The sequence below is a fragment of the Scylla paramamosain genome, chromosome 13 (genome assembly GCF_035594125.1).
Source record: "Scylla paramamosain isolate STU-SP2022 chromosome 13, ASM3559412v1, whole genome shotgun sequence".
Classification (NCBI taxonomy): domain Eukaryota; kingdom Metazoa; phylum Arthropoda; class Malacostraca; order Decapoda; family Portunidae; genus Scylla; species Scylla paramamosain.
In genome coordinates this window covers 13,142,850-13,431,207 of record NC_087163.1, presented here as the reverse complement: position 1 = coordinate 13,431,207, position 288,358 = coordinate 13,142,850, and the positions used below count along the sequence as shown (strand labels likewise).

General features: G+C 40.2%; 2 protein-coding genes and 3 long non-coding RNA genes across 17 annotated transcripts in view; 3 read left to right on the top strand and 2 right to left on the bottom strand.

Moving 5' to 3' along the window:
- LOC135106442 (probable chitinase 2) overlaps positions 1-6,565 on the top strand; it is a 33,016-nt gene extending 26,451 nt beyond the window's left edge. For both annotated transcript variants that reach the window (XM_064015451.1, XM_064015452.1), the window contains exons 6-9: positions 2,819-3,004; positions 3,300-3,523; positions 4,455-4,601; positions 5,494-6,565. In XM_064015451.1, coding sequence (XP_063871521.1) covers positions 2,819-3,004; positions 3,300-3,523; positions 4,455-4,601; positions 5,494-5,587 — 651 coding nt within the window. In that variant the 3' untranslated portion in view covers positions 5,588-6,565. The remainder of the gene's footprint in view (positions 1-2,818; positions 3,005-3,299; positions 3,524-4,454; positions 4,602-5,493) is intronic.
- Positions 6,566-33,485: 26,920 nt separating this feature from the next.
- Positions 33,486-39,881, bottom strand: LOC135106440 (uncharacterized). The gene is made up of 5 exons (XR_010271308.1): positions 39,794-39,881; positions 38,904-39,070; positions 36,182-36,339; positions 35,911-36,016; positions 33,486-34,423 (listed from the first exon to the last, which is right to left on the bottom strand). It is a non-coding gene; the product is annotated as an uncharacterized LOC135106440 (long non-coding RNA).
- A 31,720-nt stretch (positions 39,882-71,601) lies between these two features.
- On the bottom strand, positions 71,602-260,441 carry LOC135106437 (uncharacterized). Of its 11 annotated transcripts, none has more exons than XM_064015441.1 (8): positions 237,172-237,283; positions 236,322-237,048; positions 232,772-233,033; positions 226,996-227,115; positions 160,088-160,225; positions 108,559-108,764; positions 104,525-104,581; positions 71,602-71,885 (listed from the first exon to the last, which is right to left on the bottom strand). In XM_064015441.1, the coding sequence occupies exons 2-8, from the start codon at positions 236,499-236,501 to the stop codon at positions 71,763-71,765; spliced, it is 1,086 nt and encodes a 361-aa protein (XP_063871511.1). In that variant the 5' UTR covers positions 236,502-237,048; positions 237,172-237,283; the 3' UTR covers positions 71,602-71,762. The 11 variants fall into 11 exon arrangements, with proteins under 11 accessions (XP_063871511.1, XP_063871510.1, XP_063871512.1 ...); XM_064015440.1 differs by having other exon boundaries at positions 237,165-237,281; XM_064015442.1 differs by lacking the exon at positions 237,172-237,283 and adding an exon at positions 81,794-81,884 and having other exon boundaries at positions 236,322-236,641.
- Positions 237,397-248,527, top strand: LOC135106439 (uncharacterized). Of its 2 annotated transcripts, none has more exons than XR_010271307.1 (3): positions 237,397-237,793; positions 240,209-240,352; positions 246,699-248,527. It is a non-coding gene; the product is annotated as an uncharacterized LOC135106439 (long non-coding RNA). The 2 variants fall into 2 exon arrangements; XR_010271306.1 differs by having other exon boundaries at positions 237,436-237,793; positions 246,711-248,527.
- A 17,919-nt stretch (positions 260,442-278,360) lies between the features above and the next one.
- Positions 278,361-280,328, top strand: LOC135106436 (uncharacterized). Its single transcript, XR_010271304.1, has 2 exons — positions 278,361-279,775; positions 279,880-280,328. It is a non-coding gene; the product is annotated as an uncharacterized LOC135106436 (long non-coding RNA).
- The last annotated feature ends 8,030 nt before the right edge of the window (positions 280,329-288,358 follow it).

Genomic DNA, 288,358 nt, shown 5'->3' with positions numbered 1-288,358 from the left:
TGGGCACTGGCCAAGGGCAACAAAAAACTAATAAAAAAAAAAAGCCAACTGAGATGCCAGTCCCCAAATAGGGTTTGAAGCAGTAGTCAAAAATTGAAGGATAAGTATCTTGAAACCTCCCTCCTGAAGGAGTTCAAGTCATAGGAAGGTGGAAAAACAGAAGCAGGCAGGGAGTTCCAGAGTTTACCAGAGAAAGGGATGAATGACTAAGAATACTGCTTAACTCTTGCATTAGAAAGATGGACAGAATAGGGGTGAGAGAAAGAAGAAAGTCTTGTGCAGCAAGGCTGAGGGAGGAGAGGAGGCATACAGTTACCAAGATTAGAAGAGCAGTTAACATGAAAACAATGGTAGAAGATAGTAAGAGATGCAACATTGTGGCGATGAGAAAGAGGCTGAAGACAGTCAGTTAGAGGAGGGGAGTTGATGAGACGAAAAGCTTTTTGATTCCACCGTCTAAAAGATTGGTATGATTGGAACCTCCCCAGACATGTGAAGCATACATGGACAGATGAGGCCTTTACATGGACAGATGAGGCCCTTGTACAGAATTAGAAGCTAGGGGGTGAGAAGAACTGGTGGAGATGTCTCAGAATGCCTTACTTCATAGAAGTTGTTTTGGTTAGAGATGAGATGTAAAGTTTCCAGCTTAGATTATAAGAAAAGGACAGACTGAGAATGTTCAGTGTGGAAGAGGGAGACAGTTGAATGTCATTGAAGAAGAGGGGATAGTTGTCTGGAAGGTTGTGTTGAGTTCATAGATGGAGGAATTGAGTTTTTGAGACATTGAACAATACCAAGTTTGCTCTGCCCCAATCAGAAATTTTAGAGAGATCAGAATTCAGGCATTCTGTGGCTTTCCTGTGTGAACTGTATACTTCCTGAAGGGTTGGACATCTGTGAAAAGATGTGGAAAAATGCAGGGTGGTATCATCAGCGTAGGAGTGGATAGGACAAGAAGTTTGTTTTAGAAGATTATTGATGAATAATAGGAATAGAGTGGGTGACAGGACAGAAACCCTAAAGAACACCACTGTTAATATATTTAGAAGAGCAGTGACTGTCTACCATAGCAGCAATATAATGGTCAGAAAGGAAATTTGAGGTGAAGTTACAGAGAGAAGGATAGAAGCCATAGGAGAGTAGTTTGGAAATCGAAGCTTTATGCCAGACTCTATCAAAAGCTTTTGATATGTCTAAGGCAACAGCAAAGTTTCACCAACATCTCTAAAAGAGGGTGACCAAGACTCAGTAAGGAAAGCCAGATCACCAGTAGAGCGTCCTTGACGGAACCCATACTGGCGATCAGATAGAAGGTTGTGAAGTGATAGATGTTTAATAATCTTCCTGTTAAGGATAGATTAAAAAACTTTAGATAGGCAGGAAATTAAAGCAAAAGGACAGTAGTTTGAGTGATCAGAACGGTCACCCTTTTTAGGAACAGGCTGAATGTAGGCAAATTTCCAGCGAGAAGGAAAGGTAGATGTTGACAGATAGAGTTGAAAGAGTTTGACTAGGTAAAGTGCAAGCATGGAGGTGCAGTTTCGGAGAAAATAGGAGAGACCCCATCAGGTCCATAAGCCTTCCGAGGGTTTAGGTCAGCGAGGGCATGGAAAACATCATTGGGAAAAATTTTAATAGGTAGCATGAAGTACTCAGAGGGTGGAGGAGAGGGAAGAACAAGCCCTGAATCATCCAATGTAGAATTTTTTTGCAAAGGTTTGAGCTAATTGTTCAGCTTTACAGATAGATGTGATAGCAGTAGTGCCATCTGGTTGAAATAAAGGACGGAAAGAAGAAGCAAAGTTATTGGAGATGTTTTTGGCTGGATGCCAGAAGTCATAAGGGGAGTTAGATCTTGAAAGATTTTGACACCTTCTATTAGTGAAGGAGTTTTTAGCTAGTTAGAGAACAAACTTGGCATGGTTCTGGGCAGAAATATAAAGTGCATGGTGCTGGAAGGCCTAAGTACCTTTTGTGAGCCACTTTTCTGTCACATATAGCACAAAAAGGTTTAGATCAATAAAAAGAGTGAGGAGTGTACACCTCCATGCCAGACACTATAAACTCTGTTATGCACTCGGCACACAGAGATGAGTCTCTGTCACAGAAGCAGTAGTCATTCCAAGGAAAATCAACAAAATATCTCCTCAGGTCCCCCCAACTATCAGAGGCAAAATACTAGAGGCACCTCCGCTTAGGAGGATCCTAAAGAGGGAGTGGAGCGATAGGACAAGATACAGATATGAGATTGTGATCAGAGGAACCCAACCAATTGCTCTAGGTCGTGGAGGATAACAAAGTTGAAAGCTAATTCACCGGGATGGTCAGTGAAGGGAGAGGAGAGCCAAAGCTGGTGATGAACATTGAAGTCTCCAAGAATGGAGATCTCCACAAAAGGGAAGAGAGTCAAAATGTGCTCCACTCTGGAAGTTAAGTAGTCAAAGAATTTCTTATAGTCATAGGAATTAGGCGAGAGGTATACAGCACAGATAAATTTAGTTTGAGAGTGACTCTGTAGTCATAGCCAGATGGTGGAAAACTCAGAAGATTCAAGAGCATGGGCACGAGAGCAGTTTAAGTTATTGTTCACACAAACACACAACATCCAGTTTTGGATTGAAAATGAGGATAAAGTAGGAGGGAACAAAAAAGGGGCTACTGTCAGTTGCCTCAGACACCTGTGTTTCAGTAAGAAAAAGATTAGGTTTAGTAAAGGAGAGATGATGTTCTATAGATTGAAAATTAGACCTAAGACCACAAATGTTGCAGAAGTTATTTCCTCTGTTAATTCCTTTGTTAATTCAATTTGCAATAGGATGCCTCTGTTCAGCTGTACCTGGACTCTGGTGCTCCACCTCACAAGTTGGTGTTGGGGCTTGGTCTGTATGGTCGCACCTTCCTGCTCCGAGATGCATCCAACCCAGGAATCAATGCTCCATCTCATTCTACTGCCTTTGCTGGACCATACACAAGAGAAGATGGCTTCCTTGGTTACAATGAGGTGGAGGAACATGATTTTTGCACTTTTATATATTATTACTTGATGTTATATACCATAGCATATTAGCACACTTATTATCTAAGTCTAAATTCCAAAGCAAAAAAAACACTCAGATGTTTGGCATGCATTGCCATTGAGAAAATTACATAAATTAAATAATCTGCTTTCCTGTTGTATTAGATAACAGACAAACTGGGCAGATAAACTGTAATTCATGTACATTACAGTCTTAAAAACAACCTAAGATGTCTTTGTTTTGTTTTACTAATTTTATTTGTTTTCTCTTAAATAACAGATATGTGAAAAGCAAACCACTGAGGAAGGACTTTGGCAGATAGTATGGCAGAAAGCTCACCAAGTTCCTTACATGTTCAGAGACAACATGTGGGTCGGCTATGATGATGACGTCTCACTTAACCTGAAAGCAGCCTACGCCCAGAGGCTGGGTCTTGGTGGAGTCATGATTTGGTCTATTGACACAGATGACTTCACGGGTGCATGTTCTCAAAAAGGAATCAAGTAATGCATGATAAATTTTTCCTTAAAAGTAAAATTACAGTAATGTTGATTTCAATACATCTGTCTCTTTTCTCTCATGTAAAATTTCTTGTAAAAAGTTAAGGTTTGCACAGGATAAGCTGATCTAGAAGCCATATTCCTTAACTCTTTCCTCCCTTTGGTGGGGCAGCAATTTTTATTTGTAAGATATTTTCAGTAGCTTTATTAATGAGCTGATTTTTTTATAAATTTCAACTGGAAGATAATAATGATATAAAAGTATTAACCTTTCAGGGAAGAAAATTAGAAATAAATAAACATATATTATTTACCTAAACTCATCCATATGCTAGTTTCTTTATTAATGAGCTGATTTTTACAAATTTCAACTGGAAGACAATAATGATATAAAAGTATTAACCCTTCAGGAAAAAAAAATAATAATTAAACAAATATTATTTACCTAAACTCATCCATATGCCATGTCTCAAGCAGTACATGTTGACAGTTATATGGACGAGTTCATGTAAATAATGTACATTTTTCTCAAGGGTTAATACTGCAATATTATTATTGTTTTCCCATTGATATTTTTGGAAATCAGTATATAGCAAGGTTAATTGATAATATGATTGAAAATATTTGAATTATAAAATTTGTGTGAGTAGGAAGAACACTGCAAGTGCACAAATCAGCTATCTTGACAAAAGGCAGAGGAGATAGGAAGCATGACTTCTAGATCAGCTGTGGCTACCATAGTGCACAGAAAATGTCCCTAATTATTATCATTTGAAGACTTATTCTAAGTATAGGGTGGTTGCATCATATTTGTTCATTTAATATCATAATCATACATTTGGTTAATTTTCTTGTACATGCTTGTATTATTTACCCTAAATCAGGATGGATATTATCAACTCTAGTAAAGGTGAGAACACTTTTCTCTCAACAGGTTTCCAATGCTGCGTGCCATCAACCAAGCACTCAGTCAACATGCTGACACGAGGCCACCACCTCCCACTCCTGAACCCAAGCCAGATATTGACTTGGATGTGGATAATGATCTGGATGATAACCGCTATGATATAGATGACACAAGGTAGGTAACCTAGAGGATTTGTTAGTTGCCTTGAATTTTTTATAAAGTGTTGTCATTTTCATTGTACAGTAAAATCCCTCTCATCCGGCATTCGAGTATCCAGCAGCTTCAAGTATCCGGCACATTTTTCCCCGAGCCTTAAAATCAATAAAAAATTGATGTGTACTCATAAAATTGATTAAAATTCCCGTGCGAGGCATACTTTGTCCCCTCGCCACCAGAGCACACTGCTCCTCACTACCCGCGGCCCACTGCACTGTGTTTACTCAGTGACTCAGTCCCGCGTGTGCAGTTTATCGTCTGACACCTTCATCATGCCTAAAGTTGTAGAAAAGAGGAAGTGTGTTGTACTTACATTTAAGCAGCTGATCAGATCAGCTGCTGATTAAGATCAGCTGATCTTTGTTATGGTAAGATGCGTGAGTGTAGGGTGGTGATTGTGGACATAATTTCACTTCTATTCAAGTATCCGGCATGTCGGCGGTCCCGTTGATGCCGGATAAGAGGGATTTTACTGTACTGTACATTTTGTTGTGAAGTAATCTTATTAAATAGATAGATATAGTGTAACCACTAGATACTTGTGTATATAGTATATATAGTACTATATACCATATATAGTACTATATAGTATATATAGTAAGCATATACTTGTTCACATAGTATAATTATATTGTAGGAAATATTTTGGAGCTTGTAAGTCAGCTTTGCATTTGTAGCTGAACTCAGTGTCCCTCACCATTTTCCATGAATATTGTGTCCTTTCATCCCCTGCTCAGTACTGGTGAGTTTAAGAATTATTCAGTGAATCTTATCAGAAACCATCAACTAAGGTATTTATGGAAGCATTGTATATGTGACTCTAATTTTGCTTCTCCCCTTTCCTCTCCAGGACCTCTCCTGTGGACTCTGGTGTTGCCTCAGTCTCCTATCCAGTACTCAACATTGCTCTTGGATTAGCATTTGCAATTACTCTAGTTCACTAAATAGTTCTAAAAATCATGCATACATCTTCCTTATAATGAATGTTTACAAAAAAATATATAATGATATATTGTTACTTAGATTTGTGAATAATTTACATTAGTCAATATTTTTTTTCATTTACTTGCTATATTTGTATAATGATACAGTAATTTAATAACAAATATTTGAAAATAAATTCTCAAAATGCATTTAAATTATTAAAAAAAAAAAGAAACTCATTAGTTCCTGATCATTGAATATCTGAAGACGTGTGTACATAAAATATATGTATTTTTATGTTTAACACAGTCAGTTGTAGAGATTCTACTGAATGATGCTGGTGAAGCATTGTGGTTCACCTCTGGTATTCAGTGTTTAGCACCCCCTGTCTGTAGGATCTTTGTACAGTAATTGTATGTACACACACACACACACACACACACACACACACACACACACACACACACACACACACACACACACACACACACACACACAATATATATATATATATATATATATATATATATATATATATATATATATATATATATATATATATATATATATATATATATATATATATATATATATATATATATATATATATTTCCTTGATCATATATTTTTAGTAATACATTGCACAAAATAGTATTTTTTCTTCATTTATTAAGTTTGAGAGATCAATTGTTATTCATATATGGGGCATATGTGTGTGTGTGTGCATATACATATATACTGTGAATCCAAGGTTTGAATTTAATGTCATGATTATCTTTGCATATGTATATGCAGCCTCATTTTGTAAGGCCTGTACTTTACAAATATTTGAAATATGATGCAAAGGAAATTCCTCATATTTGGAAGAATGTGATTAAGCAGATACATTTCCAGGGTTTGCATAGTCATATTAAGGTAGGTACCAATTGTTAGTATTTTATCCAGTATACTACATAGTGCCTTCCCATGAAATTGAGAATAAAGTTACTGAGAAAATCCTAATGGTTTCTAAATCTGTGTAAGTTTGCCAGTATCTTAGCTATACAATATTTGAAGTAGTACTGTATGTTTATGACTGAATAGTGATTATATTAATGATGTTACTGTAGTGTCTGAGAGTATAAGTGGCTTTAAAATAATCTTAGACTTGGTGACTAGCATGATCCTATCATATAAGGTGCCATCCTTGTTACACTGTCTTTTTTTTTTTTTTTTTTTTAATAATGGTAAAGGTTCCCATAAGTAATATGCACACATGATGTAATGGTGTAAAGCAGTGGTCCCCAACCTGTAGCTTGCAGGCACCATGGCACCCTTGGGACTATATTATGGCACCTGCAAGGGTCAACCGAAAAATTGTGAAACATTCTTCATTTTAACATTTCTATATAGTTTTTATATTTATTTTTACTCAGACAATAACAATTAAGAAAATCCAGTAAAATTATTACTTATTATACACACGATTAGAGAGAGAGAGAGAGAGAGAGAGAGAGAGAGAGAGAGAGGGGGAATCTGTTGGAGGGGAGGAGGGAGTGAGGGTGTAGGACAGATGAGTACTACATATGATGTTTACTGGTATGTGTCATGTTCAAGTCCATTATTCAGTTCATTCACCAGCACAGTTGGTGTCTATCTTTTGCATAGTATGGACTACTGCAGTGTTGATAAACCACCACACATTCAGCATTTGTGTTATTCATGTTGTTTTCATTCATACTAATGGCTTCTAGTTCAAAGAAATGGTCACAAAGTTTCATAAAGAATGGGAAGAAACTTTTTTTTTGGGGGGGCAATATGAGAGAGGTGTGTGTGCTTAATTTGTCATTCTACTGTTGCAATATCCAAGAAAAGCAATGTAAAGAGGCATTTTGTTACAATTCATAAAAATTATTATACAAAGTATCCCTCTCACAGTGATGTAAGAAGGGAGAGAGTGAAGAAGCTCAAATCTGAATTGCAAGCCCAACAATACACCTGGAAACCACTTGCCAAAGCTAAAGCATCAATGATTACATCATTCAGTGTTTCTCATGTACTTACAAAAAAGAAAAAGCCATTTGAAGATGGTGAAACAGTGAAAGAATGTTGGCTTGAACCATCTAAGTTCTTGTTTGAAAATTTTAAGAATAAAGCTGAAATTGTAACTGCTATAAAATCCATGCCTTTATCAGGAAACACAGTCACTCGTAGGATAGAAATGATAGCGGAAAATGTGCTTGATCAAATAAAAGCTGATCTTGAGAAATGCACGTGGTTCAGCCTGCAGTTTGATGAATCAACAGATGTTATGGACACAGCCTAGTTAAGTGTTATTTGTGCTCGTTTTTTTTTCTGATGACAGCATGAAAGGAGATTTTTTAGTGCTTTTACCACTGAAGGAGAAAAGATGTGGTGCAGATGTTTATCAAGTTTTTAAGAGTTTTGTAGACAAGGTCAGTTTACCTCTTCAAAAGCTTGTGTCAGTAACAACGGATGGTGTCCCGTCTATAATTGGTAGCAATGTTGGATTTGTGGCACAGTGCAAAAATGATCCTGTATTCCTTCAGTTCATTAATTATCATTGTATCATACATCAACAAGTCCTCTGTTCAAAAGTTATTAACTATGAACATATAATGAAGGTGATTGTGAAAATCATTAATTCTATTCATGCTAGACCTCTTCAGCAGAGGTTGTTTAAAGCATTTCTGGATGAAGTGAATGCTCAGTATGGTGGCTTTCTCTTGTACACAGAAGTGCTTTGGCTAAGCAGGGGGAAAGTTCTCCAAAGATCTGAACAGCTAATTCCTGAAATCAAGAGTTTCTTTTTTGCAAGAAAGAGGGGACTCATGTGAAGTACTCAATGATCCACAACGGCTAGCTGAGCTAGCATTTTTAACTGACATCACATCTAAACTCAATGAGTTAAATCTAGAGTTGTAAGGACAAATGAAAACTCTGTCACAAATGATAAACTCGGTAAATGCCTTCATAAGTAACTTGAAGCTAGATCTAAGCAGATCTCTAAAGGGTTCTTACAATACTTCCATTCACTGCAAAAAAAACTGAACACAGAAAAATTGAAGTGCAGTGTTTATACATACACATATCAGCTCAACATAATTTTGGACGAGTTTAAGAAAAGATTTGCACACTTCAGTAATATTCTGCCAACAGCCACATTCATATCAAACTCATTTTGCAACAGTGATGTGAGCAACACTGCATCTCAACTTGGATTGCTTTTCAACCTGAACATCTGCAACATTGAAATTGAAATTACTACATTGCAAAGTGACTTAGAACTGAGAAGCAAAGCAAATCACCCAAAATTCTTGACATTAGTGGTGTTGGAGAAATCTCCACTTCTGAAGGAAGTTTATCAGAGACAATGTTCGTGCTTTGGGTCAACATACATGTGTGAATCATGATTTTCAACAATTAAAATTTTAAAATCCAAGTATAGGTCATGTCTAACTGACAGTTACCTAAGTGAATGCATGAGGATGGCAGTTACAAATTACATCCCTGAGATTTCCAAGTTAGCAGAAGGAATGCAGAGTCAGTCTTCTCACTAAGTTTTTGAAAGGTAAGAAAATCTCTCTCTCTCTCTCTCTCTCTCTCTCTCTCTCTCTCTCTCTCTCTCTCTCTCTCTCTCTCTCTCTCTCTCTCTCTCTCTCTCTCTCTCTCTCTCTCTCTATGTATGTATGTATGTATGTATTTGGGATGGTGCCCTCCACTGTGTTTACAAAGACAGATGTGGCCTATAGCCACAGGTTGGGGACCACTGGTATACAGGTATGATATACCTCCATATGTTTGAGATGTTCTTTCTAAAGAAGCTTAGCCTGAAAGAAAATTAAGTCTGTGTTGATGGTATGAGAAGAAACTGAAGCACTATAGATTTAACTAAAATGGAGGGACAAAGCCATGTAGTGAATGGAAATGCAAAAGACCCAAAATGATCTTGGGAACTGATTATGGTCCTGACATCTAAGACACCATCCATGTCATTTCCTTATCAGAGATTCAATCCCTGGGCCAACTAAAACCCACTCATGGCTAAATATTTATCTCACATTCAGATAAATTTCTCAGTGTCTATGAAATGCCCAAGGATACTATTCCATTACACACTGAATACTTCATTACTAATGTGAAAAGATGACTATAGAATGCATGATCATCAGGTCACCTTAAGTGACAGAAATTTGAGTTTTAATATCTTAATTCTTATTTTTTATTTAAGTTGTAGTGTATTGTTGGTGATTGGTGACCAAGAATCCAAAAATCTGATGGGGTGCTAACAGATAATAGTAAAGGGTTGGGATGGTAGGGAGTGCTAAACAGCTATATCTTTGTGCAGTATACTAACAAATGCAAACCATGTTTTTATTTCACATACAATTTTTGAGTTAGTACCTGCGTTATATGCTTTTTTATCTTCAATGGCAGACTTAAGAAAAAAGTGCATTCGTGTTAAGGTCTGCTTCAGATTTAGCAAAATAGCAACATAAATCCATGAGATATTAAAGCAGGCACTTGGGAATAGTGCAGTAAGCAAGATTTGCTTTCGAATGGTTCCTACATTTCAAATGCAAGCATATGTCAGTTGCAGATGCTGAATGTTCTGCTCATCCATTAACTAGCAGAATGGAAAACAACACTGAAGAAGTGCACTAGGCCATCAAGGTCAACTGGTGAGTAATTAATGGCCTGAGCCTATTGCTCAGGTCATGTCAACACACTTCCAGAGAAAGCAACATGAAGTTAATTGTTTACAGAGATCTCCAGGAATGTATCTAATGTGATCAAAAGCTTTCTTTACTGGTGGTGAAAGTTGAGTCTATGGCTATAACCCAGAAACAAAACAGCAGTCATTCCACTGGAAGAGTTGTTCATCCTGACAGAAGAAAGCAGTCCAGGTCAAGAATAATGTCAAGTGTCTGCTAATATGCTTCTGTGACATGGAGGGAATTATTCACTTGGAGTTCTTCCCTGCTAGTCAGACAGTGAACTAGCACTTTTGCACTGAGCTCCTCCTGTTGAGACTTCTAAGAAAAAAGAAAAAAAAAAACAGCAAAGAAAATAACCACAGCCCGTATTAACAAAAATTCTCAATGTTCATCTCAGCCTTCTGCTTAGACTTGTGCTTATCTCTTAAGCGGTCGTTGTGCTGAGACGAACCCTTATTTCCCAGTATAAAATGGTGAGAGAGCAAAACACTGAAAACAGTAAAATCTTATAATTCGGAATTTTGAGTAAATAGTGCAATCTTTTTTTTTTTTTTCGATTAAATAACAAAAATTATATTTTGTCATCAATTATGAGCACATAAATTTGTGTTTATTAATAAGCAATTTAGATCCTGGGCAAGGCACATGTATTTTATCTCAGTGTTTACAGCCTTGAGCCAGCATTGTCCCACCATTCCCACTCACCAGTGCCTCCTTTCCTGGCCAAAAAGGCCAATAGGGGAAACCCAGCTGGACTGATGGCAAGACTTTCCTATCTTCTCCAGTCAGTAAATGAGGAAAGATGTAACCTGAAAGGTTTTGCTCATTTAGCAGCACAAAAAAAAGCTGCATGGGGCTCTATTATTAAGTTAAATGAAACACTCCAACAACAGGACACACGAAGGTCTAAGGTCATCATTGCTGCAGAGCTGCATTTCTTATTGGCTAAATAACACTGTAATTATTACTTTAAATACTAGTGTCAGTGCATCACTTCTTCCTGTGGAACTCTCCAAGGCATCTCCCACCAAATATGTCACAAATAACACTTCTGTAGTTTTATTATATGTATGTCCAACAATTCAGAGTTACTCAGTTTATTGAGGACATCCTTACGTGGCTGATAATTTTCTTGAGGTGGTGGGTTCGGGCTCAACAGTCAACCATCTTTGGTTCACTTAGTCTTAGAGTAACACTTAAAGTTAAGCAGACTCTAGACTTGCCTTAAATTTAAGACCTAGACTAAGCACAACTTAGGAAGTTAAGCACAACTCCAAACTCCAAACATAAGAGTTGGGCCGAGTCAAATCTCTGTAGTTAAGAATCTTTGTTAATACGGTCCCAGGTAGGTGGTGAGCAAAGACTGGGACTGCATTAAAAAAGATTCTCAACTAGAGAAGTTTGACTCAGCCTAACTCTTATGCTTTGAGATGTGCTTAACTTCTTAAGTTGAGATGAGTCTAGGTCTTAAATTTAAGACGGGTCTGGATGTAGCTTAACTTTACAAGTTCCGCTAAGACTAAGGCGATTTCACAGTTGCTTGGTAACATTCCCAAGCAAGAGCCTTACCAAGCTGATAACAGGCATTACCAACACCTCGATCCAATTTCACAGTCGTTTTCATGGTTTCAGTGATCCCCAACCAAGTAAAGATCATAATAAAAAAGATAATGTTGATATGCCGGAGCTCCCCTATTAAACAAAATGAGTCAATTCATGATAAAAGAATTGACCACACCAGCACTAAAAGAAAGAGAGAAAGGCATGGAAGATTGAAATACATCACTGGTGTCTTCAACATGCCTTATCCATCTACTGCTAACATGGTTATATTTTGTGATTTAAATATTTCCCTTTGAATATCAGCTTAACATTCACCAAACTCTGCATATGCCAACCAGGCACAAAATGGATAATTTATTTCTCTCTTCCTCAATGAACATACATACAATGTTAGACAAATGTTTCAGGTTTTATGGAATAGCCCTAACCCACTAATTTTGAGACTGATTATTTATTTTTCAGCAAAAATATGCTTTTATTTTTTAATCATGATCTACCCATTGAAAGGATTAGCAATTAAAGCAATGAACTGAATTAGTTTAAACCTAGCCTATTGGAAGCAAACCTAGCCCTCTGATGGAAATAGTAATTTTATTCCAATATTATCTAATATTTTCCTCAGGTGGCAAATTCCATACACCCTATTGAGGGTGTATGGAATTTTTAACCAAGGAGGCATAGCAGATAAAATAAGGGTGACAGATAATAAAGTTTTCATCAGCTGGTGAAGTGAATTTACGCCGCAATCTAAATTCTTAAATTTCATCATATTACTATTATAGCCTACAAATTGTTGTTGTATTGTTAGATAACTTTAATATACAATTTAGGAAGCGATACAAGTACAAGAAGATAAGAATTTATGATATCTGCAAGAAATAAATGCATTGGTAAGGTCCATTGCCAAGATCCTAAGCCAGCATTACCAAAGGTTCCAATTTTTGCTAAGGATCAAAACAAACACCCCCCCCAAAAAAAATGTCTGTAAAATTGGATCTGTTTTTGGTGGTGGACATCACCACTCATTGGTAACGATCACAACAACAGGAAGTGACTGTGAAATAGGCCCTAAGTTAACCAAACAAAGATGGCTGACCATCAAGCCTGAGAACATAAGAACATAAGAAATAGGAAAGCTGCAAGAAGCCATCAGGCCTACACAAGGCAGTCCCTTTATGAAATATACCTACCTATTTCCACATATCATCTCCATCCATAAATCTGTCTAATCTTCTCTTAAAACTCTCTAATGACTCAGCACTAATAAGTTGATTACTGAGTCTGTTCCATTCATCTACCATTGTATTTGATACAATGCTCTTCATCCCCTGTATCCTTTTAATCATTCTCCTTTGTAATGATTCTAATAGACCTATATCCTTTTTGTAATATGGGGACCAGAACTTCACAGCATAGTCTAGATGAGGTATGACCAGCACCAAATATAACTTTAATATTACTTTGGGACTTATACTTTTAACACTCCTAAAAATGAATCCTAATACCCTATTTGTCCTATTTCTGGCTTCTATGCATTGCTTTCTTAGATGAAGTTTAGAGTTAACTATAACTACTATCTTTTTTGTACCCTGAACCTACCAGTGGTTCATTGTTTATTGTGTACCTACAGTGAGAGTTTCCTCTACCTACACTGAGTACTTTGCATTTGTTGATATTAAACTGCATCTGCCATCTGCCTGTCCATTCATTCATCCTATCCAAATCTGCCTGCTAGGCGATGGCATCCAATTCTGGCCTAATTAATCTGCCTATCTTAGTGTTATCCACAAACTTACTAACATCACTACTAATTCCATTATTCAAGTCAGTGATATATATATATTGAAAACAACAATGGCCCTAATATTGATCCCATTATTTACTTGACCCCACTTGGATTTCAAGCCATTTATTACAACTCTCTGTCGCCTGTCACTTAGCCACGACCTTATCCAGTCTAACACCTTCCCATCTATCCCGTGTACCTCTGATGGGGTACCTTGTCAAACACTTTACTAAAGTCCAGATATAACTATCACCATTATCAGCCACCTTGTAAACATTACTGTAAAAACTTAACAAGTTCATCAGGCAAGACTTCCCCTTCATGAAGCCATGCTGTGACCGATTTATCAAGTTATGTTTGTCTAAAGGCTCCCTAAAGTTCTTCAATATTATTTTACCTACAACAGAAGTTAAGCTGACAGGTCTATAATTAGACAATAAAGTTTTATTTCTTTTCTTAAAGATGGGTACTACATTCACCTGCCTCCACATTACCAGTGCTCAAGTGGTTTCCTAAAGACAAAAACTAATGGTTCACTAATAACCTCTTTGCATTCCTTAAGTACTCTGGGATATATTTCATCTGGTCCTGGTGTCTTAAACTTTTTTTAGCCGATCCTGTTCCACTATTTCCTTAGTTATGGTAATATCTGTCAGCTTCTCATTCTCTTCTGCTCTAAACATCTGCTCATTATTCAGCATTTCCTGCATGTTTTCCTGGGTGAAGACAATTAAAAAATACTCATTCAGATTTTAACTAATCTCCTCAGAACTAACCAGCTCCCCATCTGCTGCCTTTAATGGACCTATTGTTTCTCTGTTCTTCATCCTATATACCTGATAAAAATCCCTTGGGGTCTGTCTTCACCTGGCTGGCTACCTTTAATTCGTAATTGTTTTTAGCTTTCCTCATTAACTTCCTGACTGTTCTAATTTATTTTACTGATTTATTATATTAAAACCTCTTCTCCTGCCTTTAATCTCATATATATACTTCCATCTAGGGTCATTCTTCTGTGATCTTATTGTTCTATAAGGGATGTTTGCTAACTGCCCTGTATGTAATTTATCAACAAAATATTTATACAACTCATCTATATTTACTTCAATTAATCTTCTGATCTCAGCACCATCCATCTTCTCCACTCTATCTTCTACTGGCCTCAACCTCACCTCGCCTATCTCAGCATGACCTGACCCTCCAACATACTCACACATATCTCCCCCTTTCTCACTCCAACCCTTCTGGACACTTCTCCCCTCCTCTTCCCCTTCACCCTCACATCTCACCTCACCTCCCTCACCCTGCCTTCTCTTTCTCAACTCCATCCATGCCTCTCCTTACCTGCCCTTGTATTTTTTGCAAGTCAACTCCTTGAAGGTATCTTTTTAATCCCTCAAAATCTGCTCTCCTAAAGTCAGGTATTTTACTACAGTGTTTCTACTCCTGGAAGAACGTTTGGGCATTGGCCAAGTAGGAAAATTCCCCATGAGCTGCATTGCCCTGTCTCTACAGGACCACTTATCAGTTTAACACCTTGATGGAAAGGACAGGCAACCATCCTACCTCCTCCCTCCCCTCCTCCCCCCCACTCTCTCTCTCTCTCTCTCTCTCTCTCTCTCTCTCTCTCTCTCTCTCTCTCTCTCTCTCTCTCTCTCTCTCAGTACTGCATACTACTGTGTGAATAATTTTTCTATAATTTATTTGTTTATGGTCATTGTCACATAATCTCGATTTGGGGCAGAGCAGATTCATTGCACTGTTGTCTCACTCACATTAGAGCCTTTGTCCGTTCAAGCCATTGCTCTGGAGGATGCAATGATATGACCTTTACTGGCCTTCTTCTCTAAAAATACTTATCCTTGTTGTAAATAAGTTATTTCTCCCATATGTGAACACACGAGCACATGGGTGCTACTTCCATCCTGGGAATGTCCCTTGAGAGCCTGAACCACCCCTCTCTCTGACCTGAGTCACCTGACCCTACTGATAAGCACCACGGGTGCTTGACCTAAATGACAATGCTGCAAAGCTATATTGTCAAATGTGATATTTGTGTAAAATCCACACTATTTTATTATCTTATAACCCAAACTATTTGTACCACTGCATGGTTTGATGAACTAAATTATTCATACTTAATACCGAAATTTCAATAAGATATAAAAAGAACTGATATATTTAAGAAAAATTGTGTGATGTGGCAGAATAGCTAATGGATCTTGGCCCATGCTTAAATGTTCTTCTAAGAATAAAAAGAGTATAGTGTTTTTGCTTCTAAAAATTTCCTGCGTCTGGCCCCTCCTTGTCTCCTCCCACTACATCTACCTCCTCCTCCATCACTTCCTCCAGCACACTGGAGGGATTCCTCATCTCCACGTGGCGCACCTCCATGTAAGGCGCCTTGAGGACCTTCAACCTCTTGGCGCCCCTGCACACAACTGACCAATGCTTCTCCATTGCCTTATTAGGTAAAGTGACAGCAGGGCACGACCCCGCCTTCCCCTCAGGTGCTGAGGTCCTCTCACAGAACTCAGCCTGCAGGTCTGAGATCCTCTCACAAAACTCAACCTGCACCTCCGAGATCCTTCGATGGAACTCAGCCTTCACCTCCGAGACCTTCACAATGGAGGCCTCGAGAACAGAACTAACACAACCAGACGACTCGGCAACACAAGGCGGCATGTCTACACTAGCCAGCTATAGCGTCAGGTCACTGCTCACTAAACACATCGTGTTTGCTAGGAACTCTGACCTAAGACTGAGGACTCGGACCTGAGATTGAGCCCACCTCAAGAAATATTAGCCGTGTAAGAATGTCCTTGATGACTTGAGTGACTCTGAATTGTTGGACATATATAGACTAGATCTGTTGGGGTGTTATTTGTGACAGATTTGGTGGGAGATGCCTTGGAGAGCCCCACAGGAAGGAGTGATGCGCTGTCACTAATTGAAATAATAATTACGGTGTTATTTAGCCAATGGGGAATGCAGTTCTGCAGCATTTATAACCTTGGGTCTTTCTGTGTCCTGTTGTTGGCACACCTCATTTACCTTCATAGTAATAGAGCCCCATGCACTTTTTTTTTTTTTGTGGTTTCCTCATAAAACTGACTGAATGTAAAAAAAGAAAGTCTCGCAATCAGTCAAGCTGGGTCTGCTTTATTGGCCTTTTCGGCTTTAGAAGTAAAGAACTTTCCATAGTAAAGAACAATGGAAAGGAGGCACTGCTTGCATGAGAATCACGGGGCAACACAGGCTCAAAGACGTAAACACTGAAACAAAATACATTTCCAAGGAGGAGGCAGTAGACACCTGCCGAAACGATAATTACTCCCAGTGATGTCTAAAGCACTGTTCAGGGGGTGCTGTGAACTTATCATTAAACCCAGCTGTGACCTCACTGAACGTTTCCCTTTGTGTCTCACAACACAAGGGGGCAGTCACAGCCTGCCCTCTAGAGACAACTCTCTTCCTCCACACAAAACTACAAGCACCTAATAACACACACACCCTTCACTCAAAAATTTTTAAATCATGGTGACTCCTACACCAGCCTCGGAGTCCCCATCTGGGGAGGGGACCATAAATGTCCCCAGGTCGGATTGCCTTTCTGTCGACGACCCTAAGTGTCTTGACACCCCCTTCAATTTTTTCTTCATTAACTTCTGCAACATTTGCGGTCTAAGATCTAATTTTCAATCTGTAGAACACCACCTCTCCTCTTCTAAACCTCATCTTCTTTTCCTCACTGAAACTCAGGTGTCTGAGGCAACTGACAGAAGCCCCTTTTCTGTTCCCTCCTACTTTCTCTATCCTCATTTTCGATTCAAAGCTGGATGCTGCGTTTATGTGCGCAATGACTTAACCTGCTCTCGTGCCCACGCTCTTGAATCTTCCGAGTTTTCCACCATCTGGCTATGACTACAGAGTCATTCTCATACTAAATTTATCTGTGCTGTATACCTCTCTCCTAACTCCTCTGACTATAAGAAATTCTTTGACTACTTAACTTCCAAAGTGGAGCACATTCTGACCCTCTTCCCTTTTGCAGAGATCTCCATTCTTGGAGACTTCAATGTTCACCACCAGCTTTGGCTTTCCTCTCCCTTCACTGACCATCCTAGTGAACTAGCCTACAACTTTGCTATCCTCTATGACCTAGAGCAATTGGTGCAACACCCTACTCGCATTCCTGACCATCTTGGAGATACGCCCAACATTCTTGACCTTTTCCTGACCTCTAATCCTTCTGCTTATGCTGTCACCCTTTCTTCTCCATTGGGCTCCTCCGATCACAATCTCATATCTTTATCTTGTCCTATCACTCCAATCCCTCCTCAGGATCCCCCTAAGCGAAGGTGCCTCTGGCGTTTTGCCTCTGCTAGTTGGGGGGACCTGAGGAGGTATTTTGCTGATTTTCCTTGGAATGACTGCTGCTTCCGTGTCAGAGACCCGTCTTTGTGTGCTGAGCGCATAACAGAGGTGATAGTGTCTGGCATGGAGGCGTACATTCCTCACTCTTTTTCTCGTCCTAAACCTTCTAAACCTTGGTTTAACACAGCTTGTTCTCGTGCTATACATGATAGAGAGGTGGCCCACAAAAGGTACTTAAGCCTTCCATCACCAGAATCTCATGCACTTTATATTTCTGCCCGGAACCATGCCAAGTCTGTTTTCCAACTAGCCAAAAACTCCTTCATTAACAGAAAATGTCAAAACCTTTCAAGATCTAACTCCCCTCGTGATTTCTGGCATCTAGCCAAAAATATCTCCAGTAACTTTGCTTCTTCTTTTCCTCCTCTACTTCAACCAGATGGCACCACTGCTATCACATCTATTTATAAAGCTGAACTCTTTGCTCACACCTTTGCTAAAAACTCTACCTTGGACGATTCTGGGCTTGTTCCTCCCTCTCCTCCACCCTCTGACTACTTCATGCCACGTATTAAAATTCTTCGCAATTGCTGGCCTAAACCCTCGGAAGGCTTATGGACCTGATGGGGTCCCTCCTATTGTTCTCCGAAACTGTGCCTCCGTGCTTGCACCTTGCCTAGTCAAACTCTTTCAGCTCTGTCTGTCAACATCTACCTTTCCTTCTTGCTGGAAGTTTGCCTACATTCAACCTGTTCCTAAAAAGGGTGACCGCTCTAATCCCTCAAACTACCGTCCTATTGCTTTAATTTCATGCTTATCTAAAGTTTTTGAATCTATCTTCAGCAGGAAGATTCTTAAACATCTATCACTTCACAACCTTCTATCTGATCGCCAGTATGGGTTCCGTCAAGGCCGCTCTACTGGTTATCTTCTGGCTTTCCTTACTGAGTCTTGGTCATCCTCTTTTAGAGATTTTGGTGAAACTTTTGCTGTTGCCTTGGACATATCAAAAGCCTTTGATAGAGTCTGGCACAAAGCTTTGATTTCCAAACTACCCTCCTACGGTTTCTATCCTTCTCTCTGTAACTTCATCTCAAGTTTCCTTTCTGACCGTTCTATTGCTGCTGTGGTAGACGGTCACTGTTCTTCTCCTAAATCTATTAACAGTGGTTTTCCTCAGGGTTCTGTCCTGTCACCCTCTCTCTTCTTATTATTCATTAATGATCTTCTAAACCAAACTTCTTGTCCTATCCACTCCTACGCTGATGATACCACCCTGCACTTTTCCACGTCTTTTCATAGACGTCCAACCCTTCAGGAGGTAAACATATCACGCAGGGAAGCCACAGAACGCCTGACTTCTGATTTTTCTAAAATTTCTTATTGGGGCAGAGCAAACTTGGTATTGATCAATGCCTCAAAAACTCAATTCCTCCATCTATCAACTCGACACAACCTTCCAGACAACTATCCCCTCTTCTTCAATAACACTCAACTGTCCCCCTCTTCTACACTGAACATCCTCGGTCTGTCCTTTACTTATAATCTGAACTGGAAACTTCACATCTCATCTCTAGCTAAAACAGCTTCTATGAAGTTAGGTGTTCTGAGACGTCTCCATCAGTTTTTCTCACCCCCCCCAGCTGCTAACTCTGTACAAGAGCCTTATCCGTCCATGTATGGAGTATACTTCACATGTCTGGGGGGGTTCCACTCATACTGCTCTTCTAGACAGGGTGGAATCAAAAGCTTTTCGTCTCATCAACTCCTCTCCTCTAACTGACTGTCTTCAGCTTCTCTCTCACCGCCGCAGTGTTGCATATCTATCTGTCTTCTACCGCTATTTTCATGCCAACTGCTCTTCTGATCTTGCTAACTGCATGCCTCCCCTCCTTCCGCGGCCTCGCTGCACAAGACGTTCTTCTTTCTCTCACCCGTATTCTGTCCACCTCTCTAACGCAAGAGTTAACCAGTATTCTCAATCATTCATTCCTTTCTCTGGTAAACTCTGGAACTCCCTGCCTGCTTCTGTATTTCCACCTTCCTATGACTTGAATTCCTTCAAGAGGGAGGTTTCAAGACACTTATCCACCAATTTTTGACCACTGCTTTGACCCTTTTATGGGACTGGCATTTCAGTGGGCATTTTTTTTATTAGATTTTTGTTGCCCTTGGCCAGTATCCTTCCTACATAAAAAAAAAAAAAAACATGCGCCTTGCGCGGGATCTAATTTGTTTATTAATAAACACAAATTTATGCGCTCATATCCTTGCAAAATCGATGACAAATTATCTTTTCTTCTTAATTTCCCCCAAAAAAGTTTGCAGTATTAACTAGAAATGAAAAATAAAAGATTTTACTATTTTGCTCTTTCATCATTTCATACAGGGGCTTAAGAGTTAGGCTTGGCACAACTTTTTAAACACGCTTAGGAGATATGCACAAGTCTAAGCAGAAGGCTGAGATGAAGTCTGAGAATCTTTGTTGATACTACTGGCTTTTGCGCCGCCACCGTACCATGCCACACTGCTGTGTCTATCCAGTAGCTAATAGCCAAAAACAAGATACCAGTGGCTCATAACTCACCCTCCTCTTGAAGCTTCAACTGAAGTAGTAAACTGGAAATATGGAAGATACTTAACAACACATCCCAGAGAAAGTTAAGAGCAACAACTACCAAAAAAGATTTACTTGAAAGGAGGCAACTGTGATCAGAACATAAGATAATCCTAAATTTCTTTATTAAAACAGTCTGGGAACTTTTGGATTACACCTCATATAAGGTTCAATAAGTTCATGCAATAATTTAGAGAATTCACACTGCAGTTTTACTTTGTGAGGTATGGCATACCTATTAGCAGCTGAATCAAAACTTATGAAATTGTTATTTGAGATTCTCATGTTAATCATTTTACATAGAGATATTTTGAATAAGTGTATAGTCAACTGAAATTTAAGTAGTTTCTTTTCTGCTGTTCATCAAGTAAAGTCATCTCTAACCATGGTGAAGCTAAAAGATTAAAGGCTGGTAGTGTTATCATAAAGTACTGCTGCGTATTCCAAAGGGGGGCGGAGTAGAAGAACCGGCACCCTTCCCCTAGCCTCATGCTGGCTCCCGTCGTCGTGGTACCTTCTCCCCGGCCAACTGAGTCCTCCGCGGCCGGTCACAATATCGGGGGCAGTAGACCATAGTTCCCTCCATCCAGTGCGCCAATTGACTGCAAGGCGGTGGAGTCCCTCTGTACTCACTGTGCAGTCGTGGGCTGCTGTTCCCTTAGGCGATGCTCTAAGCTGGTAGACTGCGCGAACCAGAGCATGTAAGAGCTCTAGCAGAATAGGCTTCCTTAGACAAATAAGCTTTACCTTAACAAGTGAAGTTTCCTCAGTAATCCTCCCTGGTGGTTCATGTCACCCAACAACTCAAAGTGTTCTGAGCGGTATGTCCCTTAAGGCGCATTTTTATCGTCGAAGATCACTCTTGGCTTCGAAGCACAGTCTTGAGGCCGCTTCAGACTAATACGTTTTTTGCGTATTTCCCACCCGGTCTCCATTTCTATGATATCACAAACAGGCAGTGCTTAAGGAGCGGAGGAATTGGGATACGTACCTTTCTGTCTTCCGACCTTCGTTTGCAAAGGCTCTTGATAAAGTGAAACACAGGTTTTTAAGTGTGCTTTTACGATTCTAGTGACATATTAACAAAATTTCTGCATTCAAAAGGCACTAATTGAAGTGACGGGTTTTTAAATTTTTTTTTTTTTTTTTTTTTTTACGATTCTAGTGATTGAAAAAATTTTTGCATTCATAAGGTTCTAGTTGGTGACACTGGATTTTAAGGGTGTTTCTTCAATAATGTTGACAGATTATTAATATTTCTATACTCAAAAGCCTCTACATGAAGTGAAACGGGTTTTTAAGAATGTTTTTACGGATCTACTGACACATTAACAAGATTTCTACACTCAAAAGTCGATATATATGTGAGAATCCTTTTTCCCACTTACTATCCAATTCCTTCAGCATCTCTCCCTCTCCTCGTCTTCCCCCGAGCTTTCTTGATTATTATTGTTAGGAACCCACATATGTAGCAGCCCTGTAGGTGAGCACATGAGCATGCTGTGTGTATGGAGTAGCCTCGTATGAGTACTGTGCGAGAGAATGAGTCTCTTGGATAGTTGGATAGCTTTGATGCTGGCAGGATCTCTGATGTTCACATTTCCATTCTTAACTTGGAGTACAGTTATTACAATCTCTATTATTACAATTGTGTGCTTCATCCAAATTGCTACTGCACTGGAATACTCAATAAAAAAAAAAAAAAATTATGGACAACACCGCATCCACACACACACATCTCTTCCGAACACGCCTCACAGTCAGTGCGAGTGGCGGAGCCAGGCACCAGCTGAGCCCGGTTCACACATGAGCGGATTGGAGTGGCATCATCGGGTGCAGAATCCGCAAAAAAATAAATAAATAAATAAATACAAAAAATAACATACTAGTGTGAACCGGCCATTAGCCCTTTCTTGGTATCAACGACAAAAACAGAGTTGCTTGGAAAGAGCCAAAATGAGAATTTAAAATCACATATATATTTTCATAAAAGCTACAAAACGTAGAGCATTGGCAATATGTTCAATGTTAAAATATGAATTGGCTACGTGTAAAAGCTAACTGTAGCCGCACCGGCTGGGCATCAATTGGCTCTCAGGTGATCTGTTTTACTGATCACACCCATCATCATAGGGTCGAGGAAAGGCAGTTCTCCCTGACACGTTTATTGATGAGATAGGCATGACCGTAAGAACTGCGAACAAGTTCTCGGTCTCAATTTCTTACAAAATAACATTATACACTGATATTAAACACTTTCAACATATTACAATATTCATTAACAATACATGCAATCAACTTGGCACTATGACAATCAGTTTTTACTACAAAATTAAAGTATTTACCTCAGTCACCATCCTGCCCGTCTTTGTCTGAGCGCGACTTGGCCATGAGTGATGCCCGCAGGCGACCAGCGGGTTAACCCCACACTACCAACAAGTGAGCATCGGCTTCGGTGCTTAATATAGCATTGAATACTGATACTTACACATATTACAAGTTTTCAAGCAAATAGAAAACTATTGAACATTTCACTTATAAATGCCGAGGAATAATGACATGAGGTACTTACGCTTTACATACAGTAACATGGCTCCCCTAAATTGTGTAACAATTTACCTTAAATTAAGATTAGTATGTACCTTAAAACTAGGATTAGCACATAATATGTTTTGTTACACTGGCTCCTTGGCGGGGATGCTCCGGTCTATTATTATGCATTACCTTCTAACAGCAATACTAGACTATGTATTGGCCTCTCTATGATGGTCCTGTTTGCCTTTGTGTGTCTTCCCTGGTTGTCGAGATTACAGTCTGACACCAGGACCTTAACCTTTCTTACTAGGCCATCATGATCAGGAGATACTTTATCCATTTAGGTTTGACATAATCTGGCACCTCATTATCCCATTTAATTGCATTCTTACATAATTCTTGTAAAATTTGCTTTCCAGTCAGTATGAGAGATGACACTAGACCTAATGGATCATATATAGAGCTCACTGTTGACAGAATGCCTCTCCTGGTGAGTGGCTTGTCTTTCAGCTTTATCCTAAATTGAAATGTGTCGGATTCTATGCACCACTCAACTCCCAAAGTTCTTTCTATAGGCAGTGTGTCTTCATTCTTACTAAAATCCAAACTTTTAATTCCATCTGCTCTCTCATGAGGAGAAATTGCAGCTAATACATCTTTGTTGTTTGACAAGAACTTATGAAGGTTAAAACCTCCCTTGTAACATAATTCTTTGCTCTGCTGAATAAGAGTGACAGCTTCATCCATTGTAGCTACTGACTTCAAACCAGCATCAACATAAAAGTTGTTTCTTACAAGCTTGGCTGCATCATATCCACACCCGTAGTTATTTGCAACTTTCTTAAGTGCAAAGTTGGCTACACTTGGAGATGATGTAGCTCCAAACAGGTGAGCTGTCATCCTGTATTCAGCTATCTCATTATTAAGGTCACCATTTTCCCACCAAAGGAATCTTAACATGTCTCTGTGTTCTGGGTTGACCTTCACTTGATGGTGCATTACTTTTATATCACATACAAGTGCAATCCTTTCTTGCCTAAACCTACACAACACTCCAATAAGTTTGTTGGTAAGGTCTGGGCCTTGTAACAGGTGACTGTTTAATGACTGGTTCCTGTAGTTTGCACTACAGTCAAATACAACTCTCAACTTCTTTGGCTTTCTCGGATGATAGACTCCATGATGTGGAATGTACCAGACCTTATCATCATTCCTAACTAAATCCTTTGTCGGTACAACTTCTGCATAACCTTTTGTAATCATATCATCCATGAACACTTTGTAATCACCTTTGTGTTGATTATCCTTCTTAAGTTTACCTCTTAACTTCTTGAGTCTCTGCTCTGCTAATAGTTTGTTGTTTGGAAACTTGACGTTATCATCTTTAAGAGGAAGGGGCAACTCATAATGGCCATCCTTCAGCTGATGTACTCGTTCTTTCATCTTACTTATAAACCTTTTATCTTCATATGATAATGGAGTGTCAGCTGACTTTCTATCACTAAAGTCAAGTTCAAACATATCTCTCACTTGAGAAGGATTAATCATCTCTTTACAAACTTTCCTTCTTCTACAATCCTTTCCTTTGTGACCCATTTTTAGACACCCTGTACATAACCATTTTTCTTTAGCAAATTTGTACCTAGTATTACCATCAAGTTTGGAAAATTCCTTGCAATCATCTAAATCATGATCCTTTGTACAGTAGTGACAGAATCATCCTTTCCTTTCCAGGTCCTTGGGATACTGTTTGTTGGCTTGTACATTTACTTTACTTTGGAATGACCACATTGGTTTTTCTTCAATTGCTTTAGCCATGAAAGTACTACTCCCTCTATTCTTTGTCATGATGTTTGATTCCCTTGGTTTCCAATTGGTTGCCCTTGTTTGAGTTTTGATCCAATCATTTACTTCCCTACTTACTGAATTCCAGGAAACAAAGGGATTGCTTGCTCCTTTTGCTTCTTTCTGGACAAATTCACATAACATTTCAAAGGGTGGGTGGTGCTCTTCATCGCTACTAGGAGTGTTGTTAATACTGTTCGTATCAAGATATATCATTACTTGCTTTCTCCAGTCATGAACAATATGTTCAGGGAGTTTTGCTAGCACCTTTCTCTGCTTTCTAGGGTCATTCAGAAATGACAAATGAGAAGCGTGTTTCATTGCAGCCAAACAGCACTTCAAAAAATCTGAGAATGCTGTTAATGCAGGACCATTATGCGGAGAGATTGGTAGCCAATTCATTAACTTTTTTGTGTAAGCATCAGCTATGATGCTTGTGTTTCCAAATCTATCCCTAAGAATTTTCTTTGCTTGCACATAGTCAGCATCAGAGTTAAAGTGCATTAACATTTTAATGGCATCCTTTGCCTCACCAGTTGTATACCTGTCTAAGTAAGCAAGTCTCTCTCTACCAATAGAAGTTTTAGACTCTACATAAGTTTCAAAGTTTTTCAACCAACTTGGAAATTCCATGGGTTCTCCATCAAAAGTGTTAGGTTCTATTGGAGGGAGGCTCCACTTGGGATCAGGTATGTTGATTGCAAAGGTTCCCCCAGGATGGGAAAAGGATTGATGATTCTGTCTCACATTATTAGGCATGTTGACATTATGATTGTGTCTACGAGAGCTTGGTACAAGACTTTGAGCTGTAGGGTTGAGATTTATTGCCTGAGGTTTACTAAATATTTGTCCATCTACTTCATTTGTCATCAATTCATTATCTCTATTGCAAGAAGGTTCCTGTGGGTCATGGAATGTAACATATTTGTGAGGCATGGCATTGCCACTTTGTTGATTTGCAATTGCTTGTGCTTTCATTTCATTTTGTGACTCTATGTATTGTTGAAGATAACTTTGCTTCTCTACACTTTCATCATTGCCTGGAAGCATTTTTACTTCTTCTTCAACTAAGCTAAGAGCAATAAGTTCTGCACTAGCGGCTGCTAAATCTCTCTCTTTCTTTTTCTTTGCAAACATTGCCTGGTCTCTTGCTAACATAACTTCTGCCTCTGCTTTTGTCTTAGCTAACATAACTTCTGCCTCTGCTTTTGTCTTAGCTAACCTAACTTCTGCCTCTTCTAAATTATCATGATATTCCATTTCCTTTCTAAGTCTGGCTACCTTTGCTGCTGCTTCTTGCTTTCTTTGTGCTGATGAACGTGATGAAGTAGATGAGACTCTAGAATGTCTAGACCGTTTGTTAGAACAAATTGATCCTTTGTCATTCTTTAACTCTTTTCTTTTACATTCTGTACTTTTTAATATTTCATGGTGAACTCGTTGGTTGTGTTCCAGTTCTTCATTTAGCTCTGACTTTTCTGGCTCTAGTTCCACCAGTTTTGTGTATTCCACATAATATTGATGAAATTCCTCTATTACTTCACTTGACATGGGCTCTAATTCAAAAGGGGCTAATTACAATTTTTAGTCCTTTCTTAATTTTGCTGGTAACACTGCTCCATTTACGTTTACAGGACTCTGCTCTTCCCTTGGTTACACTGACTTGATATTCTCTTCCTTTGTCGGTCAGCACTCGCTCCATGACACTAACTTCTTCATTACAAGTTTGATCCTTGTCCACTTGCTCACCCTCACCTTCCCTAAGGCCATCTACGGCATTAATTTCCTCTGTATCAGACATATCTAACAACTTAATTGTGTTAATACTGAGACACTGAAAGAGCAATTAAAATTACCACTCTAATACTAGCTAATTGTGGGTAATTTTCACTTAGGCTACTCAATTCAGTGCACATACATACTATTATACTTTCTTGCCTGTGACCATGGGTTCTACAAAATGATGGTGAGGCACAGTGGGTAGAAGGGAGTGGTTGTCGTCAAGGGTAGAGCTGACCCCAGGGCCTCAGAGGTCAACCTATAGGCTTACGTCAGCGTCCCCTCGTCCTGTGACTCACTCTTGCTATGGTTTCACATGGAGCCAATTTCTTGCTCGTAGGTCGAGTTCTTACTGTAGCCGCACCGGCTGGGCATCAATTGGCTCTCAGGTGATCTGTTTTACTGATCACACCCATCATCATAGGGTCGAGGAAAGGCAGTTCTCCCTGACACATTTATTGATGAGGTAGGCATGACCGTAAGAACTGCGAACAAGTTCTCGGTCTCAATTTCTTACAAAATAACATTATACACTGATATTAAACACTTTCAACATATTACAATATTCATTAACAATACATGCAATCAACTTGGCACTATGACAATAAGTTTTTACTACAAAATTAAAGTATTTACCTCGGTCACCATCCTGCCCAACTTTGAGCGCGACTTGGCCATGAGTGATGCCCGCAGGCGACCAGCGGGTTAACCCCACACTACCAACAAGTGAGCATCGGCTTCGGTGCTTAATATAGCATTGAATACTGATACTTACACATATTACACGCTTTCATGCAAATTGAAAACTATTGAACATTTCACTTATAAATGCCGAGGAATAATGACAAGAGGTACATACGCTTTACATACAGTAACACTAACCGATAAACACCAAAAGTATTTCTTCACCGAAAATAGCAAAACCTGGCGGTAAACAAAGAAGTACCCATTAGGTGACTTCCCTCTCTTCACCTTGGCTATACATGTTAACCCCTCCTGGAACCCCCCTAAGGACAGTAATCTAACCTAACATTGGCTAACCTAACCTAACATTACATAACCTAATCTAACCAGGGAGACTTCACATACTTGGATCCCTTCTCCTCCACTTTATATTTACGTTTTAGTTTTATCTAAAGGTAGCTATATGCGAAAGAATGGAAGAGAATAGACCAGCAATAAGGTCGGGAAAAAAAATAGAAAATTACCAATTTTAGTTTTATCTAAAGGTATATGCGAAATAATGTAAGAGAATAGACCAGCAATAAGGCCGGGAAAGAACTAGAAAATTACCCAATTTCCATTTACCAAAGCTGTTAATAAATTCTTGGGCTTGCTGGTGGGTTTAGGTCAGATAGACTATATCATTATCATATCATTATACTACAAAAATTTGCAAAGGAAATATTTCATATTCATAACAAAATAAATTTTTAACTCCTTATCTGCACTGCTGTCTTAGCTTCCTATATTCTCTCATTTACCTTTTGCTAGACTACCTAAGGTTATGTCTCTCTTCTCAAGATCATATATTATCTATTTTCTTAAGAAAACTTTATTTTGCTTAAGAAATACTTCACATGTATAACATAATTCGTGTTTAACGCCTTATCTGCCCTTACCTTGCCATGAATTAACGTTATCTTTCTCTTCTTGACATCATAAATCATTATTTTTTTAAGAAACTATAAATTAGACTTATTTTCATCAATAACAGAAGTATTTACTCTTTGGGAGCCGCTATATTGGTTCTATTTATGCTTCAAGGTCGCCCGAAAACACCTCAGGAGCGTGTTACGGATTTGTCGAAGATAGGTCTTGGTTTCTACCCGGCGTCTTTGAAGCAAGACCGCCGATATCTTGAGGACATAAATTTTCACCCAAGGTCCATGTAGGCTGGTCAGGCAGCCGAGCGGGCCCAGCGCGGGGGAGCAAGGGTGATGACGTCATCCACGCCACACCTCCCCGCCACTCGCAGTACTGATTTAGCTTGACCACCCTTGGAGCCTGTTATCTCTTCCCCTCCCCCTTTTTTTTTTTTAACTGCATTACATATTATCTACATGCATTACTAATTAGATGAATAAATGGAATATTAAAGGGTCTACTGTAAGCACAAATATATTCATAATAATTATGGCAAACAGTAGTCATAATACAAAGAAAAATTAAGTTCACACCATTCATAATGTTAGCATAAATATTCAATATTTGTTATTGAATATAAACCACTTAATCATAACATTAAGCAGCATTGTTTTGTTATTTTAGATCTTTATTCTCATTTCCCAGCTGCTGAATTTTCTGAAGCAACAGTTCACTGACATTGCTGCCACTCACATAACTTGTGCCCTCTTCTTTTTCATATTGATCTCTTTCATTTATTACATTGGCAGGATCAGCCAACACATCTTGTAAGCTTGTTTTCCTACTATTTGTTGCCTTTGTAGATTTTTCAGTTGCGCTAGCTGGCAGTGCATCACTGTTGTTCCCTCTCCCGATTCTTGATTCATATTCAGCTTCAGACAATAAATATTTCATGCACAGTTCTTTTTCTGCCCTGCCAGACCTCTCACTGTATCTTCCCGTTACACTTTTACCTGCAATTCATAAAATTAACATCAGCTTAACCCTCCCCGTACCACTACTCCAATTTCAGCCCCAACTCGTTTTTTACTAATAAAAGCACGTTTTTCTGATAGAAATGCCATAGAAAAAAGTCTTAAAATCAAGGCAAATTTACATTGGCCTTGCTTAGATTCATTTCTACTATCAGAAAATTATACTTTCATCAGTGAAAACGAGTTGGGGCTGACTGAAGTAGGCTTATACCTAAATAACACTGGTAATGCTTTTGCTTCACAGGTAGGCTATATAGCACTATAAGCAGTACAGAAGCATGCAGTAATCATTTAGAAAATTCATCAATTTAACCTACCTTGAAGTAAATTAAGGGATGGACCTGCGGTATCTGTCAGTGGCCTGTAACTCTTGGGTGCTTCAGTGCCTACGAGACGATGCTTTAAATCATCCTTGTAGTCAAAACTTGTAAAATGCATGGAACATATCACTACATCGTCTACACTGAACACATCATCTTGGGAACAAGCTTGAATCCACTGCCGTCTGTGATTTTTTCCTTGGGAAACTTGAAATACTTAATGCTGTTTTTTCTTTTCGTGGTATTGCATCCAAACACTGAGCAATTGTTCGGCATGTTTAGTTGTTTACAGCACTGTGGAGAGTTTGATGAACACTCCAGCTAGCCCAGTGTCCACAAGCGATATGTAAACAACAGGAAACCTCAGGCGTCAGGCCAAAGTGCCCAAACGTCCCGCCAAAAGTCATCTGTCAGTGAGCACTGAGCTGCGGTGGCGCGGGAAGTGTGGCCTGGATGACGTCATCACCTTCCTCCCCTGCGCTGGGCCCGCTCGGCTGGCTGATCTGTCTAGATGGACCTTGGTTTCACCGAAGTTCGCGCTTCGAAGACAAACGCGATCTTGGACGACAAAAACAGATCTTTAGGGCCATCCCAGTCAGCAGAGAGGATAATAGAAACTAGCTTTTCCCAAGTTTATTTCTCCAAAGCTTTTACATTATATTTGCCGAGGTCAAACAGGGCATAAGCTAGCATGTTCTATGCAAATAAAACTGTATTTCAACACCTATACAACTAGTTACCCAGTGATATGAAAATACATATAACCCCAAAGTAAACAAGATAAAATAAAATAATGATATCAAGCCTGACCTCTAATCCTTCTGCTTATGCTGTCACCCTTTCTTCTCCGTTGGGCTCCTCCGATCACAATCTCATATCTTTATCTTGTCCTATCACTCCAATCCCTCCTCAGGATCCCCCTAAGCGAAGGTGACTCTGGCGTTTTGCCTCTGCTAGTTGGGGAGACCTGAGGAGGTATTTTGCTGATCTTCCTTGGAATGACTACTGCTTCCATGTCAGAGACCCGTCTTTGTGTGCTGAGCGCATAACAGAGGTGATAGTGTCTGGCATGGAGGCGTACATTCCTCACTCTTTTTCTCGTCCTAAACCTTCTAAACCTTGGTTTAACACAGCTTGTTCTCGTGCTATACATGATAGAGAGGTGGCCCACAAAAGGTACTTAAGCCTTCCATCACCAGAATCTCATGCACTTTATATTTCTGCCCGGAACCATGCCAAGTCTGTTCTCCAACTAGCCAAAAACTCCTTCATTAACAGAAAATGTCAAAACCTTTCAAGATCTAACTCCCCTCGTGATTTCTGGCATCTAGCCAAAAATATCTCCAATAACTTTGCTTCATCTTCTTTCCCTCCTCTTCTTCAACCAGATGGCACCACTGCTATCACATCTATTTCTAAAGCTGAACTCTTTGCTCAAACCTTTGCTAAAAACTCTACCTTGGACGATTCTGGGCGTGTTCCTCCCTCTCCTCCACCCTCTGACTACTTCATGCCACGTATTAAAATTCTTCGTAATGATGTTTTCCATGCCCTCGCTGGCCTAAACCCTCGGAAGGCTTATGGACCTGATGGGGTCCCTCCTATTGTTCTCCGAAACTGTGCCTCCGTGCTTGCACCTTGCCTAGTCAAATTCTTTCAGCTCTGTCTGTCAACATCTACCTTTCCTTCTTGCTGGAAGTTTGCCTACATTCAACCTGTTCCTAAAAAGGGTGACCGCTCTAATCCCTCAAACTACCGTCCTATTGCTTTAATTTCCTGCTTATCTAAAGTTTTTGAATCTATCCTCAACAGGAAGATTCTTAAACATCTATCACTTCACAACCTTCTATCTGATCGCCAGTGTGGGTTCCGTCAAGGCCGCTCTGCTGGTGATCTTCTGGCTTTCTTTACTGAGTCTTGTTCATCCTCTTTTAGAGACTTTGGTGAAACTTTTGCTGTTGCCTTGGACATATCAAAAGCCTTTGATAGAGTCTGGCACAAAGCTTTGATTTCCAAACTACCCTCCTACGGTTTCTATCCTTCTCTCTGTAACTTCATCTCAAGTTTCCTTTCTGACCGTTCTATTGCTGCTGTGGTAGACGGTCACTGTTCTTCTCCTAAATCTATTAACAGTGGTGTTCCTCAGGGTTCTGTCCTGTCACCCACTCTCTTCTTATTATTCATTAATGATCTTCTAAACCAAACTTCTTGTCCTATCCACTCCTATGCTGATGATACCACCCTGCACTTTTCCACGTCTTTTCATAGACGTCCAACCCTTCAGGAGGTAAACATATCACACAGGGAAGCCACAGAACGCTTGACTTCTGATCTTTCTAAAATTTCTGATTGGGGTAGAGCAAACTTGGTATTATTCAATGCCTCAAAATCTCAATTCCTCCATCTATCAACTCGACACAACCTTCCAGACAACTATCCCCTCTTCTTCAATGACACTCAACTGTCCCCCTCTTCTACACTGAACATCCTCGGTCTGTCCTTTACTTATAATCTGAACTGGAAACTTCACATCTCATCTCTAGCTAAAACAGCTTCTATGAAGTTAGGTGTTCTGAGACGTCTCCGCCAGTTTTTCTCACCCCCCCCAGCTGCTAACTCTGTACAAGGGCCTTATCCGTCCATGTATGGAGTATGCTTAACATGTCTGGGGGGGTTCCACTCATACTGCTCTTCTAGACAGGGTGTAATCAAAAGCTTTTCGTCTCATCAACTCCTCTCCTCTAACTGACTGTCTTCAGCCTCTCTCTCACCGCCGCAATGTTGCATATCTAGCTGTCTTCTACCGCTATTTTCATGCCAACTGCTCTTCTGATCTTGCTAACTGCATGCCTCCCCTCCTTCCGCGGCCTCGCTGCACAAGACTTTCTTCTTTCTCTCACCCCTATTCTGTCCACCTCTCTAACGCAAGAGTTAACCAGTATTCTCAATCATTCATCCCTTTCTCTGGTAAACTCTGGAACTCCCTGCCTGCTTCTGTATTTCCACCTTCCTATGACTTGAATTCCTTCAAGAGGGAGGTTTCAAGACACTTATCCACCAATTTTTTGACCACTGCTTTGACCCTTTTATGGGACTGGCATTTCAGTGGGCATTTTTTTTATTAGATTTTTGTTGCCCTTGGCCAGTATCCTTCCTACATAAAAAAAAAAAAAAAAAAAAAGAAAAATATACATGTTTCCTCTTTAAACCACATGCCTCCCCCCCCCACTCCTAAACTCCATCCTCTCACTTCTATGAACAGGCAACCCACATAGACACCCAGCGTAACAGTAATCTCAATGTGAGGGCATGCCCAACCTACTAATAACCATAAAGCGTATTATTACCACAGGAGAAACCTTTCTATCAAATGTATTTCATCATATTAATTTTCAAGTACCAGCGTTCTGGCCATGAAGGCCCCATCAATAACTAGCAAAATCTATATTGGCAAACAAACAAGGAGATTGTAAAAATTATATATATATATATATATATATATATATATATATATATATATATATATATATATATATATATATATATATATATATATATATATATATATATATATATATATCAACAAAACAATTTATCATGAATAATCATACATATCTTTATCAGGTAGATCAGAGATACTGTAGTACTGTAGTAGGTTACGAGAATGCAACACAATGATGCCACTGCTTACTTTAGCTTTGTGTGTTAGATGATGCTTTTGTCGCTTCCTTGAGGGAGTTAAAAGAAATGAACATCATAATATGTAGATCACATTTTATTAGATTTGTGTTTAATGAAGTATCTAAATTGCTTATGATGAAAACAGTAATATAGCAACTGTGTAGTACATTTACAAATGTGTACAATAATACAAGAAAAACAAATGAGTATTTACAATCACAAAGTATTTGCAACGATAATTGTGATGATTCGAGAAATATCTCCTGCACCAACATAAGCACAGGCACCTGTCTAAACCAGTCATGGTTCTATAAGGGCAGCTTAAAGACTGATGACGCTGTTTTGATCTGATTATTGGTAGTAATTCATCAAATATCTTGTAAAGGTGGAGTAAATAGGTCATGTATTTAAGTTCCAAGTAAAAAGTAAAACCAATATGTAACAAGAAGTGTCATTCCAAGAGTAAGAATCCTTACAGCTGATAGTATTAGTATCTACTTTGTGTCTAAGTAAAGGGTTGCTTCTTTGGACTAAGGTTTGATACATGGGAGAAGCTTGATGAAAAAGAGGTTGAATATATCACCTTAATTTTCAAGAAAGACTTTGGTATTTCCTCTGATCATTAGCACTACACTTTGCAATTCAGGAGAGACATGGGAAATATACAGTAGGCTACCTAAATCGTGAAGTTCAACAGTGGCAAGTCATGATATTGATAATGAGTAGTAATGGTCTGTGTGAAACAATTACTGAGTAGTATTCTAGTAATATGAAGCTGTGGATATCAAAGCATCAACTAGTGATGATATCCTCCCGCATATTTCACTCCTGCACGATGGCGAACACCCCATTTAAAGTTACCTTTGTAATCAGTCTTGGCAAAAGTATATACAGGCCCAACTACACCCTTTTTGTGGTGAACCTTGTGGCTGTGAGGAGGTACATAGCCTGAGTCCCTGCGGATACGTGCAGCAGGGGAAAATTCAGCTGGGGCAACTGGGACAGGTACAGGAACTGTGGATACATTGACATCAGAGATATATGATTCAAGGTTAGTGACATACCCAGCAGTATATAAGCCTGATAAGAAAAAAAAATCACATGGGTCAACACAGCAAATATTACCTACTTTCTAATAGATAGCGATTTCCTTCTAATAGTGTATTTACAGTAAAATCCCTCTCATCCGGCATTCGAGTATCCAGCAGCTTCAAGTATCCGGCACATTTTTCCCCGAGCCTTAAAATCAATAAAAAATCAATGTGTACTCATAAAATCGATTCAAATTCCCGCGCGAGGCATACTTTGTCCCCTCGCCACCAGAGCGCACTGCTTCGCGCCACCCGCGGCCCACTGCACTGTGTTTACTCAGTGACTCAGTCCCGCGTGTGCACTGTTTATCGCCTGACGCCTTCATCATGCCTAAAGTTGTAGAAAAGAGGAAGCGTGTTGTGCTTACACTTAAGCAGCTGATCAGATCAGCTGCTGATTAAGATCAGCTGATCTTTGTTATGGTAAGATGCGTAAGTGTAGGGTGGTGATTGGGGACATAATTTCACTTCTATTCAAGTATCCGGCAATATTCAAGTATCCGGCAAGTCGGTGGTCCCGTTGATGCCGGATAAGAGGGATTTTACTGTATATGCAATATGATCAGCTGAAATTCATCTATTAGAACAATAAGATGTTTTCTATAAAAGGAAATTATGACTTTGTAGCTTAAAAGACGATTTTCTTCTTAAATGTTACAATCTTAATCATAAATCTGTTCATAAAAGTAGATATAGACCGAAATACATGTTTGCAAGTAGGAAAAAGTATCTTTACCATTCCTTCAGATGAATTACTTCAGTTTTACATTAATAGTGTAAGATTGCCATTTACTGCATTTTTTCTTTTAACTAATTATGGCTTTATTTCAGAGGGCCTTTAAAACATTTAGAGAGAGAGAGAGAGAGAGAGAGAGAGAGAGAGAGAGAGAGAGAGAGAGAGAGAGAGAGAGAGAGAGAGAGAGAGAGAGAAGCAGATTGACTTTCCATATAGAAACCTTTCAGTGTTTATTGTTAAATAATATTAGTGCTCAATGTAACATTTATGAGGGATATATAATTCTCTCTCTCTCTCTCTCTCTCTCTCTCTCTCTCTCTCTCTGTGTGTGTGTGTGTGTGTGTGTGTGTGTGTGTGTGTGTGTGTGTGTGTGCGTGTGTATCTGCTCCGTGGATAAAAAAGTAATAAAAGATAATATATATATATATATATATATATATATATATATATATATATATATATATATATATATATATATATATATATATATATATATATATTTATTTATTTATTTATTTATTTATTCATTTTACTTTTTTTTTCCACGAAGCACACTTTGTCGAAATTAAAGGATACATTTAAATGACAAATTAATCCAATCATCATGGTTTGTTGAAAAGCATTAGACGAAAGGTCAGGAAAGACATCACTGAGCTGCATTTTTCCATACTTACAGCTGTAGTCGTTGAGAAAGTTGGCTCTATGGGCAACATACTGGCCCATGAGTTCCTCGCTGATGACACTTGTCACTACCGCTGCTATTACCGCCGCCATCAATACCTGGAAATACATGTTTGTTTGTTTTTTCTTCTTCTTCTTTTAACATGGTTTGTTGATCACATGTAGAAAAGAATTATTCCAGTGACCACTTGCTTATAGTAAGGTACAGTGGACTTTTCAGTAAATTGCAAGGAACGCTTAATAGATTTACTGGCAGATACCCACCATTCTGAGTGTCATGATGTCTGACTTCTGCTCGTCTCTTGGTGCGCTCTGAGGCTCTGGATGTTGTGATATAAGTCGAGGTGCGTTGTGTCTTATCTTCTTCAGTGGTTGGGCTACCAGATGTCGCCACGAGCCTGGTTTTACAGCGTGCGATGAATCTTCAGTGGAGGAAATCATAAGCTACACGTTACAAGTGGCGGTCTCAAGTAGTTTTAATTTTTGAAGGATGTGTAAGTTCATCGGGCATCATCTAAATTCGCCATACATTATAACGGAATCATAATCTGGACACTATCACTGCCCGTGGGAAAGTTTTCTCCTTTTCTTCTGCAGATGTTACAAGCCTGTCGCTTTCTCTACTACTCTCACTTACATCGTCACGGTCGACCACGAGAGTCTTGGGGGATCTCGTGGACAGAATAAATAATATTTATAGGGAATGTACATGAAAATGAAAGCCGTTTAATTTTTATCCTTAGTGAGTGAGATTTTACCCGGAAGAACTAGGGCACTCTCTCTCTCTCTCTCTCTCTCTCTCTCTCTCTCTCTCTCTCTCTCTCTCTCTCTCTCTCTCTCTCTCTCTCTCTCTCGTACGTCCACCTGTAAAGAAAGTCCGAAGTTTATTGCATTAATAAGAAAGTGAGATCTCCCCATTTTTTGATTTATAATAGTTATGTAACTCGAGAAGTAAATTATTTTTTTCAGGGAGCAGACTCAGCAAGTACGTAAAGTATATTCACCATCAATAGCGTCGGCACCAAATAATATTGTATCATCTCTTTGAATCAGACAATCAGTTAGTAACCCCAGATAATGTGAATCAGCTTATGTAAAGTCCAGTGTTTCCTCTTGCAAAGTAGCCCAGAAACTTTTGAAATACTATCGTGCACGATATCTCCCTATTATGAAAGTGACGACTCCCACGTCTCCGCATCAGGCTTCAACCATCAGCCGGTGGCCGCATCCCGCCTGGTGTGCGAGGCTGGCCGATACAGTAGCCAAAGGGTTTGACAAAGCTAGCTTTCTCTTCTTGATGACCAGCGAGTGCGGCTTCTCTCTCTCTCTCTCTCTCTCTCTCTCTCTCTCTCTCTCTCTCTCTCTATATATATATATATATATATATATATATATATATATATATATATATATATATATATATATATATATATATATATATATATATATATATATATATATATATATATATATATATATATATATATATATATATATATATATATATATATATATATATATATATATATATATATATAGAGAGAGAGAGAGAGAGAGAGAGAGAGAGAGAGAGAGAGAGAGAGAGAGAGAGAGAGAGAGAGAGAGAGAGAGTTAGCATGTATATACTATGTTTGAATGTATCTTGTTTAACAGAGGACCTAGGATCTTAAGGCTACATTCATTAAAGTTCTTGTGTGAATGTGAACACACGGCACCACAGTATGTGGTGAAAGCCAGCTTGAAGAACACACACACACACACACACACACACACACACACACACACACTTTTTTTTTTTTTTTCTTATTTTGTATAATTTAGTACTTTTGCACAATCACATTTTTCTGGGTCTGTATTCGATAATCACAGAAAAAAAGATACGCAAGGTATCGTAAAAGAGTAAGTGATGCACTGGATTTGGTATGAAAATGCTGTAGATGGTATGAAATGGGATTATAGGGTCAGAGGATGTGGAAGAAGCGCTGAAAAGGCTAAAAGAAGAAAAGGTAATCTGTGAGTGGGAAGAGTGGGGCAAAGAAAAGAGAAGATAGATACACAACAGTGCCCCAAGAAATATAAGAGAAAACGATGAGGAATCCACTCTCCCTCCATCTGTTTTCTAATCGCCCCGAAAGCCATCAGAGTTTTCTATCAACATTGTCATCGTTATCATTCTCTATTATTTATCACCACCATTGATGCAAATTGAGAAATATGTATGCAAGTAATAAATAAAATACTCCCCAGAAAAGAGCGTAGCATGCAATAGTGATACAAGTGACTAAGTTTAACCTAGGGAACGTGGTGACATAAGTGGACGGCATAGTGTGTGTATTCTTCCTTAGGATGATTAAGAGCCTACATATTAATCTTCACACTGACTCCTAAATCCTCTAATAGCTGGCCTAAGGATATTTTGATCACGTCCTTACATCGATGTTGGCCTAAATTCACATAGATACCTACACATTGATTATTATGTCATAATACCCCAGTCAGACTCCTACCCCATCCACCCTTTATGGCAAATCAGCTTTTTTTATTTACTTATGTATTTTTATTTATTTATTTATTTATTTATTTACTTATCTTATAATATTTTATTTTAATATTATTATTTTTTTGTAGATATCTGATCATTGCATTAGAAATCAACCTTAAACAAATCAAGGCAAATATAACAGCAGCAATATGTTCAAACTTGATATTTTTCCAAAATTATCATCGTCAGATTTTCGTAACATTATTGATTTTTTTTTTTTTTTTTACTTGGGGAAATTTGTCTACATGCCTGTGCATAAAGGAATTGAATGTTGTGTATCCATGGAAATTCATACTATGAAATTAAAGGTACTTTTTTTTTGTAATAACAGTAAATTACTATATCACTGCTAATTTCATAAGGTATTAATGGTGCATGCTAATTGGATTAAAAAAATCTATATTGAAGTTTTATCCTACAGCGCTCAGACTCAAATGTACATACCAGTATCTCCTGGAAAGACCAGCGTATGGTACAACACTGATCCGGGATTGGTGACCACATGAACTAGACTATGAAAGGAAAACAGAGGGCTCACAATCACCTCCACAGGGTCCTTCTGCCCTCCTGTGGTAAATTACACTACTGAGGTTGTCAGGCTGTTTCACATCCTAGAGGCAAGGGAACACCACAATGGTAAAGTCACTCCAACAGCTGGGAAAAATATGATATCTATTTTCTAGGAGGCACAGCTATAACAAGCGACAAACGCATGTAAGGATTATAATATTCTATGGAATACCACCCTCACAGACAACAAGACAAGACTTGTCTTGTTGTCTGTGAGGGTGGTATTCCATAGAATATTATAATCCTTACATGCCTTTGTCGCTTGTTATATGTTATATATATTATATGTTATATATGTCGCTTGTGGAATGTGAGTGAATACTTAGTATTCACTCACATTCCACAGAATATTATTTCCCTCAGTTGTGCAATATTATATTCAACTTCCCAGAAGACAGGTCCTTTACCCCACCCCCAACTCATAGGAACAACACAATCTGAGGAAGAAATATACTTTATAACACAATAGCGTGACAGTAATCCTGTGCCCAGAATCCATAAAAGAACACTGGAAACCAGTGACATTTAACATTACAATGAGATGATACAGATACTGAACAAGCAACCCACAGACAAAAGAGAGAGGGTCCACTGATCGCTCTCCAATGCCAAATACCTCACACAGTTGAGTAGATGTGGACTGGATATAAACTTATGAGGCATGACAATCACAGGCAGACTTTTAGAAGTACCTATTTCCCACCTATTATTTGCAAGGACTCACTGCTTCAACCAGACAAATAATACCATTTGAAACGAAATACCCTCTAAGCTTATATCACATGAATTCTTCAAGCCTTGCTCTGCCTCGAGATGCACATCTCCACCTCAAGTCAACTGGACAACGACTGAGTGGTGGGAATGTAGCTTGGGTCCACATCTCAGGCAGTAACTCATGCAGGGGGCAGGGAGGGGAAGGAACGGGAGTGCAACCCACTCCGCCTCGCCCATTCACACCACACTGCTAGCTGGCACAAATAGAGCGAATGTCTTTCAAAAATAATTATGATCAAACTACAATGGCTGGATGTATATTGATTATTCTATAAGCAAGAGGAACTCTTCAACTAAATAGTATGTAAGACTCAAAATGAAAAGATAACTGAAAATATGGAAAACAAAATGAGTTAGATGGATGATTGCATGTGGAGGGTTTTTACAGTAAACTCAAAGCGAGCAGCCAGGCAGTTATTGCGCATTTGGTGTCAACATCAATCGTCCCCACTAACCCCCTTCTCTCATTTTCTCTGCTCTACACCTTCTTTCTCGTTTCTTCTTACTTCCTCTCTTCACTACTTATGCCCCACAATATATATATATATATATATATATATATATATATATATATATATATATATATATATATATATATATATAGATAGATAGATAGATAGATAGATAGATATATATATATATATATATATATATATATATATATATATATATATATATATATATATATATATATATATATATATATATATATATATATATATATATATATATATATATATATATATATATATATATATATATATATATATATATATATATATATATATATATATATATATATATACATACATATATATATATATATATATATATATATATATATATATATATATATATATATATATATATATATATATATATATATATATATATATATATAGACATCTGAAGAAACGATAATTAATCCCAGTGAGGTCTAAAGCACTGTTCAGGGGCTGCTGTGAACTTATCATTAAACCCAGCTGTGACCTCACTGAACGTTTCCCTTTGTGTCTCACAACACAAGGGGGCAGTCACAGCCTGCTCTCTAAAGACAACTCTCTTCTTCCACACAAAACTACAAGCACCTAATAACACACACACCCTTCACTCAAAAATTTTAAAATCATCATGGCGACTCCTACACCAGCCTCGGAGTCCCCATCTGGGGAGGGGACCATAAATGTCCCCAGGTCGGACTGCCTTTCTGTCGACGACCCTAAGTGTCTTGACACCACTCTCGACTTTTTCTTCATTAACTTGTGCAACATTCGCGGTCTAAGATCTAATTTTCAATCTGTAGAACACCACCTCTCCTCTTCTAAACCTCATCTTCTTTTCCTCACTGAAGCTCAGGTGTCTGAGGCAACTGACAGAAGCCCCTTTTCTGTTCCCTCTTACTTTCTCTATCCTCATTTTCGATCCAAAGCTGGATGCTGCTTTTATGTGCGCAATGACTTAACCTGCTCTCGTGCCCACGCTCTTGAATCTTCCGAGTTTTCCACCATCTGGCTACGACTACAGAGTCACTCTCGTACTAAATTTATCTGTGCTGTATACCTCTCACCTAACTCCTCTGACTGTAAGAAATTCTTTGACTACTTAACTTCCAAAGTGGAGCACATTCTGACCCTCTTCCCTTTTGCAGAGATTTCCATTCTTGGAGACTTCAATGTTCACCACCAGCTTTGGCTTTCCTCTCCCTTCACTGACCATCCTGGTGAACTAGCCTACAACTTTGCTATCCTCCATGACCTAGAGCAATTGGTGCAACACCCTACTCGTATTCCTGACCGTCTTGGAGATACGCCCAACATTCTTGACCTTTTCCTGACCTCTAATCCTTCTGCTTATGCTGTCACCCTTTCTTCTCCGTTGGGCTCCTCCGATCACAATCTCATATCTTTATCTTGTCCCTATCACTCCAATCCCTCCTCAGGATCCCCCTAAGCGAAGGTGCCTCTGGCGTTTTGCCTCTGCTAGTTGGGGGGACCTAAGGAGGTATTTTGCTGATTTTCCTTGGAATGACTACTGCTTCCGTGTCAGAGACCCGTCTTTGTGTGCTGAGCGCATAACAGAGGTGATAGTGTCTGGCATGGAGGCATACATTCCTCACTCTTTTTCTCGTCCTAAACCTTCTAAACCTTGGTTTAACACAGCTTGTTCTCGTGCTATACATGATAGAGAGGTGGCCCACAAAAGGTACTTAAGCCTTCCATCACCAGAATCACTTTATATTTCTGCCTGGAACCATGCCAAGTCTGTTCTCCAACTAGCCAAAAACTCCTTCATTAACAGAAAATGTCAAAACCTTTCAAGATATAACTCCCCTCGTGATTTCTGGCATCTAGCCAAAAATATCTCCAATAACTTTACTTCTTCTTCTTTCCCTCCTCTATTTCAACCAGATGGCACCACTGCTATCACATTTATTTCTAAAGCTGAACTCTTTGCTCAAACCTTTGCTAAAAACTCTACCTTGGACGATTCTGGGCTTGTTCCTCCCTCTCCTCCACCCTCTGACTACTTCATGCCACGTATTAAAATTCTTCGCAATGATGTTTTCCATGACCTCGCTGGCCTAAACCCTCGGAAGGCTTATGGACGTGATGGGGTCCCTCCTATTGTTTTCCGAAACTGTGCCTCTGTGCTTGCACCTTGCCTAGTCAAACTCTTTCAGCTCTGTCTGTCAACATCTACCTTTCCTTCTTGCTGGAAGTTTGCCTACATTCAGCCTGTTCCTAAAAAGGGTGATCGTTCTAATCCCACAAACTACCGTCCTATTGCTTTAATTTCCTGCCATCTAAAGTTTTAGAATCTATCCTCAACAGGAAGATTCTTAAACATCTATCACTTCACAACCTTCTATCTGATCGCCAGTATGGGTTCTGTCAAGGCCGCTCTACTGATGATCTTCTGGCTTTCCTTACTGAGTCTTGGTCATCCTCTTTTAGAGGTTTTGGTGAAACTTTTGCTGTTGCCTTGGATATATCAAAAGCTTTTCATAGAGTTTGGCACAAAGCTTTAATTTCCAAACTACCCTCCTACGGTTTCTATCCTTCTCTCTGTAACTTTATCTCAAGTTTCCTTTCTGACCGTTCTATTGCTGCTGTGATAGACGGTCACTGTTCTTCTCCTAAATCTAATAACAGTGGTGTTCCTCAGGGTTCTGTCCTGTCACCCACTCTCTTCTTATTATTCATTAATGATCTTCTAAACCAAACTTCTTGTCCTATCCACTCCTACGCTGATGATACCACCCTGCACTTTTCCACGTCTTTTCATAGACGTCCAACCCTTCAGGAGGTAAACATATCACGCAGGGAAGCCACAGAACGCTTGACTTCTGATCTTTCTAAAATTTCTGATTGGGGCAGAGCAAACTTGGTATTGTTCAATGCCTCAAAAACTCAATTCCTCCATCTATCAACTTGACACAACCTTCCAGACAACTATCCCCTCTTCTTCAGTGATACTCAACTGTCCCCCTCTTCTACACTGAACATCCTCGGTCTGTCCTTTACTTATAATCTGAACTGGAAACTTCACATCTCATCTCTAGCTAAAACAGTTTCTCTGAAGTTAGGTGTTCTGAGACGTCTCCGCCAATTTTTCTCACCCCCCCCAGCTGCTAACTCTGTACAAGAGCCTTATCCGTCCGTGTATGGAGTATACTTCACATGTCTGGGGGGGTTCCACTCATACTGCTCTTCTAGACAGGGTGGAATCAAAAGCTTTTCGTCTCATCAACTCCTCTCCTCTAACTGACTGTCTTCAGCTTCTCTCTCACCGCCGCAATGTTGCATATCTAGCTGTCTTCTACCGCTATTTTCATGCTAACTGCTCTTCTGATCTTCCTAACTGCATGCCTCCCCTCCTTCCGCGGCCTCGCTGCACAAGACTTTCTTCTTTCTCTCACCCCTATTCTGTCCACCTCTCTAACGCAAGAGTTAACCAGTATTCTCAATCATTCATGCCTTTCTCTGGTAAACTCTGGAACTCCCTGTCTGCTTCTGTATTTCCACCTTCCAATGACTTGAATTCCTTCAAGAGGGAGGTTTCAAGACACTTATTCATCAATTTTTGACCATTGATTTGACCCTTTTATGGGACTGGCATTTCAGTGGGCATTTTTTTTATTAGATTTTTGTTGCCCTTGGCCAGTGTCCTTCCTACATAAAAAAAAAAAAATATATATATATATATATATATATATATATATATATATATATATATATATATATATATATATATATATATATATATATATATATATATATATATATATATATATATATATATATATATATATATATATATATATATATATATATTCAGCCCTGTTATCAGCCCTGTAAGGATGTTCTTGATGATCTGAGTGACTCTGTACTGTTGGACATACATAGAATAAACTACGGGAGTGTTATTTGTGACATATTTGGTAGGAGATGCCTTGGAGAACCTCACAGGAAGGAGTGATGCACTGACGCTTGCAATTAAAGTAATAATTACAGTGTTATTTACCCAGTGGAAAATACAACTCTGCAGCAATGATGATTTTGGACCTTCATGGGTCGTGTTGTTGTGTAGTGCTGGAAAAATAATTATGTATATTTCTATTTTTTTTTTAGGCTAAGGCCCATGTAATGTGCGGGGATGACCAGAGTCTCAGTACCATGTGACTAACTCCCCCCCTTCCCCTCCTCTCCTCAGTGTCCTTTTGTCCTTGCTTTTCCCCCCCCACCCCTCTCAGCGTCACTGTGTTGACCACTTCTATCATAAATTTACCCCGTGAATAAACGTAATTTCTCTTGCTTGGCCAGGTTATAGAGGCGAATTTTTCACCTAATCCCAGAGAATGGGGAGCCCTTAATACGATAAAATTAATTCTATAATGGTAAGGTCTTAAGCCAGCTCAAACAAATCCCAGATAATTACGCCGCGCCAATGAGGTTGACGAATCTAATAAGTCTTCTTTGCTTCGCCGTCCTCTTACCCCTGTTGCTACGCAAGCCAGGAAGAGATACCAGACTTTGACTAATTCCCCAATTGATTTCAAAAGTCCATTGAATTAAACTTCTTAAAGTAACAACTATAAAGTAAACAGTAACTTAATTATTCATATTTTTCATCCCTGAACTCACAACCTAGTCGCCCCCCCCACTAAAAACAAAATTATAACTCTTAATAAATTTCCCCATTGGAAACCCTTATCCTTAGTTTCCCGCCGATTTCCTCACAAGCAAAGCCAGACCCTCTCGGATTCTCCTCAGGTGAGCATGCAGTCTGATAATCTCCTCCTCCATTTCCTGTAATATTAAGTAAGTGTTTGTTTAACAATAATTTTACTAAAGCAGACCCTCTCGGATTCTCCTCAGACCCTCTCGAATTCTCCTCAGATATTCCTGTTGATAAACTATTTCTGAGTGGATAGATATTCGCATTTTTTTGTTTTTTTTTGTTGGTTTTCTCCACGGGACTAGTGAAACCACCTGGTTCGAGATCACCGTGTGAGACTGTCCTCAGGTCTATACATACTTTTTGGTTATATTTGTTACTTATTTATTTATTCTCTGGTTTCCCCCGCAATTCAGTAGTCGCGAAAATATCTCGATCGTAGTTTTTATGTAACTGAAGAGTACGCTACCTTTTATTTTGTATTTCTGAATTCCTTTCTTTTTATTATTATTATTTCGGATTATTCCATTATTTATTAAAAATCTATAAAAGTGTCAGTATTTGTATTTCTCTTAATCCATTGATAAGATTTAGTAATTATCGTCTGCCACAAGGGAATTTTTTTTTAACCGTGGGCACTAAAGTTGTAGTATTTCATATACCTTCTGAATCTACCGCTGAATGAGCAAAGCCCTTCAGGCTACATCTTTTCTCATATATAGACTGGACGAGTCAGGAAAGTCTCCCTATCAGTCCTGCTGGGTTTCCTGTATTGTTTATTTATTTATTTATTTATTTATTTTTTGGCCATCTCCGTACTAAAGGAAGAGGACAGGAAAGGAGGCGCTGCTGAGTGGGAGTGGTGGGACAACGCTGCCTCAAGGATGTAAACACTGAAACAAAATACACTTGCCTTGCGCGGGATCTAATTTGCTTATTAATAAGCACAAATTTATGTGCCCATATCTTTACAAAATCGATGATATTATATTTTTTTTTTTGTTATTTAATAAAAAAAATAAAAAGATTGCACAATTAATTCAAAATTGAGAAATAAAAGATTTTACTGTTTTGCTCTTTCACCATCTCGTATCAGCACAACTTTAAGACTACTTAAGAGATAAGCACAAGTCTAAGCAGAAGGTTGAGATGAACTCTGAAAATCTTTGTTGATATGGTCCCTGGGTATCCAGGGGCGCACTCACAAAGATTTCTTCCTCCATTGCCTTTTGGTTGCCTCATCCATCTTTTTTTTTTTTTTTTTTTTTTTGCAGGTGAGTTCTGCGTTTCATTAGCAGAGTCTGAGTATGGATGATCTGTAACATTAAGTCACACAGTAACATCAAATTCCACACGTTGTCATCTGTCAGTAACATACCACTGAAATCCATTGCATAGATATGGGGGGTGCTGCAGAATGTGACTCGCATTAGTACTCGCACAACTGGTGGCCGTCCCATCCCCCACGGTTGCCCAAGGGGGTATAATTGTAATGCTATCGTGATACCATCATGACAACGTCGTGACTTTGCTATGACTGACGTGACTCTGTCTTGCCCATCGTCACTTTGCCGTGACGGCAAAAATGACCGTTAAATAACGAAATTCCGCAAATCTTGAAATTGTCATAGCGCTGTCGTGATATTGTGACTGGTAGAAGCAAATATGCCACCACAGGACCTTTGTGCCACTGAGGTGACCATAAGAGATCAATTAGGATCGTCACCCTCCTGGCAAAGGCAGACGGATGACGATCCTAATTGATCTCTTATGGCCACCTCAATAGCAGAGGGATCCCGTGGCTGCACCTTTGTGTAGGGCGTGTGGAACGTGGAGCAGGCGACAGTGGAGCTGACGGGATGGCGAGACCGCGGCTCTGACGGTGACATTGACGGTGGCGGTGACGGAGGTCTTTGACGGTGGATGCACTGACATTTTACTGGGGAACGAGGGGGTGGGAATGGGGTTTGACGGGGCGGGGGTGGCGACGCTGACGGTAACGACGACGGGCGTAGGGGCGTGTGCTGGTGTGGGGACACACGCCCACACCCATGCTGCCCACATTCCATAGTGTGCCTTTCCCCTTGGGACCTGACGGCCCCGGCCAACCTCGCCCTTGTCCCCGACCTGACCCAGTCTCTGGCCGCCTCGCCCAGCACCATATGGGAGTGAGTTCAACTCTCACCCCTTTGTCTCCGCGGCGCTCTGGCCTGCTCCACGGCCGGGTGGGTTCCCAGGATCTCACCAGCCCTTTACCTGTTTGGCCACGTGACCTCCTTTCCTCTCACGAGTCCCAGCCTGACCTGAGCTGGTAGGCTCAGCAACCATCCCAGCATCATCAGTAGTCCTTCTCCACCTGGTCTCCGTGGCTGACATGCGACTCCTGGCAGCTTCATTATTATTATATTATTTCATTATTATTATATTATTATTATATTATTATTATTATATTATTTGTACAATATATTTTATTAATATATCTACTGCTACTTTTATAACGAGTTTATCTGCATCCTGGGCACCACCTCTACACAGTACTAGAAGTAGCAGAAATTATCTATTACCCGCAGCCTACATGTTTTAGTGTTTTGGTAGCTAAGAGGCTACCTACTATTCTGCTTCTCCATACAGGATGTTTTGCATGCATTTTAGCGTTCTGGTATCTAACACGCTCAAATCTTTCAAAAGACACGTTTCTGGTAATGTTGTTCCGTTTCCCATAATATTATAGTCTTCATGTTTTTGTTTTGTTTTTGTTTTAGTATTTAACAAGCTCAAAAACGCGCAAAGTACATGTTTGTGGAAATGTTGATCTCTTTCCTCATATAGAATGTTTTTGTATGCGTTTAAGTGTTTTGGTACCTAACACGCTCAAAAACACTCAACAGACATTTTTCTGGGAATGTTGATCTATTTCCCCATATAGGATATCTTACATGCGTTTTAGCATTTTTTACATAATACGCTCAAAATAGACTAAAAAGGCACGTTTTTTGGTATTGTTATGTTTCACCACATGGAGGTGCTTTGCATGCGTTTTAGTGTTTCGGTAGCTAAGAGGCTTAAACACGTTTTTTTTGGTATTGTTCCGTTTCCCCATATAGGGTGCTTTGCATAGGGTGTTTTCGTAGCTAACACGATCAAAACTTTTAAAAGACACGTTTCTGGCTGTGTTGTTCCTTTTCCCATTATAGGGTGTTTTCATGGTTTTTAGCGTTTTGGTATCTAACGCGCTCAAAACACTCAAAAGACACATTTCTGGGAATATTGATCTGTTTCCCCATAAAGGGTGCTTTACTTGCGTTTTGGTAACTAAGAGGCTGAAAAAAATACCCAAATACTCGTTTTTGGTATTGTTTTCCCATTATAGGGTGCAATGCATGCGTTTTGGGAGCAAAGAGGTTCAAAAACCCTCAAACACATGTTTTTTGGAATGATTTTCTGATTTCCCATATGGGGTACTTTACATTCACTTTACGTTTTTTTTTTCTTTTGTAGCTGAGAGGCTCAAAAACACCCAAAAAAACACGTTTTGGGAATGTTGTTCTGTTTCACCATATAGGATACTTTACATGCGTTTTAGTAACTAAGAGTTTAGTAACTAAGACTCCAACATACGTTTTTGGAATTTTTGTTCCCCCATTATAGGGTGCAGTGTATGAGTTTTGGTAATTAAGATTCAAAAACACTCTAAATACACTTTTTTTTTTATATTGTTCTACTTTCCCATTATAAAGTGTACTGCATGCGTATTAACGTTTTGATATCTAACAAGCTTAAAAACACTAAGAGACACGTTTTTGCGAATTTTTTTCTGTTTTACCATCTAGGATTTTTTTACATGTTTTTTTTTTTCTTACCTAATACGCTCAAAACACTCAAGGATCCTTCTGAGAATGTTATTCTGTTTCACCATAAAGGGTGCTTTACATGCATTTTGGTAACTAAGAGACTCAAAAACACTCAAACACACGTTTTGGGTATTGTTGTTTCACCATTTTAGTGTGCATTGCATGAGGGTAACACTCAGAGACACATTTAGGGAAATGTTCTTTTTTCCACATATACGGTAACGTTTTTGGTCTAGTTATGCTTCCCATATTGAGTGCTTCGCAGAGGTTTTTAGCGTTTTGGTTGATAACACGCACAAAAATACTCAACAGGTTTTTACCGTTTTGGTAGCTAACACACATACACACAAAAAAGATACTCAGTAAGTTTTTAGCGTTTTGGTATCAAACACATTTAAAAAAAAAAAAAAAACACGTTTCTGGTAATGTTGTTCCGTTTTCCTATGTAAAGTGTTTTCTTTGGCTTTAACGTTTTGATATTTAATACGCTCAAAACACACTCAAAAGGAATCTTTCTGACATTGTTATGTTTCACCATAAAGGGTGCTTTGCATGCGGTTTTTTTTTCAAATTTTTGTAACTATGTAAGAGGTTAAAAAACACTCAATCCCATGTTTTTAGTAAGGTTGTTTTCTTTCCCCATATAGGGTTGTTGTAACCCAAGAAACAAGAAGAAATGAAACACGTAAAAAGAAAAAAAAAAATTAAACAAGAATGAAGAAATGAAGAAGGAAATAAGAAGTAGAAAGAATAAATGAGTGAAGAAGATGATAAACACGAAAGCAGGTACAAAGAAGCTATCACCACCCTGCTAGATAAGAGACAAGACGTGACCACCGAGGAGAACAAGATGCAGTGAATCATCACAAGACTAACAGAGCCGGAGATTAGCACCAGATTACAAGGAGAGATACCCAGGTGGCTATCACTGAATTAGTATGCAAGGTAAGCAGAGGTCCAATCGCTGCCTCCTTGTTCCTGATAAGAAGATGGGATTGCCAAAGTTACTTGAGAATAAACCTTATTGAAAGTTAAGGGAAAATAAACTGTATGATCGAAGTATGGGAAGATAAATGTAGTTACTTGAAAGTGGACCTTATGGAAAGTATAGGAAAATGAACCGTATGATCAAAGTATGAGAAAATAAATAAAGTTACTCGAAAATTAATCTTATTGAAAGTTATAGGAAAATTAACTGTATGATCGAAGAACTGGAAAATAAATCTTATAGCAACGATAGTCTTCTTAGGGCAAAAGGTCGCTCTAACATCATGTGTATATTATGAGGTGTAGGAGGGAATAGACAGAAGCAGACAGAGAGACAAGCTAGAGTGCTAGACAGAGCTGTCAGACCAGAGAGGATCAAGATGGGCAAGCCGCCTGTCAGTAAGTAGAGCCAGACAGTTGTAATGCAGACAAGGTAAAATGTTGGTGTTATATATTGACAGAGAGGGATTGGGTAGGTGTAGGGTGTGTTTCTCATTGAATATTAGTAGCGAGGTTTGTATAGGATGTGATTTATCATTGAGTATTAAACATGAGAAATGATTTGAATCGAAGTGTAATGTGAAGTGTTCGAGATAGTGAATGGAATTTATTTGAAGAGAGATGAAACAATCTTCGTAGTTTTTCGTTATTGTTGGAAGTCGTATATGATCGTCTGAGTGTGAATATATGTAAATGATACAAATTAAGTAAAAAAATTTATAAAAACTTTAAGCGTTCCCTTGAATCCACAAACGCCAGTCTTATAGATTAGGAACGCAGCAAGATCGTGCACCGTAGAAACATAAGCTGTTTTACATGCGTTTTGGTAACTATGAAGGTCAAAAACACTCAGACACATTTTTTACATTATTCCGTTTTTCCATTATAAGGTGTACTGCATGCGCTTTTACGTTTTGATATGTAAGAAGCTAAAAACTCTCAAAAACACACGTTTTTGCGATTTTTTTTTTTTTTTCTGTTTCTACATATAGGGTGCCTTACATTAATTTTAGTGTTTTGATATCTAATACGCTCCAAAACACTTAAAAGACACATTTTTGGTATTCTTATGTTTCACCATATAGGGCGCTTTGCATGCGTTTTAAGAGTTTTAATAGATAAGAGGTTCAGAAACACTCAAACACACGTTTTGGGGAATGTTATTCTGTTTCCCATGTAGGGTGCTTTACATTAATTTTAATATATATATATATATATATATATATATATATATATATATATATATATATATATATATATATATATATATATATATATATATATATATATATATATATATATATATATATATATATATATATATATATATATATATATATATATATATATATATATATATATATATATATATATATATATATATATATATATATATATATATATATATATATATATATATTTATATTTTATTTTTTTCTAAAACGCTCAAAAACAATGAAAGACATATTTCTGAGAATGTTGATCTGTTTCCCCATATAGGGTGCTTAATATGCGTTTTGGTATCTAAGAGGCTGAAAACACTGAAACACATTTTTCGTATTGTTGTCGTAATATAGGGTGCAGTGTATTTTTCGTATTTTTCGTATTATAGGGTGCAGTGTATGCGTTTTACCATTTTGGCAGCTAATATATTTAAAAAAAACATTCAAACATACGTTGTGGGGAATGTTGGTCTGATTCCCTATATAGGGTGCTTTACATTCATCTTTGAGTTTTGGTATCTCATACGCTCCAAAACATTGAAAAGAAACATTTCTGGCAATGTTATGTTTCATCATAGAGGGTGCTTTGCTTGCATTTTTTAGTTTTGGTAATAAGACGCTCAAAAAACACTCAAAAGACAAGTTTTTGGGATATTTCTTTTTTTTGTGTGTATTTTGCCATATAGAGTGTTTTACATACGTTTTGTTAACTACACGTTTTGGGTTTTGTTGCTTCCCCATTATAGAATGCATTGCATGTGTTTTACGGCTTTTTGTAGCTAAGAGGTTCAAAAACACTCAGGAACACTTTTGGAGGAATGTTCTTTTTTCCACATATAGGGTGACGTATTTGATATTGTTCTGTGTTTTGATATCGAACACACTCAAAAATACTCAAAGAACACGTTTCTGGTAATGTTGCTCCGTTTCCCTGTATATTTTCATGAATTTAAGCATTTTGGTATCTAATACGCCCAAAAGTATTCAAAAGACACTCTTCTGGTATTGTTGTTTCACCATAAAGGGTGATTTGCATGCGTTTTTGAGTTTTGGTTACTAAGAGGTTCAAAAACAATTAGTCACGTTTTTGGTAAGGTTGTTCTGTTTATGCTTTACATAAGTTTTGGTAACTAAGAGATTAAAAAACACTTAAAGGACACTTATATATATATATATATATATATATATATATATATATATATATATATATATATATATATATATATATATATATATATTATATATATTCTCTTTCCTCATTATAAGGAGCATTACATATGTTTTAGTTTTATTTTATTTTATTATTATTGTTATTTTTATTTACTGACACCTGTTCATTTACGGTGTAAGAAAGAGGGAGGCACTGTCATAGAGATAGATGCTATTATTTGTGCATAGGGTAATCCATTCCATTCATTTCAAGCGTGTGGAATATGGCTTCCTGTCGCACTTTTGGCGATTACATAAAACTGTGTTGTAAGACTGATATAGGATTATTAGCTGACATATACCTTAAATATAGATCGTATCTTCAAGAGGACATGGACTTTGGGATCGGTATATGGACTGTCTTCCGTCACAGAATCAATAATGTTCTCGCGTACTCCCACTTTATTTTGAACGATATGATTTTGCTGTAGCGGATGCGATGAAACTCCGCAAATAACAATTCTGTTAAATACATGTTGATATTTCTCTTCACTTTTATTGCAAAGGTGTGTTTTGACAGAATTTGTATAACCTGCGATAATTATGCGAGCAGGATATCTGAAGAGATTCAACATCTCTTCGCTAAATGTCTTATCCATGTTAAGGTCGGAGGAGCGCTAAAACACAGTACGAGATGTTAATAGTTTTTATTGCAATATTCTTTCTTCTAATACTAACTTAACATTAGTTATTTTTTTTTTAGTACATGGACAGCACAAATGTTATTATCAACTTTACATTTGCTTTTTCTTTGCAGTACATGGGCAACAACACACAAATGTTGCAGCCGCAACATCAGGTCATAACTAGCCTAGCAACTGTGGCCTCTCCCCCTATCCCATAATTATGACCTAAATGTTATGAAAGCCTCTCTCGGTCACGCCTCAACCCACTCATTGATTCTTCATGCCCTTCTTCTTCCCCCCTTTTCCTCCTCCTCCTTACCTTCCTGTTCCTCCTCCTTACCTTCCTGTTGCTCCTCCTCATCCACCACCGTCGTTTCTTCTTCTTATCCTTCCACCTCCATATTTCCCTCCCTTACTGTTAGATCATTATTGGGGTGATAATACGCATCGACGTGAAAGCGCTTGTCGTCAAAATGAGACAACGCGTTTTCGCATGCGAGTGGTGCAAACTTGACCTTTCACGTTCCTGATATTATAGCAGACCACCTGCCTACATGCAACATTATTAAGCGCTTCCCCTATATTCGTGATGAATATATATATATATATATATATATATATATATATATATATATATATATATATATATATATATATATATATATATATATATATATATATATATATATATATATATATATATATATATATATATATATATATATATATATATATATATATATATATATATATATATGTATATATACATATATATATATATATATATATATATATATATATATATATATATATATATATATATATATATATATATATATATATATATATAATTTTATTTATTTATTTATTTTTTATTTTTTTTTCCTGATGGTTGGTTAGAATGCCTTTACTCCGAGATACTTGCCTGTTGTCTTCTATCAAGAATGAATACATCTTAGGTCTTAATAAGACCGCCTCCATGATGAGCGTGGCTCCGGTTTCGTATTTCAGCAAGCCTAGCTGTCCCTTCCTCTTTCCATTAAAACAAGGGTGATCTGAAGGAAAGTTACTGGTGTCGAGAAATTTCTCCATGGGCCCATATTTCAGTTCTTCATTTAAGCTTGTAAGTATCTCTTGACTGAAGATGAAGCTATAATAATAACAATAATGATAATAATAATAATAATAATAATAATAATAATAATAATAATAATAATAATAATAATGATAATAATAATAATAATAATAATAAACAGTTTATTTATATGGCAGTAGTTATACTGAAAATACACAGTGGGTTTGGGGGAGGCTTAACATTAAACTTATGCTTAATCTAGCGAGAAGAACTAACTGTTAATGGCTCGCACCATGGTGGGAATCGTGCTGAGGCGGTATCGGTCCGTGAGCGGCGCCTTTAGGGGCGTTATTAGGTTGTGGTGTCGAGTGGCACGGACCGGGCGAGGCGCTTCGGGCGGTAGTATGTGGCGGAGGCGTGGGTGGCGCAGCAGGCCCTTCCCAAACTTTTCCAGGGCTTCTCGATGTCTGACTGACAGCCTGGGCAGACTCAGGATGGTCAGGACGTCATCGTAATTCGTGTAGGCAGGGCCAAGGATGACCCTGCACGCCTTCTTCTGCACGCTCTCCAGCTGCTGCTGTTGAGTGTGGGTGAGAGAGGAGGACCACGCTGGTGAGGCATACATGAGTTTAGGGAGAATGAAGGTGAGGTACAACCCCCTCAACTCGTCTGCCGGCGTCCCCAGGGAACTGAGTCTGCGCTGCATTTACAGTCTGTAGGCAGCTGACCTGACTGTGTTGGAGACATGATGCTTCCAGGTCAGCTTGTCCTCCAGCGTGACACCGAGCAGCTTGGCAAACCGGACTACCTGGAGGGGATGGAAGCCCACCCCGAGAGCTGGGAAGGAGCCATTGCGCTGAGGAGGTATACACATGCATCACCACTGTCTTGCTGTGGCTGATGGTCATCCTGTTCTCCTCGGTCCACGCCTGTAGCTGCTCCAGAGTTGCTTGCAGTGGCGAGTAGTCTGGGTCCTTGTAAACTGGGACGCTGACGGTGCAATCGTCCACTATATCTTCCACTGTATCTTAGGATACTAATTTAACTCTCTCTCCATAATTAGCTTTGATGACGCGATACCAAAAGTCATACATGTATTTCTTAGCCACTTCCAAAATATGGAAGCCCAAATAATTTGGGTTCCTGATTCTAATGGTCTTCTTAATGTTGACACACATGACTTTGTCTTCGCCTAATTGGTGAGCCCTTTTAAATGTTGGATTTCTTACACACTTCAGGAAAGACCTTCCTATTGTCACTATTTTTTGTTGCAATCCATACTTCACTTCAGATAAAATGGATCTGCCATAAACTGTGTTTGACATCAGCTTATAGATGCGATTCTTGATCTCATGTCTTATGTCTCATTTTTACGCTGAGTAACGTTCTTTTCTATGAAAGGTTTCAGGTATGGAGCCTAGCTGAAGCTGTATATAGCGTGGACGCATTGTATTTCCAGTCCAAGTGAGACCAAATGTAGTATCAACTGCAAACAAATCAGATGATCTTTCAGCCCCTTATGACTGGCCACGAGTTTATGATTTTTTATCCCGGGTTTACGACCCTCGGCTTCTAACCGTCTTTTACTATACGGCGAGATGTCATTTTCTGTATGTGTGAGACATAGAGGGGACTCGGCCTGAGGGAAACCCATGACGAGACCCACGGATGAATAATTGATGAAAGTTATGCTCAAAAAGGTTCCCACCCCTCCGCATAGATAATAATGATAATAACATAATGACCCCCTGACGTCACCTGCCTCTTCCCTCTATTACCAATGAACAAGCGTCGGCAAAACATTCTATATGACGAAACAAAATAACATTTTCAAAAAAGGTGTCTTTTAAGTGTTTTTGAGCTCCTGAGCTACCAAAAGGCATGTAAAGCAGCTTGTAATGGGGAAACAGAACAATATCAAGAACATGTGTTTGAATATTTTGAGCGTGTTAGTTACCAAAACGCATGTAAAGCAATCTACACGGCGAAACAGAACAATATTCTCGAAAAGGTGCTTTTGAGTGTTTTTAAACCCTCTTAGTTACGAAAACGCATGAAAAGCATCCTACATGGGGAAACGCAACAACATTCCCCAAAACGTTTCTTTGAGTGTTTTTGAACCTCTTAGCTACCAAAACTCTAAAGCGCATGCAAAGCATCCTATATGGTGAAACAACAATACCAGAAACGTGTCTTTTGAGAGTTTTGAGCGTGTTAGTTACCAAAACGCTTGTAAAGCATCAAACAAAACAGAATAACATTCTCAAAAAAGTGTCTTTTACGTGTTTTTGAGCTCCTGCGGTACCAAAACGCATATAAAGCACCTTATAATGGGGAAACAGAACAACATCAATAACGTGTGTTTGAATATTTTGAGCGTGTTAGTTACCAAAACGCATGTAAAGCAATCTACACGGCGAAAGAGAACAATATTCCCGAAAAGATGCGCTTGAGTGTTTTTAAACCTCTTAGTTACGAAAACGCATGTAAAGCACTGTATGGGAAAACGGAACAACATTCCCCAAAACGTGTCTTTGAGTGCTTTTGAACCTCTTAGCTACCAAAACTCTAAAACGCATGCAAAACACTATATGATGAAACACGTCTTTCGAGAGTTTTTGAGCGTGTTACCAAAACGCATGTAAAGCACCCTCTATGGGAAACAGAACAATATAAAAAACGTACGCTTGAGTGTGTTTTGAGCCTCTTAGCTACCAAAACACTAAAACACATAGAAATCACCTCCATGTTGTGAAACATAACAATATCAGAAACGTGTCTTTTGAGCGTATTACGAGTAGATACCAAAACGCTAATACGCATGCAGTGCACCTTATAATGGGGAAGCAGAACAATAAAAAAAAAAAAAAAATAGACGTGTCTTTTGAGTGTTTATGCAGCTCTTAGTCACCAAAACGCATGTAAAACATCCTATATGGGAAAACAGAAGAGTACCAAAAACTTGTGTTTGAGTGTTTTCAGCCTCTTCAGCCTCTTAGCTATCATAACACTAAAAACTCATGTAAAGCAAATCACCCTATAGGAGAAAATATAACAATACCAGAAACATGTCTTTTGATTGTTTTTGAGCACAATAGTTAACAAAACGTTAAAATTAATGTAAAGCACCCTATATAGGGACCAACATTCTCCACAACGTACGTTTGAGTGTTTTTAAACTTAGCTACCAAAACAGTAAAGCACATGCAATGCACCCTATAATGGGGAAACAGAACAATATAAAAAACATGTATTTGAATGTTTTTGAGCGTCTTAGTTACCACAACGTATGTAAATCACCCTATACGTGGAAAAAAAGACCAATACCAAAAACGTGTGTTTGAGTGTTTTGGAGCCTCATAGTTACCAAAACGCATGTAAAGCACCATGTATGGGGAAACAGAACAACATTCCTCAAAACGTGTGCTTGAGTGTTTTGAACCTCTTAGCTATCAAAAATCTGAAACGCATGCAAAGTACCTTATTTGGTGAAACATAACAATACCAGAAACGTCTTTTAAGTGTTTTGGAATGTATTAGATACCAGAATGCTAGATTGAATGTAAGGCACCATATTGGGGGAAACAGAACAAAATTCGCAAAAACCTGTCTTTTTGTTTTTAGCTTATTAGGTATCAAAACGTTAAAACGCATGCAATGCACCTTATAACCGGGAAAGAGAACTATGTAAAAAACGTGTTCGGGTATTTTTTACTTTCATAGTCGCCAAAACACATGTAAAGCACCCTATATGGAAAAACAGAACAACCTTATCTAAAGCATGTGCTTTGAATCTCTTAAGTTACCAAAACTCAAAAACACATGCAAAGCACCCTATATGGTAAAACATAATGTTGTGCCCACCCCTCACTCCGGACGGGCGTGTTATCCACACGGGCACGGGCGGCGGGGACTCAAATAAGTCACACTCTGAACGCCGGGACAAGGCACACACTCACGAGGCAGGGGCACAAGGGAAAACACGGGCACTATTTCCTAGGTTTATTGACAAATCCTCCGCAAGTACACTGCTTTACAAGTTCACAGGGGCACCACAAGTCTCCCAGGGCACGACAGGCACTCAACAGGGCACTCAACAGGCAGGGAGGAGGAGGCACTAGACACCTACCGAAACGATAATTACTCCCAATGAGGTCTAAAGCACTGTTCAGGGGGTTCTGTGAACTTATCATTATCAATGCACCTTATAACCGGGAAAGAGAACTATGTAAAAAACGTGTTCTGGTATTTTTTACTTTCATAGTCGCCAAAACACATGTAAAGCACCCTATATGGAAAAACAGAACAACCTTATCTAAAGCATGTGCTTTGAATCTCTTAAGTTACCAAAACTCAAAAACACATGCAAAGCACCCTATGAACGTTTCCCTTTGTGTCTCACAACACAAGGGGGGCAGTCACGGCCTGCCCTCTAAAGACAACTCTCTTCCTCCACACAAAAGTACAAGCATCTAATAACACACACACCCTCCACTCAAAAATTTCAAAATCAGCCTCGGAGTCCCCATCTGGGGAGGGGACCATAAATGTCCCCAGGTCGGACTGCCTTTCTGTCGACGACCCTAATTGTCTTGACACCCCCCTCAACTTTTTCTTCATCAACTTCTGCAACATTCGCGGTCTAAGATCTAATTTTCAATCTGTAGAACACCACCTCTCGTCTTCTAAACCTCATCTTTTCCTCACTGAAACTCAGGTGTCTGAGGCAACTGACAGAAGCCCCTTTTCTGTTCCCTCTTACTTTCTTTATCCTCATTTTCGATCCAAAACTGGATGTTGCGTTTATGTGCGCAATGACTTAACCTGCTCTCGTGCCCACGCTCTTGAATCTTCCGAGTTTTCCACCATCTAGCTACGACTACCGAGTCACTCTCAAACTAAATTTATCTTTACTGTATACCTTTCACCTAACTCCTTTGACTATAAGAAATTCTTTGACTACTTAACTTCTAAAGTGGAGCACATTCTGACCCTCTTCCCTTTTGCAGAGATCTCCATTCTTGGAGACTTCAATGTTCACCACCAGCTCTGGCTTTCCTCTCCCTTCACTGACCATCCTCGTGAACTAGCCTTCAACTTTGCTATCCTCCATGACCTAGAGCAATTGGTGCAACACCCTATTCGTATTCCTGACCGTCTTGGAGATACGCCCAACATTCTTGACCTTTTCCTGACCTCTAATCCTTCTGCTTATGCTGTCACCCTTTCTTCTCCGTTGGTCTTCTCCGATCACAATCTCATATCTGTATCTTGTCCTATCGCTCCTCAGGATCCCTCTAAGCGAAGGTGCCTCTGGCGTTTTGCCTCTGTTAGTTGGCGGGACCTGAGGAGGTATTTGGCTGATTTTCCTTAGAATGACTACTGCTTCCGTGTCAGAGACCCATCTTTGTGTGTTGAGCGCATAACAGAGGTGATAGTATCTGGCATGGATGCATACATTCCTCACTCTTTTTTCTCGTCCTAAACCTTCTAAACCTTGGTTTAACATAGCTTGTTCTTGTGCTATACATGATAGAGAGGTGGCCCACAAAAGGTCCTTAAGCCTTCCATCACCAGAATATCATGCACTTTATATTTCTGCCTGGAACCATGCCAAGTCTGTTCTCCAACTAGCCAAAAACTCCTTTATTAATAGAAAGTGTCAAAACCATTCAAGATCTAACTCCCCTCCTGACTTCTGGCATCTAGCCAAAAACATCTCCAATAACTTTGCTTCTTCTTCTTTCCTTCCTTTATTTCAACCAGATGGCACCACTGCTATCACATCTGTTTCTAAAGCTGAACTCTTCGCTCAAACCTTTGCTAAAAACTCTACCTTGGACCTCTACCCTCTGACTACTTCATGCCACCTATTAAAATTATTCGCAACGATGTTTTCCATGCCCTTGCTGACCTAAACGCTCGGAAGGCTTATGGACTTGATGGGGTCCCTCCTATTGTTCTCCGAAACTGTGCCTCCGTGCTTGCACCTTGCCTAGTCAAACTCTTTCAGCTCTGTCTGTCAACATCTACCTTTCCTTCTTGCTGGAAGTTTGCCTACATTCAGCCTGTTCCTAAAAAGGGTGATCGTTCTAATCCCACAAACTACCGTCCTATTGCTTTAATTTCCTGCCTATCTAAAGTTTTTGAATCTATCTTCAACAGGAAGATTCTTAAATATCTATCACTTCACAACCTTCTATCTGATCGCCAGTATGGGTTCCGTCAAGGCCGCTCTACTGATGATCTTCTGGCTTTCCTTACTGAGTCTTGGTCATCCTTTTTTAGAGATTTTGGTGAAACTTTTGCTGTTGCTTGGACATATCAAAAGCTTTTGATAGAGTCTGGCACAAAGCTTTGATTTCCAAACTACCCTCCTACGTCTTCTATCCTTCTCTCTGTACCTTCATCTCAAGTTTCCTTTCTGACCGTTCTATTGCTGCTGTAGTAGACAGTCACTGTTCTTCTCCTAAATCTATTAACAGTGGTGTTTGTTCTTCAGGGTTCTGTCCTGTCACCCACTCTCTTCTTATTATTCATTAATGATCTTCTAAACCAAACTTCTTGTCCTATCCACTCCTACGCTGATGATACCACCCTGCACTTTTCCACGTCTTTTCATAGACGTCCAACCCTTCAGGAGGTAAACATTTCACGCAGGGAAGCCACAGAACGCTTGACTTTTGATCTTTCTAAAATTTCTGATTGGGGCAGAGCAAACTTGGTATTGTTTAATGCCTCAAAAACTCAATTCCTCCATCTATCAACTCGACACAACCTTCCAGACAACTATCCCCTCTTCTTCAATGACACTCAACTGTCCCCCTCTTCTACACTGAACATACTCGGTATGTCCTTTATGTATAATCTGAACTTGAAACTTCACATCTCATTTCTAGATAAAAGAGCTTCTATGAAGTTAGGTGTTCTGAGACGTCTCCGCCAGTTTTTCTTACTCCCCCAGCTGCTAACTCTGTACAAGGGCCTTATCCGTCCATGTATGGAGTATGCTTCACATGTCTGGGGGTTCCACTCATACTGCTCTCCTAGACAGGGTGGAATCAAAAGCTTTTCGTCTCATCAACTCCTCTCTTCTAACTGACTGTCTTCAGCGTTTCTCTCACCGCCGCAATCTGTAGCTATCTTATACCGCTATTTTCATGCTAACTGCTCTTCTGATCTTCCTAACTGCATGCCTCCCCTCCTCTCGCTGCACAAGACTTTCTTCTTTCTCTCACCCCTATTCTGTCCACCTCTCTAACGCAAGATTTAACTAGTATTCTCAATCATTCATCCCTTTCTCTGGTAAACTCTGGAACTCCCTGCCTGCTTCTGTATTTCCACCTTCCTATGACTTGAATTCCTTCAAGATGGAGGTTTCAAGACACTTATTCATCAATGTTTGACTACTGCTTTGACCCTTTTATGGGACTGGCATTTCAGTGGGCATTTTTTATTGGATTTTTGTTGCTCTTGGCCAGTGTCCCTCCTACATAAAAAAAAAAAAAATCCAAAACAGACAGGCACACGCGTCTCCGCTCTCTGCCTTCCCCCTCTCCCAGTACTGCCACCTCCAACAGTGCTGCCACCCGCACCCATATCCCTGGTATAACAATAACAGAAACATGCCTTTTGAGGTTTCATAAGCGTATTACACACCAAAACGCTAATACCCATGAAAACACTTTATATAGGAAAACGGAACAACATTATCAGAAACGTTTTTTTTTTTTTGTGTGTGTGTGTTTTGAGTGGGTTTGATACCAAAACGCTAGACCTATTGTTTTTTTGTTTTTTTTTGCGTGTTAGCTACCAAAACGTTGAAAACCTATGCAAACAATCCTACATGGAGAAACAGAATAACATTCCCCAAAACGTGTATTTGAGTGTTTTCTGAACGTATTAGGTAAGAAAATGCTAAAATTAATGTAAAGCAAAATATATGGGAAGAAGCTCAACATTCCCACAAATATATCTTTTGAGTGTTTACGTTGTAAAGGTTGTAAAGGTTGTTTACGTGGTAAAGTTGATGACATGGCCCGAAGGGTAGATAAGACACAGAGGGATCTCCATAGAGGAATGTGTCACCCGGGAACTATTGTTGACCCAAGACGGGCAGGCGCGAGGCGCCGAGGGCAGCAGGAACGAAGTCCGGAGGGACAGATTCCTTTGTACCGTCACCGAATTACGCTGTGACTACTCCAGGAAAGATCGGACCTCTACAATACAGATGCAGGTGTTGCTTGGTGACAGGCCTCCTCAAGACCCCAAACACGTGAGTTCCACATCTGTATTGCGAGGGGCTGATTGCCGCATGATTAGTGATGCATTATGTTGATACAGTATATAATAGTAGTGTTATGCATGTCTTATGTTTGTTATGTATGTCTTCAGGTTTGACCGAATGCAATAAACGATTCGCGTCACCGTGCGGGTCTAAAATCCTTTAGCTGCCTCCGGGCAGCTACAGTCCCTTATTTCTACAATAATAACATGTAGGCTGCACACTATACCAGGGAATGCATGCTCCCAGACTTTCTCCATCGCAGGCTGGGTGGAGACTTATTACCTACAGGGCTGACTCACCCAGACTTGTTACTGAAGCCACTACTATAACGTGGACTTCTAGACAAACTGGCGGCAACCATGCCACCAGACTTATTACTACCAATATACCGTGACACAGGCCGGTACCCCAACACATGATCTCTGGGCATGCAGCCGCCTCCTTCAAGGTTTTAAACCTTTTCTAACAGAGCAGCGGTATTAACTCTTTCTCGGCCACATTAGTAAACTGCTCCAATACCATGAGTTCCTTTAATTCACGGTAAGAAGTGGCCAGCCCGCGCACAATCCACCTTTCAAATGTCTCCTCAAGATAGCGAGCACATTCAAGATGAGTCACTAGGCCTTTTCTTTCCTCCCCTGAACTGGAGCCTATACACCTCCGACCGCAGCTCATAAGCTCTCAGAATGTTAGCCTTAAACTCCTCATTATACTCCAAATCCTCAACCAACATCCTATCATAGACTTCCAAGGCCTTACCTTTCAACATATTAGTCACCAGGCCAACCCATCTCTCCTGTGGCCAATCAAACTCTGAATCTTTCTTCTCAAATCTCCTAAATCATCTGATCACCTTTTTCTCATAAAACTCTGGTATCAGTGTCAAACTCCTCACCATCTAGCTTCCTACTGTATCTTCCTTAACTCTTTCTTTCCTCAAGCCATAAAGTGAATTCACTTTAATCCTTGTCTTCTCCAACTCAAACATCCAATTCTTCTCAGCTTCTTCCTTTTCTCTTTCAGCCTCAAGGATCTTCATTTCCTTTTCATACATTCTTGCCTTCTCCTTGGCCTCAAGCTTCCTTGCTTCTCTAGCTTCCTCAGTCTTCAATCTCCTTTCCTTGGCTTCAGCTTCCAACTAGAGCCTTCTCAATTCTCTCCTCCTTCTCTCTAGCCAGCTCCATCTCCATTCTTCTCATTTCCAACTCATATCTCATCTCCTCAGACATGTCTTCAGTCTGGGAGAAACCACCAAAACTGCGGGCAGGGCTAACGCGTTCGTGGACGCTATGTGTGGGACTAGGTGTTCTCACACCGAACTGGGCCAAATCTACAGTGCCACTCCCAGCAGAGGCAGGGGACTCAGATCGTGAGTCACCCTTGCTATCAGCCCTACTCTCCGTGGTTTACACTAAATGTGGGCACACACATTACACTGAAACAAACGACAAACTGTCTTCCCCATGTGGTGACAAAGCTTCCAGTGATCCTGGTGAGCTCACCAATTTCTGTTACAACCACTGTTCTCAGCCCCTTCACAAAGCTGCCGCATCTGGACTAGCTTACCTGAACCACCTCCTGCGTGGACTCAGTGCAGGGCTCAAAGATGGGTGTACAGGGTCCCTTTTGACTCCTGCACCGTTTTCACAATGGTCGCAACTCCAGGTCACACTAATTTGAAGTCGCCAGACTGTTTTACTGACCAACAGACAAGGGAAATACTCAAATAACACTTAACACCCACAGCTGCGAAAGAATCGACAACCATGTCTAGGAAAAAAATATACAATAACATGTATATGGTCAGGGTACAATACCTCATTGGATATTCGCCCTCTGTGACAAATCTACCCACTGTCCAACAGCGTGTTATAACCTCAAGGCAAGTAGTGTCGTTTACTGCCCCCTGGATGGCAGGCCTTGTCAGGACCTGAGGAGAGAGTAAAGTTCACTACACAGCTAATTACTCAAATGTCTTCTGCGGCTGAACTGAATTGGCCCACAGTAGCATTTAAGTAAAAACAGGGTCATTAACAAGAGACACAAGAAACTACTACAAAAGAGTACCCACGAACACACAGGAGGGTCATTCACTGCTCAGTGCACGAGCTTGGCTTGTACACTATACAACCAGGAGTCACAGCTGAGGATTCACTTCCCTTGAAATGACTCCTCAGATCGCTCAGTGTTGGAAGTTCTCTCTCAAGCACAGGAAACCCAACAGCAGATTTGTCTGAGCATGGATAAGCTGGTGATGGTGCAGCAGGAGCAGGGGTTGGCTGTACAAGACATTTCCCAGGCACTTTGACAATCTGTTGAAGTGCAGAGGAACATTATGTATTCATTGCAGCAGCTGGTAACACTTGCTGAGCAGTTCATTATTGCCAACACCAGCCCGCAATAATTTATGTGATTCTAATGTTTGCCTTTCATAAGTTTACCTATATTAAGATATAATAAGTTATATTAAGTTATAAGACTAAGTTATGAAATTAAGTTATATTAAGTTATATTTCTTTTCTGTAGCTTTATGTTGTAGCAATTCTATCATTTACCTAGAGTAGCATGTTAATATTAGTGCAATATAATACCAAAGCATTTCTTCACTGTGATACCTACAATGTCTTTGTGTTACTTAAAGTACAAAAGTAAGATTAATGTTTTGTAGTGACCTGCTGGTGGGCATTTCTATAAATATGTTTATTTATTTATTTTTTTTTTTACAGGACCTGAATTATACTCATATGTTGTTATACTTTTTTCTTTTTCTTGCAAAGACTTTGATAATTGGTAATTTTTTTTTAAGTAAATCTGCAGCACTTTTTTGTATCTATTTATTATTCATGCCTAATACTAGCAAGCCACTTAAGTATTTGTTGAAATTAAATGCTGCACTGATCTCTTTCATTTAGTATGCAGTTATACATGGAAAACCATTATTTCACTTGTTACATGGTTACTGACATAGGTAAATGATACCTGACTTCCTTATTTCATTGCTGGAAGAAGTGTATGATTTTTTGCTAAATAATTCTGCCTGGAACACATTGACCCCTCTGTAGCACAGCAGGGTTGGTATTGGCATGTGGCACCACTTTATCCTCAAGAGGTGGTAGTTGTAAGTAGACTTTTGTGAGGGTCTGAGAGGTCTAGGTGTTGGAAGCTAACCCTTCCATTTGTTTAAAGTTTATATTGTATGAGGGGAATAGTCATGTAGTTTGACATTTAGCATTTTGACAGTCCAAAGCTAGCCCAAACCATAATGACTTTCAAGACACCTTTGTACGAAAAAAACAAAATGTTTATTTTCGTTAAATGTTGGTACACTTCTGACAAATTTCATTACCCAAAGAACAAGTGTAAGAACACTCATGATTGTACTTGGTTAAATCTAATGTCCATGATATTGATATATCTTGTCAACTACCAAAGACTTCTATCAGGTCCCCTCTTAACCTACGTCTCTCTAGAGAATGTAAATTTAACAGCTTCAACCTTGCCTCGTAAGGAATACTCCTCATCCCCTGTATCCTTTTAGTCATTCTCCTCTGTACTGATTCTAACAGACCTATATCTTTCCTGTAATGTGGGGACCAGAACTGCACAGCGTTGTCTAGATAAGGTGTGACCAGCGCCAAGTATAACTTTAATATTACTTCCAGCCTTCTACTTTTAACACTCCTAAAAATGAATCCTAGTACCCTATTTGCCTTGTTTCTGGCTTCTATGCATTGTTTCCCTAGACGGAGTTCAGAGCTAACTATAACTCCTAAATCTTATTAAATTGCATTTGCCATCTATCCGTCCATTCATTCATTCTATCTAAGTCTGCCTGCAAGGCGATGGCATCCGATTCTGATCTAATTAATCTACCTATCTTTGTGTCATCTGCAAATTTACTAACATCACTACTAATTCCATTATCCAAATCATTGATATATATTAGAAATAACAATGGCCCTAATACTGATCCCTGTGGCACCCCACTAATTACATGACCCCACTCGGATTTCGAGCCATTTATTAGCACTCTCTGTTGCCTGTTACCAAGCCATGACCCTATCCAGCCTAACACCTTCCCATCTATCCCGTGTGCCCTAACCTTTCTCAGGAGCCTTTGATTGGGTACCTTGTCAAATGCTTTACTGAAGTCCAAATATAAGATATCATAACTATCACCATTATCTACTGCCTCGTACACCTTACTGTAAAAACTTAACAAGTTTGTCAGGCAAGACTTCCCCTTCATGAAGCCATGCTGTGACTTATTTATCAAGTTATGTTTGTCTAAATGTTCCCTAATGTTCCTCGCTATTATTGACTCTTAACATTTTACCTACAACTGAAGTTAAGCTGACAGGTCTATAACTAGACGCTAAAGTTTTATCTCCTTTCTTAAAGATGGGTACTACTTTAGCCTGCCTCCACATTACTGGTACCTCACCCGACTCCAGTGATTTCCTAAAGACAGAAACTAACGGCTCACTAATAATCTCTTTACATTCCTTAAGTACTCTGGGATATATTTCATCAGGTCCTGATGACTTAAACTTTTTTAGCCCATCTATCTCCTGTTCCACTATCTCCCTAGTTATGGAAATATCTGTCAGCTTCTCATTCTCATCTGCTCTAAACACCTGTTCACTATCTGGCATATCCTGCATGTTTTCCTGGGTGAAGACAGTTTAAAAATAATCATTCAGAAGTTTGCTTATCTCCTCCCCAGAACTAACCAGCTCCCCATCTGCTGCCTTTAATGGACCTACAGTATCCTTATTCTTCGTCCTGTGTACCTGATAAAATCCCTTGGGGTCCATCTTCGCCTGGCTGGCTACCTTTAATTCATAATTGTCCTTAGCTTTCCTCATTAACTTCCTGACTGTTCTAACTAATTCATTATATTGTGTCCTTAAAACTTCTTCACCTGTCCTTAATCTCTTATATATACTTCTCTTATGCCCTATATAATGCTTTAACCTAGCAGTCATCCATTTAGGGTCATTTTTTGGTGATCTTATTGTTCTATACGGGATATTTGCTAACTGACCTGTATGAACTTTACGAAATATTTATACAATTCATCTACATTTACTTCACCTAATCCCCTCATCTCGTCCCCTACCATCCTCTCCACTCCCTCATCTACTCGCCTCGACCTCACCTCTCTCATTTCAGCATGACCTGATATTCCAACATACTCACACCTATCTCCCCCCTTCCTCTTTCCTCCTCCCTTCCGGACACATCTTCCCTCCTCTTGTTCTACACCCTCACGCCTAACCTCACCTCTCTCATGCTGCCTTATCTCTCTGAACTCTGTCCCTGACCTGACCTCACCCTGCATCCTTTGCCAGTCCAGTCCTTGGAGGTACCTTTTTAATTCTTCAAAATCTGCTCTCCTAAAGTCAGGTATTTTACTAGTGTTTTTGTTTCTAACAGTTTCTTCCCATTCTAAATTGTACCTAATTTCCCTATGGTCACTGTTACCTAGCTGTCCTCCAACCTCTACCTGCGTGACTGCTTCCTCCCTGTTAGTAAGAATTAAATCTAGAATATTATTCCCCCTTGTGGGTTCTATGATTACCTGTTTTAAAAAATTATCCTGAATTACCTTAAGAAATTCCTCTGCTTCCTTGTTACCCACAATCAGACTCCAGTCGATATTCCTAAAATTAAAATCTCCTACCACACATACCTGACTGTATCTGCCTGCTCTATTTAATTCCTGCCACAGTGAGGTGTTAATTTCCTATGTACTGGTCGGTGGTCTGTAAACTACCCCTAGTACTACTGACTGTGATCCTTCCTTAATATCTACCCATATTGACTCTGCTTTGTTATCTGTTTTAATTCTATTGTTCATACAACACTGTAATGTGTCCCTAGCGTATAACGTGACGCCTCCTCCTCTCCTGTTTTCCCTATCTTTATAGAACATTGTATACCCATCTATCTTAACCTCTGGATTAAATACTTTTCCTGACATATCTAACCAAGTTTCAGTTAGAGCAATGATATCAAATTTCTCTACGCTCGCTATTCCTCTAAGCAAGTCTATTTTATTCAGACTACTTCTACAGTTTGTGTAGTAAACTCTTAAGCTATTTCTCACCATCCCTGAGCTAGCTACCTTTCTAGATTTACCTAATTTGCCCCTCGCCTTCTCCTCATTACCCCTTCTTCCCTCCCGACTAACGAAAAAAGTGCTGGAGTGCAGTTACCTCCCGCTCGAGTGTTTTGGCCAAAACACGAGCACCCTGGCATAACAAATGTACTCCATCCCTGGCGTACAAGGTGTCCCTACCATAGAAAAGGTCCCAGTTGTCGATGAATGTCCATCCATTACTCTTACAATGATTCACGAGCCTGCGATTCACTGTAATAGCCCTGGACAGCCACTCAGTACCCACTCCCCTCCTCAGCAAGACACCACATACCACGGGGATCCCTCCCTTGTCCCTAATCCTGTCCAAAGACTGTCGAAACCTCCTGATAAGCTCCTCACTCCTGACCTTACCAAGGTCATTCCCTCTCGCACTGAGAAAAACAATGGGCTTGGTCCCATCTTTTTCCGAGCACGTGTCTAGCCTATCAGCTACCTTCCCTATCCCGGCCCCCGGCAAACACACCCTCGACTTACGCTTCTTATCCCTAGCACAGAACGCACTAAGTGCCTAACCTGACTATCACCAAACACAAGCACTCTACCTTGGGGCAGGGTAACTGCATCTGCCCCCTCCTTCTTGCCTCCTCCTACCCTGTCCACCTCCTTTTCCTTCCCTTCCTCCAGCACATTGAAGGGATTCTTCGTCTCCATGCAAGGTGCCCTGAGGACCTTCACCCTCTTGGCTCCCCTGCACACAACCGACCACTGCTCTTCCGTCGCCTTACTAGGTAAGGTGACGGTGGGGCACGACCCTCCCACAGGTGCTGAGATCCTCTCATAGAACTCAGCCTACAGGTCTGAGATCCTCTCACAAAACTCAGCCTGCACCTCTGAGATCCTTCGATGGAACTCAGCCTCCACCTCTGAGACCTTCGCAACGAAGGCCTCGAGAACAGGAGAACTAACACAACCAGTCGACTCAGCAACACAAGGCGCCATGTCTACACTAGCCAGCTATATTAGCATCAGATCACTGCTTACTAAACACGTCCATTCACTAGGAACCCTTACCTGAGACAGGTTAGAGCAGTCCCTCTTTTTAGGAGCAAATTGAATGTAGGTAAACTTCCAGCAGGAAGGAAAGGAAAATATCTGCAGAACCAGAAGAGTTTGACCAGACAAAGTGCAAGTTTAGAGGCACATTTTTGGAGAACAATATGGGGATGAGAACATCAGGTCCATTAGTCCTCTGAGATCTAAGGCCAGTGAAGACATGGAAAACATTAGGAAAAATCTTAATAGGAGGCATGAAATCATCAGAGACTGAGGAAAGGAAGGAACAAACCTTGAATTATTCATATTTGAAATTTTAATAAAGGTCTTGAGTGAAGAGCTTTACTGATAGATGAGATGACAATAGTGCCATCAGGTCAAAGGAAAGGAGGGAAAGATGAGGAAGTTATTATAGATATTTTTGGCTAGATGCCAGAAGTAACAAGAGCTGTTCAATCTAGAAAGGTTTTGACATTTTCTATTGATGAAGGAGTTTTTTGCTACTTTTCATGATTCCAGGCAGAAATGTGAAGTACATGAGTTTCAGGAGTTATGGGAAGACTGTGGGTGATAAGACAGAGCTCTATGTAACACCATTGTTAATAGGTTTAAAAGAAAAGAGGCCATCTATCACTGCAACAACAAAATGGTAAGGAAAAAGAAACTTGACTTAAAAGTGCAACTTGTCTATCTAAGTGATCTTTTAAAAGTTTCTTTCAATAACTTCAATCCTCTGTATGCAATTTTCGTATTTGTTTCATATCTCTCACTTCCTTCTCTTTATTGGTATTTCCATTCTGGCTATCAAACTGTTATTTCACTAATCTTAGCTGCTGTTTCCCAATGTCTGCATCATTTACACAGTGACTTGTTTCTCTATACAAGATCTGTGTTTCCATTCTCTTCCTTTTGCTTTTCATTTTTTTTCTTCTCGGTAATGGACCTCAATATTGATCAATTAACCTTCTACTCATTCTACTGACTTCATTCCTCTTTCAAACTCTGACCTTCCATTCCAGGTATATCTGAAAAAAAAAAAAAAATTCTCGCTCACCCATACATTTGAAATATTATGCTGCAATGCCCATTTTAAATATTAAAAAAAATAACCTTTCAACATACAATAAATTTCTTCACTGGTAAAAATTTGTCTGTATGGTTAGCAATCCCTAATTTTGCGTTGTGGCGGCACAGGCTACTCAGTGTGTATGTTTTACTTAAGGACTCCCAACAAGCATAAAAAAAAAAAAAAAAAAAGGGCTGGGACAAATTGGCACTCAAATGCATCCCTCCTCCTCACTCACATCCATAGAAACAAAGACCAGTATTATGTAGGTCACCAGTGTTAGTGTTCATTGTGTCTTTGGTGACGCATGATCGGCTCTGTTCTAGGGGTGAAGCGCATTATGTTATGTTCATGCTGTGGTGCTTGTGGTGATGAGTGCGAGGTGATATCATTTAATCATAGACCTTCACATGTCAGTCTTAAAGGTGTCAATATAGCAAAATATGTGGATTTAAAACATGAAACTTAAAAAACCTCATGCAAAAATTTGTTAAGGGAGGCAGTGAGGAACTGTCTTTTCACAAACATGATAATGGCATTCCTTTATTGTTATCCCAGGACTTCTAGCTTCTCTACAAAGACAGTTAGATTCTCTTCCATTTTTAAGGCATTTCAGCTGAAGGGAAGCAGCTGGGATGCCACCACTGTGCCTGTGTAAAGACAATTCATCACTGCCTCGCTTGTCGAATTTTTTAATGAGGTTCTGGAAGTTTCATGTATTCTAATTCACATGTTTTGCTACATCGACACCATTCAAGCCTAATATGTGAAGATTAGTGATTGAATTATACCACCGTGACTTGTGTCTTGTACTCATCAATACAAGCACCACGAAATGAACAGAACAAAAGCCGTTTCAACCTGAGAAAACAGCTGATTATGTGACACCGAACACACCATAAATACTGACACTGGTAATTTATAGCGGTCATTGTTGCAATGGGTGTGAATATTGATTAGAGATGCGCTTGAGATGCCAATAAGTCAATTTGTCCTAACCCATTTTTTATGTTTGCTGAGAGGTCTTTAAGTAAGATGTGCTCCTTAAGTAGCCTTCTCAGCCATTCTAACCGCACTTCTAATTCAGCTTTCGTTTACCATACCATCACACCCATGTAATATAATGAAACACTATAGTGACGTGACAAATCTATATTTATTTCCAAAATATTAACATGATTTTTGTTTTTATAATACAAATGCTTACTTGTGTATATTGCAGCTATAAAGATACAAAAATGTTACTTGGGTTCAGATAGACAACTACATATATCTCAACAAAGCCTTTGACATGGCCCTTAATAAGGCAACTCAGCAAGAATACATGTCCAGTTGGAGCAATGATGAGGCCTGTGCAGCTGTAGCAAGACACATGCCATAGGTCCTACATGATGGCCTAGCAGGCAGGTGGCACTGTATTTCTGCAATAAGTATGAATAATGTTATTTGATACACAATGGTAGAAATAACTTTTCAAGTGGTAGAGAACACACACACACACACACACACACACACACACACACACACACACACACACACACACCAAAGAAAAAAAAAAAACGCGCGCGCACATGCGCGCCCAGCTGATCAGACACATCCACAGCAGCTCGAAGGATTTACTTCGGTTCTGGTTATACAGGGGGGGGGGGAGCTTGGTTTTGTTTTTATAATAGAGAATTGTGCGATGTGTGAGTGCAGGGAAGTGAAGTGTAACTTGGGAAGTGGCTGAATGGGTGAAAAGTAAACATTATCAGTGGTATCAACAGGGAAAATGGCGGCCGGCACGGCAAATGTTTTCGAAGGATTCACGGATGAGGACCTCAGTGTAGCTCATACAAATAAATGAATGTGGAAAATTGAAGAAGAAAATGTGAAAATACAAGAACTACGTAGCTTAGCAGTGGTAATAAAGACGTGGAAGGAAGAGGGAAGTGAGTGGTGACGATGTAAAAAAAATCCAGTGATATAATAAAGATGATGTGAGCGAGAGAGAGAGAGAGAGAGAGAGAGAGAGAGAGAGAGAGAGAGAGAGAGAGAGAGAGAGAGAGAGAGAGAGAGAGAGAGAGAGAGAGATTATGAACTTAAACAAGAAGTGCTGTGCAGAAATCAAGAATTTAAAGGAAGAACGAGGAGTTAAGGAAAGTTTTTACAAGAGAGAGAGAGAGAGAGAGAGAGAGAGAGAGAGAGAGAGAGAGAGAGAGAGAGAGAGAGAGAGAGAGAGAGAGAGAGAGAGAGAGAGAGAGATTAAACTGGAAAAGTAAAAGAATTTGTGACAGGAAATCAAAAGATGGAAAGAAGAGGGAGAACAACAACCAAAGGTGGATATGAAGATGATAAGGGAACAGCAACAGGAACACGATAAGGATATGGAAAAGCAAGTGATTAAAATAATAAAGGGAAAAAGTAATCTTGTGAGAGACAAAGTACAGGAAAAGATGTGTGTGGTGGTGTTTGAGGTCAAGGAGAACCTATCCATGAAAATAACTAGAGAAAAAGAAGAGGCAAAAAAGGGCTAAGGAATAGCACAAGTGGTAGGGGAAGGAGAGGAGATAGTTGAATAAATTGAAGAGGTTTATAGGATTGGAAAGTACGACAAAAATGGAACAAGATCAATGAAAAAGAGATTCACGTCACAGACAGCAGCAGAAAATGTGTTGCAAAGAACAGGAAAATTGGCAAAAGTAGATGGAATGAGGGTAATATGGATAAAATGAATGAAGAAGAGAGAAGTAAACTGAGAGTTGTGAGTAGAGGCCGTCAAAAAATGAGGAGAGAACACAGGAACAAGCGAGGAAATTCATTTGGAAAGCTGTGGACATGAAAGTGAGGAAATTGTGGTACAAAGATGCCACGGAAGATTACCAAGTGGAGGCGTAAAAATTATGTATACAAACATAGATGGTTTGGTGTCAAGCCTATTGGAACTTAATAACTACCTAAAGAACAATAAACCAGATGTGGTATGTTTAACCGAAACCAAACTAAAAGAGGAAATAAAGATGTGATTTGCAAAGGAAGGTTATAGCACATGGAGGAGAGACAGAAATAGAAATGGAGGAGGAGGAGTGATAATATTGGTAAAGATGGATGTTGTTGTTGAGGAAGTGGAATATGACGATGGCATGGTGGAAACTTTGAGTGTTGTGATTAAGATCAAAGGAAGTAATAAAAGGAAAGTTATTGTGATGTACATACCACCAAAAACTAATGTATGGAAGACCAATAGATATAAAACTATGCAACTAGAAACAAGAAATAAAATAGAGGAAATGGTAAGGAAAAGTAACAAAGTGCTCTTAGTAGGCAACTTCCACACTAAAGGAATTAACTGGGAGATGGAAGTGAAAGAAAATGTTGGGTCATGGAACAAAGAACTTATGCAAGATAGTGAATACAGTGAGACAGTGGGTGAACGAACATAGAGGAGAAGAGGAGAAGAAGAACCATCACAGTTTATGAAAATCCCTGAGAGTAGACCAAGTATACGTTGTCTGAGTCTACTGGGAAGAAGTGATCACTTGATAATAGAAATAATAATACAGGAAGAAATAGTGTTACACAGGAATGAACAATTTAGAAATGGGAGACAACTATGATGAAGTAAATTTTGCAGAGCTTAATAAATTTTATGGAAAATTTAACAGGAAATTAATTTCAAAGTAAAATAATGCAAGAAAATATTATATATTTTTGAGCTAGTATAGAGATGGGGTGCAACAGTTTGTACTAAGTTATAAAGTGGAAACTGGGAAACATGAATGGTATAATGCCAGGTGTGTAGAAGCAAAAAAAGAAAAAGGACAGGGCATGGAGGAAAATGATGAGAAAACTGACCAGATACTCGTATATTAAGGAAGAATACAGAAAGACAAGAAATGAATATAGTAAGAGTATAAGAAGAGAAGAAATATATTTTGAAAGTGACATAGTAAGAAAATGCAAGGAAGAGCCTAAACTCTTCTACAGATACGTAAATGAAAAAAAATGAAATAGAGATGACATAAACAAGTTAAAGAGAAAAGGAAGAATTTATGAAACTAATGAGAAGATGAGTGAACTAATAAATGAGAGTTTTTAATCTGTGTTTACAAAGGAAATTTTGTGGCACCAAAAGTGGTATCACAGAATGAGGAAATACAGGAGATACAAGTAAAGAGACAAGAAATCAAGAAACTGCTGGAAGAGCTGGATGTTAGAAAAGCTATAAGACCAGGTCAAATAAACAGACGGATATTAAGAGTGCAGAGAACAAACGGAGGAACCCCATATGGAATATAATCAACAGCTTGTTGAAAGAAAGAAAAGTACCAAGGAAATGCAAAAGAGCTAACTTGGTCCCAATATACAGAGGGAAATAAAATGGAACCATTAAATTACAGACCAGTGTCACAGTAATTAAAGATAGATGGTGCAATATTTAGAAGATGAAAAGATAATTGCAGAAAAGCAATTTGGATTCAAGAAAGGGAGATCCTGTGTCACAAATCTACTGAGCTTTTTATATGAGAGTAATAGTTGGAATACAAGAGAGGGACTGATGGGTTGATGCAGTATACCCAGATCTCAAGAAAGCACTTGATAAAGTTCCCCACAAAAGTCTAATGTGGAAGTTAGAGAATGAAGGAGGACTAAAAGGAGCAATATTGAGATAAATGAATGATTATTTACAAGGGAGAGAAATGAGAATGCTAATCAGAGACACCAATTCAAGTTGGCGTGAAGTGACAAGTAGGGTACTGCAAGGATCTGTGTTGGCACCTATTATGTTTTAAATAAATGTAAATGGTATGACAGGGGATCTAAATAGTTATATAAACCTTTTTGCTGATGATGCAAAAATAATGAAAATAATAAAGGATGAAAATGACTGCAAGAAGTTACAAAAATATATTGACAAGAAACATGCATGGAAGTAAAAATGGAACCTAGAATTTAATGCCAGAAAATGCCACATGTTGGAAATAGGAAAAAGTAAAGAGACCTTCAAGGAATTACAAAATGGGAGGAGAAATAATAACGAAAGGTAATGAAGAAAAAGATTTGGGAGTAATGATCCAGGACACACTATCAGCTGAAAGGCACATAAACGGAATATTTGGTTCTACATGCACCTTGTTAACAAACAATAGGGTTGTATTTAACTATTTAGATAAAGAAAAATGAAGAAAATTATAACAAGCAAGATACAGTCTAAATTGGAATATGCAGCAGTAGTTTGGGATCCATATAGAAAAAAAGGATATATGGAAACTGGAAAGAATACAGAGGATAGCGACAAAGATGGTACCAGAATTGAAGACAGACTTAAAGAGATGGGATTACCAACACTACAAGAGAGAAGAGAATGAGGAGACCTGATAACAATGTACAAATTAGTAAACAATATATAAAGAATGGACAGAAATGACTTGGTACCACAGATGGAGACATGAGGGAGCATGAGAAGAAAATAAAGAAGAGTGGATATTCAAGTGACATCATGAAATACAGCTTTCCCTATCGAATTATTGAAATCTGGAAGGATTTGAAGGAGGAGGTGGCTGTGGCAGTCTACACATGTTTACAGAAAAACTGGATAAATATGGATATGAGCTTTGTCTCATGCCCTGTGCAATACAACTAGGTAAATAAACACACACACATTTGTATGACTAATGCTGGAGGAGAAAGCTCCAACCATTGTTTTTTTAAAAATGCCAGAAATCACTCCTAAAATTTGCCAATATGAAGATTCATATATCTTAAGTTTCAACCAAATGATTTTTGTGAAACATGTAACAAATTAATCCTTATGGTATCGGCTTCCTGTAGACACAAAGAAAATTTCAAACAATGAAACCAATTAGTTATTAATGTTCAAAGCATGTATGTGAAGAACTAAAGTAGGTGTTAGTTTTTCCACTTTTTTTTTCTATGAAGGTCACTGCCCAAGGACAGCATAAAATTTGAATAAAAAAAGGGCAAGAGATGTCAGATAAATAAAAAAAAAAAAAAACATGGATAAATGTCTTGAAACTTACCTCTTGAAAGAGTTCAAGTCATAGGAAGGAGGAATTGCAGAAGCAGGCAGGGAGTTCCAGAGTTTACCAGAGAAAATGTTACTGTACGTAAAACTTATGTACCTTGGTAATCATAAGTGAAATGTTCAATAGTTTTCTATTTGCATGAAAACGTGTAATATGTGCAAGTATCAGTATTCGGTGCTATATTAAGCACCAAAGCCAATGCTCACTTTTTAGTAGAGTGTGGTTAACCCACTGGTCGCCTGCGGGTGTCACTCACAGCCAAGTCGCACTCAGACAAAGATGGGCAGGATGGTGACCGAGGTAAATACTTTAATTTTGTAGTAAAAACTGATTGTCATAGTGCCAAGTTGATTGCATGTATTGTTAATGAATACTGTAATATGTTGAAAGTGTTTAATTAGTGTATAATGTTATTTTGTAGGAAGTTGAGACCGAGAACTTGTTTGCAGTTCTTACGGTCATGCCTACCTCATCAATAAACATCAGAGAGAGAGAACTGCCTTTCCTCGACCCTATGATGATGGATATGATCAGTATAACAGATCACCTGAGTGCTAATGAAGCCCTGCCGGTGCGGCTACAGTAAGAACTCGACCTACAAGCAAGAAATTGGCTCCACGTGAAATCGTAGCAAGATTGAGTCATGGAACGAGGGGACACTGACATAAGCCTATAGGTTGACCTCTGAGGCCCCGGGGAGAGCTTTACCCTTGACGACAACCACTCCCTTCTACCCACAGTGCCTTCTTACCATTTTGTAGAACCCATGGTCACAGGCAAGAAAGTATAATACTATGTATGTGCACTGAATTGAGTAACCTAAGTGAACGAAAATTACCCACAATTACCTAGTATTAGAGTGGTAATTTTAATTGCTCTTTCAGTGTCTCAGTATTGACACAATTAAGTTGTTAGATATGTCTGATACTGAGGAAATTAATGCCATAGATGGCCTTAGGAAAGGTGAAGATGAGCAAGTGGACAAGGATCAAGCTTATAATGAAGTTAGTGTCAGGGGACAAGTGCTGACCGACAAAGAAAGGGAATATCAAGTCAGTGTAACCAAGGGAAGAGCAGAGTCCTGTAAGTGTAAATGGAGCAGTGTTACCAGCAAAATTAAGAAAGGACTAAACATTGTAATTAGCCCCTTTGAATTAGAGCCCCTGTCAAATGAAGTAATAGAGGCATTTCATCAGTATTATTTGTAATACTCAAAACTGGTGGAACTAGAGCCAGATAGGTAAGAGGAGCAAAATGAAGAGCTGGAACACAACCAACGAGTTCACCATGAAATATTAGAAAGTATAGAATGTAAAAGAAAAGAGTTAAAGAGTGAAAGAATCAATTTGTTCTAGCAAATGGTCTAGACATTCTAGAGTTTCATCTATTTCATCATGTTCATCAGCAGAAAGAAAGCAAGAAGCAGCAGCAAAGATAGCCAGACTTAGAAAGGAAATGGAATGTCATGATAGTTTAGAAGAGGCAGAAGTTATGTTAGCTAGAGACCAGGCAATGTTTCCAAAGAAAAAGAAAGAGAGAGATTTAGCAGTTGTTAGTGCAGAACTTAATGCTCTTAGCTTAGTTGAAGAAGAAGTAAAAATGCTTACAGGTGATGATAAAAGTGTAGGGAAGCAAAGTTATCTTCAACAATACATAGTCACAAAATGAAGTGAAAGCACAAGCAATTGCAAATCAACAAAGTGACAATGCTGTAGCTGCACCGGCTGGGCATCAATTGGCTCTCAGGTGATCTGTTTTACTGATCACACCCATCATCGTAGGGTCGAGGAAAGGCAGTTCTCTCTCTGAAGTTTATTGATGAGGTAGGCATGACCGTAAGAACTGCGAACAAGTTCTCGGTCTCAATTTCTTACAAAATAACATTATACACTGATATTAAACACTTTCAACATATTACAATATTCATTAACAATACATGCAATCAACTTGGCACTATGACAATCAGTTTTTACTACAAAATTAAAGTATTTACCTCGGTCACCATCCTGCCCATCTTTGAGTGCGACTTGGCCGTGAGTGACGCCCACAGGCGACCAGTGGGTTAACCACACTTTACTAACAAATGAGCATTGGCTTCGGTGCTTAATATAGCATTGAATACTGATACTTACACATATTACACGTTTTCATACAAATAGAAAATTATTGAACATTTCACTTATGATTACTGAGGAATATTGACATGAGGTACATACGCTTTACATACAGTAACATGGCTCCCCTAAATTGTGTAACAATTTACCTTAGATTAACATTAGTATGTACCTTAAAACTTGGATTAGCACATAATATGTTTTGTTACACTGGCTCCTTGGCAGGGATGCTCCGGTCTATTATTATGCATTACCTTCTAACAGCAATACTAGACTATGTATTGGCCTCTCTATGATGGTCCTGTTTGCCTTTGTGCATCTTCCCTGTTTGTCGAGATTACAGTCTGACACCAGGACCTTAACCTTTCTTACAAGGCCATCATGATCAGGAGATACTTTATCCATTTAGGTTTGACATAATCTGGCACCTCATCATCCCATTGAACTGCATTCTTACATAATTCTTGTAAAATTTGCTTTCCAGTCAGTATGAGAGGTGACACTAGACTTAATGGATCCCATACAGAGCTCACTATTGACAGAATGCCTCTCCTGGTGAGTGGCTTTTCTTTCAGCTTTATTCTAAATTGAAATGTGTCAAATTCTATGTACCACTCAACTCCCAAAGTTTTTTCTATAGGCAATCCAAACTTTTAATTCCATCTGCTCTCTCATGAGGAGAAATTGCAGCTAATACATCTTTGTTGTTTGACAAGAACTTATGAAGGTTAAAATTCTTTGCTCTGCTGAATAAGAGTGACAGCTTCATCCATTGTAGCTACTGACTTCAAACCATCATTAACATAAAAGTTGTTTCTTACAAACTTGGCTGCATCAGATCCACACCCATAGTCATCTGCAGCTTTCTTAAGTGCAAAGTTGGCTACACTTGGAGATGATGTAGCTCCAAACAGGTGAGGTGTCATCCTGTATTCAGCTATCTCATTATTAAGGCCACCATTTTCCCACCAAAGAAATCTTAACATGTCTCTATGTTCTGGGGTTGACCTTCACTTGATGGTACATTGCTTCTATATCACATACAAGTGCAATGCTTTCTGGCCTAAACCTACACAACACTCCAATAAGTTTGTTGGTAAGGTCTAAACCTACACAACACTCCAATAAGTTTGTTGGTAAGGTCTGGGCCTTGTAATGGGTGACTGTTTAGTGACTGGTTCCTGTAGTTTGCACTACAGTCAAAGACAACTCTCAACTTTGGCTTTCTCGGATGATAAACTCCATGATGTGGAATGTACCATCATTCCTAACTAAATCCTTTGTCGGTACAACCTCTGCATAACCTTTTGTAATCATATCATCCATAAACACTTTGTAATCACCTTTGTGTTGATTATCCTTCTCAAGTTTAGCTCTTAACTTGTTGAGTCTGCTCTGCTAATAGTTTGTTGTTTGGAAGCTTGACGTTATCATCTTTAAGAGGAAGGGGCAACTCATAATGGCCATCCTTCAGCTGATGTACTCCTTCTTTCATCTTACTCATAAACCTTTTATTTTCATATGATAATGGAGTGTCAGCTGACTTTCTATCACTGAAGTCAAGTTCAAACATATCTCTCACTTGAGAAGGATTAATCATCTCTTTGGTTTTAGTAGGAACCACTAAGAATATTAACCCTCTTTTCTTCATTGATTTCTACTTCTTGTGTCACTGTTCTGTAGACTACCACTGTATCCTCCAATGGACTTGAATGGGTTGAGATTCTACCAATGATGCCTCTGTCCTACGAGCACAGGGATGCTTCTTGCTATCACCTGCTATTTCCTCTTCTGCCATAATGGCTTCTGCACAATCAAGACCAATGAGGAGTCCTATGTCAACATTTGGGTCATATTTCATTAGTTTGTCAGAGATTGCCTTTAAGTGGGGCCAGTCACAAGCAGTCTCAGGCCTTGGTATCTGACTCCGTCCAGCTGAAATGTTTTCTGTTGAATATGCTGAAGGGATTAGTATTTCTACTTCTTCAATATGACCTCTCACTTTAAGTCCATGAATTTTGGTAGAATCAGTGATTTGTTTTCCACTTATTGTGTGAATATTAAGTGACACTGATGGTCTGCTAACTCCCAATTTATTCAGAGTGCTTTCCTTGATGAATGAAGCATCAGACTGCTCATCCAGCAGGGCATACACTAAAACTTTATTCTCTTTATTACTAACATGATGTAACCATACAGGAACTATCATAGTGTGCATGTCATGTGTCACTGATTCTGTAACTTTGACCTTATTTGCTACTACTGTGGGTTTATCATCTTTAGGCTGAGTTGCTTGTGCTGGCACCCTTTGGCTCTCAGTTCTTGTCATGTCATCATTGTGAAGACCTGTGGGATGGTATCTCTGACATACTTTACAAACTTTCCTTCTACAATCCTTTCCTTTGTGACCCATTTTTAGACACCCTGTACATAACCATTTTTCTTTAGCAAATTTCCAGGTCCTTGGGATACTGTTTGTTGGGTTGTACATTTACTCTACTTTGGAATGACCACATTGGTTTTTCCTCAATTGCTTCAGCCATGAAAGTTCTACTCCCTCTATTCTTTGTCTTGATGTTTGATTCCCTTGGATTCCAATTGGTTGCCTTTGTTTGAGTTTTGATCCAATCATTTACTTCCCTACTTACTGAATTCAAGGAAACAAAGGGATTGCTTGCTCCTTTTGCTTCTTTCTGGACAAATTCACATAACATTTCAAAGGGCGGGTGGTAGCTCTTCATCACTACTAGGAGTGTTGTTATTACTGTTAGTATCAAGATATATCATTACTTGCTTTCTCCAGTCATGAACAATATGTTCAGGGACTTTTGCTAGCACCTTTCTCTGCTCTCTAGGGTTATTCAGAAATGACAAATGAGAAGTGTTTTATTGCAGCTAAACAGCATTTCAAAAAATCTGAGAATGCTGTTAATGCTGGACCATTATGCGGAGAGATTGGTAGCCAATTCGTTAACTTTTTTGTGTAAGCATCAGCTATGATGCTTTTGTTTCCAAATCTATCCCTAAGAATTTTCTTTGCTTGCACATAGTCAGCATCGGAGTTAAAGTGCATTAACATTTTAATGGCATCCTTTGCCTCACCAGTTGTATACCTGTCTAAGTAGGCAAGTCTCTCTCTACTAATAGAAGTTCTAGATTCTACATAAGTTTCAAAGTTTTTCAACCAACTTGGAAATTCCACGGGTTCTCCATCAAAAGTTAGGCTCTATTGGAGGGAGGCTCCACTTGGGATCAGGTATGTTGATTGCATAGGTTCCCCCTGGATGGGAAAATGATTGATAATTCTGTCTCACATTATTAGGCATGTTAACATTATGTGTGTGTCTATGAGAACTTGGTACAAGACTTTGAGCTGTAGGGTTGAGATTTATTGCTTGAGGTTCACTAACTATTTGTCCATCTACTTCATTTGTCATTGATTTATTATCTCTATTGCAAGAAGAAGGTTCCTGTGGGTCATGGAATGTAACATATTTGTGAGGCTTGGCATTGTCACTTTGTTGATTTGCAATTGCTTGTGCTTTCATTTCATTTTGTGACACTACTTATTGTTGAAGATAACTTTGTTTCTCTACACTTTCATCATTACCTGGAAGCATTTTTACTTCTTCAACTAAGCTAAGAGCATTAAGTTCTGCACTAGCAACTGCTAAATCTCTCTCTTTCTTTTTCTTTGTGAACATTGCCTGGTCTCTAGCTAACCTAACTTCTGCCTCTGCTAAACTATCATGATATTCCATTTCCTTTCTAAGTCTGGCTACCTTTGCTGCTGCTTCTTGCTTTCTTTGTGCCGATGAACGTGATGAAGTAGATAAGACTCTAGAATGTCTAAACCGTTTGCTAGAACATTTGCAAAAAAAAAAAAGTTTCATTCACACACCCCCAAATCTAAACACTTGTCTAACTACCAACAAATCTAATAAGGGGTGTGGCCTAGGAAGGTAAGGAGGACAGAACATGTAGCTGTCACCATCAGAAAATACTATGTAAAGTTAGATGGGATCTGAACAAAACAGGGGGAGGGAGAGAAAGAAACTATGGACGGGCCCAAAACATTGGTAACCACTCAGTGTCACCAAGAACTGATTTTTCACTTCTGTTCAAAATCCTATTTTTGTGGCCACTTCATGGATGCCAGTGCTGCTTCCCATGTGGAGGTGGTCTAGGAAGACACCAACCTGGGACACACATTTGCCAAACAAGACTGAAGATCCATGGTTGTTCAGCTGGAGGGAAAGACGAAGTTGCTCAGCGGAAGGACAAACTGTGATGTAAGTGGAAGCAGGAGATCCCCAAGAGGCAAACACTGAGTAAAACCAACCTGGTGGAGAATCATCAAGAACATGCCCCAACAATACCAAAGAAACCCACACTTAGGCCCCACACACAACAGGGCCACTGGTCTGTAAGCTATGGATAATCAAACCCAAAAAATAAACCCAAAGTTTTGTAGAAAATGAAAAAGAGATCCAAAACATTTGAGGTCTCAATTAAAAGGAACAGTTAGGCAGGAGAGCCTGAGCCCATCGTGACAGAACATATTGATGACTTGAGTGGAGAGGTAGCAATAGACAAAAGTGTGAACTGAGCTCCACTGGTCTCCTAAATGAGTTGTCCCCAAGGAATGTGGGCAAAAAAAAAGCAGACCATTGCCATTTTCCAGACATTCTGACCTCTGGAGCAATTCTGTGGATCTGCACGTATGATGAAATTGTGCAAAACCTGTGTGATGTAGATACTGGAACAGGGGCAGTGAGAGTCAGGCCAGAGAAAGAGATGGTCTAAAGAAGAGCCGGCAAAAGCTAGAAGATACTGGCGAAGAGTAGAGAAAAGACACAGAGGATGATGAAACCTGCCTGGAAACCAAGCCAGAAAAATAATGGGGAGAAGGTGGTGATCTTTCCATTTGTTCTTGGCTAGAAAGGAAGGGACGGACCAAATGAAACCTGAATGTCACCAGAAGCATAGAAGGTCCAAGCAGGATGATGACAAGGCACATCATTTTGAAGCAGGCAGTCCTAAAACTAGGGCAACCAAAAAAACTGACAAGGAACAAAGGAGTCCAGAGCCTTAAAGAGGGACCAAAAAGGATGAAATTGGCAGAGAGGAAGATGCTGAAGGAAGCCAAAGGGGGTCCAGTGAATTGCCATGGCCATAACAAAGCAGAGCCTTTAGAGTAGCAATGAGAGTATGGGTAGTAGCAGCAAAGCAGCCTTTTTTTTATGAAACAAAGAATTGGAGTACCACATCTGGAGAGAGGTTCTGCATATCTCTTGTGCAAGGACTGGAAGGCTTTCCAGCAGGACTGGTACTGCTGTACTGAAGAGGCATGAAGGGCCTGAGGAAGATCCAGCACCACTTGTGAAGAGAGCTCTCTAGATAACCTCAGAGAGGGAAACTCCATGTGTGAAAGTTAGAGGAAATCCTGAAGGACTTCAGGCCTCTCCCTGACAGAGACAAATGTTTGTGGAGCACAGGAGAAGGGCACCATCACAGGAGTTGCTGGCACCAAGGCTGAGGTTGCCAGAAGGGGGCCACCAGAAAAAACTTGACCTTGGAATGTCCACAGTTTGTGATATATCTGTAGCAAAACTCTGGCTGCTGGAGGAGAGAACAGATACAGGAAATTCCACTAGCTTCAATCAACCGGGAAGGCATCTGGTCCTGCCTCCATTGCCATCCAATGGGACACAGAGGGAGCTTATGGTTGGAGGTGGAAGCAAACAAGTCCACCTGAGGACTGCTGAAAAGGTCCACAAAGTCTTAGAATGTGGTCTCCATCAACTCCCACTCCATTGATGTCACTGCCTGATGTGACAACGTGTTGGCCCAAATGTTGTCCAAACCTGGAATATATATGACAGGCAGGCAGAGGTTCCAGGACTCTGCCAGGAAAAAGAGATCTGAGATGGAGAGAAGTGGGAGAGAAGGAGAAGAGCCTTGGTGAGAGATGCAGTGGACTGTGACTTTTGAATTTGATCATGATGGGCAAAGGGAAACCAGTGGTTTCCTTCCAGGGAGTCTCCTGAACCTTAGCTACCCTAGACATACAACATGCACTGCAAAGTTGAGAGAACCTAAGAGGCTGTCCCACAATTGCCTTATGAATGTATGAGTCTCCAGTGCCTGGCAAAGCTTCTGCAGCAGATGGTTGTGGTTGTGTGCAGACATGCCCAGAGTTTGTGACCTTGTGTCCTGCTACATGCTGAGCCAAGTGATGGACTGGGAAGAAGGATGGCAATCCAATTTCCTGGCAAAGTGCAGAGAGCAATGTCCAGGTCTTGATGTGCTTGGGACTCTGAAGGAACATGGATCAGCCAGTTATCAAGGTGCATGAGGGTTGACATCCCATGACTGGTAAGATACACAGACATAACCTTGATGAGCTTTGTGAAGACCCTGAGTGCAATGTTGAGACCAAAGGGCATTACCTTGAACTAAAGGACGTGGGAGTCAACCTGAACCACTAGGAACCTACGGAACCGAGGGTGGATGGGCTCACACCATCCAGGTCTAAACACTCCTTCCACAGGATCTTAGCATTCCGAAGCCCGGGAGAGATGCTGCCAAGCACAAAAACTATCCTCTGCCGGGTTAACTAACCAGTGTGAGGGGGACTTTCGTCCATTCCTCCCTTGTTGAGAGAAGAACCCAGGGATGGTAAAGGAGGGGGAGAAGAGGTATTGCCAGGTGGAGAGGGAGAAGCAGAGACTGGAAGTGGGTCCTGTGTAATCACCTCTGTGACTATGGGGCAAGCATCTAAGAGAGGTGACGAAAGGGCATGGGCAGAGGTGAAGGAGAGTGGGGCTGTTTGCTCTGGTGAGAAGACTTGACTCAAAGTCTCCAAAAATACAGGCACAGTCACCACTTGATTTTACTTCGGCAAATCACTTGTCTGCTAGATGGTGCCGTTCACATGAGATACACTACACTTCGCCACACAGTCAGTTACTACGCAGACACCACACAAGTAGGACGTTGGTCCCACCTCCTGTTAAGTTGTTACGACTTCTGTTATCGGTGAGTGATAGGAATATTACAGTTTTCTTGTTTGGATTGTGTATTATGATTTCCATTACCTGTTATAAGGGTGGAGTATTGTCTTTAGTTATCCGTTACTTGATTATAGGGCGGAGTATTGCCTATGGATATCCATTACCTGATAAGGGCGAAGTGTTGCCTATTTGAATCCGTTACCTGATTTAAGGGTGGATTATGGACTATAAATATCCGTTACCTTGTATAAGGGCGGATTATTGGTTATATGATATCCGTTACTTGGTATAAGGCGGATTATTAGCAAATATTTTATGCTATATATATATATAACAATATTTGGGCACTCTCGTGAGCTGACATAGGTGCAAGATGGTTCCATCTTGTTACCCATAATTGGGGCAAGAGGAATATTGCCTTATTTACAAGCCTGGGTGCATTTGACTTCCCAGATTACTATAGGGAAAAAATTTTTGATTTACAGTTGCCCTGTGTGTGAGGTTAAGGCACCTGTGGGGTTATAAAAGGAACTGCTGTTAAAAGGGGTGGCGTCTTGTTAACATTAGCCGCCATGTCTAGGACGCCTTCTGATGCTTGCCCCAGTCCTGAGAGATTCAGAACTACCAGCATGCCACGCACCTCAGCTAAGGTAAAGGAACTATACAAGGGGAGTAAACATGATGAAGAAAGATCCAGATCAAAGAGCTGTTCTACTCGTCCTGAGAGGTTAAGTTACTCTCGGTCACCTTCCCCTTCTCCAAAATACGCTGGTGAAGACAGCACTGCGCCTTCTTTGGGCATGATTATGGATGCTTTGACTGAGTTGAGGAAAGACATGGACAAGCTTAAGAAGGAAAATAGGGCTGTGAAGTCAAAAGCAGTTCATAACAATACTCCCCTGTTGGTGTCAAATAATACTTTGGTGCCTGATTCTCAAGAATCACAGGCAGGATTTTCTGGATTTAGAACTCCATTGAGGGAGGACAGTGATGAGGAAGAGGAAATCCAGAGGGATGTTCCTCATGATAGTATATTGTTACAAGGTGCTAAAAATTATGGACCCACGGAAACTGTCTCAAAAGAACTTGACAAGGAAATTGCTGCAATGGTGAACCACCTGTTTATTAATGGCATGAGGCAGGAAGATTACAAAGCCATTGTAGAGGATGAGGTGACATTTAGACCAAGTAACTGCCATGCATTAATTCAAGTGGATTGCAACCCACAGGTCCTGGACGCGCTGCCTGCAGAGGCAAAGAAGGCAGACTTCCACTTAAGGGAAGTGGGAAAAGATATTACCAAGGCAGCTACTATTGTTGTAAAATCGCTTACTGTGCTAGACAAGGTGGCACGTGATGAAGAGCACCAAATTATTGCAAATGAGGTGGCCATGCTCAATGGTGCATTGGCATTATTGGGTAATGCCCACTACAGAAATAACTTGACCAGGCGACATATCATAAAGAGAGACATTAATCCCAAATATTCTCATTTGTGTGCTGACAAGGCTCCCTTGATGGGTCTATTGTTTGGGGATGACCTGTCACAAGCCACCAGAAATATTGAGGAGGCAGAAAGGCTGAAAACCAAGTTCACTTTTAAAAAGCCTACATCATGGACTGCAAGCAGTGGCAGATTTGGTGGAGGTGAACAACGTAACTTTTTTTGCCAAGGCCTCCTCCCGTGGATTCCCATCCAGATATCAGCCATATGGTTTTCGCAGGATGCCCTCCAGTGGTGAACACAGGCGCTCCTACCGTGCTCAAACTTGGACAACAAAAAACGTGAGAGGCCGGGGTCAACGCAACCCCCGGCGTTAACCCAGGTGAGAGAACAATTTGAGGCTGGGCAACTTCACAAGTTTATCAATAAATGGCATGTGATTACAAGTGACCTGTTCATTTTGAATATGGTGGAACATTGTCATCTGAATATAGATGAAGCTAATATCGGATATTTATTTAGAGAGGATATTATACAGTACGTATGTCGTATGTCTTTAGTGAGGAAGATAAACTGATTATGCATCAGGAGGTTAAAAAATTGTTAGAGATAAAGGCCATCATAGAGACAAATAGACAGGATCAACAAATACTTTCACCAGTTTTTCTGAGGAAGAATAAGACTGGGGATTATAGGATGGTATTAAATCTTGAAAAACTGAACAGGCATGTAGAATATACTCATTTTAAAATGGAAAATTTTGAACAAGCATTACAGTTGCTTAGTCAAGGAGATTATATGGCTTCTATAGACCTTAAGAAAGCCTATTATTCAGTAAAAATTGCAGAGGAACAACAAAAATATCTGTGTTTTAGATGGTTGGATAAGATTTACCAGTTCACATGTCTACCTAATGGGTTTTCAGATGGTCCTCGTCTATTTACAAAACTTCTGAAGCCAGTTTTCTCTACACTTAGGCATAAAGGCCATAACATCACTATTTATATTGATGATACGCTTCTGTGTAGTAGCTCTTTGCCGAGATGTTTTGATTGCATGAATGACACCATTCAGTTGTTGCAGAGTGTAGGTTTCTGCATAAATGTGGAGAAATCTGTTTTGAGTTCCACTACGCGTATTGAGTATTTAGGTAACGTGATAGATTCGGTGGCCATGACAGTTACCTTGCCAGCGTGTAGGAGGGATAAAATTATACAGCATTGCTCTCTTTTAGTCAATAGACAGAAAGAAAAAATTAGAATTATGGCAAGAGTGATTGGCCTGCTGGTGGCAGCAATCCCAGCTGTAGAGATGGGGAAGATGCACTATAGGAGGATGGAAAGAGCAAAGATCAAGGCTTTGGAAGAGGCATGTGGAGACTTTAATAGATGGATGAACATTACAGAGGAGATTAGAACAGATTTAAACTGGTGGATTAAGGAATTGGAGAATCAAAACAGGAAAATATTCAGAAATGCACCAGATACTGAGTTGTTCACAGATGCTTCAAATCTAGGATGGGCAGGTTGCCTAAATAGCATCACTACCAATGGCAGATGGTCCCCTGAAGAGGTGCGTTTGTACATTAATGCACGTGAATTATTGGCTATATTATTCTCATTGAGATCTTTTACACATCTCCTTAGAGGTTTACACGTCAGGGTGTTATGTGATAACACCACAGCGATTAATTACGTGAATGAGATGGGAGGTGTTAAGTCAATAGTTTGTGATGACATTAGTAGGGACATCTGGGAATGGTGTCTTAGTAATGGCATATGGCTGACAGCTTCCCACATACCAGGCAAATGTAACATCATGGCCGACGAGGCATCACGTTCCTTTAATGACAGACATGAGTGGCAGCTGAATGAGATGATATTTAAGGAATTGTGTTCTATATTTGGGAATCCTTGTATAGACCTATTCGCTTCACGTTTGAACAAACAAATGACTCCATTCTGTGCATGGACACCAGATCCAGAGGCTGCATATATTGATGCATTTACAATTCCGTGGGCTAATTTTAAATTGGTTTACCTCTTTCCTCCCTTCTCTCTGATCTCTAGATGTCTGCAGAAGTTAAGGGAGGAAAGGACCAGAGGATGGATCATAGTGCCACTTTGGCCATCACAACCGTGGATGGGGGTGCTCCTTCGGATGCTAGTAGACGACCCTCGGGTCATACAGAGAAGGAAAAATGTGCTAATGCATCCATCAACTGCAGAGGAACACCCAATAATGAAACACACAAATTTGATGGCTTGTCAGTTGTCAGGAAACAACTTGGAGAACGTGGCATATCTAAAGAAGGTACGGAAATCATTATGGCCTCTTGGAAACCAGCAACAGGTAGACAATACAACACTCACATCAAGAGGTGGACACTCTTTTGTAGTAGAGGTAACATTAATCCCATTGTACCATCTGTAGCAGATATATTAAACTTTCTGTCTCATAACTTTCAAAGGAGTGTGGGTTATGAAAGCATTAACATGGCGAGAGGGGCTCTATCTGCAATAGGAATTATGGTGGAAGGCTGCAGAGCGGGCAATCACCCACTCGCCAACAGATTTCTGTGGGGAGTCTTCAACTTACGCCCTTCTACACCCAGGTATGCAACGACCTGGGATGTGAAACTTGTATTACAAAAGATAAGACTCATGGAACCACTACACAGCCTAACACTGAAAGACTTGTCGCTAAAAATGGTGATGCTGATGGCAATGACACAAGCAGCCAGGATCCAAACTTTGCACTTATTATTGTTGGTGAATATGGCATTTGGAGAAGAATCTGTTTCAGTTTTGTTAGGAGGTAACATCAAGCAATGCAGGCCAAAATTTAATGTTCATACTATTGTATTTAAAGCTTACCCTCAGGATTACAGATTGTGTGTAGGTAAGACTATGAAAGAATATAATTATAGAAAGAACTGAGAGGCTAAGGACAAAATCTGGAAATGCAGATGGGAGACTACTCATAAGTTATATAAAACCTCATAGGAGTGTTTCTAAGGACACAGTGGCAAGGTGGCTTAAGACCATGTTATGTAAGTGTGGGATTGATATCAAGAGGTACACAGCAGGTAGTATTAGACCTGCGTCAGTGTCTAAGGCCAAGGCATTGGATGTGCCTATTGCCACCATCATGGCAAAAGCTGGTTGGATGCAGGAAGCCACATTTGCTAAATATTATAATAAGGATATACAAGGGGAAATAGACCCTTTTCAAGAAGCAGTGATAGGCTCAGTATAATGTAAGGTTTGAAATGTTATCAGCAGTAAAAATCATGTTCTATTTTCATAAATGAAATTGGGTTTTTGTAATAGGAACTTTTATTTACACCTATTTACAAAATGTGAATTTTGACTGAACCCTTTACATACAACACCCACATGACTTTAAAATCTCATGTGAACGGCACCATCTAGCAGACAAGTGATTTGCCGAAGTAAAATTACAGAAGTACATGAGACTTACCGTAGGTTAGTTGAAATGTGCTTCGGATTTTGCGAGGCTCATCACGTCTGCTAGATGGTAGAGTTCACATGCCCTCCACTCCCTCCCTTTGTTAATTGATGATTCTTGGTTTACACAACAAAAATTCACTGACTGGAAGGGTTGGGAGATAATATTTCATGTGGGTAGTTGTATCTTTAAAGACTGACTGTGTGGCGAAGTGTAGTGTATCGCATGTGAACTCTACCATCTAGCAGACGTGATGTGCCTCGCAAAATCCGAAGCACATTTCAACTAACCTATGGTAAGTCTCATGTACTTCTGTAAGTAGAAGGAAGCCTCACATATTCAGGAACTGCAATGCCTGAGGGAGGAGATGCTGTAGGCAAGATCTGGGCACCAGGAAAGAGACTTCTAGAGGGAAGCAGGTGAAGAGGCAGCAGTAACAATGGCAGAGTGTGGAGGAGAGGGAGACTGAACACCACAGGATCTGGGGCAGAAGCCTGTCAGCTGCAAATGGTTGCAGGGAGAAGCCAATGGGATCCCACTGCAAGTATTCCTGCTAAGAATGTCAGCCCTATCATCCTCCAAGAAAGGGTTGAGATAGATGCCTAGTCAACATGCTGCCCAAAAGGGGAACAACAAAAGACTGAAATAAAAACTGAGAAGAAATGTAAAAGAAAAATTTCACACGTCAAACAAAATAAATAAATAATTAAAATAAAATATGTAAACACAACATAAGCTGGTAATCCACATGCAGGGAGAAGTACCAGAAGAAATCCTGTGTGTATGCTCTGGTATTATTGCTTTCATCATCTTGTGACCAGAAGGCAGAAAGAGGCATTGCCTTTAGAGAAGCATCACTGGTAGAGACATGTCAGTGGGAAACAACATCGCCATGAGAGTGGCATCACTCTCTTCCTCTTGATCAGTAGGAGGAATGGGACCTCATTGTGAGTGTCAATGCTCCCAACCTTAGAGACCTCAGAGCAGCACTGCCACAACCCCAGTGGGGTTGCGGCTTATGCATGTGGTGGAAAATGCTGTCCCAGCGCTGAAACCCTGGTGCTGTAGAAACAGCAGAAGAGCAGATGGCAGAACATCATGGAGCTCAGAGGAAGTGCTGTAAAACCATGGGGAGAACACACTTAACAGAGATGCGCTTTGGTTGTTGTAAGGAGTGGACCAACACTGAAAGCCTGAGCTACAGAACTGCTGGTGCCTTAGGTCACCTTTTATGGTGAGCTTGCCACCATTGCTGAGGCATTATGTGGTGCCTGCCTGCATTTTCTTTGTACCTGTGCCTGGCTGTAAAACTATGGGGGGGAACACACTTACCAGAGATGTGCTTCGGCTATTGTAAGGAGCGGACCAACACTGATAGCCTGAGCTGTAGACCTGCTGGTGCCTTAGGTCACCTTTTATGGTGAGCTTGCCACCATTTTTGTGGCACTGTGTGGTGCCTGCCTGCATTCTCTGTGTACTTGTGTGCCTGGCAGATTATAGTTACCTTGGTGTGGGGGTGAGAGGCTGCTTCATCCACTATGGTGGAGTCACTGGCCACCCCTTGGGGTGATGCCTGTCCATCCATCTGGATGTAACTCAAGACTCAAGAGATGGATGAGTTTCTTCCTCTCACTGCTGGCAAGCATGGGCCTCTGGAAACTCAGGAAGACCATCTGCCCTTGCCCTGAGGATGGAAGCCACCAAAGGAAGATGATGGCATCACAGTATCCTTTCTCCTCCACTCCAGTACTGGTACCAGAATTTCCTTGAACCTGAGTAAGGTCACCCAGGCTCTTAACACCTTCCCTCTGGGGAACTACATCCTGGAGGGCCATACTCATGTCCTGGACAATGGGTCTCCCCTTATTATTGCAATTTAGGAACAACATTCCAAAAGTGCCCCCCCTCTTGGAGACTTCATTCACCCTAGGGGACTGGATGGTTACCTGCTGGTGTGCTAAAAGGGGTGGTACCCCACCCAGTATACCAAGGTGGATCCCCTTGGTGAGGATTTTTTTCTTTTTTTAATGTAAGAAGGACACCAGCTATAGGCAACAAAACTGCAATAAAAAAAGGCCCACTGAGTGAAGTGCTGGTCGCTGAACAGAGTCTAAAGCAGTAGTCAAAAATTACCTCTTGAAAGGGTTCAAGTCATAGGATGGTGGAAATACAGAAGCAAGCAAGGAGTTCTAGAGTTTACCAGAGAAAGGTATGAATGATTGAGAATACTGATTAACTCTTGCATTAAAGAGGTGGACAGAATAGGGTTGGGAGAAAGAAGAAAGTCTTGTGCAGCAAGGTCATGGGAGGAGTGGAGGCATGCAGTTGGCGAGATCAGAAGAGTAGTTGGCATGAAAATAGCAGTAGAAGATAGCAAGAGATGCAACCTTGTGGTGATGAGAAAGAGGCTGAAGACAGTTAGAGGAGAGGAATTAATGAAATGAAAAGCTTTTGATTCCACCCTGTCTAAAAGAGCAGTATGAGTGGAACCCCCCATACATGTGAAGCATATTCCATACATGGATGGATAAAGCTGATGTATAGAGTTAACAGCTGGGAAGGGGGTGAGAAAAACTGGTGGAGACGGCTCAGAATGCATAACTTCATAGAAGCTGTTTTTAGCTAGACATGAGATGTGAAGTTTCCAATTTAGATTATAAGTAAAAGACAGACCAAGGATGTTCAGTGAAAAGAGGGGATAGTTGTCTGCAGGGTTGTGTTGAACTGATAGATGGAGGTATTAAGTTTTTGTGGCAATGAACAATACTAAGTTTGCTCTGCCTCAAATAGAAATTTTAGCGAGATCAGAAGTCAGGCATTCTGTGGCTTCCCTGCATGAATAGTTTATGTTAGATGTCTATGAAAAGACATGGAAAAGTGCATGGTGCTATCATGAGTGTGGGAGTGGATATGACAAGAAGTTTGGTTTAGAAGATCATTGATGAATAACAGGGAGAGAGTGGGTGACAGGGCAGAGCCCTGAGTAACAATGTTAATAGATTTAGGGAGAACAGTGACCACAGCAGCAATAACATAGTCTGAAAGGAAACTTGAGATGAAGATACAGAGAGAAAGATAGAAGCTGTGGGATGGTAGTTTAGAAATCAAAGCTTCATGCCAGACTTTATCAAAAGCTTTTGATATGTCTAAGGCAACAACAAAAGTTTCACCAAGATTTCTGAAAGAGGATGACCAAGACTCAGTAAGGAAAGCCAGATCACTAGTACAGCGGCCTTCATGGAACACATTCTGGTGATCAGTTAGAAGATTGTGAACTGAAAGATGTTTAAGAACTTTCCTGTTGAGGACAGATTAAAAAACTTTAGATAGGCAAGAAATTAAAGCAATAGGATGGTAGTTTGAGGAATTAGAATGGTCACCCATTTTAGGAACAGGCTGAATAAAGGCAAATTTCCAGCAAGAAGGAAAGGTAGATGTTAATAGACAGAGTTGAAAAAGTTTGTCTAGGCAAGGTGCAAGCACAGAGGTACAGTTTTGGAGAACAAGAGGAGGGACCTCATCAGGTCCATAAGCCTGAGGAATGTGAGGAATGTACGCCTCCATGCCAGACACAATCACTTCTGTTGTGCGCTCAGCACACAGAGACAGGTCTCTGACATGAAAACAGTAGTCATTCCAAGGAAAAATCAGCATGGTACCTCCTCAGGTTCCCCCAGCTAGCAGAGGTAAAATGTCAGAGGCACCTCTGCTTTGAGGGATCCTGAGGAGAGACTGGAGTGATAGAACAAGATACAAATATGAGATTGTGATTGGAGAAGTCCAACAAAGAAGATAGGGTAACAACATAAGCAGAGAGATTAGAGGTTAGGAAAAGATTAAGAATATGAGTAAGGTGTTGCACCAGTTGCTTTAGGTCATGGAGGATTGTAAAGTTAAAGGCTAGTTCACCAGGATGGTCAGTGAAGGGAGAGGAAAACCAATGCTGATGGTAAACAATGAAGTCTCCAGGAATGGAAATCTCCACAAAAGGGAAGAGAATCAGAATTTCCTCTACTTTGGAAGTTGTTGAAAAAAAATCTTATAGTCAGAGGAGTTAGGTGAGAGGTATACAGCAGAGATAAATTTAGTTTGAGAGTGACTCTGTAGTCATAGCCAGATAGTGGAAAATTTGGAAGATTCAAGAGTATGGGCAGGAGAGCAGGTTGTCATTGTGCACAGACACAACTTCCAGCTTTGGATTGAAAATGAGGGTAGAGAAAGTAGGAGAGAACAGAAAAGGGGTTACTGTTAGTTGCCTCAGACACCTGTGTTTCAGTAAGGAAAAGAAGATGAGGTTTAGTAGAGGAGAGATGGCATTCTACAGATTGATTTTCAAAGACTGCAAATGTTGCAAAAGTTAATGAAGAAAAGTTAAGGGGGGCATGTTAAGACACTTAGGGTCAATACTAGAAGTGCAGTCTGATCTGGAGACATTTGTAGATGAGGTTTAGTAGAGGAGAGATGGTGTTCTACAGACTAAAAATTAAAGCCAAGACTGCAAATGTTGCAAAAATTAATGAAGAAAAGTTAAGGGGAGGCATGTCAAGACACTTAGGTTCAATATTAGAAGTGCAGTCTGACCTGGAGACATTTGTCTCCAGATGGGGACTGTAGGAGTCGCCATATTGATTTTGAATTTTGAGTGAAGGGTGTGTGTATAATTAGGTGCAAGTAGTTTTGGATGAGAGTTGTCTTTAGAGGGCAGGCTGTGACTGCCTCCTTGTGTTGTGAGACACAAAGGGAAACATTCAGTTAGGTCAGCTGGGTCTAATGATAAGTTCATAGCATCACCTGATCCAGTGCCCCCACTGGTAGTAATTATAATTTCAGCAGGTGACCTTACCAGAAATATGCAGCTCCGTTAAAGCCAGGGACAGATCCACAACTGAGTAGGTTGTCTTGATCCCCCTTGCCAACTTCCCTGTTCCACCTTGGGTTGTTGGGTTCAGCTCAAGGTCACAGGTGACCTACCCTTGGTCATGTATATAGGTCATCTGGTGTACATGCCTCACACCTACATGCTGCCCATCCTGAGGTGTCTTGCATGCCAGTGCCTTGGACACTGCATTAACACATGTCGCTCAGTGGTCCACTGCTCACACTGCAGTAGCCCCCACACATCCAAAGGAATTGACAGTATGTGCGAAAGACCTTACCACTTCAAATACAGGGGACATCATGGCCCCAGGTCAGTGTACTGTTCTAACAATGTGAAAGCCCAAGACCTTTATTTCTGTCTGATGCATGAAAAATACCCTTCCACAGCATAAACAAACAGTCGTGGCTACTACCCTATGTATCCTCCCAGCCACCTCATCTGCCCAGTCCCCCTTTCAAAAGTCCATCGGCTGTACTGGCCTCTTCCAGACTGGTGGATCCCTCCATTCCCTTCACAGCTGTGGTCACTTCTAACCAATATGACTCCTTGCAAGGCCAGCTCAAGGAAGAGGATCCATCCTCCTGGTGATCCCCCTCTTCCTCCACCATCACCTCCTGCACAATCTCCATCAAGTCCCTGGCCCAAGCGTTACGTTGGCACTTCCAAGACAAGCACCTGCCGACCAGCAACCAACGACAACACCTCCTTCACACATGGAGAGGTGCATGACCAGCCATCTCAACCCAAGAAGGCTATCATCACATCTGCACCACATGCCCACAAGCCTACACCTGCTGCCCACAGTACCACCTCCCGCCACACTAGCTGGCTGTTGGGATTGCTCACTGCCTCAAAGTCCTCTCCCACTCCTCACCATCCATCCTTTTTCCCCCAGACCTGTCTTGGACCAACTTTCTGGACTCATAATTGAAGCTTTTCAGCTGTTTCAACAGGCTGAGTCATCATCTCGCATCTTTGGCCCGCTCTCTCTTCTCTCCTATCCTTTCTGCAATGATCTTCTCCCTCCTGTTGTGGAATGCACATTCTCTTTCCCACAAAACATACCTGGCTGACACACTCCCTTTGTTAACAGGAATATGTGAGACATGGCTTCCACCCCACCTTCAACTTTGGTTATTGGAATATACAATCCTCCATGCAGACAGACATGACAGAGGCAGTGGTGTCTTGCTAGCACTCCAGGATACTCTCACCCACTCCCCCATCAACCTGCCAAAGTAGAATCAGGGCTGCCTAGAGGTGGTAGCAGCCAGAATTACCATGGACCAGAGCTGGTGGTATGCTACAATGCTGATGGCATTGCCTCCTACCAAGAATTAGATCACTACCTTGTCTCCCACCTATCACTGGTTATTCTCATGGGAGATTTCATTGGCCACCACAGGTGCTGGGACTCTGCCCTCCCCATTCATCTCACCAACCCCACAGGAAAAGCCCTCTTCCAGCTCATCCTAGACACACCCCATCTAACACTCCTCTCTCCCCCTGGCCTGCCTACCTGCTACCACCCACACACAGGAGTCCTTTCTGTTTTAGACCTCTTCCTTGGGGATCCAGCCTTCACAGCCACGTCTATCACCACTGGTCCATACATGGGTAGTGACCACCTCCTGCTGCTGCCATCCATTCCTTCTGACAGTCTGTCCTCTCTGCCTGGCTTCCTGCTGAAGTGGAAACTTTTACCTGCAGGATGGAATTGGCTTGAGAGAACACTCAGTCACCCTCCTGACTTCTCACTCTCCTGCAGTGCATTTCTCCTTGACCCTGGAAGAGGCTGTTAGAGAGATCTTCCACCTCACCACTTACCGCACCCCATGTTGTCTTGGCAAGTTGTGGTGGCCTGAAGAGTCCTCCCAAGCCATCAGGGCCCTGACAAAGGCTTGGAATCAGTGGCGCTGTCACCCAACGCCACAGAAGTGGGAGACCTACTGTAGGCTCAATGCAGTCTGTGTTAGGACCATCCTTCTTGCTCAGAGGAAGGCATGGAATTCCCACTGCACCTCACTCTCAGGAACAGCTTCTGTCAAATGCACATGGAACTTCTGTGCAACAGAGGGCTATAAGACTTGCACCTCCCCACCCATAAAGAATGGAGCAGACCCACTCCTGGATGATGCCCACAAAGCTGATGTGATGGCATTCCACTTCACAGAGAAGATTTGAGTCCCCTCACCTCTCTCCACAAGGGCAAAGGACAATGCCACTGTCACCACAGACATAACCTATTCAAGTACAGTAAAATCCCTCTCATCTGGCATTTGAGTATCCGGCAGCTTCAAGTATCCGGCACATTTTTCCCCAAGCCTTAAAATCAATAAAAAATCAATGTGTATTCATAAAATTGATTAAAATTCCCACGCGAGGGATACTTTGTCCCCTCGCTACCAGAGTGCACTGCTTCGCGCCATCCTCGGCCCACTGCACTGTGTTTACTTAGTGACTCAGTCCCACGTGTGCACTGTTTATCGCCTGACGCCTTCATCATGCCTAAAGTTGTAGAAAAGAGAAAGCGTGTTGTGCTTACACTTAAGCAGCTGATCAGATCAGCTGATCTTTGTTATGGTAAGATGCGTGAGTGTAGGGTGGTGATTGTGGACATAATTTCACTTCTATTCAAGTATCCGGCAATATTCAAGTATCCGGCATGTTGGCGGTCCCGTTCATGCCGGTTAAGAGGGATTTTACTGTATACCAGACCTTGCAAGACTGTTCACAACTGGTGAACTAGATCAAACTACTTCAGTCCTCAATAAAGGGAAAATTGCAGGCCAAGACAGTATCTGATATGAATTTCTCACACACCTCCCACCACCAATGCAACACACCATGATTTCCATCTACAACTCCAGCTGGCTACATGGATCCTTCCCAGAGTGCTGGAAGTCTTCTGTCATCCTACCCATTCCCAAGCTGGAGAAAGACCCCAACCCCCCATCCATCTGGCTATCGCCCCACAGTCTTTTCTGTGTGGATAAACTATTGGAATGGCTATCTGCCACCCACCTCACCTGGTGGTTAGTGGACTGCTGTCTCTTGAGACCTAAACATTGTGGCTTCTGACCCTACAGGAGCACAATGGATGTTCTGGCCCAATTGGAGTACATCAGTGAAACCTATAGAAACCTGGCTGGGGCCTTTGATTCCACCCCTCACGAAGGTATCCTCCACAAACTTGCAGTCATGGGCATCACTAGGACCATCCTCCTGGTTCCGGACCTTCCAAGTGGCAGTGGAAGCTGCCACCTCTTTCATATACCCGATTCAGAGAGGTACCACAGGGTTCCACACTAAGCCCTACCCTGTTCAATGTCATTCTGCCAGATCTCCCCATCCCTCCTCACTTACACCTCCTAATCTATGCAGATGACATAACTATGGTCAGTAGGGCATCATCCCAAGCCCAGGCACAATTTCACCTCCAAGAACCAGAAAGAGTTGACAACATGGAGCCTCTCAGTCAGCACAGCCAAGAGCACCCTCATGTGCTTCATATTGAAACAGGTTCTGCAGCTCTCCTGTTCCTTACTCCAGGACCCACCCTGCCTCACTTGGTCCGCCCACATGGAAGATCTCCATACTTCATACAACAAGCAACTAGATGTCATGAAGAGAGTGGCTGGTATCCACCAATAAGGGGACCAACAGAGATCTCCTCCTGCTGTACTACTAGGCAGCCATCAGGTTGAGACTGGACTATGGTAGCAGCCTTTATGACTCTGCTGCCTTCACTACCCTTCATAAGTTGGACATCCTTCAAATCCCTACAACTCCATGGGGGCAATGAAATCCTCACCTGTCATGGCCCTCCATGCAGAGTGGTATTCCCCCCTTACCTGCATGAAGGAAGTCCCATGCCCTAAATTCCATGCCATACAATCAAAACCACCATCCCACCCTGTCTCCAAACTACTCCACCTCTGGCATTGAGCCATACTCCCCAATCTGGCTCCCAGCGCATAGGCCCTTAATAGTCTAGGTACTGCAAGCCCTTTCCAAGTTGCAGCTACCACTACCCTGCACCAACACATTAGACACATCTCTCCCTGGTTAAACATTTCAGACAGGATCGTCCTTAACATCCCAGACCTTCCTCTGAAGCAGTCTGCAAGCATCTTAGTCCCACACATTTTCCAACACCTGGATCAGGCCACATACCAGGACCACATCAAGATCTACAATGAAGGCTCTCACTCTCCCACCTTCCATTCATAGCTGCTGCCATCTATGACCAGAAATCCCCTCTACAAGACCTGGACACTCTCCCCTGTCACTGATGTCCTGTCAACAGACCTCTTCATCTTCTGTCAGGGCCTGGTTTACCTCAACAGTACCAGCACCCCAGGTGCAGCAGTCATTTATGCAGACTCCAGGTCATCCCTGCATCTCATTCTCTCCCATCACCTGGCCATGTCAACAACCCTGATTCACTTCCTGCAGCGTCACCTCCTCTTCCTTACCTCTACAGATTGGACTGTGACCTTATAGTCCCTGTGACCCTGCCCATTCTTGTATCCGAGGCAATGAAGTGGTGGACACAGAAGCAGAAGTGGCCCTTAAAGGGACTGACATCACACCTCTCCCTCTGCCTTACTCTGCTACTATTTGCCAGAATGCTCTGCTCCTGGTACCAGAATGTGGAAGAGACCATGGAACACTTCCTTCTCCACTGTCTGCACTTCTGCTTCCTCCACCAGACCCTCTGCACTCAGCTACTCGCCACAGATGTTACCGCCTTTGATTTCCCCACCTTATTGGCTGCCACTGACATCCCTCCACCCTGCCGATCTGATTATATACCTTACATGTGCCTTCTTGAAGAGGAATAAACAGCTCCCTAGACAGTGAACCCTCACAGACAATCACCAGGATGACACCACCCTTTACTCCTAAGAAGACACACTTACCACAGTATCGGCAGAAGCCTAACAACTGTGGGTCCAACATACCAGAAGAGATGCTGTTTTGGTGGTAGTGGTGGTGGGGGGATATGGAGACCAGAGTCCACACATGGGCAAGCCTGATGGAAGGTCCCACTGAGGATCTGAGCATGGGTTAGGGTCCTCAAAGGAAAGCCTGACACAGCCCAAGTCTCGAGTTGCATGCCCAGACAACTGAGGTGGGGACAGTGTCATGTGAAATCCTTGAGCTGTAAGAATACTGGTGAGTTGGCCTTCTGCACATGTGCATCATCGCGTCAGCACCACAACACACAACCTGTGAGATTCTTGAGCTCCAAGGTTTGTCTCTTATGTATTGACTATACATACATATCCCCTTCACTGCTATAAGCTTGCAGCGAGTGATAGCATCTTTGGCAGGGGTGCTAAACGCTCGCTGCGACCTTCAATCGCATTTTAATTTCCCATGTATGAAAGCATTCCAACAATATTGTAGGCTCTTCTACTCACCTGTAGTATTGCCAATTCAGTGGGTTTTCCACGAAATTTGGTGGAAAAGTATATCAGGCTAGCACAGCAAATTCTACTGACGAGTATCTGTGGGATGTTCTTGTACAATATAGTGGCATTTTTGCATAGCTTTGCCTATCATCTGATTAATTTTTCTTGACCAAAGTAGTGGACTTGTAAATGTTGCAGTTGGCAGTACTATTTGCAAATACTTATTGAGAGTGAGAGATTAATCTTCCACTCTCAATAAAAAGAAAAGTACAAGGGTTATCAATGCATTTTACCAGCCCTAACATAGAGTTCGGAGAGCTGGAGCCTCACTAAAGCCTACAACTGTACAAAGAATATATTATAGATTATTTGTTAAACAGTTATGAAACTATGGTATACCATAAAAAGAAATGAGATGTGAGGTAGGCATTTTAAAAATCACTTACATGGGTAAGCAAAGGAAATACTTAGTGTCCATGGAGGAATAAAGAATTGTACTAGTTTACTAATATCAAGGGAATTCTGCACATCCTAATATAGTTCTTCCTGATGTCATGTGCTGTGTAAATCATTAAAGAAGAGACTAGTAGGAGGGAGGAAGAAGATGAGTGGGAGATGAGAAGATAGTGAGACAAAGAAGAGAGAGAGAGAGAGAGAGAGAGAGAGAGAGAGAGAGAGAGAGAGAGAGAGAGAGAGAGAGAGAGAGAGAGAGAGAGAGAGAGAGAGAGAGAGAGAGAGAGAGAGAGAGAGAGAGAGAGAGAGAGAGAGAGAGAGAGAGAGAGAGAGAGAGAGAGAGAGAGAGAGAGAGAGAGGCTGACAAGCCCAGTGTGTTCACCCAGTTGGGTAGACTAGTATATATATTTTTATTTCCCCCCTTCTCTTTAATGCACCATATTAAAAGCACTACCATTTGTAAGAACAGAAAGTAACAAACACCATGCAATAGTTAAATTGCAACCAGCTCCTTAAGGGAAGTGCCACAAGCAAAATTAATATTAGTGTCATTCTTGTAGTGAGTGAGCAAGGCAGGTGGTGGTATGTCACCCGCCACTACCGCCCCATCTCCTATCCTTCCCCTCTTCTTTATCATATGACTTTCTCCTCTTGTGAGAGGCATGGGCTGGGAGATGCGTCCTATTGTTTTTGGGGTGTCAGACGGTGTTTGTGCAGCCCAGGAGAAAGACATACGGGTTTAAGCAGAGCAAGGCAAGGAGACTAAGGGGTGATATATAGTTTAGAGGGCCTTTGTTCAAGTAGACATTATTATTGTAGTTAAAGCAGTAAGCCCCTGCTGATATAGTTAACTTAGGAGTCACCACGAGTCTGCCTATTGTTGTCATGCCTTTCTTAATTTGGATAAATATCTTTCACACCGACTCCTCAGCTTACTTAAGCCTTCCATCACCAGACTCTCATGAACTTTATATTTCTACCCAGAACCATAACAAGTCTGCTCTCTAACTAGTCAAAAACTCTTTCATTAATAGAAAATGCCAAAATCTTTCAAGATCTAATTCCTCTCATGACTTCTGGCATCTAGTAAAAGAAAAAAAAGCTTTTGATAAAGTCTGGCACAAAGCTTTGATTTCTAAACTACACTCCTATGGCTTCTATCCTTCTCTCTCTGTAACTTCATCTCAAGTTTCCTTTCTGGCCGTTTTATTGCTGCTGTGGTAGACAATCACTGTTCTTCTAAATCTATTAAGTGGAGTTCCTCAGGGTTCTGTCCTGTCACCCACTCAATTCTTATTATTCATCAATGACCTAAACCAAACTTCTTGTCCTATCCACTCCTATGCTGATGATACCACCCTGCACTTTTCCACGTCTTTTCACAGACGTCCAACCCTTCAGGAAGTAAACATTTCATGCAGGGAAGCCACAAAATGCCTGACTTCTGATTTTTCTAAAATTTCTGATTGGGACAGAGCAAACTTGGTACTGTTCAATGCCTCAAAAACTCAATTCCTCCATCTATCAACTCAATACAACCTTCCAGACAACCATCTCCTCTTCTTCAATGACACTCCACTGCCCCCCTCTTCTACACCGAACATCCTCGGTCTGTCTTTTACTTATAATCTAAACTGGAAACTTCACATCTTATCTTCAGCTAAAACAGCTTCTATGAAGTTACACATTCTGAGACATCTCCACCAGTTTTTCTCACCCCCCCTCCCCCAGCTGCTAACTCTGTACAAGGGACTTACCTGTCCATGTATGGAGTATGGAGTATGCTTCACATGGTTGGGGGTGTTCCACCCATACTGCTCTTCTAGACAGGGTGAAATCAAAAGCTTTTTGTCTCATTAATTCCTCTCCTCTAACTGACTGTCTTCAGCCTCTCTCATTGCCACAATGTTGCATCTCTAGCTATCTTCTACCAATATTTTCATGCTAACTGCTCTTCTGATCTTGCTAACTGCATGTCTCCCTTCCTATAGCCTCGTTGTACAAAACTCTCTTCTTTCTCTCATCCCTATTCTGTCTACCTCTCTAATGCATGAGTTAACCAGTATTCTCAATCATTCATCCCTTTCTCTGGTAAACTCTGGAACTCCCTGCCTGCTTCTGTATTTCCATCTTCCTATGACTTGAATTCCTTCAAGAGGGAGATTTCAAGACAATTATCCTTCAATTTTTGACTACTGCTTTGGACCCTTTCCTGGGACTGGCACCTCAGTGGGCTTTTTTTTTTTTTAATCTTTGTTGCCCTTGGCCAGTGTCCCTCCCGAGAAAAAAAAAAAAAAAGCTATGGGCTGGGTTTTTTGCATATCAGAGTGGCTGGCTGGCTCTCCCTTTAGTATGTGGGCTGCTTGTTTATGTATCTGTAGTATTTTGTTGTAATGTTAAATGCTGCTGAGCTTCATAGTTTGTTTAAGAGCTCTGGACCCAGAGGATTATAATGTCTCTCGTGCAGTAACGTCTACTCCTTCTCCAGGCCTTCCCATTCCTGGGTGGCAGTGATCTGTCTTGAGAAGCTGTATATGATATTGTTCAGCAGCAGTAAGTAATATTCTAGGAGCGTGGGTGGTTTTCTACTTTTGTGAGGGTGGAAACTCATAGGATATTACAATCCTTAAAGCCATTGTTCCTTGTTGTAGTTGTTCCCCTTAGAATGTGGCTTCTGATTCTTTCTCAGTAGGATGGAGTTGTTTGGCAGCTGCAATGCTTCCTTACCTGTAGGAGGTGAAACAGGCTAACAACTTCATTTAATTCACCACAGGAGGCCAGAAGGACCCTGTGCAAGTGGATGTGTGCCCTGCACTGGACTGTACAGGAGGCAGTTTAGAGAGGCTGACCAGAGGTAGCAGAAGCCATGAGGGGGATTGAACCTGGTGTTAAGATGATGCATTTAATCATTACAGGAGGCCAGAAGGACCTTGTATACCCATTGTTGGGCCCTGTTTTACTTCTTTTTAGTGACTGCTTGTTTGCCGGATCTTGACTTTGATCTCAAATACGTTGATGGAAGCCCTGTGCATAAAAGGATTGACATCCACGAAGTGGCCACCCAAAATAATAAAATCCCTAAGTTGTATAAATAACTGCATCTGCACCCATATCTACAAATACTGAAAATATATGTACCTGCATCCATATATGTAAATAATGATACATCAACATTCAGTTTACCTCTTGCAATTATTACTTAAATTATATGAAACTGCTATTCACTACATTACAAACCTCTTCCTGTGGTCCACAGCATGCTAGCAGCAGCTTCTTTATGGTTTTCTGGTACAACTGTAACAAAGAGTTTAGAACATAAAAACTTATATAAAATAACAATGTTAGTGGAGGTTATAGTAAACCAAAGTAGTCATATGTACTTTTCTCAACTGAAATTCTAACAATGTTAGTGGAAATTATAGTAAACCAAAATAACCATATGTACTTTTCTCAACTGAAATTCTAATTTGAAGAAAATTTCTCTAATCTCAGGCTGACCTCGTCCACAACCTCTGATCTCTGGTTTACTTTTTATTCAGCTTCCTTCTGTGTCTTGCCTTTTTAGGTGATTTTGTTATTACTATAATATCATTTTACCTTACCATGATTCTAGTTGCTTTTAACATTTTGTTTTACTCTACCACAATTTCAGTTGCTTTAAACACTTTATAGTGGTGCCATATGATCACAATGTTGTGGCACCTTGTTCTTTTCTTAAATAATTCACACTCCATCCAGTGTGAGCTGATGGACTGTGCTGATGGCAGAATTATGTTGAGGATGTTGTCAGTAAGGATCTAACCATTCAAGAGACACAGAGAACTCCACTCCACAAGAAAATTAAGGAAAAGATTGCCAACACTATGAGGCATGAGGCCTCTAAATCTGGATAATAATGAGGGTAGCATCATCTGATATCTTCAGATAGCAAGGGATGCAACACTGTGGCACTGAGAGAGAGGTTGAAGACAGTCAGTTCGAGGATAGCAACTGGTAAGATGAAATGCTTTTGATTTCACACTGAAGATCTTAGGTTTAAGATGCTAACACATACACACATACAAAAAAAAATAAATGAAATAAATAAAAATAATAGTAAATGAAAAAAATGTAAATAAATAAATAGATAAAATAAATAAAAATAAATAAATAAAGTAAATAAATAAATAAATAGATAAATAAAATAAATAAATAAAAAATAAATAAATAAATAAAAAATTAATAATAATCTTACTTTTGCAAGTAACTTACATTGTGTTTTTTAGGTTCTTTGCTAGCTACAGAGTGCAGTAAAAAGAAAAGAACCACAATTATTTTCTTCATCTCCCAAAAGCCCAGATTTGGCTCCCAATACTATCAGACTTTTCTCAAAAAAAGTTAAAATAATCATTGAGGAGATTTCAGACTGTGTATTAGACTAGGAAGAATGCAATGAAGCAGCTGATGAATATCCTAAAAAGAGGACTTTGAGAACTGATCTGATAAAAGGATGGGATGCTGTGAAAAGTGTGTGATGTTCCAAGGTGAGTATCTTGAAGCAAGATAAGACACTACATATTGTCCTAAGTATGTAGTATCTGGGATTAAGGCACCATTATCCTAGTTATGGTCTGTATTCTTTAATAAAGACAAATACTTTCCTGACCATGGGATTTACAGTAATGAATCAGAAACACAGCATAGATGTTTTATGTTTATAATAGTGATCAAGAAAGTGAAGGCAATTGAGCATATAGGGATTTGTTTTCTTTTTGCTATAGAGAAAGTCTGAGGGTTAACAAAAAGTATTAACATATATATATATATATATATATATATATATATATATATATATATATATATATATATATATATATATATATATATACATACATACATACATACATACATACATACATACATACATACTTGAGCTTTCCATCACCAGAATCTCATGAGCTTTATGCCTGGAATCATGCCAAGTGAAAAGGCAAAAACTCCTTCATTAATAAAAAGTGTCAAAATCTTTCAAGATCTAACTACCCTCATGACTTCTGGCACCTAGCCAAAAACATCTCCAATAACTTTGCTTCTTCTTTCCCTCTTTTATTTCAACCAGATGGCACCACTTCCATCTCATCTACCTCTAAAGCTGAACTCTTCCCTCATACCTTTGCTAAGAAAAAAAAATTCTACATTAGATGATTCAAGGCTTGTTCCTCCCTTTTCTCCACTCTCTGACTGCTTCATGCTACCTATTAAAATTCTTCACAATGATGTTTTCCATGCCCCCCGCTGGCCTAAACTCTCAGAAGGATTATGGACCTGAAGGGGTCCCTCCTATTGTTCTCCAAAACTGCGCTTCCATGCTTGCACCTTGCCTAGTCAAACTCTTTCAACTCTGTCTACATCTACCTTTCCTTCTTGCTGGAAGTTTGCCTATATTCAGCCTGTTCCTGAAACTGTTTCCTGCCTCTCTAAAGTTTTTGAATCTATCCTGAACAGGAAGATTCTTAAACATCTATCACTTCACAACCTTCTATCTGATTGCCAGTATAGGTTCCAACAAGAGTGTTCTACTGTTGATCTGGCTTTCCTTACTGAGTCTTGGTCATCCTTTTTTAGAGATTTTGGTAAAACTTTTGCTGCTGCCTTAGACATATTAAAAGCTTTTGACAGATTCTGGCACAAAGCTTTGATTTCCAAACTACTCTCCTATAGCCTTTATCCTTCTCTCTGTAACCTCATGTCAATTTTCCTTTCTGACCATTCTATTGCTGCTATGGTAGGTGGTCATTGTTCTTCTAAATCTATTAACAGTGGTGTTCCTCAGGGTTTTGTCCTGTCACCCACTCTCTTCCCATGCTGATGATGATACCACCCTGCACTTTTTCACGTCTTTTCATAGACATCCAATCCTTGAGGAAGTAAACAGTTCATATAGGGAAGCCACAGAATGCCTGACTTCTGATCTCTCAAAAATTTCTAATTGGCACAGAGCAAACTTGGTATTGTTCAATACCTCAAAAACTCAATTTCTCCATCTATCAACTCAACACAAATTTCCTGACAACTATCCCCACTTCTTCAATGACACTCAACTGTTCCCCTCTTTTACATTGAACATCCTTGGTTTGTCCTTTACTTATAATCTGAACTGGAAACTTCACATTTCATCTTTAGCTAAGACAGCTTCTATGAAGTTAGGCATTCTGAGACGTCTCTGCCATTCTCACCCTTTCAGCTGCTAACTTTGTACAAGGGCCTATTCCATCCATGTATGGAGTATACTTCACATGTCTGGGTGGGCTTCCATTCATAGTGCTCTTCTAGACAAAGTGGAATCAAAAGCTTTTTGTCTCAACAACTCCACTCCTCTAACAGGCTGTCTTCTGCCTCTTTTACATTGCTGCAATGATGCATCTCTTGCTATCTTCTACTGCTATTTTCATGCACAAGACTTTCTCTTTTCTCTTACCCATATTTTGTCCACCTCTCTAATGCAAGAGATAACCAGTATTCTCAATCATTCATCCCTTTCTCTGGTAAACTCTGGGACTCTCTGCCTGCTTCTGTATTTCCACCTTCCTTTTCCATCTATGTATGGAGTATACTTCACATGTCGGGGGGGGCTTCCACTCATAGTGCTCTTCTAGACAAGGTGGAATCAAAAGTTTTTCGCCTCAGCAACTCCACTCCTCTAACTGGCTGTCTTCTGCCTCTTTTTCATTGCTGCAATGATACATCTCTTGTTATCTTCTATTGCTATTTTCATGCTAACTGCTCTTCTGATCTAGCTAACTGCATGCCTCCTTTCCTCCTGTGGCCTTACTGCACAAGACTTTCTCCTTTCTCTCGCCCCTATTTTGTTCACCTCTCTAATGCAAGAGTTAACCAGTATTCTCAATCATTCATCCCTTTCTCTGGTAAACTCTGGAACTCTCTACCTGCTTCTGTATTTCCATCTTCCTATGACCTGAACTCCTTCAAGAGCGGGGTTTCAAGACACTTATTCTTAATTTTTTGACTACTGCTTTTTACCCTATTTCGGGACCAGCATCTCAGTGGGCCTTTCTTTTTATTGGATTTTTGTTGTTCTTGGCCGGTATCCTTCCTACATAAAAAAAAATATATATATATATATATATATATATATATATATATATATATATATATATATATATATATATATATATATATATATATATATATATATATATATATACTGAAGATGCTAGTTAAAGTTTAGTATACTTGAATGCACAATTTATTAGGTATTATGAAGCTCTTACCTTCACTTTGACATAAGTTTGCTGAAGGTCAGGACCACAATCAAGCCACACTTCCAAGAAGTAACCTTGGCTGTGAAGGACTGATTTATGACCACATGATATACAATCTATATGGCCATCCCCTGCCTCCTGTATCTTGTCACTCTTACAGTTGCCACAAATGAAGTGGATAAAAGCATTTTCCTCCTCAACTTTAATTATGGTGCCTGAAAAAAAAAAAAAATATTGTATGAATGTATTTATTTATTTATTTATTTATTTATTGTTCAGGCTATCTTAAATGCTCAATATTTTTTATTGCTATTATTGCTATTTATTGCTATTAGATAAGTGTATTACAAAATAAAATCATAATAAAATAAAGGAAGTTCAATCCTACATGTGGTAGTCCCTGTAAAATATATTCCTACCTATTTTCACCTATCATCCTCATTTGTGTAATCTTTTTTAAATCTCCCTAATAGCACAACACTAACAACCTAAGTCTATTAAATTCATCCAACACTATTTGAGAACCAATGCTTTCTTTCCTATGATTTTTTTCTTTAGGTTACATCTTATCCTGGCCTAATTACTGACTATGAGAATTTTCTTTACATCACTCTTGTTCTTTATACCACTTAAAGGTGTCTATCAGATCTACTCTTAACCTATAACACTCTAAGGAAAATAAATTCAAAAGCTTCAATATCATTTCAAAAGGAGTACCTCTCATCCCTTGTATTAGTTATTCCCCTCTGTACTGATTTTAAGAGACCCATACTGGAGGAGACAGTAGACACCTGCTGAAATGATGATTATCCCCAGTGAAGTCTAAAGCACTGTATCAGGGAGGTGCTGTAAACTTATCATTAAACCCAGCTGCGACCTCACTGAATGTTTCTCTGTGTGTCTCACAACACAAAGGCGCAGTCACAACCTACCTTCTAAAGACAACTCCCTTCCTTCACACAAAACTACAAGCACCTAATTACACACACACCCTTCACTCAAAATTCAAAATTATCATGGCAACTACACGTCTCATCAAAATTCAAAATTATCATGGCAACTTCACCAGCCTCAGAGTCCCCATCTGGGGAGGGGACCACAAATATCCCCAGGTCAGACTGCTCTTCTGGTATTGACCCTAAGTGTCTTGACATCCTCCCCCCTCCCCCCACTGAACTTTTCTTCATTAACTTCTGCAACATTCACAGTATTAGATCTAATTTCCAATTTGTAGGACACCAACTCTCCTCTCTTAAACCTCATCTTCTTTTCCTCACTGATACACAGGCATCTGAGGCAACTGACAGTAGCCCCTATTTTGTTCCCTCCTACTTTCTTTATCCTCATTTTCAATCCAAATCTGTATGTTGTGTTTATGTGCCCAAAGACGTAACCTGCTCTCATGCCCACACTCTTGAATCTTCCAAGTTTTCCACCATCTGGCTACAAGTACAGAGTCACTCTCAAACTAAATTTATCTGTGCTGTATACCTCTCACCTAACTCCTCTGACTATAAGAAATTCTTTGACTACTTAACTTCCAAAGTGGAGCACATTCTGATTCTCTTCCCTTTTGTGGAGATCTCCATTCTTGGAGACTTCAGTGTTCACTGCCAGCTTTGGCTTTCCTCTCCCTTCATTGACCATCCTGGTGAAATAGCCTTTAACTTTGCTATAATCCATGACCTAGAGCAATTGGTGCAACACTATACTTGTATTCTTGACAGTCTTGGAGATATGCCCAACATTCTTGACCTTTTCCTAACCTCTAATCCTGCTTATGCTGTTACCCTCTCTTCTCTGTTGGGCTCCTCCAATCACAATCTCATATCTGTGTCTTGTCCTGTTGCTCCAATCCCTCCTCAGGAACCCTCTAAGCAGAGGTGCCTCTGGCATTTTGCCTCTGCTAGTTGTGAGGACCTGAAGAGGTATTATGTTGAATTTCCTTAGAATGACTACTGCTTCTGTGTCAGAGACCTGTCTCTGTGTGCCAAGGACATAACAGAGGTGGTAGTGTCTGGCATGGAAGTGTACATTCCTCACTCTTTTTCTCAACCTAAACCTTCCAAAGCTTGGTTTAATATAGCCTGTTCTTGTGCTATACATGATAGAGAGGTGGGCCACAAAAAGGTACTTGAGCCTTCCATCGCCAGAATCTCATGCACTTTATAATTCTGCCCGGAACCATGCCAAGTCTGTTCTCCAACTAGCCAAAAACTCCTTCATTAATAGAAAGTGTCAAAATCTTTCAAGATCCAACTCCCCTCGTGACCTCTGGCAAAAAACATCAGCAATAACCTTGCTTCTTCTTCTTTCCTTCCTTTATTTCAACCAAATTGCACCACTGCTATCACATTGATCTCTAAAGCTGAACTCTTCGTTCCAATCTTTGCAAAAAACTCTACCTTGGATAATTCAGGGCTTGTTCCTCCCTCTCCTCCACTCTCTGATTACTTCATGCTACTTATTAAAATTCTTCGCAATGATGTTTTCCATACCCTCACTGGCCTAAACCCTCAGAAGGCTTATGAACATGATGGGGTCCCTCCTGTTGTTCTTCAAAACTGTGTCTCCATGCTTGCATCTTGCCTAGTCAAACTCTTTCAACTTTATCTGTCAACATCTACCTTTCCTTCTTGCTGGAAGTTTGCCTACATTCAGTCTGTTCCTAAAAAAGGGTGACTGTTCTAATCCCTCAAACTACTATCCTATTGCTTTAATTTTCTGCCTAACTAAAGTTTTTTAATCTATCCTCAACAGGAAGATTTTTAAACATCTATCACTTCACAACCTTCTATCTGATCGCCAGTATAGGTTCCATCAAGGCTGCTCAACTGGTGATCCTCTGGCTTTCCTTACTGAGTCTTGGTCATCCTCTTTAAGACTTTGGTTGAAACTTTTGCTGTTACCTTACATATATCAAAAGCTTTTATAATACTTTATAATAATAATACTTTTGTAATACTTTTAATAATAATAAAAGTCATAATAGTCCTAAAGTCATAATACATATTATGCTTTATTTGTGGCCTCTATGCAATCTTTTCTCTGAAGGAGATTAGAGCTCACTATGACTGGCAAATCTTTTTTTTGTACTCTGATCTTACAAGAACATTATTCTTTATTGTGTAGATTTCTTCTTCCAATGGTAAGCACTTTACATTTGTTAATATTAAATTGTATTTGCCATCTCTCTGTTCATTTGTTCAATTTGATCCAAGTCTGTCTACAGGGAAACTGCACCAGAATCTAATTTAATCAACTTATCTTTGCATTATCTGCAAATTTACTAATATTGTTACTAATCCTATTATCTAGATCATTAATGTATATGAAAAATAATGAGGTTCCTCATACTTGTGGTACTCCACAAATGACTTGTCCACACTCATATTTGGAACCATTAATTGTAACTATGTTATTATCACATAACCATGATTTTATCCTGCCTAAAACTTTGCCATCCATCCCATGCACCATAAACTTATTTATTCAAGAGGCTTTGGATGGACCTTGTTGAATGCCTTACTAAGTTCAGCTTTATTATGTTTTAATCATCCTCATTATCTGGTGTCTAACAGATTTCACTATAAAACTCAACACATTCCTAAGGCATGACTTTCCCTTTGTGAAGTCATGCTGTGAATCTGTTATCAAACTATGTCTGTCTAAATGATCCCTAATTTCCTTTACAGTTACAAACTCTATTATTTTACCTGTAATTGAAGTAAGGCTGACTGGCAAGTGGCTCAACATTAACATCTTGTGTCCTTTCTTAAAAATGAAAACTAAATTCACTTTCCTGCACATCAGTAGTGCCTTTTCTGGATCTGATGATATCTAAAAGATATCAACCAGCAGTTCAATAACATCTTTGCAGTCTTTTAATACTCTGGGATACATTTCATCTGCCTTTGATGATTTGAACTTTTCAGCCAATCTCCTTTGGTTATATCTATTAGCTTATCACCATCTTCTCTGAAAAGTATTTTTAATTCTAAAATAAATTTTTTTTCATTAACCTGCATCAAACATAGCTTAGGCTTAGTTCCATACGCGAATCAGGCCCACAGCACAAAAGGATAACAAAAAAATTCAAATTGAATGTGCTGCCGTGCCTGCATCTTGACTGCACATGCACACTCCAGTGTTTGTAATGGAAGGCATGAAGAGGGGAGGGGAGTGGGCTACTTGCTATGTGTGATGTGGATAAGTGAAAAAAATGTACCATATTTTCCAGCACATTAGATGCACTTTTTTCTTGAAAAAAAGTATCTAATAATCACTATGGATCTAATGCACCCATAGTACAGATACTCGTACCTAGGCCAGTAAGCCTAGGCCTTTAGGTGTGGAGTTGAAACAGTAGTACACTAAACACAAATATTGTTACTAATAATATTACTACTAATGAAATTCTCTCTCTCTCTCTCTCTCTCTCTCTCTCTCTCTCTCTCTCTCTCTCTCTCTCTCTCTCTCACACACACACACACACACACACACACACACACACACACACACACACACACACACACACACACACACACACACTACAATTTTTTTTCAATAACTTTATGATGAAATATAATAAATTTTTTCCACAAAACATCCTTGTAAAATAGGGATGTGTCTTATACAGAGGTGTGTCTAATGCACCTGCAAATACAGTATTTTAGAATTATAAATACTATTTGGTTCACATAAAACCAGCATCACACATAGCTTAGGCTGAATGCAACATTAAGGCAGACGATCATGCCCATAGATGGAAAACGTGTGTGCAAAGAGGGTGAATCGTCCACAAACATAAAACACTGCCCCAGTTATCAACTTGTGCTTTGCCTCAGGAAGCAGTGTGCTGGGATGCCCAACCAGGATACGCCTAGTGCTACACCATGGACTTAAACCCAAAGCAAAGGGAGTGCAGGTAAAGGCCTTGCAAGGTGAAGAACCCTGAGACTAGGCAAACCCCCCCTGAGAGGAAAAAGTAGATCACATCACTGGCAGCCAGTATTGGGCCTAAGTCAAAGATGTCACCATCCTGGCATTTAATTTTTTTGAGGTGGTGGTCTGTGAAGACTGAATGAATCTTCCTACTTGTCGCCTCCAAAATGGCTGAGATGGGTCTGTTACTCCAGAACAATATGGATGTGGCAAAAGCTCTAATATCATGTGCTCTGATTTTCTGCAAGGCTCCCAATTCTTCCCCAAGACCTGATGAGCCTCCTGAGTGGTTTCTCTGAGGAAGAATAAGAAAGCCTCCTTTGACATTGGTCTTGACTGATCTTTAACAGAGATGAAAAGCTGTCAATGGCAAGAAGACGATGCTGTTACCTGCAAGAAGTGGGACAATGTCCTAACAGAACAGAGCTTATGTTCCTTCTACCTCAGACCCACAATGGAGGAGAGACTATGAAGATGAAACTCCCAAGGTACTAAATTCCTCTGTCTATGTCTTGGCAATGAAGTCTGGAAGATAAGAGAGAAGTAAATCATTACCCTGTGTAGCAGTTGAAAATGACATGGCCTGCAGCTCCCTAGCTCTCTTGACCATCATGAAGCCCACCAGGAAAAGAGCCTTTTTTGATAGGTCCTGGAAAGAAGCCCAATGCAGAAGTTCAAATGGAGACTTACTCAAAGCTTTAAGGACCACATCCACATTCTAGGAAGGGGGTCCATCCCAAGACCTAAAACCCTTCCTAGAAGATTATCTGATCAACTCTTGGAGGACTGGCTTCCTAGATAGGTCACACCGCTGGAGATGGGAAACACTACTGAGCATAAACCTGTAACCTTTAGTCACCGAAGACAACAAATTGCACTCCTGTTTCAAGTACAGTAAGAAGTTAGCAAACTCAGGAACCACAGGGTGAGAAATGATGTGCCCTGTCTGTTTACACCACTCCATTTATCTCCTCCATTTAACCTGGTAATTCACAATAATGAAAGATCACCGAGACTGAGCCAGGTACTGCAAGCCTCCCTTAGAAAAAGTCTTGTGGTGAAGGACTCACTGGACAGTTGCCATGTGACTACAGGAAACGTGTGGGAATCGTGGAAGAATTGACGTACACGTGGTTGGCGTAATAGGTCAGGACGGGGAGGTAGGCACCTTGATAAGTCCGTCATTGCCTTACAAAGATTGGGAAACCATTTCCATCTCGGCCAAAAAAAGCTGATCAAGGTGAGAAAAGGCCCCTTTGACACCAGAAGTTTGTTCAAAATCTTCCTGACCAGAGGAAAAGGCAGAAAGTCATACATTTTCTGGTGATCCTATTGGTACAGAAAGGCATCTATCATGATAGCCATGGGATCCCAGAACAGAGAGACAAAATTTGGTAAACAGAAATTTAAATGGGTGGCAAATACGGGACATACCCAAAAGTTTCCACAGCTGGTTGCACACCTGATGTAGAGTCCACGCTATGGAGATGATCTGACAATGCCTGCCGAGACAATCTGCCAGAACGCTTGACAACCCTCTGATGAACTGCGTCACCAGACTCAGTCCAGGCTAGGATGACCTGGGCCTCTTTATTCAAGATGGAATGAGTGCCCCCTTCCTTGGCCAGGTAGGCAAGTGCCATGGAGTTGTCCAAGAAAAGAGCAACCATGCTGTGTTATAGGCTTCTCTCGAACCACTGAAGACCCAGAAAAATGGCTCTGATTTCCAGAAGATTGATGTGAAGGCCAGCCTCCACCTTTCCCCAAATCCACTTGTTGAAGCTTGCAGAAAGGACTCCAGAACCGCCGTCTGGAGTGGTTGGGCCACCATGAGACTCTCCTACAAATGCCACCAGTGAATGTCCTGAGTAATCTCTGAGTCCCACATTATTGGGAAGTCTGGGGTGTGCAAATTTCTATTGCATGACTGGTTGAGCTGCATTTGTAGCCTTCTCATATGGTGCCTTACTCCTGGACTGAGGTAACACAGAGAAGACATATGCCTGAGCAAGGTTAACTACTCTGTGGCTGGAGGGCAACTGGAGCTGAGGAACAACTCAAGCTAGATCTGCAGATTGTCCAGATATGAGCAAGAGTGGATAGCCACCCCCAAGAAAGTCAGTCTGAATTGGAGAGAGAGACTGGAATTTTCTAGGTTGGGAACAATGCCAAACCTCTGACAAAGGATGAGTAATTCCTGGATTGTCTCCTTGGCCTTCCACTCCAATCCCACCAGAACTAGTCAATTGTCAAAGTTACAGAGCAGACAGAAGCCCCAATGGTGAAACTCCATCAAGACAGGTGCCATGACCCTTGTGAAAACTTACAGGGCCATCGATAGGCCGAAGCACAAGGTACAGAACAAGGTACAAGGCCACCTCCTATTAAGAGAAATGCAGAAATTTCCTGTTCTCCCAATGAACAGGAACCTGCAGGTATGCATCCTTTAACTCCAGGGAGGCCATCCAGCCATTGTGTTGTATAGCTGCCATCACTCACCTCACTGTCTCCATCTTGAAATGGATGGTGTGAACAAACTCATTAACCTATGATAAATCCAGGATCAAGCAAAAAAGACCCTGTGGCCTTGGGCATCACAAACAAGAGATTGAAGAACACCAGATCCCTGGGTGCTGGTTCTGTTGCACCTAAGTCTCACAAACACCAGACCTCCTGGTTGAGGGCTATAAACCTTTCCAACCCGACCAGGTACAGCCTGAATGGAAGAAAAGTAGGGGAGAGGGGGACAACAGGCAAAGGGGATCCTGTACCTGTCACTCAGGACTGACAAAACCCATATCTCTGCACCTATCTCCCACCACTGCAAGATGTGATGGGCCAGACAAATGGCAGTGATGGTGGCTGGTGTCAAGGGAATCAACAGCAAAAAAAACAATCCCTCTTGGCTTGAGACTGGCTATACAACATGGAACCCAAGGCCAGGCACTTCTGGGCCCCTGGTTTCTTCTGCTCTCTTTGCTGAGAGGAGAATGAAAAGACTGGGAAGGTAGGTCTAGAGTACCCCAACATTGAAGGCCGAGGCCCCCATTCGACCAGGGGTGTGCTGACATGGGGATTAGGCTTGGCTAATATCCTCAGAGCCTGTTGTTGGATTGATAAGGCAGTGTCATCCTTCATAGCCTTGATGACCCCCTTCACAACTTCCCATCAAAAAGATGGGAATCCATGGGGGACTCACCAGGAGGGAATCCCTAAATAGGATCTTGGCATCTGCAAGAGCAGTGGTGGAATCCATTACAGTATCTAACATGGCCAACTGCATGGAGCAAAAGGCATGATCATGAAAGGCCTTTGAGTGCAGAAGGAAGGAAGAAGTCTCACAAAGGCATGAAAGACTTCCAAGCACCCATGCCATACAAATCCTGCATTCTCCTAATGGCAGTCAACCAGGCATGCCATGTCTGCCTGTTTCATCCTCATAAAGGGTTCCTTTGCCTTAAGGGGTATGGCCATAAGAATGCTCTTGTTAACCTTGGCTGCTTGATCCAGGTGTGGCTGGTGAAATCTCCTGGACAGGCAAAGGGACAGATGTCCTGCAGATTGGCCCCCCTTTCCCAGTGCCTCAATGGCTTTGTTCCATGTGACAATGTCAGTTAGGGGAAGCGTGAAAACAAGCATCTTCTTGTCGGCAAGGGCTAGTCCCGTGGTGAAGGCAATGCAAACCTTTTCATATTCTACCATTGCACCTGGAAAACATTGGGAAAGGAACTGCAAAAACTCGTGGAAGTCTGCTGTGGGAGCTGAAGACTCTAAGTCCTGCGCTTTCCTTCCCAAATCAAGTGAAATGTTGGCACCCACTTGATGCAATGTTGCTAGAGATGAGGCCAATGAACACGGATGTCCAAAATCAGGAGACTCCAGCTGACATTACTCTGTCACGGTCTGTCGCACCAGGTGCTCCTGTTCTTCAGGACATGCATGACTCATGTCATTAATGTTGCCTTGGTCAAGCATGCCCCTCCTCTGTCACCCCTGGTGCAACATGTATCCCATACAACAACTGGGAGCATGCTACCTGCAGAGGGTGGCCACCTGCTACATTAGCAGAGGAAAGGCATTGGCTAAAAGGATGACACGGAGAGGGGTGACAGTAGCAGATGAAAAATGAGGACAAAGGAGTAGGCCCCACTGCTGTCTCAACCCTAATATCCTCCAATGGCTACAGTGGCAGGACATGATGAACAATATCTCATATCCTGGCACCACTTGTGAGCCAGGCCTCACCCTGGGCCCTGAGACTGGGACTGGGGTCAGATAGTATAGTTTCCTAATTGTGTCCTCTGTCTTCACTGCCACATCCCGTGGGGACTGGTGATCCAGGTACAGTGTGGGAAACTGGCTGGCTGGACCTGCCACTGTAGGATGTGACTGCTTGCACTGCCATGCCATGTCCTTAGGGGACATGTAGATTTGGGTGTGACATCTGAAGTAGTATGTAGAAAAGGTCATAAGTCTGTTATGGATGCAGCTCAAAAACCTTCAAAGAGTAGCTCATAAGCCTTATGAGTAATGCAGAAAAGTTCACATCAAGCTTATGAGTAATGCAGAAAAGTTCACATCATGTTATGAGTACTCCTAGTGCATCAATATATTATGAGTCATGGAGAAAGCTCCCAAGAAGTTTATGAGCTACTCAAAAGTGATAATGATAATGCAAATCCACTGAGCAAAAAACAAAAATGACAAATGATACATACAGAATGAGAGTCATGGGCAGCACTTGGAATAACCCTGTGGCAGGTGGAACACATGCATCTGCAACTGGCAGGATCACTGCTCATGCCTACAATGAAACCAGGGGGAGGTGGGCTGGCAAGAAACTATGGTCTGACCATTTTGAATTGAGCGTTTGGGCGTTGTCCTTTCCGAGGTTCCCCAGTCTGCGGCACTGCCACACTTACACCAAGACACACCTCATGTCAGGCGTTTCTTACATTAAAATTAACAAAGTACACGAGACTTACCGTAGGTCAGTTGAAGTGTACTTCTAATTTTTCGAGGCAAATCACCTCTGCTGGTGCGGAGATTTCACATGAGAGAGAGTGCGTCACGCGCTGCCGGCAGACTTTAAAGCAAGGACTCGACATCCACATGATGAACCAATTAGGAAATTAAGTAACCTGTAGAGCTTAAGGTAGGGAGGGAGAGGAGGGCATGTGAAATCTCCGCACCAGCAGAGGTGATTTGCCTCGAAAAATTAGAAGTGCACTTCAACTGACCTACGGTAAGTCTCGTGTACTTTGTTAATTTTACTTCGGCAAAATCACCTATCTGCTGGGCGGACATTTCCCATGAGGCTTTGAAGCCATGTGGATGACGAGGGAGGATGCAATAGTGGAGAGGAAAAGGAAATGCCCCACAAGAAACAGTACTATAACTATTATTCCATGGAAGGATCTTGTACATGAGACAATCATACAATTGGTGTATAAAATAAGGTACATTGCATCCAACTTAATCCAATCTACAAAACAATGTTGAAATATGGTAACAGTTCACATCATAAGGTAAACCTAAGGTACTAGATACTAAATACTTAAAATATCCATGTACTGCAACACTGGAGTGCAGCAACAAACCCAAATCATATCTTATTCTAGCACTGCATCCTGAAAGAGGTCAGAAGCAGCCACAATGTTCTTATTATAATATTTTGCAAAGGTAGATTCCCTAGACCAGCCCGCCTTAGCCATAATGCATGCGACAGGGACAGCCGCCACTCCAGCTTTTGAAGCTGCTGCTGGCCGCACACTACCAGCGGAAAACTTTGAGATGTCTATGCCGGACATGCGGAGAATGGTCCTGACCAACGGGCAATAGTGTCTTTGGAAACTGATTTGTGGGGTTTTATGAAGCTAATGAGGAGCCTGGCATCAGGGTGCATCTCATCCTGTCTAAGCTCTTTAGTCACATCAATGTACCTCAGGAGAGTGCTACAGACACATAATCGTGGATCCTTAGGGTAACGATGGAATGTGACCCTGTTGATGTTAAAATTTGGTCTGGATTGTTTAAGAGTGCCCCCCAACTGTACTGAAATGGAGTGTTCATTAATGAGCATGTCTCTGATTAACAGTAGTTGTAAAGTTTGAATTCTGGCAGCTTGAGTTAAGGCCATCATCATAACCAATTTTAGCGTTAATTCTTTAAGGGTTAATGCATGTAAGGGGAACATGGACCTTAGTTGCTCTAAGACAGGTTGGACGTCCCAAGTGTCAGTGTACCTGAGCTGAGGAGTTCTAAGATTGAAAACCCCTCTCATGAATTGGATGACCAAAGGGTGATTTCCTGCCCTGCATCCGTCCACCACAATGCCGAGAGAAGACAGGGCACCCCTCGCAGTGTTCACACACTCATAACCCACACCCCTGTCAAAGGTTTCCGTCAAAAAATTTACAATGTGACCTACAGTTGGAGAGGTGGGATCGACATTCCGTCTACCACAAAACAACGACCACCTCTGGACATGTGGGCAGTATTGCCTCTCAGTACCTGGTTTCCAGGAGGCAAGTATGATGTCCGCAGCCGCTGGCGAAACTCCTCGTTTCTGCAAGTTTTCCCTGACAGAAGGCATGCCATGAGCCTCGTGTGGGACATGATGGGGTGTGGATCTGTTGTGGACGGGTGTGTTAGAACATTCCTCCTGTTCGTTATCAAACGTGGGAAGTCTATTAGCAACTGGAGCAGCATGCCCATCCAAAACTGGGACGGCCACAGAGGAACCACCATCCAGCCTCGTGCTTGCTCCGCACGTAACTTCTGAAGGCACCTAGCAATTAATGAGAATGGGGGGAAAATGTAAGACAAATCAAAGTTTGACCAGTCCAAGGAAAAAGCATCAAAATATTTAGCCTCCGGATCTGGCAACCACGAACAGAATGTATTAACCTGTTTGTTAAGCCTTGAGGCAAATAAATCAATGGACGGTGTCCCAAAAACATTACACAAGGTAGTAAAAATGTGTGAGTCAAGTTTCCACTCATGTCTGTCATTAATCTTGCGAGAGGCTACATCAGCCAAGGTGTTGTCCTTCCCCGGTATGTGCGAGCATGTAACCCATGAGTTATGTTCCAGACACCAATCCCAAATCTGGGTAGCAACATCATTACAGGACTTGGACTTTGTGCCTCCCATTTCATTGACATAGTTTATGGCAGTGGTATTATCACAAAAAACTCTAACATGTCTACCTTCCAGCTCATGTTCAAATGCTTGCAAAGAGAATAGAATGGCTTTCATCTCCAGGATGTTAATGTGAAGCTCCTTTTCATCCAGGGACCAAGTACCACTTGTAATCTGACACCCCAAATGACCCCCCCAACCAAGGCTGGAGGCATCAGTAAATAAATCGATGTCAGTACCTGGCCTAAAAATGTGTCTGTGGTGTCTGTCCACATTGTCTAACCACCAGGAAAGGTCTAGTTTCATGTCTGCAGTAATATTCAAAGGCCTGTCAAAATTACCATACTCCTGTTTCAAAGCGGCAATTTTTCCCCCCTCCAACTTCCTGTAGTGAAGTTTACCTAACTCCACTGCTGGGATCGCAGCCACCATGAGGCCGATCACCCTGGCCACCTCTCGAATGGGGGCAACATCTTTACACAAAAGTTCTGCACATCCTTGGCGAATTTTGATTAGTCTACGCTCAGGTAAAGAGGCAGTCATGAACTTGGTGTTAATAACATTGCCTAGGTATTCAATACATTGTGTGGGGGTGAGAACAGACTTCTCCATATTGATACAAAAGCCTAACCTCTGCAACAGAGAAATGGTGGCCTGAATCGCCTGAAGACATCCTGAGTAAGAGTTACTGCAAATTAATGTGTCATCTATAAAGCTGGTGATAGTGTATCCTTCCTGCCTTAAAGTAGCAAATACTGGCTTCATCAGTTTGGTGAAAAGCCGAGGTCCCTCAGAAATGCCATTAGGGAGGCAGGTGAATTGATAGATAACACCTTGCCATGTAAAACATAAAAATCGTTGTTGCTCATCTGCAACCCTAACAGAATAATAAGCATGCCTGAGATCGACAGAAGCCAAAAAATCACCCTGGTTGATGAGCCTGATGGCCTGTACAAAATTTTCCATTTTAAAATGTTTATATGGTATGTATTTGTTTAACCTCTCCAAGTTAAGAACCAGGCAAAATTCCCCGTTTTTCTTTTCTCGCAAAAAAAAAAAAAAAAAAAATAGGAGAGATAACCTGCTGAGTTTGTTTGTGTGTGACTTTAATGACTTTAAGCTGTAAAAGTTTTCTGATCTCTCCAGAAATTATCCCCTGTTGCACAGTGTTGAACCTGTATTCCAAATCATTAAAAAATAAAGGATGAACACTATCGACATCAATATCAAGGTGGCAATGCTGAACAATATCCAAAATGACAGGGTCACTGGTAATTTTACGCCACTCATGCAGGAAAGAGTGTAGTCTGCCAGCTTCAAAACATGCACTTGCCTGTAAGTTTACTGGGGCTGCCTGCTGCGGCCGCCCCGGCCCTTGGAGTTTTTTGGCTCCACATCCTGACGAGTGGAAGGCAGTCGTGGGGCAGCCCTGGAGCCATACCTCTGTTACCCGTAGGGTTGGAACCTGGCGTAATATCCCCTACTAGCAGGCTTGTTCCAATATCCACCAGGGCGTTTACCTGCGAACTTGCTAGTAAAGGCAGGCTTTTTCTGCGAGAACTTACTCCGCAGTTTCTCCGCTTCCTCAATTTGTCTGGCAGACTGGGACACATCGTCACCGAACAGAAAGCGAGTAATTGGCACCTTATCTGAACAAAGATGAGCATATTTATAGTTTATCTCGCGTTTCATGACAAAACACCTGGCCAAATTGTTCCTGTGATTGGCATTGCCTAGCAATGCCAATGCACCATTTAGCATGCTCACCTCATGTGCCAACTTGGGGTTACCTTCCTGTTCAGCCAAATCATCCAGTGCCACTAAGGATTTGGTGATAATGGTTGAAGCCCGCAGGATGTCCTTATTTACCTCCTTCAAGCGGAAATCTGTCTTCCTGGCATCCAGCTTCAGGGCCTCCAACACCTGTGGGTTGCATTCCACTGGCGCAAGAGCATGGCAGTTATTAGGCCTCTTGACAACATCGTCCTCACACATGGCCTTGTAGTCCTCCTCTCTCATACCATTATCAAAGAGAAAGTTTACCATCTCTGCCACTCTATTGTCAATGTCAGCAACCACCGTGTCAGAAGGACCAAAGGCCTTAGTGCCCTGAATTAAGGTGCTGTCAGCAGGGGCGGCAGGCATCGACACTGCCTCACCCTCACTCATCCTGGCCGAGAAACCAGAAAAAGTGGCAGAACAAGGAGGCGACAAACCCCAGCCCCCCAGAGTACTGTCCTCCACAGTCACCTGCGCCGACCCAGTAGGGGGTGGTAGTTGCCGTCTGTCTGCCTGCAAGGCCTCCACTTCACCCCGCAAATCAGCCAAGGCGTCCAACACAACTGACCAAGGGGGAGGAGCAGGAGAAGTGCCGCGGGAACCACGTGCGTCAGCACTGTTACGTAATCTCACGCAACCATGCCTCCCACTCAAGCGACGAGATGAATGATCCCTGTGCCTGTCGTCGTCATCTTGAGGGCGAACAGTGGACCCAGGGAGAGGAGAAGGCCCACAGAAGGCACGTGGGGCAGGAGGGGAAGGGGATCGAGAGGCAGAGGACGCTTCACCAGGCTCCGACATGGCTACCGCACTGCGATAAGGAGAACAAAGCCGTAAGCTTCCCACATAGTTCCATCGTCAGTGGAGACCGATATACCAATAATACAACTCGCCCCAAAAACGGGTAACGAAGTTGAAGGCACTGTACCTGCGTAACAAGTATCGTGGCCTTATCTGAAAGAAAACAGCAAAAACTTGGGAGACCGTATGACCCAGAATGACCGTGTCTGCCCGACGCGGCGATCAGCAAACAACTGCCGGCAGCGCGTGACGCACTCTCTCTCATGGGAAATGTCCGCCCAGCAGATAGGTGATTTTGTCGAAGTAAAATTAAATAGTGTTGTAGTATATATATACATTGTGATGCTCTAAAAGAGGCAAATTAGTGTAATATATGTTTTCTTAATGATACTTGCACTGTTTTTTTGCAAACTCCACAATACTTGGCAACATTTCCTCCAAGCATTGGGTGACTGAGTGAGGTCACACAGCCCAACAGACCATGTTAATTCACAGGTCACTTCCTCTTGCACCACCAGCCAGAATGGAAGCTGAAAATATTTCCTTCAAAGGATGCACTGAATCTCTACCGAAGATTATCAAAGAGACTGGATTCAGATACAGAAAAGTTGATGGCCGCAAATTTCTCGTGGAGAGGAGTGATGTTGCTACTCGTACCCAATTTTTGAGAGATATGCGGTGTCTGACACAGTCTTCCCAGGCAAACATCAATTTCCTTGATGAGACCTGGGTCAACCAAAGCTACACCATAGGAAAATGCTGGACTGACACCACATCTGAAGCAACAACAGAAGTACAACCACTGACAGGAAAAGGAGCCCATCTCATAATTCTCCACGGAGGAACAAGTGATGGTTTCATCAATAATGCATAACTGACCTTCCAGGCAAAAAAAAATGACAGGGATTACTACAAACATATGAATTCCATGGTGTTTGAGGAGTGGTTCAGGAATCAGCTGCTGCCCAACATTGCACCAAACTCCGTCATCATCATGGATAACACTCCCTACCACTCCATGCAACAAGAGAAAGTACCAAGCTCATTGTGGAGGATGGTGGAACTGAAGGAGTGGATTGAAAGGAAAGGTGTCCAGCTCAGTGATGAACTACTGAAGGCAGAGCTGTATGAGCTTACCAAGAAATTTGCAGTCATCAAAAAATATTACATTGACAGTATTGCAGACTTGGCAGGCCATAGGGTTGTGAGGTTACCACCCTACCACTGTCAATACAACCCCATTAAGCTCATATGGGCTCAGGTCAAGTCTTACATATCACCAAGCAAAATAACTTTAAAATGGCTGCCTTGAAATATCTGGTGAAGGAAGCCCTGTGTCACGTCATGCCACACAACTGGATGCAAGTTGTTGCCCATGCTGAACACCTTCAAGAGGAAGATGAGCAACAAGACATAGTGATGGATCACTTCATGGATTTTCTGATCATTGACATTGCTGAAAATTCTGATGAAGAGCCATCTGATTAATGATCAGAGAGGATTAGGCCTCCAGGGCAAACCTCTATAAAAAAAAAAAAATGCACCTTGACTTTTACCTCGATGGTGGTGTGGAAAAAAGTCATAACTAAAAAATAAAAATATAACATTATAGTTTAAGGGAAATATCATATGTAAAAGGGAATCTATCACATTTAAATGAAATTCACAATGGAGAGAGAGAGAGAGAGAGAGAGAGAGAGAGAGAGAGAGAGAGAGAGAGAGAGAGAGAGAGAGAGAGAGAGAGAGAGAGAGAGAGAGAGAGAGAGAGAGAGAGAGAGAAGGGGGGGTGGTCTGTGGGGAGCGAAGTTATCAGTGATATATAGACTCTAATCTGATAACTGGCCCAGTACAAGGTTTGGCAGTGCCTCAGGTCAGGGAATCCCTGGAGAGGACAATGCCCAAATGCTCAATTCAAAATGGTCAGACCATAGCTTGTTACAACCACAATACCCAGCTCCATCAAGCTGCTGCACCTGGACTAGCTTCACTGAGCCCTCTCTTACATGGACTCAGTACAGGGCTCACAGATGGGTGTACAGGGTCCCTTGTGACTCCTGAACCCTATTCACAATGGTCGTAACACCAGGTCACACTAAGTTGAGGTTGCCAGACTGTTTTACCGAACCACAGACAAAAAAATACTCCAAACAACACTTAACACCCACAACTACAGAAGAATCGACAACCATGTCTAGGAAAAAACAGTTAACATACATATAACATGTATATGGTTGAGGTATAATACCCCATTGAGCTTCTGCCCACCATGACAATCCTCCCACTGTCCAACAGTGTTATAGCCTCAAGCTGAGTAGTTTACTGCCTCCAGGACGACAGGCCTTGTCATGATCTGAGGAAGGAGTAAAGTTTACTATGCGGCTAATTACTTAGGTCCTCTGCAGCTGAACTGCATCAGCCTGCAGTAGCATTTAAGACAAAATAGGGTCACTAACAAGACACCAGTAACTACAGCAAAAAGAGTCCCCACAAGTACACAGGAGAGTCAGTCACTGCCCACTGTGCCAGCTCAATATGTATATTCACACAGTGTGTAATTTACAAATGCTCTTACTGGCAGACTACTAAGGAGACTCCTAGTCTACATAAGTAGGCCAGGGCATATGGCCAGTAATGACTCCCTTATCCCCTTAAAAGCAACTGACCCAGTAAACTAGTATCCTGCCTTAGTCTCCTTCAAATATTAGAGCATGTCTCATTTTGTCAACTCCCTCCAACTGCTGGGTAGTAGCTGCATGAGAAAGTGTGCCAAAACACTCTCCCATGCTGCTGCTAAAGGGGACGAGGTACAAGGAAAGAAGGGGGTGGTGTGCAACACACACACACACACACACACACACACACACACACACACACACACACACACACACACACACACACACACACACACACACACACACACACACACACACACACACAGATTTAATTTAATTATGGTAAGTCAAATTTTGAACAAATGAGGAGATACTTTGGTGAAGCGGACTGGAGTACACTTATCACAGCAAGTAATGTGCAAAAGAAGTGGGAAGCTTTCATCAATATTTATGAAGAGGGAGTGAAAAGATATGTACCAAAAGTAGAGACAAAGAGAAGATATAACAATGATTGGTATAACAGAAGATGTGAAATAGCTAGGGAGGAGAGGGAAATGGCATGGAATAGATGGCAAAGGGAAAACACGCAGGAGCTATGGCAAAACTACACAACTACAAGAAATGAATATGTAAGGGTTATTAGAGAAGAAAGGAAAAATTATGAGAAAGATGTTATGGACAAATGCAAAGAGGAACCAAAACTATTCTTCAGATATGTGAACAGCAAAATAAAAAATAGAGAAGGAATAAGCAGACTGAAGGTGAATGGTCAAATGTGTGAGGATCCGGCTGAATTGGCAGCGATAATGAACAGGAGTTTTCAATCAGTATTCACAAAAGAGAAAACATTTGTGTGGCAGAGTGAGATGAGTGAGGAAATGGGTCTGGGGGAAATCCAAGTGACTGAAGAGGATGTCCAGAAACAGATGGAGGGACTAGACGTTAGGAAGGCCCCTGGACCTGGTGGAGTGTTGGGATGAATACTAAAAGAGTGCAATCAGCAGTTGACATGGGTAATACATTGAAAGCTCCCTAATTGAAAGCAGAGTCCCAATTGAATGGAAGAGAGCCAACATAGTGCCAATATACAAAGGTGGTAGTAAAGAGGAGCCCTTAAACTATAGACCTGTTTCTCTAACAAGTGTGGTGTGCAAAATGTGTGAAAGATTGGTGAAGGATAAATGGATGCAGTACCTAGAAGGAAATGAAGTGATAATAAAGCAGCAATTTGGATTTAGGAGAGGGAGATCGTGTATTACAAACTTACTGAGTTTTTATTCTAGAGTGGTGGATATAATGCAAGAAAGAGATGGATGGGCTGATTGTGTTTATTTAGACCTGAAGAAGGCCTTTGATAAAGTGCCACACAGGAAATTGTTCTCGAAGTTGAAACATAATGGTGGGCTAAGGGGGAGCCTGCTGAGATGGATGGAAAATTTCCTGACAAACAGAGAAAGGAGAAGGGTGGTAAAAGATCAAAAATCATCATGAAGGGAAGTCCTAAGTGGAGTACCCCAATGCTCAGTACTTGCACCAATCATATTTGCAGTGTATATATATGATATGACGGAGAGTGTGAACAGCTACATGAGCCTTTTTGGGGATGATGCAAAGTTGCTGAAGAAAGTTGAGAGTGCAGAGGACTGTGGAATGTTACAAAAAGACCTGAACAAAATATCAGAGTGGAGATTATAGATGGGAAACAGAATTTAATTTAAAGAAGTGTAAAGTAATAGAATTTGGAAAAAGTACAAGAAGAGTAAAAGGAAATTACGTGTTGAATGGTGTAAGGTTGAGTGGAGCAGAAGAGGAAAAGGATCTCGGTGTTACAGTGACTGGGAACCTGACCCTGGAGAGACACATTAGCAAAATTACAGGAGAAACCTATAACTTGTTGAGAAGAATAAGGCAGGCCTTTACATATATGGATGAAGATGATTGTGTCACTGATAAGATCTAGACTAGAACAGTTCAGAGAGCAGCTACGAAGATGGTACCAAGTATCAGGGACTTGTCATATGAAGAGAAACTGGAAAGGCTACATCTACCAATGTTGGAAAAGAGGAGAGGAAGGGGAGACTTGATTGCAATATATAAAGCACATGAGGGAGTAGAGGAGGTGTGCCAGAGCGACTTAATGGTCTGGGATACACGGGACACTAGAGGGCATGGGAAGAGGCTGAAGAGGAGTGCTTGTAGAAGAGACGTCAAAAAATATAGTTTCCCATATAGAAGTATTGATGTATGGAACAGTCTGGATGAGGAGATAGTAAATGCAGAAAGTATACATGGATTCAAGGCTAAGTTGGATATTAAAAGATATGGAGATGGGACAGCACGAGCATAGCTCTTTTCCCACAAAGCACAACTAGGTAAATACAACTAGGTAAATACACACACACACACACACACACACACACACACACACACACACACACACACACACACACACACACACACACACACGAGTTGTCGTTGAGTAAACAAGCAGCTCCAGCAGAGAAAGATTTTGTTTGACCATGACCACTACTAGGAGCCTAGAATGTGTTCCCAGGTAGGAGCTGTGCTCAAATAAAGTTGTCCTGACTCCAGAAATAAAAAAAATAAGGGAAAATTTAAGTAATAACAAATGTAATAAAATGAGTAAGAGCTCCAACAAGGCGGACGCCATAGGTGGGAGTGGAATGTTGCCAACAGGGTCACCATTCCCAGGATTTGTGGAAGATAATGAACTACATGAAAAAATGCAGGGAAGGAAAGTAGTTTTAATGGAAGGAATGATCAGTGACCTCATTGAAAGAGTGAAAAAAATAGAAAAAAAAACAACATAACCTAGAAGAGGAAAACAAAGAATTGAAAACACTATGTGCTGATCTAAAAACAAAATTGAAGGAAAACAATGATATTGTTAAAAAACAAGAAAATGAAGTGATAGGGATGAAAAATGAACATCAAATCTGGAGGAAGGAAAAAGAGGAAGAAAAAGTTAACTTTACAGAAATCATAGAAGCGCAAAAGAAGGAAAAGAGATTTAAGTAAGGAAAATGTGAAAGTGATCAAGCAGAAGGAATCGATGGTAAGGGACACAGTGGACAAAAAAAATGTATTGTTATATATGGATTAAAAGAGGAAACAGAGCCAGTAAGATACAAGAGGGAAAGAGAACAAAAAGAGGTAGCAGAGGATGTTGTAAGAAATATACAGAGAGAAGGGGAGGACTGGGTAAGTGAAATTGAGGAAATACATAGACTGGGGAAGTATATAGGAGGAGAGCGACCACTGAAAGTAAAATTTAGGGCACAAACAACAGCCATGGAAGTGATATCAAATGTGTGGAAACTAGTCAAAACAGAGCAATACAGGAAAGTTTGGATAAAGAGGGACATGAATGAGGAGGAGAGACTCAAGGTAAGCGATCTAGTAAAAGAAGCAAAGTAAAAAATGAGAACAGAACAGAAGAAGAGAAAAAAAAAGCTCTATTGGAAGGTAAAAGATGAGAGGCTCAGGAAGTAGCATTTCATAAAAAGAATAGAAAATGTAAATAATGTATGGATAAATAAAAAGTGGACAGTGGCATATACAAATATAAATGGTTTAATATCAACATTGCAAGAATTAAATAATTATATTAAGATAAAGCAGCCCGACATCATGGGTATTACTGAAGTTAAAATATATGAGACAACAGAAAATATAAGAATTGATAATAGTAATTATAATGTGTGGATAAAACATAGAAATAATAAGAAAGGGGGAGGAGTCATGTTACTCACAAAGAAGAGCATAACAGTGGAAGAGGTTAAAATACGAGAAGGAATTGCGGAAGTAATTAGAATTCAAACAAAAAGGAAAGGAGAAGGAAGAAGAGATTTTGCAGTGGCTTATGTACCCCCAAAGATAAATGCATGGACACAAGAGGATTATAAATTATTGTTAAGAGATACTAGTAACTATTTGGAGAAAATAATGGCAGAGAGTAATAATATAACACTTACGGGTGACTTTAATTGCAAGGAGGTATGCTGGGAAGAGTGGACCACGGATGGGAGAGAAGAGTCATGGGGATATATGCTTCTAAATTTAATAATGACAAGTACTATGATCCAGTAGATTGGAGAAAATACAAGATTTTGGGGTAATGAAGAGGCATCAAGGCTAGACTTGGTATTTACAAAGGAAATGGACATCAATGCCCACTAGGTAAAAGTGACTATCTGTTAATTGAATTCAGTATAAGCAATGGTCCAATAGAAAATAGGAATGAAATTTACAAGAATGGGAGATATAATTACAGGAAAGCAGATTTTATCAGGTTGAGGGAATATTTTGCAGAGGCTAAATGGAAACAACTGTTCACAGCAAGCAGTATGCAGGAAAAGTGGGACATATTCATGGAAATTTATAATGAAGGGGTCACTAGATATGTACCAAAGACCAAAACAAAGGAAGTGAAAAAGAAAAAAAAAGACTGGTTTAATACGAGATGTATAACAGCAAGAAAAGAAAAAAGAAGCAGCATGGAATAGATGGAGAAATAAAGGAGGAAGTGAGAAATGGGAAGATTTCAAGAAGGCAAGAAACGAGTATATCAGAATCCTGAGAGAAGAAGAAAGGAATTATGAGAAAGATATAGTTAACAAATGCAAAGATGAGCCGAAGTTATTCTTCAGATATGTGAATGGGAAGATGAAAAACACGCAAGCAATAGATAAATTAACGAAAAATGACATTACATGCAAAGATACATGGTTACAAGCGGAATTAATGAACAAGTGCTTCCAGTCAGTATTTACCAAAGAAAGCAGATTTGAAGGAGAAAGAGTATGGCACAGAGACAATGTGATGAGAGAGATGCAGGAGGACATAAGTGAAATTAAGAAGATTATGAAAGATTTGGATGTAAATAAGGCTCAAGGACCAGATGGAGTGTCCAACTGGATACTTAAGGAATGTTGTGAACAACTGGCAGAAAGTATACACAATACCATAGTATGTTCTTTTAAGGAAGGAAAAATTTCTCTAGACTGGAAGAGAGCCAATATTGTGCCCATTTTTAAAGGAGGTAATAAAGAAATTGAATTACAGACCAGTCTCCCTAACAAGTGTGGTGGCAAAAATAACAGAAAGAATAGTTAAAAACAGATGGATGGAATATTTAGAAGAAACAAATACATTGACTGACAGACAATTTGGTTTCAGAAGTGGAAGATCTTGTGTCACGAATTTAGTGAGTTTTTATAGTAGAGTAATTGATATAATTCAAGAGAGATAGGGTTGGGCAGACTGTGTTTATTTAGACCTAAAAAAAAAAAGCATTTGATAAGGTACCACACTGGAGACTGCTATGGAAAATTAAAAATATAGGAGGTTTGCAAGGAAACACACTGAATTGGATTACAGACTTCTTGAGGGATAGAGAAATGAGAACAGTAATAAAGGAAGAAAAATCTGAATGGTGTAGAGTTACAAGTGGAGCACCACAGGGGACAGTCTTAGCCCCCGTAATGTTTCTGGTGCATGTCAACGATATGGTGGATGAGGTTGACAGTTACATAAGTCTGTTTGCAGATGATGTGAAATTATTGAAAAGAGTGGAAAACAATATGGATTGTGAAATATTAGAGAAAGATCTAAATAAGATATATAAATGGACTCAGAAATGGGAAATGGAATTCAATGCAAAGAAATGCAAGATGATGGAATCAGGGAAAAGCAAAAGAAGACTGACAAGTTCCTACACCATGGGAGAAGTGGAAATTAAGAAAACCAAAGAAGAAAAAGATTTTGGAATTACAATACGTGATAATTTATCACCCGAAAAATGTGTAAACAAATATGAGTTACTAAGAAAGCTGAAAGGGGCATTTGCTTACATGGATGAAGAGATGATGAAAAAGTTGATAGAATATGTGATTCGACCAAAACTGGAATATGCCACAATTGTTTGGTCACCCCATAATAAAAAGGAATTAAGGAAAATAGAAAGGATCCAAAGAGCTACAACCAAATTGGTACCAAGTTTGAGAGATTTAACCTATGAAGAAAGATTAAAGAGATTGAAGCTTCCATCATTACAAGAGAGAAGAGAAAGAGGGGACCTGATTGCTATATACAGAGCTTTAAGGGGTAAGGATCAAGTTGACAAAGAAGACTTACTTGTGTGGGACTCAAGAGATACGAGAGGACATGGAGTGAAATTGAGGAAAACAGCAAGTAGAAGAGATATCAAGAAATATGGTTTCCCAAATAGAGGCACAGAAATATGGAACAACCTAGATGAAACAGTGGCATGATAAAAAAATATTCATGAATTTAAAGTTAAGCTGGATGTTTATAGATATGGAGACAGGACACCACGAGCACAGCTCTTTTCCTGTAAAACACAACTAGGTAAATACAACTAGGTAGAATACACACACACACACACACACACACACACACACACACACACACACACACACACACACACACACACACACACACACACACACACACACACACACACACACACATACAGACAGGCGCCCACACCCACTCCCTGCACCGTCTTTACTTGAATAAAACACTTTACTTCTAAAAATTCTACTGATTAAATTAGGGGGCTAGATGGATACTGATCACTTCACTGCCACGGGCAACTGTTCTACTAAATATTGGGTGAGTCTCAAATTAAATGGATAAGGGAAAGTAAGGAAATTTAAGTTGGGAACATGAGTAATTGCGCAGATAAATATCTTAGGAATTTCAGGTTGAGTATGTACATGACCAGGACGTGTCTAAGTCTTGTCCCTGGTCTCTCTCTCTCTCTCTCTCTCTCTCTCTCTCTCTCTCTCTCTCTCTCTCTCTCTCTCTCTCTCTCTCTCTCATTATTCTTTTCTCATGCATTCTTACTACTTTCATTTTATGTTGTTTTATCTCACTGCACATTACAAGCTGCATCCAGGTCATGATCTGGAGTCTCTTGTTGTGGGAAAACCTCTTCTGGGGCATCAGAAGAGTCCAAAGGTGACACAATGATGAGAGGGCACACAGAAAGACCAAAAAAGGGACAAAATCAGAAAGCAAAGTGGCAACATGTTAACATGGTCACCACAGCACAAATATTGGAGTGTGCATGCATTGTCGAGATGACCTCAGTACCCAGGAGTGATGGCATATTCAATTTGAATGTGTATGTTGATGTTATCCTTATGACCTATGGGCATGATTTGCATATGGGACTAAGATTATGTGTGATGCAGGTTTTATGTGAAACAAGTTTTTTTTTTTTTTTTTTTTTTTTTGTGTGTGTGTGTGTGTGTGTGTGTGTGTGTGTGTGTGTGTGTGTGTGTGTGTGTGTGTGTGTGTGTGTGTGTGTGTGTGTGTGTGTGTGTGTGTGTGTGTGTGTGTGTCTGTGTGTGCAAAAGAGGCACTGGCCAAGGACAAAAAAGCCACAGTGAGCTCCTGGTCCCTAAAAAGACACAAAATCAGTCATAAAAAATAAAAGGATAACTATCATGAAACCTCTCTCTTGAGAGAGTTCAAGTCATAGGAAGGAGGAAAGGAATTAATGATTGAGAATACTGGTTAACTCTTGCAATAGAGAGGTAAAGAGAATAGAGATGCGAGAAAGAAGAGAGTCTTGTGCAGCGAGGGTGTGGGAGGAGGAGCGGCATGCAGTTAGCAATATCAGAAGAGCAATTAGCACAAAAACAGTTGTATAAGATAGTAAGAGATGAAACACTGCAGCAATGAGAGAGAGGCTGAAGGCAGTCAGAGGAAAGGAGTTGATAAGACAAAAAGTTTTTGATTCCACTCTGTCTCAAAGAGTGGCATGAGTGGAATCTCTCATAGCATACTCCATACATTTTTTTTTTCTTATGTAGGAAGGACACTGGACAAGGGCAACAAAAATCCAATAAAAAATATGCCCACTGAAATGCCAGTCCCGTAAAAGGGTCAAAGCAGTGGTCAAAAATTGGTGAATAAGTGTCTTGAAACCTCTCTTTTGAAGGAATTCAAGTCAAGAACATAAGAACATAAGAAATAAGGGAAGCTGCAAGAAGCTACCAGGCTTACACGTGGCAGTCCCTGTATGAAACACACCTACGTATTTCCCCCCTTTTGTGGGCCACCTCTCTATCATGTATAGCACAAGAACAAGCTGTGTTAAACCAAGGTTTAGAAGGTTTAGGACGAGAAAAAGAGTGAGGAATGTGTGCCTCCATGCCAGACACTATCACCTCTGTTATGCACTCAGCACACAAAGATGGGTCTCTGACATGGAAGCAGTAGTCATTCCAAGGAAAATCAGCAAAATACCTCCTCAGGTCCCCCCAACTAGCAGAGGCAAAATGCCAGAGGCACCTTCGCTTAGGGGGATCCTGAGGGGGGATTGGAGCGATAGGGCAAGATAAAGATATGAGATTGTGATTGGAGGAGCCCAACAGAGAAGAAAGGGTGACAGCATAAGCAGAAGGATTAGAGGTTAGGAAAAGGTCAAGAATGTTGGGTGTATCTCCAAGACGGTCAGGAATACGAGTAGGGTGTTGCACCAATTGCTTTAGGTCATGGAAGATAGCAAAGTTGTAGGCTAGTTCACCAGGATGGTCAGTGAAGGAAGAGGAAAGCCAAAGCTGGTGGTGAACATTGAAGTCTCCAAGAATGGAGATCTCTGCAAAAGGGAAGAAGGTCAGAATGTGCTCCACTTTTGAAGTTAAGTAGTCAAAGAATTTCTTATAGTCAAAGGAGTTAGGTGAGAGGTATACAGCACAGATAAATTTAGTATGAGAGTGACTCTGTAGTCATAGCCAGATGGTGGTAAACTCGGAAGATTCAAGAGCAAGTTAAGTCACTGCACACATAAACGCAGCATCCAGCTTTGGATAAAAAATGAGGAGAGAGAAAGTAGGAGGGAACAGAAAAGGGGCTACTGTCAGTTGCCTCAGACACTTGAGTTTCAGTGAGGAAAAGAAGATGAGGTTTAGAAGAGGAGAGGTGGTGTTCTACAGATTGAAAATTAGATCTTAGACTGCGAATGTTGCGGAAGTTAATGAAGAAAAAGTTGATGGGGGTGTCAAGACGCTTAGGGTTGTCGACAGAAAGGCAGTCCGACCTGGGGACATTTATGGTCCCCTCCCCAGATGGGGACTCCGAAGCTGGTGTAGGAATCGCCATGATGATCTTAAAATTTTTGAATGAAGGGTGTGTGTGTTATTAGGTGCTTGTAGTTTTGTGTGGAGCAAGAGAGTTGTCTTTAGAGGGCAGGCTGTGACTGCCACCTTGTGTTGTGAGACACAAAGGGAAACGTTCAGTGAGGTCACAGCTGGATGGATAAGGCACCTGTACAGAGTCAGCAGCTGGGGGGGATGACAAAAACTGGCAGAAAAGACTCAGAATGCCTAACTTCATAGAAGATGTTTTAGTGAGAGATGAGATTTGAAGTTTCCAGTTTAGATTATAAGTAAAGAACAGACTGAGGATGTTCAGTGTAGAAAAGGGCACTTGAATGTCATTGAAGAAGCAGGGATAGTTATCTGGAAGGTTGTGTCAAGATGATAGATGGAGGAGTTCAGTTTTTGAGGCATTGAACAATACTAAGTTTGCTCTACCTCAATCAAAAGTTTTAGAGATATCAGAAGCCAAGCATTCTGTGGTTTCCCTGCATGAATTGTTTACTTCCTGAAGGGTTGGATGTCTACAAAAAGACATGGAAAAGAGCAGGGTGGTATCATCAGCATAGAAGTGGACAGGATAAAAAGCTTGGTTCAGAAGATCACTGAAGAATAATAAGAAGAGAGTTGGTGACAGGACAGAACCCTGAGGAACACCACTGTTAATAGATTTTGAAGAAGAGTGACCTTCTACCACAGCAGCAACAGTGATCTGATAGAAAACTTGAGGTGAAGTTACAGAGAGGACAGAACCCATAGCAAGGTAGTTTGAAAATCAAAGCTTTCTGCCAAACTCTACCAGAAGCTTTTGATATATCTAAGGTAACAGTGAGTTTCTCCAAAATCCCTATAAGAGGATCACCAAGACTCAGTAAGGAAAGCCAGATCACCAAAAGAGAAGACTTGAAGGAATCCATACTGGCAATCAGATAGAGGGTTGTGAAGTGATAGATGTTTAAGAATTTTTCTGTTGAGGATAGATTGAAAACTTTAGAGAAGCAGGAAATTAAGCCAAAAGGATAGTAGTTTGAAGGTTTAGAATGCTCACCTTTTTTAAGCAATAGGCTGAATGTAGGCAAACTTCCAGCAAAAAGGAGTGGTAGATGTTGATAGATACAACTGGAAGAGTTTGACTTGGCAAGGCACAAGCACAGAGGCACAGTTTCAGAGAACAATAGGAGGGATGCCATCAGGTCCATCAGCCTTATGAGGCCTAAGGTCAGTGAGGGAATGGAAAACATCACTGCAAAGGATCTTAATGGGTAGCATCAAGTAGTTGGAGGGTGGAGGAGAGGGAGGAGCAAGCCCTGAATCATCCATGGTGCATTTTTTAGCAAAAGTTTGAGTGAAGAGTTCAGCTTTAGAAGTAGATGAGATGGCAGTGGTGCCATTAGGTTGAAATATAGGAGGAAAAGATAAGGAAACAAAGTTATTGGAGATGTTTTTGGCTAGGTGCCAGAAATCATAATGGGAGTTAGATCTTGAAAGAATTTTTTTTTTTTTTGACTAGTCAGAAAACAGACTTGGCATGATACTGGGCACAAATATAGAGTGCATGAGATTCTGATGATGGAAGGCTCTAGTATGTTTTGTGAGCCACCTCTCTATAATGTATAGCACAAGAACAGGCTGTGTTTGGAAGGTTTAGTTGAGAGAAAGAGTGAGGAGTGTATGCCTCCATGCCAGACACTATCACCTCTGTTATGCACTCTGACACAGAAGCAGTAGTCATTCCAAAGAAAATCAGAATAATACCTCCTCAGGTCCCTCCAACAGCAGAGGCAAAATGCAAGAGACCCCTCTGCCTTGGATGATCCTGAGGAGGGATTAGAGCAATAGGGCAAGATAAAGGTGATTGGAAGAGCCCAATGGAGAAGCTAGGGTGACAGCATAAGCAGAAGGATATGAAGTTAGGAAAAGATCAAGAATGTTGGGCATATTTCCAAGATGGTCAGGAATATGAGTAGAGTGTTGCACCAGTTTCTTTAGGTCAAAGTTAAAGGCTAGTTCACCAAGATGGTCAGTGAAGGGAGAGGAAGGCCGTAGCAGGTGATGAACAATGAAGTCTCCAAGAATGGAGATCTCCACAAAATGGACAAGAATCAGAATGTGCTCCACTTTGGAAGTTAAGTACTCAAAACAAATTTTTATTGTCAGAGGAATTAGGTGAGAGGTATACAGCAGAGATAAATTTAGTTTGAGATTGACTCTGTAGTAATAGCCAGATGGTGGAAAACTCAGAAGATTCAAGAGCATGGGCACAAGAGCAGGTTAAGTTGTTGTGCACATAAATGCAACATCCAGTTTTGGATTGAAAATGAGGATACAGAAAGTAGGAGGGAACAAAGAAAGAGCTACTGTCAGTTGCCTTAAACACCTGTGTTTCTGTGAGGAAAAGAAGATGAGGTTCAGAAGAGGAGAAATGGTGTTCTACAGATTGAAAATTAGATCTAAGGCTTCAAATGTTACTGAAATTAATGAAGAAAAAATTAAGAGGGGTGTCAAGACACTTAGGGTCAATATCAGAAAAGCAGTCCGATCTGGGGACATTTGTGGTCCCCTCCCCAGATGGGGACTTCGAGGCTGGTGTAGGAGTTGCCATATTGAATTTAGAATTCTGAGTGAAGGATGTGCATTTAATTAGGTGCATTTAGTTTTGTATGAAAGAAGAGAATTGTCTTTAGAGATCAGGCTGTGACTGCCTCCTTGTGTTGTGAGACACAAAGAGAAGTGTTCAGTGAGGTCACAGCTGTGTTACTGATAAGTTCATAGCACCCCCTGATCCAGTCCTGCAGACCTCACTGGAAGTAATTTTACTTCGGCAAATCACTTGTCAGCTAGATGGTGCTGTTCATATGAGATACACTACACTTTGCCACACAGTCAGTTACTGCACAGACACCACACAAGTCAGACGTCGGTCCCACCTCCTGTTAAGTTGTTACGACTTCTGTTATCGGTGAGTGATAGGAATATTACAGTTTTCTTGTTTGGATTGTGTATTATGATTTCCATTACCTGTTATAAGGGTGGAATATTGTCTTTAATTATCCGTTACCTGATTATAGGGCGGAGTATTGCCTATGGATATCCGTTACCTGATAAGGGCGGAGTGTTGCCTATTTGAATCCGTTACCTGATTTAAGGGCGGATTGTGAACTATAAATATCCGTTACCTTGTATAAGGGCGGATTATTGGTTATATGATATCTGTTACTTGATATAAGGCGGATTATTGGCAAATATTTTATGCTATATATATATATGACAATATTTGGGCACTCGTGAGCCAACATAGGTGCGAGATGGTTCCATCTTGTTACCCATTATTGGGGCAAGAGGAATATTGCCTTATTTACAAGCCTGGGGGCATTTGACTTCCCAGATTACTATAGGAAAAAATTTTTTGATTTACAGTTGCCCTGTGTGAGAGGTTAAGGCACCCGTGAAGTTATAAAAAAGAACTGCTGTTGAAAAGGATGGCGTCTTGTTAACATTCGCCGCCATGTCTAGGACGCCTTCTGATGCTTGCCCCAGTCTTGAGAGATTCAGTACTACCAGCATGCCACGCAACTCAGCTAAAATAAAGGAACTACACAAGGGGAGTAAACATGATGTAGAAAGATCCAGATCCAAGAGCCGTTCTACTCGTCAAGAGAGGTTAAGTTACTCTCGGTCTCCTTCCCCTTCTCCAAAATACGATGGTGAAGACACCACTGCGTCCTCTTTGGGCATGATTATGGATGCTTTGACTGAGTTGAGGAAGGACATGGACAAACTTAAGAAGGAAAATAGGGCTGTGAAGCAGTTCATAACAATGCTCCCCAGTCGGTGTGAAATAATACTTTGGTGCCAGATTCTCAGGAATCACAGGCAGGATTTTCTGGATTTAGAACTCCACTGAGGGAGGACAGTGATGAGGAAGAGGAAATCCAGAGGGAAGTTCCTCATGATAGTATACTGTTACAAGGTGCTAAGAATTATGGACCCACGGAAACTGTCTCAAAAGAACTTGACAAGGAAAGTGCTGCAATGGTGAACCACCTGTTTATTAATGGCATGAGGCAGGAAGATTACAAAGCCATTGTAGAGGATGAGGTAACATTTAGACCAAGTAACTGCCATGCATTAACTCAAGTGGATTGCAACACACAGGGCGTGGATGTGCTGTCTGCAGAGGCAAAGAAGGCAGACTTCCGCTTAAGGGAAGTGGGAAAAGATATTACCAAGGCAGCTACTATTGTTGTTAAATCGCTTACTGTGCTAGACAAGGTGGCATGTGATGAAGAGCACCAAATTATCGCAAATGAGGTGGCCATGCTCAATGGTGCATTGGCATTATTGGGTAATGCCCACTACAGAAATAACTTGACCAGGCGACATATCATAAAGAGGGACATTAATCCCAAATATTCTCATTTGTGTGCTGACAAGGCTCCCATGATGGGTCTATTGTTTGGGGATGACCTGTCACAAGCCACCAGAAATATTGAGGAGGCAGAAAGGCTGAAAACCAAGTTCACTTTTAAGAAGCCTACATCTTGGACTGCAAGCAGTGGCAGATTTGGTGGAGGTAAACAACGTAACTTTTTTGCCAAGGCCTCCTCCCGTGGATTCCAATCCAGATATCAGCCATATGGTTTTCGCAGGATGCCCTCCAGTGGTGAACACAGGCGCTCCTACCCTGCTCAAGCTTGGACAACAAAAAACGTGAGAGGCCGGGGTCAACACAACCCCCGGTGTTAACCCAGGTGAGCGAACAATTTGAGGCTGGGCAACTTCACAAGTTTATCAATAAATGGCGTGTGATTACAAGTGACCTGTTCATTTTGGATATGGTGGAACATTGTCATCTGAATATAGATGAAGCTAATATCGGATATTTATTTAGAGAGGATATACAGTATGTCTTTAGTGAGGAAGATAAACTGATTATGCATCAGGAGGTTAAAAACTTGTTAGAGATAAAGGTCATCATAGAGACACATAGACAGGATCAACAAATACTTTCACCAATTTTTCTGAGGAAGAATAAGACTGGGGATTATAGGATGGTGTTAAATCTTGAAAAACTGAACAGGCATGTAGAATATACTCATTTTAAAATGGAAAATTTTGAACAAGCATTACAGTTGCTTAGTCAAGGAGATTATATGGCTTCTATAGACCTTAAGAAAGCCTATTATTCAGTAAAAATTGCAGAGGAACAACAAAAATATCTGTGTTTTAGATGGATAAGATTTACCAGTTCACATGTCTACCTAACGGGTTTTCGGATGGTCCTTGTCTATTTACAAAACTTCTGAAGCCAGTTTTCTCTACACTTAGACATAAAGGCCACAACATCACTAGTTATATTGATGATATGCTTCTGTGTAGTAGCTCTTTGACGAGATGTTTTGATTGCATGAATGACACCATTCAGTTGTTGCAGAGTGTAGGTTTCTGCATAAATGTGGAGAAATCTGTTTTGAGTCCCACTACGCGTATTGAGTATTTAGGTAACATGATAGATTTGGTGGCCGTGACAGTTACCTTGCCGGTGCGTAGGAGGGATAAGATTATACAGCATTGCTCTCTTTTAGTCAATAGACAGAAAGAAAAAATTAGAATTGTGGCAAGAGTGATTGGCCTGCTGGTGGCAGCATTCCCAGCTGTAGAGATGGGGAAGATGCACTATAGGAGGATGGAAAGAGCAAAGATCAAGGCTTTGGAAGAGGCATGTGGAGACTTTAATAGATGGATGAACATTACAGAGGAGATTAGAACAGATCTAAACTGGTGGATTAAGGAATTGGAGAATCAAAACAGGAAAATATTCAGAAATGCACCAGATACTGAGTTGTTCACAGATGCTTCAAATCTAGGATGGGCAGGTTGCCTAAATAGCATCACTACCAATGGCAGATGGTCCCCTGAAGAGGTGCGTTTGCACATTAATGCACGTGAATTATTGGCTATATTATTCTCATTGAGATCTTTTACACATCTCCTTAGAGGTTTACACGTCAGAGTGTTATGTGATAACACCACAGCGATTAATTACGTGAATGAGATGGGAAGTGTTAAGTCAATGGTTTGTGATGACATTAGTAGGGACATCTGGGAATGGTGTCTTAGTAATGGGGTATGGCTGACACCTTCCCACATACCAGGCAAATGTAACGTCATGGCCGACGAGGCGTCACGTTCCTTTAATGACAGACATGAGTGGCAGCTGAATGAGATGATATTTAAGGAATTGTGTTCTATATTTGGGAATCCTTGTATAGACCTATTCGCTTCACGTTTGAACAAACAAATGACTCCATTCTGTGCATGGACACCAGATCCAGAGGCTGCATATATTGATGCATTTACAATTCCATGGGCTAATTTTAAATTGGTTTACCTCTTTCCTCCCTTCTCTCTGATCTCTAGATGTCTGCAGAAGTTAAGGGAGGAAAGGACCAGAGAATGGATCATAGTGCCACTCTGGCCATCACAACCGTGGATGGGGGTGCTCCTTCGGATGCTAGTAGACGACCCTCGGGTCATACAGAGAAGGAAAAATGTGCTAATGCATCCGTCAACTGCAGAGGAACACCCAATAATGAAACACACAAATTTGATGGCTTGTCAGTTGTCCGGAAACAACTTGGAGAACGTGGCATATCTAAAGAAGGTATGGAAATCATTATGGCCTCTTGGAAACCAGCAACAGGTAGACAATACAACACTCACATCAAGAGGTGGACACTCTTTTGTAGTAGATGGAACATTGATCCCATTGCACCATCTATAGCAGATATATTAAACTTTCTGACTCATAACTTTCAAAGGGGTGTGGGTTATGAAAGCATTAACACGGCGAGAGGGGGCTCTATCTGCAATAGGAATTATGGTGGAAGGCTGCAGAGCGGGCAATCACCCATTCGTCAACAGATTTCTGCGGGGAGTCTTCAACTTACGCCCTTCTACACCCAGGTATGTGACGACCTGGGATGTGAAACTCGTATTACAAAAGATAAGACTCATGGAACCACTACACAGCCTAACACTGAAAGACTTATCGCTAAAAATGGTGATGCTGATGGCAATGACACAAGCAGCCAGGATCCAAACTTTGCACTTATTATCGTTGGTGAATATGGCATTTGGAGAAGAATCTCTTTCAGTTTTGTTAGGAGGTAACATCAAACAATGCAGGCCAAAATTTAATGTTCGTACTATTGTATTTAAAGCTTATCCTCAGGATTACAGATTGTGTGTAGTTAAGACTATGAAAGAATATATAGAAAGAACTGAGAGGCTAAGGACAGAATCTGGAAATGCAGATGGGAGACTACTCATAAGTTATATAAAACCTCATAGGAGTGTTTCCAAGGACACAGTGGCAAGGTGGCTTAAGACCATGTTATGTAAGTGTGGGATTGATACCAAGAGGTACACAGCAGGTAGTATTAGACCTGCGTCAGTGTCTAAGGCCAAGGCACTGGATGTGCCTATTGCCACCATCATGGCAAAAGCTGGTTGGACACAGGAAGCCACATTTGCTAAATATTATAATAAGGATATACAAGGGGAAATAGACCCTTTTCAAGAAGCAGTGCTAGACTCAGTATAATGTAAGGTTTGAAATGTTATCAGCAGCAAAAATCATGTTCTATTTTCATAAATGAAATTAAGTTTTTGTAATAGGAACTTTTATTTACACCTATTTACAAAATGTGAATTTTGACAGAACCCTTTACATACAACACCCACATGACTTTAAAATCTCATGTGAACGGCACCATCTAGCAGACAAGTGATTTGCCGAAGTAAAATTACAGAAGTACATGAGACTTACCGTAGGTTAGTTGAAATGTGCTTCGGATTTTGCAAGGCACATCACGTCTGCTAGATGGTAGAGTTCACATGCCCTCCACTCCTTCCCTTTGTTAATTGATGATTCTTGGTTTACACAACAAAAATTCACTGACTGGAAGGGTTGGGAGATAATATTTCATGTGGGTAGTTGTATCTTTAAAGACTGACTGTGTGGTGAAGTGTAGTGTATCTCTTGTGAACTCTACCATCTAGCAGACGTGATGTGCCTCGCAAAATCCGAAGCACATTTCAACTAACCTACGGTAAGTCTCATGTACTTCTGTAATTATCATTTTAGCAGCTATCTACTGCCTCCTCACTCTGAGCAAAAAGTGAAAAAAAAAATAGTTGCTGAGAATTTTGCTCATTTTCTTGAACAAACTAACTCACTACTACAGTCAGTGACACTCATGATTAGAACTCCTGCTGACTTTTGTGTCACATTGTGCAAAATGGCAACTTTCTCATTTTTGGTCTGAAAAAATCTGCCAGGAGAAAATAACTACATGGCAACTTATGTTCATCCCTCACATGTTTTTGAAACCATAGAATGACAGATTCAGTGTTTGACATATTGACATAAGGGAAAGTTATCTTTTGTGACCGCTCCTTGCTTCGGCTAACAAAATGGCTGTGTTTGTTTTAAGCAAAGTGTTCTACTGAGGTGATGTGTGATACTTGGAGAATATACAGGCCACGATTACATAGTACAAATGTTAGAGTTTCACTACCATGGTGAAATGAATAAAAAAACAGCTGTATAAAACTATTGGCAATGAAAAGGCTGTGAGTGCACTGGTGAAGAAATGGAGCATTGAGGGATGTGAGGATTTGCCTCACCACAAACATAGTGGTGGACCATCCTAGAATGTTAGTTTTTTTTTAGTTATTTTGGTGTAAGCTGAGGTATCTGTCTCTTGATACCATGCATTTTAGGGCAGTCCACCACCATGCTTGTGGTGAGGCACATCCTGGCATCTCTCATCACTCCATTTCTTCACCAATGCACTCACAGTCACTGCCAATAGTTATGCAGCATATTTTTCAATTTGTTTCACCATTCTAGTGAAACTCCAACACCCACACTATGTAATTGTGGCCTGTATATTCCTCAGGCATCACACATCACCTCAGTAGAACACTGTTTAAAACACAATTCTTTTGTTAGCCAAAGCAAGGAGTGGTCACAAAAGATAACCTTCCCATATGTCAATATGTCAAACACTGAATCCATTATTCTATGCTTTCAAAAACATATGAGGTACTAACATAATTTGTTATGTGGTTATTTTCTCCCAGCAGATTTTTTTCAGACAGAGGAGGAGTGAGTTGTCAGTTTGTGCAATGTGATGCTCACATCGGCAGGAGTTCTAATCCCAAGTTTTGCTGACTGTATTTACTTATAATGGAGTGACTGAGTCTCTATTCTTTATTCTGTATACCTCTAATGATCTCCTTGGATCTGTCTTTGACTGACAAGCTACTACTTTATTTTTAATTGTTCTTGTTAATTCCTAACTATTCTAAACTGTTTATATTTAGTCCTCAAATCTTTTTGATTTGCTTTTGATTTCTTATACACATTTCATTTCAGTCCTATATAGCATTTTAACCTACCAGTCATCAAGTCCTCTTTAATCTTATTGTTCTATGTGGAAAATTTTCTTTCTGTCCTGTATGTAATTTATCAACAAAATATTTATATCATTCACCAGCATTAACCTATCCTAATCCTCCTGTTTCATCCTCTCCATAAGGCATCTTCTTCAATTCTTCACAAGTGCCTTGAAAACACATTTTGTGATGTATTCCTTTCATGCAAATCTTCTGGAAGCCTTGGATGATTGCAACATGGAGTAATTATAAGGTTCTGAGGCTCCCAGGAGACCTTTTCACAAAAATGGGCAGGCAGTGGGACAGAGCAAAAGACACAGCCAGCCATGGGGCAGCAATGCAAACAAACCAATGTACATGTATTGTTTTCAATAAAATCTTGAGCACACACAATTATCTGCATGTAAATCACTCACCTTCCAATGGTGTGTAGCATTCTGGCAGGGCAGGTAAAGGTGCCTGAATGGCCTTTTTGTTTTGGGCCACAACTTCCAACACATCATTGTGTTCTGGTACAGTGCCATAATTCACAGCTGCTACTACACTCAGCTTTCCCTAGACTAGTCCCTTCTATCCTAGTGTGGGCATAAACACAACAAATCCAGGCACTTACTGGTCACCCACAGCTATCAAAACTCTGAGATTACTATTCAGTTTAATCCACCGACTGAGAAGGGAGTATAACAAATGCCAGACTTGCTGAGAAAGGCTTGCAAACGACATGCTATTGGGCACAGCTAGGACAAAGAATACACAAGTATGAGACTTATAATATTCTGTGAGCTACCACCTCTAACAGACCACCCACATCCACAGAATATTGTATCCTTCTGCCTGTGCACAGTCTATATGCAGTGTCCTGGAGGACTACACACAGCTACACACATAGAATATTATGAAATCCTCTGGTTTTAGAGTTCCCAGCAACAAACTCTGAACACTAGTTGCATTTTACAGCCCAAAACACCAAAGACACAAGAGCACATCAACCAACAGGAGAGGCTGCCATCTGCTCCTACAAGAATGGCAGGAAGCTCAGCGAAAGCTGAGGAGTTGTTGCAAAGGAATTATCTTCTCAAATTATGAACAAATGGCACTCACAGGCAGGCTCCTATAGATGCCAATCCTAACTATATAGACAGAGGCTTACTACAAGATGCACATTGCTCCAGACCTTTCCAAGCTTATAATGTATTGTGTTATAGAATTTATTTGGTTAATGATATGGAATAAACTTCTTGAACTTGAATTTGAACTTGCCTAGTATACTCAAGTAGTATCTACTAAAAGAGCCCCTGGTTCTCCTTGCCACTCTCTGCCCCTATCTCATATGTCTTACTTCTGGCCAGGCTCATCACCAACTGAGGTGTGAGGACAAATTCCCCCTTGGCCTCCCAGATGGTCTGCAGTGACTCGACTCATGTTGGGGTTGGGGGGTGGAGAATAACAGGGAAGGGATGGGGAGTGGGAGGAGGCAGGCAGTGCACCTCACTCACCTCACTCTTCACACAGCTCACAAACTTTAAGGTATGTGTTTCAAAAATTATTGTGGGAGTATCTGGGGAGCTGGGTGAAAACTGATTAGTACATCAGGATGGGCAACTCTTCTACTTTAGGATGTAACATGCTCAATTCTGGAGGACATGGGAAGTGGGTAAATTTTCAAAGGGAATGAAGTGGTGTGGTGGGGAGTAATTTTACACTAAATTATGAAATGCGGCCAAGAATTATCGTGCCTGACATCATTACTCTTTCTTTTTCTCTCTCTCCCTTCACTGCATCACTCTTCTTTCTTGCTTCATACATGCCCCTCATAACACATGCCTCTTTGAAGTGAAATTTTTAGGCACATGGCAAATCAACTTATGACTCAAGACTAATAAATATACAACTCATAACATATTGAGGGGGCACCCAAATAATAGCCTTACAGAAGAACACTATCACAGCAACAAAAACAAACAGGGATACAACTTGGTCCTTCACAAACTGGGCTGATTTCTTTTTCTCCTCCTCCTCCTACTCCTCCCATAATGCCTGTCTCTAGCTCTCACCCAGGACCTATACTGGTCTCTACTGCAATGCCAGCATGAGGAATTACTCATATATAGAATATATAGAAAATATATTCTATATATACATATATAGAAAAATAATTTTTCAAGTAAGATACATATTTTCATGAGGTGAGATGGAAGACGAAGTCACAGTAAGAGATAACATTCCAACATCCCTACCCTAGTCATACAGAGATCATACATGTCCACTACGGGAAACTGATCAGGGACACGTCTAGCTCTAGGCGTCAGTGGTCTCGCTGAATCAGTTGAGTTCAAGCTTTTGGGGGAGACTGGATGTATTTTGTTACTCTTGGAGATTTGTGTTTGAAAATAGGCAACACATATTTGAGACTGCGGCAACATATATGAAAGTAATGACTTAACTGTTGCTGCTTGTGGAAACTAGCTGCGATGGGCTAGTTTTACTTGAAACCAAAGTGCAGTCAAGTAGTGTCTGTTATGATGGATCGATTTGTGGTTAAACAAAAACGCAATAGTGATGGACAGCCATCCCAGACCCAACCAGTAGAAAAGGAGGATGGAGGGGAAACGAGTGGTCAACAAGGAGACTGTGAGGGACAGGTAATCAAAAAGAGAAAGGTACGAGCAATACAAGATGAACACAGAAAATTTCAAGAAAAATGGACAGAAGAATTTGCCTTCGTGCTTCATGATACAAATTCATTATGTTTAATTTGTCAAAAGGTGTGCTCTGGTTTCAAACGCGGAAGTTTAGAACGTCATCTCAAAACAACACATCCAAACTTCAATAAGACGTACCCGCCTGAGAGTAGCCTGAGAAAAAATAAAATTGAGCAACTTACTGCCTTGATAGTAGGACAGCAAAAAACTGATTCACAGATCGACCTCTACTGCTGAAAATTTGACAGAGGCATCATTTGAAATTGCATGGATCTTGGCTAAGCATAAGAAGGCCTTTACAGATGCAGAGATAATTAAAGAGTGTTTTTTGGCCTTGTCGGAAATAATGTACGCTGACTTTAATAACAAAGATGAAATCATGAAGCAAATTAGAGGATTACAGCTATCAGACACAACAGTAATGAGAAGGGTAGAAGAACTTGGTAAAGACATTTGTGGCCAGTTGATTGCAGATTTATCAGCTGCACCATGTTTTAGCATTGCATTGGAATTGGATGAAAGCAAAGATGTGTGTGACGTTGCTCAAGTGTGTGTATGAGCCAGGTTTCTGAAAGAAGACTCTTTTCAGGAGGAACTATTGTATTTGTTACCACTGCAAGGCCAAATGAGAGGAGAGGATATATTAAGTGCACTTCTATTCTTTTTCTATGAGAATAACCTGAACTGGTCAAATCTAGCATCTGTGTGCACTGATGGTGCTCCTAACATGAAAGGGAAAGAGAAGGGAGTTGTCGGTTTGATGAGGAAGAGGGAGGAGATACCCAACTTTGCCACTTTTCATTGCATCATACACCAGGAAGCACTTGTGGCAAAACTAAAAAAAACTGTGAGTTGCAAAATGTGATGCGGCTGGTTGTGCGAGTGGTCAATTTTATTGTTTAACGAGCACTAAATCACTGCCAGTTTCACAAACTGTTGGAGGAGTATGAAACAGAACATGGTGATTTAGTGATGCATAACGAGGCGAGATGGTTGTCTCATGGCAGAGTACTTGAACGATTTTTTAGTCTCCTCCCTCAAATTTGTGAGTTCCTTAGAAGTAAATGAAAAAGCCAGCCAGAATTGGAGAATCCTGAATGGATAATGAAGATGGCTCTTTTGACTGATATCACCTGTCATCTGAATTCACTGAATCTACAGTTGCAGGGGCAAAATAAACATCCAGGTAGTATGCTGTGTGTAGTCATTGCATTCCAAAACAAGATTACAACATTATTCATACCAGACAGACAATTTGTTCACTTTCCAAAGCTCAGAACAGCTATCGTAAATGATCCAGAATATTTGCAATGTTTCAGCTATGATGCATTTGAGGAAGTACTGAGGGAGTTGAGGGAGGAATTTCAATCAAGATTTCAGGATGTAATGGAGTACAGGGATTTTTTTAATTTCATTGAAAACCCCTTCCATGTACCAGTGTCATCCCTGACCTCAGTTATCACAGATCTTTGCCGTGATCGTGCTGCAGTGGAATGTGAGATTGTTGAGCTGCAAACAAATGATACCCTTAAAGCCCTGAATGCTAAACACAAAGCAGATGCCTACCACTTCTGGAACTTGGTCCCTGACACAGACTATCCATCTTTGAAGCAGTGTGTGCAAAAGGTGATGTCCTTTTTTGTGAGCACATACACATGTGAATCAACATTTTCAACAATGAAAATTGTGAAGAAAAAACAGAGAAACAAACTGACCAATGCACATCTGGATTGTCTTACAAGGATTGCAGTGACAAACTACAAGTATTCCATGACAAGAGTTAAGCAGCAGCTAGCACACTTCTGCTCATCACAGCATTAAGTAAGTTTGGTCTTTATTTTGCTATTAATAACAAGATATGCAGGCTAATATTACCATGTCTAATTTTTCTCATTTACTATATTGCACTAGCAGCTCAGTACTACTAAATTTAATTGAGTTATGCTAACTTGCAGTAGCTGCGGCTCTCTCAATCAATGTGTTTAACCGAAGTGGCTCTCTTGCAAAAATTAGTGAATAACACTGCACTAGATGCTGTGGCACTACTAGGCAACACACTTCCTGGCCAAGCAACTCCTTCTGGGCCACCAATAAAAGCTAACTCCCTGGTCCTTCCCATTCTCTGCACTGAAGAACACACTATGTCCTCCACTGGGCCTTTACTGCCCACATCTTCACTCTGTCTTGCCTGCTCCTGGCGCCATGGCACATCCATATCATAAAGCGAATAAACTAAAAAGGTCACTTCCATGACAAAAATAAGAGGAGCCCCCTGTCAGCACTTACTTATATAAAATGTTAATTCCTGGATGTGACACGACCAAACCTGTTTCCCACTGTCAGGCACAAAAATACTATTGCACTTCACTCCTCCCACTGATCACTTGATGACACAAGTCACCACAATGAACTGATGGCTGCTCCTTTCCAGAATGCAGCACACACATTCCAACACATAAAGCAAAATTCCTGTGCTTGGTCATCCAAACACAACAATCTTTGGCTCCAACCTGAGCCTGGCCAACATACCATCTGGGCCAACACCACTGGTCCCAGCAACCACTCCCGCATGTAACTCATACTCAGTAAACCCAACTCCTTGTCACTTCAAGGTGGTGTCCATCATCACATACTATCCTACTTGGGCCCAGCACCTTACACTTAACACACAAATCCCCCAGCAATCTTATGGGTATCTCTCAAGTGGCAAGCAATACTTAATCACTGGCAGCCTCACTCAACACTGCACCATGACACCGACATCAGTTATAACACTTACAATTCCTACAGGAATGAGGAATTGGGCAAACATATCTTATCATCCCCACAACAAGGAAAACAAAACCAGCCATAGCACAAGGGAGAGGGGACCCAGATCCACCCACCCCTCCCTCTCTCTCTCTCTCTCTCTCTCTCTCTCTCTCTCTTTGCTGCATCAATCTCTCTATTTATTCTTTCTTGCTTCATACACACTCCTAATAACAGCTGATACAACCAATTGATGCTAAAATACTCTGCAGAGTGGCTTGTATTTGCACAGATGATGAAGTAGGACAGGTCTGATGAAGCATTACACAGGTCAGAACGTGGCCTTAACAAGGTGGATTCTCTGCAATGGGGAAAGGGACTTCACTCACTTCTGTAAATGATCTGTGACCTGGGCAGCTGCCTGATGTGTTCCCAACAACTAGTTTCCCCTTGCTCCATAATTGTTAATAATAGAAAATATTTTGTTATATTATAATATTTGAAGTCTGTCTAGATAGACTATGATAATAAATAGGAATACCTAAGAAATGGAACATACCCAAAATGCACAAATAATGTAAAAATAACAGCAAAGAGATGCTTAGATATTTCATTTCATGACTGCCATATGTACCATCCAACAAGTTTTATGAGTCATTTGGGCAACATTGGGCATCATGTTGACCTGGAATGTCTTAACCAGGTTACCGTGTATTACTTGCCTCTTCTTTGGATATAACAACCATTAAACAAGAATAACCAGTATGTCTGCCTGCATCTCTGCCTCAATCACAGAAAGCAAAGAATCATTCCTATATGATTACTTTTATTTAACTGCCAATATCACAAGGTCTGGAAGACCAGCTATTCATTTCTTAATAGCATAAACTTCAAGCAGGGCTGGTAAAGGCTGCTGTGGTTTCTGTAAGGGATGCCTTGCCAATGAACTGTACCACACTTTTTACCAGGGCAGCACACCAGGCAACTCTGCCATTCTGATCTTCAGTGGTCAAGTGGGCAGAGCTCTGAGGAGCCTCGAATCAAGGCAACTTGGAAAACTGAAGACGACGCCTATAACCTTCATGCCATCTACCCTCTGCACTAATCTCAATTCACTCATATCAGCTTGACCTGGCTCCCTCAACACATTCTCACACCCAGAAGTCAGCAACCTGCGGCTCCGGAGCTACATGGGGCTCTTTCAAGAGATGTGTGGCTCCTGCCACCTACATAAAATTGTCTAACTTATCGTAGGACACATAGAAAAATGAGAGGGAGGGAGGGAGGGAGCGAGGGAGGGAGAGAGAGAGAGAGAGAGAGAGAGAGAGAGAGAGAGAGAGAGAGAGAGAGAGAGAGAGAGAGAGAGAGAGAGAGAGAGAGAGAGAGAGAGAGAGAGAGGTGAGACGAAATGTGAGGTCCATGTCTATAGTATGAATATGATTCCTGTATGATACACTTTAGTGCCCTCTAAGGGGTGTGATGTTCCCTTGTGGCACACGATAATTACTAAATCCTATCACTGGATTAAGAGAAATACAAATACTGACACTTTTATGATTTTTAATAAATAATGGAATAATCCGAAATAATAATAATAAAAAGAAAGCAATTCAGAAATACAAAATAAATGGTAGCGTACTCTTCAGTTACATAATTCAGAAATACAAAAATAAATGATAGCTTACTCTTCAGTTACATAATTCAGAAATACAAAATAAATGGTAGCGTATTCTTCAATTACATAAAAACTACGATGGAGATATTTTCGCGACTACTGAGTTGTGGGGGAGACCAGAGAATAAATAAATAAATAACAAATATATACCCAAAAAGTATGTATAGACCTGAGGACAGTCTCACACGGTGATCTCGAACCAGGTGGTTTCACTAGTCCCGTGGAGAAAACCAACAAAAAAGAACGAAAAAATGCGAATATCTATCCACTCAGAAATAGTTTATCAACAGGAATATCTGAGGGGAATCCAAGAGGGTCTGAGGAGAATCCGAGAGAGACTGGCTTTAGTAAAATTATTGTTAAATAAACACTTACTTAATATTACAGGAATGGAGGGGGAGATTATCAGACCGCATGCTCACCTGAGGAGAATCCGAGAGAGACTCGCTTTAGTAAAATTATTGTTAAATAAACACTTACTTAATATTACAGGAATGGAGGGGGAGATTATCAGACCGCATGCTCACCTGAGGAGAATCCGAGAGAGACTGGCTTTGCTTGTGAGGGAATCGGCGGGAAACTAAGGATAAAGGTTTCCAATGGGGAAATTTATTAAGTTATAATTTTGTTTTTAGTAGGGGGGGAGCGACTAGGTTGTGAGTTCAGGGATGAAAAATATGAATAATTAAGTTACTGTTTACTTTATAGTTGTTACTTTAAGAAGTTTAATTCAATGGACTTTTGAAATCAATTGGGGAATTAGTCAAAGTCTGGTATCTCTTCCCGGCTTGCGTAGCAACAGTGGTAACAAGGCAGGCGAAGCAGAGAAGATTTATCAGATTCGTCAACCTCATTGGCGCAGCGTAATTATCTGGGATTTGTTTGAGCTGGTTTAAGACCTTACCATTATAGAATTAATTTTATCATATTAAGGGCTCCCCATTCTCTGGGATTAGGTGAAAAATTCGCCTCTATAACCTGGCCAAGCAGGAGAAATTACGTTTATTCACGGGGTAAATTTGTTATAGAAGTGGTCAACACAGTGACGCTGAGAGGGAGGGGGGGAAAGCAAGGACAAAAGGACACTGAGGAGAGGAGGGGAAGGGGAGGGGTTAGTCACATGGTACTGAGATTCTGGTCACCCCCGCACACTCCATGGGTCTTAGCCTAGGAAAAAAGTAGAAATATACATAATTAATTTCTCAGCACTACAACACGTCCATCCAACCACACCAGCCTCTGCCCAACACTGCCTGGCAATGTAGGCAGGCATCTCATTCAGTGAAAATGCACTCCCATAGTTACTAGGATGGCTATTTTTCCTCCTCCTCCTACTAGTACTGCTATACTACTACTACTACTACTACTACTACTACTACTACTACTACTACTGCTACTACTACTACTACTACTATACCAGTACTACTGCTGCTGCTACTACTACTATGCTACTACTACTACTACTACTACTACTACTACTACTACTATATTACTACTACTACTACTACTACTACTACTACTACTACTACTACTACTATATTACTACTACTACTACTACTACTACTACTACTACTACTACTGCTACAACTACTACTCCTGCTGCTGCTATTATGACCTTTTCTTCAGTGAAAGATATTAAGACATAATCAATTACTGGAGAAATGTCATTGAGGAAGAGGAAAACTGAAGATGAAAAAGAGAGTTTAGGAGTGAATGGACCGAGCATTTTGCATTTGTTCAGAATTTTAGAAGGCACCCTTTGTGCCTCATATATTCAGTGAAGAACTGGCCAACAATAAAAAATCCAATCAAAGAGGCATTTTCAGAGAAAACACAGTGACTTTGCTGAAAATGATCCAGTTGGAGATGCCAGAAAGTTGTGGAGGAACTGCAGCTCAGAGCAAACCAGAGTCAGAATGTATTTGCAAAATGGGTGAAGTCTTCCAACGATATAACTACTGCCAGTTTTGTGATAAGTCATGAGATAGTAAAATGTGCTAAGCCCTTTACAGATGGTGAATATACAAAAGATTGTTTCATCAATGCAGCAATGCTTCTGTTCAGAGAATTAAAAAAAACAAGGATGAAATAATTAAGAAAATTAAGAATGTGCCATTGTCTGCTAAAACGATGAGGGGCGGAGCATTGAAACTTGCACAAGACATCACCAATCAGCAAATTGTGGACATCAATTCAGCCTGTGGCTTTTCAATTGCTTGTGATGAGTCATGTGATGTTGATGACATTGCACAAGTTGCTCTTCTTGGCAGGTATGTCAACTCTGAAGGCCCACAAAAACTCATTGACTTGTTGCCTCTCACTGGCCAAACTAGAGGTGAGGATATATTTTCAACAATTATAACCTGCCTTAAGGAAAAAGGAATTCAGACCAACCACATTATTTCTGTTGCAACTGATGGTGCACTGAGTATGACAGGTATACATAAGGGGTTTGTTTTTCTCCTAAAACGAGAGCTGAATCATGAAGTAATATCATTTCACTGCACTGTTCACCGAAGTATTGTATGCACAGACTTGCCCATCAGAGTTCACTGAAGTAATGGATTTAGTCGTGAAAATTATTAACAAAATAATGGCAAAAGACTTAAACCACTGACAGTTTTGTGAACTTCTGGAAGAAGTCAGTTCCCAGTATTCAGACCTCTTAAGGTGCCATTCCACCAAAGCCGTGTTCTGCACAAATTGTTACGCACTTTTTGTGCAGAACTTTTCCTGTGCACATACAAAAGAACACCCCTTGTTGACCACGTGTCCACCGACTAAATGTACACAACTTTTGTACGCGAACATTGCAACACTTGTGCTGAACTGTGCGAATACAAAAGTTAAGCACAGTTTGTCCTCAGTGATTTAGTTAGTTAGCAATATGGACGGACAGGAAGAGGTAGCGCTTTGTGGTGCAGCCTGTGTTGTGGTATGCAGTTTGCTGAAAAAGAAAAGAAGAGCAAAGCCTAAATGTTGGGTGAGACCCTTCTTAAAACGACGAGAGGAAGAAACGGAAAGATTTTTAGAAGAATTAAAAGTAGATCCTCTGAGTGGATTTAAAAATTTTGCAAGAATATCTTGCGAAGATTTTGAGTTCCTCATCAATGCTATTGGTCCTTTGATAGCCAAACAGGACACAAACTATAGAAAGAGTGTTCCTGTCTCAATAAGGCTGGCAATAACACTCAGATACCTTGGAAGTGGTGATTCCTACACAAGTTTGATGTATTTATTCAAAGTTTCAAAAGAACTTATCAGCCGTATTGTTCCAGAAGTGTGTGGTGCATTGATAACCACACTAAAAGAAAATATTAAGGTGAGTGAAATACATTGTACTTAACATATATCCATTTATTTTTCCATTGAACACTAGGTATCTTAATAACTAGCACTATTATTTCCACCATCATAGTTGAAAGTGTTGAAAGCTCCGACAGTAGAAGAATATCCATAAGCTTGATTACTTGTCGAATTCTCTGAATAAGGCGATGGCACGGGAGTTGTAGAGTACTTTCCAGTGCCAAGGATTGCGTCATACAATAGCATGTCTATATCTCTTTGCACTAAAATCCTTGTGTGTTCGTCTTTGATTCTGCGTAATTTCGTTGCTACTGCAATACCAAAAATATCATAATCATCTTGCTTCTTTGATTGCACCTGCTTATTCACGTTCTCCATAATGGACAAAGCATGATGAATTCTTGGGTCCTCATTTTCAGCAGGACGTTTTCTCACTTTATTAGGAGGCTTTAATTTGGCAATTGGACTTTTTTGAGGTGCTTCTTCAGTTTCACTCTCCCCTTCTTCAAGCATGTCTTCTGACATCTGTTGAAAGACAAGTACACATTCTAAGCAATATTACTTTTTCCCCGCAAGGACATGTAAATATACAGGGTGCGGCAGTCAGACTTCCCTGAAGGGTCCCAGAGCGTTGGGCGCGTTTCAATGGCCTGAATAAACTTAATGATTTTATCATTTGTCCACTCCATTGTGCGCGAACACACCAATGTTTTCTCTCCTGTAGCGGTAGCAAGACTGACTGCGCGCACAAAGTAATCCTGTATGTTAGAGCGTGTACACTGAAAAGTTGAGTACGCGCACACAATGTTCGCAGCTGTGCGCGCACTTTTCTCAAATGTTCGCGTACAATTTGTTGCTGTTCGCTTGTCCGTTTCCACCGAAACATACATTTGTTCTGTACAGTGTGCAGCACAGTGCCGCACTGTGCTGCACACTGGTGGAAAGCCACCTTTATATAACAAAGTCCATTGGCTTTCTAGGGGTCGGGTGCTTGCACGTTTTGCAGCATGACTTGAGGAAATTTAGAAATTTCTGGAGGAGAAAGGCCACCATGAATATGCATACCTTACAAATCCTGAATGGCTACAGAAGTTTCACTTCTTGATGGATATCACTTCACATTTAAATGAACTCAACAGGAAACTACAAGGAAAGGAAAACACTGCTCTGATGCATTTGGAAGAGGTCCTTTCCTTTGAACAAAAACTATCTTTGTTTCTTAGAGATGTTGGGAGAGGCTCTCTGATTCACTTTCCTTCATTAAAGCAATTTGGAGAGGGAACACACTTTGAGCTGGATACTGATATCATAAAAAATACACTAATGAAAATTAAAAAAATCTTTTGATGTTTTCTAGAATTCAGAAAAGAAAAGGGCATGTTGTCATTTGTGATCAACCCCCTTGATGCAGATACAGACTCACTCAATTTTTCAGATTTTACTGGAGTGAATCAAGCAGAACTGGAACTGGAATTAGCTGATTTGCAAGAAAAAGACTTATGGACTTCAAAATTCAGAGGCATGGTCTCCGATATTGAAAACCTGGAGAAACAACATGCTACACTGGCATTTCAACACAAATGGACCGAATTGTCTGGGTTGCAAAAACGAGATCAGACTGCGTATGAAGTATGGAATTCCTTACCAGACACTTACGCACACATGAAAAGATATGCCTTTGGCATTCTCTCTATTTTTGGATCTACTTACCTGTGTGAACAAGTGTCTTCTAGCATGAACTTTGTAAAAAACAAACTATGCAGTTGATTGAATGATGCAAGCCTGCAGTCCTGCCTGAAACTCAAAACGACAACATCTCTCCAAAGAAACACAGGAGCAGAAATCATATTAATTAAGACTTAATTCTCTCTCTCTCTCTCTCTCTCTCTCTCTCTCTCTCTCTCTCTCTCTCTCTCTCTCTCTCTCTCTCTCTCTCTCTCTCAACATTCCCATCCATTTCTTTTCTTCATTAATTCTCTCTCTCTCTCTCTCTCTCTCTCTCTCTCTCTCTCTCTCTCTCTCTCTCTCTCTCTCTCTCTCTCTCCCCCCAGTTTAAACTCATCATGGTGACCAGATACTGATATACTAAGTACACTTAACATGTTTGAAAATAATATACCATATACTTGCTGCCATCATAGAATTATAAAGTTAAGCAAGTGTCTTCCTACTTAATTATTATAATAGTTTATCTTATGACAGCTGCTATTACTATTGATATAATCATCATTAATAATAATAATTATAATAATAATAATAATAATGATAATAGTAATAATAATTATTATAATGATGATAATAATAATAATAATAATAATAATAATAATAATAATAATAATAATAACAATAATAATAATAATAATATTATTATTATTATTACTATTATCATTATTATTATTGTTATTACTATTATTATTATTATTATTATTATTATTATAACTACTACTACTACTACTACTACTACTACTACAGTACAATTTGTATGATTATTTTGTCTATGGTTATATTACTCAACTTTCGTATGGAGGAAATTTATTAGGTTTCTTAATCTACATTCGTAATAGATTTTATGCTGTGGCTCAAGCAGCACTGTGTTCCTGTCAAGTCTGAAGAAAGTGGCCCTTCTCTAATTCTGGGTTGCTGACCTCTGCTCACACCTCACCCTACCTCTCCTACCCAATCTGCTTTAATTTGACTTCGGCAAATCACTTTTCTGCTGAAGTACGCTTTCCCATGAAATACGCTACGTCACCCCGTGCCGGCAGTTGCTGCAGTGATCCCAAGCCGTTCAGACGATTGTCCTGGCTCTCTTGTTTGGGGTAAACGTTTTTGTTTCCTGTTTCCCGGGACAAGTTTCTGGTCACACGGGTTCCAGTGGCCGTCTACCTGTTATCCATCTGTGGAGCGGGCTGGTGCCTTTATTTTGCCCAGTTAAGTGTTATTCTGCTGGGTTGCAGAAGGCAGGTAGCAGGCCCACCAACATGGAGGAGACTGGATGAAGCCTCCCCGAGGGGATTCAAGGCTTCTGGCACTGAGGATCGTTCCTCTTATGGAGGAAGCTCAAGTAATTCTGCAAGAACTATGCACAGGAGCTCTTCTTCATGCCAAGAGAGCTCTAACGGAAAGTGTTGTTCTTCTGGGAGGGGTGATTGTGGGCAGGAATGCCCACCCTCAGGGGAACAAAGGCGTGAGCTGTTGTCACCTCCTCAAGCTCCCTGTACTTCAGGGGACGATGCTAACGCCCCTCCATGGGCAGTGATGTTTGAGGCTATTACTGAGCTATGTGGAGAAATCCAAAAATTGAAGAGGGATAAGGTAAAGTCTGCCTATGATAGGCAGCAAGGCATGTTGGATGCCGGGGACCCCCCAGGAGGGGGGGGAGGCGCGGGAGGGTGGTGCCCACAACATCAAAAACACAGCCTCACACTGCCACGAACAGGTGGTAGGACATCCCCTCTCTGTACAGTCGGGACTCACGGACTCCACAGCCAGTTTTTCTGGTTTTGATGATGGCAATGATGATGATGAAGATGGTGAAATTCACGAGGAGCCAAGTATTGGCAGCGTACTCATGCAGTGCTAAAACATACGGGCCTTTGGACGACATTTCAGTAGATATGGAGATGCCTGTGGCTGATATGGTGAATTACTTATTTGACCATGGCATGCGTGAAGAAGAATACAAGCAGATTGTGGAGGACGAGGCTACCAAGAGGCCCAGCAACTGCCCTACTTTAAGCCCTGTCATCTGCAACGCTCATATATTTGATGCTCTTTCCCTGAAAGATTTAACTTTGAAATTAGTAATGTTGCTGGCACTTACACAAGCAGCCAGAGTGCAAACTCTACATTTGTTACTTTTGAAGGATATCATCATAGGTAAGGATTTTATATGTATGTGGTTAGCAGGCAATATTAAACAGTGCAGACCAAACTTCAATATTCAGTTTATCAAGGTGAAAGCTTATGAAGAGAATAAAAATTTGTGTGTAATGGGAACTTTGAAAATGTATATCAGTAGGACTGAGCATATAAGAGGTAATGCTGGAGATGAAAGCAAATTGCTCATCAGTTTCATTAAACCACATAAAAATGCCTCTAAAGATACAATTTCTCGGTGGATCAAGTACGTCCTTCACATGTCCGGTGTGGACACTACAAAATTTACTGCAGGAAGTGTCCGCCCAGCTGCAGCATCAAAGGCTAAGGCAATGGCTGTTCCAGTGACCCACATCATGGCTAAGTCTGGCTGGGCTAGGGCGACAACATTTGCCAAATATTATGATAAAACCATAAACCAAGATACAGATCAATTCCAAGAAGCAGTATTAGGTTAGTTAGTGTTCAAGGCTCCATTAAGTAGTATTGGTGTCCTCAGTTAACAATTTTTCAATAAACATTAGATGTTATTCAAAACTTTAATTAACCGAATATTTTTAACATAAATATGGAAGAAATATGAATTATGACGATATTAAGGTACGACATCCATATGGCTTTAAAACCTCATGGGAAAGCGTACTTCAGCAGAAAAGTGTTTTGCCGAAGTAAAATTGATGAAGTACATGAGACTTACCGTAAGTCAGTTGAAATGTGCTTCTAATTTTATGAAGCAAATCAACGTCTGCTGAAGGGAGCTTTCACATGCCCTCCACTCCCACCCATAATGGTATGGAGTGACATGAAATGAATAACATTTACCACGGTATTGATAGAGCAAATTTTTATCATGTGGATTGTCGTACCCTTTAAAGTCTGCCAGCACGGGTTGACATAGCGTATCTCATGTGAAAGCTCCCTTCAGCAGACGTGATTTGCTTCATAAAATTAGAAGCACATTTCAACTGACCTACAGTAAGTCTCGTGTACTTCATCAATTCTCTCCCATCATCCCAAGACTGCTCCAGCTTTTCCTTCTCTCTCCACTCATTCTATCCTCCTACCTTGACACTTTCACCACATCCTCACACCTCAGTTCATCCCAACCCACCCTGCCCAACTTCTCTTATCACGTCCCAAGGTGTTGCCTCATCTTCCTCCTTCTCTTCATTGTCAATGAACTCCCTGGAGATACCTTCTCAACTTTTCAAAATATGCTCTCCTTCAGTCAAGTATTCTGCTACTAAACTACTAAACTAAACCAGTGTATTTGACAGTCACTGAAATATGACTTCCATGAAGTGTACTTATCAAATTCCCCCAACTACTTACCTGAGACGAGAGTGAGACTGTCCTCCTGAGTAACATCTGACAAAGGGCTGAGAGCTTGGTTCAATACTGCATTATCAATCATTGCTTTTCCTTTTTCCTGTACTTCTATGAAACTGTATTTATCTGCAGCCAGGCTACCTGAAAGACAGTAAAAACAAAAACAAAACTTATTTTCTATAGTTTCCAGTTGCATATATAATATCTCACTCCTTTAGTTTTATATTGTTTTAAGATGGTCAGTAGTATAGGGGTTAACACAATCAACTCACACCCAAGAAATCTTGGATCTTGGACTGAGCAAAGGTAAATTTGGTTAATTGTCTTTCATGTTGTACCTTTGTTTACCTTGCAGAAAATTAGTAGAAGACAAAAACCAGGAAATTGTGACCATGCAGTCTGAAGGGAATGAAATCCTATTAAACCTAACTTTTATTTTCAGGTGTATTTACCTGCATGTGGCATACTGGAAAGGAAGTACACTCATGGTGTTCTGTCTCCATATCTATTTATATAAATTTTGCCCTTATAACTGTGAAATTACTTTGCTTGGACTGTATCCTTATCCAGTACATTTCAGGGATCAAGTATTCTTTGTGAAAAGCTATGCTTCTTGATGTCTCTCCTGCACAAGGGCCTTATCCGTCCATGTATGGAGTATGCTTCACATGTCTGGGGGGGGGTTCCACTCATACTGCTCTTCTAGACAGGGTGGAATCAAAAGCTTTTCGTCTCATCAACTCCTCTCCTCTAACTGACTGTCTTCAGCCTCTCTCTCACCGCCGCAATGTTGCATATCTAGCTGTCTTCTACCGCTATTTTCATGCTAATTGCTCTTCTGATCTTGCTAACTGCATGCCTCCCCTCCTTCCGCGGCCTCGCTGCACAAGACTTTCTTCTTTCTCTCACCCCTATTCTGTCCACCTCTCTAACACAAGAGTTAACCAGTATTCTCAATCCTTCATCCCTTTCTCTGGTAAACTCTGGAACTCCCTGCCTGCTTCTGTATTTCCACCTTCCTATGACTTGAATTCCTTCAAGAGGGAGGTTTCAAGACACTTAACCATCAATTTTTGACCACTGCTTTAACCCTTTTATGGGACTGGCATTTCAGTGGGCATTTTTGTATTAGATTTTTGTTGCCCTTGGCCAGTGTCCTTCCTACATAAAAAAAAAAAAAAAAAAGATCTTTAATCAGCCTTTAGCGATATCCTCTTATTTCTCTTGTGTCAGTAACAGTACATCTTCTCTGTTCACTTGTTCCCTTCCCTTAAGCAGTCTATAAACTGCAATTAAGACTTCTCTCTCTCTCTGTTTTGCTCCAACATTGGCATGTTCAGTTTTAGTTCTTCATAAGGCAGATTATTTGGGATATCCTTACCTGATTGTATTTTTACTGGATTAAGTCAAGCATGTAATTACTGTCTTTAATTCATCACATTTATCTTTAAAGCTATGAATGCTCCTTGCACACACAACTTTGTCAATCAATGCATTGCATTAGTTGAATGGTCTGTCAGTAAAACTATATTTTCTCACATCCTTCTTTGCTCTTTTATGTACAGTTTCTTACTGTGTCCTCTTAGTGTTGACTGTTGTGGCACTACAGAATCTACGATATCAGTCTTTTCTTTTCCTTCTACATCATCATCATGTCACCTTGTTTTTGTCTCTTCTCTAGTATTTGGAGATTCAGTTCATCAAGCCCTTCTTTATAACCAAGATCTTTCAAGTCTGGTACCCATTTCATAGCTGCTCTTTGCACTTTCTTAATCTTTTCAAAATGTTTTTTCATGTGTGGATTTCAAAGTATTGCAGCACTGTTTTCTTAATAATTTTCTCATCTATGTATCTAAAAGTTATTCTCATATTTGCCAACAAGTGATCCTTTGTCATTTATATAGTCTTCTAGTGATAGCCTGCTGCTTATCATTATACCTAAGTCTTATTCCTGTTCAGATGCTTGACCTGTGCTGTTATCTACCATACTTCCCATCATATAAGGTGCATTTTTCCACAAAAAATGCTGTCTATTAAAATTTCAGTGCATTATTGCAATTGTATGTTATAACGACCATGCGTTGTTGTGTACCCTACTGTAATTCCAATCAGGACTCTTTGAGCCTCTGTCTAATTTTATCACATGACATTTATCTACATTAAAATCCATTTGCCATTTATTACTCCTACTTACTGTGAGATCTTTCTGTAACTCCTTGTACGAACTTTCATCCTCTATTTTCCTTTGCAACTTTGGATCATTGGCAAACATGTTCAGATAAGTCTCTGTTACAATACTAGCATCTCTGTCATTGACATTTATCAAGAACATGATTGGGGCTGACAATGATCCTTGTGAGACTCCATTTATTACTCTTCTCTAGATTGAATATCATCCTCATTTCCCTTCTGTCTGGAAAATCTTTCATCCATTCCAGTAATTTTCCCTTAATGTCTCCCATGTGTTCTAATTTCCATATTTGTCTATTGTGTGGTATTCTGTTGAATGTTTTCTTAAAATCCAAATAGATACTGCCTACTCATCTGTCTCTCTCATATAATTTCTGCTGTTATATCATAATAACTTAGCAGATTTGTTACACATGATCTTCCTTTCTTAAATCCAAATTGCTTCTGTCACCATTTCATGTTTTTCCAAGCAGTTTACCCATTTTTTATCAAATTTTCTATAATATTGCATATAATGCTGGTGAGTGAGATGCATCTGTAATTCAATGGGAACTACTTATTTCCGTTCTTCTACAAAGGGATAATATTTACCTTTTTTTCACACTGCTGGTATTTTGCCTTGATTTGGGAACTATGAATATTCTAAATAGAGGTTCACTTCACAACCTTCTATCTAATTGCCAGTACAGGTTCCATCAAGGCTGCTCTACTGGCTTTCCTTACAGAGTCTTGGTCATCCTCTTTTAGAGATTTTGGTGAAACTTTTGCTATTGTCTTAGATATATCAGAATGCTTTTGATAGAGTCTGACACAAAGCTTTGATTTCCAAACTACCCTCCTACAGCTTCTATCCTTCTCTCTGTAACTTCATCTCAAGTTTCCTTTCTGACCATTCTATTGCTGCTGTGGTAGACAGTCACTGTTCTTCTAAATGTATTAACAGTGGTGTTCCTCAGGGTTCTGTCCTGTTACCCACTCTCTTCCTATTATTCATCAATGACCTAAACCAAACTTCTTGTCCTATCCACTCCTACGCTGATGATACCACCCTGCACTTTTCCACATCTTTTCATAGACGTCTGGAGCTATTTACTTCAGGAAGTAAATAGCTCATGCAGGAAAACCACAGAATGCCTGACTTCTCATCTCTCTAAAATTTCTGATTAGGGCAGAGCAAACTTGGTATTGTTTAATGCCTCAAAAACTCAATTCCTCCATCTATCAGCTTGACACAACCTTCCAGAAAACTATCCCCTCTTCTTCAGTGACACTCAACTGTCCCCCTCTTCTACCCCGAACATCTTCAGTCTGTCCTTTTCCTATAATTTAAACTGGAAACTTCACATCTCATCTCTACCTAAACCACCTTCTATAAAATTATGCATTCTGAGATGTCTCTGCCAGTTTCTCTCATCCCCACAGCTGCTAACTCTGTACTCTGCCTTATCCGTCCATGTATGGAGTATGCTTCACATGTCTGAGGGGGTTCTACTCATACTGCTTTTCTAGACAGGGTGGAATCAAGAGCTTTTTTGTCTCATCAACTCCTCTCCTCTGACTTTCTTCAGCCTCTTTCTCATTGCTGTGATGTTGCATCTCTAGCAATCTTCTACTGGTGTTTTCATGCTAACTGCTCTTCTGATCATGCTAACTGCATGCCTCCCATCCTCCTGCAGCCTCGCTGCACAAGAATTTCTTCTTTCTCTCACCCCTAATCTGTCCACCTCTCTAATGCAAGAGTTAACCAGTATTTTCAATCATTCATCACTTTCTCTGGTAAACTCTGGAACTCCCTGCCTGGTTCTGTATATCCACCTTCCTATGACTTGAATTCCTTTAAGAAGGAGGTTTCAAGACACTTATCCTCCAGTTTTTGACTACCGGTTCGGATCCTATTCTGGGACTGGCATCTCAGTGGGCTTTTTTTTTTTTTTATTGGACTCTTGTTGTCCTTGGCAAGTGTCCCTCCTACATAAGTCACTCAAATAAAAGCTCATCAAATTTGTTACATATGAATGCTTTTTTTCTAAAGCTATATTGTTTTCCTGTTACAGTAAAATCCCTCTCATCCGGCATTCGAGTATCCGGCAGCTTCAAGTATCCGGCACATTTTTCCCCGAGCCTTAAAATCAATAAAAAATCAATGTGTACTCATAAAATCGATTAAAATTCCTGCGTGAGGCATACTTTGTCCCCTCGCCACCAGAGCGCACTGCTTCACGCCACCCGCGGTCCACTGCACTGTGTTTACTCAGTGACTCAGTCACGCGTGTGCACTGTTTATCACCTGATGCCTTCATCATGCCTAAAGTTGTAGAAAAGAGGAAGCGTGTTGTGCTTACACTTAAGCAGCTGATCAGATCAGCTGCTGATTAAGATCAGCTAATCTTTGTTATGGTAAGATGCATGAGTGTAGGGTGGCGATTGTGGACATAATTTCACTTCTATTCAAGTATCCAGCAATATTCAAGTATCCGGCATGTCGGCGGTCCTGTTGATGCTGGATAAGAGGGATTTTACTGTATTATATCATTTATGTCCACTGATTCTTTATCGCTTTTTTACAGATCTTACATACTATGCTGGTCATTGATACTGGTCTATAGTCTAGTGGTTTTTCTTTCTTTCCATTTTTATAAATTGGCAGTATGTCTGCTTTCTTCCATTCCTTAAATACTCTTCCAGTTGATAATGAGCACTTTATTATGTCATATACTGGTTCAACTGATTGTTTCCTGCATTCTTTTAAAATGAAACATGATACTCCATCTGGCCTTGTTGCTTTTGTCTCTTCCAGTTCCTCTATTATTTTATAAACTTCTTTAAATAATATAATTTCCCACATTTGCTTTTCTGTCTTCTTGTCTTGTGGTTCTTTAAATTCTGATTCTTCTGAAAAAACTTCTTGAAACTTTTTGTTTAGCAATTCACTCATGTCTTTTTGGTCTTCATATATTTAATTTCCATCTTTCAATCTTTCTAGTTTTTCTTTTAGTTAAATTTTTCCAATTATGAGTCTGTAACAGTTTTGGTTTGTCTTTGCACTTTCAACTATATCCTTTTCATATCCTTTGTCTTCCTCTCTCCTTATTTTCAGATATTCATTTCTTTGCTATCTTAAAATCTTCTTTACTTTTATGGATTCAGTTTCTTTTCATTCTTATCTATACTTCATCTTTATTTTTTGCACTTGTGCATCTTACATTGAACTACACCTGTTTTTCTTTTTCTTTAGGTTTGTATAATGGGACATATTTATTCATTCCAGTATCATAGACTTCCATAAAAATGTCATACTTATCCTTCACATCATTTGCTCTTTTCAGCTTTTCCAAGTCCATTTCTTCATAAAATTTCTTAAGATTGCTTTTCCATAGTTTCTCCTATTTTCTTTGTATGATTCATCTTCTTCACTGACATCATTATTGGTCTCTATTTCTATCATTACACAGTCACTTTTCCCAAGGAGCACATGTATTTTAATTCTTTAGTTCGGTCCATATCCTTTGTTAGTATTAGGTTCAGTCTTGCTGGTTCATCATCTCCTCTATATCTTGTATTTTCAATTGCCCATTGCATCAATGAGTTTTCCATAGTCAGCTTCAGAAATCTTTCTCCTCGTGCAGTCTCATTTCCTCCTGCTTCAAACATTTCCCAATTTACTTCTTTACAATATATTATTGAAGTCACCAACTATAGAGGGTGTCCAAGTTATAAGGTAGCGAGTTATGAATGTTCAGATACGAGCAGTCTACTTGAAAAATTAAATTGTTTTCTCAATATTATTCCCTTTGCTAACCAAAAGTTCAAATTTGCATTACGTACCATATTTACTTAGAGGAGGAGGCAATCAGAGTAGCAGGCAGTAGGCACCTGCCAAAACGATAATTACTCCCAGTGAGATCTAAAGCACTAGATCAGGGGGTGCTATGAACTTTAAACCCAGCTGTGACCTCACTGAAAGTTTCCCTTTGTGTCTCACAAAACAAGAGGGCAGTCACAGCCTGCCCTCTAAAGATAACTCTCTTCCTCCACACAAAACTACAAGCACCTAATAACACACACACCCTTCACTCAAAATTTCAAAATTTCAAAAATCATCATGGTGACTCCTGCATCAGCCTCGGAGTTTCCATCTGGGGAGGGGACCACAAATGTCTCTAGACTGGACTGCCCTTCTGATGACGACCCTAAGTGTCTTGACAACCCACTTAACTTTTCTTCATTAACTTCTGCAACATTTGCAGTCTAAGATTTAATTTTCAATCTCTAGAACACCACCTCTCCTCTTCTAAACCTCATCTTTTCCTCACTAAAACTCAGGTGTCTGAGACAACTGAAAGTAGCCCCTTTTCTCTTCCCTCCTACTTTCTCTATCTTCATTTTTTATCCAAAGCTGGATGTTGTGTTTATGTGTGCAACAACTTACCCTGCTCTCATGCCCACGCTCTTGAATCTTCAGAGTTTTCCCCCATCTGGCTACGACTACAGGGTCACTCTCAAACACAATCACAATCACAATCTCATAACTGTATCTTGTCCTATTGCTCCAGTCCCTCATCAGGATCCCCCTAAGTGAAGGTGCCTCTGGTGTTTTGCCTCTGCTAGTTAGGGGGACCTGAGGAGGTATTTTGCTGATTTTGCTTGGAATGATTACTGCTTCCGTGTCAGAGACCCGTCTTTGTGTGCTGAGCACATAACAGAGGTGATAGTGTCTGGCATGGAGGTGTACATTCCTCACTATTTTTCTTGACCTAAACCTTCCAAACCTTGGTTTAACACAGTTTGTTCTCATGCTATATATGATAGAGAGGTGGCCCACAAAAGGTACTTAAGCCTTCCATCACCAGAATCTCATGCATTTTATATTTCTGCCTGGAACCATGCCAACTAGTTTGGCTAGTTCTCCAACTAGCCAAAAACTCCTTCATTAACAGAAAGTGTCAAAATCTTTCAAGATCTAACTCCCTTTGTGACTTCTGGCATCTAGCCAAAAATATCTCTGATAACTTTGCTTCTTTTTCTTTCCCTCCTTTATTTCAACCAGATGGCACCACTGCTATCACATCTATTTCTAAAGCTGAATTCTTCGCTCAAACCTTTGCTAAAAACTTTACCTTGGATGATTCTGGGCTTGTTCTTCCCTCTCCTCCATCCTCTGACTACTTCATGCTATCTTTTAAAATTCTTCGCAATGATGTTTTCCATGCCCTCACTGGCCCAAACCCTTGGCTTATGGACCTGATGGGGTCCCTCCTATTGTTCTCCAAAACTGTGCCTCCATGCTTACACCTTGCTTAGCCAAACTCTTTCAGCTCTGTCTGTCAACATCTACCTTTCCTTCTTGCTGGAAGTTTGCCTACATTCAGCCTGTTCCTAAAAAGGGTAACCGTTCTAATCCTTCAAACTACCATCCTATTGCTTTAATTTCCTGCCTATCTAAAGTTTTTTAATCTATCCTCAACAGGAAGATTCTTAGACATCTATCACTTCACACCCTTCTACCTGATTGCCAGTATGGGTTCCGTCAAGGTCGATCTACTGGTGATCTTCTGGCTTTCCTTACTGAGTCTTGGTCATCCTCTTTTAGAGATTTTGGTGAAAATTTTGCTGTTGCCTTGGATATATCAAAAGCTTTGGATAGAGTCTGGCATAAAGCTTTGATTTCCAAACTACCCTCCTACGGTTTCTATTCTTCTCTCTGTAACTTCATCTCAAGTTTCCTTTCTGACCATTCTATTGCTGTTGTGGTAGACGGTCACTGTTCTTCTCCTAAGTGTATTAACAGTGGTGTTTCTCAGGGTTCTGTCCTGTTACCCACTCTCTTCCTATTATTCATCAGTGACCCTCTAAACCAAACTTCTTGTCCTATCCACTCCTACACTGATGATACCACCCTGCACTTTTCCACATCTTTTCAAAGATGTTCAACCCTTCAGGAAGTAAACATTTCACACAGGGAAGCCACAGAATGCCTGACTTCTGATCTTTCTATTCTGATTGGGGCAGAGCAAACCTGGTATTGTTCAACGCCTCAAAAACTTAATTCCTCCATCTACCAACTTGACACAACCTTCCAGACAACTATCCCCTCTTCTTCAATGACACTCAACTGTCCCCCTTTTCTACACTGAACATCCTCAGTCTGTCCTTTACTTATAATCTGAACTGGAAACTCCACATCTCATCTCTAGCTAAAACAGCTTCTATGAAGTTTAGGCGTTCTGAGACATCTCAGCCAGTTTTTCTCAACCCCCCAGCTGCTAACTCTGTACAAGGGCCTTATCCGTCCATGTATGGAGTATGCTTCACGTGTCTGGGGGGGGGGGGGTTCCACTCATACTGCTCTTCTAGACAGGGTGGAATCAAAAGCTTTTCATCTCATCAACTCCTCTCCTCTAACTGGCTGTCTTCAGCCTCTCTTTCATTGCTGCAATGTTGCATCTCAAGCTGTCTTCTACTGCTATTTTCATGCTAACTGCTCTTCTGATTTTGCCAACTGCATGCCTCCCCTCCTCTTGCAGCCTTGCTGCACAAGACTTTCTTCTTTCTCTCACCCCTATTCTGTCCACCTCTCTAATGCAAGCGTTAACCAATATTCTCAATCATTCATCCCTTTCTCTGGTAAACTCTGGAACTCCCTGCCTGCTTCTGTACTTCCACCTTCTTATGACTTGAATTCCTTCAAGAGCGAGGTTTCAAGACACTTATCCTCCAATTTTTGACTACTGCTTTGGACCCTTTTCTGGGATTGGCATCTCAGTGGGCTTTTTTTTATTGTAATTTTGTTGCTCTTGGCCAGTGTCTCTTCTACATAAAAAAAAAAGAAAAAAGAAAAAAAGAAAAAAAAGTATGGTGCTTTACCACTACCCATGCACTGAAGCAGCACAGCTAAGGACAGCTCACTGTCCCAGGACAGAGGCCCTGTAGCAGTTTATTTTGAGATTCTAGTTTAAAATAAAAATTTTATTTTAAAAACATTGTACTACACCACAGTGAGTCTGGCTTGAGATTCCACGGCATACGGACCTTCTCCAGTCAGCCTCTGAGAAGCATAGAGGCAGGAGAGTTGTGTAGAAAGCCTGCTCCATTACATTAAGTCCACGAATAGTAAAACATACCTGTCTTATGTTTTCAGCCAGCCATCTTAATAAATTATATGAATAAAGGCATGTATAACATGAGAAGGAAAGAGGGAGAAAGGAAAAAAAAATGTGCAAGAGAGAGAGAGAGAGAGAGAGAGAGAGAGAGAGAGAGAGAGAGAGAGAGAGAGAGAGAGAGAGAGAGAGAGAGAGAGAGAGAGAGAGAGAGAACAAATGTGTATGAGAAAGAGAGAGAGAGACAGAGAGAGAGAGACAGAGAGAGAGAGAGAGAGAGAGAGAGAGAGAGAGAGAGAGAGAGAGAGAGAGAGAGAGAGAGAGAGAGAGAGAACAAATGTGTATGAGAGAGAGAGAGAGAGAGAGAGAGAGAGAGAGAGAGAGAGAGAGAGAGAGAGAGAGAGAGAGAGAGAGAGAGAGAGAGAGAGAGAGAGAGAGAGAGAGAGAACAAATGTGTATGAGAGAGAGAGACAGAGAGAGAGAGAGAGAGAGAGAGAGAGAGAGAGAGAGAGAGAGAGAGAGAGAGAGAGAGAGAGAGAAGGGCCTTATTTTAACTTGGGTTGTATGCCTGGCATATCTGAGCTTTGCGTTTGGCAAAAGTCTCAAGCCTGTCACTACTCAGTAGTATCACATCACCCATAAGGCAAGGTGCTCTCTCTCTCTCTCTCTCTCTCTCTCTCTCTCTCTCTCTCTCTCTCTCTCTCTCTCCCCTCTCTCTCCCTCTCTCTCTCTCTCTCTCTCTCTCTCTCTCTCTCTCTTTTGTGGTATGAAGTATCAAGTAAGTAAGCATTACATTGTTTGTGGAAGATTTGATACTTTCTTTTTTTGTACCAAAAAATTAACAAAGTACACGAGACTTACCGTAGGTCAGTTGAAGTGTACTTCTAATTTTTCTGCTGGTGCGGAGATTTCACATGAGAGAGAGAGTGCGTTACGCGCTGCCGGCAGACTTTAAAGCAAGGACTCGACATCCACATGATGAACCAATTAGGAAATTAAGTAACCTGTAGAGCTTAAGGTAGGGAGGGAGAGGAGGGCATGTGAAATCTCCGCACCAGCAGAGGTGATTTGCCTCGAAAAATTAGAAGTACACTTCAACTGACCTACGGTAAGTCTCGTGTACTTTGTTAATTTTACTTCGGCAAAATCACCTATCTGTTGTGGATCTGTTGTGGACGGGTGTGTTAGAACATTCCTCCTGTTCGTTATCAAACGTGGGAAGTCTATTAGCAACTGGAGCAGCATGCCCATCCAAAACTGGGACGGCCACAGAGGAACCACCATCCAGCCTCGTGCTTGCTCCGCACGTAACTTCTGAAGGCACCTAGCAATTAATGAGAATGGGGGGAAAATGTAAGACAAATCAAAGTTTGACCAGTCCAAGGAAAAAGCATCAAAATATTTAGCCTCCGGATCTGGCAACCACGAACAGAATGTATTAACCTGTTTGTTAAGCCTTGAGGCAAATAAATCAATGGACGGTGTCCCAAAAACATTACACAAGGTAGTAAAAATGTGTGAGTCGAGTTTCCACTCATGTCTGTCATTAATCTTGCGAGAGGCTACATCAGCCAAGGTGTTGTCCTTCCCCGGTATGTGCGAGCATGTAACCCATGAGTCATGTTCCAGACACCAATCCCAAATCTGGGTAGCAACATCATTACAGGACTTGGACTTTGTGCCTCCCATTTCATTGACATAGTTTATGGCAGTGGTATTATCACAAAAAACTCTAACATGTCTACCTTTCAGCTCATGTTCAAATGCTTGCAAAGAGAATAGAATGGCTTTCATCTCCAGGATGTTAATGTGAAGCTCCTTTTCATCCAGGGACCAAGTACCACTTGTAATCTGACACCCCAAATGACCCCCCCAACCAAGGCTGGAGGCATCAGTAAATAAATCGATGTTAATACCTGGCTTAAAAATGTGTCTGTGGTGTCTGTCCACATTGTCTAACCACCAGGAAAGGTCTAGTTTCATGTCTGCAGTAATATTCAAAGGCCTGTGAAAATTACCATACTCCTGTTTCAAAGCGGCAATTTTTCCCCCCTCCAACTTCCTGTAGTGAAGTTTACCTAACTCCACTGCTGGGATCGCAGCCACCATGAGACCGATCACCCTGGCCACCTCTTGAATGGGGGCAACATCTTTATACAAAAATTCTGCACATCCTTGGCGAATGTTGATTAGTCTACGCTCAGGTAAAGAGGCAGTCATGAACTTGGTGTTAATAACATTGCCTTGGTTTTCAATACATTGTGTGGGGGTGAGAACAGACTTCTCCATATTGATACAAAAGCCTAACCTCTGCAACAGAGAAATGGTGGCCTGAATCGCCTGAAGACATCCTGAGTAAGAGTTACTGCAAATTAATGTGTCATCTATAAAGCTGGTGATAGTGTATCCTTCCTGCCTTAGAGTAGCAAATACTGGCTTCATCAGTTTGGTGAAAAGCCGAGGTCCCTCAGAAATGCCATTAGGGAGGCAGGTGAATTGATAGATAACACCTTGCCATGTAAAACATAAAAATCGTTGTTGCTCATCTGCAACCCTAACAGAATAATAAGCATGCCTGAGATCGACAGAAGCCAAGAAATCACCCTGGCTGATGAGCCTGATGGCCTGTGCAAAATTTTCCATTTTAAAATGTTTATATGGTATGTATTTGTTTAACCTCTCCAAGTTAAGAACTAGGCGAAATTCCCCGTTTTTCTTTTCCCGCAAAAAAATAGGAGAGATAACTTTCTGAGTTTGTTTGTGTGTGACTTTAATGACTTTAAGCTGTAAAAGTTTTTTGATCTCTCCAGAAATTATCCCCTGTTGCACAGTGTTGAACCTGTATTCCAAATCATTAAAAAATAAAGGATGAACACTATCGACATCAATATCAAGGTGGCAATGCTGAACAATATCCAAAATGACAGGGTCACTGGTAATTTTACGCCACTCATGCAGGAAAGAGTGTAGTCTGCCAGCTTCAAAACATGCACTTGCCTGTAAGTTTACTTGGGCTGCCTGCTGCGGCCGCCCCGGCCCTTGGAGTTTTTTGGCTCCACATCCTGAGGAGTGGAAGGCAGTCGTGGGGCAGCCCTGGAGCCATACCTCTGTTGCCTGTAGGGTTGGAACCTGGCGTAATATCCCCTACTAGCAGGCTTGTTCCAATATCCATCAGGGCGTTTACCTGCGAACTTGCTAGTAAAGGCAGGCTTTTTCTGCGCGAATTTACTCCGCAGTTTCTCCGCTTCCTCAATTTGTCTGGCAGACTGGGACACATCGTCACCGAACAGAAAGCGAGTAATTGGCACCTTATCTGAACAAAGATGAGCATATTTATAGTTTATCTCGCGTTTCATGACAAAACGCCTGGCCAAATTGTTCCTGTGATTGGCATTGCCTAGCAATGCCAATGCACCATTTAGCATGCTCACCTCATGTGTCAACTTGGGGTTACCTTCCTGTTCAGCCAAATCATCCAGTGCCACTAAGGATTTGGTGATAATGGTTGAAGCACGCAGGATGTCCTTATTTACCTCCTTCAAGCGGAAGTCTGTCTTCCTGGCATCCAGCTTCAGGGCCTCCAACACCTGTGGGTTGCATTCCACTGGCGCAAGAGCATGGCAGTTATTAGGCCTCTTGACAACATCGTCCTCACACATGGCCTTGTAGTCCTCCTCTCTCATACCATTATCAAAGAGAAAGTTTACCATCTCTGCCACTCTATTGTCAATGTCAGCAACCACCGTGTCAGAAGGACCAAAGGCCTTAGTGCCCTGAATTTAGGTGCTGTCAGCAGGGGCGGCAGGCATCGACACTGCCTCATCCTCACTCATCCTGGCCGAGAAACCAGAAAAAGTGGCAGAACAAGGAGGCGACAAACCCCAACCCCCCAGAGTACTGTCCTCCACAGTCACCTGCGCCGACCCAGTAGGGGGTGGTAGTTGCCGTCTGTCTGCCTGCAAGGCCTCCACTTCACCCCGCAAATCAGCCAAGGCGTCCAACACAACTGACCAAGGGGGAGGAGCAGGAGGAGTGCCGCGGGAACCACGTGCGTCAGCACTGTTACGTAATCTCACGCAACCATGCCTCCCACTCAAGCGACGAGATGAATGATCCCTGTGCCTGTCGTCGTCATCTTGAGGGCGAACAGTGGACCAAGGGAGAGGAGAAGGCCCACAGAAGGCACGTGGGGCAGGAGGGGAAGGGGATCGAGAGGCAGAGGACGCTTCACCAGACTCTGACAAGGCTGCCGCACTGCGATAAGGAGAACAAAGCCGTAAGCTTCCCACATAGTTCCATCGTCAGTGGAGACCGATAAACCAATAATACAACTCGCCCCAAAAACGGGTAACGAAGTTGAAGGCACTGTACCTGCGTAACAAGTATCGTGGCCTTATCTGAAAGAAAACAGCAAAAACTTGGGAGACCGTATGACCCAGAATGACCGTGTCTGCCCGACGCGGCGATCAGCAAACAACTGCCGGCAGCGCATGACGCACTCTCTCTCTCATGGGAAATGTTCGCCCAGCAGATAGGTGATTTTGCCGAAGTAAAATTATGATGACGAGTTACAAGCAAAATGACTTACAAGCAGCCTTCCAAAATGTGTCCTGCTCATAACTTGAACACCCTCTATAATAATATTCTTTTTATTACTTTTGATTAATTTATTCAAACAGTGAATGGTATATTTTATTATTTTCTCACATTCTTCCTTGCTCGAAGAATTTGTTTTGGGTGGTAAATAGTTTGCTATTACTGTTAGTATTTCTCCATTATTATCCTCCAAGTTAAACTCACTATTTGTGCTTTTCCTTCTCCAAAGTTCAGTATTTTTGTCTTTCCTTCTTTTCTTGTCATTAGCATTACACCTCCTCCTCCTTTAGCAGTCCTGTCTCTTCTCCATACATTGTAGTTGTAACGCCACCCCCCCTTCGGTTCCCCCCTCCTCCCTCCTCCTCACCGGTCCGATCAGAGCTCTAATGAGACGAGGCAAAGATCTTCACGGTGAAGAAGAAAAAAAAGAAGAGGAAGAGAGAAGAGGTGAAGCACGCACACACAATAGAAAAAAAGAAAACATTTTTGATTGGTAATGGTTCTCACCTTCATCGTCATGGCCAGAGAGTAGGGAGAGGTTAATTATCACACAGTACCTACAGTGTGGTTTTATTAGGAGGAACGAAAAATATAAAAATAGCAAAAATAATTAAATGAATAATACTGATGGGATTCTTTGGGTTGACTGACCCACTATGACACTTTATCGAGTGGTTAATCTAGAAAAAAAAAGAAAAGGCACTTGAAATTCTGGTATGGCATATACACTTATACTCCGTTACTTAACACTACGAATACACAAGAAAATAATTACTTTTATAACTCCTCAAGAGTACCATTGATTCTGGGCACCGTTATATCCCTAAATAACGTCACAGCCTTCATCCATCACTTCTCTACGGCAATAATATTGCTCACAACACATTCACAGTAGACTATATTTGACTAAAGAAACATTACATGGCTAACACTTTCCCAAGACTCTGTGGCCTGTCTCCACGTGGGACCAACACCGGCTATTTTATCTGTTGCCAGAGGGAAGGGAGACGCCATTCTGTCAACACGTACTGTTACTATATCTTCACTAGAGACATGAATAATAAACATGAACACAGTAATATTCACTTCTAAATAAAAGAAAAATCAAATATTTCAGAGCTACGAGACCCTCCTGTTGCCAGAGGGAAGGGAGACGCCATTCTGTGCTCTCTCCCTCAACACCCACAGGCCTCTGAAGTTATTGGAACCTTAGCTAGTTCGCTCTCTCTCTTCTTTCACAAATAATTTTATTGAACCGTGAGTTTAAATAAAAATGCAGGAATAATTGGCTAGCAAGGTGAGCATATAGGCTGGACATTAGTTGAAGTTAATAATTGAATTCTAAATTACTAACATATTTTATAAGCTAGGGAATGACACCTTATGAGTTACTGGTAGGCTGACGCAACATGATGTAATCCTATTATTCGTATTACCACTGATTAGAGAAAACCACAGTTGAAATAAGTAAGACTATTTATAATAAATGTTTCAAAACTTTTAAATCACTCCCACGAATACACGCCTTATAAATATACTTTTTCATATAATCACTAAACCTTTAATTACCGCTATTATCCTCCTCTTCACCGCAAGCTACAAAAGAAAACAATTATTGGGGAGACTCAAAGAAACACAGAAATAATAAAAAGGAGCGTTACACACGCCCATTCTCCCAGAGTTAAACTCACGGTGAAGAATACATGCAAAATCCTACCTGTACACTTTCCCTATCCTATCCATACATAAGGTCTACTAAACAGCTGACACTGACTCAACCACTTACCCTTGAGTCACCTGACTCGTACATTTCTTCCCGTAGGAAATTGTACCAACACCTTTCACATACAGAATACTTACAGGAAAAGAGAACTTGGACCCCAGTCACCCTCTGCTCTACGGGTAATCTATGGAGAAGTCACCTGACTAACTCCATCACTCTCTTTATTCCCCGTCTCATAGAAAAGGAATAATCTATTACATTCGCAGCATTCGACACATTCGCCAACATTCACACAAATCATTCCTCTTACTACAACGAAGACTGGGGTAATACGTCCTCAAGGGAAACTTAGGACCTGTTAGAGGTGATGACTGTAACTTGAGGAGGAAGTAACCAAGTACAACGTTCCCTGGAAACCTCACTTCTCGAACTAAAGCCCACAAGAATGGGGTACACTTCCCCGAACTGGAACACATAAGCTACCATCTGGTATGAACTGTTTTGACACGACGAGAATTTGGGGACGACTTTCCCGAAATGCCCCACTCTATTTGTGGCTGAGACAGTGTCACTGACCTTCGAACACTTGTGACGGATGAGGATTTCCTGCTCTTAACTCACTTCATTCCTAACCCTCACATCCTATACATTATAACACTGTTCACTTCTCCTCACTCCTGAGTTTGTGCATCACATTAGCACTCCTCAATAAGACGTCTGGGAGGTCGACGGCGGTGGGGAGGGAGGTCTTGATCCTCCTCCTCCTCCTCCTCAACACATCCGTCTGAATAGTTCTCCTCCAACTCCGGAATAATTTCACTCCGGCTCACATACGGTTTGACCTTTTCTGCTGCTCTTTGTACTAACTTCCCAGAATAGGGGTCCTCCACTACATACAGTTGACCGTCCCTGATTACCTCACTCACTCGATATGGTCCTTTCCACTTAGCATTCAATTTGGTAGAGGTACCAGGCAACGGAGTTTCTGATTTCACCCACACCAAGGACCCAACTGAGACCTTTTCATCACGTCGTTTTCTGTTCGCCACTGCATGGTACCTCCTCTGTGACGTCACACTAGCGTCTTTAATCATGCGCTTAAGTTGCTGAACGTCACTATCTTCAGACTGCACCGTCAGGAGAGGCGCCGTGACGAAACGAGGTGGCTGTCTTGCGAAGAATGCTACATATGGAGAGACCCCCGTGCTGCTATGTACTGCCAGATTCATGTGTGACTGACATTCACTGAGAAGGGCAGGCCACCTTAAAGGGTAACCCTTGCACATTTGGGACAGCACGGTCTTCAGGGTCCGGTGCATTCTCTCGATGAGTCCGTTTGACTGGGGGTGATAGGGAGTGGTGTAGAGCAGTTCTATCCCATGAAGACCAGCCCAGGTTCTTAGTTCTCGTCCCGTGAACTCCAAGGCATTGTCACACAGGATGGAGAGTGGCCGGCCAAAGTCAGAGATGTATTGGGAAAGCTTAGCTACTATACCTTGAGCATGTTTTGTTTTTAGAGGATAAAATTTTACATACCTAGAGAAGTGATCTATGATGGTGAGGATATACCTTTGACCGTCCTGTCCATTGGTCATGTCAGTGAGATCAATGGCAATCCTCTCCAATGGCTGCGACACTATAGGTAACTCTCGGTATGGCTGTGACATTCCTCGGTTGTGTTTGAATTTTTGGCAGTTTAGACACTCTTTAAGATACTGTATTACATCCGACTTAATAGTAGGCCAATAAAACAACCCTTCTGCCTGCTTGATGGATTTGAACTGCCCAAAATGTCCTGATTGATCATGAGCAACTTCTAGTGCCTTTCTGACTAGGTGTCGGGGTACTACTACAGTGTAATTTAGACTGCCATCTTTGGTCTCTCTAACATAGTGCAACACACCATCCAGAATTTCAAACTGATCAAGGGTTGCCTTAGCAATCTTTCGCCCTGGCAACACCCCACCCTTCAAGTAGTCTAAGAGTTCATTCCAAGTTGGATCTTCGCGCTGTCCTTTAATGAATTCCTCTCGGGTTAGGCCTAACCAGGTAACGTTGGGTTGATGTGTGATAAGCCTAACAGGACGCGACAACTGATCAGTCACTACATTATCTTTTCCCTTTACATATTTTACGCGAAAGTGATACTCACGCATTTCCAGCATCCACCTAGTTACTCTGGGCGACTTAGTCCGCCTACGGAAGATAGTAGTGAGTGGTTGGTGGTCGGTTTGAATCTCAAAGTTGGTTCCCCAAAGGTAATGGTGGAAATGACGGCAAGCTAACACGACAGCTAACGCTTCTTTGTCGGTGACTGAATACTTCTGCTCGCACTTACTGATCTTCTTAGAATAGTAACCTAGAGGTCGGACACTTTTATCAGGTTGAACTTGGTGCAGTACCGCTCCTACGCACTCATCGCTAGCATCTGTGACTAAGACCAGAGGAAGTTCAGGTTGATAACTAGCCAAAATGGGCGTTGACATAAGTTTTGTATTGAGAGCCTCGAATGCAACCTGACATTCATCCGTCCAACTGAACTTTACATCCCCTTTCATGAGATTTGTGAGAGGCATGGCTATCTTTGAAAAATTGGGTACAAATTTCCGATAAAACCCACACATGCCAATAAATCTCCTAACTTGCTTGACATTTTTAGGTGGAGCTTGTTCTCTAATTGCTTCTAGATTTTTCTGATCAGGAGTACTTCCATCCTTAGAAACTCGGTGACCTAGAAATTTCACCTCCTGCTTCACCAAGTCGCACTTAGTCAGATTCAGCTTGATACCTTTCTTCTCTAACAAGGCGAACAGTCTACCCAATCTTTCCATTAGCTGGTCGAAGTTCTCAGCCCATAGAATGATATCGTCTAGATAGTTTTTGACCCATCCCTCACGCAACAAAGGCGTCAAGATTTCGGCCATCTTGCGAGAAAAAATTGCGGGTGCGCAACTCAGTCCGAACGGTAACCGACGGAAACGATACAGTGATATTCCATCAGAGAAAGTTGTTAGATCTCGGCTTTCCTCATCCAAGACTATCTGGAAGTATGCATCCTTTAAATCTAGTGTGGCATAGTACTGGTGACCTGCCGCGACATTGACCAAATCCTCAAGCCGAGGTAATGGGTAAAGATCCGCAGCTAGCCGTTCGTTCACCTGTCTAAAATCCAAACACATTCTCTTACTCCCATCAGGTTTGTTCACGAGGACAATTGGAGACAGCCATGCTGCACTCGAAGGTTCAATCACACCTCTCTCCTCCATCTCCACTAGCATTTGAGATACTAACATCTTAGCATGTTCAGGATAACGGTACATAGGAGATTGGCAAGGGTTTGGGTCGGACACGGCAATGTGGACAGGTTCACCCGAGATGGTGCCTATGTCCTTCTTTTCTAACATGAACAGCTTCTCATGTGATAACACTACATTGGACAATTGTTTTTGTTGATCATTCGCGAGGTGAGCCCAATTCTGTTGATTAATGAGTCTCTGCAAACGTTCTGCTCGGGTACCATTTCCTTCTACCACATCATTCTGAGGTTCCAACTCATTCTCAATACAGGTGTGGCACACTTGTGAGGATGTATCCTCGACTGGACCAGAATATTTCTCATAATAGGCCAATACTGTACCTGTCTTTAGGAACTTATGTACCTTGGACAAATTGTCTACAAGTACGGGAATGGTTTGGGTTTCACTGACTTCTACTAACAACGGGCAGGTTTGAGAAGAATGTCGAGATTGAGGATATACCAACAGACTCGATCCCGAGTGTTCATCAACCTCAACTTGAATTACTTTACCCTGGTGGGGCTTCAGATGAACCATATCTTTGAGCTGAACTCGGCTCTTCTCTTCACATTGAACGCTCATGGGAAGAGATTGGCAAACCCTTCCTACACAAACTCGAGTCTTACGGACATGAGAAACAGAATATGAGGTTCCTCCCCAAAGCATCATCTTCTCCCGCGGATTCCAAGTTAAGCTTGACCGCTGAATAACATCACAACCTAGCAACAAATCTCTTTGGAGGTATGAATCTGGCACTACTGAAATCCACTGTTTGCACACTTCTTGATCTCCCACATGAATTTCAACTTTTACCATCCCAAGAACTTTTAACGGATCTCCATTTATCGCTGTTAATGATGGCAAACACCTGGATTTATCTACTTCAAGACTCAGCCTACGTACCGTACTTCGCCGGATTAGGGTTACACAACTACCTGTGTCGAGTAACGCAGAACAGAGTTTACCACTAACTATGAGGTTGACTACAGGTGATAGATCTTCTCGGCCTAGTCATTGAGTAGAATCACCGACTGATACGTTGGGTGTTCCTTCTGTCAATTGTGTGTTACGGACTGACTGGGATTTCTTGGGAAGGGCACTTGTTCTCCCATCATTATTCTGGGGAACTGAAGGTGTCCGTGGGGTTTTTCCCGGGCATGTGGGATTACCCCGACGGCAGCCGTACCTCCTACAATCGAAACAGTGTCCCCTTTCTGGTTTCCTCCAACAATCTCTCAGGGAATGAGTTTCAGTTTGGCAAAATGCACAGAATTTGCGAGGTGACGAAGGTGCTTTGGAGACACATGACCTACTTATTTGTTGTTGCAACTGATCTAGTTTAGCAGCAATTTTTGACAAATTATTTTCAGACTGGGGAGAGGAAATATCTGATTGGATGCTGGCTAAACTCTGCGAGTTACTGCGAGAGCAGGAACGAGAGGTATCCTCCCCAGGATGATTAGGAACTGAATTGACTGACGCATGTTTTTGCATTAGCAAGATCCGTTCATTTTCTACATGTCCAAGGAATTTGTTCAAGGGAATATTGTCATCCATGAACGTCTCAAGAAGATCTTTACTGCTCTTGGGGAATCCCTGCAATAACTTACATTTGAGAAGCTTGTCTCGATCAGATAGAATTTCACCATGAAATGTCCCTCGGATAGCTGCATAGTGACATTTGAACTTGTGAACAAAGGATTGAGGGTTTTCTAGCCAATCATAGTGAAAAGAGTCACTCTGTCTCCAAGCTTGATCAAAATTCAGGTCCACGCCAAACTCTTTGGTTAGGTATGTCTTACAGTCCTCCCATACCTTTATTTCTCCTTGTCTTTGCGCTGTGTGAATCATAACCGCCAAGTCCCCATCAACTCGCAACTTAGCCACTTCCAGTCTAGCGTCTGAATTACTTGCGCACCGCTCAACTGACTCGAAAAACATCTGTAACCGTGCCGCTGAGTTTAAACGTTGCAATTCGTCCAACTCTAAGATCTTAATGTCACTCGGCTTGACTCTAACCTCTGAGGTTGACTTCGCAGGGGTACTTGTCATGACTGGGGCTAATGGCATGGAATGACTAGGGAGTGAGGTTTGAACTTGCAACTGACTGTTTGAAAGAACGGCTGGAGTACCTTCTCCCTCCGGGGGAACTGCCCTACTCAGCGAGTCCTCCAATCCATCAATTCTCATTGACATATTTTCAAGTTTAGCCACCATAAACTTTATTGTATCTATCATTGCCTGATTGGCATTGACCTCTGATTCTCCCTGCTCTGGATTTTCCCATCTAACTCCACCGTATTCTTCATTCTCCTCCATATCTATTAGTGACTCTATGCGATCCATGTTGAACTTTAGTGTACAGGGCCAAATAGACGAGCTTTGGCTTTGCTAATATTCATAGCCAACTTTTGTTGAATTTGAGCCTTGGCACTGGTTTCGAAATGTACTCCATCTCTTCCAAGGGTAAACACAAAACTGTTAAAATTGATACACAAGAACTGTTTACTTTTAAGCAAAGCGGCATTCACTGCACGTTTTATCTTTTTATAGCGTTCATTCGGAATTACTGGTCTGCTAGATGGATACTGTCTATTTTCTATTTCTACCAAAATAACCTTCGAACCGCAATTTCGTTCAATTTCTTTGCCAATGTTCAGAATTGTATCTGTTAATTCACGAGGCTGTGTATTAGGATTGATGTCGTTGCTTCCTAACCAGAGGAAAGTGAGGTCATGTCTCCATGCCAAGACGTGATTCAATCTCTCGTCATTAAAGAAATTCCTAGCTCTTGCTCCTCCTGCACGATATATCCTTACTTCTGAATTCTCCACTTCCACATCAAACCTACGTGGTACCTGGCTATGACCTACAACAGCCACTTTGAACATTACTTGACCCAATATTACCCAACTGCCAGTACTCTCTCTCCCAATACGACTGGCCAAGACTACAGCGAATCCCACCGCTGCCACCAGTGTAACGCCACCCCCCCTTCGGTTCCCCCCTCCTCCCTCCTCCTCACCGGTCCGATCAGAGCTCTAATGAGACGAGGCAAAGATCTTCACGGTGAAGAAGAAAAAAAAGAAGAGGAAGAGAGAAGAGGTGAAGCACGCACACACAATAGAAAAAAAGAAAACATTTTTGATTGGTAATGGTTCTCGCCTTCATCGTCATGGCCAGAGGGTACGGAGAGGTTAATTATCACACAGTACCTACAGTGTGGCTTTATTAGGAGGAACGAAAAATATAAAAATAGCAAAAATAATTAAATGAATAATACTGATGGGATTCTTTGGGTTGACTGACCCACTATGACACTTTATCGAGTGGTTAATCTAGAAAAAAAAAGAAAAGGCACTTGAAATTCTGGTATGGCATATACACTTATACTCCGTTACTTAACACTACGAATACACAAGAAAATAATTACTTTTATAACTCCTCAAGAGTACCATTGATTCTGGGCACCGTTATATCCCTAAATAACGTCACAGCCTTCATCCATCACTTCTCTACAGCAATAATATTGCTCACAACACATTCACAGTAGACTATATTTGACTAAAGAAACATTACATGGCTAACACTTTCCCAAGACTCTGTGGCCTGTCTCCACGTGGGACCAACACCGGCTATTTTATCTGTTGCCAGAGGGAAGGGAGACGCCATTCTGTCAACACGTACTGTTACTATATCTTCACTAGAGACATGAATAATAAACATGAACGCAGTAATATTCACTTCTAAATAAAAGAAAAATCAAATATTTCAGAGCTACGAGACCCTCCTGTTGCCAGAGGGAAGGGAGACGCCATTCTGTGCTCTCTCCCTCAACACCCACAGGCCTCTGAAGTTATTGGAACCTTAGCTAGTTCTCTCTCTCTCTTCTTTCACAAATAATTTTACTGAACCGTGAGTTTAAATAAAAATGCAGGAATAATTGGCTAGCAAGGTGAGCATATAGGCTGGACATTAGTTGAAGTTAATAATTGAATTCTAAATTACTAACATATTTTATAAGCTATATGACACCTTATGAGTTACTGGTAGGCTGACGCAACATGATGTAATCCTATTATTCGTATTACCACTGATTAGAGAAAACCACAGTTGAAATAAGTAAGACTATTTATAATAAATGTTTCAAGACTTTTAAATCACTCCCACGAATACACGCCTTATAAATATACTTTTTCATATAATCACTAAACCTTTAATTACCGCTATTATCCTCCTCTTCACCGCAAGCTACAAAAGAAAACAATTATTGGGGAGACTCAAAGAAACACAGAAATAATAAAAAGGAGCGTTACATAGTTAATGTTAATGACTATTTGATTTTCTTCTTTTATATTTGTTTTTTGTTAGACACACTACCTTATGATTTTTCTCTCTTAAATAGTCTTGTAACTCTAGTTTTCCGTGTACCAGTCTGTTCATATTGATATACATCATAATTTGTAGTTATTTTTTATTATTTTCTCTATTTTATTTATTTATTTTTTTTTACCTTTATGTACCATTTCTTTACTCTGTTCCCCAAAACTCTCCCAAAAAATTATCTATTTCTCTTCAGCCTCTTCATACATTTCTTTAAATTTTTTCCATTCTTCTTCATTTCTGTTCTTCCTAATATATATATATATATATATATATATATATATATATATATATATATATATATATATATATATATATATATATATATATATATATATATATATATATATATATATATATATATATATATATATATATATATATATATATATATATATCCTTGCAATCTTTTACTTCTATTTGTTTGGGTGTTCTTTCTAGTATCTCTTCTGCTGCATACTGTGATTTTAGTCTTATTTTCATAGGTCTGGTTTTGCCTTCCAGCTAAGGTACCCAGTCTTACTACTTCCTCCATTTCTTCCTGGAATTTAGTGTCATCATCATTTAGTCTCCAGCAAGTCCTTCACTGTTTTTGTTTCTTCTTTATTTCTTTTCAATTTGTATGTTATATTTTTCTCCTTAATTCCATAAACTATAACACTTTTCTTCTTATCTGCTGTATCTCTTACCAGATCTTCATTGTTTTTCAGTGCCTTTAGCACTTTCTATTATACATTTTCATTTTTTTTTTATTTTTGGTTGCTTTTCAGTTATATCCTTGAAGTCAACATTTGCTTTATCATTTTATATTTTCCAGCCTTTCACTTCATCCATGACTCCCTCTCTCACCCTCTTCTCACCTTTCACTAATTCTGCTTTCAAATCTTGATTTTCTTTCATTACTTTCTCCATGTTGTTTTACAATTCCTAATTTTTCTTAATATTTTGTTGCTCTCTCACTCTCATCTCCTTCAGTTCTGTTTTCAGCTTAAAAATTTCACCACCATTTCCTAGATTCTGTTCCAGGTAATCCTGAAGGGATTTTACCATTTCCAACAATACTTTCATCTTCTGCTGTTCTGCATCACTTTCCATTTTTCTTAGTCTCATTTTCAAGAACACAATCTCACTTTCATTTCAGTCTTTGTCACTAAAACAATCAAAGATCATTTCATCCCTTGTTGAAAATCAGTCCGAAATTGCATAGGCCATCTTTGTTTAGAAAATTGCCCTGTTGGCTAGGGCTATGAATCCACAATACTCACTGCTTCCTTACCTACAAGACCACACTCACTCAGACCCTACAAAACCACATCTTTAGGCCTTCCTGGTGATGTTGTCCTCTTCCAGGTCCAGTTAATAGTGTGATTTCCCCATAGAGTCACTTTATACTAAGAGTGAAATGTGTATTGTTGCAGCACTGGTGTGATGTTGGTGGTGCTGTACCACTGAGTTGTGAAGCTGGGTGTTGGCAGTGCTGTAGTGAGCTGCTGGGTGGTAGTGAAGCTGGAGGCTGGTGGTTGGCTAGAGTGCTAGCCATTCACCCGTAAGCCGAGTCTATGCGGGGAGCTTCTGCTGCCTGAGAGGCAGAGTGTGACTGTCTTCTGCCTACACAACACCTGTGCTGACAAGCTAAGAAGACGCCTGCAATATGCTCCCCTTGTGCTATGCTATGACACTCGTCACCCACTGCTGCCACTACATGACTGCATCCCAAAGCACGCTGTGAGGATTGCATGCCCTGGCAGCCTCAGATAGTGGCTACCAGGTGTGGCACACACCAGGTGTGTGTACCACACCCACCTGTGTTGTCTGTGATGGTGCAGACTGCAAGTTGTGACACTATTGTGTGCTGTGACACTTTTGTGTGCTATACCACTGCACTGTGAGGTGAGACACGTTACCCAGCGATAATAGATGCTTTACTGAGTGAGGCCATGTGATGCGTGCCTTGCTTGTTCTGTGACATGTTGGTGTGCCTTGTGCCTAGTAGTACTGCTCTATATTGTAAATAAAGACTGGAGTGCCAGTGAGATGGTGTCTTGCTACCCTTCCCTCCTGTCAGTAGTCTGTAGAATCCAGACAGGGAACATGCAGGCCTGCCTCACCCCCATTAGCCAAACGAACCCGACAACGACAGCAGTTGTGGATCCCTGTTATGTGTGCTGACCACCCCTTGTCTGCTGCTGTGGTAAGTAAGCAATGAGGGGGTGATATATCAACAGTATGTTGTGTTATTGACTTGGTCTGATCTTGGTCTTGTGTGTGTGTGTGTGTGTGTGTGTGTGTGATTCACCTACGGTTGTCTGCTGGTCACCCAGCCAGCCATTCCCCTATGGAAAGAGCTCAGAGCTCATAGTCACTGATCTTTGGGTAGGACTGAGACCACTGATACACCACACGCAGGGGCAGTGAAGTCACAACTCCTCGGGTTACATCCCATACCTACTTGCTGCTAGGTGAACAGGGGCTACACATTAAGAGGGTCGCCCATTTGCCTCACAGTGCCAAGGATTCAAATCCGGGCCTTCTTGGTTGTGAGCCAAGTGTGCTAACCACTACACTACGCGGTATATTTACCTAGTTCACGGAGGAGGCAGTAGACACCTGCTGAAACGATAATTACTCCCAGTGAGGTCTAAAGCACTGTTCAGGGGGTGCTGTGAACTTATCATTAAAACCAGCTGTGACCTCACTGAACGTTTCCCTTTGTGTCTCACAACACAAGGGGGCAGTCACAGCCTGCCCTCTAAAGACAACTCTCTTCCTCCACACAAAACTACAAGCACCTAATAACACACACACCCTTCACTCAAAAATTTTAAAATCATCATGGCGACTCCTACACCAGCCTCGGAGTCCCCATCTGGGGAGGGGACCATAAATGTCCCCAGGTCGGACTGCCTTTCTGTCGACGACCCTAAGTGTCTTGACACCCCCTCAACTTTTTCTTCATTAACTTCTGCAACATTCGCGGTCTAAGATCTAATTTTCAATCTGTAGAACACCACCTCTCGTCTTCTAAACCTCATCTTCTTTTCCTCACTGAAACTCAGGTGTCTGAGGCAACTGACAGTAGCCCCTTTTCTGTTTCCTCCTACTTTCTCTATCCTCATTTTCGATCCAAAGTTGGATGCTGCGTTTATGTGCGCAGTGACTTAACCTGCTCTCGTGCCCACGCTCTTGAATCTTCCGAGTTTTCCACCATCTGGCTATGACTACAGAGTCACTCTCATACTAAATTTATCTGTGCTGTATACCTCTCTCCTAACTCCTCTGACTGTAAGAAATTCTTTGACTACTTAACTTCCAAAGTGGAGCACATTCTGACCCTCTTCCCTTTTGCAGAGATCTCCATTCTTGGAGATTTCAATGTTCACCACCAGCTTTGGCTTTCCTCTCCCTTCACTGACCATCCTGGTGAACTAGCCTACAACTTTGCTATCCTCCATGACCTAGAGCAATTGGTGCAACACCCTACTCGCATTCCTGACCATCTTGGAGATACGCCCAACATTCTTGACCTTTTCCTGACCTCTAATCCTTCTGCTTATGCTGTCACCCTTTCTTCTCCATTGGGCTCCTCCGATCACAATCTCATATCTTTATCTTGTCCTATCACTCCAATCCCTCCTCAGGATCCCCCTAAGTGAAGGTGCCTCTGGCATTTTGCCTCTGCTAGTTGGGGGGACCTGAGGAGGTATTTTGCTGATTTTCCTTGGAATGACTACTGCTTCTGTGTCAGAGACCCGTCTTTGTGTGCTGAGCGCATAACAGAGGTGATAGTGTCTGGCATGGAGGCATACATTCCTCACTCTTTTTCTCGTCCTAAACCTTCTAAACCTTGGTTTAACACAGGTTGTTCTCATGCTATACATGATAGAGAGGTGGCCCACAAAAGGTACTTAAGCCTTCCATCACCAGAATCTCATGCACTTTATATTTCTGCCTGGAACCATGCCAAGTTTGTTCTCCAACTAGCCAAAAACTCCTTCATTAACAGAAAATGTCAAAACCTTTCAAGATCTAACTCCCCTCGTGATTTCTGGCATCTAGCCAAAAATATCTCCAATAACTTTGCTTCTTCTTCTTTCCCTCCTCTACTTCAACCAGATGGCACCACTGCTATCACATCTATTTCTAAAGCTGAACTCTTTGCTCAAACCTTTGCAAAAAACTCTACCTTGGATGATTCTGGGCTTGTTCCTCCCTCTCCTCCACCCTCTGACTACTTCATGCCACGTATTAAAATTCTTCGCAATGATGTTTTCCATGCCCTCGCTGGCCTAAACCCTCGGAAGGCTTATGGACCTGATGGGGTCCCTCCTATTGTTCTCCGAAACTATGCCTCCATGCTTGCGCCTTGCCTAGCCAAACTCTTTCAGCTCTGTCTGTCAACATCTACCTTTCCTTCTTGCTGGAAGTTTGCCTACATTCATCCTGTTCCTAAATAGGGTGACCGTTCTAATCCCTCAAACTACCGTCCTATTGTTTTAATTTCCTGCCTATCTAAAGTTTTTGAGTCTATCCTCAACTGGAAGATTCTTAAACATCTATCACTTCACAACCTTCTATCTGATCGCCAGTATGGGTTCCGTCAAGGCCGCTCTACTGGTGATCTTCTGGCTTTCCTTACTGAGTCTTGGTCATCCTCTTTTAGAGATTTTGGTGAAACATTTGCTGTTGCCTTGGACATATCAAAAGCTTTTGATAGAGTCTGGCACAAAGCTTTGATTTCCAAACTACCCTCCTACGGTTTCTATCTTTCTCTCTGTAACTTCATCTCAAGTTTCCTTTCTGACCGTTCTATTGCTGTTGTGGTAGACGGTCACTGTTCTTCTCCTAAATCTATTAACAGTGGTGTTCCTCAGGGTTCTGTCCTGTCACCCACTCTCTTCTTATTATTCATTAATGATCTTCTAAACCAAACTTCTTGTCCTATCCACTCCTACGCTGATGATACCACCCTGCACTTTTCCATGTCTTTTCATAGACGTCCAACCCTTCAGGAGGTAAACATAGCACGCAGGGAAGCCACAGAACGCCTGACTTCTGATCTTTCTAAAATTTCTGATTGGGGCAGAGCAAACTTTGTATTGTTCAATGCCTCAAAAACTCAATTCCTCCATCTATCAACTCGACACAACCTTCCAGACAACTATCCCCTCTTCTTCAATGACACTCAACTGTCCCCCTCTTCTACACTGAACATCCTCGGTCTGTCCTTTACTTATAATCTGAACTGGAAACTTCACATCTCACCTCTAGCTAAAACAGCTTCTATGAAGTTAGGTGTTCTGAGACGTCTCCGCCAGTTTTTCTCACCTCCCCAGCTGCTAACTCTTTACAAGGGCCTTATCCGTCCATGTACTCGTATGGAGTATGCTTCACATGTCTGGGGGGGTTCCACTCATACTGCTCTTCTAGACAGGGTGGAATCAAAAGCTTTTCGTCTCATCAACTCCTCTCCTCTAACTGACTGTCTTCAGCCTCTCTCTCATCACCGCAATGTTGCATATCTAGCTGTCTTCTACCGCTATTTTCATGCTAACTGCTCTTCTGATCTTGCTAACTGCATGCCTCCCCTCCTTCCGCAGCCTCGCTGCACAAAACTTTCTTCTTTCTCTCACCCCTATTCTGTCCACCTCTCTAACGCAAGAGTTAACCAGTATTCTCAATCATTCATCCCTTTCTCTAGTAAACTCTGGAACTCCCTGCCTGCTTCTGTATTTCCACCTTCCTATGACTTGAATTCCTTCAAGAGGGAGGTTTCAAGACACTTATCCACCAATTTTACTTCGGCAAAATCACCTATCCGCTGGGCGGACATTTCCTATGAGAGATAGAATGCGTCACGTGCTGCCGGCAGTTGTTTGCTGATCGCCGCGTCGGGCAGACACAGTCATTCTGGGTCATACGGACTCCCAAGTTTTTGCCGTTTTCTTTCAGATAAGGCCACGATACTTGTTACGCAGGTACAGTGCCTTCAACTTCGTTACCCGTTTTTGGGGCGAGTTGTATTATTGGTATATCGGTCTCCACTGACGATGGAACTGTGTGGGAAGCTTACGGCTTTGTTCTCCTTATCGCAGTGCGGCAGCCATGTCGGAGTCTGGTGAAGCGTCCTCTGCCTCTCGATCCCCTTCCCCTCCTGCCCCACGTGCCTTCTGTGGGCCTTCTCCTCTCCCTGGGTCCACTGTTCGCCCTCAAGATGACGACGACAGGCACAGGGATCATTCATCTCGTCGCTTGAGTGGGAGGCATGGTTGCGTGAGATTACGTAACAGTGCTGACGCATGTGGTTCCCGCGGCACTTCTCCTGCTCCTCCCCCTTGGTCAGTTGTGTTGGACGCCTTGGCTGAAGTGGAGGCCTTGAAGGCAGACAGACGGCAACTACCACCCCCTACTGGGTCGGCGCAGGTGACTGTGGAGGACAGTACTCTGGGGGGCTGGGGTTTGTCGCCTCCTTGTTCTGCCACTTTTCTGGTTTCTCGGCCAGGATGAGTGAGGATGAGGCAGTGTCGATGCCTGCCGCCCCTGCTGACAACACCTTAATTCAGGGCACTAAGGCCTTTGGTCCTTCTGACACGGTGGTTGCTGACATTGACAATAGAGTGGCAGAGATGGTAAACTTTCTCTTTGATAATGGTATGAGAGAGGAGGACTACAAGGCCATGTGTGAGGACGATGTTGTCAAGAGGCCTAATAACTGCCATGCTCTTGCGCCAGTGGAATGCAACCCACAGGCGTTGGAGGCCCTGAAGCTGGATGCCAGGAAGACAGACTTCCGCTTGAAGGAGGTAAATAAGGACATCCTGCGGGCTTCAACCATTATCACCAAATCCTTAGTGGCACTGGATGATTTGGCTGAACAGGAAGGTAACCCCAAGTTGGCACATGAGGTGAGCATGCTAAATGGTGCATTGGCATTGCTAGGCAATGCCAATCACAGGAACAATTTGGCCTGGCGTTTTGTCATGAAACACGAGATAAACTATAAATATGCTCATCTTTGTTCAGATAAGGTGCCAATTACTCGCTTTCTGTTCGGTGACGATGTGTCCCAGTCTGCCAGACAAATTCAAGAAGCGGAGAAACTGCGGAGTAAGTTCTCGCAGAAAAAGCCTGCCTTTACTAGCAAGTTCGCAGGTAAACGCCCTGGTGGATATTGGACCAAGCCTGCTAGTAGGGGATATTACGCCAGGTTCCAACCCTACGGGCAACAGAGGTATGGCTCCAGGGCTGCCCCATGACTGCCTTCCACTCGTCAGGATGTGGAGCCAAAAAACTCCAAGGGCCGGGGCGGACGCAGCAGGCAGCCCCAGTAAACTTACAGGCAAGTGCATGTTTTGAAGCTGGCAGACTACACTCTTTCCTGCATGAGTGGCGTAAAATTACCAGTGACCCTGTCATTTTGGATATTGTTCAGCATTGCCACCTTGATATTGATGTCGATAGTGTTCATCCTTTATTTTTTAATGATTTGGAATACAGATTCAACACTGTGCAACAGGGGATAATTTCTGGAGAGATCAAAAAACTTTTACAGCTTAAAGTCATTAAAGTCACACACAAACAAACTTAGCAGGTTATCTCTCCTATTTTTTTGCGAGAAAAGAAAAACGGGGAATTTTGCCTGGTTCTTAACTTGGAGAGGTTAAACAAATACATACCATATAAACATTTTAAAATGGAAACTTTTGAACAGGCCATCAGGCTCATCAACCAGGGTGATTTTTTGGCTTCTGTCGATCTCAGGCATGCTTATTATTCTGTTAGGGTTGCAGATGAGCAACAACGATTTTTATGTTTTACATGGCAAGGTGTTATCTATCAATTCACCTGCCTCCCTAATGGCATTTCTGAGGGACCTCGGCTTTTCACCAAACTGATGAAGCCAGTATTTGCTACTCTAAGGCAGGAAGGATACACTATCACCAGCTTTATAGATGACACATTAATTTGCAGTAACTCTTACTCAGGATGTCTTCAGGTGATTCAGGCCACCATTTCTCTGTTGCAGAGGTTAGGCTTTTGTATCAATATGGAGAAGTCTGTTCTCACCCCCACACAATGTATTGAATACCTAGGCAATGTTATTAACACCAAGTTCATGACTGCCTCTTTACCTGAGCGTAGACTAATCAAAATTCGCCAAGGATGTGCAGAACTTTTGTGTAAAGATGTTGCCCCCATTCGAGAGGTGGCCAGGGTGATAGGCCTCATGGTGGCTGCGATCCCAGCAGTGGAGTTAGGTAAACTTCACTACTGGAAGTTGGAGGGGGGAAAAATTGCCGCTTTGAAACAGGAGTATGGTAATTTTCACAGGCCTTTGAATATTACTGCAGACATGAAACTAGACCTTTCCTGGTGGTTAGACAATGTGGACAGACACCACAGACACATTTTTAGGCCAGGTACTAACATCGATTTATTTACTGATGCCTCCAGCCTTGGTTGGGGGGGTCATTTGGGGTGTCAGATTACAAGTGGTACTTGGTCCCTGGATGAAAAGGAGCTTCACATTAACATCCTGGAGATGAAACCCATTCTATTCTCTTTGCAAGCATTTGAACATGAGCTGGAAGGTAGACATGTTAAAGTTTTTTGTGATAATACCACTGCCATAAACTATGTCAATGAAATGGGAGGCACAAAGTCCAAGTCCTGTAATGATGTTGCTACCCAGATTTGGGATTGGTGTCTGGAACATGACTCATGGGTTACATGCTCGCACATACCGGGGAAGGACAACACCTTGGCTGATGTAGCCTCTCGCAAGATTAATGACAGACATGAGTGGAAACTCGACTCACACATTTTTACTACCTTGTGTAATGTTTTTGGGACACCGTCCATTGATTTATTTGCCTCAAGGCTTAACAAACAGGTTAATACATTCTGTTCGTGGTTGCCAGATCCGGAGGCTAAATATTTTGATGCTTTTTCCTTGGACTGGTCAAACTTTGATTTGTCTTACATTTTCCCCCCATTCTCATTAATTGCTAGGTGCCTCCAGAAGTTACGTGCGGAGCAAGCACGAGGCTGGATGGTGGTTCCTCTGTGGCCGTCCCAGTTTTGGATGGGCATGCTGCTCCAGTTGCTAATAGACTTCCCACGTTTGATAACGAACAGGAGGAATGTTCTAACACACCCGTCCACAACAGATCCACACCCCATCATGTCCCACACGAGGCTCATGGCATGCCTTCTGTCAGGGAAAACTTGTAGAAACGAGGAGTTTCGCCGGCTGCTGCGGACATCATACTTGCCTCCTGGAAACCAGGTACTGAGAGGCAATACCGCCCACATCTCCAGAGGTGGTCGTTGTTTTGTGGTAGACGGAATGTCGATCCCACTTCTCCAACTGTAGGTCACATTGTAAATTTTTTGACGGAAACCTTTGACAGGGGTGTGGGTTATGAGTGTGTGAACACTGCGAGGGGTGCCCTGTCTTCTCTCGGCATTGTGGTGGACGGATGCAGGGCAGGAAATCACCCTTTGGTCATCCGATTCATGAGAGGGGTTTTCAATCTTAGAACTCCTCAGCCCAGGTACACTGACACTTGGGACGTCCAACCTGTTTTAGAGCAACTAAGGTCCATGTTCCCCTTACATGCATTAACCCTTAAAGAATTAACGCTAAAATTGGTTATGATGATGGCCTTAACTCAAGCTGCCAGAATTCAAACTTTACAACTACTGTTAATCAGAGACATGCTCATTAATGAACACTCCATTTCAGTACAGTTGGGGGCACTCTTAAACAATCCAGACCAAATTTTAACATCAACAGGGTCACATTCCATCGTTACCCTAAGGATCCACGATTATGTGTCTGTAGCACTCTCCTGAGGTACATTGATGTGACTAAAGAGCTTAGACAGGATGAGATGCACACTGATGCCAGGCTCCTCATTAGCTTCATAAAACCCCACAAATCAGTTTCCAAAGACACTATTGCCCGTTGGGTCAGGACCATTCTCCGCATGTCCAGCATAGACATCTCAAAGTTTTCCGCTGGTAGTGTGCAGCCAGCAGCAGCTTCAAAAGCTGGAGTGGCGGCTGTCCCTGTCGCATGCATTATGGCTAAGGCGGGCTGGTCTAGGGAATCTACCTTTGCAAAATATTATAATAAGAACATTGTGGCTGCTTCTGACCTCTTTCAGGATGCAGTGCTAGAATAAGACATGATTTGGGTTTGTTGCTGCACTCCAGTGTTGCAGTACACGGATATTTTAAGTATTTAGTATCTAGTACCTTAGGTTTACCTTATGATGTGAACTGTTACCATATTTCAACATTGTTTGTAGATTGGATTAAGTTGGATGCAATGTACCTTATTTTATACACCAATTGTATGATTGTCTCATGTATAAGATCCTTCCATGGAATAATAGTTATAGTACTGTTTCTTGTGGGGCATTTCCTTTTCCTCTCTACTATTGCATCCTCCCTTGTCATCCACATGGCTTCAAAGCCTCATGGGAAATGTCCGCCCAGCGGATAGGTGATTTTGCCGAAGTAAAATTAACAAAGTACACGAGACTTACCGTAGGTCAGTTGAAGTGTACTTCTAATTTTTCGAGGCAAATCACCTCTGCTGGTGCGAAGATTTCACATGCCCTCCTCTCCCTCCCTACCTTAAGCTCTACAGGTTACTTAATTTCCTAATTGGTTCATCATGTGGATGTCGAGTCCTTGCTTTAAAGTCTGCCGGCAGCGTGTGACGCACTCTCTCTCTCATGTGAAATCTCCGCACCAGCAGAGGTGATTTGCCTTGAAAAATTAGAAGTACACTTCAACTGACCTACGGTAAGTCTCGTGTACTTTGTTAATTTTTGACCACTGTCTTGACCCTTTTACGGGACTGGCATTTCAGTGGGCATTTTTTTTATTGATTTTTGTTGCCCTTGGCCAGTGTCCTTCTTACATAAAAAAAAAAAAAAGTTGTGCTTTATGAGAAAAGAGCTATGCTCGTGCTGTCCCATCTCCACACCTTTTAATATCCAACTTAGCCTTGAATCGATGTATACTTTCTGCATTTACTATCTCCTCATCCAGACTGTTCCATACATCAATACTTCTATGTGGGAAACTGTACTTTTTGACGTGTACTTTGACAAACACTCCTCTTCAGCCTCTTCCCATGTCTTCTAGTGTCCCATGTATCACAGACTATTAAGTCACTCTGGTCCACCTCCTCTACTCCCTCATATGCTTTATATATTGCAATCAAGTCTCCCCTTTCTCTCCTCTTTTCCAACGTTGGTAGATGTAGCCTTTCAGGTCTCTCTTCATATGACAAGTCCCTGATACTTGGTACCATCTTCGTAGCTGCTCTCTGAACTCTCTCCAACTTCCTAATATCCTTTTTCTTGTATGGCGACCACACTACTGCTGCATATTCTAGTCTAGGTCTTATCAGTGACATGATCATCTTCCTGACCATCTCTTCATCCATATATGCAAAGGCCTGCCTTATTCTTCTCAACAAGTTATAGGTTTCTCTTGTAATTTTGCTAATGTGTCTCTCCGGGGTCAGGTTCCCAGTCACTGTAACACCGAGATCCTTTTCCTCTTCTGCTCCACTCAATCTTACATCATTCAACACATAATTTCCTTTTACTCTTCTTGTACTTTTTCCAAATTCTATTACCTTACACTTCTTTAAATTAAATTCCATTACCCATCTATAACTCCACTCTGATATCTTGTTCAGGTCTTCTTGTAACGTTCCACAATCCTCTGCACTCTCAACTTTCTTCAGCAATTTTGCATCATCCACAAAAAGGCTCATGTAGCTGTTCACACTCTCCATTATATCATTTATATAGACTGCAAACATGATTGGTGCAAGTACTGAGCCTTGGGGTATTCCACTTAGGACTTCTCTCCATGATGATTTTTGATCTTTTACCATCGTTCTCATTTCTCTGTTTGTCAAGAAATTTTCCATCCATCTTAGCAGGCTCCCCCTTAGCCCACCATTATACTTCAACTTCCACAACAATTTCCTATGTGGCACTTTATCAAAGGCCTTCTTCAGGTCTAAAATAAACACAATCAGCCCATCCATTTCTTTCTTGCATTATATCCACCACTCTAGAATAAAAACTCAGTAAGTTTGTAACACACGATCTCCCTCTCCTAAATCCAAATTGTTGCTTTATTATCACTTCATTTCCTTCTAGGTACTGCATCCATTTATCCTTCACCAATTTTTCACACATTTTGCACACCACACTTGTAAGAGACATAGGTCTATAGTTTAAGGGCTCCTCTTTACTATCACCTTTGTAGATTGGCACTATGTTGGCTCTCTTCCGTTCAATTGGAACTCTGCTTTCAATTAGGGAGCTTTCAATAATATTATATATTACCCATGTCAACTGCTGATTGCACTCTTTTAGTATCCATCCTGACACTCCATCAGGTCCAGGGGCCTTCCTAACGTCTAGTCCCTCCATCTGTTTCTGGACATCCTCTTCAGTCACTTGGATTTCCTCCAGACCCATTTCTTCACTCATCTCACTCTGCCACACAAATGTTTTCTCTTTTGTGAATACTGACTGAAAACTCCTGTTCATTATCCCTGCCAATTCAGCTGTATCCTCACACATTTGACCATTCACCTTCAATCTGCTTATTCCTTCTCTATTTTTCATTTTGCTGTTCACATATCTGAAGAATAGTTTTGGTTCCTCTTTGCATTTGTCCATAACATCTTTCTCATAATTTTTCCTTTCTTCTCTAATAACCCTTACATATTCATTTCTTGTAGTTGTGTAGTTTTGCCACAGCCCCTGTGTATTTTTCCTCCGCCATCTATTCCATGCCATTTCCCTCTCCTTCCTAGCTATTTCACATTTTCTTTTATACCAGTCATTGTTATATCTTCTCTTTGTCTCTACTTTTGGTACATATCTTTTCACTCCTTCATAAATACTGATGAAAGCATCCCACTTCTTTTGCACATTACTTGCTGTGATAAGTGTACTCCAGTCCACTTCACGAAAGTATCTCCTTATTTGTTCAAAATTTGACTTACCATAATTAAATCTTTCACTTTTATAATCTTCACATCTACTTTCCTCTCTTTTTTCTTTAATACAAAACTTTATCATGACATGGTCACTTTTTCCTAGTGGACAACTATAGTTCATGTCTTCTATATTATCTGTTTCTTTTGATAATACCAAATCAAGTCTTGATGGCTCCTCTGCTCCTCTGTATCTAGTGTTTTCCTCAACCCACTGTGTCATAATATTGTTCATTGCCAGTTTCAGAACCTTATCTCCCCATGAGTCTTCTCCTCCTCTTGTGTTCCACTCCTCCCAATTTCTCTCTTTACAATTAAAATCTCCCATTATAACAATTTTGTTTTCTTTAATTTTCTTTACAAGCCATTCTTTTGTCTCACTCAGCAACTGTTCATGCTCTTGTCTATTCCAGGTCTTTGTTTTTGGTGGGATATACACCACTGTGACATATCGTAATCCTCTTCTTCCATTTATTAGTTGTAAGTTTAGGCCTTCCACCAAGCCTTCTGCCTTTTCTACACTCTCCACCCTGATACCCTTTTTAACAAGCATCATCACTCCACCTCCTCCTTTTCCACATCTGTTTCTTATCCACAAATTGTACTTTCTCTCCTAAATTTGGTGTTTCTGAATCTCTTAGTTTAGTTTCTACCATTGTCATGATGTCTGGTTCATTTGCTTTTATAAATTCATTCACTTCATCCATCACTGAAACTAAACCATCCACATTAGTGTATGCCACTGTCCATGTCCCTCTCTCCATGTCCCTGTCTCCCTCTGTGTGTGTGTGTGTGTGTGTGTGTGTGTGTGTGTGTGTGTGTGTGTGTGTGTTCACCTAGTTATATTTACCTAGTTGTGCCTTGTGGGAAAAGAGCTATGCTTGTGCTGTCCCATCTCCATATCTTTTAATATCCAACTTGACCTTGAATCCATGTATACTTTTTGCATCCATAATGTTCCATACACCTATACTTCTATGTGGGAAACGATACTTTTTGAAGTTTCTTCTACAAGCACTCTTCTTCGACTTCTTCCCATGTCCTCTAGTACCTTGTGTATCCATCAAATCATTCTGGTCCACACTTTATATATTACAATCAAGTCTCCCCCCTTTCTTCTTTTTTCCAACATTGGTAGATGTAACCTTGCCGGTCTCTCTTCATATGAGAAGTCCCTGATACTTGGTGCCATCTTCGTTGCTGCTCTCTGAACTCTCTTCAACTTCCTTATATAATTTTTCTTGTGGGGTAACCACACTACAGCTACATATTCTAGTCCAAGTCTAATCAGTGATATAATCATCTTCCTGATTATCTCTTCATTATATATGCAAAGGCCAGCCTTATTCTTCTTAATAAGTTATAGATTTCTCCTGTAGTTTTAGTAAAGTCTCTCTCCAGTGTCAAATCTCCATTCACCATAACAATCAGATACTTCTTCTCTTCTGCTCTACTCAACCCCTCACCATTGAAAATGTAACTTACTTTTGGCCTCCTCTCACTTTCCAAATTCCATTACTTTACATTTCTCTTGATTAAATTCCATTTCCCATCTATGACTCCACTCTGATATTTTGTTCATATCCTCCTGCAACAGTCCACAATCTTCCTCACCCTCAACTTTTTTTTTCAGCAACTTGGCATCATCTGCAAAAAGGCTCATGTACTTATTCAAACTCTATCATATCATCTATACAGACCAAACATGACTGGTGCCAGTACTGAGCCTTGAGGTACTTCACTTTCGACTTTTCTCCATGATGACTCCCGATGTTTTACCTCTGTTCTCATCTCTATCAATCAAGAAATTTTCCATCCATCTCAGCAGGCCATCCCTCAGATCATCACCATGCTCCAACTTCCACGGCAGTCTCCTGTGCAGAACTTTATGAAAGGCTTTCTTCAGGTCTAAATATATACAGTATGACCATCCATTTCTCTCTTCTATTATAACCACCACCCTTTAATAAAAACTCTGCAAGTTTGTAACACATGATCTCCATCATCTAAATCCAAATTGCTGTTTTGTCATCACTTCATTTTCTTTTAGGTACTACATCCATTTATCCTTCACTACTCTTTCACACATCTTACATAACACACTTGTTAGAGTCACTGGTCTATAGTTCAATGGCTATTCTTTATTATAGATTGGAATTATGTTTACTCTCTTCCATTCAAGTGGGACTGTACTCTGAACAGGAAGATTCTTAAACATCTATCACTTCACAGACTTCTATCTGATCAGTAGTATGGGTTCCATGAGGCCGCTTTACTGGTGATCTTCTGGCTTTCCTTACAGAGTCTTGGTCATACTCTTTTAGGGGTTTTGGTGAAACTTTTGCTGTTGCCTTAGACACATCAAAAGCTTCTGACAGAGTCCAGAACAAAGCTTTGATTTCCAAATTATCCTCCTACAGCTTCTATCTTTCTCCCTGTAACTTCATCTCAAGTTTCCTCTCTGACCGTTCTATTGCTGCTGTGGTCACTGTTCTCTTAAATCTGTTAATAGTGGTGCTCCTCAGGATTCTGTCCTGTCACCCACTCTCTTCCTATTATTCATCAATGATCTAAACTAAATTACTTGTCCTATCCACCCCTATGCTGAAGATGCCACCCTGCACTTTTCCACATCTTTTCATAGACATCCAACCATTCAGGAAGTAAACAGCTCATACATGGAATCCACAGAATGCCTAACTTCTGATCTCTCTAAAATTTCTGATTGGGGCAGAGCAAACTTAGTAATGTTCAATACCTCATAAACTCAATTCCCCCATCTATCAACTCAACATAACCTCCCAGATAACTATTCCCTCTTCTTCAATGACACTCAACTACTCCCCTCTTCTACACTGAACATCCTTGGTCTGTCCTTTTCTTATAATCTAAATTGGAAACTTCACATCTCATCTCTGGCTAAAACAACTTCTATGAAGTTAGGCGTTCTGAGTTGTCTCTGCCAGTTTTTTCATCCTCCCCAGCTGCTAACTCTGTACAGGGGCCTTATCCATCCTTGTATGGAGTATGCTTCACATGTATGGGGGAGCTTCCACTCATACCACTATTCTAGACAAGGTGAAATCACAAGCTTTTCATCTTATCAACTCTTCTCCTGTAACTGACTGTCTTCATCCTCTTTCTCATTGCTGCAATGTTGCATCTCTTGCTATCTTCTACAACTATTTTCATGCTAACTGCTTTTCTGATCTTGCTAACTGCAAGCCTCCCCTCCTCCTGCAGCCTCACTGCACAAGATTTTCTTCTTTTCCTCATCCCTATTCTGTCCACCTCTCTAAAGCAAGACTTAACCAGTATTTCTCATCAAGAATTCATCCCTTTCTCTGGTAAACTCTGGAACTCCCTGCCTGCTTCTGTATTTCCTCCTTCCTATGACTTGAACTCTTTCAAGAGGGAGGTTTCAAGATAATTATCCTCCATTTTTTTTATTATTCTATCTGGAATCTCTATGGGAGCTGGCATTAAGTTGGCTTTTTTTTTTGTAAAATTTTTGCTGCCCTTGACCATTGTCCCTCTGAGATAAAAAAAAAAAAATTACAAAGCTCTCAATAATACTGTGAATCACCCACATCAACTGCTGATTGTATTCTTTCAATATCCATCCAGGGGCCTTTCTAACATCTAGTCTCTCCTACTATTTCTGCATGTCTTCTTCAGTCACTTGAATTTCCTTAAACCCATTTCGTTGCTCATTTCCCTCTGCTCCACAAATGTCCTCTCTTTTGTGAACACTGACTGAAAACTCTTATTCATTATCTCTGCCAATTCAGCTGGGCCCTCACACATTTACCATTTACTTTCAACCTATTTATTCCAACAGGAACTTTTTGACCTTTGCACTCACCCTATGGTCTCACAGCTAACACAATAACACAGAAAGCATTGCCTGATATAATTATAAATAACCAATAACTTAGCTGTGGTTCACATGGCTAGCAGGGAGCTGTGATGGCTGGGGTGGTGATCTCAGGTCACTGGTGTTTCACTGGCAGTAGTTGGTCATGCTACATAGCAAAGACGGACTCTTTGCTGTTGTCCAGGGTTCCATGCTTCTAAGTTCTTATCGACTTAGTGAATTTGACAAGTGCAAGGTGTAGAGCAGTGGAAAACTGATCTAGATGATGGCTAACTGCTGACTGCTACCAAGAACAAGGACCAAGCCCCCAGTTTGGGTCCCTGTCTTGCCACGTCATCAGAAACAAAAGCTACCCTGAATCCACACATCTCTAACTCCCAATATATTTACAATAGTAACTAATACTTAGTTTTTTCTATACTAACTTTAATTAGCCTTTAATATAACTTTACAATTTATGTACAAATCACACCATAATTTAATAAGGCAATGATATTATGCATGATATTAGTGGAAATTTCCACATCTTGAGGCTGGGCGTTACCTGAATCTATATTCAGGTAATATGACCACCTGAGATCAAATTCCTCCACCTATCCCAAGACCTTTGAGATACTACTCAAGGTGGCCTGGTCTGCACCTCAGGATTGGTGCTCTCCTGAACCTGGGGCAACCCTCTGGGTCTGCTGACCTCAACGGGGTCGTTTGGGGTAAGCTTGGGAGAGTACTCCAGCGGTATTAGTTTATTGATAGTTCTAAGAGTCCTTTGTCCCTTGACCATAATTTCAGCTGTTCTAATGATACCATTTTCATCAGGATACAATTTTAATATCCTAGCTAAAGGCCATGTGGAACGATTCTGCTCCGTTTTTAACAAGACAGTGTCACTTTCCTTATGGGAAATTACATTTTCAGCTGGTTGAGCACCACAGAATTTCTCACAAAGACTGACAAGATATTCTTCTAGGCCTGTATACATAAAACTTGTTAATCCTAGCAAACAATATTTCTCCCATCTCTATAACAATTTGGTTTGTTGATGATAACTTTCTCTTAAATATTGGGATTTATCATCTACGGTGGGCTCTAGGATATGATCCTCCACCTCGATGGATGGGAATGGATCTAATCATCTCCCATATAAAAGATGAGATGGTGATATTGCCTCCACATGTAGTGAGGTGTCATCTAATAAGAGGTCGGTTATTGATTCTGGTCTCAATCTCTGCTACTATTGTTCTTAATTCTTTGAGATTTGATTTGGATCAATGTAGTGTTTTCTTTAGGCAGTTTTTAACTAGCCCTATAATTTTTTTTCTGTGAATCCATTCTGCCAGGGCACCCGTGGTGTGATGAATTTCCAACAATGTTACCTATTTTGTTAATGTTTGTTGTACTTTTGGATAATGAATAAAGGAAGCCGTTCCTATGAAGTTAGTAGTATTATCACTTACGGTAAGGTGGGGACAGGGATGCCTTGCTACAAAGATTCTAAACAATTACACGAAGGTCTCTGAACTAAGGTCTTTGGTCACTTCTAGGTGGACTGCTCTTGTTCTGGCACAGATGAATTAACATATATGGACTTTCTTTGGGATGTCACCCTCACCTGTTATTATCAGAGCGCTTGTGTAATCTACACCTGTTATTTCGAAGGGTCTACCTAGGCTTACTCTCTTTGGAGGTAGATTTGGGGATCCTGGATACATCAAGGGTCTTGCCTCATAACATCGGCATATGTTACATTCTTTTAGGGAAGTTTTCCTACTTGATACCCTTTGGGTGTCCAGTAATTTTTTCTAACATGAGCTAGAGTATCCCCCATTCCCCCCATGTAATGTTATTTTGTGGGCCTCCATCATGATTAATTTAGTGAGGTGACTCTCTTTCAGAAGCAGGATAGGATATTTTGTTTCATAGAGTAGCTCAGCATATTTTATCCTACCTCAGCACTTTATGATTTGTTCTTCATTCAAGTATAGCCAAAGATTTTTTAAGTTTAATCTTACTTTTGGATCCTTCACCTAGTGCCTTATGGATGTCTACAAAGATTTCATGCTGTTGTTGTTTGATCCAAAATTTTAAAATTTTACAGCATCTAGCATTGCTTTACCCAATGTCTGAGTGATAAACTGAAATACTCTTTTGGTTACATTAATATTAATTTACTTATGGAAAGATGAGTATTTCTTCATGTCAACTGCCAGATTAGGTAGATGGTTGGCCTGAGGTTGAGTTTTTCCTACATTAACTGCCACCTCTTTATATGATTTTTTGGATGGGCCAATTTTGTTTTTGGGTTAGACAGTTTGGCCCATGGGACCATCTGGTTTCCTTTAATAGTTTGGGGGATGTTATACCCCTTGGTTAAGAGATAATATGTGTTTTCTTTGATAAGAATATGGTGGTACTTAAAGTCCCCTTGTGTTGACAGTATTTTTCCACCCTATTTTTCACATATAGATTCTTGTTTTCCATTTTATTTATCCAGAGAAGGCAGATTTCCCTGTTGGTCCATATTATTATGTGCTTAGAGAGAGGATTCATCCCTTTACTATTGGCCGATCCTTTGTGGTTGTTTTCACTAAATAGTTAGCTAATCGAGTAGTCATTTCTATTGCTGTTAATACTAATTGGGGCAAGGTTCGGGTTTTCATCGGTGCTATTCTTGATTTTGAAATTGTCATTTCACTATGATTATCTGTGGTTGAGTAAGCTACTACACTATATGCCTTTGTGGACTCGTCACAGAAAATGTGAAGTTGTATGTTGTCATTATGATTCAGACTGACTTGTCTGAGGATGCAGACCTCAGTACCTGCAATGCAATCCTCCTTTATTCTATCCCATACGGATGAGTAATATTCTGGGAGAATTGTATCCCAACTAATTTTCTCCTTCCAAGCTTCTTGTATTAACATATTCTCTCTTATTATTATAGGTCTTATCATACCCAAGGGATCAAATAAGCATCTTTTAGTCAGATTTTGTTCTGGGTATTGAGATTGGTGTAGACTTATTCTATCACCACTGACATCCCATTGCATATCCAGTAAGTTTTGCCTCACAGGTAACTCTGAATTAAGTCATTCCTTTGAAAGGTTTTGTAAGATTACTGAGTTGCTGTTCTAACTCTGCAGAGGCATATTAATGGCTAAACACTCCTTTGTTGCCTTTTCATATAAAGTCATCACTTCTTCCTGTGTTTATTATTATTTGTACATTGTCCATATAAAATGCACAACTTATTTCAGGACAACCAGCTTTCAAAATCACTTTTGAAAGCTAAATCAAGTTTGAAACTTTATCAAAATGAGGATTTAAGGTTGAACATAACAAAAATGGACAGGAACACGAACCAAAGAGGATGGATTTAAATGTGTACACTTCCAAGGACTATTCTTGTCGCTTGGATCTCTTAGCCATAAGAATTTTGTAAAGCCTCTGTCTTCTTCTTTTAAACCTATCCTTAGGAATGCTTTGGAGATGTCAACTACTAAGGCATATGAGTTCAGACAGAATTTCACCAACATGTCAAGTAAGTTCTCAGTTAGGTTGGATCCTGTATACAAACAATCATTCAGACTACTTGCCCCCTTGGCTGCCTGTGAGCTGCAATTAAAAACCACTCTTATAGGGATGATGACAGAATCCTTTACTGCATGATGAGGGAGGTAATGCTGGTGTTATGATTTACTGGTTCCTCTACTCTCTCTATGAAGTAACTTGTAGTTTGATTTCTTATAATATTACCTCATAGTTCCAACTTTTGGTTTATTTCTCTTTAGTTTAGCCCAAAAATTATTTAACTGACCCTAGGCATTGATATAATTGGTTGGTAAGGATGATGAATTTATTTTCCAAGGTAATGACCCAGTACTGGTTGTCTTTGTACTCTACTGTTTTGTTAAAGTAATCTTAGATCATTTGCTCTTTGTCATCTGGAGTGTTAGGATTTATTCCCATAGTATCTATGTATAGGTTCATTCCTTTCATCCGTGATGTCAGGCAGCTCATTAGGGATAATATAAGCTCCTATATAGGCTACTAGTAGGGACTGGATTGGTGTCACAAAGACAGGGTCTACACTTTGGGTTGATAGTACACTTTTAGCAGGTAACAGTGGTCCTATCATAAGATTACTATTACCTGCTGTTGTTAGCACTGGAACACATTTTCTAAATGTTTTCCCTACAAATTTTACAGAGTAGTCTGTATTAGTTGGACTGGACCCACTTTATCTGATATTATGTTTTAATCTGCTAATTTTATAGCTTTTGTTTTGAGAAAATCAGCAGTCTCCTTGTAACCTTTGATGATTAAATTGGTGTTCATGTCTTAGATTACTACTGCTGTTATCTTTGTTTTTAAATTTGCCTAATTTGATAATGGGTCTTACTATATCATGTTTGGGTATTATTATTAGTTAGGAAACCCAAAATTTTTAATTGAGCTTGTCCTTTTATTGGTAGGTTTAAAGCTGTGACGGTTTCCTTACTTATAAAACTTTTCTGCACTCCTGTGTCAAACAGCACTTTGGCCTTCATCATTAACCTTTGACTACTAATGTCTACTTCTGCTATTGGTACTGTTGCAGGAAAGATGGGTTGGTTATTATTGGTCTTATCATGTGAGGGAGATATTTTAGTTTCATACCCTATTACCTCACATAGAGGAACAAGATGTACTCCTTTCTTATATATAGGGCACATGTGCAGATTAGTTCTACAATCTTTTATTTCGTGTGACTCAGTTAAGATAGTGTGCACCTTCCCAACTCCACTAGTCTTTTTATTCTCCTTTCACTCCCTTGATAATTACCAGTGTATTGAATTATGTTGTTCAAAGCAATATTCACATTTCTTATTTGTTGGAGTTTTAGATTTTGCTCCTGTCCTATTATTAGTATGGGGTGGTACCTCTGCCCTCCTATTTACTGTGGTAGAGAAGGTACCTACTGTTTCAGGGTCCCCATAACTTGGTTTGGATTTATTCACTGGGCCATAATTAGTTCTGGATTTACTTCCTTTAACTTTGTAGGGTGGAGTCTTATTAATTTATTCATGGTAAATTTTATTAGAACCAGTTCTATTTGGTTTGGGTGCCTCATCATTGCTCATGTTCTTACAGATCTCTAGCAATGATTCATCTATTTCTTTGAAAGTGAAGTGGCTCTTTCAGTATTTTAAATACAACACTACTAGTGTTTTCTTATTTAACTTCCTTTGTCTTATGATGTTTATCAGCAAGGCTGCATCCTCAATATTATTATTTGTTTTCAGGGATTCTAAAAATGCTACTAACACTTATCCTGAAAAGTTGCAAGTCCTTGTAATTATGGTTAGGGGATGTTAAATCTAGTCTATGGATTAGCTTGGTAGTTATTTGCTCCCTGTCATCATAATTCTTTCTGAGCAGATTGACAGCAACGTCATAGTTGTCTTCAGTAATGGGTAATTAAGAAACTATTAGGTGGGCAGTACCTTTTAGTTGGCTTAACAGATAGGAGAATTTATTTATTTTTACCATGTCTTGTCTTTGATGGATTAATCCCTTATATTTATCCCAGATTGAGGGCCACTCAGTGATATTTCCTGTATATTCTGGTAAAGTTATGGCTGGCTGGGTTATGTTAGGCTGGCCTCTCACTGTTGAACTCAGAGGGGGTGTTATTAGTTGTTACTTCTTAAAAGTTCTAATTGATCTTCAAATTTAGTTAGATGTTCACTGTAATTAATTTCTTTTTGTTCATAGTCTGATATAAGTTGTTCATAGTTTTCATCCTCCTCCTCATTTGCCAATTTAGTTTCTATTAAGTTAAATGTAACTTGATAATTACAGAAGTACATGAGACTTACCGTAGGTTAGTTGAAATGTGCTTCGGATTTTGCGAGGCACATCATGTCTGCTAGATGGTAGAGTTCACATGAGATACACTACACTTCGCCACACAGTCAGTCTTTAAAGATACAACTACCCACATGAAATATTATCTCCCAACCCTTCCAGTCAGTGAATTTTTGTTGTGTAAACCAAGAATTATCAATTAACAAAGGGGGGGAGTGGAGGGCATGTGAACTCTACCATCTAGCAGACGTGATGTGCCTCGCAAAATCCGAAGCACATTTCAACTAACCTACGGTAAGTCTCATGTACTTCTGTAATTTTACTTCGGCAAATCACTTGTCTGCTAGATGGTGCCGTTCACATGAGATTTTAAAGTCATGTGGGTGTTGTATGTAAAGGGTTCTGTCAAATTTCACATTTTGTAAATAGGTGTAAAAAAAAGTTCCTATTACAAAAACTCCATTGTCATATATGAAAATAGAACATGATTTTTACTGCTGATAACATTTCAAACCTTACATTATACTGAGCCTGGCACTGCTTCTTGAAAAAGGGTCTATTTCCCCTTGTATATCCTTATTATAATATTTAGCAAATGTGGCTTCCTGCGTCCAACCAGCTTTTGCCATGATGGTGGCAATAGGCACATCCAGTGCCTTGGCCTTAGACACTGACACAGGTCTAATACTACCTGCTGTGTACCTCTTGGTATAAATCCCACACTTACATAACATGGTCTTAAGCCACCTTGCCACCATGTCCTTAGAAACACCCCTATGAGGTTTTATATAACTTATGAGTAGTCTCCCATCTGCATTTCCAGATTCTGTCCTTAGCCTCTCAGTTCTTTCTATATATTCTTTCATAGCCTTAACTACACACAATCTGTAATCCTGAGGATAAGCTTTAAATACAACAGTATGAACATTAAATTTTGGCCTGCATTGCTTGATGTTACCTCCTAACAAAACTGAAAGAGATTCTTCTCCAAATGCCATATTCACCAACAATAAGTGCAAAGTTTGGATCCTGGCTGCTTGTGTCATTGCCATCAGCATCACCATTTTTAGCGATAAGTCTTTCAGTGTTAGGCTGTGTAGTGGTTCCATGAGTCTTATCTTTTGTAATACAAGTTTCACATCCCAGGTCGTTGCATACCTGGGTGTAGAAGGGCGTAAGTTGAAGACTCCCCACAGAAATCTGTTGACAAGTGGGTGATTGCCCGCTCTGCAGCCTTCCACCATAATTCCTATTGCAGATAGAGTCCCTCTCGCCGTGTTAATGCTTTCATAACCCACATTCCTTTGAAAGTTATGAGACAAAGTTTAATATATCTGCTATAGATGGTGCAATGGGATTAATGTTCCCTCTACTACAAAAGAGTGTCCACCTCTTGATGTGAGTGTTGTATTGTCTACCTGTTGCTGGTTTCCAAGAGGCCATAATGATTTCCGTACCTTCTTTAGATATGCCACGTTCTCCAAATTGTTTCCGGACAACTGACAAGCCATCAAATTTGTGTGTTTCATTACTGGGTGTTCCTCAGCAGTTCACGGATGCATTAGCACATTTTTCCTTCTCTGTATGACCCGAGGGTCGTCTACTAGCATCCGAAGGAGCATCCCCATCCACGGTTGTGATGGCCAAAGTGGCACTATGACCCATCCTCTGGTCCTTTCCTCCCTTAACTTCTGCAGACATCTAGAGATCAGAGAGAAGGGAGGAAAGAGGTAAACCAATTTAAATTTAGCCCACGGAATTGTAACTGCATCAATATATGCAGCCTCTGGATCTGGTGTCCATGCACAGAATGGAGTCATTTGTTTGTTCAAACGTGAAGCGAATAGGTCTATACAAGGATTCCCAAATATAGAACACAATTCCTTAAATATCATCTCATTCAGCTGCCACTCATGTCCGTCATTAAAGTAACGTGATGTCTCGTTGGCCATGACGTTACATTTGCCTGGTATGTGGGAAGCTGTCAGCCATACCCCATTACTAAGACACCATTCCCAGATGTTCCTACTAATGTCATCACAAACTATTGACTTAACACCTCCCATCTCATTCACGTAATTAATCGCTGTGGTGTTATCACATAACACCCTGACGTGTAAACCTCTAAAGAGATGTGTAAAAGATCTCAATGAGAATAACATAGCCAATAATTCACGCATTAATGTGCGAACGCATCTCTTCAGGGGACCATCTGCCATTGGTAGTGATGCTATTTTGGCAACCTGCCCATCCTAGATTTTAAGCATCTGTGAACAACTCAGTATCTGGTGCATTTCTGAATATTTTCCTGTTTTGATTCTCCAATTCCTTAATCTACCGGTTTAAATCTGTTCTAATCTCCTCTGTAATGTTCATCCATCTATTAAAGTCTCCACATGCCTCTTCCAAAGCCTTGATCTTTGCTCTTTCCATCCTCCTATAGTGCATCTTCCCCATCTCTACAGCTGGGATTGCTGCCACCAGCAGGCCAGTCACTCTTGCCACAATTCTAATTTTTTCTTTGTCTATTGACTAAAAGAGAGCAATGCTGTATAATCTCATCCCTCCTACGTGCTGGCAAGGTAACTGTCATGGCCACCAAATCTATCACGTTACCTAAATACTCAATACGCGTAGTGGGACTGAAAACAGATTTCTCCACATTTATGCAGAAACCTACACTCTGCAACAACTGAATGTTGTCATTCATGCAATCAAAACATCTTGGCAAAGAGCTACTATACAGAAGCGTATCATCAATATAACTAGTGATGTTGTGGCTTTTATGCCTAAGTGTAGAGAAAACTGGCTTCAGAAGTTTTGTAAATAGACGAGGACCATGTGAACTGGTAAATCTTATCCAACCATCTAAAACACAGATATTTTTGTTGTTCCTCTGCAATTTTTACTGAATAATAGGCTTTCTTAAGGTCTATAGAAGCCATATAATCTCCTTGACTAAGCAACTGTAATACTTGTTCAAAATTTTCCATTTTAAAATGAGTATATTCTACATGCCTGTTCAGTTTTCAAGATTTAACACCATCCTATAATCCCCCGTCTTATTCTTCCTCAGAAAAACTGGTGAAAGTATTTGTTGATCCTGTCCATGTGTCTCTATGATGGCCTTTATCTCTAACAATTTTTTAACCTCCTAATGCATAATCAGTTTATCTTCCTCACTAAAGACATACTGTATATCCTCTCTAAATAAATATTCGATATTAGCTTCATCTATATTCAGATGACAATGTTCCACCATATCCAAAATGAACAGGTCACTTGTAATCACACGCCATTTATTGATAAACTTGTGAAGTTGCCCAGCCTCAAATTGTTCTTTCACCTGGGTTAACGCCGGGGGTTATGTTGACCCCGGCCTCTCACGTTTTTTGTTGTCCAAGCTTGAGCAAGGTAGGAGCGCCTGTGTTTACCACTGGAGGGCAACCTGCGAAAACCATACAGCTGATATCTGGATGGGAATCCACAGGAGGAGGCCTTGGCAAAAAAGTTACATTGTTTACCTCCACCAAATCTGCCACTGCTTGCAGTCCAAGATGTAGGCTTCTAAAAGTGAATTTAGTTTTCAGCCTTTCTGCCTCCTCAGTATTTCTGTTGGCTTGTGACAGGTTATCCCCAAACAATAGAACCGTCATGGGAGCCTTGTCAGCACACAAATGAGAATATTTGGGATTAGTGTCCCTCTTTATGATATGTGGCCTGTTCAAGTTATTTCTGTAGTGGGCATTACCCAATAATGCCAATGCACCATTGAGCATGGCCACCTCATTTGCAATAATTTGGTGCTCTTCATCACGTGCCACCTTGTCTAGCACAGTAAGCGATTTTACAACAATAGTAGCTGCCTTGGTAATATCTTTTTTCCCACTTCCCTTAAGCGGAAGTCTGCCTTCTTTGCCTCTGCAGGCAGTGCGTCCAGGACCTGTGGGTTGCAATCCATTTGAGTTAATGCATGGCAGTTATTTGGTCTAAATGTCACCTCATCCTCTACAATGGCTTTGTAATTTTCCTGCCTCATGCCATTAATAAACAGGTGGTTCACCATTGCAGCAATTTCCTTGTCAAGTTCTTTTGAGACAGTTTCCATGGGTCCATAATTCTTAGCACCTTGTAACAATATACTATCATGAGGAACATCCCTCTGGATTTCCTCTTCCTCATCACTGTCCTCCCTCAGTGGAGTTCTAAATCCAGAAAATCCTGCCTGTGATTCCTGAGAATCAGGCATCAAAGTATTATTTGACACCTACAGGGGAGCATTGTTATGAACTGCTTTTGACTTCACAGCCCCATTTTCCTTCTTAAGCTTGTCCATGTCTTTCCTCAACTCAGTCAAAGCATCCATAATCATGCCCAAAGAAGGCGCAGTGCTGTCTTCACCAGCGTATTTTGGAGAAGGGGAAGGTGACCGAGAGTAACTTAACCTCTCATGACGAGTAGAACAGCTCTTAGATCTGGATCTGTCTTCATGTTTACTCCCCTTGTGTAATTCCTTTACCTTAGCTGAGGTGCGTGGCATGCTGGTAGTTCTGAATCTCTCAGGACTGGGACAAGCATCAGAAGGCGTCCTATACATGTTGGCTAATGTTAACAAGATGCCACCCCTTTTAACAGCAGTTCCTTTTATAACCCCACGGGTGCCTTAACCTCACACACAGGGTAACTTTAAATAAAAAACTCCTTCCTTATAGTAATCTGGGAAGTCAAATGCCCCCAGGCTTGTAAATAAGGCAATATTCCTCTTGCCCCAATAATGGGTAACAAGATGGAACCATCTCGCACCTATCTCGGCTCACGAGAGTGCCCAAATATTGTTATATATATATAGCATAAAATATTTGCCAATAATCCGCCTTATACCAAGTAACGGATATCATATAACCAATAATCCGCCCTTATACAAGGTAACGGATATTTATAGTCCATAATCCGCCCTTAAATCAGGTAACGGATTCAAATAGGCAACACTCCGCCCTTATCAGGTAACGGACATCCATAGGCAATACTCCGCCCTATAATCAGGTAACAGATAACTAAAGACAATATTCCACCCTTATAACAGAGAATGGAAATCATAATACACAATCCAAACAAGAAAACTGTAATATTCCTATCACTCCTCGATAACAGAAGTCGTAACAACAGAACAGGAGGCGGGACCGACGTCCGACTTGTGTGGTGTCTGCGTAGTAACTGACTGTGTGGCGAAGTGTAGTGTATCTCATGTGAACGGCACCATCTAGCAGACAAGTGATTTGCCGAAGTAAAACTACTACATTTTCTTTCAAGGATTGTATTACTCTTTTTAATTTGCTTTGGGTTAATTGATCACTGCCTATTAGCTCATTACCATCTTTATTAGTTCTTGCTGACCAACCTTGTTTTGTTGCCAAAGAATTTTTTTTTTATTTTGATGTTTGTGGATTTAATTTTAAGTTGTTATTTGCTGGTTATCTGAACAGTCGCCTATTGCCCACCTGTTTATTATTTATTGTATTACCTGGTTCTACTGAACTCAGTGGGTTATTGATTGTTCCCAGGTTGGGCTCAATTTAATCATCTGTGTAATACACCTTCATCTTCCATATTCCAGTCTATGTGTCCCCTATCTATTGAGTTCCAGTGTACCCCATCTCTGGTCAGATGCTTTTTATAATGGAGGAACTGAAGCTCAGAAACTAGTTTTTAAGGTCTTTTTTTAATGCTCTATTGATGGACTTGCTAATCTGATCATATACTCTTTGATTTATTCCTCCTGGTCCCAGTTCTGTTATGTTTCTTGGTTCTATCTGAACAATGACCACCTCTGAAGAACAGCAGCTTTCTATTTGTCTTGTTATGGCCTTGGTGTGTTCCGTCACATCCCTAGGGTCTGTTTCTTGGTTTATATCATTGCTCCCTATGAAAAGGATGGTCAATTGGTGGGGCCACTGTAACATCTGATTTAGCCTGTGGTCTTGGTCAAAGGACTCAGCCCTGATCCCAGGTCCTTGAAACACCCTTATATCACATCTTACTATTGGTGGGACTTCTCTGGGGGTGTTACTGTGGCCCACTAATGCCACACTTGTGTAGTATTAGTGGTCTGATGTTCAACTACCAGTGACTGGTCATGGTACATAGCAAAGACCAACTCTTTGCTGTTGTCCAGGGTTCCATGCTTCTAAGTTCATATCAACTTAGTGAATTTCACAAGTGCAAGCTGTAGAATGGAAGAGAATTGATCTAGATGATGGCTAACTGGTGACTGCTACTGACAACAATATCCACTTCACTTCAACAATATCCAGTTCACTTGATAATACCAAATTGAGTCTTGATGGCTCTTCTCCTCCTCTATATCTAGTGTTTTCCTAGACCCACTGTGCCATAATGTTATTCATTGCCAATTTCAGAACTTTATCTCCCCATGAATCTTCTTCTCCTCTTGTATTTCACTCCTCCCATTGTATCTCTACAATTAAAATCTCCCACTACAATATTTTTATTTTCTTATCAAGTCATTTTTCTGTCTAACTCAGAAATTGATCCTACTCTTGTCTATTCCAGGCCTTTGTTTTTGGTGCAACATACACCCCTGTAACATATTGTCTTCCTCCTCATTAATTTTAAATTTAAGCCTTTTACCATGGCTTCTGCCTTTTCCACACTTTCCACCTTGATATTCTTTTTTTTTACAAGCATCATCACTCCTTCTTTTCCACATCTGTTTCTTGCCCACATGTTATAATTTCCCACTCCTAAACTTGGTGTCTCTTAGCTTAGTTTCCACCTTTTCCATGATGTCCAGTTCATTTGTTTTAAAAAATTCATTGACTTCATCAGTCACTGAGACTAGACCATCAACATTAGTGTATGCCACCTTCCATGTCCCTTGCTCTTTTATTGCTGAGTTTCCACACCCTTCACTCTTCGAGTGTGCTACTTTCTCAGTTTGGCTAGCTTCCATGCATTGGCCAGTGCTTCCTCAGGTGCTGTTTGAGATTTTCATATAATATTCATTGGTCTATTCTTTCCTTGTTCATTTTTTCCAATTCTGTACACTTCCTGTATTTCATCTTCCAACTTAGTTTCTTCTTCATTCATCACACCCAGTACCAATCGAGCTACTTTCCTCTATACTGCTTATCTTTTATACAAATTTGTTATCTCTCTTCCAGGCCAAAGATCGCTATGGTTTTCCTTTTTGTCTATGGTGTCTCTTACCAAATTTTCCTTTTCTTTTATCACCATTATAACCTCTGTCAATTCTTCTGGTTCTGTATAACTCACTTTTTTCCAACTCCTCACACTTACAGATCTCTCTGCCATTTCCTTTACTTGTTCTTGGCTTTCATTAATTTTCTTTTCCCTGTATGTGTCCTGGACTTATATCTTTCTCATCCTTTCCTCTTGAAACTCAGTTGCATTTCTTTAGATTTCATCGTCTTTTCTGTCTCTCTCATTTTTCCTCCAACATTCTGATTTGGTTTTCCTTATATATTTATTTCTGTGTGTGTGTGTGTGTGTGTGTGTGTGTGTGTGTGTGTGTGTGTGTGTGTGTGTGTGTGTGTGTGTGTGTGTGTGTGTGTTCTTACCTAATTGTTCTTATTGTACCGTGGTTTTGTTTTGAAACATCTTTTGCACCAGTTACTATGAAAATCTTCCCACTTCCATACCACCCCTTCTATTCAAATTATATGTAACTTAACTCGACAAGCAAGAGTCAGGGTTAATCCACTAAACTAGCAATTCAGGGTTAATCCACATCTGGATTATCTGTGATATGTTAATGTTCACTAGCCACAATTGTACTTTCTTTCTACCATCATTCCTACCACACTCCCATCCATCTCTCCTTTTCATCTAAATTATCACAACACAGTGATCTAAACCACCAGATGGTTTAACATGGCCTGTTCTTGTGCCGTACATGATAGAAAGGTACTTAAGCCTTCCATCACCAGAATCTCATGCACTTTATATTTCTGCCTGGAACCATGCCAACCATGGCTACCTTAATCGAGTCATACTTTTGTCCGACCACCATTCCTGCACTTGTCAAACAAGCAACAGGAACTAAGCGGTCAGCAAACCCCTTTACAGGGATGACAGGGTAATGGGCTCAGCCAGCACTACTCACACCTACCGTCCTACGGACGGCACAGGTGATACGAAACCTACCTGCTGGACTCGCGCCCGACAGGTTTCCAGCTGAGGACGCCACCCTCAGACCAGGTGGTTGGCTACCTGCTTTACTAGGCCTGCCGCAGCACGACACATCATTCGCAGACGTATGCCTTCTGTTAGAGCACTTCTGGCCCAAGGGACAGACATAGAGGCTCTATGCCTGCCCCTCGGACCAGGAGGGGAATGGTACTGCATCTGCACCATGTACCCCTTTATCAAAGCCATGAATACGTTGGGCTTCAGGCAGGAAAAGAACCACCTTCCACCCAGCGGGCCGTCATCCCAGAAATGCCAGAGTGACTACTGAGTGATGCTGAGGGGAAGTGGGTTTGGCCCACGACACGGCAAATGATCCTGACGACCCCTACTCCTACAGGATAGAGAACCTGAAAGAGCAGGAAGATGCCAGATCAGTGAAGCTGTTAATGGCTCCAAAGCCTGGCAGAACCCCACTGCTCTATGAACGTTTGATAAGGGAGGATGGAATATTGTCCAACTCCCTGCCTCACATTCATCTCGTGGGTAAGCACTTTAGCCATAGGCCTAATCCTGGCTTGTTCCTATGTTACCAGCGGGTGCCACTAGGAGGCACACTTCCCCCGTAACTAAGTCTCAAGGAGGGCTTTCACATCACTCGGGAAGTCACGGCATGACACCATCCCGTGCCCTCCAGGAATCATAGTTACTCCAACTAGCCAAAAAGCTCCTTCATTAATAGAAAGTGTCAAAATCTTTCAAGATCTAACTCCCCTTGTTACTTCTGGCATCTAGCCAAAAACATCTCCAATAATTTTGCTTCTTCTTCTTTCAACTGGCTTGGCACTATTGCTACCACATCTATCTCTAAAGCTGAACTCTTTGCTCAAACATTTGCTAAAAACTCTACCTTGGATGATTCAGGACTTGCTCCTCCCTCTCCTCCACCCTCTGACCACTTTATGGTACCTATTAAAATTCTTCACAATGATGTTTTTCCTTGGAAGGCTTATGGACCTGATGGGGTCCCTCCAATTGTTCTCCAAAACTGTGCCTCCGTGCTTGCACCTTGCCTAGTCAAACTCTGTCAACTCTGTCTGTCAACATCTACATTTCCTTTCTGCTGGAAGTTTGCCTACATTCAGCCTGTTCCTAAAAAGGGTGACCGTTCTAATCCCTCAAACTACTGTCCTATTGCCTTAATTTCCTGCCTATATAAAGTTTTTAATCAATCCTCAACAGGAAGATTCTTAAACATATATCACTTCCCAACGTTCTATCTGAACGCCAGTATGGGTTTTTGTCAAGGCCGCTCTACTGGTGATCTTCTGGTTTTCCTTACAGAGTCTTGGTCATCCTCTTTTAGAGATTTTGGTGAAACTATTGCTGTTGCCTTAGACATATCAAAAGTTTATGGTAGAGTCTGGCACAAAGCTTTGATTTCTGAACTATCCTCCTACAGCTTCTATCCTTCTCTCTGTAACTTCATCTCAGGTTTCCTTTTTGACTGTTCTATTGCTGCTGTGATAGAGAGTCACTGCTCTTCTCCTAAATCTATTAACAGTGGTGTTCCTCAGGGTTCTATCCTGTTACCCACTCTCTTCCTATTATTCATCAAAGATCTTCTAAACCAGATTTCTTGTCCTATCCACTCCTACGCTAATGATACCACCTTGCACTTTTCCATGTCTTTTCGCAGATCTCCAACCCTTCAGGAAGTAAACAGTTCATGCAGGGAAACCACAGAATGCCTGACTTCTGATCTCTCTAAAATTTCTAACTGGTGCAGAGCAAACTTGATATTGTTCAATGCCTCAAAAACTTAATTCCTCCATCTATCAATTCAACATAACCTTACAGACAACTATCCCCTCTTCTTCAATGCCACTCAACTGTCCCCTTCTTCTACACTAAACATCATCAGTCTGACCTTTTTTTATAATCTAAGCTGGAAACTTCGCATCTCATCTCTAGCTAAAATACCTTCTATGAAGTTAAGTGTCCTAAGATGTATCTGCCAGTTTTTCTCACCCACCAGCTGCTAACTCTGTACAAGGGCCTTACCTGTCCATGGAGAATGCTTCACATATCTGGCATATCTGGGAGGCTCCACTCACACTGCTCTTTTAGACAAGGTAGAATCAAAAGCTTTTCGTCTCATCAGCTCCTCTCCTCTAACTGACTGTCTTCAGTCTCTTCAGCCTGACTGTCTTCAGCCACAATGTTGCATCTCTAGCTATCTTCTGGTGGTGTTTTCATGCTAACTGCTCTTCTGATCTTGCTAACTACATGCCTTCTCTACCCCCATAGCCTCACTGCACAAGACTTTCTTCTTTCTCTCACCCCTATTCTCTCTACCTCTCTAATGCAAGAGTTAACCAGTATTGTCAGACATTCATTCCTTCTCTGGTAAACTCTGAACTACCTGCCTGCTTCTGTATTTCCACCTTCCTATGACTTTAACTCCTTCAAAAGGGTGGTTTCAAGACAATTATCCTTCAGTTTATGACTACCACTTCAGACCCTATTCAGGGACTGGCATCTCAGTGGGCTTTTTTTTTTAATTAGATTTTTGTTGCTATTGGCCAGTGTCCCTCCTACAAAAAAAAAAAAAAAAAAAAAAAAAAAAAAAAAAAAAAAAAAAAAACTTTCTCCAAAATTACAGAAGTACATGAGACTTACCATAGGTTAGTTGAAATGTGTTTCGGATTTTGCGAGGCACATCACATCTGCTAGATGGTAGAGTTCACATGAGATACACTACACTTCGCCACACAGTCAGTCTTTAAAGATACAACTACCCACATGAAATATTATCTCCCAACCCTTCCAGTCAGTGAATTTTTGTTGTGTAAACCAAGAATCATCAATTAACAAAGGGAGGGAGTGGAGGGCATGTGAACTCTACCATCTAGCAGACGTGATGTGCCTCGCAAAATCCGAAGCACATTTCAACTAACCTACGGTAAATCTCATGTACTTCTGTAATTTTACTTCGGCAAATCACTTGTCTGCTAGATGGTGCCGTTCACATGAGATTTTAAAGTCATGTGGGTGTTGTATGTAAAGGGTTCTGTCAAAATTCACATTTTGTAAATAGGTGTAAATAAAAGTTCCTATTACAAAACCCAATTTCATTTATAAAAATAGAACATGATTTTTACTGCTGATAACATTTCAAACCTTACATTATACTGAGCCTAGCACTGCTTCTTGAAAAGGGTCTATTTCCCCTTGTATATCCTTATTATAATATTTAGCAAATGTGGCTTCCTGCATCCAACCAGCTTTTGCCATGATGGTGGCAATAGGCACATCCAATGCCTTGGCCTTAGACACTGACGTAGGTCTAATACTACCTGCTGTGTACCTCTTGGTATAAATCCCACACTTACATAACATGGTCTTAAGCCACCTTGCCACCGTGTCCTTAGAAACACTCCTATGAGGTTTTATATAACTTATGAGTAGTCTCCCATCTGCATTTCCAGATTCTGTCCTTAGCCTCTCAGTTCTTTCTATATATTCTTTCATAGTCTTAACTACACACAATCTGTAATCCTGAGGATAAGCTTTAAATACAATAGTATAAACATTAAATTTTGGCCTGCATTGCTTGATGTTACCTCCTAACAAAACTGAAACAGATTCTTCTCCAAATGCCATATTCACCAACAATAATAAGTGCAAAGTTTGGATCCTGGCTGCTTGTGTCATTGCCATCAGCATCACCATTTTTAGCGACAAGTCTTTCAGTGTTAGGCTGTGTAGTGGTTCCATGATTCTTATCTTTTGTAATACAAGTTTCACATCCCAGGTCATCGCATACCTGGGTGTAGAAGGGCGTAAGTTGAAGACTCCCCGCAGAAATCTGTTGACGAGTGGGTGATTGCCCGCTCTGCAGCCTTCCACCATAATTCCTATTGCAGATAGAGCCCCTCTCGCTGTGTTAATTCTTTCATAACCCACACCCCTTTGAAAGTTATGAGACAGAAAGTTTAATATATCTGCTACAGATGGTGCAATGGAATTAATGTTCCCTCTACTACAAAAGAGTGTCCACCTCTTGATGTGAGTGTTGTATTGTCTACCTGTTGCTGGTTTCCAAGAGGCCATAATGATTTCCGTACCTTATTTAGATATGCCACGTTCTCCAAGTTGTTTCCGGACAACTAACAAGCCATCAAATATGTGTGTTTCATTATTGGGTGTTCCTCTGCAGTTGACGGATGCATTAGCACATTTTTCCTTCTCTGTATGACCCGAGGGTTGTCTATTAGCATCCGAAGGAGCACCCCATCCATGGTTGTGATGGCCAAAGTGGCACAATGATCCATCCTCTGGTCCTTTCCTCCCTTAACTTCTACAGACATCTAGAGATCAGAGAAAAGGGGGGAAAGAGGTAAACCAATTTAAAATTAGCCCACAGAATTGTAAATGCATCAATATATGCAGCCTCTGGATCTGGTGTCCATGCACAGAATGGAGTCATTTGTTTGTTCAAATGTGAAGCGAATAGGTCTATACAAGGATTCCCAAATATAGAACACAATTCCTTAAATATCATCTCATTCAGTTGCCACTCATGTCCGTCATTAAAGGAATATGATGCCTCGTCGGCCATGACGTTACATTTGCCTGGTATGTGGGAAGCTGTCAGCCATACCCCATTACTAAGACACCATTCCCAGATGTCCCTACTAATGTCATCACAAACTATTGACTTAACACCTCCCATCTCATTCACGTAATTAATCGCTGTGGTGTTATCACATAACATCCTGACGTGTAAACCTCTAAGGAGATGTGTAAAAGATCTCAATGAGAATAATATAGCCAATAATTCACGTGCATTAATGTGCAAACGCACCTCTTCAGGGGACCATCTGCCATTGGTAGTGATGCTATTTAGGCAACCTGCCCATCCTAGATTTGAAGCATCTGTGAACAACTCAGTATCTGGTGCATTTCTGAATATTTTCCTGTTTTGATTCTCCATTTCCTTAATCCACCAGTTTAAATCTGTTCTAATCTTCTCTGTAATGTTCATCCATCTATTAAAGTCTCCACATGCCTCTTCCAAAACCTTAATCTTTGCTCTTTCCATCCTCCTATAGTGCATCTTCCCCATCTCTACAGCTGGGATTGCTGCCACCAGCAGGCCAATCACTCTTGCCACAATTCTAATTTTTTCTTTCTGTCTATTGACTAAAAGAGAGCAATGCTGTATAATTTTATCCCTCCTACACGCCAGCAAGGTAACTGTCATGGCCACCGAATCTATCACGTTACCTAAATACTCAATACGCGTAGTGGGACTCAAAACAGATTTCTCCACATTTATGCAGAAACCTACACTCTGCAACAACTGAATGGTGTCATTCATGCAATCAAAGCATCTCGGCAAAGAGCTACTACACAGAAGTGTATCATCAATATAGCTAGTGATGTTGTGGCCTTTATGCCTAAGTGTAGAGAAGACTGGCTTCAGAAGTTTTGTAAATAGACGAGGACCATCAAAAACCCATTAGGTAGACACGTGAACTGGTAAATCTTATCCAACCATCTAAAACACAGATATTTTTGTTGTACCTCTACAATTTTTACTGAATAATAGGCTTTCTTAAGGTCTATAGAAGCCATATAATCTCCTTGACTAAGCAACTGTAATGCTTGTTCAAAATTTTCCATTTTAAAATGAGTATATTCTACATGCCTGTTCAGTTTTTCAAGATTTAACACCATCCTATAATCCCCAGTCTTATTCTTCCTCAGAAAAACTGGTGAAAGTATTTATTGATCCTGTCTATGTGTCTCTATGATGGCCTTTATCTCTAACAATATTTTAACCTCCTGATGCATAATCAGTATATCTTCCTCACTAAAGACATACTGTATATCCTCTCTAAATAAATATCCGACATTAGCTTCATCTATATTCAGATGACAATGTTCCACCATATCCAAAATGAACAGGTCACTTGTAATCACACGCCATTTATTGATAAACTTGTGAAGTTGCCCAGCCTCAAATTGTTCTCTCACCTAGGTTAACGCCAGGGGTTGTGTTGACCCCGGCCTCTCACATTTTTTGTTGTCCAAGTTTGAGCAGGGCAGGAGCGCCTGTGTTCACCACTGGAGGGCATCCTGCGAAAACCATATGGCTGATATCTGGATGGGAATCCATGGGAGGAGGCCTTGGCAAAAAAGTTACGTTGTTTACCTCCACCAAATCTGCCACTGCTTGCAGTCCAAGATGTAGGCTTCTTAAAAGTGAACTTGGTTTTCATCCTTTCTGCCTCCTCAATATTTCTGGTGGCTTGTGACAGGTCATCCCCAAACAATAGACCCGTCATGGGAGCCTTGTCAGCACACAAATGAGAATATTTGGGATTAATGTCCCTCTTTATGATATGTCGCCTGGTCAAGTTATTTCTGTAGTGGGCATTACCCAATAATGCCAATGCACCATTGAGCATGGCCACCTCATTTGCAATAATTTGGTGCTCTTCATCACGTGCCACCTTGTCTAGCACAGTAAGCGATTTTACAACAATAGTAGCTGCCTTGGTAATATCTTTTCCCATCTCCCTTAAGCAGAAGTCTGCCTTCTTTGCCTCTGCAGGCAGCACGTCCAGGACCTGTGGGTTGCAATCCACTTGAGTTAATGCATGGCAGTTACTATGTCTAAATGTCACCTCATCCTCTACAATGGCTTTGTAATCTTCCTGCCTCATGCCATTAATAAACAGGTGGTTCACCATTGCAGCAATTTCCTTGTTAAGTTCTTTTGAGACAGTTTCCGTGGGTCCATAATTCTTAGCACCTTGTAACATTATACTGTCATGAGGAACATCCCTCTGGATTTCCTCTTCCTCATCACTGTCCTCCCTCAGTGGAGTTCTAAATCCAGAAAATCCTGCCTGTGATTCCTGAGAATCAGGCACCAAAGTATTATTTGACACCGACAGGGGAGCATTGTTATGAACTGCTTTTGACTTCACAGCCCTATTTTCCTTCTTAAGCTTGTCCATGTCTTTCCTCAACTCAGTCAAAGCATCCAGAATCATGCCCAAAGAAGGTGCAGTGCTGTCTTCACCAGTGTATTTTGGAGAAGGGGAAGGTGACTGAGAGTAACTTAACCTCTCATGACAAGTAGAACAGCTCTTGGATCTGCATCTTTCTTCATCATGTTTACTCCCCTTGTGTAGTTCCTTTACCTTAGCTGAGGTCCGTGGCATGCTGGTAGTTCTGAATCTCTCAGGACTGGGGCAAGCATCAGAAGGCGTCCTAGACATGGCGGCTAATGTTAACAAGACGCCACCTTTTAACAACAGTTCCTTTTATAACCCGTCAGGTACCTTAACCTCACACACAGGGCAACTGTAAATCAAAAATTTTTTCCCTATAGTAATCTGGGAAGTCAAATGCCCCCAGGCTTGTAAATAAGGCAATATTCCTCTTGCCCCAATAATGGGTAACAAGATGGAACCATCTCGCACCTATGTCGGCTCACGAGAGTGCCCAAATATTGTTATATATATATATATATATATGTTACAGTCAATACCTGAATCCAGACAATTTGTAAAGTGACTGATTTTTTCAGGCAATTTGTGAACTGCCTGGTTAGGTTAGGTTAGGTTAGGTTAGGTTAGGTTAGGTTAGGTTATAACCTAACCTAACCTAACCTAACCTAACCTAACCTAACCTAACCTAACCTAACCTAACCAGGCAGTTCACAAATTGCCTGAAAAAATCAGTCACTTTACAAATTGTCTGGATTCAGGTATTGACTGTAACATATATATATATATATATATATATATATATATATATATATATATATATATATATATATATATATATATATATATAGCATAAAATATATGCCAATAATCCGCCTTATACCAAGTAACGGATATCATATAACCAATAATCCACCTTTATACAAGGTAACGGATATTTATAGTCCATAATCCGCCCTTAAATCAGGTAACGGATTCAAATAGGCAACACTCCGCCCTTATCAGGTAACGGATATCCATAGGCAATACTCCGCCCTATAATCAGGTAAAGGATAACTAAAGACAATACTCCACCCTTATAACAGGTAATGGAAATCATAATACACAATCCAAACAAGAAAACTGTAATATTCCTATCACTCACCGATAACAGAAGTCGTAACAACTTAACAGGAGGTGGGACTGACGTCTGACTTATGTGGTGTCTGCGTAGTAACTGACTGTGTGGCGAAGTGTAGTGTATCTCATGTGAACGGTACCATCTAGCAGACAAGTGATTTGCCAAAGTAAAATCTGTAAATTTTGTGTGTATCTTCCTCTGTTTTTTCCCTGTATTTTGCATTTTCCCATAATCTGAGCATAAAAATTGCACTTGTGATTCCCTTTTTAGGCTGAAATCCAGACTGACCCCATGATATCTCCACCTCTTGCTTCAGTCTTTCTTCCATAATCCTCTCCCAGATCTTCAATGTGTGGGAAAGGAGCTTTATCCCACGATAATTTGCACAGTCCTACACATTCCCTTTCTCCTTGAAAATTGGGACCATTACACTTTCTTGCCACTCCTCTGGTATAATTTCCCGATCTTAAATCTTCTTCATTAGTCCCCACAAAACATCAATTTCTTCCTTTCCTAAAGCCATCTATGTCTCCATGGAGATATCATCTGAACCAACTGCCTTGTTCTTTATTTTCTTCACGGCCTTCTCAATCACCAGCCTCATTGGTCCTACACAAAGAGTTCCATCTTCAAAGTATTCCCAATGATTTTCCTTGATAAGCAGTCTTGCATAATACTCCCTTCACCTTTTGTGCACTTCTTCCTCTTTACTTAGTACACACCTTTCAGTATCTTTTATTTGCTTCACTTGTTAAATATCCTTTTGTTGCCTTCTTCCTACTTTTTGCCAGCCAGTATATTTTCTTCTGTCTTTGAGATGTTTCATTACTTTAGTTATGATTCTTCCTAATGGTGTTTTCCATGCCCTCACTGGCCTTAACTCTTGTAAGGCTAATGGACCTGATGGAGTCCTTCCTATTGTTCTCTAAAACTGTGCCTCCATGCTTGCACCTTGCCCAGTTAAGTTCTTACAACTCTGTCTATTAACATCTACATTTCCTTGCTGGAACTTTGTCTTTTTTTTTATGTAGGAGGGGCACCACCCAAGGGCAACAAAAGACTAATTAAAAAAAATCCACTGGGATGCCAGTTCCTGAATAGGGTCCGAAGTGGCAGTCAAAAATTGAAGGATAAGTGTCTTGAAACCTCCCTCTTGAAGGAATTCAAGTCATAGGAAGGTGAAAATACAGAAGCAGGCAGGGAGTTCAGAGTTTACCAGAGAAAGAAATAAGTGATTAAGAATACTGGTTAACTCTTGCATTAGAGAGGTGGACAGAATAGGGGTGAGAGAAAGAAGAAAGTCTTGTGCAATGAAGCCATGGGAGGAGGGAAGGCATGCAGTTAGCAAGATCAGAAGAGCAGTTAGCATGAAAATAGCAGTAGAAGATAGCTATAGCTAGAAATGTAACATTGCAGCAACAAGAAAGAGTCTGAAGACAGTCAGTTAGAGGAGTGGAGTTGATGTGATGAAAAGCTTTTGATTTCTGATTTATCTACCTGTTCCAATAAAGGATGACTGCTCTGACACTTCAAATCATCAATCTTTTGCTGCGATCTTGCTGTCTTTCTAAATGTTTTTAGCTTTCCTTAACAGGAAGATTATTAGACACCTATTACTTCATAGCCTTAAATCTGATTATTGGGGTATTGATTCCATCAAGGCTGTTCTACTGGTGTTCTTTCGTCATTCTCTTTTAGGAATTCTGGTAAAACTTTCACTACTGACTTTGACATATCAAAAGCAACTGACAGAGTCAGGCACAAAGCTTTGATTTCTAAACTACCCTCCTACAGCTTATATCCTTCTCTCTGCAATTTCATCTTAAGTTTCCTTTCTGATTGTTCCATTGCTGCTGTTCTTCTAAGTCTACAAACAGTGGTGTTCCTCAGGATTCTGTCCTGTTAGCCACCCTCTGTTATTTGTCAATAATCTTAACCAAACTCACTGTCCTATCCATTCTTACACTAAGGATACTAATCTGCACTTTTCCATGCCTTTTTCTAGATGTCTAACCATTAAAAACTCAGCAGTTTATGAAGAGAAGTCAAAGATGTCCAACTTCGTATCTTTCAAAAATTTCTGAATGGAGGAAAGCAAACTCTATTGTTCAATTCCTCAAAGCCCAATTTCTCCATCTGTCCACTCAACACAACCTTCCAGATAACTACCTTCTTCATTGACACTAAACTTTTCCCATCTTATATACTGAACATCCTTGGTCTGTCCTTTACAATAAGTCTAAACTGGAAAGTTTACATCTTATCTCTTGATAAAAAAAACAGCTTTAATAAAATTAGGCAGTCTGAGTCATCTCAAACAGTTTTCCTCATCTTACCCTTCACAATACAAAAGACTTTCCACATTCTCTCAGCCCTATACTGTCTACCTTCCTAATGGAAGAATTAACAAGTATTCTTAATTTTTCACTCCATTTATAGGTAAACTCTTGAAATCCCTGCCTTCTAATGCATTTCATCTAACCTATAACAAAGTCTTTCAAACGGGTTTCCATACATTTCGCAATGTAACTTTAGATTTATTTTGGACTATTCTTTTAGAGGACTGGCACCTTCAGTGGACTTTTTTCCAGTTTTATTACTCTTGGCCTGAGTCCTTCTTACATAAAAAAAAACAATGTAATGGAACTGAGGCTAATATAACCTGACTGTAATGAGTGGAGTAACTATGTGTTTGTTTTGGCAGCATTGTCAGCTGTGTGCCTGGACTGTGGCAACATTACTTTGTGGTAGTTTGGCTGTGTTATGTATGGTTGTGTGGTGTACTTTCTCTATCCTTATTTTCAATACAAAGCTGGTTGTTGCATTTATGTGCACAATGACCTAACTTGCTCTTGTGCCTATGTTCTTGAATCTTTCAAATTTTCTACCATCCGGCTATGACTACAAAGTCACTCTCAAACTAAGTTTCTCTGTCCTGTATACCTCTCACCTAACTCCTTTGACAAAATTTTTTTTTGAGTATTTAACTTTCAGAGTGGAGCACATCCTGACTCTCTTCACTTCTGCAGAGATCTCCATTCTTGGAGACTTCAATGTTCCACACCAGCTTTAGCTTTCTTCTTCCTTCTAAGACGAAACTAGTGAAGTAGTCTTTAACTTTGCTATCCTCTACTACCTAGAGCAATTTGTGCAACACCTTACTGGTATTCCTGACCATCCTGGAGATATGCTCAATATTTTTTATTTTTTCCTAACTTCTAGTCCTTCTGCTTATGCTGTCACTCTGTCTTCTTCATGGGGCTCCTCTGATCATAACTCCATATCTATATCTTGTCTTACTCAAATTCCTCCTTGGGATCCTCCAAAGTGGTGATGCTTCTGACATTTTGCTTTTGCTAAATGGGAATTATTATTCTGATTTTCTTTGGGATGATTACTGCTTCCTTGTCAAAGATCCATCTCTGTATGCTGAGAGCATGACAAGAGGTTCCTCACTCTTTCTCTTAGCCTTAAGCTTAACCTCTTGTGTTATACATGATAGAGAAGCAGCCCCCAAAAGGTACTTGAGCCTTCCATCACCTGAATCTCATGCACTTTATATTTCTGTCTGCAATCATGCCAAGTCTGTTCTCCAACTGGCCAAAAACTTCATCAAAAGAAAATTGTCAAAATCTTTCTAGATCTAACTTCCCTTGTGACTTTTGGCACCTAGCCAAAAATATCTCTGATAACTTTTGCTTCTTCATCTTTCCTTTAATTCAACCTGATAGCACCACTGCCATCTCTTTTATCTTTAAAGCTGAACTTTTCGCTCAAACCTTGCTAAAAACTCTACCTTGGATGATTCAGGGCTTGTTCTGCCCTCTCCTCCATCCTGTGACTGTTCCATGTTATCAATTAAGATCCTTCATAATGATGTTTTCCATGCCCTCGCTGGCCTTAACCCTCAGAAGGCTCTCGGACCTCCTATTGTTCTGCAAAATTATGCATCTGTGTACCTTACTAAGTCAAACTCTAACAATTCTGTCTATCACCATCTACCTTTTCTTCTTGCTGGAAGTTTGCCTACATTCAGCCTGTTCCTAAAATGGGTGACCAATCTAACCCCTCAAACTACTGCCCTATTACTTTGATTTCCTGGCTCTCTAAAGTTTTTGAATATATCCTCAACAGGAATATTCTTAAACATCTATCACTTCACAACTTTTGTCAGCACAGCTTCGGTTGTGGCTGCTCTACTGGTGATCTGGTTTTCTTTACTGGGTCTTTGTCATCCTCTTTTATGGATTTTGGCAAAACATTTGTTGCATTTGTTGTTGCCTTAGACCAGTGGTTCTCAAACTTTTCATGAGCGACCCTATTTGGAACATTTCATTCCTTCGTGACCCATGATTGATTCATATGTGATGCAGTTGCAGAATAAACCAATAAGAATAAAAGATTATTATTATTATTATTATTAGTTAGTAAATATAGTAAGTAGTATATGAAGCAAGATATTATATAATTATACACCACACACACACACACACACACACACACACACACACACACACACACACACACACACACACACTCTACTCACACAAATGAGTGCAAACGGCACAACCTCCCTCGCCTGCGGTTGGTGGAAAATAGACACCGCGCACGAGCCTGCATGGGCCCACTGCCAGTCCAACATACGCGTTTGATACAGGAGTCATTCCTGTCAGAGACACCATTATGTGGGGCCCAAGAGGAGGGAGGTGGGGGGAAGATGAACATACATAACAAAAGTAATTTGTGGTTAAAGAAGAATAATTCAATTAAGTAACTGAAATACACTGAAACACTGAAAGTATGATAATGTTCCTGTGTCCCTGCGACCCATCAAAATTGATCTCACGACCCAACTTTGGGTCACGACCCATAATTTGAGAATCACTGTCTTAGACATACCAAAGCCTTCGATAGAGTCTGGCACAAAGCTTTTATTTCCAAACTACCTTCCTGCAGCTTCTATCCTACTCTGTAAATTCATCTCAAGTTTCCTATCTGATCATTCTATTGCTACTGTGGTACAGTCACTGTTCTTCTTCAAAGTTTATTCACAGTGGTGTTCCTAAGGGTTCTGTCTTTCCACTCACTCTCTTCCTATTATTCATCAATGATCTAAGCCAAACCTCTTGTCCTATCCACTCTTATGCTGATGATGCCACTTTGCACTTTTCCACATGTTTTCATAGATCCCCAACCCTTCAAGAAATAAATCCCTCATGCAGGGAAGCCACAGAACACCTGACTTTTGATCTCTTAAAAATTTCTGATTGGGGCAGAGCAAACTTACTATTGTTCAATTCCTTAAAATAAAAACTCAATTTTTCCATCCATCAACTCGACACAACCTTCTACATAACTATCCCCTCTTCTTCAATGACACTCAACTGTCCCCCTCTTCTACACTGAACATCCTCGGTCTGTCCTTTACTAATAATCTAAACTGGGAACTTCATATCTCATTGCTGGCGAAAACAGCTTCTATGAAGTTGACCAATTTGATTAGTCTCCATCAGTCTTTCTCAACCCTCTAGCTGCTAACTTTGTATAGGGATGTTATTCATGCAATGCATGGAGTATGCTTCACATGTATCGGGTGGCTCCACTCATCCCACTCTTCTAGACAAGGTGGAATTGAAAGTATTGTGTCTTATTAACTTTTCTCCTCTAAATGTCTTCAGGCTTTCTCTTATTGCCATGATGTGCTGCCTGAGCACTACTCTGGAAAAATGTTCATTCCCTTCACTGACTCCCAGCTTTTGTGATGTGTGGTGGCTGGATTAGTTGTGATATACCAATCACTGTTACATATTCTATAGATTACTATCCCCAACATCCAACACTGCTAGAATAAAACACATTCACACAAACCTACATACTTGGCTGGTGGGCAAGAAAAAGCCTAATCACCTACCAATTTGAAATTCACTACTTTGCAGTACTTGGATCATCAACTTTTTATTGGTATTTTCAATATTTTCAGGTGAAATGCACTTCATTAAAAAAAAAAAAGGTTAACTAGTATAAACAGACCGGCACTGTTAAGGTTAAACAATGGATACAGTCCTTGTAAGTTGGTAGTTTGTGTTTGTTACTCCCTCTTTCAGAACCTGCCCCATCATCCTCTCAGAAGCTATGGTACCAGCCATCTTGTTTATCAATGTTGAATTAGATTAGTCATGTCGGAAGATTTAAAAGGGAGATTTTAACATCAGCACCCTTAAAAAATCTTACAAATGCATTTTAGCTTGTTTGGCTTTCACATCACTCATGTATCTATACACTTTAGTCTTTCACATCACTCATGTATCTATACACTTTAGTATATGAGCACAGTGACATGAAAGGACATGCTCATAATGTAAGGGTGAAGAAATGAGCAAAACCAGATGATAACTATATGTCCTTATTTACATTATTTCATTGGTAAAATATACAAAATACTGAGACAACAATGAAATGTACTATTCTTAAGATTTAGATTATAATATTTAGAAATAAGATAACAAAAAAAAAATTATAAGAAAGCAGCAAAGAAAAATGCAGAGCAGGATTCAGCACTAATGACTGCCAAACAACATCTGATCACATATATGAGTGAATGTTTCAGATGTGAAAGTGGTTTTAAGACTGCAATACACATGATTTCCTTATTGGATCAGAACTTTCAATAATTTTTCTGATTTAAAAACAACAATAATCATGATTTGGTCATCTGTTAAAAGATTTTCAACTGGTAAACATGCTTAGATTATCATAGTGGTAAATGAGTTTGCAGTTTTCAATATTGCCATGAAGGCAGTGAAATGCAATGGAGAATCTCATGATAGCTGAGAGCTATGTGTAAATTACTGAAATTAGATACACTGAAATTAGATAAAAATACCAGTAGCTGATGCAGATGTGAATATCTTGATTTTCTGAAGATGAATTTTCGTATCTGGTCTACTCATAGGTTCATCCAAAACAAGGAGGATGCAGTAGACACCAGCCGAAATGATAATTACTCCCAGTGAGGTCTAAAGCACTGTTCAGGGGGTGCTGTGAACTTATCATTAAACCCAGCCGTGACCTCACTGAACGTTTCCCTTTGTGTCTCACAACACAAGGAGGCAGTCACAGCCTGCCCTCTAAAGACAACTCTCTTCCTCCACACAAAACTACAAGCACCTAATAACACACACACCCTTCACTCAAAAATTTCAAAATTATCATAGCGACTCCTACAACAGCTTTAGAGTCCCCATCTGGGGACGGGACCATAAATGTCCCCAGGTCGGACTGCCTTTCTGTCGATGACCCTAAGTGTCTCACCTTTTCTTCACTAACTTCTGCAACATTCGCGGTCTAAGATCTAATTTTCAATCTGTAGAACACCATCTCTCCTCTTCTAAACCTCATCTTCTTTTCCTCACTAAAACTCAGTTGTCTGAGGCAACTGACAGTAGCCCCTTTTCTGTTCCCTCCTACTTTCTCTATCCTCATTTTCGATCCAAAGCTGGATGCTGCGTTTATGTGCGCAATGACTTAACCTGCTCTCGTGCCCACGCTCTTGAATCTTCCGAGTTTTCCACCATCTGGCTAGAACTACAGAATCACTCTCAAACTTAATTTATCTGTGCTGTATACCTCTCACTTAACTCCTCTGACTACTTAACTTCCAAGAAAGTGGAGCACATTCTGACCCTCTTCCCTTTTGCAGAGATCTCCATTCTTAGAGACTTCAGTGTTCACCACGAGCTTTGGCTTTCCTCTCCCTTCACTAACCATCCTGGTGAACTAGCCTTCAACTTTGTTATCCTCCACGACCTAGAGCAATTGGTGCAACACCCTACTCGTATTCCTGATCGTCTTGGAGATATGCACAACATTCTTGACTTTTTCCTAACCTCTAATCCTTCTGCTTATGCTGTCACCCTTTCTTCTCTGTTGGGCTCTTCCAATCACAATCTCATATTTGTATCTTGTCCTATCGCTCCAATCCCCCTAAGTGAAGGTGCCTCTGGCATTTTGCCTCTGCTAGTTGGGGTTGCCTGAGGAGGAATTTTGCTGATTATCCTTGGAATGACTACTGCTTCCGTATCAGAGACCCGTCTTTGTGTGCTGAGCGCATAACAGAGGCGATACTGTCTGGCATGGAGGCGTACATTCCTCACTCTTTTTCTCGGCCTAAACCTTCCAAACCTTTGTTTAACACAGCTTGTTGTCATGCTATACATGATAGAGAGGTGGCCCACAAAAGGTACTTAATCCTTCCATCACCAGAATCTTGTGCACTTTATATTTCTGCCTGGAACCATGCCAAGTCTGTTCTCCAACTAGCCAAAAACTCCTTCATTAACAAAAAGTGTCAAAACCTTTCAAGATCTAACTCCCCTCGTGACCTCTGGCATCTAACCAAAAATATCTCCAATAACTTTGTTTCTTCTTCTTTCCCTCCTTCTTTCCTTCTTTCCCTCCTAACCAGATGGAACCACTGCTATCACATCTATTTCTAAAGCTGAACTCCTCACTCAAACCTTTGCTAAAAACACTACCTTGGATTATTCTGGGCTTGTTCCTCCCTCTCCTCCACCCTCTGACTACTTCATGCTACCTATTAAAATTCTTCGCAAGGATGTTTTTCATGCTTGCTGGCCTAAACCCTCGGAAGGCTTATGGACCTGATGGGGTCCCTCCTATTGTTCTCCAAAACTGTGCCTCTGTGCTTGCACCTTGCCTAGTCAAACTCTTTCAGCTCTGTCTGTCAACATCTACCTTTCCTTCTTGCTGGAAGTTTGCCTACATTCAGCCTGTTCCTAAAAAGGGTGACCATTCTAATCCCTCAAACTACCGTCCTGTTGCTTTAACTTCCTGCTTATCTAAAGTTTTTTAATCTATCCTCAACAGGAAGATTCTTAAACATCGATCACTTCACAACCTTCTATCTGATCACCAGTATGGGTTCCGTCAAGGCCGCTCTACTAGTGATCTTCTGGCTTTCCTTACTGAGTTTTGGTCATCCTCTTTTAGAGATTTTGGTGAAACTTTTGCTGTTGCCTTGGACATATCAAAAGCTTTTGATAGAGTCTAGCACAAAGCTTTGATTTCCAAACTACCCTCCTATGGCTTCTATCCTTCTCTCTGTAACTTCATATCAAGTTTCCTTTCTGACCGTTCTATTGCTGCTGTGGTAGACGGTCACCGTTCTTCTCCTAAATCTATTAAAAGTGGTGTTCCTCATGGTTTTGTCCTGTCACCCACTCTCTTCTTATTATTCATTAATGATCTTCTAAACAAAACTTCTTGTCCTATCCACTCCTACGCTGATGATACTACCCTGCAATTTTCCATGTCTTTTCATAGATGTCCAACCCTTCAGGAAGTAAACATTTCACACAGGGAAGCCACAGAATGCTTGACTTCTGATCTTTCTAAAATTTCTGATTGGGGCAGAGCAAACTTGGTATTTTTCAATGCCTCAAAAACTCAATTCCTCCATCTATCAACTCGACACAACCTTCCAGACAACTATCCCCTCTTCTTCAGTGACACTCAACTGTCCCCCTCTTCTACACTGAACATCCTCAGTCTGTCCTTTACTTGTAATCTGAACTGGAAACTTCACATCTCATCTCTAGCTAAAACAGCTTCTATTAAGTTAGGTATTCTGAGGTGTCTCTGCCAGTTTTTCTCACCCCCCCCCCCCCAGCTGCTAACTCTGTACAAGGGCCTTATCAGTTCAATTTTTGGAGTATGCTTCACATGTCTGGGGGGTTCCACTCATACTGCTCTTCTAGACAGGGTGGAATCAAAAGCTTTTTGTCTCATCAACTCCTCTCCTCTAACTGACTGTCTTCAGCCTCTCTCTCATTGCCACGATGTTGCACCTCTAGCTGTCTTCTACAGCTATTTTCATGCTAACTGCTCTTCTGATCTTGCTAACTGCATGCCTTCCCTCCTCCCGCAGCCTTGCTGCACAAGACTTTCTTCTTTCTCTCACCCCTATTCTGTCCACCTCTATAATGCAAGAGTTAACCAGTATTCTCAATCATTCATCCCTTTCTCTGATAAACTCTGGAATTCCCTGCCTGTTTCTGTATTTCCACCTTCCTATGACTTGAATTCCTTCAAGAGGGAGGTTTCAAGACACGTATCCTTCAATTTTTGACTACTGCTTTGGACCCTTTTATGGGAGTGAGTGGGCATTTTTTTTTATTGGATTTTTGTTGTCCTTGGCAGTGTCCCTCCTACATAAAAAAAAAAAAAAAAGAATGGCAAAATGTAAACTCATCATTGATTAATAAATTTAAAACTACAGTAAACTTTCCAAAGGAAACACTTACCATGCCACACAACTGCATCTTTAAGTACAACAGACAGCATCACAGGACCACTTTCTGGCCACTTAAGAGGTAAGGTGACTCCCATCAATATGACTCTTGAAATCAGTAATGTCTCTTGTAATTTAGTTTCTCTTGCTTCCTTTCCAGTAGCAAACAAGGAGCTTTCTTCTTGATGGGATGCATGACTCATAATGTGCAAGTTGGAACTGGTCTTGTACAAAACATATACTGTTAAGTTGCACCGCTGTCCATCATGGGACATCTGTCAAAATAACATTATCAATTAACATTAAAATATAGCTCTTGATTGTATTTTGCACACAAATAAAAAAAAAAAAAAAAAAAAAGCAAGTAATCCCATGACACAAATTGGATAATTTGCTGGAGTCATTAAAGTGATAAATGTATATGTGGATGTAAAGAGAGACCTAGATTTAAAAAAAGGACAGAGAGGAACATGTAGTCAGTTCTATGTATAATGATCTTAATCATTTTGATGTTACTTTTAAATAATATCAGGTTTTCATCAAGGTTGTGTAATGTCACTGTGGTCATTCAACTTGTATATGAATAGTGTAGTAAAGAAAGTGAATATAAGGGTGTTAGGGAGAGGCAAGAGTTTGATCAGTGGGAAGAAAGGGTATGGTAGCTACTATTTGCTGATGATACAGCTCTGGTGGCTGATTCAGAGAGGAAGTTGAAAAGAATGGTGAAGGAGTTTCAGTGTTTGTAAGAGGAGGAACCTGAAAGTGAATGTTGGTAGAAGTAAAGTAATGAAATGCCCGAGAGATAGTGGTGAAAGAATAAATGTAATATTGAATGGAGAACAGCTGGAAAATGGACTGTTTCAAGTATTTGTACTCAACAGTTACAGTGGACAGAAGAGTTGAGACAAAGGTGAAGTGAAGGGTGAAAGAAGCAGGAAAAGTACTTGGTGGACTGAGAAAGACCTTTAAGCATAAGACACTGTGCTGTATGGGGCTGAAACAAGGAACATGGGAATAGTAGAAAAGAAACAGTTAAGTATAATGGAAACTAACTGCTTAAGGGATGTGTGTAGAGTAACATGGAGGTGAAGAATAAGAAATGAGAAGGTAAGGAGAGGAACTGGTATTTTGAGAGTTGGTTGGATGGGCAGATCAGTGTGTTTGATGATTTGGGCATGTGGTGAGCATGGAGGAGAGTAAAGAGAATAATGAAATCTGATGCAGTGGAACATTAAAGGGAAGGCCTTGCCTAGAATGGATAAGTGTATGATGAGAGCACTGAATGAGAGAGGAATGACTGTGTATCAAGCAAGAGTGATTGCGTGTGTGATAGAGGTGAATGGAAAGTGACAGTGGTGTGGGCTCACTTGACAAGGCCCATTAGTGTATGAACCCAGTTAAAATGCAGAGTACTCCAGAGGAAGAATCCTTCCTCTGTGGTCTCAGAATTGGAGTAGGTGCAGGGTAGGAAAGAGTCTAATTATGAAAAGACAGTGTATACTGTCAGGCCTTGCTATGGATGTATGTGATCAGCTGTGCAATGCCTAAGCTTCTGGGATATAGTATGGTGATCTACAAGATTATCCTTTTCCATCAGTGGCTGATGGGAGCTAGGAGTGTGAATGATGTGTATGAGTGAGTGAGTGTGATGTGTGTGGGGCTTTGTGTGGGGCACCCCATGTGCGACTGCTGGCCTGGTATACAGACAAGTACAGTGGAATCTCGGTTACCTCCCTTTACAAATGAATTGGTTTTCAAACAAAATTTTGAACTCATAATTGCTTTGGTTGCCATACCATAATTCGGTTCTTGAACGAGCTACTCAGCAGTCAGTGCACATTAATACCATACTCCATAACACTCCCTAGCTGAGCAGTCCTTGCTCTCTATGAGCCCTGAGAGAAAATGGTGGGAACTGCATTTGTTGGGGTGACTGAGTTTGAAGTCTCCCACCTGGCCTTCATCACTTTTCTTGCCCCAAACTCATTCTCATATCATTGGATTTTTGTACTCATAATAAAAAGTCCCTAATTTAATTATCTTGTATTATCAGTTTTTCAGTATGATTTTATGTACAAGTTACTGTTACAAAAATTTTAAAAACAATCATCTGAAGTCCAGGAACAGATTAATACATTTTACATTGACTCCTATGGGAAAAATAGCTTTCGTTTCTGAACAGCATTCATGAATGAATTAAGTTTGAGAACCAAGGTTCCCCTGTAGATAGATTAATATTAAGTGTGTGTTTTGTTATTAACGTAAGTTTTGTTCATGGAGTTTGTACTTTCATGGCCCCTTTATTCATACATGAAACCACAGTCTAGCAGAAGCTTTCAAACTGAACAGTCACGCCAATCCACACAATGTGCTTCCTTGGGATTATTTTCTCTATTTTGGGGTATCAGTCTGGGGCTAGACAATAAACATGAAAAGTTTAAGGGGCTCCCCTTCCCTACCATCCTCAAAGGTTGAGTACTTCTCTGGTGGCCGTGGAGTGACATGGGCACACCCTCCCAAATCTGAGTGATCTGCTCTCCCTGAGTGGCCCATAGTGATGTCACTCTCCCTGTGCAGTACCTTAGTGGACCCTCATCTTCTTATGAAGCCATGGGAGAGGCCCTATTTTCCCTGAATGGCAACTGCCTAGTACTTAATGATGCCTGAACCCAACAGAGGGAAGCTAGCTTCATTTGGGGATTACTGTGCCAATACCATCTCCATTAAGCCACTGCCATTCTCCAAGTCATTAGCAAAGTTTGCTGTGCTTGAGGCACAATTTAAGCTAAATGGCATAATAGTAACACAAAATTCCACAATGTTCCAAGTGCTCTATCCTCAAATTTAGAGACTAAATTTTTTACAGATGTGACTGATAGCGAATGTCATGAGCATAAAACATAATTCTGTCATGAATAGACTAAATTAAAGAATTAACCTGTTTGTGGTTATCAATATTACAAAATGTATACTCCCTTTAGTCATGAAAAAAAAAAAAAAAAGTTGGACCAATGAACCCAAAAGCAGTTCCTCATGAACAAAATAACATGGAAATTTCCTTCTTACCATTTTTTAAATGTCATGCCAACATTTAACTGGTGCCTCAAGTGTAGCACTGCCAGATGTAATCCTGCCACTGACATACCATTTACTCTTATTATCCTAATAATTGTTTTCTTTTGTACAAAACAACATACTTATAGTATTGTATCACTGTGAGAACATAATTAGTCACAAAATAATAATTCTGAAGGGGAAACACAAAAAGGAAGTGTGACACATTGCATATATCATAAAATACAGTAGGGTATGCAACAATGCAAGGTCTTTATAATGTATGACTGCAATAATGCAGTGATATTTTAATAGATATTTAATCAGAATAATGAACCAAAACCAGTATAACAAACTCACCACTTGTGTGAGCATTGGAATTTTAATAAAAATTCAATAATAATAACAAACCAAAACTGGCAAAATGAACAGTCCATTTGTTTGATTACTGAAATTTTAATTAAAAAAATAATCAGAATAACAAACTAAAACTTGCAAGACTAACTCACCAGCTGTGTGAGCCACTCCTCATCTATCCACCACTCCTCCCTTCCTTTCTTCCTTTCCTCTCTTTTCTTTAGTCTTGTTTCAAACCTTCCCTCCCTGTTATCTGTCAGAGGTAAGATACAAGGGAGTGATACCACACTCTCTTGGTTTCTCTCCCTCTCCCCCCTCATTAATTTTCTCATTTTTGCTTCATCTTTTCTCACTTTTTCTCACTCTCATATATATACGTATAGTGAATATACGTATTATAAATACGTATATTCACTATTTCATATATTCATCCCATGTTTACCATGGCCAGCTGCGTACATGTCTTTGTCCCTCTTCTCCATCTCAAAGGAATTTCACACCCACTTCCAGTCCTTAGGGATAACACCTGCATACATGTGTTCATTTTCCTTTCTGGTCATTTCTCCTTCTCTATCTCAAAGGAATTTCACACCCACTTCCAGTCCTTATGGATAACACCTGTGTTCATCGTCCTCCTCTATCTCGAGGGAATTTCACACTCACTTCCAGTCCTTAGGGATAACATCTGTGATCACTTAGCTCAGGTAAATACAGCCTGCATAGTAGCAAGCTCTCAGTTCAGTTCATTCAAGAGTTCAGTCCCAGTTCAGTCGCAGTCAGTCAGTCACCCAGTCATGAGCAGTCAGTCTTGATCTCTCACTCAGCTCCGCTCAGTAACAGTCAGTTTTGAGAGATGCTGCTCAGTCATCATTCATATCACTTCAGAAAGAGAGAGAGAATAATCAATCGTCACGTTATAATTCCGTCTACTATTAAATCAAAAAGAACTCTCATCATTGTGTCTTTTACTTGCACACATCAACTATACCAACTACCAATGACCTCCAAGCTACCACCAACACTCCAAGCATCATCAATATCAGAGCAGCAGCAGCAATCAAATCAACCCAATACAGTGGTGGATCAATCCTGTTCCTTCTTCAAACAATTTAGAATAGTGGTAGCAAGTGATGTTGTGTGATGGAAGACATACGAAGACTCATAAGTACACACCATGATAAGAATATCACTCCCTATCGCAGGCAAGTGCGACGCTGATATGCCACATGCTCTCTCTCTCTCTCCTGCCCCCTCCCCACATGACTCGTCCTTGTGGCCTCACCCTGCTCTCGCCGCACCTCTGCTGCCACACCTTGTTGCCATGCTGATCATCATTCCTGCTTCCCTCCCGAGGAGGGGGCATCCCTTTGCTCCTCGCCACATCTGCTCATCGCCGCCACTCATGTGCTCACAGCCTTGGCTCCTCCCCCAAGCCACCCACCAGTGCTCATGGCCATCCCTCATCATCATCTTCCTGGCTCATCAGGATTCATCATCTTCTCCATGTGCCCATAGCCGTCATCACCACCTTCTTCCTGCCTGGATCTGTCCAAGGTCATCTCCTCACATCTCCAGCAGTTGTACTCCTCCAGTCATCCGCTGTCACTTCCTCACCGACATTTAGGTATCAAATCCGATCCAGGTTATTCTTGTCTTTTCACTCTTCCTTCTTCTGTTCTTAAATGGTGCCTATCTGTCTATTTATCTAATTTTTCTGTCTGTCTGCCTGTCTGCCTATCAGTGTTTATATCATTCCCTTCCGTCTTTCATTATTATTGTTGCTGGCTGTGTTATTATTTTGTGTATTATTCTGTGTTATATTGTATGCTGTGTTATCATATCATGTGTCTTTATATTTCTGTGCCTATTGTTCCTTAATTATCTGTACACTTCATGTCACTCATGCAAACATGCTCACAGTCTGCACTCTCTTTCCTGCATTACCTGCCATAATGTCTACTGAAATCACCACTACTCTTCATATCACCTCCATAAATAAATCTCATCACCTTCCTAATTTTTCTGGTACTAGCAGAGACTGTTCATCAGTTTATTCAAAGAATTGAGGAGGAATGCACTTAACGTGCAGCCACATCTGATAAGGAAAAAAAATCTCCATTTTAAAAATTATGCATCTGTCACGAGCCTTTGAGTCTCACTGGCCTGTTGGTGAAGTCAGACAGATTTGCTTCTCTCACCACCTATGATGACTTCACCACTCACCTAAGAAATCATTTCCAGAGTAATTCCAAGCTTGGAGATACTCATTCTCCTCTCAAACTCTCCAAATCTATCTCACAGCATGTCTGCTCACACACTAATCCTTACCAGGCAGAAAACATTGCTTCTTCTCTGAGCTCAGAATTGATCACTCAGCTCCAAGACTCAAATTGGTTTACAAATGACTTACTGTCATCAAATGGGTTGAAAAGGCTATATATCTTATATCTTGTTCACCTTCCTTTTTGATGCTCCCAATTTCCAGGTCACTAGTGACACCGAATTTCACAAATCAGACTACATGTATGACGTCTGCAAAATCATTTCTGATAAGCATCCCCTTCCCACCTCTAAACCTTTTTGAGCTTTTGTTGCTTCCTCATCTGACTTACTCACCTCTCCTCATCATCCAACTTTCCATTCTTCTTCTCCTTCTTGTGGACGTTACATTAGACACACATCCCCTTCATCTAACTATCAGTACCCTTGATCAAAATCAAGATCAAGAAATGTCACCTGCAATTGTTGCAAGCTGCCAGGTCATATTCTTGCACAGTGTAGAGTTGTTCTCGATAGTTCAGGAAGATACTCCTTCAATTGTGAAGTATTCTGTTCCTTCCACAAAAGGATAGGTCACTTCTTATAAGACTGCGGGAATTATTACTCACAGTCACAAGGTACATGAACAGCTTCAGAAAACTCTTCATGCCCTTCTCTGACTAATCCACCATAATATTGCCTATCCTTAAGTCTTCTCCTTACTATGTACCTAAACAATGTACAAAACACAAGGTATGCTTCATACATCCTCCAAATTCAGCACCTCCTTCAATTAACATTCGATATATTTTATTATTCAATGGTATTATTACATATGTTTCGTGGCACTCTGTATCACACAAAGCCTTTGACACGTGTGCTGCAGTTAACCTTGTCAAAATGGTTGTATTTCAGAAATTATCTTCCTCTTCTCGAATCACATCACTACATTACCTCGTGATGTCAATTTCAATGGTATATCTGGGAAAATTATCTTACCTCACCGAAGATTATTCTTATCACTGTCTTTTATCAACCCAGGAACCAGACATATGTGATTATATTTATAATGTATCTGATGTATCTTTCAATGCTGATCTTCTCATAGGCTTCAACACCATGTGCAAATATGACATCAGTCTTTTCCTTGCCATCAATGAAATTGCTCAAGGGGATACTTATACTGTTCTTCCCACTGATACTTCCTCTCTTGCTGGTGTAGTGACATCTGTTGCAACTCTTCCTTCTACTAGCGATCAGATGTTATCTACATAGGATTCTAGTGTTATGTCATCTGATTTGCCTGTCTCACAGCCTCATTTTCAATCAACTTCCCAGTCAGACCATGGTGTAATTCCTTGTAAACACATTTTGCCAGCAGATCTGGTAACACTATCTGAATGTGCTTTATATGTTGTAAATGCTAAGGTTAAGCCTGCTGTATCAAACATTGATATCCTCTGTTATGCATAACAATCTCCATGCAAAGGTGTTGAGTTAGAACTCATTTTTACCACAATCAATGAAAATGAATTCTGTAAAATCAGGCTGAAAAATATCACATCTACGCTAGTCAAGCTCAAAGCAGGTGTGCTACTTGGAGAAGCCTTGCCTTACTCTGAGAAAGTTGTAATTTTGGATGATTTACCTCTATCAATAATATATCTGCATCTGACAGCCATGACATGTCTTCTCTCCCGCCTATCACGGATGATCACATATCTATACTTGATTTTCCAGAATTTCAACATGAATTACTCGCTCTCCTAAATTCTTTCAGGAACGTTGTCTTGCTCCCTGGTGAACCTATGGGCCACACAAACATCATCACTCACGCTATTCATCTGATGTCTGGGTACATCTTACACTCTCAGCTACAAGGTGCCACACAGTCGTCGTGTTCTGCTTGATGAAGCTGTGCGAGGTATGTTACTTCAGGATGTAGTGGAACCTGCCTGTTCACCTCATAATGCTCCCTTGTTACTCGTTCCAAAGAAACAAGGTGATTGGCGTGTCATTGTCGACTTCAGAAAACTCAACACATCTACCATTCCGGACCATTGTCCAATGCTGAGATTAGGTGATCTTCTTCAGTCTCTTGGTGATTCAAATGATGTATTTTCTACCCTAGACTTACACTCAGGATTCTTCCAAGCTGAATAAGAGGAAAGTTCACGGTCATATACTGCTTTCACTAACTCCTCTGGCCAATTCATGTTCAAACGCATGGTCCAAGGTCTATGTAACTCGCCTCTAACGTTTCAGAAACTGATGAATTCTGTTCTCTCAGGTCTTATCGGCAAAAGTGTTTTCTGCTTCCTTGATGACATCATCATTGCATCAAAGTCTTTACAAGATCATTTTCACACACTGTCTCTCGTTCTGTTACGCTTTCAAGCTGCTGGCTTAAAGATCAAACTCAGCAAATGTTCATTTCTCAAACAGCAAGTCAAATTCCTTGGTCACAAAGTCGATAAAGAATGTATTCACAATTTAGATGACAAGGTAAATGCTATGAAAAATATACCAGTTCTTACTAATATCAATCAGATCAGGCAATTCATTGGTCTTGCTGGATTTTATCGCCAGTTCATAAAAAATTTCAGCCTTATTGCTCCACTTCTGATTCATTTGTTCAAGAAAAATGTTACTTTATCTGGTCTGAAAAGGAACAAGATGCCTTTGATCTTCTCAAAAGTGCTTTGTGTCAAGCACCAGTTCTTGCTTTTCCAAATTTTGAGAAAGATATCATCTTATACACTGACACTTCTGGCTTTGGAATCAGTGCTGTTCTCATGCAGAAAGATTCATGTGGTAAACATCGCATATTAGCGTATACTAGCAGACTTCTCAACAAGGCAGAGCAAAATTATGACGTCACAAAGCGTGAAAATTTCACTGTGATCAGGGCGTTATGTCATTTCCACGAACTCATCTTAGACAATGAAATTCACTGATCATTATGCTGTCACAGAGACCTTCAAAGGCAACAACTTCACAGATCAATTTGCTAGTGGCATCTCACAATTCCAAGAATTTAATCCTACAATTTCATATGTTCCTGGTAAAGCAAACTCAGTGCCAGATGCACTATCATGCAATGTTGCTACTATCTCTGTCATGACAGAAAATCCTGCCATGCCATGAAATAAGGAAACATCAACGCTCAGACGCCTTCTGTTCTAGTGTTGCTTATTGCCTCGAATCTGGTGATGAGAGAAATCTTCTTAAGTTGCAAGTGAGTGCTGATAGGTTTTTTATGCAATTTGATCTCTTATATAAGTCAATTGATATCTCTACTGACAGTTCTAGTGAGCATTTATCTCAGCTCGTATTACTTCAGTTGCTAGTGAGTACTGCACTTCACCACGTTCAAGACTCACCCCACACAGAACATCTAGGTCAGGACAGATACCTCATGCAGGCAAAATGATCCTATTTATGGCCAACTATGAGGAAAGATATCTTTCAACACTGTGTGCTCTGTCCTCAATGTGCTTTACATCGTATCTCACTGGCTCACAAGAGTCCATCACTTCCATACCCAACTGCTTCCACTCCTTGGGATTCAGTCTCTGTTGATCTGCTCAAACTTCCACTTACAGAGAATGGTTATCAGTATCTTCTAGTTTGTGGGGATAATTTCACTTGTTTCACCATTCTTGTTGCTCTGAAGGACAAATCTACCACTTCTGTTGGACACGCAATCATCGACAACATCATTTGTCCTTATAACTTTCTTCTTGTTATCTTATCTGACAATGGTGCTGAATTCAATAACTCTGTCTTACAGGAGATTTGTAAAGAATTTCATATCAAGAAATGTAACATTGTTCCTCACTCACTCAGCTTAAACAGCAAAGTAGAGCATTGTAATAAACATATCCTTGATGTTCTGTGTTACATAACAGAAGCAAAGCACTTGTGGGACGAATGGCCTCCTCTATCAACTCAGCAATACACACCATCATCAATGAGTCTCCACATTTTGTGCTGTTTGGTACCAACAAGAGTCTTCCATATGAATTTCTCCACAGCACACCACATCCTGTCTACAAAATGGATGACTACATCAAATGTCATCCCCGCGACTTTCAGTTCACTCATAAGCTCATTCATTGCCTCACTGCATTTGCAATGCAGTGAGGCAATCGTGAATGAGATGCTGCAGCTGAGATGCTGCGGAAACAATATCATAGAGCGACAGATTCTTTTATTGAAGTTAGCAATAAAGTCTTCGCCAGAGTTCATGATCATAATTCTAAATTAGATCCATTGTTCTTTTGGGCCACACTGTGTAATCGAATCTCTCCATGGCCACAAAGTAAAAATTCTAGATCTCAAAACCTTAGGGGAACAGATCGTCCATGTTAATCATTTGAAGCGTGTGAACAAGGGATTCGATCAATGATGAGTGTGAACATCAGATTAAGTTCTGATTTAACAGATCCTTCAAGCGACTCAAGCTTAACACACACACACACACACACACACACACCTTCTTACAGACTGAAACTTCATTCCCATTCCAAGGTTTAAACATCCAATTTCAATATCATGTATATATGTGTATATTTCTCTTTACTTAAATGTGTTGTGCATGTATTATATTATCTTATCATGTCTGTATGTTATCATTAACCCTTTCATTCCGGTGATCATATGTGAACAATTGCATCAGTGCATCCGTAGCGACGGTGATCGTTCCCGTAATCAAGAATTTTCATGCCTCAATTTTGAGCTCCAAGCGCAGTTTCTCGAGTCAGATGGCGTGTGGAAGTGTCTGGCATCTGTTTCCACCCGTAGTGTTGCCACTAGCTCTGTATATTTAGCGGTAACCCCAGCCACCCACCGTGTGGAAAGCACCCTGATAAGAACCAAGGGACCTGATAAGAGCGAAGGACACGGACAGCCTGATAATAGGGAAGGATCTCAGATCCTGATCCTTCCTATTATTGTGTGTGTGTGTGTGTGTGTGTGTGTGTGTGTGTGTTCTCCGGGCTGTTTCTGGTTGATGGATCACACAGCGAGATCCTTGATAAGCCATAACTAACCTTTTCAGAGATCACATCGAGCTACAAAGTACATCATCATATTCAGAATAACACAGAGAAAAAAAATATTAGTATTCAAACAGTCTTCTGACAATTTCTAGGTTTATGATTTTTACCCGTCATGGCTTATGGGAAAATAGTTTAATCACCGGAATATAAGGGTTAAGGTTCTCATGCTAATTAACAGATGGTACATGACATCAGAGAGCGAGTATGGAACAAGAACTTTAATAATAACATACAAACATGATAAGATAATTATATTATCTTATCATGTATGTATGTTATTATTAAGGTTCTCTCTCGTTCCATACTCTCTCTCTGATGTCACGTACCATCTGTTAATTGCTCCCATCCTACTGCCTCATTGTTATATACAAATGCGAGGGTGCATTTTTTGTGGGGGAAGGTGTCTGTATCAATCTCAACAATTACTGTTATTATAAATATGTATATTCACTATTTCATATATTCATCCCACATGTACCATGGCCAGCTGTGTACATGTGTTTGTCCCCCTTCTCTATCTCAAGAGAATTTTACACCCTTTTCCAGTCCTTAGGGATAACACCGGTGTACATGTGTTTGTCTTCCTTCCTGGTCATTTCTCCTACTTCTCCATCTCATGGGAATTTCACACCTACTTCCAGTCCTTAGGGATAACACCTGCATTTGTCATCCTCCTCTATCTCAAGGGAATTTCACACCCACTTCCAGTCTTTATGGATAACATCTGCGTTCCACTTAGCTCAGATAAATACAACCCTCATGGTAGTGAGCTCTCAGTTCAGTTCATTCAAGAATTCAGTCCTGGTTCAGTCACAGTCAGTTAGTCACCCAGTCACGAGCAATCAATCTTGGTCTCTCATTCAGCTCCACTCCATCACAATCAGTCTTGTGAGATGCTGCTCAGAGAGAGAGAACAATCAATCATCACGTTATAATTTCGCCTCAAATCCAGTGTGTACAACCTACTATTAAATCAAGAACTCTCATCATCGTGTCTTTTACTCACACATATCAACTATACCAACCAGCTACCCACGACCTCCAAGCTACCAGAATCACTGTCTCACTACTGGTCTACCATCACCCCAAGCATCATTAATATCAGGGCAGCAGCAGCAATGAAATCAACCTAATACAGTGGTGGATCAATCGAGAGAGAGAGAGAGAGAGAGAGAGAGAGAGAGAGAGAGAGAGAGAGAGAGAGAGAGAGAGAGAGAGAGAGAGAGAGAGAGAGAGAGAGAGAGAGATTGATTTTCTGGTTCCCTGGAACCAATTAATTTTTTTCAATAGGTTCTTCAGTTGCCACAACGCATATTTGCCATAATGAACACTATGTTGGAATGAATCATGTTTTGTTGTTCCACACCCTACTGTACTTGTTATCATATGTTATAGTACATATATTGTTCCACACTTTGTTATTTTATATACTCTATCTCTTTAATATATGTGCAGTACATATGTTTATTGGAATGAAGTAAAGAGGGCTGAATTTGATTATCAAAGAGAATGGGGAGGCAACATCATGAAGGAATCATGTTTTGTTGTTCCATACCCTACTATACTTTTTATCATATGTTATAGTACATAATTATATTGTTCCACACTTTGCTATTTTATATACTCTTTCTCTTTAATATATGTGCAGTACATATGTTTATTGGAATTAAGTAAAGAGGGCTGAATTTGATTATCAAAGAGAATGGGGAGGCAACATCTACTTGCCATGATGTATTTGTATAATCATGCACTGAGCCTGAAAAACTGTCACTAATATAGCCATCACTTGAGAAAATAAGTCTGAAACTTCCAAAAATATAAACTGTAAATTGCTAAAGGTATTTCATTTACATGGAAAAGAAAATTTAATAAAACATCAAGTGACATGGTTGACCAGAGGTAATAAAAAGAAAACACATCAATTGACATGACTGAGCAGAAATGAGTTAATGAAGATTCTTATAATCATGCTTAAAGTTCTCCATAAGGTTGTGCTTCAGACTGTGTTTAAGTCTGCCCTAAGCCTAAAAGTTAAACACAGAACCAATGCAATATGAAAAGGTGACAGTGTAAAACAGGAAATTCTTACACTGTTTAATTTCATGTTATAAGTGCAATGTGTTTACATTTTTTGGGGATATATAACAAAAAAAAATATAACTCATCTTCGATTTTGTGAGGATATGAGTGCATGATTTAGGTCTCTTTATAAATTAGATTCAGCACAAGGTACAGATATTTTGTCTCAGTGTTTACAACCTTGACCCTGCAGGACCCAAACACACTCATTCAGAAGCTCCAGTCCCTTCCTGTCCTTTTTTTCTTTAGAATGTAGATAATGACCCCTAAGGCCAAAAAAGGCTAATAGAAGAAAACTAGCTAGACCACTAAACGAGACTTTCTTTCCTCATCTGGTTAGTATATTGGAAGAGAAGTAGCCTGAAGGGTTAATCTAGCCATTCACTCACACAGCAGCACAAAAAAGCTGCATGGTCCACTATTATTAACAAGGTTAATGAGACATGACCACAGGACACAGGGAGGGCCAAGATCATCACTGCTGCAGAGGTGCATTATCCCACTGGCTAAATATCAGTGTAATTATTACTTTAATTTATGACATCAATGCACCTTTCCTTCCTCTAGGTCTCTCAAAGGCATGCATCTCCTGCTAAATCTGTCATCAATAACACTCCTGCCAATCTAGTCTATATATTTTCAACAGTTCAGAGGCAATCAGGTCACAGAGAACATCCTTATGAAGCTTGGGCCTCTTGACAATCAGCTATTTTAATTCTTAAAGTTAAGCACAAAGTTAAGCATGCTCTGGACCATGCTTAACTTCTGTGCTTAGCTTAAGCAAGGTTTGGGAATTTGAAAATGAAACTAAGTATAACTTTTGTGCTAAACACAATCTCTCTACTTAAGAATCTTTATTAATACAGCCCCAGAAGTATTTGAAAGGCTGAGAGAACAGCAATGACAGGACATCCATCCCTCTACCTGCAAGAGTTGCATTCACTTCCCAGAAAAACTGGGATTAGTGAGTGCTAGGCCATAATTTGTCATATGTTCCATTCTTTATTACTTCATACCATATCTCCAGCCGATGCAGTCCAGACCACATTGTCACTCACTCAATTTGGATCCCTATCTAATGAACTAATGTTCATCCATAAGAGCTTTTGCAGCCTCACTCAGAACTAGCAACCATTTCAGAGATCCCCAGAACCTAGTCAGGAATGCTGGTATACTTACAGCAGCAACACCTCCAGCAAATCCATAGGACTTTGATGGCTCTCAGCTGACCAGAGGACCAATATATGCCAAGATATGCTGACAAGACAAGGACATGAAAGCCCTGGCACAAGTATCTAAACAAGGGCAACTGCAGAATGAAGCTGCTGTCACAATCATCATCCCCAGCACAAACTTTGCTGCCAATTTGCCTCTGCTACAGATTCCAGCAAAGTTGGGAGCTGCTAATTGTCAGTTTATTGTGGATATAGAAGCCTCAGCTTCCAGTGTACCCAGGAATGAGAGAGTAGGAGCAATGAGAGTGTATATGAGAAGTGTAGTAAGAGTGCCTGTGCAATTGCTGTAAACTGTGGAATGGTAAAATTAGTGAAAGGGGACACAGTGAGATGGTATGACCATTTTTAGAGAATGAAGAGTGAAGAAATTGTAAAGAAAGTGCTAATTGTTGAGGTAGGTCATTTGGAAGATGGAAGGATAGGGTAAAAGAGCACAAGTAAGAAAGATGTGTTACTAGAGGCCAAGTGCTTGAACAAACAAAAGGAAAATGATTAGATAGGAAGAGGTGGAGGCTCTTCTGTCATGACTACTGACTTGGGGGATGCTCCAGGAGGCAGTAAGGCATCAGGGATATAGAACAACCAACCAGAAGTACTTGAATTAGTAAACTAGCTTTCTTTTTAACTCCAGTCCACATTATTAATTATTGAAAAGTTTATATATACATTGCCTTTATTACTATTATTACTACAAGTACTATATTCAATTCCAAATCTTGAGAAATATAAGCCCCTCCCAGGTGGGGATATTCATTCTGAATGAGCTTAACTGGAGGTATAGATTTTTGGGATGGGGTGTGAGTCCTCTGGTAAAGCTCTGACTTCACTTGTCTCCACCCCTAGTACACTACCTGGCCTCAGGAATAGAAACAGTCAGATTTATTCACTTAAGAATTGCTCTCTCTCTCTCTCTCTCTCTCTCTCTTTATATATATAGTGTGTGTGTGTGTGTGTGTGTGTGTGTCTATGTATATATATATGTAAGAAGTTGAAGTGGGCGCGCCTGCGAGAGGCTCACAGACTAGTCAGCGAGTCCCGCCAAAACGAGTCTTAAGGCCCTGGAGGTTTGTTGTTGTGGGAATTTTGGCGGGAGAGGCGAGCGAGAGAGAGACAGGGTGCAGAGTAGTGGTGGATTTGCCATTTGATTTGCAGGTATGTTATTGGGATTTGTTGTATTCTTTCATGGTGAAACAGTGTACATTGGGGGACATTATTGGGAGATAGGGTGGTGATTTGTACGCTTGGTTGGCAGGAGTTTGGTCTTGGCAGTGTGCTGTGGGACGTCAGTGAGGTGGCACCGTAGCAGATACTGTGAACTAGGAGGCTGCAGTGAGGAACTTGCTGTCCCTGGCTGCTATGGTGTTAGTACCGCCGTGCATGGAGGAAGAGCTGCAGTACTTCAGGGTAGTGGTAGTGGCGTACCTTCAGCGCGTTGGGTCGGTGTGCGGTTGGGCCTATAGGGTGTGAGGGTCCTGGGGGTACTGGTTAGGGTGGGACTGTCAGTGGCATATAACATTTCTTGTGTTGGTGCGTGAAGTGTTTATTTCTCCTGTTTATTTGTATGTGGATTTACCCATTTTCTCATGGGATCAGGTATTTTGGAGTGCCAGCAGTGTGGCCTCTAAGAGTGTTAAGCACTCATATTTTATTTGTGTTTTCTTTATTATGTACTCATTTGTGTTTTCTTTATTATGTATTCAATCATTAAATTTTTAAATTGTGGCCCAGGTTTCTGTGAACCTAAGCAGGAGGTTTAAATTAATCAGTGGGTTCTTGTGGTGAGTGCTTGGTGAGCCTAATTAAGGTAGGTTAACTGTGCCCTAGTTTTGCACTCATTACATATATATATATATATATATATATATATATATATATATATATATATATATATATATATATATATATATATATATATATATATATATATATATATATATATATATATATATATATATATATACACACACACACACACACACACACACACATGGGATTTCCAACACTACAAGAGAGAAGAGAAAGATGAAACCTGATAATAAGGTACAAATTAGTAAACAATGCAGAAAAAATAGACAGAAATGACTTGCTACCACAGATAGAGAAGGGAGAGAGACAGATGAGGGGGCATGGAAGGAAAATAAAGAATAGTGGATGTTTGAGTGACAAAAAAAAAATGCAGCTTCCCGTATCAAACTATTGAAATCTGGAATGATTTGGAAGAAGAGGTGGTTGCGGCAAACAGTGTACATATTTTTAAAGAGAAACTGAATAAATATGGCTATAGAGACAGGACAAAATGAGCTTTGGTTCATACCCTGTACAATACAACTAGGTAAATACACACACACACACACAGACACAGACACACACACACACACACACACACACACACACACACACACACATCTATCTATCTATCTATCTATCTATCTATCTATCTCTATCTATATATATATATATATATATATATATATATATATATATATATATATATATATATATATATATATATATATATATATATATATATTATATATATATATATATATATATATATATATATATATATATATATACATATACACACACACACACACACACACACACACACACAAAGGAACCTCGGTCCTCAAACTTAATTCATTCCAGAATGCTGTTCAAAATCTGAAATGTTTGGAAACTAAAACTATTTTTCCCATAAGAAAACAGGACACCTATCAACCATGTCATAGTGGTTTATGACAGATGCTCCCACTGCCAAGATTGCCACTCCACATCAGGTCAGAAATTATTTATCCAGAAAGGAGGTACTGAATAAACTTAGTGACATGCAACTCATCACAACGTATTGTTTAGACTGTGCAGGTACTCTCTTTGTCACCTATCTAGTGAGGGAAGCCTTTCAGAGTAACACAGAGAGAAGCAATGCACTTACTGCCAAAATGAGGGAACTATTTGACTGGTTCATTCTCCCAGATAACACATAATCACAGAAAGCATCAGTAAATATAATTATATATCTCCCAGATAACACATAATCACAGAAAGCATCAGTAAATATAATTATATATAAGTGATAACTTAGCTGTAGTTCATGTGGCTGGGAAAATGGTGATGGCCAGGAGTTGTAATCACTGGGTTTCAAGCTAGGAGGACAGGCCATGTTTTGTAGCTAAGACAGCTTCCTTGAGATATCCAATGGTTCTGAGCTTCTAAGTTCTTCTTAAGTTTGCAAATTTAAATACAGCCAACCATTAGAGTGGTGAGGATGTGTCTTAATAGGACTTGTTATGGTGGCTGGTGGGCAGGGACTGCTACTGAGGAGAAGGGCCAAACCATTATGTTTGCTCTCCTCATCACCTCAAAACAAAAGCTATTTGCCTTCCATTATCTTCTCATCACTCTTTTATCTATTTTAATAACTAATGTTTAATTTGTACGAGATTAACCTTAATTACCTTTTAATAAGCTTATATACGTCACAACACAAACCAATAATGCACTGATATTATACATGATACAAGTGGAAATTTCCTGGTCATTACTTGAATCTATATTCAGGTAATATGACCACCTGAGATTAAATTCCTCTACCTCTTCCATGACCTTTGAGATGCTACTCAGAGTGGCCTGGTCTGCCCCTCAATACCCATTCTCTCCCAAACTTGGGGCAATCCTCAGGGTCTACTGACTTCATCAGGGCTGATCCAGGTATGCTTGGGAGAGAACTCCAGCAGAATTAGTTTATTTATTATTCTGAGAGGTCATTGTTCCTTTACCATGATTTTGGCCATTCTAATGAAACCATTCTCATGAGGATATAATTTTAATATCTTAGCTAAAGGCCAGGTGGAACAATTCTGCTTCATCCTTGATAAGGCAATGTCACCTTCCTATTACATTTTTAGTTGGTTGAGCACCATACAATTTCTCGCAAAGACTGACGAGATATTCTTTGAACCAGTATTTCTCCCACCTCTGTAACAATTTATTTTTGTTGATGATAACTCTCTCTCAGATACTGGGACCTTATCATCTATGGTGGGGTCTAGGATATGTGGCTGGACAGATGACTGACAGATATTTAACTAACAGACATTTCACTGACAAACATTTGGCTGAACTGACATTTGGCTGATGGACATTTGGCCAAATGGACACTTGGCTGAACTTGACATTTTGGCTGAACAGACACTTGACCAAACTGACATTTGATCAAAGAGAATTGGTAATTTTTCTGCCTCATGGCCCACCACTGCAACACCTCCTCTCTTCACCTCTTTATTTTTACTCATAGAGAAGCCTCTACTCAAAGCTTCAAAACTCCAAACAAGCTCTGACATTACTTACTCATTGGTTTCCCCCAGTAGCAATTACATCATCCCCCTTTCTTCATCCCTTTCTGCCTCATGGGCCATAAGCATGACACCTCCTCTCTTCACCTCCTTATTTTTCCTTGTAGAGAAACCCTGACTCAAAGCTTCAAAATCCTGAACAAGCTCTGATGTTACTTAGTCCACAGTTTGCCCCCAGTAACCCCTTCCAGTATTGGCTGGTCCTCCTCTCTCTGAATTTATATACATATACTGGGGCTAAAGGGATTAGCCACAGGCAGATAGAGAGGGGCTTCCTATAGGGCACTATCAATGTGACCTTCCTTCTGTTCCATCAACCCAGTAGATATATATGTTACAGTCAAAACCCGGAATCAGTCAAAACTAGTTTTAACTAAACCCGGAATCAGTCAAAGTTTTAACTAGGCAAAACTAGTTTCTTAACATAAAGGCTCGGTAAAACACGAAATGTATTTTATACCTAGTTTTACCTACACACTTCAGTCATAACTAGTTTTAACAATTGTTAAGTTTGGGAAAACTAGGTTAGACTAAAAGTGAAACTGGTGTAGTGCCGGGGAAAACATTTATATGTATAAGTAGCATTAGGTTAGGTTAGGTATGTTAGGTTAGGTTAGGTTAGGTTAGGTTAGATGACCACTCGTTTGAGTACCATTTTTGGGGAACTCAAACATAACATCCCCATCTAACCTAACCTAACCTAACCTAATGCTACTTATACATATAAATGTTTTCCCCGGCACTACACCAGTTTCACTTTTAGTCTAACCTAGTTTTCCCAAACTTAACAATTGTCAAAACTAGTTTTGACTGAAGTGTGTAAGTAAAACTAGGTGTAAAATACATTTCGTGTTTTACCGAGCCTTTATGTTAAGAAACTAGTTTTGCCTAGTTAAAACTAGTTTTGACTGATTCCAGGTTTTGACTGTAACATGTTTAGTTAAAACTAGTTTTGACTGATTCCGGGTTTTTACTGTAACATATATAAGTAAATAACTAAATAAATAAATAAATAAATATATATATATATATATATATATATATATATATATATATATATATATATATATATATATATATATAGATAGATAGATAGATAGATAGATAGATAGATAGATAGATAGATAGATAGATAGATAGATAATCCTTTTAAGACCATGGAATTCATAGCAATGACAAGAGAAGGAAGGAAACTCTTGCTTGATGATTATACCTACATTATTGATAAACAAAAAAGACAGTATAATATACTTGGGTTGTGAACCCAAAGGAAGATGTGGAGGGTGACTGAAAACAGAAGATGAAGTTATTCACAGAGAAGCAAGTAAGCATTCACATCTGCCTGATGCCGCACGTAATATGTCTTTGAAAACAGTACAGAAAATTAAAGAAAGATCCAAACACTCAGTGGAAATTACTGACTATAATGCAAAACTACACTAGTGGGTACCCACTTGATGCTTCAGGTGCTCCTCCTATAAAGAAACACTGGCAAGAATGGTGTGTAGACAAGGCAAACAAACATTTATGGATGCTTTTTTTTTTCAATTTGGTCAGTGTTTGTAAAGAAAAATACAAGAATTTGGACTACAGGTTTGGTATAATGACTCAACAAATGTACTGACTGTCAAATCTGTTCAAGCTTTATCATTTGTGCCAGTTAGTGATGTTGTTGAAAGCTTCAATGAATTTATCTCATCTCTAGATGATGAAACAGATGAACTTCTCTCTGAATTTCTTGGCTACTTTGATGCAACATGGATTGATGTTATACAGTGTGGAATACAACAAAGACCAGCACTTCAACTCAGTATGTGGAAGACAACAGAGAGAACCATAAATGGCATTCCACGGACAACAAACTCTTTAGAAGGATGGCACAAAGCGTTTGAGCAGACAATGGTAATCACCAACCCAACTCTTTGCCATCTGGTTTCAAAACTAAGAAAGGAGCAGTCGGACTGGGAGTTGACAATTGAGCAGGTAGAATTAGGAGTGGAGTTAAGAAAACCAAGGAAGAAGCACAAGTTATTATATTAAACTCACTGAAGTCTATCACTGAGAAGTATGAGTATCAGAGAATTTATTTTTTGGTACCAATTGCCTGCAATCTGTAAATATTTATGATCTTTAATTTTTATGGTACATGTTTTTAAACTAATTTCCTTATAATCAAAAATATTTTTTTTTTTTTTTGCTCTTTAGCCTTTTTAGCTCTTTGGCCAAATGTATGATCAGTTCGGCTAAGTGTCCATTCGCACAAATCTCTGTCAGCCAAATGTCAGTTCAGCTAAATGTCTGTTGGTGAAATGTCCATCGGTGAAATGTCAAGGAACCCTAGGATATGATGGATCCTTGATGGATGGGAATGGTTCTAATCTTTTCCCATATAAGAGGTGAGATGGTGTTATTGCCTCCAGATTTATGGAGGTGTCATCTAAGTGAATTAGAGATCAGTTGTTGATTCAGGTCTCAAATTCTGCTACTACCGTTCTTAATTCTTTGAGATTTAATTTGGACTGATGTAGTATTTTCTTAGGTAGATTTTAATTAACTCTATCATTCTTTTTGTGAACCCATTCTGCCACAGCATCCTTGGAGTGATGAATTTCCAATGACAGTGCCTATTTGTTATTGTTTGTTGTACTTTTGGATCATTTATATCCTTAATAAACAGAGCCATTCCTATGAAGTTAGTGGCATTACCACTTATGATGGTATGGAGACAGAAACATCTTGCTGCAAAGATTCTAAACAACTACACGAAAGTCTCTGAACTAGTCTTCAGCCACTTCTAAGTGAGTTACTTTTGTCCTGGAACAAGTGAATATATATATATATATATATATATATATATATATATATATATATATATATATATATATATATATATATATATATATATATATATATATATATATTCTTTGGGATGTCACCCTCACCTGTTATTATCAGAGCACCTGTGTAATCTACACCTATTACTTCAATGACTCTACCTAGGCTTACTCTTTCCAGAAGTAAGTTTGGGGGTCTGGAATACATTAGGGGTCTTGCCTCATAACATTGGTATACATTACATTCCCTCAGGGAAGTTTTTACTATTTGACCCCCTTTAAATATCCAGTAATTTTTCGTGACTTGAGCTAGAGCGTCTCCCATTCCTCCATGTAAGGTTGTTCTGTGGGCTTCCATTATAATTAATTCGGTAAGGTGATTCCCCTTTGGTAACAAGATAGGGTACTTTGTTTCATATCCTAGGTCAGTATATTTTATTCTACCCTGGCAACTTATGACCTGTCCATCATCCAAGATTTTTTTTATTAGTTTAATCTTAGTTTTAAATCTGTCATCTAGTGCCTTATGGACGTCTATAAAGAATTCATGTTGTTGTTTGATCCAAAATTTTAAAGCATCTGGCATTGCTTTACCCAATTTCTGAGTAATGAAGTGGAATACTCTTTTGGTTACACTTATAAACTTACTAAAAAGATGAGTATTTCTTTATATCAACTGTCAGATTAGATGGGCAGTTGCCCTGAAGTTGAGCTTCCACTAAATTCAATGCTACCTCCTTATATGCCTTTTGGATGGGCCAATTTTGTTTCTGGGTCAACCAATTTGGTCCGTGGAACCATTTGGTCTCATTTAATAATTTGGGGAATGTTATATCCCTTGTCAGGAGATCTGCTGGGTTTTCTTTAATAGGAATATGGTGGTACTCAAAGACCCTTTGTTTTGACAGTATTTTCTCTACCCTATTTTTCACATATGGATTCTTGTTTTCATCTTTATTTATCCAGTGTAGACAGATTTCACTGCTGGTCCATATTACTACTTGCCTAAAGGAAGGGTTTATCCCTATCCTCACAGGCTGATTTTTTGTGTTTATTTCCACTAAATATTAAGCTAGCTAACCAAGTATCCATTTCTATTGCCATTAATTTTAATTGAAGCAGGGTTCAGGTTTTCATTGGTGCTACATGTGACTTCAACATTATCAACTCACTATGATTATCTGTGATTGAGTAGGCTGCTATACCACATGCCTTTGAGGATGCATCACAGAAAATGTGAAGTTGTATAATGTCATTAAGACTTGGATTGACTTGTATGGGAATAGAGCCCTCGGTTCCTGCAATACAATCCTCCTTTATTCTATCCCATTCAGATAAATAATATTCTGGGAAAACAGTATCCCAACTAATTTTCTCCTTCCAAGCTTTTTATATTAACATTTTCCCTCTTATTTTTATTGGGCTTATTATACCCAAGGGATCAAATAAGAGAGATATTTGGTTTACCAAGGATCTTATAGTAAGATTTTGTTCAGGGTATTGAGGTTGGTGTAGACTTATTCTATTACTCATCACATTCCATACTATACCCAGTAAGTTTTACCTCATGGGTAACTCTGAATCCAGTTGTTCCTTTAAGACTTTACAGGAATTTTGAATAGCTATTCCTACTCTGCAAAGGCATATTAGAGGCTAAACATTCCTTTGTTGCCTTTTCATATAGAGTTACCACTTCTTTCTGTGTCAACTGTTATTTGTAAGTTGTCTATATAAAATGTACAATCTATTTCAGGACAACCAGCTTCGTTGGAATGGTGATGTAATGTTGAGCAAAACAGAAATGGACTTGAACATGAGCCAAAGAGGACAGATTTATTTTGTAAACATTCAAATGACTATTTGTCGCTTGGATGCCTTAGCCATAAGAACTTTGTGAAATCTCTGTCTTCTTCTTTCAAGCCTATCCTTAGGAATTCTTTAGATATGTCGGCTACTAAGGCAAACAGAATTTCACCAAAACATCAAGTAAGTTCTCAGTTAGATTGGGTTCCATATACAAACAGCCATTAGACTGGCTCCTTTGGCTGCCAGTGAACTGCCAGTGACAGAGCCTTTCTTTACCACATGATGAGGGAAGTAAAGCCCAGTGTTATGATTTACTGGTTCCTCTAATTTCTCCATGAAATTACTTGTGGTTTAATTTCTTATGATATATTGTTTTAGCATGGTTTTATTTTTCTTTAATTTAGTCCACAAGTTGTTTAATTGACCCTAGGCATTGATATAATTGGTTAGTAGGGATGGTGAATTTATTTTCCAAGGTAATCTGATCCAATATTGGCTGCCTTTATATTCTACTGTTTTGTTGGAGTAATCTTGTGGTCTTGTAGGTTTTGAGCTTTAGGATTTATTCCTTTAATATCTAAGTCCCATAACTTATGTATAGATTCATTCCTTTCCTCTATGATGTCAGGTAATTCACTAGGCGTAATTTGAACTCCAATATGGGCCGCTAGTAGGGAGTGGTGTCACAAAGACAGCATCTACTGTATGAGTTGGTAGTACACCTTTAGCAGGAAACAGTGGTCTTACCATGAGATTCTTGCAAACTATTGTCAGCATTTGAATGCCATATTTCCTTAAAGTTTTTCCCTACAAATTTTTCATGGTAATCTAAACTTATTATTAGTTGAATTTGATCCACCTCATTTGATGTTATGATCCGCTAATTTTATAGCTTTTGTTCTTAGGAAATCGGCGGTATCCTTATAACCTTTAATGGTTAGATTGATGTTCATGTCTGGAATCACCACTGCTGTTATCTTTGTTTTAAATTTACCTGATTGTATAGTGGGTCTTACTATGTCATAGGTTTGGTTATTATTATTATTGTTTAGGAAACCTGAGATCTTTAATTGAGCTTGTCCTGTTATTGGTAGGTTTAAAGTTTCTACGGTTTCCTTACTTATAAGGCTTTTCTGTGCTCCTGGGTTGAACAGAACTTTGGCCTTCATTAGTCATCTTTGACTACTAATTATTGGTCTCAATATGTGAGGGGTTATTTTAGTATCATACTCTATCATCTTACATACAGCAACATTATGTACACCTCTCTTATATATAGGGTACATATGCAGGCTGGTTTCACAGTCTTACATTTGAAGTGGCTCACTTAGGCATAATGTGCACCTTCTTAACTCCATCAGTGTATTCACTCTCCTTTGTAATCCTTGGTAACTGCCACAATGTACTGGGTTCTGCTGTTTGGAGCAAATGCACATTTCTTAATTGTGGGTCTTGCTCATGTCCTGTTATTAGTACTGGGTGGCATCTCTAGTCTCTTATTCACAGTGGTGGGAAAGGTACCTACTGTTTTTGAGTCCATATAACTTGGCTTAGTTTTATTTACTGGGCAATAGTTTGTTCTGCATTCATCTCCTTTCATTTTATAGAGTGGGATCTTATTCACCCATTCATGGTAAGTTTTGTTATTAGAATCTATTTTACTTTGTTTAGAGGTTTCATCATTGCTCATGTTCTTACAAATCTCCAACAATGATTAATCTATTTCCTTAACCCTATCGTCTGCGGCTTTCCTGGATTTTTGCTCTTCCCGACCAGGGGGTCATGTATCAAGTACAAGTAACATCACAAGACAAACAATATTCTGTGGATCGCCTCACAACATATCATATGGTGCCATTCCATCTGATTACCTATAGTGTAGTACATATTATTACATACAATGTTGGCCATGATTTTCCCTAACACCATTGCTCATATCTACTCTTTCTACATCACTATCAGCATTTCACATCGATGGATATATTCTGCACATGCACAAATGCATGCATATGCACACACACTGTGTGACAGCTGTGGCAGTCACCTTTGATTGATATTATGCAGAGGAAGAGAGGAATTTGGACATCACAGTTATGTCTGGTCTCATCAAGCTATCTGATGATGACTAGGAAAACTGAACCTACCATCGAGTTCAAAAAGCACTGCTGCATCTCTAGATACAAACAGGTATTGTCAGGTATGGTTACAGTAGACAATGCGTAAAATATGAAAAAATAAATAAATACATAAATAAAAGTGAGTAAACATTTTCTTTCCATTTCTTCAGCTCCCTATTCTTCCTGTAATGATGCTGGCATTGAATTATCAGTTTCTGTCTCGGAATCAGCACATTTTGTTATTTTATTGGTATATGACACATAACAGTACAAAAATATGCAGCTGCTGATGAGTGACAATAATGTAAAGCTTGCCGGTATAACAATGGAGTGCAGGGAGACAAGGAGAGCAATTATTTCTTTTGAAATGGTAATTCAGTCATATTCTTGATTAGCAGCAATATCTTGTGAACACCATGGTAAGCTTAGTTTTCCTAAATATCACCACGGCAGGATTAGTTTTCCTAAATATCATTATGGAATCTTGATAATATGGGAGTGGTGGCTTCACCTTTTATCAAAGTGGAAGTTTAGGGGTTGCACCCTGTATTTTTATAGTATGTAACTCTCTCTCTCTCACACACACACACACACACACACACACACACACACACACACACACACACACACACACACACACTTTGAAGAAGTGAAAGAACTTGTTTGACTGGGACCTTATCTGGAAGGCGAAAACAAGACCCATGAAAATAAGACTAAAATCACAACAAGCAGCAAAAGAGATACTAGAAAGAACATCCAAACTAAGAGAAGTAGATTACAAAGATATATACATTAAGAAAAACAGAAATGAAGAACAGAAAAAAAATGAAAGAAATGTATGAAGAAGCTAAAGAAAAAAATGGATCAAGAACAGAAGAATAAAGGATTAAATTTTTTTTGGAGAGTTTTGAGAGACGGAGTGATGAAATGGAACATAAAGGGAAAGGAATAAATGAAATACAATAAAGAAAAATAGTAATAATGAAGGACTGAATGTGATGCATACCAACATGGATGGACTGTTACACAGAAAACTTAAATTACAAGACTATTTAAAAGAAAAAAAATCTAAAGGTAGTGTGTTTGACAGAAACAAGGCTAAAAGAAGAATATCAGATTGTCATTGAGAATAACTACAATATGGGAATATGGGGAGAGACATGATTGGTAAAGGAGGATGAGGTGTAATGATAATGATAAGAAATGAGATGAAGGCAAAAATAGTGAAATATGGGGAAGGAAAAGCAGAAATAGTGAGTGTTAACTTGGAGGATTATAAGAGAGAAATACTGACAGTAATGTAACGCCACCCCCCCCCTCCTCCGGTTCCCCCCTCCTCCCTCCTCCTCACCGGTCCGATCAGAGCTCTAATGAGACGAGGCAAAGATCTTCACGGTGAAGAAGAAAAAAAAAGAAGAGGAAGAGAGAAGAGGTGAAGCACGCACACACAATAGAGAAAAAAGAAAACATTTTTGATTGGTAATGGTTCTCGCCTTCATCGTCATGGCCAGAGGGTAGGGAGAGGTTAATTATCACACAGTACCTACAGTGTGGCTTTATTAGGAGGAACGAAAAATATAAAAATAGCAAAAATAATTAAATGAATAATACTGATGGGATTCTTTGGGTTGACTGACCCACTATGACACTTTATCGAGTGGTTAATCTAGAAAAAAAAAGAAAAGGCACTTGAAATTCTGGTATGGCATATACACTTATACTCCGTTACTTAACACTACGAATACACAAGAAAATAATTACTTTTATAACTCCTCAAGAGTACCATTGATTCTGGGCACCGTTATATCCCTAAATAGCGTCACAGCCTTCATCCATCACTTCTCTACGGCAATAATATTGCCCACAACACACTCACAGTAGACTATACTCGACTAAAGAAACATTACATGGCTAACACTTTCCCAAGACTCTGTGGCCTGTCTCCACGTGGGACCAACACCGGCTATTTTATCTGTTGCCAGAGGGAAGGGAGACGCCATTCTCTCAACGTGTACAGTCACTATATCTTCACTAGAGACATGAATAATAAACATGAACACAGTAATATTCACTTCTAAATAAAAGAAAAATCAAATATTTCAGAGCTACGAGACCCACCTGTTGCCAGAGGGAAGGGAGACGCCATTCTGTGCTCTCTCCCTCAACACCCCCAGGCCTCTGAAGTTATTGGAACCTTAGCTAGTTCTCTCTCTCTCTTCTTTCACAAATAATTTTACTGAACCGTGAGTTTAAATAAAAATGCAGGAATAATTGGCTAGCAAGGTGAGCATATAAGCTGGACATTAGTTGAAGTTAATAATTGAATTCTAAATTACTAACATATTTTATAAGCTAGGGAATGACACCTTATGAGTTACTGGTAGGCTGACGCAACATGATGTAATCCTATTATTCGTATTACCACTGATTAGAGAAAACCACAGTTGAAATAAGTAAAGACTATTTATAACAAATGTTTCAAGACTTTTAAATCACTCCCACGAATACACGCCTTATAAATATATTTTTTTCATATAATCACTAAACCTTTAATTACCGCTATTATCCTCCTCTTCACCGCAAACTACAAAAGAAAACAATTATTGGGGAGACTCAAAGAAACACAGAAATAATAAAAAGGAGCGTTACAGTAATAACAACCTATATACCACCCAAAACAAATTCTTGGAGCAAGGAAGACTAAGAGAAATAACAGAAGATACCATCCAGTGTTTGAGTAAATTAATAAAAGGTAATAAAAGAGTTGGTGACCTCAAATGCAAAGAAATAAATTGGGAAACGTTTGAGACAGGAGGAAATGAGACCGCATTGGGAGAAAGGTTTCTGAAGCTGATTATGGAAAACATAATGATGCAATGGATGATTGAAAATATAAGATAAAGGGGAGATGACAAACCAACAAGACTTGACCTAATATTAACGAAAGGAATCGACCTAACTAAAGAATTAAGATATGTGTGCCCCATAGGAAAAAGTGACCACATAATGATAGAAATAGAGACTGATCATGATGTAAGTGAAGAGGATGAATCATACAAAGAAAACAGGAGAAACTATGGGAAAGTAAATATAGATGATCATAAGAGATTCTACAAAAAAATGGACTGGGGAAAGCTGAAAAGAGCAAATGATGTGCAAAATAAGTATGACACTTTTTATGGAACTATACGAGGCAGGAGTGAATAAATATGTCGCACTATAAAAACCTAAAGAAGAAAAACAGGTGTGGTTCAATGCAATGTGCAAAGGCAAAGAAAAAAGAGACAAAGCATGGATAAAAATAAAAAGAAATCAAAACCTAAAAAATAAGGAAGACTTTAAGATAGCAAGAAATGAATATGTAAAAAAAAAAGAGAGGAAGTGAAAGGATATGAAAAATCACAATTGGAAAGTGCAAGAATGAACCAAAACTGTTCTACAGATTCATAAATGGAAAACTTAAACTAAAAGAAAAACTAGAAAGGCTGAAGAATGGAAATGAAACATATGAAGACCCAAAAGACATGAGTGAATTGCTAAGCAAAAAGTTTCAACAAGTTTTCACAGAAGAATCAGAATTTAACCTCTTTACTACGAGATGCGGGAAACAGCTTCAGTGGTGCATGCAAGGGTACCTGCACTGCTCCTTGCCATGCTCTCACATTTCCCATTAGTGTATTTATCATCCTTGTAGAATCCACCTTTTCAGATTTTATTATCTTTTCTTATCTTATGGTTCATGCTCTTTATGATTTGTGTATATATATATTGTAACAGCCATCGAGCTCATAGGACTTCGCTCACTCATCTGACACTCCTCAAGACACCCACAGTTTCAGAATCTCGATCCACCGCTCCACTTACATCGGGGCTTCAGATTCAAGCCTCGGGCACCAAACCCAAGCCCACCTCCTGCCTTACAGCAGACAGCTCAGGAGTCTACAACTACACAGCAGAGGACCTACTTCCCTCTCCCGGGAGCTTGGATTCTGCATCATCTTTCACACAAGCATACCAGAACACTCACAACACTTGTGCACACACATTCACGTCTCCACTCATTACACCAGTGCTACCCTCACATCACCATGCCACACGTTACACCTGCACACACCCTCATTATACAAGAGCTACACTCACGCACACTCACACACACACATGCATAGACAACTGCTGAGCCCATGCCATCACCATAAGTATTTCGTATCGTATATTGTTAATTTCTTGTCCTGCTTGATTCTCGTTTTTTTTTTTTTTACTTTTTATTGTTCTTATTCAATATATATATATATATATATATATATATATATATATATATATATATATATATATATATATATATATATATATATATATATATATATCATTGTTGAGGTTCCTAGTGTTTTAACTTCAACCTTTTTGTGTGTCCAAGCCTGCCATCCTCTAGATTTACTGCCACATGACTCGTGACAATATATATATATATATATATATATATATATATATATATATATATATATATATATATATATATATATATATATATATATATATATATATTGTAATGTGCAAGATAATGCAATAAAGAAAGTAAGAATAATAAAAGAGGAAAGAATAAATGAGAAAAAAGAGTCAGAGAGAAAGCTAGGGTATGGACTCCAGATGTATAATGTTGAGTAGCCGCTCACTGCCATCAACTTACAATAAGAATTTCCGCACCCAGACACTCTCCTTCCCCGATTAATTTACCTTATTTCCTTCTGCTCAGTCACTTTGAGTCTCACGTAGTTTGCAGCAGAGGAGTTGCCATTGATAAATAAACTATCACTATTTATTTAGCCTTCTTTGTTTGATCAGAAGAATTTTTAAAAGTTAAGTGTTTTATTCAAGTAGAGACTGTGCGAGGAGCAGGTGTGAGTGTGTCTGTATTTGTGTATTTACTTAGTTGTGTGTGTGTGTGTGTGTGTGTGTCACACCTCGCTTCCCCTACCCCCCTTTAGCAGCGGCGTGGGAAGGTGGTTGGAGCCAGGTCAGTTGCCTTAAGGGGGATAAGTGAGTCATTATTAGCTGTATGCCCTGGCCTATTTATATAGAACAGAAGTCTCCGTAGTAGTCTGCCAATAAGTGTAGGTGTGAATTACACACTACACCCAGGGAAGTGACTCCTCAGCTATACAAGTGTACAAGTCGAGTTTGTGCAGTGAGCGGTGACTGACCCTCCTGTATGTTTGTGGGTACTCTTTCGCAGTAGTTTCTTGTGTCTTTTGTTAGTAACCCTGTTTATTTTAAATGCTACTGCGGGCTGATGTAGTTCAGCTGCAGAGGACCTAAGTAATTAGCTGCATAGTAAACTTTACTCCCTCCCCAAGTCTTGACAAGGTCTGTCGCCCCGGAGGCAGTAAACGATATTACTTTGCTCGAGGTTATATCACTCTGTTGGGCAGTAAAAGGACTGTCATGCTGGGTAGAAGCCCAACGGGGTATTATACTTCGATCATATGTGTGTTATTGCGTGTTAACTGTTTTTCCTAGATGTGGTTGTCAATTCTTCCGCAGCTGTGGATGTTAAGTGTTGATGGGAGCATTTTCCTTGTCTGTGGGTCAGTAAAACAGTCTGGTGACCTCTCTTAGTATGACATGGAGATACAACTGTCGTGAAAAAAGTGCAGGAGTCACAAGGGACCCTGTACACCTGCTTTTGAGCTTTGCATTGTGTCCACATAGGAGGTGGCTCAGTGAAGCTAGTCTAGGTGCGACAGCTTGGTGAAGGAGCTGGGAATTGTGGTCGTAACAATGTGTGTGTGTGTGTGTGTGTGTGTGTGTGTGTGTGTCTATATATATATATATATATATATATATATATATATATATATATATATATATATATATATATATATATATATATTGAGAAGGGTTGTCACACACACACACACACACACACACACACACACACACACACACACACACACACACACACACACACACACACACACACACACTGGATATTGAAGGAATGCAGAGAACAACTGGTTGATAAAATTCAGTCTAGTGGTGACATCACTATCACAGGGAAGAGTACCGAAAGACTGGAAGAGAGCAAATATTACACCAATATTGAAAGGAGGAAATAAAAAAGAAAAACACTAAATTATAGACCAGTGTCCTTGACTAGTGTTGTAGGAAAAATATGAGGAAGAACAATAAAGGAAAGATGGATGGAACACTTGGAAAGAGATAAAGTTTTGGTAAATTGTCAATTTGGATTCTGGAGGGGAAGATCATGCTCCATGAACTTATTGTCCTTTTATTCAAGGGTAATTGATATTGTGCAAGAGAGAGACAGATGAGTGGATGGTGTCTACTGAGACTTGAAGAAAGCACTTGACAAAGTACCACACCGAAGATTGCTATTGAAGATAAAAAAATTATGGAAAAATTGGAGGAAGATTGCTGAAGTGGATAGAGGATTATCTGGATGATATAGAGATGAGAACAGTAATACAAGGCCAGAATTCATCTTGGCTGAAAGTAACTAGTGGTGTCCCACAGGGGTCAGTGTTGAGACTGATAATGTTTGTAATATAAGTGAATGACATAAATAAAGAAATAGAGTTATATGAACTTATTTGCAGATGATGCTAAGCTGATAAGAAGGGTAGAAAATGTAAATGACTGTATGGTATTGCAAGATGATTTAAATAAGATAAATAGATGGAGTAAATCTTGGCAAATGGAGTTCAATTTAAGTAAATGTGAAGTAATGGAGTTTGGTAAGAGTAAGAAAAGAATACAATATCATTATGAGATGGATGGTGTGAAGTTACAGAAATCAAAAGAGGAAGTGGATTTGGGAGTAACAGTTACCAAAAATTTGACTCCAGACAGACGAATTGATAAAATTACTGGAGAGATGATGAATTTGTTAAAAAAGAATAAGAATGGCATTCTCATATTTAGGAGAAGGAATGATAAAAAGTTGTTGATTTCCATGATAAGACCAAAATAGGAATATGTGGCAGTGGTGTGGTCTCCTCATATAAAGAGGAACATTATAAAATTAGAAAGAGTACAAAGAGCAGTCACTAAGATGGTTCTGGAGTTGAGTAAGTTGACCTATGAAGAAAGATTAAGAATGTTGGAAATTCCTACCCTTGAAAATAGAAGAGAGAGAAGGGATTTAATAAACATCTATAGAAAAATAAATGGTATGAAAAATGTGGACAAAGAATGATTTATAAATTTAGACACACAGAATACAAGGGGACACAGTGAGAAGTTGAAGAAAGTTAACTGTAGAAGAAACATTAAAAAGTATAGTTTTCCTCATAGAAGTGTGAACAAATAGAATAAACTCAGTGAAGATGTTGTCAATGCCATAACTGTCCATGCTTTTAAGACCAAACTGGATAGATATAGAGATGGGATACTATGAGATTACTCCCCTCCTGTAAACCATAACTAAGTAAAACTAGTTAAATACACAGATATGAACTTGGAAGAAAGGGAAAAAAGAGAAAGATCTGAGAAATGAAGCTAAGGAAAAAAAATGAGAGAAGGACAGAGATCAAGAAGAGAAAACTTTATTGGAAGGTAGTAGATATGAGACTAAGAAAATGATATATTCCCACAGCAGCAGGCAGAGAAATTACAACTGGTGGATGGAGTCGTAGATTGAGAGTAATGTATACAAACATAGACGGGTTACTTTCAGGTGTATTGGAAGTGAGAGATTACTTATAGAAAAACAGACCTGATGTGTTGTACCTAACTGAGACAAAATTAAAAGAGGAAGTCTAATTAAGCTTTAAGTAAGAGGGATATAATTATTGGAGGAAAGATACAAAAGGAAAAGGAGGAGGAGGAGTACTGGTGATAATGGTTCAAGATGATATATATGTGGAAGAAGTGGAATATGGAGATGGCATGGCGGAGATCATAGGTATAACAACCAGGACCAGTGGAAGAGAAAGGAGGAGGATCATATTAACATATGTGCCACCGAAGACTAATACATGGAGGCTGGAGAATCACAAGGAAATACAAAATGAAGTGCTGAAGTGCCTAGACAACATGATAAGGAAGGACAGTAAAATACTACTAGTGGGAGACTTTAACTGCAAAAATGTCAGCTGGGAGGAGATGGAAGTTAATTGAAATGCTGGACTGTGGAGTGAAGAGATGCTACAGTTAGCTATGGTGGACCAATGAGTGGAGGAATTCACAAGATACAGAGGGGAGGTGAAACCATCTACGCTAGACCTGGTATTCACAAAAAAAAACTGGAGCCCCATCCAACCATTAAATACTTAAGCACATTGGGAAAAAGTGGCCATGTGGTGTTAGAAGTGGTACTGCAAGACTGGGATTTTCTAGCATGTAAGGAGGACCATAAAAATGGGATATTAAATCACGCAAAGACAAATTTTGCAGAGTTAAGAAAATTCTTTGGGAGTATTGATTAGAAGGGACCTGTGGAAGACAAAACATTGCAAGAGAAATACGAAACATACCTGATGAAGTACAATCAGGGTGTGCAGAAGTATGTATCTGTATATAAAGTAAGGAGCAAACATATTTGGTATAATGCCAGATGTGCAGAAGCTAAGAAGAGAAAGTATATAGCTCGGAAGAAACTTAAAAAGCAAAGAAATAAAAAAAATAAAGAGAAGTATAAGGAAAAGGAATGAATATGTTAGAATAAGAAGAGAGGAGGAGAAACAATTTGAAAAGAATGTGGTAAAGAAATGTGAAAAAGAGCCCAAGCTTTTTTACAGGTATATCAATGGAAAGATGACAAACAGAGATCATTGACAAGATAGTAAAGGGAGAAAGGATATATCAAACACTGGAAGAGATGAGTGAGGTCTGTGTTCAATGTGGAAGTGGATTTTATAGAGTCAAACGAGGAGATGTAGCAGGGGGGGGGCTATGGAAAGTCTTGGTGCAAAAACATGAAACTGGCAAATTGTTAGAGAAGTTGGATGTCAGGAAAGCAATAGGGCCTGATGGAGTGTCAGGTTGGACACTAAAGGAATGTAGAGAACAAGTGGTGAGCCAATTTGGGATGTGATTAACAGCTCACTGATAGAGGCAAAAGTACCAAGAGAGTGGAAGAGAGCAAATATAGAGCCAATACACAAAGGAGGAAAAAGGACTGAGCCACTAAATTATAGACCGGTGTAGCTAACTAGTGTTGTGGGCAAGATCTATGAAACAGTAATCAAAGAAAAGTGGATGAAATATTTGGAAGAGAACAAAGTTATAACAAATAGTCAATTTGGTTTCAGAAAAGGAAGGTCATGTGTGACAAATTTACTACGTTTCTATACAAGAGTAATAGATGAACTATAAAACAGAGATGGGTGGATGGATGCAGCATACTTGGACATCAAAAAAGCTTTTGATAAAGTTCCACATAAAAGACTATTGTGGAAGATGGAACATATTGGAGGACTGAGAGAGACAATGCTAAAATGGATGAGAAACTACTTAAAGGATAGAGAAATGAAAACTGTGATCAGGGACACCTGTTCAAGTTGGAGTAATGTAACAAGTGGAGTACCACAGGGGTTAATGTTAGCACCCATTATGTTCCAAATATACATCAATGATATGCAGGAGGGTTTGACCAGTTATATTACTGTTTGTTGATGATCCAAATTGTTGAGAGTAATAAAGAGTCATGCTGATTATATGCAGATGCAGAGAGATATTGACAAGATTTATGAGTGGAGCAAGAAGTGGAAATTGTATTTCAATGCTAAGAAATGCCATGTGATGGAAATGGGAAAGAGTAAAAGAAGACCTGCATGGGGCTATAATATAGTGAAGGGAATAATAATGAAGAAAAAGGAGAAGAAAGACCTAGGAGTGGTTTTTCAAGATACCCTGACCCCAGAATGGCATATAAGTGAGATATTTGGCTTGACATACAGGATGTTAACAAATATTAGGGTGGCATTTCATTACATGGATAAGACTATGATGAAAAATTATAGCCACTATGCTCTGTCCCAGGCTGGAATATGCAACAGTGGTGTGGTCTCCATATATGAAGAATGATATAAAGAAGCTGGAAAGAATTCAGAGGGGAGCTACAAAGATGGTACTGGAGCTGAAAGACTTAATGTATGAAGAGAGGTTGAAGGAAATGGGACTGCCAACTTTGAAAGTTAGAAGAGAAAGAGGAGATCTAATAATGATGCATAAAATAGTAAACTGCATTGAGAAGATAGACAAGCAGGACCTGGTGTTGGTGGAAGAAGATGAAGCTGGACGGATGAGAGGGCACTTAAAGAAGTTCAAGAAAAGTTAGTGTTTGAGGGACATCAAGAAGTACAGCTTTCAACATAGAACTGTGGATATCTAGAATGGCCTAAATGAAGAGATTGTTACAGCACCAAACATGCATAAATTTAAAGAAATGCTGGATAAATATGGATATGGAGACAGGACACTATGAGCCCTCCTCGAACCCTGTATTTTACAACTAGGTAAATACAACTAGGTAAATACAACTAGGTAAACACACACACACACGGTGGTGTTGTGTACTTCACACACACACATGGTGGCAGTAGAGCTGACATGTTTTCTGGTGCTCTGCATATAGAAGGAAGGAACAACAAAAATCGCTCATGGTGGAACAAGATATGTTATGAAGACACCGGAATATCTAGGTGGTAAATAGGGAAGGGAGAAACAGTACCGTGAGTATAGGTATCCCATCTCTAGGAAAGTTTGGTTTGGTTTGTTTACATTTTGGACAATATGGTAGAAAGCAGCACCCCAAGGTTTGAAGGTTTTAGTGGAGAAGAAAGAGAATTAAACTATAGACAGCAGTATAGAAAAATTCTGCATATGAAAGAAATGATGGACAAGTTATTGGAAAGAATAAAGACATTTGAGGCACACCAGAAGGAGACAGGTAAGGAGTTGGTGACTATTACAGCAAAGTTAAATGAGGTGGAAGATAAAAATGAAAAGTTAAAGGTGGAAAATGACTGTTTTAAGAAACAAATAAAAGAAAAAGTAGAAACTGTTCAGAAAGGAAATGAGGAAATGAAGGCAAGTCTAAAGGATGTGGAACTGAGGCAAAATAAATGGTTAAATGAACGTAAATTTGAAGAATCACTAAAGAAAATAATTGAACAACAAGAAAATGAAAAACAAAACCTGAGACAGAAAGTGGTAAATGTTATTAAAGAAGAAAAAATTGGTGAGAGACACTGCAGAAAAAGTAATTATATTTGGTTGAAAGGAAGAGAAAATAGTAAGCAGAATTCAAAGAGAGGAAAAGGAAAAGAACCTGTTGAATTAGTTACTGATGAAAGTGATGGGTGAAGACAATTGGGTAGTAAAGCAAGTGGAAGAGTTCCATAGAATTGGGAAATATGAAGAAGAAAAAATGAGACCCATAAGAATAAGGTTTGCAACACAAATACAAGCAGAAAAAGTAATTAATGGATCTTGGAGGTTGTCTGGAGATGAAGAATATAAGAATGTATGGATAAACAGGGATATGGATGAGATTGAAAGGTTGAAGCAAAGGAGCTGGTAAATGAGGCTATACAAAAAAAAAGAACAAAGAATGGAGGAGGAGAAGAAGCCTTCTGGAGAGTAAGAGACATGAGAATAAAGAAATGGTACATCAAACAGTAAGTAAAGTATGTTATACCAATGTCAATAGATTAATGTCAACAAAGATGGAATTAAATGAGTTATGAAACAGAACTGCAATGGAAGTTGCTGTATTACGTGAAACAAAATGGAAAAATGAATGGGGAACTCTTTACGTTGGTGATGATAAATATGATTTATGGATGAAAAATATAAGTGACAAGGGAGGAGGTGGAATAATCATTATGACTAAAAAGTGTGTTAAAGTGGAGAGGGTAATAAAAAGTGAAGACAAGTCTGAAATTCTACAAGTGATGATTAGAAGTGGAAATGGAAGGATAATGAATTATGTACGAGTGTATGTGCAAATGCTTGGCGAAGAGAAGAACACAAAGAGATGCTGGTAGATGTGCTAAAAGGCCTTGAAAAGATAGTGATGGAAAGTAGTGATATAGTTATTGTTGGTGATATTAATTGTAAGGAGAGAAATTGGGAGACATTGACAACTACTGGAAGTCAAAACTCATGGAGTAAAAGACTGTTAAACTGGGTGGTGGAAAACTTAATGACTCAATGGGTTGATTGTGACACCAGATTTAGTGGAAGTGATAAACCATCAAGACTTGATTTAGTGTTTACTAAGGGCATGGAAATTATTGAAACCATACACTATGATAGCCCTCTAAGTAAAAGTGATCATGTGTTGATGGAATTTATCTTGAAAAATGAAAATGTAATCATTGATGGAAATTATAAGGTGAAAAGATTTAAATATAGTAAAGCTGACTTAGAAAAATTAAGAAAATATTTTTTTGCCATGGATTGGAAAGACTTTGAAGATGCAGAAGGTGTTTGGGAAAAATGAGATGAATTTATAAGGATATATAATTCTGCTGTGGAGAAATTTGTACCTAGAGAAGTAAGATGTAGAAAGGGTAAAGAATGGTTCAATACAAAATGCAAAGAGGCTAGAAATTGTAAGCTAAATGCTTGGAATAGATGGGAGAAGAGGAAAACTGAGAGCAGATGGGAGGAATATACTGATGCCAGAAATAAGTACGTTGAGATAATGAGAATGGAGAGAAGAAACTAAGAAAGAGATATAATAGATAAGAGTATAAATGAAGCCAAACTGTTCTTTAGACATATTAATGGGAAGATGAAGAAGAAGGAAGGTGTTCCAAGACTGAAAGCTAAAGGAAAAATTCACAAGGATGCACAGGACACGGCAGAGGTTATGAACAATAGTTTTAAATTGGTATTTACTGTGGAAGGGGAGTTTGATACTGGAAGGGATAAGTTGGTGAGGAATATATTAAGTACAGTCTCAGTCAGTTATGAAGAAATACTTAAGATGAATGTAAATAAAGCAACTGGTCCAGATGGAGTATCAAACTGGATACTGAAGGAATGTAGAGAACAACTGGCTGATGAAATTCACAGTCTAGAGGTGACATCACTATCACAGGGAAGAGTACCGAAAGATTGGAAGAGAGCAAATATTACACCAATATTCAAAGGAGGAAATAAGGAAAACCCACAAAATTATACACCAGTGTCCTTGACTAGTGTTGTAGGAAAAATATGTGAAAGAACAATAAAGGAAAGATGGATGGAACACTTAGAAAAAGATAAAGTTTTGGTAAATTGTCAATTTGGATTTAGGAGGGAAAGATCATGCTCCATGAACTTATTGTCCTTTTACTCAAGGGTAATCATTATTGTGCAGGAGAGAGACGGATGGGTGCATGGTGTCTATTTAGACTTGAAAAAAGTGTTTGACAAAGTACCACACCAAAGATTGCTATGGAAGATAAAAAATTATGGAAAAATTGGAGGAAGACTGCTGGAGTGGATGGAGGAATATCTGGATGATAGAGAGATGACAACAGTAATAAAAGACCAGAATTCATCTTGGCTGAAAATAACTAGTGGTGTCCCACAGGGGTCAGTGTTGGGACTGATAAAGTTTGTAATATAAGTGAATGACATAAATGAGGAAATATATATGAATTTATTTGCAGATAATGATAAGCTGATTAGAAGGGTAGAAAATGTAAATGACCGTATGGTATTGCAAGATGATTTAAATAAGATAAATAGATGGAGTAAATCTTGGCAAATGGAATTCATTTAAAGTAAATGTAAAGTAATGGAATTTGGTATGAGTAAGAAAAGAATACAATATCATTATGAGATGGATGGTGTGAAGTCACATAAATCAAAAGAGGAAGTGGATTTGGGAGTAACAGTTACTGAAAATTTGAATCTGGACAGACACATTGATAAAATTACTGGAGAGATGATGAATTGTTAAAAAGAATAAGAATGGCATTCTCATATTTAGATGAAGGAATGATAAAAAAAGTTGTTGATTTCCTTGATAAGATCAAGACTGGAATATGTGGCAGTAGTGTGGTCTCCTCACATAAAGAGGAATATTATAAAATTAGAAAGAGTACAAAGAGCAGTCAGTAAGATGGTTCCGGAGTTGAGTAAATCAACCTATGAAGAGAGATTAAGAATGTTGGAAATTCCTACCCTTGAAAATAGGAGAGACAGGGGATTTAATAAACATCTATAGAATGATAAATAGTATGGAAAATGTGGACAAAGAATGCTTAATAACTTTAGACACAAAGAGTACAAGGGGAAACAGTAAGAAGGTGAAGAAAGTTTACTGTAGAAGAGACATCAAGAAGTACAGTTTTCCTCACAGAAGTGTAAACAAATGGAATGAACTCAGTGAAGATGTCAATGCTGTAACTATCCATTCTTTTAAGACCAAACTGGATAGATATAGAGGTAGGATACTATGAGATTACTCCCCTCCTGTAAACCACAACTAGGTAAATACAACTAGGTAAATACACACACACATATACACACTGAAAATGTATTACTGGGATGCAAAGCACATCACTCCTGAAGATTACCATTGTTTTTTTTTCTCTCCTTTTTTATGCCATGGGATTGACTTCTTCATTTATTCATGATACCTCATAACCAAAAAACACAAAAATAAACAAAAAGAAGCAAGGGACCTCTCTCCTTTCTGATACAAAAAAAATAAATAAACATCAACTAAAATAAAAGCAGGTCCTGCATATACTGTTGCCAATGAAGTATTTGGAAATAATAAACCAAAGAAAAATTATGAAATGTCTCCTTTATTGCAGATTCCTTGTATAAATAAGATAACCCACAAGGGGGAAAATCAGAGGGATGGACCTCTTCACCTCTGGTTCCTCAATAAAATAACCAAAGGCATGACAGACAAATCCCCTAGGTGGGTAGAGCATCATGACTCTTGTCAGAAAACACATCCACTATCATCCACAAACCTTTCTCAATCTCTCTCATCTTTACCTCAGGAATGTCCAGTTCATCCTCACTCATAGAGTCACAGTCATTAGCACTGTCTTCCATGTCTGGGGTATATTCATTCCCGCTTCTGTCATCAGAAATGTCATCCATGACCATTTGACCAATAAGAGTTGAGAAAGCAAGAACAGAACAGGTGACTGATTGAAGGACAAAGAAGGACTGAGAGAAAGACACTCAAGCAGAGGGGTAAGGTGGCATGGCATGCTGGCAGTGAGGGGGGCACTGGGTGTTACCATGTGGGTAGCAATGATTATTTATTGTTTCATGATTGACTGAGAGTGGAGGTGGATGGAGCTGTGAGATATGAGTGAGCAAGACATGCGAGAGACAAAACATGCCGCCTAGAAGGCCAAACGAGATACGGATCCACCATGGGAAGAAAGACAGGAGCATGATGTACGAGGTGTGACACCATATGGACAAGCCATGATGCGCGAGGTGTGTCATCGTATTGAAGAGGTTAAAGAATCACAAGATGAGAAGACAAGAAAGCAAATGTGGAAAATTACAGTAATCAAAAAAATTTATAAAATGATGGATGAACTAGAAGACAGAAAAGCAACAGGACCAGATGGAGTATGTTTCATTTTAAAAGAGTGCAAGAAACAGTTAATTGAACCAGTATATGTCATAATAAAGTGCTCATTATCAACTGGAAGAGTGCCTAAGGGAGCATAGTGCCAATTTATAAAAGTGGAAAGAAAGAAGAACCACTAAAATACAGACCAGTATCAATGACCAGCATAATATGTAAGATCTGTGAAAAAGTGATAAAGAAGCAGTGGACAAAATTTCTAGAAAACATGATATAATATCAGAAAAACAGCATGGCTTTAGACAAAAGTGATCATGTGTAACAAATTTAATGAGCTTCTATTTGAGAGTGATATAACACAGGAGAGGGATGGATGGGTAGACTGTATATTTAGATCTAAAAAGAAAAACTTTAGACAAAGTTCCCCACAATAGAATACTATGGAAGCTAGAAAATGTAGAAGGATTAAATGGAAAAATAACAAACTGGGTGGAAAGCTACTTAAAGAGGAGAGAAATGAAAACAGTAGTAAAAGATGTAAAATCAAAATAGAGAAAAGTACACAGTGGAGTACCACAATGATCAGTGGTGGCACCAATACTTTTCCTGATCTACATAAGTGATATGTCTGAAGGAGTAAAGAGTTACATGAGCTTGTCTGCAGACAATGCAAAATTACAATGACATATAAGAAACAACAAAGGGTGCAAAATTCTACAAGAGGATTTAAATAAAATCTGGGACTGGAGTAAAAATATGGGAGATAGAATGTAATGTGAAAATGTTACATAATGGAAATGGAAAAAAGTGAAGAGAGACCAAAATGGACATATAAAATGTAAAATGAAGAATTTATAAAAGTACAAGAAGAGAAAGATCTGGGAGTAACAATACAGGATGGTCAATATTTGGAGAAGCATGTTGAGAAGATATTCAGAAATACATATAGAGTGGTGAGAAATACTGGAACAGCATTCCACTACATGAATAAAGATATGATGAGAAAGGTAACTACCACTATGATTAGACCAAAGATAGAATATGCTGAATCAGTGCTGTCTCCCCACAAGTAGAAATATGTCAAAAAAAATAGCAAGGATATGAAGGATGCCAATGAAGATGGTTCCAGAACTGGAAAAATTGACATATGAAGAGAGGTTAAAGGAAATTAATGTGCCAACATTGGAACAAAGAAGAAAAAGGGGAGATTTTATACTGATATATAAATTGTGTGGAATGTAGTGGAAGAAATTGATAATGAGAAACTAATTCAAAGAGAAGAAGGAAATACCAGATTTACACAAGGACACAGCAAAAAACTAAGAAAAGGAAGATGCTTGTGTAGCATAAAGAAATATAGTTTCCCACAGAGAAATATGTAAGTTTGAAACAAGCTAAGTGAGGAGGTAGTATCAGCAACATGTGTGCACAACTTTAAGGAAAAGCTGGACAAGTGTAGACGGGACTACACAAGCATTTATTTACACAAGCAGAGTTTATACATTCACTAATAACTTTATCAAGAAAGCAAACCTTAGAGTTTTACAGAAACAAATTATTGCAGCATCTGGCTGCAATGAGCTGAACAACAACATTTCTGAGGTGCTATAGTTCAAGTTGCCATGATTGCAATGAAGAGAATGGCAACTGTTTGCAGATAGATATAAAGATGAGGGGAACTCGATACCTCATCCAATGTAGAATCCAGTGATCTCATGAGCTTCCCTAGGTGTAATCCTGCACACAGTAGTTTTGTCAGTGTCAACAAGAGCAGGAACATTAGTTCTACCTACAAACAAGTGGGTAACAAAAACATGAACAATATTTTTCTAACTAGGAATTCCATCTCCTGATTAGCAAAGAGCACAGAGGGCAGGCAATTGTAAGAGGAAAGCTCAGTGAATAAGACTTAATTCATCTTGATATATACATCAAGATATATATATATATATATATATATATATATATATATATATATATATATATATATATATATATATATATATATCTTGATTCACGTCACCGTGTGGGTCTAAAATCCTTTAGCTGCCTCTGGGTAGCTACAATATATATATATATATATATATATATATATATATATATATATATATATATATATATATATATATATATATATATATATATATATATATATATATATATATATATATATATATATTTTTTTTTATATGCATGAAACATTGCAGGCTAATAGCCTGTCAGCAAATAAAAGTGTAATAAATATACCTATACACTGGCTACATTATATATCCATATAACATTAAGGCTAACAAGCTTTGTCTGCAAATAAAATTATGATAATATAGCAAGAGAGAGAGAGAGAGAGAGAGAGAGAGAGAGAGAGAGAGAGAGAGAGAGAGAGAGAGAGAGAGAGAGAGAGAGAGAGAGAGAGAGAGAGAGAGAACTATTGTAAATTGGTCATTTTCTAGATACAAAGCCCTGTACAAGCATAACCACACCTTACGTAGGCATCTGTCCTAAAAGAGCATAATCCTTTTCAATATTGAGGGCAGAATTCTCCCTGATTGGGTCTGTTATCATGGCATTTTACACAAATTTTCTTTAAACATTAATCACACAAGTGTTTGTGACAAATTTGACACTGAATAATAGTCTTCTTTCCTTTTGGTTGATTTTTTTGCTTTAGTCTGGACCATAAGCCAAAGCTAGGCAAACATGACACCTATTTCTCTTTTTATTCTCATGTGTTACTTATGTTGTGGCTTCCTGTCTTCTATGTCCTAACATCAAGGCTATCTTACCCATTGTAATTCACGTAAAAGTACAAGCCTGAGATTTCTTTCTTTCAATTTTGGGATTACATAATGCCTTCACTAAGTTCCGGCCACATTTTTCTAGGGTCAACATTGGTTTTAATTAAAAAAAAACTGTCTGAATTTATCCTGGCAGTGTCAAGAATGTATGCTAGGGCATTCACTGTCCATATGCAGGGTTTGTGTGCACTGTAAAAATTTTATTCTCTGATCTATTATGTCAGTTCCTCCCTTAGTGAAATCATACAGTTTATATATGGTTGGCTTTCTTGCACCACCATCCTTGGTAATTCCCAATATTATAGGGAGAATTGTACTGAGAAGCAATACTTTTTTCTTACCATTACTTTTGGTGGCTACTACATGATAATTCAGTCATTTCCTCATTATCTTTATTCTGACACACCTGGTATGACCTCTTCCCTTCCAGTGACTGTCTTTATTTCTGGTGGTATGCCTTTTCTCATGCAATCTATAGTATCTACACAAGCAATACATTGTGTTTGAAATCACTCAAACAACTCTAGGCTGGTACACAGTCTGTCTAAATTACCACTAAAGTCCACAAATTCTTGTATCTGACTTACAAGAACCTTCACTGTTGGAAGTGGCTACGGATGTAGTGGGGTCCAGGCTCTCCAGAAGGTACATTATTGTCCTGAAGGTGAATGGAATTGCTCTTATTGTACTGCCTGAATTCTATTTGATTTCTACAAGAATATAAAGTTTCATCAGTGGTCAAGAAGTCACCTGCTTCCAACACCAAACAGGTGTGGTTGTTAAAATTTTCAAAAAGATCCCTGACTGCAGCAAAGCAGTCATGTAACCATCTTTGATGTCTGGTATCAATGGTCTCAAAAGTTTAGTTTGCACGTAAAAATCCAAATCTATTCACAGATATTACTGCACCAAATACAAGGTGACCAAACTCTTCCCTGAAAAAGTGTCTTATAAGTATATTTGTTTTGGCTTAATGCATGCATGCAGAAAAAAAAAAAAAAAAAAAAAAAAAAATGCAATCCGTTACCCTGATGTGTGACAGGAGCTTATTATTATATGAAGGCCTCTGAGGAATTTCTGCAATAATACCTTCAATTTTCTGATTAGTATGGTGCATAATACTGGAAATTATATAAGATCTTATGAACAAGTTCCATGCCATTTTTTTTTTTTTAATTCACTGACCTCATGTCTCCTATCAAACATTCTACAACACTGGGTATATTCGCAGTTGGTCTATCTTCCATACTATTGATCCATGTTATGGACTTCTCTACATCTGAGTTACTCCATGGTTTCTCTACATGATTTTATATTCCTGTAGCTTGTCTGGTAATACATAATTATCATATTTACTTTCATCTAAACAAATGGTCAGTGAATTAACTAAACTGTTTCTTACTAATGTCTTAATATTTCTTCATAGGAGCCCTCTTTATAATCTATGTCAACATCCACTTCCCTGTCACTTTCAAATTCCATGGCAAGACAAGCTTTGTCACCTCTCATATCTGCCAAATCTTTGTCATGGTCATCTAAAAAGTCAGAGACTTTATCTGTAGAGTCCATTGTAAGCACTAAAACAAGCATACACCCAGTAAGTGCACCCAGTCAAGTACGCTAATCCCTAAGCCTCCTGTCTCTGAAATACTTCATATCAATTGAAATTAGCATGATTTTTGGTAGAGTTTTTAATTTCACCTATTGTATTAACAAGAGACTGGACTGAGTTACTGGACTTACTTAGCACTCACATTATGTGTTTATAATTTTATCATGAGATGATGCAGAAGAGAAAGTAGAACACATACACAAACAAACACTTACCACACTGCCTGATTGTGCAATATGCACCCTATTATTTCTCACTTATGAGTCATATGTTCTTATATTTTTATGTGAAATACTGCAGGAAAGAGAATTATAACTAAACTAAAAATATATATGAAAACACATACACACAAACACACACATACACAAAAAAATAAATAAATAAAATAAATAGATAAATATATATATATATATATATATATATATATATATATATATATATATATATATATATATATATATATATATATATATAAAATAAAATAAAATAAAATAAAATAAAAAATAAATAAAATAAAAAAAATGGAAAAAAAATAAATGAATAAATAAAAATAAACACAAATATACATGGGGAAATTTATCATATGGCTGGCAAGGAGGGAGCCATCGACAGTGACCTCGTTGATCACTGATTTTTGTTTGTTGTCATATTGCTTGACGAGCGATTGAAAGAAAGGTATATAATATCATGGATTAGACTGGTTATTTTGCAGATCTTTTTTTACATGGTCATTCCTTAAGAATAATTTCCTAAAACTCTCTCTCATTTAGAATTTTGTTTTATCTGGGAAAAATCAGCTAGGATGTCCCATTTTCAACCCATCCCACAGACAATAAGATTAAAGGTGAAGTGGCTCTTTTGGTATTTTAAATACAACATTTCTTGTGTTTTCTTATTTAATTTCCTTTGTATTATGATGTTTATGAGCCAAGCTGTTTCCTTAATGTTATTATTTGATTTCAGGAATTCTAATATGCTATTGACACATATCCTGAAAAGCTGCAAATCCTTGTAATTATGGTTAAGGAAGGTTAAATCTAGGAGTTAATAGACCAGCTTGGTGGTTATTTGGTCCTTATCATCATAATTCTTTCTGAGCAATTTTATAGCTGTCATAATTTTCTTCAGTAACAGCCAATTAAAAAATTATTAGGTAGGCAGTACCCTTTAGTTGGTTTAGCAGATAGGAATATTTATTTGTCTTTGCAATATCTTGTCTTTGATGGATTAATCCTTTATACTTATGTAGTGCTGGGAAATTAATTATGTATATTTCTACTTTTTTCCTAGGCTAAGGCCCATGTAATGTGCGAGGATGACCAGAATCTCAGTACCATGTGACTAACCCCCCCCCTTCCCCTCCTCTCCTCAGTGTCCTTTTGTCCTTGCTTTTTCCCCCCCCCTCTCAGCGTCACTGTGTTGACCACTTCTATAACAAATTTACCCCGTGAATAAACGTAATTTCTCCTGCTTGGCCAGGTTATAGAGGCAAATTTTTCACCTAATCCCAGAGAATGGGGAGCCCTTAATACGATAAAATTAGTTCTATAATGGTAAGGTCTTAAACCAGCTCAAACAAATCCCAGATAATTACGCCGCGCCAATGAGGTTGACGAATCTGATAAATCTTCTTTGCTTCGCCGTCCTATTACCCCTGTTGCTACGCAAGCCGGGAAGAGATACCAGACTTTGACTAATTCCCTAATTGATTTCAAAAGTCCATTGAATTAAACTTCTTAAAGTAACAACTATAAAGTAAACAGTAACTTAATTATTCATATTTTTCATCCCTGAACTCACAACCTAGTCGCCCCCCCCACTAAAAAACAAAATTATAACTTAATAAATTTCCCCATTGGAAACCTTTATCCTTAGTTTCCCGCCGATTTCCTCACAAGCAAAGCCAGTCTCTCTCGGATTCTCCTCAGGTGAGCATGCAGTCTGATAATCTCCTCCTCCATTTCCTGTAATATTAAGTAAGTGTTTATTTAACAATAATTTACTAAAGCAGTCTCTCTCGGATTCTCCTCAGACCCTCTCGGATTCTCCTCAGATATTCCTGTTGATAAACTGTTTTCTGAGTGGATAGATATTCGCATTTTTTCGTTCTTTTTTGTTGGTTTTCTCCACGGGACTAGTGAAACCACCTGGTTCGAGATCACCGTGTGAGACTGTCCTCAGGTTTATACATACTTTTTGGGTATATATTTGTTATTTATTTATTTATTCTCTGGTCTCCCCCACAACTCAGTAGTCGCGAAAATATCTCCATCGTAGTTTTTATGTAATTGAAGAATACGCTACCATTATTTTTGTATTTCTGAACTATGTAACTGAAGAGTACGCTATCATTTATTTTGTATTTCTGAATTATGTAACTGAAGAGTACGCTACCATTTATTTTGTATTTCTGAATTGCTTTCTTTTTATTATTATTATTTCGGATTATTCCATTATTTATTAAAAATCATAAAAGTGTCAGTATTTGTATTTCTCTTAATCCAGTGATAGGATTTGTAATTATCGTCTGCCACAAGGGAACATCACACCCCTTAGAGGGCACTAAACTGGTGAGCAGCGGTGGCATTTATTTCGCGACTGACCGAAAGAGGTGGAGACTGGAAATAAGTGTAAATGTTGAAGGTGGCACTTGTAGGGCATAGCCAGATTCCCCGGCATCTAGAGGTAACAAATGTGCAAATTAGGATATTCAGAGCCCCTGGAGCAAAGGCTAGGACTTTCTTTGAGGATGATTGGTTAAATCGAGTACTCGAGTGGCAACATGACTTGACCATCTTGTGGATAGGCAGCAACGACATAGAAACATCTACCAATCCCGCTAGGATTTTCTCCGATGTTAAGAACATCATCAAAGAAATCACTGCCAAATGCCAATCACTAGTGCATGTCTGCCAAATTGAACCCAGGACCAACCCTAGGGGAATATCAGTGGAGAAATATAAGAAATTCCAAGTAGGAATCAATAATAGAGTAAAGAGAGCCCTGAAGACCCCAAACATTCATTTTAATAATATTCAATTTGTACAAGAACTGAGCGAGGATGGTGTTCACTGGGATGAGAGAGGCCAAGCTCAAGTAATCAGTAAGATCAAAAGAGTTATTGAAGGTCACAGTAGCAATAGAGAGGCAGTGGAGTAGAACACATTGTCCTGGAAGAAGAAAACCTGAGCGCATACTGTGTATCGCAGGTCACCTAACAATCACCCTGAGAGATTGTGTTCTACACCCAGTACGTTAAACTTCCATGTGAGCAAAGATGACTGATAATGTTCGCCTCACAAGGGGTGGATTAGACCCGTGGCAGGACTTAATGGATCATAACACCAGAGAGAGCCTGGGAGCAGTTAAACATGAAAGTAAAGGGAAAGACTTGAACACTTTAGAACAGGAAGTAGAGGAACTAAAGCAAATCTTAAATCAACAAAATCAGGTAATTGGGCGCTTGGCTAACATCCCTAATTTACACAGAGCACCTAGCACTCCCACCAAACCCCGAGATATCCCAATTCTTGAACTCCACCACCTACAAGGTCTTGACTCAACTACCCAATTGCAAATTTTCATTGAACTGGTGGAGCAAAGTAGCAATGAAGACACCCGCAAAGTGCAAATTGCAAAGAGTAGGGTCAGCAGCGAGCTCGCAGCTCTCATACATAACCATCAAACCTTACATCATTGTTACACCTGGAATAGTATTAAACAATTGCTTCTATCACAATTCTCCCAAGAGGTTAACTTTGACAGGGCGTGGAGAGACATAGACGCACAGACATATGATTGGGTAGAATCTCCCCAAGCATTTGCCAACAAATTCACTTGCAAATATGCCACTCTAGAGACGAGTTTTCCAGGAGAGAAACTCCCTAAATGTAAGAAAATTATCAAAAGAAAGTTGTGGCAGGGCTTAACCCAAGAAGCAAAGGCTAGACTAGAAGATTTCCTGGATGAGGATTATCCTCTTGATAAATTTATTGACAGGGTAGAACATGAGCGCCAACTGCTCGAGGCTGCCCATATTTCCCCCATTGCTAGAATTAAACCTGAACTGGAAAAATCTAAATCAAAACTCATTGGTAGCCCTGACCCAATAACTCAAAATCCCCCAGACCTAACAAATGCAACATCCAAGGAATCAAAGGAAATTTGGGAACTTAAGCAGCAGATTAAAAGTCTCACTGATCAAGTAGGAAGGTTGAGAACCTCCCCCTCTCCAACACAACCCGCTAAATATTGCTCACACTGTCGAACCCATAGTCACACGCTGAGGGAGTGCTGGAGAAAACCTGCCCGTGGATCATGTTTTGACTGTAGACAGCATGGATGCTGGAGAGGAAATAAAAACTGCCCCGGAAAACCAAATCAGAATATATGACTCACCCAGGGATTCACATCCCCCGCTATCAATCTCATAGTTAACAAGAAAATTCTTAAAGCTGTCATTGACACTGGTAGCGGCTATACTTTAATCACAGAGGCTGCGGTAGAGAAATTAGAAGGAGCTATATCACAAAGGCGAGCAGTACCTATACTACAAGGGGTAACTGGTTCGCCCTTACGAATCTTGGGGATGACCTTACTAGAGATAGGAGTAGGTGAAGAGACTATACACAAACAATGGTGCCCTGTAGTCCCGAATAGCTACCTTGACACTGACGTCTTACTCGGGACAGACATACTTTCACAAGCTCCTTTTCAATGGAATGGTAAAACAAATACAGTAAAGTGGGGTAAAACCACATACCTTGTTAATCATATCAAAAGGCAGAAAGGCAAGGTGGAACGAGTTCACGAGGTACCTATTCTTCCTACCACTCCCAGTCAAACAGAACACATCCGTCTAACTCATACCATCAAACTTGATCCCTACCGAGCTCAGTTTCTTCCTATCTCGGTGAAAGAAAACCCAGGAGAAACTTTGTTAGTCCAGCCTCAGCCATGTTTAACGCCTAATCATCACCCCTTGATTGTGACAGTAGATGAGAATAAAAAGGTCCCCCTCCCATTTATTAATGATACTAAGGGCCAGAAAACAATCAAACCAGGAACCCTATTAGGCACTTTTGAAAACATCTCCTCCCCGACGATCAAAGTCATCCACCAAAAGCAAACCACTCCTTCCCTAGAAATCCACAATGATCTGTTGCCACACAATGACCAAACAAGGTGTCAGGAATCAAAGAGTAGGCCACAAAGACTCGAGGAGTTGATAAGACAACAGAAATGGAGTAACCTTACTAGAGAGCAGAAAACAATCTTAAAAAATATCATTCTCAATCACCATGATTTATTCATAGTAGACAAAAACGAACTTGGATTAATGAAAGGGCCTCCTGCTAAAATTAATATCTCTAATCCAGAGCCTAGTCGTGGTCCTAGGTACCGATACCCCGAGGAAGCAAAAACCCTGATATCAAACATGTTAACAGATATGGAGAACAGAGATATCATTGAAAAATCTACATCTGCATGGCTCTCTCCTATAGTATTAGTCAATAAACCGGATGGAAGTAAAAGAATGTGCCTTGACTACCGACATGTCAACAAACACCTAACTACTGACATTTACCCGCTTCCCCGCCTAGAAGAATTAGTTGAACAAGCAGCTGGCCATCAGTTCTATGCCACGCTAGATATGAGGGAGGCTTATTTTCAAATTCTATTGGAGGAAGGTAGCAGAGACCTCACAGCCTTCAGTGATGGGGTGACTCTCTATAGGTTTAAAAGGCTACCTTTTGGATTAAGCTGTTCCCCAGCTATTTTTACAAGACATATGGCCTCATTGTTAGCTCCTCTCGTGAAGAAGGGTTGGATGAAAAATTACTTAGACGACCTAATCATTTGGGCTTCAGACTTCACCACACTCAGCGAAAGACTCAGTGAAACTTTCGCTTTACTTAAAGAAAACGGAGTCAAGCTTAACTTATCTAAATGCGAAATGGCAAAGACTGAAGTTACGTTTCTTGGTCATAAAATTTCACAAGAAGGTAGTCAACCCGACCCAAAGAATGTAGAGGCAGTATTGGAAATGAAACCGCCCACTAAGGTCAAGGAAGTGAGACAATTTTTAGGTATGGCAGGATTTTATAGGAAACACATCAGTAATTTCGCTCAAATAGCCACTCCACTTACCAACCTAACGAAAAAAGATCAACCTTTCCTTTGGACAGACAAGTGTCAGGAGGCATTCGATACCTTAAAAAGATCTCTTGCCCAGGCCCCTATACTAGCGAGAGCGCAAAGTAACCAGCCGTTCATGTTAACAACTGATGCCAGTAATACCCACATAGGAGGCGTCTTAAGTCAAACTCAGGAGGATGGGTCCGTCAGACCTTTGGGCTATTTTTCAAAAAAATTAAACTCCACTGAGAATAGGTACTCAGCTACAGATAAAGAAGCCTTGGCAGTACTTCTCTCTTGTAGACACTTCCATCATTATTTGTGGGGAACTAGCTTCACTATATTCACAGATCATCAGCCCCTTACTAGTATATTCAAAAGAAAGACCAAATCTGCCAGGATGAACCGCTGGATACTAGAGATGAGAGAATACCAATACAACATCCAATATGTGAAGGGAAAGTATAACTACGTGGCCGATCAGCTCTCTCGCCCAGTGAGGATCATTCAGCGATGTCCTACTCCAAACTATTTAGGCCTGACTTTAGAACAAATCAAGATTCAACAAAGGGAAGAAATTAAGTGGAGAGACATGATAGAGTATCTGAAAGGAGGGTCTATACCCACCAAAAAGTATCATAAGAGTATATTGCACCAGTTCACTATAATTGATGAGTTGCTGTACTACGCTAAGGAAAACATTGATGGCAGCATTCATTATTCATTGGTAGTTCCTCAGGTTCTGATTCCTAAAGCTTTAGAACATGCACATGAGCTTTCTGGCCACCTGGGTCAGAAAAAGACAATTAAAAAGGCCGAAGAATTGTTTTACTGGTGTAATCTCAAGTTTGACGTAACCCAGTACATAAAGAATTGCCTTACCTGTCAAAGATTTAAAACCTCTCCAGGGTTACAGCAGCCTTATCAGGAATTACCTTCAGTAGAGAAGCCCTTAGATAGGATAGGTATAGACCTGACGGATATGATTGCAGGCAGTGGTGGCTACCGATATGTGTTGACTATCGTAGATCACTTTAGCCGATTTGTGAAGTTCTATCCACTCAAAAACAAACTATCAGAGGGAATTGTAGAGGCGCTGCAGCAGTACATTACCGACTTCGGGACTCCTCACTCCATCGTCCTGGACAACGGGGGCGAGTTCACCTCCCAGATCTTCCAACAATTCTGCCAGCAACACCTCATCACCCTCTGTTACACCACTCCCTACCACCCGCAAGGGAACGCCATCACCGAACGACTCCATCGCACGCTCAAATCCATCTTGGCTTCCATGTGCCGAGGTTACCCGCTACGGTGGCCTCGCCTACTCCCTGTGTGTCAGGCCACTATGAATGCCGCCGTCCATACCAGTATCGCCCAACAACCTTTCTTCGCGTTTTTCTCCCGGCATGCGCCCCGAGTGGTGGGTGCCAGGCTACCCGTAGTTGATGGTGACGAGCAAGACGTGGATGTGGTCCGCCGGCTGATCCGGGAAACACACGAGAAAATGACTCGGAAATACCGTAATGCGGCCAACAGGAAACGCAAGGAGCAGAAGGTAGACATTGGGGCGTTGGTGTGGGTGAAGCGAGAAACTACAGAGTCAGGAGTGTGTAAGAAACTGTGTGTTCGTTGGGACGGCCCATATAAGGTGGTGGAAGTTTTAAGAGGAGGCGGTGGTTATGTGGTGAAAGACCCTTTCTCGGGAAAGATGGTGCAAAGAGCGGCAGAAAAGATCAAACAGTTTCACAGTGAGGAAGAGTACGTAGTTGCGGCTCAAGACACAGTGTTCCAACCTGATATAGAAACTGAAGTGTTACCGCCTAGAGTGCATAACCGTCCCAGACGCTATATTGAGGAATGTTAATGTCGCTGGAAAAACGGTATAGAAAAGAGCAGAGTGCTTGGGGTAAATAGAGTCTCCCCCCTTACTTTTGCATGGTCTGGCTGGACTGGTTGTAATGAATCGTGGTATGACGGGTATGGGTACTATGTGAGAGGTGATGTAAGAATTTGAGAAGGAATAAGGAACCACTTTAATTCGCAGACTACTACTGCACTCGACAACCCGTTCGGGCCATACTGTGGTGGATTACTTCAGGACGTGGCGAGCGCTTCGCGTAATCATCTGTAGTATCTCGTGGTATGAGTGAATGTGTGGATGAGTAAATGACTGTCCGAGTGGAAGGAACCGAGTACTGGGGTGGCCGAATCTCGTTTCAGAGAGTGACGGAGTGACTTAAGGTTAAGTCCTCACACCACAGGAGGTCAAGAGGCTGGTTGGGGTGGAATTTCTTTTCTTTTTCCTTGAGATGAGAGAAAGAGCCGAGTTATGTCTCCAAGGGACATTGTGGTGATATGGCCCACAAGCCATTGTATGGGAGAGAAGGTCAGAGTTATTTCCCGACAGAGATCACGTGCAGTTCATCAGCCTGGCTTGGTTGTGTGGTGGTGAGGGGAGGTTCTAATTACTCGGATGTGAAGGTGTTATTTTATTTTTTTTTTGGTAAGGAGAAAAGAGAGAGGTGAAAAATTCTAGAACGGATGAAAGGCTCGTGTAGTGCTGGGAAATTAATTATGTATATTTCTACTTTTTTCCTAGGCTAAGGCCCATGTAATGTGCGAGGATGACCAGAATCTCAGTACCATGTGACTAACCCCCCCCTTCCCCTCCTCTCCTCAGTGTCCTTTTGTCCTTGCTTTTTCCCCCCCCCTCTCAGCGTCACTGTGTTGACCACTTCTATAACAAATTTACCCCGTGAATAAACGTAATTTCTCCTGCTTGGCCAGGTTATAGAGGCGAATTTTTCACCTAATCCCAGAGAATGGGGAGCCCTTAATACGATAAAATTAGTTCTATAATGGTAAGGTCTTAAACCAGCTCAAACAAATCCCAGATAATTACGCCGCGCCAATGAGGTTGACGAATCTGATAAATCTTCTTTGCTTCGCCGTCCTATTACCCCTGTTGCTACGCAAGCCGGGAAGAGATACCAGACTTTGACTAATTCCCTAATTGATTTCAAAAGTCCATTGAATTAAACTTCTTAAAGTAACAACTATAAAGTAAACAGTAACTTAATTATTCATATTTTTCATCCCTGAACTCACAACCTAGTCGCCCCCCCACTAAAAAACAAAATTATAACTTAATAAATTTCCCCATTGGAAACCTTTATCCTTAGTTTCCCGCCGATTTCCTCACAAGCAAAGCCAGTCTCTCTCGGATTCTCCTCAGGTGAGCATGCAGTCTGATAATCTCCTCCTCCATTTCCTATAATATTAAGTAAGTGTTTATTTAACAATAATTTACTAAAGCAGTCTCTCTCGGATTCTCCTCAGACCCTCTCGGATTCTCCTCAGATATTCCTGTTGATAAACTGTTTTCTGAGTGGATAGATACGAGTATTCGCATTTTTTCGTTCTTTTTTGTTGGTTTTCTCCACGGGACTAGTGAAACCACCTGGTTCGAGATCACCGTGTGAGACTGTCCTCAGGTTTATACATACTTTTTGGGTATATATTTGTTATTTATTTATTTATTCTCTGGTCTCCCCCACAACTCAGTAGTCGCGAAAATATCTCCATCGTAGTTTTTATGTAATTGAAGAATACGCTACCATTTATTTTGTATTTCTGAATTGCTTTCTTTTTATTATTATTATTTCGGATTATTCCATTATTTATTAAAAATCATAAAAGTGTCAGTATTTGTATTTCTCTTAATCCAGTGATAGGATTTGTAATTATCGTCTGCCACAAGGGAACATCACACCCCTTAGAAGGCACTAAACTTATCCCAGAATGAAGGCCACTCAGTTATGTTTCATGAAAAATCTGGTAATGTTATAGCTGGTAATGTCATATTAGGTTGGCTTCTCATTGGGGAAGTGGGAGGGGTGTTGTTAGTTGAGTTACTTCTCATTAGTTCTATTTGATCTTCAAATTAAGGTAACTGTTTACCATAATTTGATTCTTGTTGTTCATATTCTGAAGTAATCTGTCATAAGCTTCAGAATCTTCCTCAGTTAACAATTTAGCTTCTGATTGAACATAGTTTGATAACTCCTCCATCTTTCCCTTACAGATTCTATTACCCTCTGTAATTTACCTTGGATCACTGCCTATTAGCTCATTACTTTCCTTAATGGTTCTTGTTAACCAACACTGTTTTGTTGCCAAGGATTTCCTTAAGATTTTGATAGACATGTTTGTGGATTCAATTTCAAGTTGTTTTTATTTGCTGGTAACTGAGTAGTAACCATCTGCCCACCTGCTCTTTGTTATGGTCACTTAATTCACCCCTGGTTCTGCTGAACTCAATGGGTGTTTAGGTTTATTTTCAGGATGGACTTAGTCTTAATGTTTTGCCC

What these genes read in the sequence shown, in the direction of transcription:
- LOC135106437 (XM_064015441.1), bottom strand. Translation starts at nt 236,501, where the DNA reads ATGAGAAAATTAATGAGGGGGGAGAGGGAGAGAAACCAAGAGAGTGTG. An exon ending in TGCCGTTTGCACTCATTTGT is followed by an intron (nt 160,226 to 226,995) that starts GTGAGTAGAGTG and finishes ACTGTCTTTCAG; the next exon opens with GTAGCCTGGCTGCAGATAAA. An exon ending in AAACTTATGTCAAAGTGAAG is followed by an intron (nt 104,582 to 108,558) that starts GTAAGAGCTTCA and finishes TCTTTGTTACAG; the next exon opens with TTGTACCAGAAAACCATAAA.